The sequence below is a fragment of the Heterocephalus glaber genome, unplaced genomic scaffold (genome assembly GCF_053883595.1).
Source record: "Heterocephalus glaber isolate CG9 unplaced genomic scaffold, H.glaber_assembly_v1.0 deba00000768, whole genome shotgun sequence".
Lineage (NCBI taxonomy): Eukaryota > Metazoa > Chordata > Mammalia > Rodentia > Bathyergidae > Heterocephalus > Heterocephalus glaber.
The window spans coordinates 189164-475376 of record NW_028258162.1 but is presented as its reverse complement, the minus strand read 5'-3'; the positions used below and the strand labels follow the sequence as shown (position 1 = coordinate 475376).

General features: G+C 49.5%; 2 protein-coding genes and 3 long non-coding RNA genes across 11 annotated transcripts; 1 reads left to right on the top strand and 4 right to left on the bottom strand.

The window, feature by feature from the left end:
- Nucleotides 1-21593: 21593 nt before the first annotated feature.
- Nucleotides 21594-52742, bottom strand: Slc6a1 (solute carrier family 6 member 1). Of its 4 annotated transcripts, XM_004874848.4 has the most exons (17): nucleotides 52649-52742; nucleotides 37009-37063; nucleotides 36644-36806; nucleotides 35652-35981; nucleotides 34783-34914; nucleotides 34239-34339; nucleotides 32801-32910; nucleotides 31656-31788; nucleotides 30315-30449; nucleotides 30095-30198; nucleotides 29548-29672; nucleotides 28861-28973; nucleotides 28432-28563; nucleotides 27660-27762; nucleotides 26274-26374; nucleotides 25509-25676; nucleotides 21594-23828 (listed from the first exon to the last, which is right to left on the bottom strand). In XM_004874848.4, the coding sequence occupies exons 4-17, from the start codon at nucleotides 35887-35889 to the stop codon at nucleotides 23724-23726; spliced, it is 1800 nt and encodes a 599-aa protein (XP_004874905.1). In that variant the 5' UTR covers nucleotides 35890-35981; nucleotides 36644-36806; nucleotides 37009-37063; nucleotides 52649-52742; the 3' UTR covers nucleotides 21594-23723. The 4 variants fall into 4 exon arrangements, with proteins under 4 accessions (XP_004874905.1, XP_004874906.1, XP_087063300.1 ...); XM_004874849.4 differs by lacking the exon at nucleotides 36644-36806; XM_087207174.1 differs by lacking the exons at nucleotides 36644-36806; nucleotides 52649-52742 and adding an exon at nucleotides 50719-50785.
- A 31872-nt stretch (nucleotides 52743-84614) lies between these two features.
- Slc6a11 (solute carrier family 6 member 11) lies at nucleotides 84615-193815 on the bottom strand. 4 transcript variants are annotated; one of them, XM_004874851.3, is made up of 14 exons: nucleotides 193537-193814; nucleotides 190654-190788; nucleotides 190393-190533; nucleotides 186925-187015; nucleotides 166078-166210; nucleotides 138491-138625; nucleotides 107675-107778; nucleotides 104808-104932; nucleotides 97308-97420; nucleotides 94255-94392; nucleotides 91094-91196; nucleotides 90228-90328; nucleotides 89389-89559; nucleotides 84615-86318 (listed from the first exon to the last, which is right to left on the bottom strand). In XM_004874851.3, exons 1-14 carry the CDS (start codon nucleotides 193766-193768, stop codon nucleotides 86166-86168), a joined length of 1875 nt encoding a protein of 624 aa, XP_004874908.1. In that variant the 5' UTR covers nucleotides 193769-193814; the 3' UTR covers nucleotides 84615-86165. The 4 variants fall into 4 exon arrangements, with proteins under 4 accessions (XP_004874908.1, XP_087063299.1, XP_021107879.1 ...); XM_004874850.4 differs by lacking the exon at nucleotides 84615-86318 and adding an exon at nucleotides 88646-89054 and having other exon boundaries at nucleotides 193537-193815; XM_087207173.1 differs by lacking the exon at nucleotides 138491-138625 and having other exon boundaries at nucleotides 193537-193815.
- Nucleotides 193816-193936: 121 nt separating this feature from the next.
- On the top strand, nucleotides 193937-196749 carry LOC147829054 (uncharacterized). The gene is made up of 4 exons (XR_015449624.1): nucleotides 193937-194297; nucleotides 194836-194920; nucleotides 195225-195338; nucleotides 196137-196749. It is a non-coding gene; the product is annotated as an uncharacterized LOC147829054 (long non-coding RNA).
- A 26268-nt stretch (nucleotides 196750-223017) lies between these two features.
- On the bottom strand, nucleotides 223018-228673 carry LOC147829053 (uncharacterized). The gene is made up of 2 exons (XR_015449639.1): nucleotides 226569-228673; nucleotides 223018-226058 (listed from the first exon to the last, which is right to left on the bottom strand). It is a non-coding gene; the product is annotated as an uncharacterized LOC147829053 (long non-coding RNA).
- Nucleotides 228674-257051: 28378 nt separating this feature from the next.
- On the bottom strand, nucleotides 257052-260693 carry LOC110347478 (uncharacterized). The gene is made up of 3 exons (XR_002392143.2): nucleotides 260080-260693; nucleotides 259730-259902; nucleotides 257052-257204 (listed from the first exon to the last, which is right to left on the bottom strand). It is a non-coding gene; the product is annotated as an uncharacterized LOC110347478 (long non-coding RNA).
- Between the last annotated feature and the right edge of the window lie 25520 nt (nucleotides 260694-286213).

The following is a 286213-nucleotide window of genomic DNA, read 5'->3' as shown; positions in this document are numbered from 1 at the left end:
GACAGGATCTCTCTAAATTGCTTAGTTGCCCAGACTGGACTCAGATTGCAATCCTCCTGTCTCAGCCTCCCTGGGTGCTGGGGCAACAGTTGTGTACAGCCACGCCCGGCTGGGTCTCTGAACCTGACTGCCCTGGGGACCTGGAGTCTGTAGAATCACCCCGAATTCCCCTTCTGTCTCCAGTTTCTGGATGCCTGTGACACACTGTGAGTCTTGTGAGATAGCGGGGAAAGCTCCAGCATGGGGCCAGTGCAGAGGGGACCTGAGTGGAAAGTTCCCATCCTGCACCTCTCCTGAGGCCGCTCCACCCCAAGGGCAGGGATTTTAGGTTCTGGTCCCCTTCCTCCTCCGTGGCTGCTATACTCTAGGTGGACACCAGGGGGAAGCCGTGCCCCACAGAGTTCTGCAGCTCGGCTAAGGAGGGGCTGGAAGGCAGGGATGTGGGGCGCCCGCTGTCCTTTGCCTGGCTTACACCTCGACGGCTGGGGTCCATCTCCACAGCCAGGGGGCACCGGCCCCGCTGCTTCCAAGCGGAGCAGTGGCTGCCACAGTGTGGGAGGTGACAGGCGCACTGCTCCCAGGGTTTTCCCAGTGGGTGACCTTGGAACCAGAGGCGGTGACTGCACAGTGTTGTGAGGATGTGGGATGCCGCTGCCTCGACGCACTTTCAAGTAGCTGATTCTGTTATGTGAATTTCACCTCTTAAAAAAGCCTGATTTAATACCTCACTGACCCTATGACCACTAAAGACAGGCATGGGCACAGTGCCTGGCTTTCAATCCTGAGATCCACAGCCAGAGCATCTCTCCCGGTAACTACGGAAGCACCAGCATCCATCCATCCATCCATCCATCCATCCATCCATGTGTCCTTTGTTCAGCTGCTCAGCCACCCCGCCTACCATTTTCTACCTATTCTACCATGACCCAGCCACGTCCGTCACCCCTCTGTCTACTCACCTACTGTCCATCCACTCCTCACCTACTTAATGCCCACCCATTCACCCACCTGTCCATCCGTCACGGATCTACCATCCAGTCACGCCCACCCCCTTCCATGCACCCACTGTCCCATCCAGTGGCCCCACCTGATGGTCCTCACCCTCTCTAGCCCAGCACCGTCGCTTTAATAGCTAGCAACTCCCATTCCGGAGGCTTCGCATCCACTGGAAGGGGCACCTCTTGGGTAGTCACCACCTGGTGGCAGCATAGGTGCCCCCCACTCAGTGAGGGGAGTCTGGGAGGGTGGGACCTCAGCTGGGAGCTGGGGGGACCCAGAAGTTTCCTCTCCAGGAAGTGACTGCAAGAGTGGGCAAGGCCTGAGCGGCAGGAAGCCGAGGACAGGCATTTCAAAGGTGGTGGGTGGAGGGGGTGGGTGTCCCCAGCAGAGGGTCCTCAGGGCACCAGGCCCAGGCAAGAGGGTGTGGCAAGGGTGCTTTGGGCTGAGCATTTGGAGGCAGGGAGGGAGCCATGCCCAGAAAGGAGGGAAGAGGTGGGGACGGAGAGGCCAAACCAAGTGGGTGGGAGCCTCCCCAGTTACCACGAGCTCCGACTTGGCTGGGTGATGGGCGCCATGGGTCTGAGGCCCTGGAGTGACCGGCTCCAACCTGACAGAGCCTGCACAGCCACGTGAGGCTAGATCGGAGGAGGGAGGGGAGCCGGTGCAGGGGTGAGGCCATCCACCCCTCCCCCACCGCCCCTGCCCTCCTCCTACCCCACTGCCTCCCTAAGGAGGAACCCGGCTTCCTGGTATTGTTTCTCAATGAAGAAGTAGGGACCAAAAGAAGCAAAGTGACTTCCCAGTGGCAGCCTGGAAAGCAGAGGGACTGAGGCTGGAGCCCAAGCCTGCATGGCCCCAGAACCGCTACCCTCCCAACCCTGGTAGCTGCTCCCTAAGGTCACCAACTCTATGACAGTCGCTGCAGACTACACACACACTTGTTTCCCATCTACACCATGTGAGAAGCAGAAGAAAACGAGGGCCACGACATGGGATATGGAGCTCCTCACTGAAGGCACTATGTGACCTCGGGCAGGTTACTGAGCCTCTCTGCCTGTGTTTGGAGCTACCAAAGGGACAGGAAAAACGACCGGTGTAAGGGATGCTGGGATGGATGGATGAATGAGTTAACTTGCATCCATACAGGTGTTTAAACAATTGCTAACATTCACTGAGTGTGGGCCAGGAACCCGGCTCCCTCCGATCCCTTCCACAAAATCTCTGAGTTAATGTGCCCACGTCTGTCTTAGTTCTTTCCTCACTCAACACCCAAAGTTAGAGGAGGAAAGGTTTATTTAGCTCACAGTGTGTAGAGTTTCAGTTCATAGCTGGCTGGCTCCAAGGCAGGGTGGCTTGGCAGAGGGACATCACAGAGGAGAAACAGTCCTTGGTGGGCAGAAGACAGCAAAGCAGCAAAGTGACAAGCGACAAATGACTGGAGCAGCCTCTTTCTGTCCCTTACGTTCAATCCAGGCCACACACCCTTAGGGCAGATAGCAGCTACAACCAGGGTGGGCCTTCCCTTTCCCATGGTTATGGCCTTCCCAGAACTATGCCAAACCAGGCAGTGGATTAATTTAATAATCACACACCCTTGATCCCAGCATCACCCACTTAATCCCAGAATCACACTCTAGATTCAGCCACCTCCAAAGCCCGCCCCCCCCCCCACGACTGCATGAGGGTTTGGGGGACATCTAGACATAAGCCACAACATTCTGCCCCTGGCCTCACAAAGACTCATGTGCATCCCTTTATGCAAAAGGCATTTAGTCCATCTCTAAGAGTTGCCAAAGCCCTAACAGTTTCAGCATTGCTGAGAAGTCCACGTCCAGAGTCTCCTCTGAGATTTAAGCAAGCTCTTTGCTGCGAGCCCCTGTACAGATGAAAAGAAAGTGAAACACTTGCAACACTCAATGGCACAAGATAGACTTTCCCATTCTAAATGGGAAAAGAAGGGAATAGGACCAAAGCAAGTACAAAACCCAGCAGGGCAAACTTTACACGCTGCAGTTCCACTTCCAGCGTCCCTGGCAATCTGTGGCAAGTTGTGAACTCCAAAGGGCTGGGGTGGCTCCACTCCTACTGCACTGCCTATGGTTGTAGCTCCATGGCTTCTCTCTTGGGCTGGCTCTGCTCCCTCCTTGCAGTTTCCCTCAGCTGATCCATGCTCCTGGCTTCTCCAAACTTCTGGGGTCTCCACTGCACCCTCGGCTTCACATTCACGTATTTACACACTGCCCTCTCAGGGGCACCCTGCCTGGCCTCAGGCCTTCTTCTGAAATCTGGGTGGAAGCCTTCCTGACTCCACAATTCTTGCATTCTGCATGCACCTAAAACCAGCACCACACGGGATGATGCTGAGGTCTGCTGCCAGCTGGATCTGTAGCCAGGCTTCCTTCTCTCTTGGCTGTAGGGGTCCAGTGCTTATGAACCAAATCCTGAGGAACAACTTCCCTAGGCCACAGCTATTCTGGAACGTGGTGCTCCAGGGCTGTCTTCTCAAACCAAATTCTTTCACCTTTGCAACTCGAGGCTGTGATGTCCTCAGGCCTTTTCTGTTGTCCTCTTCCTTGTCAGCAACCAAGTTCTTCTCTGCTCTCTCTTATTAGTCTGCCGCTTTACTAGAACTTCCTTTCTGGCCAAATCCACAGTGTTTTTTAAAATTTATTTTATTTTAAAAATTTTTTTGGTACCAGGGATCGAACTCGGGACCTTGTGCTTGTGAGGCAGGTGCCGCAACCACTGAGCTAAATCCCCGGCCTGACAGTGTTTTAAATCATTCTGCTGAGCTCTTCATTCTTGATTTGCTCTGACACAGGTGATTTGGGTAGAGAGGTTTATTTCAGCTCACAAGTTTGGGGCTCCACAGCAAGACTGGTAGCCCCAAGGGTGGCACATCATGGCAGGAACTGTACCCACATCTCTAGCCAGAAATAGAGGATGCTGGAGCTCCGCATCCCTTCTCAGGGCTGCCCCCATGATCCAAGGATGCCCACCGGACCCCACAGCAATGGGGGTCGGGGATTGGGGCTCCATATTCAGGCCACAGCAAGCACAGCCATTGTGTCCATTTTACAGATGAGGAAACTGAGGCTCCAAGAGGGGCATTAGGTTGCCCTAAGTGGCCCAGCTAGAAGGAGCAGAAGCAGGATTCAGACCCACAGAGACTGAGCTCCGAAGGCCAGGTCTTTATGGATGCCCCAGTGAGGACAACTCCCTGCACCACCCCCGGGGATCTGCCCGCTCTACAGCCTATGGGCGACACAGGCTGGACACAAAGGCAAACCCCTGTCCCCTCCGGGTGCTGGCTCAGCAGATGCAGGCAGATCCTTCCTCCCTGTCTGCAGGGGCCAAGCCCCGAGCCCAGTTTCTGAGGACAGGCACAGTACTCCCCTGGTGACCCTCATGTTAGCAGCCTTCACCCTGTGGGGCCTGGGTTCCAATTACCAGGGCCAGGACACCACTGCCCTTCCTCCTGAGGGTGTCCCTGGTCCCTGTTCTGCAGGGGCCTGGTGAGAACTGAGGGCCTGAGGCAGCTCCCCACCCCCACTGCCCTTCCCTCCTGGGGACGCCTTCCTGGCTGCCTCCTGGTCTCATCAGAATAGGGTTTGGAGCTCCCGATTCTCACTTTAATTAAAAGCAAACGTCCTCCCAGAGCCATTGGGCTGGAGTTTCTTTCTCTCCTATGAACATTTGCTCAGCCTCCACACGGAGCCTGGTAAATGGAAACTTACAGACGAGTGAGGACACGGCCCCTTGGGAGGGATGAGGACAGGCACGGCTGGGCTGGTGTAAGCTGTGGTGGTGGGTGGCCGGTGCCATGACAGGGCTGGTGGGGACCCTGGGAGGCCCCTGAGCTCCAGAGACGCCCCCCCGCCCCCAGCCATAGGCACCAAACAGATCCTACATTCAAGTAACTCTGTGCCCACTTTCTATGGAAAAGTGACCAAAGAGAGGAAAAGGAGAACGGAGTATGACCATCCTCTGCCAGCCAGAGAGGGTCATCACTAACACCTGGAGGTGGACAGCCTCCCGGGACTTTTGGGACACTGGGCACAAATGAATGATTTTTATTGTCTCCCATGACTTCATTCTAAAGTGATAGGTGTTCCTCGAGAAACAGCTCGGGAGAAGTGTTTTTAAAAGTATGTGAAGCTGGGTGCAGTGGTGCAGGTCTGTAATCCTAGCACCCTGGAGGCTGAGGCAGGAGGATTGCCATGTGTTCAAAGCCAGCCTGAACTACACAGAGAGCCCCTGTCTTAAAAAACCAAAATACAAAATAAAAACAAAACCACTCAAGGGCTTTTTGTGAGCAAGGCGGCATTAGCATGTAACCTGCTTCCCACTGCTCAGCTCATCGGGGGCCGTAGCACAGCACAATGAGAACCAGGGAGGTTTCCTTCTGGGAGTGTGACAACATGACAAAACAACAGATGCTCCTCCTCCTACAGTGGGGCTCTATCCCTGCAAACCTGTCCTCAGCTGGAAGCACCCTAGTCTAAGATGCACTGTGTACGTCTGGCTGGGCCCACAGCCCAGCCAGGCAGCATGGGGTCTGCAGAGAACCTGGGGTTTCCTATCGTGACCATGGGCTTGCTGCCCCACCCTGCTGGTCTCACAGAAAGGCTTAGACCCTGGACCATCTGCCTGGCAAAGGCAAAAACTCAAAATAAAACCTTAAGAGCTGGGTGTGGTGGCACACAGTTGTAATCCCAGCACTCGGGAGACTGAGGCAGGAGGATCACCATGAGTTCAAGGTCACCCTAGGATGCATAGGGAGTTCAAGGTCAGCCTGGACTACATAGTAAGACTCCGTTTCAATAAAATAATAAAAAATAAAATCTGAAGTATGGTTTCTATTGAATGTCTATCACTCATGCACAAAGCTGAAAAATGCTAACCATCGCAAATCTGGGACTGTCTCTGTAACTTTGTATCCTATTTTGTACCCTAGGCTCGGAGGTCATCCCTTATCCCTACTATTTCTGGATGATTTTTTTTTTGTACTGGGGACTGAGTTCAGGGTCTTCACACTGAGCTACATCCCCAGCCTTTAATTTTTTGAGACAAGGTCTGCCTAAGTCACTAAATTGCCCCAGCTGGGCTCAAACTTGCAATCCTCCTGCCTCAGCCTCCCAGAGTGCTGAGATTATAGGTGTGCACCACCATGCTCAGCATCTCTGAGTCTTGCCTAAGAAAGAGATTCTGGGAGTGAAACCGCTGAGTGCAAAGGATTACATATTCTTTTTTTTTGAAACAGGGTCTCACTGTAGTTGAGGCTGGCCTTGAAGTTACATGGATTCTCCTGCCACAGCCTTCCAAGTGCTGGGATTATAGGCCTGCACCACCATCCCTGCCTCCCCCTTTAAGGTGAATTTTAAAGAATATTCCAATACATTTTTTCCCATTTGGAGTCAAAATGAGCCTCTGTTGTCATGGAGAAAACAGCCAGCACTTTCCATTTTGTGGATCAGTGACTAAGGTCAGATTATGATTCTAGAGAATCCTCAGCTTCCATAAATCATCATTAGTAAATACTAAACCTGATTTTCTTTTTCTAAAGAGTTCCATCTGCAGTTATTAGGCACTTTTAAATTATCTTATTGTTGCCTCTGGACTAATATCTCCACCTAATATTGACAACGTGGGCAGCAGAGGCTTTACAGGGGACCCAGCTTCCTTCTTTTAATTTTTTTGTTTTTTTGAGACAGAGTCTCACTATGTAGCCCAGGCTGGCCTCGAACTCATGGCAGTCCTCCTGCCTCAGCCTTCTCAGTACTGGGATTACAGATGTGTGCCACCATGCCTGGCCTTCTTTTTCTTTTTAATCTAGCAATAAAGTAGAACAGCAACATCCACCTTTATTCACACTTGATCTTAGCCAAAAGGCCAAGAAGTGACAGTCAACCTTTATTCAAAAGAAAGGGTCTTTTGAACGTACCATTCCTTTTAATATTTTTACTTTCTAACATCATCATTCCTTTTACACTTTTTGGTTGGCATTCTACTATAAGGCTTTCTTCTCATTTATTTGTATCAATATGCACTTCTCACTCAATAGGTTATCCATTATTATTATTTGTTTTTATGGATATGGGCTGGGGGTGTAGCTCAGTGGTAGAGGGCTTGGTTAGCATATGTGAACTCCTATATTCAATCCCTAGCACAACCAAGAAAAGTGTATTTTGATGTTCATAATTGTTCCCCAGGGTACCTACACTTTAACAGTATTAATGATAATGACACTGCTTTTTATTTTATTTTTTGTTTTGGTACCAGAGATGGGCACAGGGCCACTGAGCTAATTCCCCAGCCTGATTTTTATTTTAAAAGAGCACAAAAATACTTCCTCATAGTGTCTTTGATTCTCATAACTGTGAAGAAGGCAAAGAGGTAATCTCTTCCGAAAACTGCTAACGGCTTCTCTGTTGGTACCAACTGCGGCTCGAACTTTAGGTTTCTGGACTGTAGGTCCCTGGTACTTTCTGCTCTATTAAGGAGTCTTCCCTAAGTACTGAAGGGTAAAACCTCTGGCAATGACTCCCAGATGGAGAGACTGTTCTTGTCCTTAGCAAGATTTCTCCAAAGAGCAGGAGCCTGGAGCCTAGGATACACGAGGTGACCCTGGAGTCAAGCATCAGCATGAGGTTGGGGAGATGAGAGGATCTAATATTTAGGATGAATTCCCTCCCTCCAAATTACACATTTAATTCATTTATACTGAAAGCCAAAAATCAGTTTGAGAATCTCTAATTCCTTCCTTACAAATTCTTATTTTTAATCACAGTAATGTTTGCATGTGGTTTAAAAAAATAAGATCATAGAGGGATTTATAATGAAACTCACCCCTCCCTTCAGGCAAGCTTTGAACTGCTTTCCATTTTAGTTCTGATAGCTTTTTTGTTGTTGTTCTTTTTGTTTTTGCAGTACTGGGGATTGAACTCCGGGACTTGCGCTTGCCAGGCAGGTTTGGCACCACTGAGTTACATACCCAGCCCCTGAGAGCTCTTAGCTGTGGGGAGGGGTTACTGAATTATCAATTTAAGGTAATACTCATAGATTCACTATTGCCATAAGTGATGATTTAACTAACTCTATTACTCTTTCTTCTCTCCAAATTTAACATTGTAACTTTTTGTTCTAGAGATAATCTTTTAATAATAAACTTCTATGCAAACTTTTATTTTTTGTCCATAAATGCCTCCTATTAGCTACATCCAGGTGGAGACCACTGACCTTCCGTCCCCTCTAGTCAAGAGTTTCCCTGTTAGGTCTCTGTGGAGAAGCATGTGCCCTGCATCTGGGGTGCAAACCCACGCTCCCAGATACTTATCTTGTAGTTTATGAACCTTTAAAAAAATCTTATGCAAAATTGCCTGCAATTTTTCCCCATGGAGGAGGGGAGGGGAAAAGAAAAACTGACCTCTCTCGGCCCCCAGTTCACTGTTTTGGACAGAACAGTTCTCAGCGGCTTGAGGGCCGGGGCTCCGAGGTCCAGCTCACGCACACTCAAGCTCTTTTTCTGGCCCTAAACTTCCACGGCGAGGCTTCTCACATCACCCAGAGCAAAATGGGCATCAAGACACTAGCAGGACTGGCCAGGCAGGGCACTTGGAGAGCCCCAAGGATGCCCCACAGCCACTGCCTGCTACTCAGAGGCTGAAGGCTGGCGCAGTCCGCCCAGCTGTGCCCTGACTGGCTGGACCACAATCACCCACCAGGCGCCACCAGAGTCTCCATGCTCTGGAGCACCGAGTGTGCTCTGGGATCACACACTCTTAATGCCACCTTGTGTCCAGGTTTCTACATCAACTTATGCCTCTGCCCATCGATGTGTTTATTTCCCTGCCACTTTGCCAGTGCTGCCAGCTATGATTTTTTAAAATGTTTGTAGATGCAATGGATGAGGAAGAGCTCTCTGGTTGCTATAGTTACTAGGCTTAAAGAGAGAATAATTTGGTGTTTGGTGTAACAAGTAGTGGGGAGTTGGGCGAGGACGTTTCTCATGTCTTTGCACGTCTGGTTCCTTCCTGGGAATAGGACAGGAAGGTCGATTGCACAGGGCTGTGGTGAAGGCTGGGTGAACACACACTCCAACTTGCCTAAGCCTCCCTGGTGAATGCCAGTTACAAGGGTCCTCATCTTTGTTGCCAGGTTGGCGAATCCCGTGGGCACTCACTCTGCAGTGAGTGTTCCCAGAGGGGAGCACCAAAGCTGAGCCCAGACAGAGCAGTCTTAGTCTGTGGGCTGAAGGGAGGAAGATGGGCAGGGCTTCCGGCAGCAGCTGCACGGCAGAGGCGGATGGGTAAGGGGTCCTGGGCTGCGGAGTTGTCTCAAGGGCTCTGTCAGTTCATCCCCCCAGTGAAGTGGATTGGGTTAACGTGGAAGCAAGGTGAATAGCTGACGACACGGGGCCATGTGTGGAGCACTCGGGGCCAGCCCTGCCTTGGTTACTGCTGGGTAGTCAGTGGAGACTCCTGAGTGCCTCCTCGACCCGACCCCGCACGGCTGTGGGAGGGGAACTGGTCCCCACACCTGGGTGACAGGGGCTTCGCAGAGCAGCTGCTCAGCTTGGGAGTCCTGGCCCGGGTGCAGGACAAGGTGCCAGGGGCCTAGCTCATGACAGCGCTGCAGTCCAGCAAGTGCACCTCTGTAGTCCCTGCTCAGTTCCTCCAACAGCAACTGGGGCGGGGCTGCCCTGGTTCCACCCTTGCTCAGCACTAGCTGGGCCCAGTCTGGGTTAGGATCATCGTGGCCAGCAGGGGCAGTTGTTTACCTTGCAGATCCTCGAGGAGGACCAGGGTCAGGCAGACAAAGGCACCTTGTTCTGCCTCTCTGCTCTGCCATCAGAGAGCTGGCTCGTCCCTGTGTGGTCACTGGAAGGTGGCAGAAATTCCACCTGTCACCCCCACCCCATTGCAGAGAGGGCCAGGCAAGGGGCCTTTTCCCACCAAGAGCATGCATGTGAAGAAAAGTGTACAAGATAAGTGCACTACTCAGTCCCTTCCCTGAAGCCTCACAGAGCAACAAGCAGCTGTGATCAATTCCCCAGGAGCCCCCCTGCTTGCTCTGGTCACTTCTCCCATACCCATCTCCAGAAGCCGGAAGCTGACACCGTGGTTGGCTTAGCCAGTTCACCAGCTTTACATGCAGGGAACCACACTCTACTTTTAATGTCTTTTGTTTGAGACAGGCTCTCATCCTATAGTTCACTCTGCCCTTGAACTCAGTATGAGCCCAGGATGGCCTTGAAGTTGGGGTGATCCTCCTGCCTCAGCCTTCCAAGTGCTGGGATTATATTTGTTAAATACATGTCTAGAAGTAGAACTGTGCAGTCTTAGTGTATGAATAAATTCAGCCTGACAAGATACTCAAGCACGATTCTTTTTAGACATTTTCTGATGCAAAGTTCCAAACATACAGAAAAGCTGAAATAGCAGAGTGCACATCTATGCACCTCCCACCCAGATTTTACCATTAGCCTTGCTGCTCTTCTGTGTCCTGTTTCCGCTAAACCATTCTTCATCTCTCCATCCCTCTTTTTATTTTGCCCAGCATCTAAGACCCAACCCTTCCCAGTTCCACAGCAGTCTACCCCCACCCTTGTTGGCCAGAGTCACTGCCATGCCAGTTCTCCCCATCTTCCCAGGGGAACAGAGTCACATGGCCGGTGCAGGCCACTCCAAGCTCCCTGCCCAGGCTGAGCCTGGTTTCCTGAGGATGGCACTGTGGAGGAGGGGGAGTGGCTGCTGGTCCCAGCCACTGTCTTCCCACCATCTCCAGAGACAGCAGGAGAGGCTGTGTGGAGCTCAGTACACCCAGGCAGGAAGCTCCCAGGGGTGGAGGTGACGGGGTGCCAGCAGCGGCTTCCTTTGCCTGGCTTGCTCCTCGCCACTTCTCCCAGGGCGCAGGAGGCACAGAAGAGCTGCTTCCTCCATGAGGGCAGGGGGCGGGGTGCCTGGCTAGCCCTTGCTGGCCTTGGGCCAGGTGGGTTGTTGCTGAGCCCCACCTTTCTCCAGAGACCCTACCTTAGGCTGCAGAGGCCTGCCCGAAGCCCTTGGCACACCACGACGCTCAAGAGACACCCTGCCCATGTGGCTTTTCCAAGGTGGATCTCAGGATTTGAGCAAAGTGTGCTCCTCCTAGGCCTCAGAACCTCATCTACAGACACAGGAATCAAGGGAAAGGACAGTTGACAGGGCAGCTCAGTGCCACTGCCAAGGGCTTCCTACCTGAGACCAGCAAGCTCCGGTCTCCTCTCTCCACAGAGGATCAGCAGGCAGAGGACTCCAGGGTCAGAGTGTAACCCTGTCTGTGGCAGCAGCAGCAGCACCTGGGACCTGTGCCTCCTGCACCGCGTGGTTACTGTGCAGCCTGAGAACCATGGACGTCTGCTGACAGTCTGGGGCCGCACATGCAGAAGCACTCAGCCCCAACCACCAGGTGTATGAAGTCTGTATCTCAGGCCCAGGTCAAAGCTCTGAGTGAGGGGCTGAGGTGGAAGCCTGGAGTTCCTGCCTGCAGCCAGAGCTGGGAAATCAGCTCTAAAGTGCAGTTCTGCTCTTAGTTACCTACTTCTAAATTCATACCCTCATTCACCTGTGTTTATACCTGTTTGTTTCTTCGAGGAAGAGTTTTGTATTAGCAGCTTTCACATTGCTGAGACACAACATCTGACCCCCACAACTTAGAGAAAGATAGGTCTAATTTGGCTCACGGTTTGGGGGATTCAGTCCATGGTTGGCTGCTCCAAGACAGAAACATCATGGTGGAAGGGTGTGGTGGAGCAGAGCCGCTCAGTTCATGACAGCTGGGAAGAAGAACAGGGAACAGTGCCAGAGGGGAAGCATCAGACACAGACCTCAAGGCTGCACATCCACGACCCACCCAGACACGCAGAAGTGGACTCCTCCAACCCCAGGCCAACCCAAGGCCAATCCAGTTGGCGCTCCACCCTCGCCACCACAACTGTTCTATCTCCCCTTCCGGATCCTCACCTGTTCACCTGTTTCCACCCCATTTCAACTTCTGTCATGACAGCACCCCCTCTCCCACACGGGACACATTTTGAGTCACCCAGTGGGTGCCTGAAACCAGAGGCAGCACAGAACCCTGCATCTATATGCTTTTCCTACACATGCATACCTCTGGGGAAGTTTAATTTATAAGTCAGGTGTAATAAGAGATTGAAACAGCTGACAAAAGAGAACAATTGGCTGCAATAAGTTAGCAGAGCACAGTCTCTCTCAAGGTACCTTGCCGTACTGTGCTCCCCTGCTTGTGACGGTGAGAGTTGGGGGATGTCTGGGAGACCAGATAAAGTAGGCCGTGACAGGGGCATTGTGACAAGGTGACAGGCTGCTGTGGAAGGGTTACTTAAACCCCAGCAGGGTGACCGAGCTGGCTCTGAAGTGTACAAAGTGTGGGGTGCATGTGGGTTGCAGCTGAGTGTCGGGAGTCATTGTGGTGCCCAGGATGGGACTTGATTTAAATCAGGTGGGTTATTTCTTCAAAATTCCATGTAATATTCTCAGGCCACGAGTTGGAAACTGAGTTAACTGATCAGTGGGGACAGCTGCACTGAGTCTGTGCACTCAGATGCTCTGGTGAGCCCCATGGTCCCATGCTCTGGGGCTGGCAGTGCAGGTGGGGACGAACTGGGAAGTATGATGCCTACATGGGTGCTGTGCCCAGCTGGGTGTCCAGGGGCTCCAGGGCACGGTGTGTGTGTGTGTGTGTGCACACGTGCATGCAAGAAAGGACCCCAGGTAAGTATGCATCAGTGTGTGAGACCCTGGCTGGATGTGGCTGCAGGGCACAGATTCCTACAGACAGCAGGGAGGGGACCCAGGTGAGGGTCCCATATCCCAGGGTCCAAATCAGGGAACCAGCACAGTGTTTCTGGCTGTGCTGGTTGCTGACTTTCTCCACTGCAGAGGCTGGGGCTATCAGCATGCCGTGCCTGGCTTCAACACAGACTTCCTGTGTCTGAGTGTCTGGGTTGGGTCAGAGATCAGCTCTATAACCAGGGCTCCCTCTGCTTCTCCCATGCACTGGAGGCTCAAAGCTCTTATCTTCCAAGATGCAGTTCCAGATCTGTACTCAGCTTCCAGGCTAAGCAGCTGCTCCAGGGTCCTGGCCACTCTGCAGCTCTCTGGTGCCCCCTGCAGGCTTACAAGGTCAGTGCAGGCCAGCTCCTCCCAGAGGTCCCAGCTCGAGTGGAGGCCCTGAGGTCCATTCCATGGGCTTTTTGGACGACTCTCTTGCCTTAATCTGCCTGGTCTGAGCTCCTGGCCTTGCCCTTGCTGTGTCTCTGCCCCTACAGGCCACCTGGTGCCGAGGGAAGATCTGGGCTTAGGTGTCCTCTCCCAGGACTTACAGCTATGTGTCTCTGTGGGTTTTGCCTTCCCTCTCTGAGCCTGAGGATTGTTCCATCAATGGAGGTGATGGCCCCTGCCTTTTTACAGGGGTGTGGCAGGGTCGACATATGCCACGACAAGGAGCTGGGCACACAGAGGGCTCTCGGGGAATGTGGACATCCTGTCCTCATCCCTGCACTCCTGAGGTCCGTGGGCTCCCAGCCAAGGAGCAGTGGAGGACAAGGCCCTCAAGCGATGGCCTCTGCACTGGGGCTCCCTGTCTAGATAAGGTGGCCTCAGCACGGCATGGTGGTCCATGTGGCTCAGGGTGTCCCTGCCCACTCCTGTCCTTCCTCTGTTCCATATGGGCACTGCTGCCCTGTCTGTCCAGATGCCCACAGACCTGAACCAATGCCGACCTCCAGCAGAACACCAGATGCGGAAAACAGGCAGGAACCCTGGATTCCTCTCAAGACCTGCTGGTATAATTAGAGCTGTCCCTCTGTCACTGCCAGTCCCTACTCAGGTCCCAGTAGCCTTTTTTAGCACAAGAAAACTTTCCTCCAAAAGCAAAATATGCACAGCCCTCAATTGCTCATGCGTTGGAATGAGATGTGCTTGTCAGTCAGCTGTCTGCCGCCGCATGGTGAGCTCATGTGACTTTGTGAGTTTTATTTCTTGAAAAAAAATGCAATTTATTGTGTTTTTCCTATAATAATATCCACGTCTGGGATGAAGATGGAGGCGTGGACAGATGTCAGAGTAAAGGTGCCGCAGGAGCCAGTGGACACTATGAACGTGGGGGAGGGACACGAGGGGTCAGATGTCTGTGCTCCTGCACTGCCCTGCGGGCAAAGAAGGAAGTGCATGGGAGGGTGCAGGCCTTAGGGAGTAGTCGCATCACCAGCCCCACTGTCACTCCTGCCTGTCCCCCAGCATTGCCCCAGTACTGGCAGAGATGCATCTCAGGTGGCTCTGAGGGTCCTGAATGGGATGGCTGGTGGGGACAGGGGGAGGGCATAGCTGTCGCTCTGACAGAAAGTCATCAGAATGGCATGTCTGTGTGTTTGTGTCCCAGGCCCTAGTCTCAACTCCTGACACTTGTAAGCCACGTGTCTGCAGCCTGGATGGGAAGATGCAAGGAGCAGTGGATGGGAGTTCAACACTTCTCACCCACGAAGGCAGCTGGACCAACCTGGTGTTGGAAAGGAGACAACTAGAGGTTTTGAACCTTTAGCTCAAAATCTATGTCGGACAGTCAAGGATGGAGTTGGAGAAGCCAGGAAGTGGGAAACAGGAAGAAGCCTTCTTTGGGAGAATATACTTAGCCACACTCGTAATATAGGTGTCCATGTGATATATTCCTATATCCTGTGATTTTGCTGCTTAAGATTTAATATTTGTTTTCCTATTGTTTTGAGACAGGGTCTTGCTATGTAGCTTAGGCTGGCCTTGAACTCCCAGTGATCCTCCTGTCTCAGCCACCCCACCCCAACCAGTGCTGGGATTACAGGTGTCTCCCACCACACCTGGCTAATGTGCATTCTAGCCTACGTGAGGGAGTGTTAACATCCTTAATAGTTGCTATACTCTGGGTCTGGAGTGTCACCTAAGGTCCCTGTGTTGAAGGCTGGGTCCCAGCCCACAGCGCCATTGGAACTGGTGGAATCTTCAGAAGGTGAGGCCTGGTGGGAGGAAGTGAGGGTCCAGGGGAACCTGCCCCTTCCGGTCTCCTTTTGGATCCTGTCTGCCAGGAGACAGGCTCCTGCTGCCATGTGCTGTGCTGCCATAGGCCGAGTGACCATGCACCGAAACCTCTGAAATGGCAAGTTTTCTCAGGTGTCGTGTCCCAGCAATGGAAAGGTGACTGACAGAGTGTATTTTTTAAAGGTGTACACAAAAACCAAGGTGCCTATGAGCTGCAAATTTACAAAATAAATACAAAAGGCCAGAAACCACCACTTGAAAAAAGAAGTCCATCATTAAAATTCAAAGCTATATAAGCTCATATTTAAGATACTTTTAGCTGTGAAATTGAAAAATAAATATTTAAAAATTAAGTGCTGGTTTTGGAAAGGGCATGGGGAATTGATCATTACCACACACTTCTCCTGCAGAGAGTGAAAATGAACATGACTCCCTTGAGGATAATTCATTACCAACTATGAGCGGCCTTCAACATGCACAATCTGCTGGCACAGTGGCACATGCCTTCTATCCCCGCACTGGAAAACTGAGGCAGGAGGCTCGCCATAATTTTGAGAGAAGCTTGGACTGCATGGTGAGAGCGCCCCACCCCATCACCCAGTGCACAGGTCTTTAGACTCCACTCTTCTGCTGCTGGGAGTTTATCCAAAGGGGACAGAGGAGGCCACACAACTTGAGCTGTGAGGCACTTTTGTGATGTTTTCTGTGAGCAGGACCAAGGGGCCTGGAAATTGTTTGCCCCGGATGGCTTGGGCTTTAAAGAGAAGCATTAACTGTAACCAAACATTTAAGGACCCCCACCTGCTGCCCAGGACAGGGCAGGGTCCATGGGGACACCGGTGGACATCTGGAAGCTCTGTTCCATACTAGAGAGAGGGGGAAATCACATGATCACCCAGCACCAGGGTAGGCAGGGGACCCAAATGCCACATTTCCATGCTGCTGCTGGAATGCCATCAGTGCGGTACTGGCGCCCCGGTTCCCCACGCTAATCAGGGGCTCTAATTAGCACCACATCAGATTAATAAAGAGGGGGGAAGGGAAGTGGCTTAATTAGTAAGTGACGGTTTGACAGACAAATCCTTTAAACCCAGGGCTCTGGATGGGTAGGTGGGGGTGGAAACATTTCTGGAACGGCTCCTCTAATAACACTCGCTGTTTGCTGATGCTCAGTTTGTGCCGGGCACGGGGCTATGTGCCTTCCCTCTTTCGTTTCAGTGCACTTCAACAATTTTGTGAGGAAACTGGGGCACGGAGAGACTGTGACATGTTCAGAGCTGTGTGGAGAGCTCACGCGGAGGGCCGTCTGACCACAGAGCCAGTTTCCTTGACACTTGTTATACTGCTATTCCCTGTCTACTCCCTCACCTCCCACCTCCCACCTATCTACCCAGCAGTCCACTCAGCCACCACATGTCCATCTGCCATCTAACCATTCATTCACCATCCATCCACTCACCATTCACCCACCTACCCGCTCATCCATCAATCCACCTACCCACCATCTATCTACCCACACATCCATCTATCTGTCTACAATCCACAGTCCAGCCAGCCAGCCATCTACCCATGACCCATCCATCTACCTGGCATTCATCCATCCATCATCATCCATCTATCCACCATCCATCCTTCCACTCATCCAGAGTTCAGCTATCTACCATCTGTCAGCCCACCCTGTCACTGCCCTCTATCCACCATCCATCTGCCCACCCACCCACCCATTTTTTGAGCTCCTTCTGTGTATCAGGCACTATTCTGGGCATTTATGACACCAAGGTGAATTAGAAAAACTCCCCATTCCTCCAGAGCTTCCTCCATAGTGGGAGTGTAGCAGGGGGTGGGGGAGACAGACAATAAATTAAAAACATATGAATGTTGAACATATGATAAAGAAAGTAGGGTTGGGGGCATAGAAAGAGATGGGGGAGTGTCATTTTAGCTAATGTGGTCATTGGCTCAGTAAGGTGACATTAGAGCAGGGACCTGAATGAAGGCAGGGAGCCAGGCAGGAGGTTATCAGGGAGCAAGCAGGCCAGGAGGATCAGCAGGTACAAAGGCCTGAGGCCTCACTGATGTGGAAGACCAGGTGTTTTTCTGCCCAGGCCCCAGTGTTCCAGTGGCTGCACCTCTGCTTATTCTAATCCTGTCCTCCCCCACTCTTCCTCATCCTCCGGCTCTGGGTGGCTTGGGACACTGTCCCCCATGGCTCAGGCATCCTCAAGTTCCCTGCCTAGGTGGCTCCTTTTCCAGCAAGTCAGGCTGGCCTTCCAGCTAATTTGATGCTTCCTTGGTGATCCTACAGAGCCCAGGCAGAGGGAAGGTCCTGGAGCAGACAAGTCTGAAGGTCTCAAGGGACAGAGACATGGCCTCCAAGGCCACAGGCTGTGAAGGAGAGTGTGAGTGGCATGCATGGAGGCGAGGAAGGTATTGGCCACATCCTGAAGAACAGCACAGGCTGGAGGAGGGAGGAAGACAGTTCTCGAGGCATGGGGAGGACCCGTGGAAGAGCTAGAGCAGGGACACAAGCTGTGGTTGAGGTGTTTTAAGAACTCACCCTGGCTGCTGGTGCAGCAGTGGACCATGGTGGGTGGGACTGGAGGGAGGAGACAAGTCAGGAGTCCCATGATCCAAGTGAGCAAGGATGGCGGTCTGGACCAGGTGTTCCTGATGTCCACCTCTAGGTCTGCTGAAGAATCACCCAGATCATCGAAACCTGTCTCAGAAGCACCTATTACTTCCCCATCTGTGTCCGCATGGACCCAGATGCAGAAGCTACAGCAAATGGCACAGCCACCGGAGCCCTTGTCAAGGAAGGCCTCTCTTGGGCTCTTTGATGAGTGGGTGTCATGCTCTGTGGGCCTCCACTCCACCCCATCTGCCCTGGGACCCAACTCTTCTCTCACCTGCAGTCCATGTGCTTGGTGTAACGGGTCCAGCCTCTTGCTCAAGGGGTGACCAGATGACCAGGCCTGGGTATTCAGCACATTCCATGCTCTTGGTCACATTGACTGGCTATGAGATGGGCATGTGTCCTAGGCTGATCCAATGAGACCCAATCCCAGGACTGTGATAGACTTATTACGGGACAAGATGCTTACTTTATAGTGTGATTGCCAATCTGGCAGGATGTAAGCTTGGAGGTGCTGGAAGCCTATTCTTTTCCATCATTAAGAGTATGGACAATTGGAGGGTAGAGCAAGGCTGGAAGAAGGCAGAACTGAGAGGTGGACAGAGACTAATTCCTGATGCCAGCCTTTGTGCACCTGGATCTCACTATACCTGAACTTCTGGAAATTGTTATGAATTAACAAATTCTCTTTATTTTGTAGTCAGTTTGAGTTAAAGATTCTGTCAGTTTCTTAAGCAGGTGGTAAATGCCCCATGGATATTTAAGAAAATGGATGGCTCCTTTTTAGATCCTTTTTATGCAAAGTATGAGTAAAGGTCCATGAGCAGTAAATGAGCACTTGTTAGAAACACAGAACTTCAGACTCCACCCTAGACCTAGTGGATCAAAATCTGCCTTCAGACCAGCTCTCCAGCGGCAGTGAGTGTACACTGCCCTTGAAAGAGCACTTTCCTAAAAATAATTCAAGCTTTGAACAGAACCAGTAAGATGTCTAGTAAGATTCTTCCCAACCCTGAGCCCTCTGCCCTGTTTCTGACTTTCCTGAGAAGCTGGAGAGGGGAGAAGCCGGGAGAGAGCCTGAAGAAAGCAGAAGGCAGGAGGGGCAGAGGGGACCTGCGGGAAGTCCTTGTGGTCCTGTTTGGAGTGTGAGCCTCCACCTCGGGTTGCTTCGTTAGTTTAGCTAGGGAAGGAGGGGAAGAGAGGAAAGTAGCAGCCGCAGAAATGGAGGAGGCAACTGGGCCCTCAACCAGGGCGTGGCGCCTCCCCCCGCCCCCCTTCATTGACTGGCAGTACTGGGGATTGAATCCAGGGTCTTCACACCGAGCTACATCTGCAGTCCCTTTTATCTTTTGAGACAGGGTTTTGTAAGTCATTAAATTCCTCAGGCTGGGTTCCAACTTTCGATCCTCCTGCCCCAGCCTCCCAGAGTGCTGGGATTCCAGGTGTGTGCCACTGTGTCTGGCTTTGTGTTGTTTCTGAAATGCCTATAAAAATCCCCGCTGTTGCTTCAGAGAAAAGCACAGGCTGATGGAAACAGAGGCCTTGCTGCTTCTTGTTCAGAGGGGACAGGTATGAGGCCCTGGGGCCGCCAGATCAGTCCCCTGTGAGTCTGGGGGTGGCAGGGTCACCTCTGCTTGGCAGATAACAGGTGCTCAAAAATGCCTGCTAAGGGACACGCCAAGGCAGTGCACCGTGTTCAGGGACATCCTCAGGACAGCTGGAGGCCTGTGGCTATGGGCTGGACAACAGCGCGGCAGCAGGGAACGTCCCCTGGATTTGATAAGTGTTTTGTGGTTATGTCAAGAAGGTCCTGGCTCTTGGAAGACTTGTTTACTTAGGAAGAGCAGGGCTCAAAACCAGCAAGTTATTTTCGAATGGTTTAGTGAAAAAGTAGTGATAATAATCTTGCGAAAGTGGAGACAGCAGGAGTCAAGCTTGGGCTGAGCTGGTATCCATTCCCCCAAGTCCCTGTCTCGCAGCTCCACGCCTGTCTCCTCCCCACGGTCCTCTCGCCCAGCCATGCCCTTCCTGTGTCCATCGTGGGACAAAATACCTGTGAAAGAAGAAGGGCTGCTCTGGCTCATGGTTTCAGAGGATTCAGGCCGGACTTCCCGCTCCTGTGGTTCTGGCCACAGTAAGCAGCGACTGGAGCAGGAGCATGTCTTGGAGAAGGGAGCCACTTTACCTCAGCAGGAAGCAGCAGAGACGGGAAGGGGCGGGGCGTCCCTTCTGGGACACACCCCCCGTGACCTCACTTCCTCTTACTAGGCTCTACCTTTTAGAGGCCTGGCACATGAGACGTTAACAAATTCTGGGGGACAGACACTCAATACCCAAACTATAACCCTTTCCTGGAGGCTTGCCAGGGCCAGAGTTGTAACCTGCAGATAGTGGTACTAAAGGAAAGAGCAAGGCCATTGGCTCCAAAAGCAGGAGAAAAGTGAAGCTGTAGTATAAAATAGAGTCTCTCTTTCCTTCTGCGGTCTTTCAACTAATCCTGATGTTTATTTATTTGCTATTTTTATTCTAAATAAAAGAAATTTTAAAGTATTAGCGTAAAGTTTCCTGTTCATCTTTATAATATGCAAACAGAAATATGCGCACATTTAGCTTGAATGTGCAATTACACAATATATGCATATTCCAAGGCTGGTACCTGCACATGCATTTCATTCTTGCCCGAATAGTGGAAAGCTGCCCAAAATTAAATTCAAAATTTATTTCACTTCTTGAGATGCACACATTCTGCCAATGCTCTTTACTTTTGTCTAATTATGAGTAAGAAAGGGAAAATAGGGATTCGTGGTCTTTCATGTGCCTGGCTGGCCACACGTGTATAGCTTGCTGTTAGTTTGTTTTCCAAGGCTATCACAAAATGCCTGGGGCTGTGTAACTTAGGAGGAAAAGGGCTTAAGAGAAAAGGGCTCCCAGTTCTGGAGGGTGGAAGTGCAAACAGCTTGGTGCTGGCTCCTGTGAGGGCTTCGTGGGGGATGGCATGTGGTCCCCCCACCTTAATACCACCACCCTGTTGACCAATGCTCCAGTCCATGCCCTTGGTAGGAAACACTCATTTCAAACCACAGCCCCCTTTCAGGGAAGAATATGTGGGTTCCCTGGTCACTGGGGCTTGAGCACCTTCTTGGTGGCTTGGAGTCTCACCCAGCCCCTCTGCATGTGCCCACTGGAATCCTGTGCTCATGGGGCACCTCCAAGACCGTGTGCAAGAGGTGGAAAGGAATATGGGGGAGATTTGCTCAGCCCCCCTTTCAGACCCTCGTCTGACCCTTGTGCCTGTGATGGGTCCCTCATCCTGTCATATTCTCAGGGCCCCTTTCCCAGATGGGACCTTGATGGACAGGGACAAAAGGGACAGAAGGAAAACAGATGAGCCAACCACTAGTGACTGGATGTGGTATGTGTGGCCATCTATGCAACTGTCCTTATGACTTCTCTGTGGAGTCACATTTTCCTAAATGAGATGTTTTTAAACCAAAAAATTATGAAGTGTTGAGATCAATAAGCAAATGAATGGTTGTCATTAATGAAAGCAGTTTTAACTTTTTTTTTTGGTACCGAGGATCGAACTCGGGTCCTTGTGCTTGTGCAGCAGGTGGCGAAACCACTGAGCTAAATTCCAAGCCCAGCAGTTTTAGCTTTTATCCTTTGGTTTTAGACCTTTATTTCACTGACCTCTTACACAGGGAAAGCACCTTCTCATGTAGCTCAGAGTCATTTTCTACCCACTCATCCTACAATTAGGGAAAAGTCCACTTCCATTTTGCTAGATTTTAAGCCCAAATCCCTTTCTGTTGGGGAAAAATGGTTGGGGTCTACGTGTTGTCTTGATGAAAGAGGCTACTGTGCCACCACACATAAGAAGTGAAGGTCGGATATTGCATATCATAGAACCTTTATTATTTTTCCTCTAAATTCTTAGAAACTTACATAACGCCCGTGCTCTAGTTATGACACCATTTATAGACATTTAAAATGCATCTTCATTTATAAATATTTTACATTTGGTCCATAGAACAGATAATTTTACTAAATAATACTGTAATTTTTTAAAACAGGCTCTGTATATAGTTTGAATATGTATATATTACATATATTTTTTAATATAGAGATAGATTTACTTGATGTTCTGAGAATAAATCCTTATTGCAAAAAAAAGCATATATGATAATACAATATCTCTCCCCCCACCCCGGGCAAATACTAAAAAAAAAAAAAAAAAAGTTACACATATTCACAGATCTCACAGTAAATGTATGAGACTTAATATTGTGCTCTATAAGGTAAGTTTGGGTGGAAATCAGTTAGGGGATTTCTTGCCAAACATCGAAGTTTAGAGGAGCTTACAAACATTAAATATACTGTGTTTATCATAGAAAGACTGTCTCAGTTTCACATTGAAGATAAAGAAAAGGGAGTCCCCACCTGTCCCCTAAGAGAACGCACACATGGACAGTGGGGTGGGGCTGGGAGACACAGTGGCGGGTCCTTCCATCCTAAGCCTAGAACCTCACAACTGGATGCAGCTGGAGTGTGGCTTCCCCACACGGCCTGGGACGCCTTGGCAATGCAACTATTTTCCAGGTGGCCTCGGGAAGGCTGCAGACCCTTCATGCCACATGTGGGGACATATGTGCATGGTGTGCGTACCTATGTGCATACAGACATTTAAAATTCTCTACAATAATGTGCTGGGTGCTCTGAGGGTAATACCTTATTGCAAGAGCTGGTATGCTGGTTGCTTCTGGATGAGCATGAGAAGAGACTAAAAAACCCACAGTCACAGTATTTACCATAGTTAATAAGGATTAGTCAGGAAACACAGTTTTCAAGCTAATGAGCTAAGGTGCTACGGGGCGAGACTTCTGCTTTGTTATGGGGACCCCTTCTCCTGGCCAATGCAAAAGCCCGTCCATGGGAGCTCCTAAGACCCCCAAGACTCAGCTTCACCACCAACACCACCAAGCCAATTCCTGAAAGGGACACATCCCACTTCCCGAGAAAGCACGGCTGGCTTTGGAAGCCTGCAGTGGGGTGGGGCGGAGGCTGGGCAGGACACAGGCGCCTCAGTTTGTGGGCTGGGTGGGTTGTGGCAGCGTCTGCTGAGGAGGACTGAGGAAAGGAGAGGAGGAAGCAGCTGAAAACAGGGTGGCAGTGCGAGTGACAGTGTAAGAGGGAGCCTGAGGGACAGCTGGGTCTGCCTGGATTGGGACAGCCCCTTCCCCTCATTCTCTCCGCAGGGTTTTGTGCTCTGTAAAGGTGGGCAGTGAACAAGCGCCCCTGCTGGGGATGTCGCCCTCAGTGGCCACCAAGAGAAATCAGCTGTGCATGGAGCACTTTTCCAGCACGCAGAGCCCTTCTGGCAGGGGCACGTGGGCGAGGTCCAATCCAAAATCGACAGTCTGGAGCTGCCCAGGGACCCATCTGCTTGGGGACAAGGGGAGGGGACACCACCTGAGGTCTCGGGTATTGTGTCAGCTGCCTCGGGAGGGAGAAGCCCACAACTGAGGAGTCAGAGCTCCACTGGCTCCTGCCCCTTAGCTTGAAGCCCCTGTGGTCCCGTTGAACAAAATGCCCATGTTGTGGGTCCCAAGCAGCATTTGGCAGAACCGGCTTCCTGCAGAGTCCCATGTAACAGTCAGGGTCTGGCAGTAAGAGAACAGTCAGGAAAACGACTAAAAGCCAGGAGCGTGTGTGGCCTCTCCCGGCCACTCTCGCTGGCAGGCTAAAAACGGGCTACCATGGCTGCCACAAATGCTAGTCGGCTGCTTGGTGCTTAGGGGCCCCACAAAAAAGGTCACCAGCCCCAGGCACTGGCAGCTGCTGGGTGCCGCTGTCTGTGGTGGGGGCTGCTCAGGTCCAGCTGTCCCCCTCGCCCCTCTGAGAGCTGATGGTGTCAGGACGCGCCACTTGAGGTAGGTGCAGATGGAAGATGTCCAGTCATCAAGTGGCGGTCACTGGGGCTCAGCCAGGTGGGGGTGACAGCATCGGGTTGCAAGCGCCCAGCCCTAGATGTAGGCCTCCTTGCTGGCTGAGCCGCTGGCCTGGGGCTGCTCTGGGCCATTCTCTGGGCGGACAATGTCCTCGCTGGGCTGGGTCATGACCTGGATGCGCTGTGGGTACCGTGGGAGGGAGGTGTGAGGCTCTCTGGGCACGGTCCACCTCGGAGGCCTCATGTCCTCCGCTCTCCACCCTTGCTGATCCACTCAGCCACACTGGCCTCCTCAAATATGCCAGATACTCTGCCCCAGGGCCTTTGCATGTGGATCCTTTCAGATGATTGTGCAGCTTGCTCTCTGCTTCCCTCACTCTCTCAGCCCCTACTTCACTTTTTTCCCATGAGACACATACGCATCTTCTGGGAGTTTTAGTTTGCTAATTGTTTGCCTTCCTTTACTAGAACATACATTCTTCCCTATCTGCCAGTCTTATCTAAGACCCGAAGCCTTTTCTTGGAAAGATAAAGCTTTGGACCTGGAGTTGGACAGAGAGGCTGAGTTCCAGCTCTGCGAACAGCTCACTGCAAGGGCTGGGAAGCAGCTTCCCATTGTGGGCCTCAGTTTCTCTATCTGCAACAGGAACAGACTGTCCAGGCAACCCCAGGGGCTGCACAGAATCCTGTGTCTTCGACCTTAGAGCGCCCCCTTGTGGCAGAGACAGCTTCAGGGGAATCCTGAGCAGATGGCTTCCTGGTGGACTCCATGGTGGGCTTCTCCACCCTCCTGGAGGTCACCTCTGCCTGTGCTGGCCCTACAAGTCCCCACCTGGTACCTGCACTGCCTTGCCTCGTTCCCAGTTCTGTGCAAATTAACAAAGAGCTGGTGTGCATGCAGCACGGCTTGAGTGGCCCCCGTCTGAGAATCTGAAACCCAGTGCCCGCAAGTCTGTAAGTTCTGAGTGCCAACACAACACTCCCGACCTGGTGTGACAGATGGTGAGGCAAAACACAGGTGTGCTAAAGTATTGGCTGAAGTTACCGTCAGGCAAAAATTACCCCATATCTCATCATTGGTATGCAAATATTTCCAAATCCGAAAAACTCTGAAATCAGGAACACTTTTGGTCCCAAGGATTTGGTTAAGGGATCCCAGCCTGCGTGTGACAGTGGGCTGCTGCCTCTCCTGGAGGGTAAGAGCACACTTTCTCTTCAGTAAGCCTCAGAGTGACATCCAGAGGAAGCCTCCACAAGTCTGACCCCGCCCTCCATCTGCTCCAAACACTCAAGGGCTCCCCATAGCCCTCAGGATAGAGTTTAAAGTTCTTGTCCTGGGCTGGGGATTTAGCTCAGTGGCACCATGCCTGCCTTGCAAGCACAAGGTCCTGAGTTCAATCCCCTGTACTGGAAAACAAAAAAAGTTCTTGTCCCGATTTCCAAAGCCATTTGTGATCTCACCTGACTTTCTTACATTGCCCCTACCTGCTCCTCTCTGCTCTTCAGCCATACCCATCTCCCTTCAGTTTGCCAAATGCCATTTATACCCCTGGACCTTTGTACATGCTGTGTGCCCCTCCCCCCCTTCTAGGAACATTCCTTTTGTGTCCACCACTACACCTGGTTGACTCTCAGATGCTCCTTAGAGATCCCCTCTTCCGGGAAGCCTTGGTGAATCCTCTCAACCCAGCTCCGGGGGCCTTTCTCCTCGGCATAGCCTGGTGGAACCCCTCTCACTCCAGCACCATAGCTCTCAGCTGGTTGTCTCCCCAACTAGACCAGGAGCTCCTCAGGGACAAGACCATGTCAGCATGTGGGGGAGGGGACCAGCAGCCTCTCAGCTGGGTGGGAAGGGGCTTACCTGCTTCAGGGAGCCCTTCAGGGTAAGGAACATGTAGGCCATGTACCCAGGGATGAGGACCATGGAGGACAGAGCCATGAGCCAGCCTACACCCTGGCCCCACTTGGGGAAGACGTAGCTGCCCATGGTGAGGGGCGTCATCTGCACAGCACTGAAAATGAACACACCCTGGGGAGGGGGGAGGGGGGGTGAGGGACTGGGTTACCCAGACTGGATCAGCCAGGGCCCTGGCCCTCCACCCTGTCCCACGGCTGACCCCATCCTGATACCCAGAGTGCTGCTGGGACACAGGCACCTCTGTGCATAATAGGACAGGCACCCTCTCTGAGGAGGACACAGGGAAAGCCAGCCTCTCTCAGAATCCCTCCAGCCACCCCACATGGCGAACACAGCAAGGGACATCAGCCCCACCTGAGCAGGACACCACTCAGCCTCCCAGGCCACCATCCCAGCAGCTCTGTGAGAAGGAGGAAAGGTCGCCTGGAGAGAGAGGCTGAGTGCATTCCAGAGCTTATGGCCAAGTGACACAGGCTGGCTGAGCCCCCTCCCTCAGTGGTTGAGGACCAACATCACCCTTGTCCTTGAGGACGTGAGTATGATGTCATGGGTCATCTGGGCCATTCAACTGATGCAGAGGAAAGGTATCGGGGGGCCAGGGCCCTGGGGACCTCTCCTACTGCCTTTGCCCCTGAAGCAGCTTCCTGGAATGGAGCTGCCTGGGCTGGAGATAGCCTGCTGTGACAGGTGGTCCTGCCTCATCCTTACCGCCACAATGATTGGGGTGAAGAAGGACCAGCAGAGCTTCCACCAGATGCAGGGCCTGGAGCCAACCATCTCTTGGATGTTGTCATAGAATCGGTTGACACCTGTGATATTTGGAGTAACAGAATGGGGAGCTGCACAAGCAGTGGGCACAGTGGGTTCCTACTTCCTTGAGGAGTGACCATGAGCAGAACACGCCACTTCTCTGAACCCCAGTTTCCTCCTTGTAACCCAGCCCTGATGCTTTGTGCTGGGAGTATTCCAGAGGCCATTCCAGAAGCAAGTAGGAAAGCAAACCACCCTAACATACAGAGAGCCACCAGGGAAGGGGACAGACAAATGTGGTCCCTCTCCCCATGTCCCTCCTGCACCACTTCTGTCCTAGCTGTGCCTCCAGTGGGTTAACTGGATAGGGCATTTCCCCTGATGGTCTCTTACTAGTGATTGGTTGTAAAGAACCGCAAATCCCATTAAAAGAAACAAAACTGCAGAACGTCTTCAAGTCACCAGAGCCCAGCTGGCACCTCTCACTCACAGAAGAAGTCATTGACTAGACCGGTCTGAGAGAACAGGGGACCATGACAAGGCGTGAGGTGCAGGTATGCCTGGAGGAGACACAGAGCATCTTGTCCCCTCCAAAACACTTGATTTGCTCTGGTAACCAAATGTGCAGGGAAGGACATTAAAAGAAACACACAACCTGGGCCGGGGATTTAGCTCAGTGGTTTTGCCGCCTGCTGCGCAAGCGCAAGGACCCGAGTTCGATCCCTGGTACCAAAAAAAAAAAAAAAAAGAAAAAAAAGAAACACGCAACCCAGTGTTCCTTACTTCTATCTCAGCGCAGACTTGTCCCTATAGCCTCACTGATATCAAAAGTGGAACTTAATTTTTTTTCTTTTTTTTCTTTTCTTTTTTTTTTTTTTTTAGTACCGGGGATCGAACTGGGGTCCTTGCACTTTCGAGGCAGGCGGCGAAACCACTGAGCTAAATCCCTGGCCCTAAACTTTAAAGCTTCAAAAAAATACAGGAGTTTGGGTTTCCCTTTTCTAGGTAAAACCTCAATCAACCCTTTTTATCCCCAAATTTATGAAGTGCTGGCCCCATTTAAAATGAATGTATTTAGGGCCAGGGATTTAGCTCAGTGGTGCCTCTGCCTGCCTTGCAAGAGCAAGGTCCTGAGTTTGAGCCCTGGTACCCCCCCCAAAAAAATTAAAATGAATGTATTTAATGGTTCCTTTTTTGTCTTCTAAACAAAACCTCATTGAATGGTTGTGAAGACCAAATTAGTTACTGTGGGGGGCAGGCCTGGTGCTCAACTTGTGTTTGTTGAATGATGATTGATGAAAGGAATAAATGAATGAATGAATAAGGGAGGAGGCTGATGCTCACCGTAAAACCAGGAAATGGAGACACACTCAAAGAACACGAGGAACAGCAGGCTCATGCCGCTGGCAGAGTAGTAGTCAAAGAGTTTGAAGACATAAATGCCCCCCTGGAAGAGGAAAGGAGGGTGCCCCCGGCACCCAGAGCACTCAGCTTGGGCCTGAAGAGGGCGGATTTTATTTGGCTCTACTACGGCAAGAAAGCTCGAAGATAGACTAGAGGGAGAGCTGAAGGCTTTGTGAGCTTGACTGGATGTGGATGTTCGCTATCTGGGGATCAAGAAGAAGTCCAGGTAGCCAAGGGAGACACCCCATTTCCAGCAGAGCTGGAGGCAGAGCGAGGAGGTGGTCACTAAGCCATTTTTGTTAAAAGATGCCTTTTCCCTGCCAAAACCTTCCCTGGGTTACCCAGGACAATAACATAGCACATAAAGAAACAGAGACCAAGTCAAGTCGGCTCTGACCCAGATGCCACAGGATCTGCCTCCTTCCTGTCCCTCCAGCTCCCCAAGCCCATGCCCACCACAGGGCCTTGGCACCTGCTGTGCTCTCTGCCCCAGGGCTTCCCTGCCTGGCCGTCCCTCGTCAAAAGTCTCAGCTCAGCTGTCATGTCCTTAGAGAGACCTCCATGACCACCTGTCCCAAGCAGAGTCCTTCCCAACCTGTGGAACGTTCTCGGCCTCATAGTCCTCTTTTTCTCCCGAAACTTACTCCCTGATGTCATCGAACTTCTACCTGGGCCCAAGAATCCTGGGTGTGCAGGTGTCTACTGAGCCCACCTGCGTGATGTTGGAGAGGCCAATCAGGTAGGACACAATGCAGACGGCGGCGATGAAGAGTTCCCTGCGGTTGCGGAGGAGCCTGGGGTACTCATCCACGAGCGCAGTGATGAAGCCTTCCACAGTGCAGAACTGGGGGGAGCAGAGTCAGCCACCTGCCCCAGCCCCACTGCAACCCGGCCAGCCCTGGGGTGCAGCCTCCTTCTACCCCTCACGCACGTTGGGACTTCAGGAGAGTTCTTTCCCTCTGGGCCTCAGTTTCCCCTTCAGGAAAGGGGGATGGTGTCTGAGTTGCCCCCCAGGTGTCCTGGGGTGGAACATTCTATCAGTCTGGGTCATTTTCACAGGGACCCAAGTGTGACCTCCTCTCTCTGCCTGCTCTGGACCGAGGGGCCCCAGGTGGGGGGCTCAAGGTGTGGGGGTGCTCACCTGGCTGTCGATGCCCAGCATCAGGAGCATGGAGAAGAAGAGGATGGCCCAGAGCGGGGAGATGGGCAACTGCGTCACGGCCTCTGGGTATGCCAGGAATGCCAGCCCGGGGCCTGGGGGCGGCGGGAGAAAAAGGCGTTTGCCGCTCAGAACACCTTTAGTACCCACCCACTTCCCAGGCTTTGTTTCCTGGCATCTTCAGAAGACTCCTTAGGACGGAGCTGCTGGGAGGCTGGGGGCCAGGTCGCCAGGTGAGGACCGGAGCAGGGCTATGACTGCGTCCAGACCAGGGCTGCAGGGCCGGGCCAGGGGGAGGAGAGTACCTGCTGGTGTGGGGCAGGGGACCTCCCTGGTCTGGATCTGAAAGTGGGCAGGGATGGCACCCGGAGGGTCCCTGGGATGTGACATGGGGGCTACTGTGGTAGGGGAGACCAGAACCTCAGAAGGGCACAGACAGGGTCAGGAAGTCTCACCCCTGAGTCTCCAGGGCCTCAGTGGAGCACGCTGCCCCCCCCCCCCCGGGTGGCTAAGCAGGGAGCGGGGAGGGGACAGAGTGGGCAGTTTTTGGTGAGAGCACTTTGTTGACAGGACAAAAGCAACCATTTGAGGGCCTTGTGTCGTAAAGCTGACATAGCCCCTGGTGTGCAGCGTCTGCTCCGCCAGCAGGGCCCTCCTAGCGGCGCTGACCTGAGGCTGCCACGTCGGCAATGGACCTCTTGGTGACATGAGCCATGAAGCCCACAATGGAGAAGATGACGAAGCCTGCGAACATGCTGGTGCAAGAGTTGATGCAGCAGACGATGATGGAGTCCCTGGAGGGAGGGCGTTGAGTCAGGGAGCTGCAGCGGGGCAGCAGTCAGGGAGGGCCGGCAGGAGGAGGAGATGTGACCCTGAGGACAGGTGGCCCTGAGGACAGGTCCCGAGGCACAGGGGAGGGCAGGGCCAAAAGGATCGGGGACAGGAAGAAATGGGGCCAGAGGAGTGACCTTGAGCTGAGCGGCTGGCTCAGAGCAGGGTGACCAAGAAGGCAAGAAAGGAGGCACAAAGGAGAAAGGCTGGGGGCGGAGTGTGGACGTGGCCTGGGGGTGGGGGGGGCATGGAAAACAGAGGCGGGGCCTTGAGGGAAGGGGCGGGGTCTGGAGAAAGGGGCAGGGCTACAGCCCGGAAGGCAGTGGGGAAGCTGGGAGGAAAGGGTGGGCCAGGAAGAACCAGGCTCAGAGCTGCACCCTGGCACCTGTAGACGTTGTTATGGAAAGAGTTGTAGCTCCCGAGAGCGATCAGGGACCCCAGGCCCAGCCCGTAGGAGAAGAAGATCTGGGTAGCCGCATCCAGCCACACCTGTGGGCAGGAGGGTGGAAAGTGGTCCCACTAATAACCGCAGCTGCAGTCCGGATCCGGGGCCTGGACCAGCATCTGAGGTTGGTGAGTGGGGCCGGGAGGAAAGGGGTGCTCACCTCGGAGTCAGACAGCTTGCGGAAGTTGGGCGTGATGTAGAAGAGGATGCCCTCCTTGGCCCCGGGCAGCGTCACTCCGCGGAAGAACAGGATGATGAGCATGATGTAGGGATAGGTGGCGGAGAAGTAGACCACCTGGAGGGAGTGGGCGAGGGTCACCGCCAGCTTGGCCCTGCCTCATCCGGGGCCAGGCCTTCTTCCTCCAGGAGGCCTCCCCAGATGCCAGCTTGATGTCCACCCCCAGAACCCTCTGCTGGACGTCTGGGCCGACCAGCTCAGCGCCTGCTTTTTCCTGTCCCCCTCTCTTCCTCTTGGCTTTTGATTTTTAAATTACCCAAGTCATACGTGGGATGACTGGAAAATTTAGAAATTACATATGAACACACACATCCCCTTCAGCAGGCCCTAGAGCAGAGGTAACAGGAGAGACAGGGTTTGTGTGATTCACATCTTGGTCTTCCTGAGCCCTAGGACCGGCCATGGTATACAGGAGACAGTAAGGGGCTGGCTGTTCCGTCAGGGTGTGGATGCTGGCATTTCAGCGCTGCTCCTGCAAGGCTTTCCTGGGGATGTCTGGTCACCTTTTCTCACAAAATGAAGCTCAAATTATGTAGCTTCCTTCCTACTTAATGTGTTTTAAGTTTAACAACCCACAGCACATACAGTGTTGTCTCCTGAGCATTGTGTCATGTACAGTGTCATTTTTAGTCATACGAAATGGTCCCTCGGGGCCCCACTGTCCAGCCCCTCCTGTTTTCCATTTAGGATTCTTCTAATTTTATGTGAATGTAAATACTACAGTGAACATCTCTGCATATAAATCTTTATCTACAAAATTGTTATTCCTCTCCTGGGAAGTCTTTCTAGCAGTGAATTACTGAGTCAGAGAATCAGCTTCTCTGGGGCTCTGGCCCATGTTGCCTAATTGACTTCTGGAACTGGGCTCCACCCAGCAGTAGAGCGAGCGGCTTTCCCACAGTGCTGGCAGCGAGTACAGTAATACAAGAACTATTTTTGTCAAATTGATAATCAAAAGACTGATGTTGTATGAAGTTGTGTTTCTCTGCTCCCTGTGGGAAGGGTGATTTCCGAACGTAGAGGACCTTGTGTCTCTGAGTCTGCTGTGACCTCCACCCTGGGTTATTCTCTGGGTTAATGCATGCCCCGGACTTGGCTCTAGAATAATGTAGGGTAGGAAAGGCAGCCGCCATCCTCTGGAGACACCGCTGCCCTTAGAGTTAGGAAAGGCTTCAACATTTTGTGTATGACTTCTGGTCAATTTCTTATTCTCCCTGAGTCCCACTTTCTCATCTGGCCAACAGTCACCGTGCACATCCCTACCTTCCCAGTCCAGCCCACACCCTTCCAGATGCAGAAGTACACCAGGATCCACGCAATGGCTAGGGTGATGGCCAGCGGCCAGCGGATCTGACCCGGCTTGTCCAGACCATCTGTCATCTGATGCATGTTGCGCCTAGTGGGACAGAGCAGCCATGAGAGAGTCACAGGGGCTGGGGCAGATGGAGGGGCCAGGGTGCCCAGGCGGGGACACATCCTCCCTGGTTTGTGTGGAGACCATGAGGCCCAGCACAGTGTCACTAGGAAATGTCAGAGGTCAGAGAGAGCAGGACTTGCTGCTCAGCCCTGTCATTGCTCACCTGGATGCCAGAGGCATCTAGGGGACCCACTGTCAACTGTGCCCTGCAACGAACAGCTCCTTCCTGTTCTCAGAGTGAAGCACAGATGCCCTGCCTTGGGAGCCAGCCTTACCTCCTCTCTCTCTCTCTCTAAGCCGCCATCCCTCCCATGAAGATGCCAGGAAACCTGTGTGTGCCTCCCCTAGCAGGGTCCTGTCTTCACATAGCCATCTTTCTAATCACACTGGCATGATAGTAGGTGCTCAGGAAACATGTATGGAGCAAATGGCTGAATGATGGCATAGAGCCCGAGTGTGTCCAGGAGAGCTGTGAGTGGGAGGTGTCAGTGGGCAGAGCCAACCACGGCTGGAGTAGGTTTTCATCTGCATGCCCACAGAGAGCCTGGGTGCCACTTCTTCTGGCTCATCCTGTCCACAAGCTCCGGGGCCTTCCAAGCCACTCCCTTCACGACACAGAGCTTTGGGCCCTGGGACCTCATTCTGTCACGGCAGTGTCCCCAGCCCTCCTCTGATGATGATGGAGTCCACAGACGTGGCCTTCACTACAGGCCCTGGGGTCCCCGACAGAACATGCAGGGCCTTGGCACATAACCTGGGAGGTCTGCTGCAAGCCCTACACCATCTCTAGGTGGCTTTGAATATCAAGCGCAGTGTCCGTACACTGTCCAGAGAGTGACGAGGACAGGTGCGGTTCCCCCCAAACCCTTTCAGCAGCATCTGGCAGCTGTGTCTCCTTTGTGGCCCCTTGGTGCCCAGCTCTCTCTGGGCAGGAAGAGGCCCCACCCTCCCCTGCCTCCATGTCGCCCTGGGCCCACACTCCGGCACTCACTCCCAGAACTCCACCACGGCGCTGGTCATGTTGGTGGTGTTGACGATGCTGTAGTTGGAGAAGCAGTGCTCTGTGTTCCAGGAATTGTCGCACTGTTTCCATGGTAGTGTCTGCAAGGACACGGTCACATGGACACTGCCTGGGAGCCCTCAGGGCAGCAAACAGGGTCCAAGCTGGCTCCGCCCACCCTCATGGTCCCCTAGGCCTCTCCTGTCCCTGCCTCTCCTCCCCAGCAGCTCTTAGCATCAGAGAGGGGCAGCAGCCTGCCTGAGGTCACACAGCTGCCAAGTGTCAGGGCTGAAAGGTGAGCCTCAAGCGGCCCAAGGAGAAAAGCTTCTGAACTGCACTGCCAGGGTCCTGGGCCATGACCCAGCTCTGTGACTGCACAGGAATGACAACAGGGACGTGGTGCTTCTTCCGAGCCAGGTGGGGCCTGGACACTTCACACCTATTTTCTGCTGAGCCTCTGAGCCTTATGGGGTGGGTTCACTTTTTGTTCTGTTTCTCTCTCTCTCTCTCTCTCTCTCTCTCTCTCTGGTACTGGGGATTGAATGCAGGGCCTCAAACATGCTAGGCAAATGCTCTGCCACTGAGCTACATCCTTAGTCCTTAAGTTTTTTGAGGCAGGGTTACATTACATTACCCAGGATAGCCTCAAAACTGCAATCCTCCTGCCTCAGCCTCCTGACTGGCTAGGATTATAGGCATGAGCCTCCATACATACCCACGTTCACATCTTGTTTTCTCCCAATTTTTTTTTTGGTGATAAGAGCTGTATCATATACAATTTACCTTCTTGATTATTTTTCAGTACATTTATCACAGGCAGCCATCATCATCATCTCTCCGCACCCAGCTCTAACTCTGTCTCCACTGAACACTAACTCCCAGCCCCTCCGCTCCTGGCCCTGTGAACCACTTCCTGCTTCCTGTCTCATGCGAGTGGAGTCCTACGGCATGCGTTCTGGGACAGCACAGCATCCTGTTCCACCCCTGTGCTGCTAGTAGAGCCCCTTTCCTTTTCAAGGCTGAGTAACCTCCACTATGCTACTCGGCTGGACCCTGGGTCATGTCCTGTGGTTAATGCTGCTGTGAACATGGCATGAGCAGATCCGAGTATCTTTGAGACCCTTCTTTCAATTCTCTGGGTGTTTACCCAGAAGTGGAATGATAATTTTATCCCCATTTTATCAGTGAGGACAGCAAGCCCCAGAGAGGTTAAGTCTCCTCCTAGCCTGTTGGACATATGGTACATGGCAGAGTCAGGATTTGAACTTAGGCCACCACACAAAATGGGTTACCAGTCCCCTTACAGGGGCATTGGGAGGGTCAGATGTTGGCCAGGGAGCATAGTCATCACACAGTGCCAGAACTTCTGGGGGAGACAGGGCCACAGAGGACATGCCGTGCCCCCGGCGGGCAGGGCAGGCTGGCTCACCGTGGTGAAGGAGTTGTACAGGTAGTAGATGGCCCAGGAGATGATGACGATGTAGTAGATATTCAGCCAAAAGGACAGCACCGCTGCGGCCAGACCCACACCTAGGAGAGAGCACAGTGTCACCCCCGCGTGGTCTGTGTTGACAGCCATCACCCGGCCACTACCTCCATCAACCCCAGACACAGGCATGGCTGGGGATACTGAGCCCATGAGAGGCAGGGACCAGCTGGAGGCCTCAGGCACCTGGCCAGCAGGCTCAGGGTGTCAGGGAGCCAGGCCCAGCCTGTGGGCAGTGATCATGGCTCCCACAGGCCTCCTGCGGGCCCACTGGCACCAAGCGCAGGGGCGGAGGAAATCCCCCCGGCCCCGGTGGGAAGTGAGCTCACGGATGGGTAGGATCTGGGTCTGCTTTCCTCCTGACCACCTAGTTTCCCCCCACACAACTACTGCCCTTCTGCACAGATGAGAGCCTTCTGGAGGGGCCCTGGCTTCACAAGGCCTGGGGCAGGGTCCCCCCAACCAGGGCCATACCCCACGTGCTTACCCTTGAACATGGGGGCCAGCTTCCACACACCCAAGCCCCCGATGGACGTGTACTGGCCCAGGGAGCACTCCAGCAGGAAGAGCGGGACCCCCGCAAAGATGAGTGTCAGGAAGTAGGGGATCAGGAAGGCCCCTGCAGGCGACAGGACAGAGGCTGTGGCCCCACGGCTTTGGGGAAACACTTCTCATCAGCAGGGCACCATGATTCCAGGTTCCCCTCGGGGATCTCCTGTCCTGCTTCCAAAGTGTGCCCAAAGCCAAACTGCGGACCAAGGGCATCCCTCTGCTCAAAACCCACACTCTGCTGTGCAAAGCAAAGAGATGAACGCTTGGCATCAGCAGGGGAGGACAGTTGTCCTTTGGGATCTGTTATGGCTGAGATCTTCCGTGTCCTTCAATCTCACTGTGTTGAAGGCTGGGCGGTCAGCTGTTGTGCTCTTGGGAAGTGATCAGATCATGGGGCTGCTGGCCTCGTATGCTGAATGAGGGCCCAGTGGAAGGGAGTGGGTCACAGGGTGCAGCCTTGGGGACTAGACCTTGTTCTCCCTCCACTTTCTGGCTGCCACGAGCTGAGCAGCTTTCCCCACTACACCCTTCCACCATGATGTTCACCACCAGCCTAAACACAATGGAGCCAGCTGACCAAGGACTGAAACTATGAGCCAAAAATTACAGCTCCGCCTTAGGTCATTATCTCCAGGTATTTTGTCACAGTGACAGAGAGCTGACTAACTTGATAAAGGGGCAAGAAGCAAGAATCAAGACCCAGTACCAACAATCTTTGGAATCTTTACAAGGCTTTTTGCCCTACAGTTTCCCCGGACAGCGCCCAGCAGGACCCAGCTGAGAGGCTACCAGGCCACCACCTACCCCCGCCATTCTTCCCACAGAGGTAGGGGAACCTCCAGACATTGCCCAGGCCAATGGCGTAGCCCACACAGGACATGAGGAAGTCGAAGCGGCCCTTCCATGTATCTCGATCGGGAAGGTCCCCGGCCTTCTTCTGCACCTTGACCACCAGGGTTTTGGGCTTGTCGTTGGCCAAGGGGGCCTCACTGACTTCTGTGGAGATCTGCCCGTCGGCCACCTTGCTGCCATTGGTCGCCATGTCTCGGAGTTTGGATGTGGGGGTCCTGGCGGATGGACGCACGATCTCGGCCCCAGTCCACGTGGACAGCAGCTTTGCGGTTGAAGGTCACCCTAGAGGACAGAGGTGGGACACAGGCACAGTAAGCACCAGGATTCTAGAGTTACTCCAAAATAACAGTGATAAAGTGACACCCACGCAGGCTGGTGGCTCCAGCAGGTGCCCTCAGCCCTCTGACCCCCCCAGCCCCACCCCTGAAGGATAGGAGGGGAAGATGCAAGCCAGAGGGGGCGCGTGAGGGTCTGCCGCAAGCTGCCCAGCCAGCTCCAACTCTGGCCCTCTGTGCATCCTGCCCAGAAGAGAGACCCGAGGCCACCATACTTCCCAAGAGAAATACAGTGTTTAATGATAAGATCCCTATGGTTGCCTCCTAGGAGACAATTAGATTTGTCCTTCCTAAGCTGTGGTCAGGGTAAGCCCAATGGGGACTGTAGTTCTGATCACGGTCCACTTTATCACTTTCCAGCTGTGTGACTTTGCATAGACATCTTGACCTCTCTGCCCCACTATCCCTACCTTTTAAGATGAGGGTAACAGCACATCTCTTACTGGATTTTTGGAAATCCCCGAGTCTATACATTTAACAAACTACAAAAGAAGATGTTTATACCCGAGGCCTGGCCTTGTCCTCCTCTGGGAAAGGACCACTGGCTTGAATGACCTCTTTGGGCTCCTAGTCACCCCAAGATGAACCGATCCTCTGCATCCTTCTTACCTCTTTAGTTCCAGAGGCAGCATGGATGGAGAACAAGGTGTGAAATTGGCCTGAGAGCAGTCATGAGTTCAAATCTCCTGACTTTTGTTAGCGGAGTACTAGTACCTTAGGGCTACACCTCCTAAGTACTATGCTTGCTGGTTCTGAGCTTCATTTTCCCCACCTATAAGATGAGGCAGCTGTCAGGCCGGGGATTTAGCTCAGTGGCACCGTGCCTGCCTTGAAAGCTCAAGGCCCTGAGTTAGATCTCCGGTACCGCAAAAAAAAAAAAAAAAAAAAAAGAGGCAGCTGTCACACTGTGGCACACTTTAGCTGTGCCTGCTACCTGGCTGGGAGCAGCAAGTCCACGAAAGGGCCATCGTTACCTGATGGTCTGCCACAGGTCAGCTCCGGCTAGGTCCCTGCAAGCCCCGGGCCAAGCTGCCAAACACAGAAGGAAAGAGAGGGGCGGGTGAGCAGGCAGTGGCGGTGGGCTGCACCGTGTCTACAGACCCAGCCACGGTGACCACAGCCAGTCCAGGCAGCGTGGTGCTGGCCTGGGTGCTGGGGACAGCTGTGATGGGCATGTGAGGACCACATTCCATAATTTATCAGAAGGAAAAGAGAAGCCAATGGGGCCCAGGGGTGCCACGCCTGAGCCCCACTGGGAGCTGTGGGACCCAGTTGATGGTTTCCTTTTTCCCAAAATATATAAAGCCAAGGTTTAATGTAGCGATTTTCTGCATCCTTATCTGGACATACAGAAATGTGATGAAAGACCATGTAAGACCATGGGGAAGAGCCTGGTGTTTTGTGTAGTCAGGAAAGCAGGTTTTCAAGTACCCCCTCCCCCTCCAGCGAGTCTCCCTTCCACCCCCAAATCTGCTCATAAAAACTCACAAACAGGCACACTGGGAGGGTACACCCAAAGATGAAACCAGGGCTTTGATGAGGAGTGATTTTTGTTTTCTTCTGTACGCTTTTTCCTTTTTTGATTTCTGGAATGTTCTTTAACAGTTAATGAAATGACACAAAATAAACTTACAGAGCCCTCTCCCCGGACAGCCAGGAGCTGGGAAGAAGCCCTGCTCTGTGGCTCCTTGGACCTGGTCCCCACACGGTGTGCCCATCACTAACACCATCCCGGGGCTCACAGACAACCCACGTTTTACCACCACCCTGGCTTCTCGTCCTCAAAGGCGCCCACACATGTCTCGGACACCTGTCTAGAGGGTCAGTCCTACAGATACTGACTGTGTGCACAGAGCCAGGGATACTCAGGATGCAAGGCTGAGTAGGACACTGTCTTGGACGAGGTCATGGCCTGAAGGAGACTCTTTCTACCCGAAGCTTACCTGAAGCTTATGGCAAGTGCTGCAAGATGTAGGAAAGCAAGGCACTGTAGGCCCAGAAGGAATGAGTTAAATCACCAACAGAAGGTTTCCCAGAGGAGGGGCCGTCTAGGCTGGGTTTTGAAAGCTGAATAGGAGTTCATCAGGCTCAAAAAGAGGGAGCAGGCATTCCAAGTGGAGGGAAATTCATGAATACAGGCATAAAACTCCCATGACAGCCTGCCCTTCCTCAGTGTGCCTCCTGTGGCCACATTGTAAAGCCCCTGAGAAAGATGGGGACAAACCAAGTAGGGGAAATGCCTCTGGCAATCCTGAATGAGGAGGTGCCTGGCAAGAAAAAGAAAACATGTGCAGCTTGGAAGCCCCAGATCAGAAGTGGCAAAATGGGTCAAAACTGGCCCCTGGGCTTGTTTTACCAGCCAGAGTAAAAAAAAAAAAAAATCAGCCTGAATTAAGAGCCAGAAATGTGACAGGCTGGGATACAGTATTTCAAGCAGTGGGACAGCAAGTGTAAGGGCCCTGAGGCAGGAAAGAGCTGGGTATGTTTGAAAGTCAGCAAGGAGGCCAAGGAGGCTGGAGTCCAGTGAGATCATGTGGGGATGGATCACGTGGAGGCAGTGGATGGGGCGAGGTCCCATGGTGCTGCGGGGGCCAGGGTGAGAGCTCAGATCTTATTCTGAATGGGATGGGCCGCCTGCCTTATTCTGTCTCAGCTCCAGAAGGCAGCAGAAGGGCCCCTTTGGAGTCTGAGTGCCCAGGCAAGAGATGCTAGAGCCCTGACCCGAGGCTGGAGGGAGCGTGGAAGCTGTCACAGACAAGCTCTCTCTGTCCCATGCCTCAGAGGGACAGGCGGCTGCGTGGGGTGGGGAAGCCGGAGTCTCAGGGCTGCCATTGTCCCCGGTGGCTGGGCATGGGGCACGAGGAAGGGACTGTCCCCTCCCCCAAGGCTGCTCTCACTCCTGCTTTGTCTCACTCCGGTTCCGTAATTACAGAAATTACAGAGCCTCACTTTAGACTGCAATCGCTCAACTTGCTTTAAATTCTTTTTGAAACGCGGAGGTTCAAGAAAAAAACTTCATATTGAGTTTGGCTTTGTGCCCGGGGAAGCAGAAGCAGTCTATTCTCTGCTGCAGGAAAAGGCAGGGATCCGTTCACCAGGAGCACTCAGCATCTTTGTGTGCCCGGGCCATGCCAGTGGCCGCTCACCCAGGAGAAGAGCAAACTCTTACTGTGTGCCTACTGGGCCTTGGTGCTCCCTCACTGGACAGACAAGGAAACTGAGGCTGCCCAGCCTGGGGGTGCTGCAATGGAGCCTCAATCAGGGCCCAGAGGCGCCGAGTGTGGCAGTGTTGCCCATGGGGACTGGCAGACCTGGTCCAGGCCAGCGGGCAGGACAGACCTAGGGCGCGGCTGGAGCCCCTGTGCCAGGCCCTCACCCGAGGCCACCTTCCTTGCCACACTGGCGCCCTGTCTACACCCTCAGGTCACAGCTGAGGGAAAGGGCCTGAGAGGCCAGTGAGTGGCTCCCGCTGCAGCCCTCGCAGCCCTCAGCCACCCGAGGTCACCTGCAGAGCCCACAACCATGCCTCTCCTGTGTGTGTCCTGGACGCCTCCCCCCCAGCATCCCTGGGACCTGCAGGTGAGTTGCTTCTTTCCTCAGTCTCCCCACTTCTCCGTGGGATCGGCAGGAGCTGCTTCCAACAGTGGTATGGTTTCCAGCACCTGCCCCGCCCAGCAAGTGCTGTGTACAAGGATGTGGGAATCATCACTAGTCCTGCCTCACAGTGAGGGCATCAAGGCTCCGAGAGCCACACGACGCGCAGGGCTGCACACAGACAGATGCGATGTCAGCGCTCCCGGCCTGGGCTATGTGACCCCTCTGCAGCTCCAGGCGAGCTGGCCTGGCAGGGGCTGTGGCCAGAGGGCTGTGCTGTGTGGAGATGAGTTTGTCTGGGCTCACTGTCCCCAGCAGATGGTGTCCCGCCTGTTCCCACCCAGCCCCTGGGCGCCCAGAAGTGTGGCTTTCTGGGGGTCTGCCAAAACCACAACAGAGAAGGCCAGCGGGCACCCCAATACCCAGGGAGAGCAAAATCAATGCTGCAACCCCTGGGGGCTGTGCAGTTCCATCCAACAGAGGAGCGAACCCGAGAGCCCTGGCTTCTCCCTCTCAATGGGGAAGGAGGAGGCAGAGTTCAGTGGGCAGGAGGAGGCAAGGGGGACACTTGATAGGCAGGTCAGGGCACTGTCCATCACCTCCCTGTTATCAAGCCCCTCATTTAGGCACAGAGAGGGACAGGGACTTGTCCAAGTTCACCCAGCGAGAAGCCGGGGGCACCAAGACTTGAAGCCAGCAGCTGGGGTGCTGTATCTCCACTCTTATCTGCTCCCCTCTGCTGTCTAACAGGTGTCTGCAGTGCCCCCAGCCCACCCTTGGTGTATGCCAGTGACCCACCCCCATCAGGGAGCAGACACGGCCCACTGGCTCCCAAGGCACATCTTCCAGGAGACGCTGTCCTGGGGCCCATCTGGGAGGAGGATGGGCAGTTACCTTGAGACCCACAGAGGGGAGCTGGAACCCTTACCCACTCTTTACTGGCTGTGCGACCTCAAGCCAGTGCCTTGCTCTCTCTGTGCCTGGGTTTCCTTGCATGTGCAGGTAGGAGCTGAACTCCGACTCGGGCACCTGCTGTGATTTCCATCCTCCTGACCTCCGCCTTCTCACCTTGCCTGCACAGTCAGTGGTTTGCTAGAGTCTCTTCTGGCCCCTGGTTTCTGTACCACTTGACTGAGCCCCTCATTTTGGTCAGGGAAATTTTTAACCCAACCCATCCTGCCTGGCTATGTGCCTGTGGAGCAGAAAAATACAGAGCCACTGCCCCTGAGCTCTTAGGGTGCCTGGGAGATCAGCCACCCAGCAATCCAAGGACCCAGAACCCAAGCAGCACCTGGGTTCTCCAGGGCATGTGGAGTAGGGGCGGGCAGGCAGGAAAGAGGCAGCCCCACCTGGCTCCTGGCCTCATCCTCAGTTCTCAGCGGGATCAGCAGGGTGGCGGGGCCCAGGTTGGGGTGGGTCGAGCCGCAGAGCCAGCACTGCTGCGGGAAGGGTCAGTATCACAGGACGGTTCTCCCCACCAGGCCTCCCTAAGGGCTCAGCAGCCCGAACAGCTGACAGCATGTGGCTCTCCCTCCACTGTGCAGGGAGGAGGTGAGGCCCAGACCCAGGATTCAGGACCCCAAACCTGGGCTTCCCAAGTCACGCTCCCAATCAGTCCTGCCCCTGTGCTCGGGATGGAGGCTGCCAGGGCTGCCAGAAAGGTGGGGAGATTTGATCTGCTGGCCTCCCGACAGACCTCCTGGCTTTGGTGGGGAGGGGGAGGAGGCTGGGACCACAGCGGGACCATGTGGAAAGCCCAGTCCTTCTGTGGGACTCCACTGACCAATAAGTAGTTCCTCAGCAGCTCGCCAGTGACCACTCTGTCACCTCCACACAGTGGGACTGGTCTCTCCCATGAGCTGGGTGCCCCCCAGCACATGTGTGTGGGCGAGGGCTTCACAACAGGCCCTCGGGAGACAAACCAAAGGGCCAGGGATCACCTGCTGCCTGCTGCCCAATGACTGCTCTGGCTTCGGCCGCATGAGGTGCCAAGACAGGCACAGCATCCCCAGGAGACAGATGCATGGCTCCTGCCACTGCACACCCAGTGGCCTCCCCACAGCTTCCTCTCGGCCCTTGCTCTGCTCGTCCTCAGAGCACGGATTCCTGTAAGGACAGCCCGGCAGGACATCTCCTGGCTGGCCCAAGTATGCGCTGCAGCCCTGTGGGGGCCACAGGCGCCACAGGGACAGAGAGTCAGCATCCTGGGGTCAGACCCGGGGGTCTGGACATACCAGGCCAAACCTGCAGCCTGCACAGGGATGAACATGGAGGAGGAAGGAGCTGAGTGGGGTATGAGAGGGGAGGGCCAGAGAGAGGTGCACAAGGCGGAGGGGGATGGGAAGGAGGATGGAGAGGAGGGGGCAGACAAGAAGAGGGAGGAGGGCAGGACAGCCGCACATGCTGTTTCCTGTGTGCTGTACAATCTTCCCAAGTGGGGGGCTGCCTGCACTTAGCAGCAGCAGCTGGCTAGGGGCACCTGCCACTGACTCCTTCTGTAGACACATGGGGTGGGGGGCTGACAGGTCCTTAGTCTCAGCCTTGTGCACAGCAGCTGCCTCCCCACACCAGCATCTGTGGGCCCTGTACTGGGCACAGGGGATGGGGGAACAGGCTGAGGGCACCAGCTGCTACACCCACACATCCTGACCTGTCTAGGTACCCCTTCCTCCCTGCTGCCTTTGACTGGTGTGGCGCTTCGGTTCCAGGGGATGCTTCTGTAAAGGCCCCAAGCTTAGCCAGCCAGAAAGGATTAATCCTGATCAGGAGTAAGAATCACTCGATGGAACTTGCATGCTCTTACACAGCTCTCTGCTTTGTCAGACTCGCTCGGCAGCAAGTTCTGGGGTTGAGGAACCATTCACTCCTGCTCAAGAAGAGCTTGAAGGGCTCCAAAGGGCAGTCAGAGAAAGGCTCTTAGAGAACTCAGACTTGGAGAAAATGAAAAATAATGCATCTGGGAGTGGCTGAATGGAGCGCTCATCTTTAATAAGCCATGTGCAGAAGCGCAGCTCGAGCCGGGGCCTGTCTTGGCAATACTAAGAGGCACAACAGGGCCTGGCTCCGGACAGCTCCAGGGCCTCTATCAGCACCCATGCTGGGGTGGCGACAGCTTCCAGGCTGTGTGGGTCCCATTCCAGAGATGACATACTCAGCCCCCAGATATAGGACAGGACCCGTGAGGTCACGGAGAGCCACTAGGGACCTCGGGCTGACAGCCTTGGAGCCAAATGTGTTTGGATTGCATGGCATCTGCTTAGAATTTTAAAACTGGCATTTCCCTGCTTTGGGAAGGGGGTGGGCATATGTTTTCTAGTTTACTACAAGTCTGGTGATAATGTCATTGTGCCCCTGACCTCTGTACTCATTTGTGTGACCCACCTGGCCCTCGAAGGCTTTGAGCTTGCAATCCTAATGCCCACAGTGCCACCTAGTCATGCAATACAGCACTTGCTAGGCCAAAGGAGGAGAGCACAGGAAGCACAGCCCCTTCCCCAGGGCTTGAAAAAGCTTGTTCCATGCTGCACTTCTTATCTGGAAAACAATAAACCCTATTGTGGACTTCATAAGAGCTCAGTTGGATTAAAAAAAAAAGTCAAGATGCTGCTTGAGAGTATTTTGCAAGAATGAGGAGGGGTGTGTATTTTCAGAGTCCGTGGAGGGTCAGATTCCAGGGTCTGAAATATTTTCCTGCAAGATAAAGCTGATTTTATTTTTATAAGACTCAAATGCTGCTCACTTTTGCCAGTGCATCTGTTCAAAACTCTCTGTAGCAAGAAGCAGCTACCCGTTTGGAAGATGTGATTTTGATGGAGCAAATCTTCAGTCACTGAGCAGAAAGCAAACCTATGCGTGACTTCCGCTTGGTATGCTCAAGAGTAGCCAGAGGCTGGATAATCACAAACTGCCCACTGAGGCAGGAGAGCAAGGCCTGGCCCCTCGGCGCAAGGCAACCTGGCTTGAGTGACAGGTCCAATGCTGTGTGACCGTAGGCCAGCCACCCACCTTTCTGTCTAAAACAGAGGTGCTAACAGCTACTGTGGGACCAGCATGAGGATTCAGAGGGAGGGTAAGTCAAGTGGCTGGTACTGTGCCAGGGCCACGGTGAATGCTGATGCCTGGCAGAGATTAATAAACCACCTGATTGGGCAGCCGTATTTATTCTTTCAGGCAGCAGTGGGAAAACAGTCTTAGGCAGAGCCAGCATGACCTTAAGCTCTAGGCAGTTGACACCAGAGAATGGTGGTCACTGGGAGGTGCTGATGTCATCAAATTCCTGGAGCACACTGTTCGTTAAACAGGGTTCCCAAAGTGGACAAGTGGCCGCATCCTGCAATTAGGTATTGGTTAAAATCCCTGGTAAATGTCAACTGTCTCAATGGGTCCACCGGCTGAGTCTCCTTGACCCCCCCTTGCCTGCCTGGGACGGAGAAGCCAGCACCCCAGGTCCATGAGCTCAGCACTTCTCACCCTCTCATCTGGGGCCAGAGACAGCAGGAAATGTCCCTCCCAGTCAGGGCACCCAGAAACAGGTTGCTGCTGCTTGTGGGCTCGATGTGCTCAGAAGGGTTTGCGGAAGCAAAACAAAATGGTCGCTTGCATCTAAATCAGCAGCTCCCGCCCCCCTTGCTGCCTTTGAATCTGCCAAATTCTGCATCCAGGGCCCTCTCTCCTCTTCCAAAAGGGAATGGGGTCCTCTGCCAGCTCCAGCTTCAGCGCCTCTGCCAGCATGCAAATGATGCACTTGGTTTCTCGGGGTGTTAACCCTATAGTCTCTGAGCCCCGACTAGGGAGGGAAATGTACTCTGCCAGCAGTGCAGGAGAGGAAATAAGGGTGTGGGGGAGGGTAAATACCTAACAAAAGGCTTCGCGGCGTGGGGCCATTTTGAGAGCCGGCATAAAGAAAACTCAGTTCCCTGCACGGTGCCCACACGGGTTTTGGGGGTTGGGCATTTGTTCTCTACTGATGGATGTTCACTGGCCCAGGACATAGAGGCCCGTCACCCGCCCACATGTGTCTCAGCCGCTTCCCACCTTCCAACTCCACAAGTGCCCAGCCACTACTACTCCAAGCACCTTATCTTTGGCTAAGGATAAACAATAGCTACTGTCAAGGGGCTGTGGCCCGGCCCCGGGCAGGATGTGGTCTCATGAGCACTCTGTAAGGCAGGTGCTGGCATGAGCCCCATTTTACAGATGAGGACACTGAGGCTCTGAGGGAAGGGACTTGCCTGGGGTCACACAGCTGAGGAAGCAGCAGGGAGGGCTGGGTCTGTGATGCTCTTTGCTACCTGGACACAGGGCTCTCCTTCCTCTCAGGCTGGCCTTGGTGCTCTGGGCTGTCAGAATCACCCTCAGCCCTGTCCTAAACCTTGCAGGTGTCTAGTGTCCTGACATTGGGAGCCCCACAGCGGCCCCTCTGGGACCCAGGCACAGACTGGTGTCCCCTGCACTGTCTGCTCCCAGGTGGTCCCTGGAGCAGTTGGAGGCTTGGTGGCAGCTGTACCTCTGGATGCCCCTTCACTGGAACTAACAACAAGTCCCCATGGCTTCCCGTCCCCACAGTCTACACCTCCTTCTGGGGAGCCTCATACCCTGGACCTAGTCCCCTCTGTGCCTTCACTCCCGCTCCAGCAGCTCCCAAATCAGCATTCAGCACACATCACTCCCCTGTGCAGCGCCATTATCTCCGGAGGACATGGGCTCCGTTGTCACGGCAACCAGAGTCCTTCCACCAACTCTATTTAATAATTTCCCAACAGTGGAGCTGGGCCAGTTTGGACCAGGGGAAAGAGCACCGGGGCCAGGGAAAAGTCCTGGGTCCTAGCACCTTCGGGGAGGGCAGGCCAGGATGCCTCTCTGGGCCTCCATTTACCCATCTGTGAAACAGAGGTGTCTGCAATGGGTGGGCTTTATGAGTCTTTTTCACCTAAAACAACCCGAGACACAAGTTCCAAGTTCAGAGTGGGAGCGAGGGAAGATCTGAGTGAGGTTCTGGGTCCACAGGATGAGCGAAGCTGATGGCCCTGTCTCCTGCTTGACAGCCTCCACATGTCACTCCGGGTCATGATCTCTGTGATCCTCCAGGATCTGGGCTGGGGTTGGGCAGGGGGCGAATTTTTGCCAGCAGCCATAATGCACCTACTTCTTCCATTCTGTAGATAGGTAAACTGAGGCTCACAGAGGGCAAAGGGGCTGCCTGTGCATACAGGAGGCCAAGTTCCTCTGCAGAACCTTGTGTCAGGGAAGGCCAAGTGGTTGGGACCCAAGAAGGGGCCCGTCCCCTGCCCTGCCCCCTTCCCACTCAGCCTGAGTGGCCTCTGGTTCTCACTTAAGGAACCACATAGACATCCCCAAGAGAGGGGGCAGGACCTCGCTGTGTCCCGCACTATGCTTGGCACCAGAACTCCCGAAGACATGGGGTTCCACACCTAGACCCTGGACCCCAGAGATGGTGTCTACACCCCCAGAGGCCTCTCCAAAACCTCCTCAAATCGCTGCTGATGTGCAAGGAGCAGCCGAGGACTCTGGGCTGGGGAAACGTCCTTAGCTTTGTGATTCCTGCCTGGCTCCAAGGTTGGGGAGGGGGCCGTGTGCCCTGGCCCAGGCCCATGGCACTGCTTTGAAGCGGGGTTGTTGGCAGCTGAACAATGCTATTTAACTCCTCCCAGGCTGGCGTTTTCATTTAATACCCCCGCATGATTAACAGTGCCGCATCTGCTCTGTCATTAGTGCCATTCACTGCCATTTGGAGAAAAGGCTTTATCGTCCCCAGTCATTAGTCCCAGGAGGCTATGATGGGGGACATGGAGGAGGGGAGGAAGAAGTGGGGCATGCAACTTCCGCCTCAGACCCTGGCCCTGTCCAGTGGCCCAAGCCCCTTGGCTCTAGGCACAGAGAGGCGAAGGGACTGCTCAGGATCTCCTGCAGGCTCCAAGCCAGGGAGCTCTTGGCTCTCTACTTCCTTCCTGCAATCTGGATCAGAGCCCCAGCTCTGCCGAGTCAACTGTCCAACCTTGGGAGCCCCTGGAGCTCCCAAGCCTCAGTTTCCTTACTGAGGTTCCTGGGACCGTGGTTGTGATGTGCTCGGCTGGTGCCTGGTGGCAGAGCTCAGGGTGGAGAAGGGCCACATTTGCACACTCTGTCGGAAGTGCCTGTCACCAGGGCTGCGGGACACATACTGGCACTGAAATTCCGTCTTCACAGAACACACTCAGGAAGACTGCTTCTTCCCCCTCCCTGAGCCCACATTTTCTTTCCTTTTCTTCTTAAAAATCCTGGATGGGTCCTTGATCTCAGACTGTAAAAAGAACATCCAACTTAGGGCCTTCCTATGCCAAAGTCCCAGTGAATTCTTGCAGCGGCCAAGTCCCAGCTGCAGCATCGGAGCACTCAGGCCCAGCCTGGGAAGCTGTGAGCTTTGGGCTTTGGTCACATTTGTTTTGTATTGTTGTGACTTGGCCTCAGCCCTTGCATGGTCCAGTCACAAACAGAAACGGCCAATGCAAAGGAAAAGTCCCTGATGCCCTGCACCATTACCTGCACCACATGGAAGAGCACATGGGGCCAGCATCAGCAGGACTTAGGTCACACTTCAGTGCCATCTGGGGAAGTGACTCTGCAGCCCTGATCCTCATGGTCCCCAGCATCCACTCAGGGTCAATGAGGCGGGGCCCATCAGAAGCTGTGCCCAAGAGACACACCATGCTCAGTGGGCCAGGGCCAGCTGGCCAGTTTCCACTCCACAGGCAGGGGACACAACAAGCCCTCGAGTCCCCTGCCTGCCCTGCAGCCCTCAGCAAAGCTCCTAAGACTTGACATATGTCACAATCTTCAGAATGGCAGAGGGGATTGGAGCAATGGCTGGTCCCGTGGTTTCCAGCCCATATCCTGCCACCCCCACCCTCTTCGCTGAGCACAACATGGAAGCATGCAGCCCACTCCTCCGTGGGGCACAGCAGCCCCAGGCTCTGTAGGACCACTTCTCCATCCTTCTGCAGGTCCTTCTGGACAACCTCATGGGGCCTGGGGTTCATTTCCACCCAAACACGCAGACACGAACGCCTGTGTGCAGATGCTCCTGAGAGCAATCAGCCCTCCTCTTCTCCCACACCTGGCCCATCATACTCTGAAACCCCAGTCCCCAGCCAGAGATTAGAAGAGGCTCAACCAAGATGAGGACCCTCTTCTTGAAAACTTCACTGTGCTTCGCACACCCTCAAAGCCTCAATCCGTGTGCTGTGCTCCGCCTCCTTCACCTGGGCTCTTCCCCATCTGGCTACCTGGCTAACCTGATGATTTGGGCTTAGTAAAGGTGACTCCACCACTTGAGAAAACAGCAGACAGAGTTGAGGGCCCAGGGCCCTCGGACCCCCAGTTTCTCCATCCAAACGATGGCGATAAGAATGGTAGTAATAACAGTAACACTGCTTTCACCCTGAACTCCCAGAGCTGATGCAAACTTCCACTGAGAAAATGCTTTGAAAACTGTGACATTCAGCCTGGGATTTAGCTCAGTGGTTCCAGTGCCTGCAAGGTCCCGAGTTCGATCCCCGGTACCAAAAAACCCAAAAAACAACAACTGTGAAATTCTACTTAAGTATTATGCACATGTATACTCACATGTGTGCAATCGACCTCATTTGGGTCAAGGTCATTTGAATTTGGGCTTAAGAGAAAGTAAAGTCCTCATTGTAAATTGCTCTTCTGATAACCGAGAGTGGCATGTTCCACACGATGCAGCAAAGTGCAATACCGATAGCAAATGTCTTCGCTCACCTCCCTGTGGCTGCTGCCCTCTCTCTGTACAGAGCCTCCCTGCCAAACAATAAGGCCATGAAAGCGACCTGCTGTCAACGTCTTTCAGGGCATCTTTGACCTTGAATGTCCCTCTGGCCAGAGCACAGTTATCTCAAGAGCTGGCAGGAGACACTGATCTTGCAGGCACCAGGCAGCCGACAGGTGGGCAGAGCTGCAGCTCCTGGCCAAGGCAGCCACTAGCTCCTGCCTCCCTGAGCCTGGCTGGAGAGCCTGGGTCCCACTCGGCCCCAGAGCTGGGGCCCCTTTCACAGCCAAGGGCCCCCGCATCCTAACATGGTCCGTTCCCCCTGGCTGTGCACCCTCTGCAGAGTGCCACAGCCAATCATGCTGCAAGACCTGGACTCCCTGTAATTTCCAATTTGTGAGAAATGTAAAAATAGAAGCCCATTCGCCGCAGGCGGCTCCCATCGAGTTGGATGCCACTTCTCATGTCATGTCAGATCACGGTAAACGGAGCTGATGGCTTTGTCAGCCACTTTCCATGGCTTCCCAAGCAGTGAGGTGCAGGGGTTGGATTGGGAGACGGGAGAGTTAGGGAAAGGTGGCTGGGTACACGCCATCAATACCAGCTTTAGGTGAATTTTAAGTCTGAGTCACAAATGTGTGGCAACAGGCAGGACACCTCAGCTTGACCCTCAGCTCTGTGACTCGGCAGCTGAGGGATTTGGGCACAAGTTCTTCTCTTCGAGCCTCAGCTTTCCCTCAACAGTGGCTCCCTTGATACTCAGCCTTCCAGAGCTGGGAGAACTCTGTGGATCAAGCCCAGGGCGAGATGCTCACGAACTGTGCAGTTCCTTAGAGTGGGGAGTCACAGTCAGCACCCGGTGAGCCACAGCAGGGAGCCGAGCACAGGGGTCTGTGGCTGACTTCGGGCTTGAGAGCCAGGTACTATCCCTGCCTGTGATCCAGCAGCAAGTGCCCCAGTGCCCGTCCTCTCAGATAGTTCTACTGCTCCTCCCAGGTGAAAATTAAGTGCAGTATTCTAAGCCTAACACATGGCATACACTCGTAGAGTGTCAACTTGCTATAACCGATAGTTACTGCTTACATCGATAATACAACCATTGGAACAATATTTAGCAGGCATGTTTTCCTGTTTATGTCTGAATTTTAGCCCTATGCTGAAATATCACAGCTTGTGTTTACACCTACTGCCTATGCCAGGAAACTCTTATCTTTGTTACTAACCAGCTCCCTGTGACTCTGCATTGCCTTTCCACAGCTCCAGAGGGTTTTGGGGGGCATAGAATAGATGCAGCTGCTGGTGTCCCTCCAGCTCATGGACGGAGACGCATTTCCTGGGAAGTCCTATTTTGGGGTTCACATCTGGCCTCCCAGCCTCATCCCTCTCAATGCTATCCTCTTTCTCTCCATCTCTCAGTGACCTTCAGAAAATGGGGCAAAGCTGGTGCGAAGGACCACCTATGCCATGCCCACACCGCCCAGCAGAGGACACGTGATCTCATCGGGTAGGGGAGGGGCTGCTCTTTGCAACTGGAGTCCTCAGGGTTGTTTCCTACCCTCCCGGGAGGGGGCTGCCTCTTGCCACTGATCTCCGGGCACAGAGGAGCTCGGGCAACAGGGAATGGGTGAATTGAAGAGCCAGCTGTGATTCAGGCTGAGCCAGGCCTGCCACCTTCCCCATGGGCACAAGGCAATGCAGATTCTCTTGCTGGGGCCGGCACAGGGCTGTGGCTGAGGGAGGAGGCATGAGGCTAATGTGGCTTGGGATGAAGGAAGCCAGGCACACTGGCCTGGACATCCCACCTAACCCGAGGACAAAGGGGCTGCAGGTGCTGGGCAAGACTGGCTTTCTGGGGGTGACACTCCCCCTGTGACCCATCTGCAAGCAGGACAGGGAGGAGAAAACGTCTCTGAATTCAGTGGCCTGGGACATCTGCCTCAGCTGCTGAGCTCACAGCCAAGCCTGGGAACGGCGTCTGTCTGTGATGGCAAGAAGCCGCCTGACATTTGTGCGCTGCTTAACGTTACTCCTCACACCTCACATGCCGGGGAGGAAGAGCAGCCACTGCTCACATGGTAGCCTGAAGAGATGCGCCGACAGTCACTAAACTGGTCTCAGGAACCAATCCCCACTGTCTCACTTTTCGGGTGTGAAAACTGAGGCAAAGATGGCTTGGAAATCCAAAGACCAGGGCTTAGCTGGGTGCCGTGGAGCACATCTGTAGTCCCAGGAGGCGGAGGTAGGAGGATCACGGGTTCAAGGCCAGCCCTGGGAATTTAGTGATACCCACACCAATCCTCCTTACCTCTTCCTGCTGTGTGACCTTGGGCAAGTCACTGTCCCCTCTGTCCCATGGTTTCTTCACCTCTGAAGTGGGGACTGAGAGAGTACCCGTGCATGAAGGTGATGTAGGCAATTAAGCTTGGTACACTGGAAGGGTTCAGTACTTCACTCCTTCCTTCTAAAATGAAGACTGGAACTCAGCCAAGGTCACTCGGGCCAGGAAACGGCAGTGCCCCAGCTCAAAGCAAACCCTCTCCCACAGCTCATTTGTTCCCGGCCATGGCCTGAGAGGGTACATTCGACAGCCTTCCTGGCTCAAGGTAACCATCAAGGTAAACACCGAAGGTGGGTCCCCTGCCATCTCATTCCACTACAGCAGGCTGGATTCTAAGACATTCGTTGAGTTTCTGCTGTGTGCTGGGTCATGCATAAACATCCACAGCCTCTGCTGCTTAGCTCCTGAGTTCCCAGATATGTAAGATCCAGCGAGCAGAGGAGGAGCTATTAGCATCTCTCGGCTTTAAGGAACTTGATTTTGACCGGTGCACGCCCTAAGTGGCCCACAGCTTGGCCTCTAGGCGCCCCTCCCAGCCCCATCCAAGTCCCTGGGGACCCACTTCTCCTTTTGCCCAGAGCCCAGGTAGCAAGACCGTCCTGTCTCCTCTCGCCCAGCAGCAACTGCCTCCTGGAGAACGGAGAACCCTGCTATCCAGATGCCCTGCTACACAGGCCAGGCTGTGTGTCATGCCCGCCTGGGACTTACAGTTTGTCCTCTGAGGACCGGCCACCGAGTTACCACTTGGCTGGAGACAGAGTGCTTTCTTTGTCTGCCGCCAGCCTGACAATTTCTTCCTGAGGCTCCAGGGCTCAGCCATTTTGCCCCGGCTGCTTTTGGAAAAGGTCCCTCCCACTACCGCAGGGACACACACCTCTAAGGGAACCTGTCTTTCTCCTCCTCAGCCTGAGCGGGGGACCGAGGATGCTCGGGCCAGGACCTGATAGGGCTGTCACAGCCCTGGTGGAGGGCGGGCTGGAGGGCACCGGGCACTTTGCTCCCTTCTGATCTTTGTTTTGGAATGTGGGAGTTGGCGTTGACTTTTCAGGCCCCTCTGGACTGCAGCTCCCCCGAAGTTCTCCAGGACAGAGAATTCAGGTGACACCCAGCACCCACACCCCTCTCCTGCCCAATGCCCACCCACCTTGCATGTCACAGAAAACCAAGGTTGATCCCAAACTCTACTCAGACTAACATAGGCGGATTTTGGGGGGGTGTCACAAAGCTCAGGAGCCATTTAATCCCCACTTCGAGGGCAGGGTTTAGATTTTTAGAGGGTTTAGATTTTTTAAAAATCCAATTTTCTCCTTGGGGTTCACGATTATTTTGAGGGATATCAGCTCGGAGCTTAAGTGCGGAGCTGCCCAGTCTGAGTTCCTCGTTGGAAAACCAAGCCAAGCGTAGAACAGGACATCTGTGGGTGCCACTCTGAGGGACGTGGGTACAGGGCACCGCCTCGTAGGTAGACCTGAGGGTTATGGCCGGCGGTGCTGCCCCTTTTCGCTTCGCCAGGGAGTAGAATCTGGGACGGTAGGGGACAGTGGTCTCTAAAGCAGCTAGGACACTCGGCCTCCGCCCCCGGGGAACCCTGTAAGGCAGGGGACCTGGGCGCATGTCCCGGGATCTAGGGTGTCCGGGATGGGAGGAGGTGACCTTCCCCAGGGGACCCTGCCCTGCCAGAGGCCCCAGGATTGGGGGCCGCGTGGACTCAAAACGCAGCGCGGCTTCTGCGCCCTGGCCCCCATCCCTGGGAACACGCGGGGCTCAGACAGCTAGGTCCCGGCGCAGGGCGGGCAGGGTGCGGGGCTGAACCCCTGACCGCGCGTCCCAGGCAGGGGCAGGGGTACGGGTGGCGGCACCTGGGCCCCACGGCCGCGAGGGTCCCGCCCGCTCCTACCTGCGGCGGGGCTGCGCGGCGCTCTTTCCTCGCTGGGCTCGGCGCAGCTCCTGCTCCGCGCTGCGCGGAGTCCTCCAGGCGGCAGGGGGAGGGGCCGGGCCAGGGACACGCCCGGTGGGCGGGGCATCGCTCGCTCCCCTGCCCCGCCCCCTCTCCTCTTGCTGCTCTCCTTTCTCTCCCTCCCTCCCTCCCTCTCAGTCCAGGCCACGGTCAGCCTGTCCGCCAGTCTGCCTCTGTCCTTCTGTCCCTACCTCCATAGACTCACCCTCCTCCCTCTCCATGGGTGACCATGTGTGGCTGGGGGTAGGATGGGCGGTGGCCCCTCTCTGCCCACCTTCTGCCCCTGGGGACACTGACGCCCCCTGGAGCTGATGTCGGGCCAAGGAGGGGCCAGAAGGGCTGTCCTCGCAGGACTTGGTCCTGGGGCCCAGGGGCTGTGCCTGGCTGTGGGGGACAGGTGTTAAACATGACTAACCTGGGAGGCTTCCCAGGGTGCAGAGAGCCCCCTCCTGTTTCTGAGGTCTGAGGGGCAGTCCTCTAGACACTGTCCTCCAGCGGGGACGCGCTCCCTCCCGCTGGCCAAATCCTGACCTTGCACCTTCCACACAGACTCCTGGGAATGGGGTATGGCTCCTCCTCCCTGGGGTCCCAGGGTAGATCGGCCTCTTCCTCCCCACTCTGGCTGACTCCCCTGGCTGTCCCACCGCTGACTGGTCCCCTCTCCCTTCAGCCCTCCTGGAGGTCTCACCCAGTGCTCCTGAGGTCACCCTGACTTGAGCCTCTTGCCCATGAGCATGGAACCCTGGGGTCCTCCTTGACCATGTCCCCCATATACTGGTTACCAGGTTTTGACCTCCATCCATACTTCTAATAAATAATTGCTGAACTTCTGTGTGCCAGCCACTGTTACAGGCTCAGGGACACTGTCAATCAGCTTTCTGTCACTGTAACAAAATACCTGAGGTAATCAAGTTAAAAGGAGGAAAGGTTTGTTTGGCTCTTGGTTGCAGAGATTCTAGTGCATGGATGTTTGTTCCCATTGCTTTGGACCTGTGGCAAGACAGCAGTCATGGCAGAGCAAACAGCTCATCTCATGGTAGCCAGGAAACAAGGAGAGAGGGGAAGGGTGAATACCACTGTCCCCTTCCACTGCATATCCCAATGACCCCCACACCCCGGCCTTACCTCCTAAGGCTTCCTCCACCTCTTAACAGTACCAATACCTTGGGGACCAGCCCTCAACACACGGCCTCAGGGGACACCCAAGATGCAGTCATGGCACATATGGTAGGCAAGACCAGGCACAGAGCTCGGGGTAGTGAGGTCCAGTGTGAGAGACACCAGCAGCCACTAGAGCTAGGGCCACAAGCTCTGCCAAGACACAGAGCACACGGGGTCCCGGTCCAGCTGGGAGTGCCAGGAAGGCTCCCCAAGGAAGCACCACGGAGCCTGAGTGGAGGGCAGAGGATGACTGGGGCTGTGTAGATGGAGATGGGGCCCCACTCAGATCAGGGACACGAGGGCGGCAGGAAAGGAGTTTGTGTTTACTTCCCCCAGAAGTGGACAGGAGACCCTGAGCTTAGCCAGTCACAGTTCATTGCCCTGACCTCAGTGTGGGACAGGTGGGAGATGCTGGGTTATGGGACTGTACCAAAACTCTGGATCTCCACCAGGGTCCCTGAGCCTGGAGCTGCCACACCTGTGAAGAAACAGCTGCCTCTGCCACACCTCCACCACCCTCCTGAAAATGAGGCAGAGGGCAGAACCCAGAGGAGGAAAGCTGAAGTCCTGGTGAATATTGCTGGAGGCCCTGGATCCAGTCACACCTGAAGGCAGTTTACTTATTGAAATCATATGTTCCCTTTTCCTCATTTTCGCAAGTTTGAGTTCAGCTTAAAACCGAAATGGTCCTTACAAATCCAGTGTTCGATTGTAAATATGAAGAAATACTTGTACAAAAGAATAATAACAGCCTTTCCTATTCCTTTTTCTTCTTTTGTATTTCCTGGATAAATATTTCCTATCTCGTCCTTGCCCCACCAGGGAGGTGGGTGGGCACGGTGTTGTTCTGAGCACCGTCTCCTGGGCAGTGGGCTTTCGCTACAGAACACTGTGCTATGAGGTTGAAGTGTATGCCTGCAGGGTCTCCAGGGCCTGCCATGAAACGGGTGAAAATCTTCCTGAGCACGTCGGCGTGCCCCGTGCAGAGCCGCACTCATGGCTGGACAGCTCGACCACCTCTCCTAGAACTGTCCTTGTGACTCCATCAATGGGCGCGTCTCAGGTTAGCAGGGACTCAAAACCTCCCTGGGCACTGACTAATCCCTCGGTAAGGTGAGCAGGCCAGGCTAGGCCTCTGGCCTCGGCACGCAGTAACATTGAGCGCACCTCGAGTACATTGCTGTTTGTCCTTGTGTTTATTTTCACAGAGGCCTATTTCTAGCAAGTGATACTGGTCTTCTAGTTACAGTGTGATGTAAAGATTCCTTTTGAGATACACTTATTTAATCTAAAAAAGGAAAATATTTAAGTAAATAAAAATAGACATGGTGCACAGATTTTTGCAAAACCCTTGTGGCTGGCTTACAAATGACTAAAGTTTGAGTAGCCTAATTTAGAGAACTATTTCATTCCTGTGTTCATTCACTCAACAAATGTTTATTGAGCACCTGCTGAGTATGACACAAGGAGGGCTAGAGAGAGACGCCACAGTCTGGGAGAGTCCGTTGGGTGAGGGTCTGAGCGTGGATGGCTCACCTGCCACCTTAGGCAATTGAGACTTGAACTTGAGGGGTACTGGGGAGCCACTGACTGTTCTGGAGCTGAAGGGTAAAGCATGGTTTAAGACATCTGAGCCTGGCCAGCTATGCAGGGTGAATTTAAAGGGAGAAGACTGGAAGCAGCAGTCATAGACTCATAGGCCAGCAGACCGGAAGTGGTCCTTAGATATTACCTAGCTGAGTCCTTTTATGGGTAAACTGAGACCTAGCAAGGGAAGGACAGTGACTTGCTGGAGGACAGTTAGTTATTCGGTCCAAAGCCCGGGAACATAGGACTGCTGGTACATTTCTGAGTGCTTAGTTCATGCCACTCATTGGCACATGGGACACAGGCACAGAGAGATGGAGTCACCAGCTCAGAGACACACAGGAGAGGGGCAGAGCTGGGATCCCATTGCAGGCCTGGCCACCCCCAAAGTAGGGGCTTTGGGACAGTAACTCGCTGATCTTCCGGCTTCCCAATAGGCCAAGAGCTGCTGTGGGAAGAGAGCTGGTGAGGGACTCAGAATGCTCGATTGGTTTCCAGCCTGCTGTGTGACCTTGCCAAGTCCCTCACCCTCTCTGATTCTGTAAATTAAAAGGGGTACACTTTCCCTGTGCTGGGTCCCATCACCAGGCGGTGGTCTGCTCCCCCATCTAGCCTCCCACTCAGGCCCCCTCTCCACTGCTATAGCCAAATCCGTCTCCATGACAACATGTAATTCCACTTTCCAGCCTCACCAAAATTATAGCCAGGTGGTGAGACACCCCCTAAGACCTAAGAAGTCTCCCCTTTGGGAAGCAGGCTGGGGCATTTGTTTCCAGAAGAGATGTGATGGCCTAACTACGACCCTCCACCCAGAACTCCCCCATTAGCAAAACCACAGTATTAATGTGTGTAACCACTCGAAAAACCACAATAACCCTCCAGGGAGAGAACAGGGCATGAGATCATTTTGTTATCCTGCCCCTGAGTCACACTGGGACACTGGGGCACATCACTGCTGGCCTTGGCCTCCTTGCTGAATGTTAGATATTTGTGCAGTCAGCCATGCTGGGATCCATACGCAAACCCTTCAGCAGGCAAGGCAGCCAGAGAACTCCCCAGGCAGCATGGTGGGTAATGCACTGACTGTGGAGCCCATCGGAGCTTGGGCAGGTGACCCTACCTTTCTGGGCCTTGGTTCCTTCATGGGCCAGATGGGAAGGATGGTCATATGGATGCCACAAATGCCCTGTACGTCATGGTGTGTGCTCTGTAGGGATTTGTCACTCTGCTGCATGTGCAAGGCACCTCCTGCTCCTCCTCTCCAGCTGACACGGCTCTCTTTAAAGTCAGTTCTTATTGACGGTCAAGGTCAACCTTCATGTCCCCATCTCCAGAAATCCCACCTGATTATTGCTCAACTGCATCTGCCACCCCCGCCATAGTGGGTCAGGGACTGTCATCGCGTGGAGCCCTGCACACTGTCAGGCTCAGCCCCTGCTGCCCCTGACAACCCTCCAGTGGTGGGGGGCCCAGGATGCCCTCATTCCATCCCCATGCATCGCTTGCACCTGGCCTGAGTGTCCCCCAAAATGTTCTCACTTCCAGGCCCTTATAAATGCTGTTCCCTCTGCAGGGACACTGTTCCTGCTCCCCCTCCTCCTGGTGACTCTTCTTGCTCTGCTCCGATACTGCCATGATAATGGAGCCCTCAGTTCCCCCTCCCTGCCAGCTGGTGAGTGTCACATGGCTCTCTGGGGTGGATGTGAGTGTCACCTGTCACCTCTGGGCACCCTACAACTGACCCAGATGTGCAGGCCACTGAGGTCCAGGACTTCCCTGTGGACCCGGGAGCACAGGAGGGGAAAAGTGGCTGAGCTAGAGGCAGAGTAGAGGCCTGGAAGATAGGGGACAAGGAGGAACCGCCCCGGAGGAATGAGCAGGGACATCATGGTGAGAAGACTCGTGGCAGCCCCAGCAGGTCACCGCAGAGCACACAGCTGGGCGAGTCCTGCCTTTCAGTCCTTAGTTGTGTTTTGTTTGTTTGTTTCTTTTCTGGTATCAGAGATCGAACTCAGGACCTTGCACCTTCATGCAAGGCAGGCGTGGTATGGTACCACTGAGCTAAATCCCTGGCCCTCAGTGCTTAGTTACTGTGAGGAGGTACTGCCTGAGCTCCCCACTACTGAGTGATACAGGCATTGCTGGAACTCCTACCCAGTGACTGCGGCGGTGGTGTGAGTTCCCGCTCACCAGTGAAGATGTGGCATGAAGCCATGTGCCCAGGGGCCATGGCAAGAAGGCCTGGCTTGAATCCTGGGGAGCCACTTACTTTCTGGAGTGGGGCTTGTGCCTGGAAAAATCGCATTGCTTGAGACCTCTGCTTAACAGCCTGTGAAGTAGGAGTGGATGGAGACCCTGGCAGACTGCAGCGAGCAGCATGGGGACAGCTCATGTCATGAGAGCTGCCATGCGGAGGCTGTCTGTCTCTGGAACAATTCATGCCCTGCTGTGGCAGAGGCACAGAGAGGTTGAGGAACTAGCTGGGGAGCAGCAGAGGTCCAGATTCTCGAATGTGTCTGTATCGTGAACACACAGAAAGGACCGTCGTATGTGGAAAGCATCAGGGCCAGGAAGGATAAGTCCCAGCCTTATCATGGATCACTGATGCAGACAGTGGCATGAGAACTGGGCCAGCTAAGAAGGGGCTAAAGAGCACATCGCCCCTAACCGCCTGGATCCTGCATACCCCATCTCCCTGGAACCGGGACCCCTGCTGGGCCCTGTCCTCAGCTGTCATGTGGATGAGCCCTCTCCTCAAACGGGACCTACGGAGGCCCCATCACAGAGACAAGAGTGCTCCCGAGGGGATATCTCTGCCTCAGGTCGCCTGGGATGGGAACCCACACACTCTAACCTCAGCCCTGACCATCGGGATGCTCTCTTGCACCTGGTTGGATGGAATCTGTACAAGATGTTCCCCACTCCACTGCTTGTGCGCAGGTCAGAGGGCTGCAGCCCATCAGGGAAAAGGGGTGCTGAGCAGGTACACCCTGTGTGTCCAAACACCACCACCTGAGGGCCTTCGAGTGGAACCCAGGGCCCCCTGGAGACAGATGCAATGGGACCCGGCATGTGCTGCAGTGTGCTTGGGCTGCAGAGCACTGTTTAGGGGCCCCTGGAGCTGCCCCTGAAAACAGGGCGGGGTGCAGGGCACATGGGTAGGATGTGGGCTGAAGGTGGGGCAGGGAGGCCAGGACAGGCGATCAGAGTGTCCTGCCAGGGAGACTCCAGGCACCTGGGTGGCACCCATGCCTCAGGGTCCCCACCAGGGTCTGAGGGAGCCAGGTGCAGGATACCAACCCTGCTAGGTGCACCTGTTAGGCCAGCAACCCCACTGGTCACTGTTTGGGGACAGTTCCGCAGGGTGTCACTTCTTGGTCTTTCTGCTCTGGCAGCCATGTGGTGGGCATAACAGCTCTCAGGGTGGCAAAGCCCCAGCACAAATGCAGGTGACGGTGTGGGCCATGGTCAGGTCACCCAGGGTGGCTGAGGTCCAGGGGTATGAGTAACACACTGTGTCCCCGGTAGAGGGGATGTGTTGGCCAGCTTGCATGATTGCAGAAAGCACTGGAGATGGTCAGTTTTTAAGGAGAAAAGGTTGACTTTAGCTCATAGTTTTGGAGGGTCCCATCCGTAGTAGGTTGGCCCTAATGGTTGGAGCTGTAATGAGCAGCGCCTCAGGGTGGGAGCATGCAGTGGGGCAGAGCTGCTCACCCCATGGAGGCCAGGAAGCAGAGAGAGGTGAGGAGCACCAGAATTCCCTGTCCTCTTCTAGGCCACGCCCCCAATGAGCTCACTTCCTCCCATAAGACCCAGCTGCTCAAAGCTCCCCCCACAAGAGGGCCACAGGCTGGTGACCAAGTCTTTGGGTGCCACTCCAGAGTCACAGTGTCACATGGCCCACAAAGGTAACAGCCATGCCAGAGAGTGATGTTCTGTGACCAATTAATGCCATTCCTTCTCTAAAGTTTCTGTCTTCCAAGAGCAGTAGGCATGGAGACCAGGGGGCAGGACTTGGCCTTAGAGTGTGAAGTCCCCATTCACTCCAAGACTTGTTAGCTGGGCACTGTCGCTCGGCCCAGGTGTCCCCCTTCCTCACATAGACCCAGCACCAGGGAAGTAGCGTGGGACACTCAAGACCTGGCACAGAGTTCTTGCTGCCTAGCCATTTTGGCTCTTGGCACTGCCTGTCTCTATCGTAGGAAGCAGCACACACTCCGCTCTCATTATTTGCCACCAGAATGGCAGCTAATCACAATGCCATTACTTATGAGAAAAAAAATGGATCCAGGGTTTTCATTCAAAGCGGAAGCTGTTGACGTGCCGAGAATAGCTCTGGAAGAGGGAAAGCCCATCGCTCTGGGCTCTGCTCGAAACAATCTGCAATCATTGGGTTGGGCGAGTGGGCGCAGGCCAGCCTTGCGTGCCTCTCTGGCTCATCCTGATAAGGGACTAAAGCTCTGCAGGGCCTGGCTGGGGCTGGGGAGGGAGGGAGGGACCAGGGCTGGGTTTCAGCTCTCCTGCCAGGTTGAGGGGGATGGAGACGGTGGCAGGCAGGGGAAGAGACGCCTTGAGGTTTTCTGCACCTGCCTGTTCCCTTCATCCCAGGGTCATCTCTCTCCCTTCCCCTCCTCTCTCCAGAGCTCTTGGACTTAACCTCTTTGCCTCCCACTCCTTCTCCCTTCTTATTTTGTTCTGCTTTTTTTTCTTTTTCTTTTTTTTTTTTTCAGTGGTACTGGAGATTGAGCCCAGGGCTTTTGCACTGAGATATATCCCCAGCCCTTTCTTAATTTTTTATTTTGAGTCAGGGTCTCACTAAGTTGCCCAGGCTGGGCATGAACTTGCAACCCTCCTGCTTCAGCCTCCCAGGATGCTAGGATTATAGGCATGCACCATCATGCCCTGCTTAGCCATGGGGTTTTGCTGTTGCTTGTGTGTGGGGGTGCTATACAATGGCCTCATACTGTAGTCATCATTCTGTCACATGCTTTCTGCATACAATGGTTTCTTGGTGACTTTTGTTCTGTGCTATGTGCTCTGGTATGAGTGTGTCCCCAAAAGGCTCATCAGCCGGAAGCTGGGTCCCTAAAGAGGTATAATGTGCAAGATGGCAAAGCCCTGAGGCCACGCTCCACACGAGGACCCCAGAGTGTCCCTCATGGGAGAGCCACATGGACAGCTGCCTGGAGGTGGGCAGGTGGGTCTGAGATCCGGTCTGCGCTCCCCAGGCCAGGTCCACCAGAGGAGGGTGCCCTTCTGACTTACATGAAGACTCACTAGGCAAGTGCAGCCCTCCTCAGCACCCCTTCTTTGAGAAAAAGCACCCCAACCCCAGGAGAATCGCCCTGCCTTCCCAGGTCCTGTAACTTAGGGGCTGGACCCAACTCCCACCAGCCCAAGAGGAGGGCATAGGACCAAGCCTGGCCAGTCATGGTAACTTCACCCCTAATCCGGCCATTCAGAGTATCTTCATCCCCCCCAAACAGAGTGATTGGTTCACAGAGGAGCACATGACTCAAGCTGGCCCAATCAGAAATAATTCTGCAACTTTTGTTTTTCTTCCTTCTTTCCTTTCTCCCTCCCTCCCTCCCTCCCCTTTTCCTTCTTTCCTGTCTTTTTTCTTTGCAGGTGCTGGGGATGGAACCCAGGGCCTTGTGCATGCCAGGCAAGGGCTACACCACTGAGCTGCACCTCACCCTGGCCTGCAGTGGCTGTCTTTCCAGTATGAGGCAGAGTTGAGTAAATGAGACAGGGACCATATGGCCTCAAAGCCTGAATATTTACTATGTGGCCTTTAATTGAAAAGGTCTTGGCTCTGGCCTTATTGAGGAAGAAACTGGGACCCTGAAGAAGGTGAGGTCAATCAGGGCCAGAACTCAGAGTCTCTGACTTGCAGCTTGGAGTCTTATGGTCCCCTCTGTGTCCCTGCAGATGTCCCTGTCCCTCTTGGGGTGCTTGGTTCATGTGGTAGTCAACTCTGTCTGGGGCCCAGCACACTTCTTCTCTGAGCATCTCTGTGATGCTCCTGGAGGTCACCAGAGCTGGGGACAGTGAGATCCATTAATAAATGAGCCTCACACCCAGCCAGTCCAACCCACACACCCTAAGGATGCACTAATGTGAGCAAGCGTCCTGGCTGTGGAGTCTGGGCTGGAGGAAAGTGTAGGTGCAAGCTGTTTTTCCACCCTCTGAATAAATTAGGGCATTACACTAATTTGGTGGGCACTTGTGATCCTAGCACCTGGGAGGCTGAGGCAGGAGGATTTCAAGTTCAAGCCCAGCCTGGGTGAATTAATGAGTTAGTGAGGCCCTGTCTCAAAATAAAAAATAAAAAAGAGGCTGGGGATGCAGCTGAGTGTGAAGGCCCTGTCTTCAATCTCCAGTACTGCAAAACCAAACCAAAAAGAAACCCAAAACAACCCCAACAACAACAACAACAACAAAGAAGGCAGGGAGGGGCTTTGGTGACTTCTTTAGGGCCAAGAGGGGACTAGAGTATGAGGAGCAGGAGTTGGGGGAGGCTCAGAGGAGGCTCAGAGGCACGATAGTGACAGCCAGAGAGGGCGCTTGGGAGGACACAGGCCGGGGCATTCAAAGTTGAAATTAAAAAATGCTCACAAAACCCTCTGCTCCCTGACCCTCTCCTTCTGCCTGCTTTCCTCATCCAGACACACGAGCAAGCCCTGAATGTGCCAGCTCCGTTCCTACTGCAGGGCCTTTGCCCTGCTGCTGCCGAGCCAGCAGCCCCTCCTCTCAGAGTTCTGCAAGCCTGGTTCCTCCGCATCCTGCAGGTTCTCACAGGCTGATTGCTGGCCTTCCCTGAAGCTGCCAGCCACCCATCCCTCTCATCCTTTGATACCTCCTTTTATCATTGTCTGGAGCACAGCCCCTGGCCTGGTTATGAGGGACATCAGCCATCTCTGCTAAGGAAGTAGCCAGTGGGCGGGAGACATGATCCCCTGGGGGTGGGGCGAATGGTCACACAGATGGTGGGACAGGGACCGTGGGAGCCAAGAGGCAGGGGCCCTGCTGTGGCCGGGCGGATGGGGCAGACGTTCCCGAGGAGTCAGCTGGGACAGCAGGCCGGAGAAGACAAGTGGCCCAGAGGAGGTGGCTGAACCATCCAGAGGGACTGAAGTGCCCTGTGTAAGTGCCCTGTGGGTGACTGGGCACCTCTCTGTGCCTCAGTTTCCTCACCTGTCTCTTGGGCTTCGTGACAGTGCAGAGAGACATGTGTTATGTGCTGAGCACAGAGCTGGCCTCCAGGAGCAGTGATGTTCTTGGCTGTCCTAAGAGGTGGCCTGCTCTGGCTGGGAGGAGGGAAAAGCCTGTGGAGGTTTGGGGGAGTCAGGGGCACCCCAGGTACCCTGTGGATGTGGCCAGTCCTGTCTCTTGGGGCCCTGTCCCAGCAGGTCACTTCTGAGTCCAGAAAGGGCCCCATCTCAGGGCTGGTGGTCACAGGGAGAATCTGCACAGTGCCACTGTGTGTGGGCCGGGTGGGGACAGCACCACGTGGAAGGTGACAGATGGCACAACGAAGGGTGCATGGAGCTGCTAAACGGGCAGCTAGGGACAGAGAAGCTCGCTGCCAGCTCCAGAGTTGTCCCTGGGGCTGGGCCAGTGCGCACACACGTGTGTGCACACGCAGGTTCACACCTGTCCCCTGTACCTCACACACACCCAGCAGGGCCAGCCCATGCACGCCCACCCTGAGAGCACATGCCCCAGGGGATGCGCACACCTCACTCCCTCTCACTCACAGATTCGAGGTGGCGGCAACTGAACTGGCTTCTCTCAGGCAGATTCTCCACTGTGCTGGCTGCGTCCTTTGCACAGACATCTCCTGTCCTCTCTGGAGGACCCTAGGGCCCCTCCTGCTGGGCCGAGGCTTGGAGGTGTTTCAGTGTCCGCCACCAAAGAGCCATGTGTCCCTTTGTACTCCTCTGTGCACAGTGCTCAGCAGTGTCTTTCTGGTGACCCTAGCCCCCAGGATGCTGTCAGAGGAGACCCCAGACTCACAGGGAGATGCTGAGGAGTCGCTGCCATGCCCCAACCCAGGGACGCTTGTTACTGCAGCAAAACTCAGCCAGCCTGAGCTGACAAAGGGACATGGACACCGCCCGCACCAGGCTCACACCCTCCATGGACACACAATGTTCACATGTTCACACACACATATACATACGTGTCCACATGCCAAGCTGGGGGAGGGGGGAACAGGAGGAGACAGGAAGCACATGTGTGTGCCTCCTCGTGGAACAGCCATTGGACAAATGCAACCAAGACCTGTGTCCAGCATGGAGCCATCTCTTCCTGAGAGTCCATCTGGGACCCTCAGAAGAGTCCCCCAGAGTCTCATGTGCTTAGAGGTGGGCCTTTGGGAGGCGCCTGGATTGCGCAGCACTGTGCAGTCCTGTGGATGAAGCCGTGCATGAGTTTAGGGCTGAATGTGCTGCTGGAGGGGCCTGGGGGCCTCACTGGGGCATGACCTGCAAGGGTGAGTCCTGTGCGCAGCTCCTACCTCTGCCAAAGGTTGAGCAGCTTTGTCCAGCACCATGCACGTCCACCACAATGCTCCGGGCAGAGTGGAATTGCTGTGGCAGCAGGGGGCACTTTTAGAGGCTGAGAAAGGAATAGTCCCAGGCATACTCCACCTGCTCCCTCTGCCCCAGCCTCCCAGCAATCCCTGGCCACACCGTGACCTTTCATACCCCTGGGACTGTGGTCAAGGTGATCCCTCTACCTGAAATGTCCAATCTGCTCTTCTTGGTTTGCATAAACTCCTAATTATGCTTCAAAATCCAGCCCCACTGCGCACTCTACCTTCTCCAATCTGTGGATGTCCTCTGAGGCATTTGCAGTCTTGTTCTGGACCTGTTGGGGCTGACATCGGCCTGCCCCAGTCCAGCCTGGCTGAGAGCCTTTGGGGGCTAGACATGGTCTTGTTCACCACTGTAGGAAGCCCCAGGGTCGGGCGCAGAGCATGTGATGAAGGGCATTCTGGAAATGTTGGGGAAGATAAAGCAGCTGTCCAGGTGGCCTCTGTGCAAAAACAATCCCCAGAGGCTCTGACCAGAGTTCCAGCCACGCAGCCGCTTTCATCTCTGTGGTCGCCCGGTCCCTGGGGCTGCTCTGGCAGGCGGAGGGAACACAGGGACAGGAAGGACAGTTGAGATCCGAGCCTTCCTCCTCCAAGCCCAGGTGCCTGTCCACAGCGGAATGCCAGCCTCCAGGCTCCCTGGTCTGTGACAAGGTAAGGGCCCTGGCTCTGCCCCTACCCAGGCCCCATCTTCCTTCCCAGCTGGGCCCTGGGGGCCACTGCAGCGAGTCAGGGCAGGCCCCGCCTTGGCTTGGAAGCCACTGGGGAATGGGCAGCAAGGTCTCTGGAGACTAGTGACATCACCTTCTACTCTGGGCCCTCTGCCCCCTCCCCCATCCTGTTCTCTTCACTGCTGTGCATGACAGTGAGCAGCCTGGGTCTGCACGGTGGGCAGTGGGTCTCAGGCCCTCATGCCAGCACCGGGACTCTCTCCTCCCATGCTGGAGAGACTGAGCCCTCTTCCATCTGCACGCTCTTCCCAGGGACTGGGGTCCCCGCCCAGGTGAGCAGCTGCCCTTCCTTCCCCGTGCCTCGGTGTCTGGGGGAGCCCAACCCGAGACAGCTGAGTTCATGGGGGTGCAGCCTTCCAGGCCTTCATAGCTTCTGTACCCGCTCAGCTCCCCCACCCAGGGATGTAGATGGGTAGGGGAAAGGACTTTCTTTCTGCCAGCCTGAGTAGCCCGGTGAGACTCTGCCTGTGTGTGTGTCCATGGTTGTGCCCGCTGACGACAGCAGAGGAGACTATTAGAAACGGACCGAGGCTAAAATGCAGCCAGGGCCTGAGGGGCTCTCATGCTCATTTGTGCACTAGCCTGTTCATTGGTTCATCCATCAGGCTTTTATGGAAGCCCCTCTTGTCCCTGCATCAGGGTCCAAGAACAGCAGAAAACAAGGCTGATGTGGCTGGGGACATGAAGGCCACCCCAAGGGACTTGGTGCTCCATGCGGGTGTGGCCCTAGCTGAGCTGTCTCTGGTCACAGCTTACACCCCGGCTGGCTGGTGGGCCAGGCGCCACCCTGGCTGTACCACCATCAGAGCCCCTGTCTGGCAAGGTCTCCCGCTGCCCAGGGAACAGGCCAAGGCTGCGAGGTGTCTTGCTGTCTCAGCAGAGAGAGAAGCCGCCTCGCCCTGGGGTGAGGACACAGCAGGAGGGCGGGGGACAGGATGGGTCTTTCAAGAGGGAAAGAGGCAGAGAGAGGGAGACATAGAAATGCAGAGGGAGAGGCAGGGAAGAGTGGGGAAATTCCTGAGATGGGAATCGGAGCAGCTCAGAGCCCATTGACTGGACACAAGGGGTCTTTGGGGACGGTTTATACACCAAGCTCACTGCGGAGGCCAGGCCTAGGCTCCTGGCGACAGCTCTCCTGGTGTTTGCGCTTGCGGGAGCATGGCAGGAGCTTTCCAGGGAGTCCCTGCCCAGCTGGCCTCTGGGTGCCTCCAAGTCCTCCAGGGCTGCTCCCTTGGCTTTGGAGAGGAGCAGGAGTCAGGAGGCTGAGTTGAGGCCACCTCACCGTCAGTGTCCACCCCATGAGCCCCTCAGCCATGTCACTGTGTGTGTGTCACTGAACACTTAGCCCATGCCAGGAGCCACTGCTGCAGGCCTCTCACCCGTGTCGGGCTGGTTTTGGGCTCACTTAAGAATGTGATGGCTCAGGGGCAGAGGGGCTGTCCCAGTGGAAGGCACCCTCTGCCCTGGTAGGAAGAGGGGATGTAAAATCCCGACTGCTTCCTGTGGCTGGGGACAGCTGGGGGCAGGGTGTGTGTTTCACGCTGTCTCTCAGCATCTGCCATGGGTTAGTGCGGTGGGCCTTAGCAGGACCCGGCTTCTCCCAGTCACTCAGCCCCTGGTGCTGATGCAGTCCCTCCACCCCCATGTGTCCAGGCTGGTCTTTGTGAGCAATAGCACATGACAGAAGTGACGGGTGTCATTCGGAGATTAGCTCCTGTGTTGGCCTCTCCTCTGTCTCTGTCTCTCTCTATCTCTGTCTCCCTGTCTCTGTCTCTCTCACTCTCTGGGGAGGGCCTGCTCCCACGTCACGTGACAGTTCACCTCACTTGTGTCCGTTTGATTGATGTGGGATCTGCCCTGGGACAAGTGAAGCACACTTCCGGGTGTGTCTGGGTGGGTCATAGAGCTGTAACACTGGGTACTATATAGCTGGCCTCTGGCCACTTCCTGTCAGGCAGTCTCCTGCTCTGCTTCCCGGCCAACAGGAACTGAGCAGCTTTGCTCTACCAGGCCCTTCCACCATGATGCTTGGAGCCAGCTGACCTTGGATTGAATCCTCAAAAACTGTGACCCCAGCCTAACCTCTCCTTTAAATTGCAGCATTAGGCATTGTGCCCCAGTGATGGGGAAGTGACCAGCACACCGAGGGGAGTGCTGCTGTGAGGCCTAGGCCGAGTGGCCTGCGTTTGAGAGTGGGTCCTCCAGCCTCAGCCCAGCCTTTCCGAGACTGCTGCCCTGATATACCTTGAGGGAAGGCTCAGGAGAGGTGATTGGCATCGATCCAGAAGCCCCAGCTACACCTGCCTGTGGTCCTGGCCCTCAGAAACCACTTTGTGTTTTAAGCTGCTCTAAGTTGGGGTACTTTGTCCCATAGCCGGTGGCAGGTACACTGTGCCACTTCACTCTCAGCGTCTTCCGGACTCACTCCCCAAACCATGACTGGAGCCCTGTCATGTCTGTGTCTAGATGTCACTCATGTGGTCGTGGCTGGGGCTTTTTCAGAGGTAGCTGCATCTAGAGTGTATGGAGCTGACATTGATTCATGGTGCAATGCTAGGCCTGAGGGCACTAGGATAAAGGTGTGAGTGCTGCCTGCCCTAAGTAGCCCGGATAGGATGAAAGGGGCAGGAAGACGCTGTTAAGGTCCCTCGTTGCTTTTGCTACCTTGTGGGCACCATGAACTGTTCTCCTCTGTGATGCCCCTCTGCCATGTGCCACACTGCCTTGGAGTCAGCCGATTATGGACTGAGACCTCTAAGACTCTGAGCTAAATAAACCCTTCCCTCATTAACTTTGGATGTCAGGTATTTTGTCTCAGCAAGGAGAGAAAAGTAACTAAGAAAAGCCTAAGACCTCATTTTAGGGACGGCTTCCAGGGAGCTCCATCCTGGCTCTTTGACCACAAATTCCTCCTGGAAACAGAGAAACCAGGATTTGAGCCCAGGACACATAGAGCTGCTGCCCAGGCATCCAGGACAGTGGCTCCAGTCTGTCAGTGCCTGGCCTGGAGGGACGAGGTTGTGGTCCCCATCATGCCCACAGGTGCCCAGTGCCCACCTCTGCATCCTGCCCCCGCCTGGTGTTATGAACATGGGAACCCCCTCCTATGGCGGATGGAGGCTGAGGAACTGAAGCCCAGGTTTAGGCTTCCTGCCTTGGAATCCCGGCAGGGTGACTGGAAGGGTTACTTAACCCTCTTCTGCCCCCGTTTTCCTGTCTACAACAGTGTCTCAGGGAGAAGGAAGGGGTGGTGGATGTGGCCCCCAGCGTCCCTAGCATAAAGCAGGTCTTCGTGGGGGCTGCTCTCCACACCATCCCAGGCTCCGGATGGACTCACCTGCAGGGGACAGAGCCAGAAGTCACTGCCTGCTGTGACTTGGGAAATGACACTGAGAGATGAGAAAGCCCTCGAGGTCCCCTTCCCAGGTACGTGTGGCCGAGAAGTTAAGTCCCCCTCCTACCTGACAGAAATCCTCTTTGGGTGCAGGAAGGGGGACGCGGAGCTTGCTGGCTCTCTGAACTTCGGTTTAATTTTTTTGGCCCAGAGTGGATCCTGGCTGTCTCCCCAGCAGGTGCTCTGTAAATACACCTCAAAGGCCTGGATTGGGAAGCTGCCAACAGGGACATCAGAGCCTTGAGAACAGGGTTCATTTACCTAAAATGATGTTCCCTGGGGTGCTCACAGCGACAACCCTAGAGGTGCACCACATTTGCTGCTGTCTTCCCCTCCCTCTGACCTGGTGACCCTGACATCACAGTGGGCGTTGATATCTGCACCAGAGACCTCGAAGGCACCCTAACTCCTATTGGCCTATTTATTTCCTGATTATGCTAATTATCCAGCTTTTGTTAGAAAAGGAGACGATTATTACCTTTGGTTTGACAGTTTTAAACTCCATTAGCAGTCACAGCTGCCAGCGTCGTGGTGCTGATTAGTTACCCTGGATTGCTCGGAGAAAGACAATTACCACCAGTCACTCTTGCAGCGGAGGGAGAGGGGGTGACAGGGTCATAGAGCCTGGGGAGCCGAGGTCGAAGCCAGGGAGGTTACAGTTTCTGAACATGGCGTAGGCAAGGCAGTTGCGGTGGGGGCAAGAGGCCATTGGAAGCTGTGATGCCTGTGACCCCAGTACTCCGAAACGCTGAGACAGGGGACCTCAGGTTTGAGCCTAGCCTAGGCAACACTGACATAGTGAGACTCTATCTTCAAATTTAAAGGTTTTAAAAAGCACTGGGAATGGAGCTCAGTGTAGCCCTGAGTACAAAGGGTTCAGTCCTTAGTACTACCAAAAAGAACAAAAAAGAAAGAAAAGATCACTGGCATGCAGTTCAGATAGGGTCGCTGCTGTCCCCATTGGAGACAACGCTGTGGCAGGACAGCGATCCTCTGCTCTGCTCCTCCAGGCCCAAGGAGACCAGGCTCAGGTGGAGCCCAATGGTGTCGCTCTCCTTGGTCCTGAAACCCACTGGGCACCTGGGGCCTTTTCTTTCCCTTCATCCCTGGTCCTGGCTTAGGAAACTCGCGGCCAGCTATCCCCACAGCTCATAGACTGCTTCTTTCTCTCGTGTTGCTAATTCTACTTTTTATCCCTGGATAAGCACTTTGTCGTTTTCATGCTGTCACTGAAGTTACCCCTGTGACATTAATGGCTCCCGGAGTGAGTCCTGGTCCTTTGACAGCTCCATAATGTGTCTCACCAGTGTGTGCTCTATTTTTGTGTCAGGGAGGTGGGGAGGGCGGGGACACCATAGCTGCCTTCCTCGGTTTCTGCTCGTGGGTGGTGGGTGCAGTTGGGGGGCGTGGACAAGGCCCTGGAGCGCTGCCTCCACTTTGGAGGCCAGGGGCATGGGGCTGAGCAGTGCCAGTGGGGGCTGGAGCTGCCATCTCTGGCCACCGCCTCTTACCATATTGGCGTCATCCTGCCCCTTCTAGATCCACGTTCCAGATACCAGGTACCTGCTCTTCCCCCAACCCATGGAGACTCCGGAGAAGGAGAGCTCATTGGCCCCATTTGATGGATGGGAATACTGACACTTAGAGACATACCAGGCTCTGTGCTGAGGCTAGTGAGTGGTGGACCCAGGATTGGAACTCAGTCTCCACAAGCCCTCCTCGCCATGCCCCGTCACCCTGTTGATACCATGGGCTTGGCTCTGAACCCCGTGGCCACAGTGGGGACAAGAGGAGATGCTGGGGGGAGGGACTAAGCGCCTCTCCTCCACTCGCTCCCTGCTCTCTGCTTCTGAGAGTGTCTCTGCCCCTCCCTGCCCACCCTGGGGGCACTGTCCTGGCCTGCAGGGCAGAAGGGGCACCTGGGATCCCTCTGCCTGTCCCCAGCTGTGTTGGAGCCAAGAGAGCCCCTGTGCCACATCTGGCCACCACGGGTCAGAGCCGGCCTGTGCAGGGGTTTGGGCAGTGGCTTCCTGTGGGAAGGAACATGGGGCACGAGTGCTGTCAGTCAGCATGTGGACAGACACAGCCCCTGGGCCCTGGGCTGCCACCCCACACTGGGCGACCTCGAGGATGGGAGGTCTGGACTGACACCAGGAGGGCATGGCCAGTGGGGCACATCCTTCCCATCGCCACTCAGCATCTGCCACCTGTGGCCACACAGATCCCAGTCTCTCGTGGAGACGACAAAGAGCAAAAACCCAGAGCAGAGGTCACGCTGTGTGTGCCTGGCAGAACCCAGGCCAGAACCAGGTCGGTGCCCCTATCAGAATCAGAGGCAGGACTTGCCTGGGGTGTGGGCTTTGTGTGAGGGGCGAGGCCCAGGATGGGAGCCAGGAAGAGGAACTGCTGCCGCAGGCCCCAACGCCAGGTGACACCCACTCTGGATGCCTTGCGGAGATGAACTCCTGAAGGCGCCCTGCACGGTCCAGTGAGGTTGGAACTGTGCTGCTTTGGATGGGCTGTGTGTCTCTCCCAGAGGCTCCTGGGCTAGTGGGTCAGGGAGAGGCGGGGCCTGGTGGAAAATCACAAGGTCCCTGGAGACGTCACCTGTGGAAGAGGTCAGTTCCCGAGATAATGGGCCATTACCCAGGAGCCAGCACCTCCCTTACAAGTGGCTTCACCACTAGCGTGTGTCCCCACCTCTGTGATGCTGTGATGTCTGCAGTGAGCTCTCCCTGGAGCTGGGCAGGTGCCCACACCACACTGACCTCGAGACTTGGGAGCAGAGCAGAACTTTCTTTTTTGTAAAGTTCCCGGCATTGGGTATTGTGTTATAGTCACAGATGACAGACACTAATGCTGTTGTTTCCATTTTATAGACAAAGAACAGACACAGGAGGAAGGCAATGGTTGGATACAAACCCAGAGCCAGAATCTTATTCTCAAGATCACTCTCTTATGGTACCTCTGCTCTTAAGTGGCCTGACCCCAGAAAGAGTTTGGGGGGTGCATGACCAGCTGCTGGCTCAGGTCTATTCCTGAAGAGGGCTTGGGATGAGTATGTCCCTAGTGTCACTGGGGTGTTGGGGAGAAGGGGATTTCCCCAGTCCTAACAGGCCTCCCTTGGGTCCATTTCCTATAGACCCCTCTGCCTCTGACTGCTTGGCCAGGCTGGGGTCTCAGTGGGCCCTGATACCCTTCCCCGAGCTAGCACAAAAAGGAGCTCGTGTCTCAGAGATGGGCGTGGGAACTCTGAAGAAATGGCTGTAGCAGCTCTATTTCAAGTAGCTGTGCAGGAAAGCACAAAGCTGAAGAGACACAGGAAGCTGCCAAGCCACCAGCACACGGATGCCTCTGATGCCCACTCCAGGGGACCAAGGTGGTGCTGAGGGTGGTGCCCAGGCTAATCATTGGGGAAGATGCAGTGGTGGAGGTACCGGGTGCCCAGGGGCATTGGGGTCCAGCACCTCCTAAGCCCTGTGCTGAGCTAAGGGAGTGGATGAAGCCAGTGTCCTGAGGGGTCCTGGAGAGTGGATCTGGGTGCCAGCTTGTGTTGGGACCATCTTTCTCTGGTCCCCTGGGGCCCAGAGCCCTCAAGCCCTTTCCCTGCTAGATCCTGGCACTCTGACTCCATTACATGCTTAGTGAGCACCTAGTGAGTCAAGTGTACACCCGGGACCATCACCATTACCTGTTCCTGACTGTGTTTGCTCCGGCAAGGTCTCATTATGAATGTCACTGCAGGTGATCTGAGCAATCACAAGCCCGGGGGTGACTGCTCCCTTTTCCAGAAGAGGAAACTGAGTCAGGGAGGAGATGAGTCACTTGTGCCAAGTCACGGCTGGAAGGGGCAGAGCCAGGATTCCAGCACAGTCCTGCCAATGCCCAAGCCTGGCTCTCAAGAGGCCTCTGTCCTCTGGACACTCCCAGCTCCTGGTACCTCTCTTCGAAAACCCTGCCTCCCTCGGGGATTGGCAGGATCACAGGGACGGATTCTACCTTGTCCCGCCTTCCCAGCAGCCACTTCTGGTGACAGCATCAGCTTACAAGATGGGTGGTGGGAAGTGAGGGCCTGGTGGCTGCAGAAGCCACATGGTTCTGTCTGGAAACCTGTGTCACTTTGCCCACCACCCTGCTGCCCTGTTCCCCTGCCTCCTCTAAATAGAGTCCGCTCAGGTGAGGACAAGCCCTTTTGGGAGACCCAGGTCTGTGGTCCCCTCTACACGGCAGGCAGGAAGTGGGGGGTGGAATATGAGATGATGTTTGTGACTGGGTGTGGGCAGCAGCAGCTGGAAATGGGCAGCATCCGCAGCCCCACTCTGGGCTCCTGTCCTCTCTCAGGGCTCCCAGGTCCCTCCTCCTCTTCCAGCAGGACCGGAAGTGCTCAGCCTCTACCCACAGGGCCTGGGGACAGGAGGGAGCTTCTGCCTCTTCTCTGCTCTGCTGGGGAAAGCACAGGTCCAGGTCCTTCATTGGGGCCCAGCAGACCTGCCTGGGATCCCAGCGTTTCCACCTGGGCAGGACCAGGGAGCTGGGGCCATCGGCCTGGGGATTGTTGGGAGCCATTACTGGTCTAAGCTTCTGAAGAAAGTTGCACCTCGAGGACAACTGTGGGGAGCCCTGCCTTTGATGGCTTCATTAGCACTCTTTACAGTGGATGGAGGGATTGGAGCTACAGTCCATTTCCCTGTGGAACTGATGAGGCTCAGAAAGACTAGCAACTTGCCCAGGGTCACTCAGTGCATCTGCCAGGATGTAAACCTATGGCTTTCTGCTGCCAGAGCCCCATTGGCCCCCTCTGTCCTATGCTGGGTCTTGCTCTAGTACCAATCAGGAGGAACCATGTTGTAACCCAGAATTCCTTGGGAGATTCTGAACAGGCAGATCAGGGATGAAGCCTGGGAGCTGGGTGTTTTTTAGAAGTTTCTGGTGGATCGGGAGCCCCATTCTGAGGAGGAACTAGGCTGTGGAAGGTCAACTCTGATTGGGGGTTCGAGGTAAGTGGGACCAGGCTGTACCTGCCTGGGTTAAACCCTGGCTTAGAGAACCCTGGACATCCTGGACCCTGGGGGACACATCCCAGTCCTTGCGGAAGCTACCAAGATCAGAGGACACCTGCCTGAGCCTAGCCTGACAGGGCAGCAGGCGGGATGAAATGGTTTTGCAGCTGGTGCTTTGAACCTGCCGAGGACCCAGGTGGCCAGAGGAGTCAGCCCTAGGGTCAGGGTTACACAGTGTCCTTTTGGGAAGGGGCAGCTGGAACCAGCACACGGTAGGCCCAAAACAAACTGCAGGAGTGACTCTGGGTGCCTGAGGCGGAAATCCCCTCCTCCGTGACTCTGTTTCCTCCCTGCTTCTGCCCTGCCCGTGACCACCCAGGGCGGGTGCCCCTCTCCTACCCAATGGCCTCCTTTCTGCAGTCAGGATTCATGCGCACCACCAGAGCATGTTGTCACCATCGCAGAGTCACTGTGGGCGATCTTTCTTCTCTGCCTATCCATGTGTTACACTCTGTGCCGCGAGTGCTCCACAGCACGACTGTGATCCGGACCCATCACAAACCCTGCTTCCCCTGGGGTTGGCACTCCTGCCCCTGGCTCACTGCCACTTCTGGGTCTTTTGAAAACAGGATCAGAGAACTGACAGTCACAGTGGAAAAGGGACTCCAGCGGGCATCTGCTGAAAATGCCCGAGGCCATCAAGCAGATGCCCAGGGCTGTGATGAGGTCCCCCTGTGAAGGCAGGACAAAGCAGGGCATAAGGAGGGGCGGGCGAAGGGCTGGTAAGGCCAGGCGGGGACCCCACTTGCACAGGACCCTGCTTGCTGGCTGGACATACTTGCCATGTCTTGGAACCTCCAGAGCTGGCTGAGGCTGGCTCCTGGCACCTGCTGCTCTCGTGGGCCGTGGTGTCCACAGGCCTGGATGCTGTCCCCAGGTCCTCTCTGAGGCTCTGTGGTTACCACCTGAGCTTCCGGGCTGGATTGGGAATGATTCATTAGAGGCAAGAAGGTGAGGACCCTGGAAACATTTCAGGGTGAAAAAATCAAACACTACCAGGAAAAGCTCAGCCCGTGTGTGTGTGTGTGTGTGTGTGTGTGTGTGTGTGTGTGTGTGAGTGTGTGTGTGTGTGTGTGTATGATGTGAGCATCTCTACTCGGGATGTAGTGTGTGGCGTGTGTGTGCGAGCACTACTGCATACACCTTCCTCCACACCTCACATTCCAGGGCCCTGTGTCTAGAGGCCCTCAGGAGGCTCCTGGATGCTCTCCTCTGAGCTGGCCCCCTTGCTCTCCTCCTGGACACCAGGTAAACAATGTCCTGATCCTGACCCAGGCAAGGGCCGGTCCCCAGCAAAGGGTGCTCAGTGTGGACCACAGGGGAGGGAGCCTCCCTGTGCCCAAATCAGCTGCCTCCACATCTGGCTGCATCCAGTGGGGGTCTTGGGACTAAGCCATATTTACTCGAAATGCCAGAGCCTAAACATCTATTCTAGCCTTGTTGTTTGGCAGACGAGAGTCTGACTCCAGGCAGGAGGATGGCCCCACAAGGGGGACACGTGTGTTGTGGCCACCGGAGCTGGACTTCCACATTCTCCCATTTCCAAGGCTCTTCTCAGGCCCGCGTGGCCGTGCCCACCCATGTCAGCTCTGTGTGTTTGCTGAAAGTGCACACTGTGTGCCCTGGGGAAGCAGTGGCCCCCAAGCCAAGGCTCTGGACCTGGAAGTGGCTCCGCCTGTTGGGGATCAGTGGGGTCCTGCTATGCCCTACCCTGCAGTGTGGCAGAGGCAGAGCTGGGGCCCATGCCGGGCGGAGGAGAGGAGCGGGGGAAGAGGCTGCTTCCACCTCCCTCCAGGCAGGCAGCCTGCTGAACGGTGGACCCAGAGACCTGGTGGTTGCCAGGCAACCATCCCCTCTCTCCAGCCACCTGTCCAAGTGCCCCAGGACACCATGTTCCCTTCCTCCTGCGAATCCGCCCCTCCTCCTGGGCTCTGGGATCTCTTGGGCGGCGGGGGGAATGTGAGAAAAGGAGGATGGTTCCTGGAGGGCCTCTCTGGCCAGCAGTTATGACTGCTGGCACCCATTCCTCCTCCACCTAATTTCCCTGGGGACAGTTTGGTGACAGCAAGCCAGAGAGAGGAAGGGGCCTGGCCGATCACACGACCTGGCAGCACAGGCTGAGACGCACGTTTCATTTCACATTTTCTCTCTGGGCTGCTTCCCTCCCTGTGGAATGAGAGGGTCAGAACAGGAAAGGACTTGTATAAGGGTCTCTCCCTGCTCCTGCTTGGGACTCTGCCGTGGGAGGAGCGTCGCTATCACTTAGCCATGTCTGGAGCCGGGGCTGGGCTGGCTTCCATCCAGCAGGGGTCACCCCAGCCTGTCACTGGCAAGGTCGTGGAGGTAATGGGTGCAAGGGTCTGAGGGCTCTTGGCCTAGAGCCCCCTCCCTCCCCTGAGGGCTCATCTGGACCGAAGAGACTGGCCCAGATGTCCTCTGCACCCCAGATAGGAGGCCAGGACAAGGCTGGCCCTGACTGCCTGCCACAGGTACTGAGCACTTCCGAGGGCTCCCCAAATCTTCACCACAGTCTCCGGAGGAGACTCGCCCAGGGTCACAGTCAGGATTTGAACCTAGGCCCATGTGGGTCCAGACCCCGTGGCTTATGACTCCTGTGCTCCGGCAAGCACATGGGAGAGGGGTGGTCTGACAGGGGAGGGGGTGCACAGAGACCAGAAGTGGAGAGGAAGGGGAGCAGGGTGGGGAGGCTGGAGAAAGCAGGGTCTGAGGGCAGGGTGGGGGAGCTGACCTGACCCCACATGGGCCGGGCAACTGTCCCACTTCCCACCACTGCCGGGACCCTGCGCCCAAGGGAAAGCGGAGTGAGAATCCCAGTCCTAAGCCAGAGTACGAGGCCCTGAGATGGATTCAGGGTCACAAGGATTCAGGTCCCCACACCCAGGCTCTCTGAGGTAGGGAGAAAGATCTGGAGCTCAGACCCAAAGCCGACATTCCCTCTGTGAGGTCCTCCCATGTGGATGGGCAAGAAGCGTCTTGCATGCCTCTCTGTACAGGGAGCTCACCACCCCCGGCAGCCCAAGCCTTCGCAGGACCTCTTGAAATGTGCTTGACTGTCTCATGAAGGGATACGAAGTGACCGGAAGAGAGGACGGGAGGCGCACCAGCCAGAAAGACAGTAATGCAGAGCGCCTCAGTGGAGAGGCACAGAGCAGGCTGGGAGCTGAGCAGACCTCAGGGGGAGCATCATTACAGAGCCTTGCAGGCTGCAGACCTTGGGGGAATGGGAACCATGGATGGCTTCATCGTGGGGAAGGGCTGGCGGCCTGGCCCGCATTTCACCATCTTTCTACCTGCTGAGTAGAAAGTGGGACACAGAGGGCGGAGTGGGGAGCCTAGCAGAGAGGCTGCGGCCTGGGTGGCGATGGGGCAGAAAAGGCCCTGCAGGGGGTTGTGGAAAGATTGACTGGCATCAGGGCTCCTGGTTTGGGCATCAGGGTGGCAGGTCAGAAGGAGGCAGCTCGCCCCAGACAGCATCGCTGATCTCCGGCACCCTCTGTCACTGAGGCAGGGTTTTAAAGTCCTGATCCTGGGCCAGTGCAGAGGGTTGCTTCCACAGCTCCAGGAGTGGCACCCACAATCCGCATTTCAGAAACATGATTCCTGATTATTCCAAGAGTCCTGTGTGTCCTCGACAGTATAGGCCTCTCAGGTTACCTCTGCAGCCTCGAGGCACTAGACGCCTGTCTCCATGTGCCCCAGGTCAGTCACAAGCTGGGGAAAAGAAAGGTCTAATTATCAAAGCTCAGCCCCACCTTAGCCTTGCCGAGAGGGCAGCCTCAGGCACAGCCCCAGTGTGCATGTGCACACGTGTGTGCCCAAGCGTGTGTGTGATGGGCTTTGTGAAGAGGCACTTTCTGGCCAGTGTCTCCGCACCAGATGTAAAGGCCACCATTCTGGCCGCATTTCCCAGGGCCGATTTTGTTCCCCCCTTTCCTGAATTTGGAAGGATTTTGCAGGGAAGATAGAGGCTCAGGAGAAGGGAAGTGGCCTCTCCAATCCCTAGGGGAAGTGGAGGCAGGACAAGGCCCCAGCCAGGTGCGCCACCCGCTGGCCTGGCCACCCCTGGGTGGGGTGGGGGGTGCAGTGGGGGAGCAGGAGCCCGCATACCCCCAGAGCTGGTGAGGGGGCTGTGAGATGTGCTCGCCTAATCAAGGCGCAATCAGTGCTAATCAGCGTGTTCTTGAAATAGACCCAATTGGATGGGGACACAGCCACTGCCTGAGTTTGTATAGCAGCAATCAGAGGGAGGCAATTTTAGATCTGCGGGAACAACAGCTCTTTGTCCACAGGCACGGGGCCTCTGCCGAGCTCTGCTGTGTGGAGCCTGTGCTTGAGATGAGTCCCCCCCCCCCCCGCCAGCCTGCAGCTGCCTGGCCCAGGAAGGAGCACATTGGAATGATGGGCCAGCTGGTGGGGGTGAAGCCCACGCTCTCCGCACCTTGGCTGAGCACCTACTGTGTGCTCTGTGCATGGGCAGCTGCTGCTTCTATGAGGGGGGGCCCTGTTCTGCAGGTGGAGGCTGGGGGAGGGCATCATTCCCAGGGTCACTTGGCCAAGACAAGGCTGAGCTAGGATGGGAGCCTGGGCGCTCTGGCTCTGAAGCTGTGTCTTCCTCTCCTGGGGGACCATCAGGCCCTATGAGGCATGGTCCTCTATTAAACAAGCCAACAACACCTGCCCTGTGGATCCCCAGACCTTGTACAATCTTGAGGCCTGAGAACTGTCAGCTCCGATCTGCAGACGAGGCCAAGTGAGGGTTGCCAGGTGCAGGGACTCACTCAGGTCACCAGATGTGTGCATGGCAGAGCCGGGATCCAGACTCATGTCTTGAGAGGCCAGTGCCCACACTGGAAGTGCCCATGGTGCCCTAGGAATCCTTCCTGCCGAGCTTGGCGTTGTCTGCTGGCCACGGAGCAGGCCCTGGGTGGTGGGTATGGCTGGGTGGACATCGTGGGGTTTGGGGGGCCTAGCACTTCTCCCCCTTCCACTGGCGCAGGCCCCGTCCCGCCCTGTGTCTGGAGATGGCCGACAGGACCATCTCATGTAGGGCAGGGGCGAGGGAAGAGTGTGGGTCTTCAGAGCTCGAAGGAGAAAGGGCAGTGAGATTCAGGGACGGGAGGGATGCAGGGTGGGGAGGTTTAGAAATTGGTGCAGGATTGGGCCCTCTCCCTTCCTCTCTTGCTGGGCAGACTTCATCACTGCTTTCCCACAACAGCCTCCTCCCCTGATCCCCCTTGGCAGCTGGAGAGGCCTTGTTAAAGCCCAAACTGGCATACACTCCCCTTCTGCACAGAACCCCACGGCGATTCCCTGCTCTTTCCTCTCATGCCTACATTGCCTATCATGTCCTGAGGTCCTTCCCTATCTGACCCCTCGCCCCCATCCACCCTTCTTTCTGGCTCACTCTGTGCTGAAGCTGGCCTAAACGCCTGGCTGCCCCATGAGCACTGCAGATCAGACCCCAGGACCTTTGCACATGCGGCCGTACTCCCTGGAACACTCTTTCCCACACAGCCAAAGGCTTCTGTCCTGACTCCACCCCTTCCCCACTCCCTGACCTCCCCATCTCAATTCCCTGCTTCATATTCGCCAGGCCATTCATCACTTAAGCTGCAGGCAGGCAGGGCCCAGTGATGCTCCATCACTATCTCCTGGAGGGAGGGGCTCCTGGGACCGTGGGGTCCTTTATGGAGGCAGGAGGGACAGCCTGGGGGCGGGGGTGGAGGCTGGACAAGGTGAATCCAGTCTGGACAGTGGAGTTGGAGATGCCTGAAGGTGCACCCTAGAGCAGGGATGCAGAAGAAGCCAGAGGAGCAAGTGGACCTCAGTGTCCCCATCTGCCCGTGGGGCTCCAGGGAGTGTGGGAGGCCAGAAAGGCCAAGGGCTGCGGGCCGGACGCCCCCTCTCTCCTCCTGCAAAAGCTGCCCAGAGAGCCACAGGTCGGCAGCTGCAGACCTGTGCCAGTGCTGTGGGGAGTCCTGCAGCCCAGGGTCCCCAGTTCCTGCTCTCCGTCCTCTTCAGCTCCCCAAAGGCTGGGGCCTTGATTGAGGGACCCCCCTCTTTCCTTTTTCCTCCTCTCCCCTCTGCTGGAGACCCTAGGAGAACTCTCTGCCCTTCCCCCAACCTGCATTTGCCACCAACCTCTCTGTAGCCACGACAAGGTTTTTAAAAATAGCTTCATTGATTTGGTGCTTTGGGATATAAAACCCATAGATGTTCTTTGTTAAGAAAAATAATTAGATGGTGCAGAAGAAAAAGGAGCAAGTGAAAAGCAAACCGGATCTTCTCCCCCAGCGGTAATCGTCACCTCTACTTAGGGGCTGGGCCTTCTCTTCTTCTTGCTGGCACCCAGGGCTCCAGTGGGGCAGGGTGCAGGGCCAGGACATAGCCCCTGTCTGTGCCTTTGTGCCCCGGGGCTCCTCCTCCCCAGGCTAAGAGTTTGAGCAGGGATGACCCCTCAAGTCACCTTTCTGCTTGTCTGGAGCTTAACAAAACAGGGTCGTGAACCTCCAATCTCACCAAATCCTCAGACAGCAGACAGAGACCCCGTGACCAAGTCTGCTTCACAGATGAGGAAGCAGAAGCTCAGTGACTTCGTCCAAGGCTGAGCAAATTGGGAACCAGAACACAGGTCCTTTGGCACTGGCTGGGGTCTTTCCCCCAGCCACCACCTTCTGACCGTGGTGAGAGGTGACGAAAGAGAACCAGACCTCCCTGTTGTGGGACACTCGGCAAGCACCTTCACCTCCTTTAACCCTCTCAGTGTCCCCACCAATTGTATCTTGTGTTCCTTTGTACAGATGAGGAAACCAGAATCACAAAGGTGAAGTCATTTGCCCAGGGCCACACAGCCAGGGAGCCAGGGTATTGGGAATTGAGCACAGATGTGTCCGTCCGGCCTGGGGGGCAGGATGAATTATCCCCTTCGGCCAAGGGCAGCCTTTCTATCCCTGTCCTGGCCACCTAGGCGGGACACGGCTCAGACTAGACCTCAGGGGCCTGGATTTAGCAGCAGCGCCACCTGGTGGCTGATTTCCTGCCCCCGCCAGTCAGATCCAGAACAGGATTCAAGGGCCGTGATGAGGGCGCTGAGCCTGGTATGAGGAAGGAAACCAGAGGAGGCTGTGGGGCCCACAGGCCGGCTTGGAGTCCCAGTGCAGCACTCTGCACATGCCTCTGAGCCCGCGGCACATCTGCAGGACAGAGCCTGCAGCTCCGTAACTGGCCAGGATGTTCCAGGTGATCAGTGTGACCCTTGCCTGCACCCCAATGTCCTGCCCTTCTCTGAGCCCTCTGATGGTGCCCCAGAATTCAGGCCCAGTTTCTTCTGTGGGTCTCCCCCAAGTTGCCCACTTTGGGGGTCCCTGAGCCCCCACTCCAGGACAGGTGGCTGTGGAAAGTCATGGGAGGCGGGCAGAGAAAGTCCCAGGAGGATGCAGAAGCCTAGTGTTAGTGGACCAGGTAGGAATGTCCAGAAAAGTCAGGCCTGCACCAGCCCAGGAAGGCCAAGGCGGTGGACTCCTTGGGCCATGGCTAAGCCACACACCGCCTCCCTTGGCGGCATTCTGGCTGGGCCTTGGCCTTCCGCCCGCTGAGCACCACCCTCTTTGTCCCCATTGACTTCCAACTGCACCTACAGCAGCCCCGCTGCGCACTCCCCTTGGCCTCAGCAACTCCTAAAGCTCCACGGTGATCCCTCATTCCCCGCTTAGCTCCCACAGCCTCTGGCCACACATCCCACAGCCCCTACGTGGCTCCTGTGTCCCCTTGGTCCCCAAGACCCCATCACTGCTGTTTAGGCCCCTGAGGGCCTGGTGGTACCTGCCACCCTCAGTGGCACCCCTGTCCGTCCATGAGCTCGTGGCCCATGTCACTGCTGGGAATGACAGGGTTTGGAAAGGTACTTCGTGTTCCCAAAGGGATTTTCTGGCCCCCAAGACCCAGGCCTCCCCACCTTGCCTCTCCCACCACTGCTTCTCTTGTGGCTCAGGTGGCCCTCCGCGGGCCCAGAGGTGGCCCAGACAGCAGGTGAGGCGTCACCCATGGGCATGATGCCTAAGTCACGGTTACCCTCACCTTGTGGGCATGAGATGGGGGGCAGCGTTAGTGACAGCAAGGCAGGGAGATGGCTTTCGTTTCCAGTTTACAACATTGGCCTCCTCATGTGACATGGTTCCTCAAGCTCTGAGCTCTTAGGCTGGCTGTGAGGCTCTGAGGAGGTGGCACAGGTGACTTCAAGCACAGCAGGTGGCCCCAGCCCAGCCCATGGCCCTGGGGTTCTCGTGGTGGCTATGGATTCCAGACTAGTGGGAAGCTCTGGGAGCAGGGCATGTTGCCCCTTTAGGCTCCCTACAAAGTGGCCTTGTTCAAAAGTAGGAGTGGTGCTCACCTGTAATCCCAGCACTCTGGGAGGCTGAAGCAGGAGGATTGCCAAGTTTGAGCCCAGGCTGGGTAACTTAGCAACTTAGTGAGAACCTATCTCAAAATTTAAAAATTTAAAAATGGCTGGGGATGTAGCTCAGTGGGAAGGCCTCAGATTCAATCTCCACCAAATGGGGGGGGGGGCGGGCAGAGAAGTTGCCAGAGTTAGCCTACGAAGGCTTTCTCCCTGCTGGGTCATGGGTGTTGAACCGAGAGAGCATTTGGATTTCTTTGGTTGGTTCTTGCAGTGTAGTCCAGGCTGGTCTTGAACTCACTATGCAGCCCAGGCTGGCTCCAAACTGGCAGTGATCCTCCTGCTTCAGCCTCCTGGGTGCTGGGATTACAGGCATGTGGCACCATGCCCAGCATAGAGAACTTGTGTTTTAACAGCCTGAGATGGTGCAGTGACTGACTGTGAGGTGGCAGAGTGCCAGAGTCCTGGGGGAATCCTGGGGCAGATGTCTGCCTTCCTTAGGTCTCTTTTCTTCACTGTTCCACCTGTGGCTAAGCTGAAGCCCAGGGATGCTGAGGAGGCTGGGCACAGGAACAGAGGCTCCTCCCCACCATGTGTCCCATCCAGAGGGTATGGACGCCTCTCCCCCTGACAAAGAAGGGCAGGAATGGCTGAGGAAGGGATCCCTCACTGCCTCCATATCCTAGTCCCAGGGGTGAGGCATGGAGCCTGGGGGTGCAGGAAAGGCCAGCTGAGCAGTGAAAGGACCCCATGTACCAAACTGTGTAGTTCTCAGCCCAAAATCCCTGCTCTCTGGTGCTTGCTCCTCTCCACCGGCCTCCAGGAAAGCCTCTTAGGGCCAAAGTAAGGAGCCCTGGACCCCACTCTAAGGCTCCTCTCCCCTCTGTTTAGTTGCCATGTCTAATAGAGCTAGGATGTAGAGCCACACTTGGCCAGGAGGGGTTGCTAGTACACAGTGCAGCCAACTGCTCTACCAGGTAAATGAGTTCCCCTGGTTACCAATCCCATATGCTCAAAGGTGTGCAAATCAGGTTTCCTCGTGTCATGGTTTATATCTAGATGTCCTCCAAAGCCTCATGCACTCATCAGTGGAGCTTTTGGGAGGTGATTGGATCATGGGGCCATGATACTCATCAGTGGATTAGTCCACTGCTAAGTTTATAGCTAAATGTGATGTTGGGAGGTGAAGCCTGGTGCGAGGAGGTGGTCACTGAGGGCGTGGCCTGGAAGGGCCCCTCTCTCCCTCCCTTCTCTCTTGATTGCTCTCTGCTTTCTGTCTTCCATGCCATGAGCCCTTTCTCCTCTGCCATGCCACCCTGACTGAGAGCCAGTGGACTCAAGACTGAGAGCCAAGAAGACTGAAACCTCTATTAACTGAGCCCAAATAAATCTTTCTCCCTACAGTTGTGGGTGTCAGGTACTGTGTCTCAGTGATGAGAAGGTAATGAAACTTGGGCAGGGGGAGACCCACATTCCCGTGACTTAGGTGCTTCTTGGCTTGCTGCTGAAACTTGCCTGATGTAACACAAATTCAGACACACGGAGGGAAGGGGCAGAGGACAGGGATGCACCAATCAGTCCCTGTGGCTCTAAGGAATGACGAGGTCCTCAGGGCCCCTGGGTGGATGGCATCTGTGGGACGCTTTCCCTGTGAGCAGGCGTCACCTCCGCAGGGAGGGACAGAGGCCGAGGCATGTTCTCTGGAACCTGAGAAGAGGGATTTTAAGAAAGGAGCCGACAGCCTATCCCACAGGCTGGCAGGGCCACACTAGCTCTGTGGCTTCCTTCCAGTGGGTATCTCGAAATCTCAGGTACAAACTGAGAGATTTTGTCTCTGTTCTGAGCACTAGCCCAACCCTTCTCGAGTGCTGACACTATTCTCTCAGGATAATAATCACAGCTCTACTCGGGCTCCCAGGACCTGTCCAGCCACCCGGCATCTGGGTCGAAACCGGGCTGCAGACCCTCTTCTCTTTCGGCTCTGATTACTCCTCAGACACCAGGTCTGCTACGTGGACAGGCTGTGAGCTTGGTGGCAGCGATTTTTGGCCACCGGGAGGTGGCTACTCCTTTCTTTGAGCCTTGGGCATGGGGAATGGTTAAGGCATTGTGATGAAGAGACAGGATCAGACAGATCTGAGTTCTCTTTTTGCTGTTGCTTAGCCGTGTCACTGTGAGCAAACTGCTTGCCTTTTCTGGGCCTCATGTCCCCTATCTGTGAAATGGGTCAAGTCATAAATAAATAAAATGGAAGCGCCCATTTTACAGTTATGGTGAGGATGGAAGAGATAACTTCTGTAAAGCAGCCAGCACACTCGGTGTGAAGGGTGAACATGGGAACGAAGGTAGACAGGGCTTCCTTTTGCTCCTAATCTCAGTGAAATGAAAGGAGGGGCCGGGGATTTAGCTCAGTGGTTCTGGTGCCTGCCTCAAAAGTGCAAGGTCCGGAGTTCAATCCCTGGTACCAAAAAAAAGAAATGGAAGGAAAACATAGCACTATCACCCGGCGGGGAGCAGCCATGTGAGGATTTCGTCTACTTTTGCTTTTTAAAAACAAGTAAGCAGTGCATCGTGCGTCCGCACGGTCTCTGGTAAGAACATTCAAGATGCAAAACAAGACAACTGTTTTCATTTTTTAATAATACCGTAAATAGGATGTATTGTTCCTAACAAATATCAAAAAAGTCATCACAATGACACGGCCCCGCCCCACATCACCCTCCCCACCCCACAAAGTTACCTGGATCCTAGTAGGAAATTACAAAACACAGAAAACCCAGCCCCCTCCGCCCCCTTCATGAGTAGGGTTAAGAGTGTCAAGTGTTAAGAGCCACGTGTCTGGTGCGTGCGTCCCAGCGACAGGCCTCAGGGACCAGTAGGTCTGTCCATCGGCCTGCGGGAGCAGGTGGCGGGACTGTAGCAGCAGTAGATCTCCCTCCCCGGAGCTTGCTGGGAGGGGTGCGGCTGAGGACCAGCAAGTGCAGGGAGTCCCACCGGGTGCCCCCAGGTCAGATGGCTCAGGGTGTGCTGGCCTGGCTGAGAGCAGCTGGGTGCAAGAGGGGCCCCAGAACAAGGTGCCCTTACCTGTCTTGGGGCACTGGGCCTCTCTGGGAGCAAACTCCAGCTTTAGGTGGGGGCTGGTTGGAGTAGACAAGAGGGGTGTTGGGGAACCTTGGGGTCAGTGGAACACATGGGTCTCCTTTGGAGAAAGTTCACATTTCCATCAAATGGAATTGGGGCCTGTGGGGGAGGAGAAATAATACGCCTTCCCCACCCCCATAGCTCAGAAGGCAACACAGAGGCTCGACGTGAAATCCAGTTCATCAGAGAAAGGGATCGCTCTCGAGGCCCGAGGCCAGGCAGGGAGGGGACAGCCCTGCCTCTCCATGGCCTAAGGCCCACACCCCCACCCCAAGAGCCAGAGGGGGTCCAGATCACCCCCAGGTCGTCTGGATAGGCAGGAGCTGGGGCTTCTGGCCACTGGCGCAGAGAACACGGAAGGGTAGGGAAGCAGTCTCCACACAGGGTCTGCCAAGATGTACGAGGTGGGAGGAAGTGGGCAGGGGACAGCGAGCAGAAGAGGTGGCTGGGGACAGAGGCGCGGCCTGTGGCCTCTGTGCAGTGCTCGCTTTGGGAGGCTGCAGGAAGTTCTTCAGCTCCTAAGCCAGAAGCCACCATGGCCCCTCCATCAGCCCTGCCCAGGTTGGAGGCACAGAGGGAGGGTGAGACCCGGGGGTGGACACACACGTCACCACATCATTGCAGGAGAAATCTGGTTTCCAGTGAGCAGGTGGGGACAGGGTTCCAGGTGGGTACGGGGGGGGGGGTGGCCTGTGAGTCTTCGGAAGGAGCCAAGGTCAATGGCAGTGCTTCAGGGGAGGGAGGCAAAAAGAGAATCCCCCAATTTGGGAGCTGGGGACACTGAGGCCCAAGGAGGGGAAGAGAGTGGCCAAGGTCACTTAGTGGGATCTAGGCAGGGGGCCTGTGACCCAGGAGTCCCCAGACTTCTAGGACTTTCTCTGCTCTGCTATGTGACCTTCAGCCTGCAACCCCACCCCACCCCCAAAAAAGGGAAGATTCAAGAGAGAAGCTCTTCCTGGGGACCCGGAAAGGCCGACTGCCCACAGAATCAGGGACAAATATGGGACAGGAACGGTGGGTGAAGAGACTGACAGAGAACAGCATTTGTCACTCCCCACCCCACCTGCCCGTAGCCCCAGTATAAAAGTTTTACAATATGGCACACTGACCCCTAGGACACACTGATTAAAACCACGGCGGGATGCGAGGGGTGCTAGTCGCTGTACAGTATTATCAAGAGGTGGCAGATACTTCCGTGGTTACCGAGCGAGGTGGGGACGGGGGCTGTCAGCCAAGTGTACAGTGGAGATTAACATGTTAATATATCCTGTGTACAGAAGCAAAGCCCCTACCACTAGGAGAAGCTCGGGGTCATTTACACACAGGGAGGGGAGGAGGAGCATCGAGGTGGCGGGCAGGCGGGCAGGCTCAGAAGTGCGTCTCCTTCTCTGTGATGGCTGCGATGCTGCCGTCACCCTTGAGCTTGGCGTCACAGTCATTAACTGTCACCGTCCATGGGCCTGCCCCAAGCTTGCCCCGCATTTTCAGATCTGCACTGGGGATTGTCAACTTCCGGAATTTCTAAATGTTGGGGAGGAGAAGAGCTGCCTCAGGGAGCTGCCAGGGCCTGGGGGTCAGCCTTGGCCTTGCCAGCACACAGGTGGGTGCCTCAGTGCGGTGCATCTATCAGACTGAGGCCCAGGTCCTGGCTCTGCCATAGTGCTCTGTCCTGGGTGATCCACTGGCCTCCATGGGCCTCTGTTTCCTGCCCTGGGGAATAGGGACAATAGAGGTCCCTGTTCCTTGTGCTAGTGAGTAGCAAGGAGATGAGGGTGTATAGAAGTGCATGGCCTCCTAGGTGGTCTCAAGCAGGTGATTAGAACCCGAGAACTGGAATCAGGACCCACTACCTGGTCCCTGCTCTCTGGCAGGAGCTAAGAAGCCGGGGTTTGAATTGCTGTTGGGCCATTGGCTAGCCATGTGAGCCAAGTGTCATAGTTTGGATAAAAAATGTCCCCCGGGCCAGGGATTTAGCTCAGTGATGCCGCCACCTGCCTCAGAAGTGGAAGGTCCTGAGTTTGATTCCCAGTACCAAAAAAAAAAAAAAAGTTCCCCAAAGCCTCTTGTGTTCAGAGTTGGAGCTTTTGGAAGATGATTGGGTCATGGGGGTGCTATACTCACCAGTGGATTCACTGATGAATTCAGTAGCTGAATGTGCTGTTAGAGGAGTAGGGCCTGGTTGCTGGCAAGTCCCTGGGGTGTGACCTGAAAGGGTATATTCCTATCCCCAGCTCCTCCCTTCTACTCATGGAGATATCAGCCTGTCTCTGTCTCTCTCTCTGTCTCTCTCTCTGTCTCTCTCTCTCTCTCTCTCTCTCTCTGCTTTCCTCTGCCATGCCCTTCCACCATGCATTTCTGCTTTGGAGCCAGCCAACCATGGGCTGAACCCATTGGAAGCTGTGAGTCAAATTAACTCTCTCCTTTACATTGTGAGTGTTGGGTATTGTGTTCCAATGACAAGAAAGTGACTAATACAAAGCTGGGTGTGGTGGTGCACACCTGTAATCCCAGCACTTGGGAGGCTGAGGCAGGAGGATCTCAGGGAGTTTGAGGCCAGCCTGGGCTACATAGTGACTCAGAAGTCTTCGGTTTGCAGCAAGAATTTGAAAAGATTTGTTGGAGATGCCAGCTAGAGAAGTCTTAGAATGCTGTGCAATCAGAGTAAGCAGAGATTGATGGGAGATTTTGGTCAGAGCTCAGAAAATCAGATTCTGACAGGAATGCAGACAGTAAAGGCCAGGCTCAGGATGTTTCAGTTGGACATAAGGACTATATTGGCATATTGGACTAGAGGCCATGTGTGTTATACTCTGGCAGAAAATGTGTCTGCATTTTATTTATGTTTGGGGACTTTGTGGTAGACTAAGGTTAAGAGCAGTAGAGTAATCTTGTGGAGAAAATGTCAAGGCAGCCCAACATTCAGGCAGTGGCATGGGTACTGTTAGCTGCTTTTACCCAGACCCATAGTAAGAATCAGGAACAAAAACCAGATGTAAAAAGTTTGCAGTTTCATCAGAAAGGAAGTGCTTACAATGTTGGGGCCTTGGAAAGCATGGTTGCTGAGAAGATAAGCATTAGAAAGAAGCCAAATACTTTGCATCAGGATAATAGGAAAGATGGCTTGGAGGCATCTCAGGAATCAAAAAAAATCCCACCCTTCACAGGTTCAAGGGTATAGAATTGTTAAGTTTTCATTTGAGAAGAGTCCCCAGTCTCCATGCTTAAGAAGAGTTGCCTAGGGAACTGGTTCCTGTGCATTCATTTCACATTTCTCAGCCACCCAGGTACTAGGAGACCTCTGTGGCCATGATGCAATGGGCCCTGGCTACTGCTCAAGTCAGAGCAGACTTTGGCATCATCCATGTGGTGCTGGTTTTACAAGCACACAGAATGCAAGAGCTATGGGGTCATGGTAGCTTCTACCCAGATTTCAGAGAGAGCCCTGGGGGCACTGAGCAATGTGCCACTGAGAGGGCAGTGTATGAACTTGTGATGCTAAGAAGCTGAAGATGCCAGGACTGTGGAATGTCTGTTGAGGAAACCACAGAAGTGCCACCCAAGCCCTTTGGGCCTCATATCTCACCATAAACTGCCCCAGATAGTGGACATGGAGCTATAGGATTTAATGTTTGTCCTGCTGGGTTTCAGTCTTGCTTTGGTCCAATTTCTTTCTATTTCTTTTTTTTTTCTTTTTTATTTATTTTTATTTATTTATTTTTTCTTTCTATTTCCATAGTCCTCCCTTTGGGGTTGGGAATCATCACCCCATGTCACTGTATGTTGGAAGTATTTAATTTTCTTTTTGCTTTTCATAGGGGCTCATAGATAAGAGTTTGTCTTGAGTCTCAGGGGAGACTTTGGACTTGGACTTTTCAGCGATGCTGGAATTGTTAGGATTTTGGCAGTTCTTAGGGATGGACTAAATGTATTTTGCATAATGAGATATATATGAACTATTTAAGGGTTCGGGTGGGATGCAATGGTTTAGATCTAAAATACTCCCCCAAAGTCTCATGTGTTTGAAGGGTGATTGGATTGTGAGGTGCTATACTCATCAGTGAATTTATCCATTGAGGGGTTCATGACTGAATGTGCTGTTTGGAGGTGGGGGCTAGGTGGAGGCCAGTCACTGGGGGAGTGACCTGAAGGGAGTATTCTTCTCCTCAGCTCCTTCCTTCTTTCTCTGCTTCCTGGATGGCATGAGGTGAGCAGCTTTCCTCTGCTAGGCCCTTCCACTATACCATTTCTGCTCTGGAGCTAGCCAAAAATGAAGCATAGGATAATGTGAGCAAAAATAAACTCTCCTCCTTTAAGCTGAACGTGTTGGGCATTGTTTCCAGTGACAGGAAAGTGGACAGCACGCCCCTGAGGCCTCACAGATACACCTCCAGCACAGTTGCCATGATGGATGCCTGCCAAAGAGGAGCTGGCCCATGGCTTTCTTGAGATACAGGTTGGCATATCTGCATCATGTCCATTACCCAGGGGAAGAAGCTGAGACCAGTGAGGTGCCTGAACCCGTGCATGCTCTCCATCCCTGCCTGCCCCCTCCCACCCTGGGCAGCATGCCCTGTGTCATCCCCTCCCTCACCTCGGGGAGCGTGCCTTCCATCCGCCACAGCTGAATGCAGATCCAGAGTGGAATGCACAGCATGGAGGACAGTGCCATGAGCCAGCCGATGCCATAGCCCCAGGCAGGGTAGGTGTAGACATTGTTGTACTTGAGTGGCTTATACTTGACAAGGAAGAAGATGAAGATGCCCTACAGAGAGATGAGAAGTCCCCGCGGCCGCCACCATCTGCCTGTCCACAGCAACGTGGGGCAGAACCACCTGGAGTATCAGACGCATGGGGATGCGACTCGGCCCCCAGCCCCTGGGGTCCTGAGACCTCCCACTACCCTGGGGCCTCGGCCCATCCAGGGACTCTTGTTTTGTCCCTGTCACTTCCTCAAAGGCTTGTTCAAAGCTACTCTCCCACACTCTCCAGACTGAGATGCTTTGAGATTGTTCCAGGCAGGGAAGCAGACAATGGGTGACGAGGTGGCAAGTTGTTTTGTGTCTCCTGCCGCTCAATAAGACCCCTTGTGGTCTAGTTTTGAGGAACAGCATGAGCCGGACATTACCTCAGCTCTGTCACCACCATAGTTAACAACAAAGCAAAACCTTAGTGTTCACATGGCCTTGGTGGCAGCAAGGCACAGCCCAGGCCCAAGGCAGAGGGACACTTGCTCGGGCCACCCAGCAAGCTAGTGGCAGAGCTGGGATCTGCTGAGGGCCCGGCCAGACTCAGAGTCTGTCCCTGTAACCTCAGATTTACGAGGCTGGGACCTGGGGACATGTGCCTTCTCAGGGCCAGCAAGGCTGGGTGGGGACATGGAGGGTGACTGAGCAGGTGGGGCACTGGGGGTAGCACCTGGCTGGTACTTACCGCACAGATCCCAGGGGTCACCACCTTCCAGCACCACTTAATGAGTGACAGTGGCTGGTAGCCAATCATGTCTTCAATGTTGTCATAGAACCGGTTGCTTCCTTTGCAGAGCAGAACAGATGGAGATGAAACTCAATGCCCTTATTTATCACTTAATGTTACCACGAGGTGACACAAGGCTATGGCTTGGGTGATGAATGTCCCCCAAAGACCTTGTGCAAAGACTTGGTCCTTGCTCTTTGGAAGTGGCCCTTTAGGAGGTGGGGCCTGTTGGGTAGTCCCTAGGTCATTCATTGGGCTGCCCTCCCAGGAAGGATTTGGGGAGCTTGCCTGGCCTTTTCTTCTTATCCCTGGCTTGAGATATCTTGGTTTTACAGACCATGCTCTTGACATGAGCTTCTGCTCTCAGCTGAGGCCCAGGCTGGAACCTGTGGAGCCTGAGCTCAGTTAAGCCTTCTTGTGCTCCTTGGGTGGGGGGCCTGAGAGCACAGGGATTCTGGAGGAAGGTGGAAGGGGCTCCCTTTGGAGAGGTGAGGCCAGGAGATGGGCTGGCTGACCTGTTCAGGTGGTGGCCTGGCTGGGTAGGGCTGGAAGGAGCAGGGCAGCTACTCCACCGTCTCCAAGCCTGGCACCCCTGCATAGCTCAGTTTGGGCAACAGGAGGACTAAAAGGCAGTGTTTTAGGGCTGCTTTTTCTACACTGTCTCCTCTCTAGAGACATAGTGACAGCAGCTCCATCTCATAGGGGGAAACTGAGACGCAGGGTACCAGCTCTGGCCTGAGGTCACAGTGCCTGGCCCCTAAACCCGCTGCTGCTGTGGGGGTGAGAAGACAGGAAGGTTCCCGGGGGTGGGGACCTCCACTTACCATACACCCAGCCGATACACACGCACTCAAAGATGGCCACAAAGAGCAGGCACATCCCGCTGGCGGCATAGGAGTCGAAGAGCTGGAAGATGTACATGCCACCCTGTGGACAGGGACAGATACGTGGACAGCTTGCTGGCTGGCCTTGGTAACTGCACTTGATGCACTTGGGGGCTGCCACTGGCCAGGGGTCTGCCTATTCTTCCTCTGAACACTGTAGCCTCTATGCCTGGGCACCCGGAAGGTGATGGCATGTCCTGTCTCAGCCTACCCAACTCTCCCAGGACCAGAGGCCACACTGAAAATAAGTCGAGGTCAGGCACTCCAGTTGAGAAGACCCCACTTGAGTCCTGTGTGGCACCTGATGTGCAGTAGGTCCCTGAGTCATGCAGTGTGAGCCCTGTGGGGCAGGGACCTGGCTGGCTGGTCTAGGCCAAGGGGGAATGGTTAGGCTGACTCGTGGTAGGTGGTTGGCCCCCACCTCCGCAAGCTCTGACCCCTGGATTCGGCCTCCCTTGAACCAAAAATATTTGGGAACAAAAGCCTCTGTGCTGAACCTATCCAAACACTGTCCATGTCGCGGTCCCCCAGATACTGAACTAGTGTGCACCCCAAGCTTGGTCACTGTAGTAGGTATGGAAAGCCACTGAGAGACGCCGGTGCCCAGGGGGACTAGGAGGGCTCCACCGTGTTTTGCCTCTGTGGATTTGGGTCCCGGGACCCATACCCCATGGATATCAAAGGACTCCGTGGTCACCAAGCTCCATGGATGTCCTGGCGGGCCCGAGCTCAGCCAGCTGGGGTCCAGGAGGGTGGGAGGTGCCGGAGGGCTGCAGTGCGGTGACAGTCTGCAGGGGTCTTTGTCACTCAGCAAGGGCTGTCACCACAGTGCATAGATGCAGGGGAAAGAGAGGGCATAGGAGCCAGACTCTGGGCACCCCACAGGCTCTCATGTGTCAGAGCACCCCTGTGTGTGCCCTGTGTTTGCTCCTTGCTCCTGCACAGGCCTCACAACCAGGCCCTCTGTGTCCTCATTCCCCTCTTCAGCAGCTTGAGGCACTGTGCCAACACCCACAGGGCTGCCCGTTTGCTGTGAATGAGAAGTGTGGGCTGGATGTGACACTGGGGAGCAGTGGGGACTGGGCCCGTGGGAGAGCCACAGTGCTCTGGGCCACAGCAGGGAGGCCATCACTGCAAACTTTCTGGAAGACACCAGAAATCCAGATTTTCATGGGCAAGTTTCTCTCTTTCCATGGTTGATGACTTCGGCGTGTTTAATAAAACACAGCAAGGGTGAAGCAATGCAGATGTGTAGGCCACGTGTGCCTGAGGCCTCTGGCCTGCGACACTGTAGTGGCCATCATGTCCGTGGGCGTCAGGGCAGCCTGAGCACCCTGGGCCTGGCAGCAGGGTTGGCTCTGAGGTGACCCTTGACACCCTTCCAACTAGCTTCCTTCCATTAAATGCAGAGCGGGGCCACAGGCAGCACCAAGCACAGTTCAGTGGCACTATGGCGTCATGCACAGGACAGAGGTCTCCTGAGACTGCAGCCCTGGGGGATGTCACCCGTCCCAGATATGTGAGTTTGTTTTGTGTCATCCACACAGTGAAAGTGCCTAACAGCGAGTCCTCAGGACACATCCCATCAGGCACCAAGTGTGACTGTACCAGGCTCTGTTTCACCTGCTTCCTGCATCTTGGCTGACTTCTTAGTCCTTTCCAATGTGATCCCAAGGCAGGCACTACGCTATAGGAAAAACGGAGGCACAGAGAGCTGCAGGGTTTCAGATGGCTGGTGAGGAGCCAAACACAGAGCCTGACAGATGGTCCGTCTGTGGAGCCTGGGTCTTTGCCAACCAGTACCCTACCTAGTGGAGGCCAGGAGCTGGTGGGCTGTGCTTGCCCTGGACTGAGCTCTGAATGAGGGAGGAGATCCAGCCAGCAACTTCGAGGGTTGAGGCCACCACAGCCCCGCAATTGGTGCTTCACGATGCCCTGCCCATTATGTTCCTGCTGAAATGGACCAATCTGCATTTCAGCTGCTCATACTGGAGCCCTGATGGCCCTGGGTCATCAAGTGCCCTCAGACGGATCCAGGCCTCTGGCAGAGGGGCCATGGCAGGCAGGGGATGCCGTGTTTCACCTGCTCTTCTTGTGACTCCAGCCCCTCCCTGTCAGCCTCTTTAAGGGATCAGGTCAGCCTCCCAATTTGTATGCAAAAAAAGACTTCTCTTTGCATGATTAATGAGCGCTTAATGAGGCCCTGCTTGCTCCAGGCCTGCAGGAGGGAGGAGGAAGACTGCTCCACTCACTGTGCATCTCCTCTAACATGGATTATGGAAGGCACAATGACCAGGAGCCTGGGTAGTGAACAGCAGCCACACTGAGCACCCGGGCCAGGCCTGTGCTGGCTCTGATGGCCTGCAGCCTGACGGCAGGCAGGTGGACAGGGACCACGGACCACTGAGACACCGGGACAAGGAAGGTAGCTGGGCTGGGGACCCAGGGGCAGAGGCTGGGACCAGACAGGTAAAGCAGGCAGGGCAGCTTCCTGGAGGCAGCGGGGTAGGAGGATGAGTAGGTTCAACAAGGAGCCACCGGCCCAGTGCTTCCCAGACCAGCTGGGTTTCACATGGCTGCTCTGATGGATTCTGAGCACCCCTCCCACCATGGTTCTCACAAACCCTCTGCCTGTCTCCTGGCAGCAGGAGTTTTTCTTAATTACCTTTGAGCATGTGGGAGAAAGATACCTTCCCAAGGCACTAAGTACAAGAACGGCTGCAGGGGCAGGGGAGGCACGGTTTATGAGAGTCTCAATTTGGGGGTCATGGAGACCCCCACACACTGGAGGCCCAGCAGATGATGTTCAGGGGGCAGAGGACAAAGCACACCTCACAGAAGTGCCTGTTCCCAGACAAGCCTGCTTGGAACTTGAGACCTGGGACAGGTAAGCAGTTTAGGAGCCAGTAGCTGATGCTGTCCCCTTCGCCCAGAAGTCACTGGTCGGGATGACCTAGGTGCCCATGTATGTGCCTAGGATCGTCCTGTGTCTCTGCCCTACTAGTGCCCAGGCTTGGTGAGGACTCACAGCCAGGCCACCCCAGAGCTGGGGTCATGGTCTGCCCACCCCCGAGCCCCTCACAGCTGCCCCATATGCTCACCTCCGTCAGCATCACGAGGCCCAGGAAGAAGGAGACCACAGACAGCGCCAGGATGAGCAGCTCCCGCCGGTAGCCCCTCCGGAAGACCTTGGGGTACATGTCCACCACGGCTGTCACCAGGCTTTCCACGCACACAAACTGCAGGGGACACTGTGCTGTGAGATCCCAGAAGAGGCTTCTTTCCCAGCAGGCCAGCCGTACCCCACCCTCTCCCCACATGGGGACCCAAGAACGATGACTGCGACCTCATCACTGGCTGTGCAGTGAGCCCAGAAACAGGCAGGGCCGGGCTTCCCAGGCCACTCAGCCTGCAGAGCCTGAGCCAGCTCTGTGGTCTGACTTGCACTGGCCCTGGTGTGGGGCAAGGACTGGAACGAGACCTGGGAGGCAAAGCAGGAGCCGGCGTCCCTGTCCCCGGCCCAGTGCTCTGGGACTGCTGGCTCCCTGCCCTGCTCCAGGTGGGCAAGTGCTCACTGCTAGGTGAGGGCAGTCAGAGGTGAGGCAACACCCAGCTCCCTGTCTCTGCTGGGTGGACCTGGGCTCCGGCCAAATGGTGCAGACACCGATGGCTGAGATTGAGCTGCCGAGCATCTGAATCCCAGCATGGAGCACAGGGCCGGCATACAGTTTCAGTCCAACTCCTACCTACCCATCAATACCCAGCCCAAGTATCCCAACCCAGAAAGCAGTCCCTTCTCTGGGTTCTCATAGCACTGAGGGCAGATCTTGTAGCCACTCCTTGCCATTGGCTCCCAGAGAACAGTCTTTGCCTCTCCTCCTCACCCAGGGGTCCTGGCTTGCCTACATCTGTCACCTAGTAAGAAGGAGAGGTCATAGGGGCAGGGCCACATTGTTTTCACCTATTTCCAGTTTCCAGTGCAGGACCTCATACGCAGGATGACCGTTCCTACAAATGCTACAGTCACTGTTCAGATTTTGTGGTCTCAGTTGTTTATGGGATTTTTCCTTAGAACCTAATTAATAACTGTTTGCGGAACCCCCCTGCAATTTTGGAAACCTTGAATATGTATCCTTTGCAATTGTTTTTTTTTTTTTGCTGGAGGTTTGCAAGTAGCCAATCTGAGAGTATTATTCAGTCCTCCTTGCTGCTGACTGCTTGCTGCCCTGTAACCCATCCCCAGCAGATACACCAGCATTCCTGCATCATAACAGGTTGCTGTACTGGCTCAGCTATCTCCAGTGTTCTTGTTTTGTTCTTCTTAAAGCCCTAAGATCCCTAAGATGCTGCCAAAATGCACTGCACCCTCTAAGGCTTTTTTAATACAGTATTTTATTAAATTAAATTATATAAATGCAGAAGACATAGCGTATTGAGGGTTTAAACTATAAAACAAGCATTTATAGGCACTTTTCTGACCATATCTGAAATTTGTGGTTTTTCACAATTCTTGGGTGCTCTAGGAATGTCACTCCTGCAAATTTCGGGGGTCCACTGTATTGCCAACAGCACTGCCAGCGCTTGCGACACGCCGTCACTGCTTATTGATTTAGCGACTCCACATGAAGCCTGCTGTCACGAGCAGGCGTCTACCCTGCCCACAGCTACTCTCTGAACCACACATCCTCACCTCAAGGCTGGGCCCCTACTGTGCCCACTGGTGGGAGGGTGTGTGGGGCAGGAGTCAAGGACTTTCTTGCTGGTCACTGTGTTGATAGACTCCCCTTCCCCAGGGCAGCTTCTGGACCTTAAATCCTTGATGATTCACTTTTACCCCCTCAGAAAAGGTATTTGCATCCCTCCTGTGTGAACAAAGCCACGAAGCACACAGAAGTGAAATGACTGCCAGAGCCACATGGCTTCAAGATCCCTGGCACTGGACCAAACCCAGGCTCTGGGCAAGGCAAGGCCTCGCCTTCCTCTCCTGTCTCCAGGTCCCCAGGGCAGGTAGTGGGAGCTGCTCATGGGGTGGGAATGAGGCTCTGTAGTGCAGTTGCTCAGCCTCTGTGGGCCCCGGCTTCTGCAGAATGGGTAGCACGAAGGGCCCCAGCCCACAGGATTATGGTGATGATGAGCTGGGTATACAGGCTGGGCACACAGCAAATGAGCTAGACCTGGCCATGGCAACCTCGTCATCCTCCTCGGCCAGGCCCATCCCTTCCTGTCACGCACCAGCTGCCATCCCTGATCCCTGAGGTCTCTGTCCCCAACAATGGGAGCGAGATTATCAGCAGAAACACCCGGCGCCTCCTGGCTCAGCTTAGCAGCTCCTGGGGCCAGGCGGAGAGGGAGGAATTGGACGGGTAGTTGACAGGCACACAGCCACAGGACTCGTGTGCTGAGCGAGTCCCTCAAGGTCACAGGAGGAGCTGGCTCTCACCCTGCACCCAGCAGGCCCAGGCTGCCACCTTGTTAAAGTGGGGCCGCTCATCTGTGTGCCCACTCGGCAGGCACCTGCTCACCAAGAGCCCCAGGACGCCAGGTCACAGCCGGGGTGGGGGCTCTTGGGTGCAGGGAAGGGCAGGGGTCTGGGGTGCTGGGCGCATGGCAGCCATGGGGCTCTGGCTGGGAAGCTCCAGGAAGGGCAGGCCAGGTGGGTGCCCGATGGAGACAGGGCTGGGGACACGCAGGTCATCAATGCTCCACCTCATTATGCACCTGCGCTAGGGACACCCTTCCCCCGAGTGCCACACGGTGAAGGCAGAAGCAAGAGGGTGGGGCTGAGGTGATCCTAACACAGAGACAGAAGCAGGAAGAAGAGGTGGCCTTGGTGACAGGGTTGGGACAGGGACACATGTGCTGTGGCCCCAGGGTACCACAGCCACAGCTGGCTCTCTCTAGGATGTCCTTCCACTTTGCCAGGGCAGGAATAGGTCAGCAGAATGGAAGCATTGAAAAAATTTAAAAAATAACAAATTTGAATAGGAAACTGGGATTTCCCAGTGGGAAAACTTGAACGGATGCCAGCTGATGCAGGGGACTGAGGAGCTGCCGGGTGGGTGAGAGGGTGCTGGGAGATGGCAGGGTGGAGCTTGCCTGAGCTGGGCTCTCCTGCCAGAAGTGCCTGCTCCCTGTAACCCTCTCATCCCCTTACCTGGCTGTCCAGACCCAGGAAGATGAGCATCATGAAGAACAGGGTTGCCCACAGCGGGGACAGAGGCATCATGGTGACGGCCTTGGGGTAGGCGATGAAGGCCAGGCCAGGGCCTGCAGGGAGGAGAGAGCATACCTGGGTGTCTGGGCAGGATCCACCTATGGAGGTGCCCTCGGTGCCAGGTGCCAGGCAGTGCCTAACACCTACTTGGATCATGTGGATCTTGGAGCATCCCTGGGGTGGCACTGTGCTGATGCCAACATTGTAGATGAGAATGTCTGGGGCAGAGAGGGGCAAACGAGGGGCTGGAAGGGCCAGGATTCAAACCCAGGTTGGGTCTGGGACAAGGACTGTCCTCTGGGCAGCCTTGTCTGCTGCTCTAGTGGTGGGCCTGCGTGGTGCTCATCAAAATGCAGATTCCCAGGCCCTCCCAGAAGATCTGATGGGCTGTCTATGGCGAGGCAAGGTGCAGCAAGAGCTCTATGCTCAGAGAGATGCTGTCCTGCTGGGCTGTGGGTCCTGATAGTTTGCCTCTGTGGCCTGTGGTCAGAGCACAGGCCTTGGAGCCCTGTGACCTGGGTTCAAATCCTGTTTGGCTAGTTCCTGTGTTTGACACCTGTTTCCTTAGCTGATAATGGAGATAGTAAAGTCCCACCTAAAAAAGTGGTTTTGAGAATTTAATGAGATGTCACAGAACAGTCAAAGCACATTTGAGAGCAGCTTTATTAAAGCCTAATTTGCACACAATAAAGCCCCATTTAAAGTGCACAGTTAGTGAATTTTGAAAAAATGTCTACCCCAGACAACCATCACTGCAATCTGAATGAAGAGCATCTCATTGCCCCTCTGCTGTGTCTTTACCTCCATTCTCCTCCCATTTACTCTGGACAATGACTGATGAGATTTGTTTCTTTTTGCACTTTTGATTAGCTTTGCCCATCCTGCCTAGGATGCGATTGCTGTGACAGATGGGGATTGTGCTCTTCGCTTCCTAAGCAATGCCAAGTTGATCGCCAAAGCAGGTGTGTCATGTTAGAGTCTCACCAGCAACGTGTGAGACTCCCAGTGCTCCACGCCCTTGCCAACACTTGATACTGTCGGTCTTCAAAATGAGTCATCACAGGGGTGTGGGACATTCTATCAACAGGAGTTTAATCCGGTGACTAACAGTGTTGAATACCTTTCCCTGTTCATTATCCACTCTTCATATCTCCTCTTCTGTGAAGCACCTGTGGGAGTGTTTTGTCCATTTGATATTGGGTTATCTCCCTCTTATTGAAACGAGAGAGTTCTTTACATATTTCGGACATAAATCCTTTATCTGAGAAGCACTGGCTGTGCTTATGAATATGTTCTCTCCAGGTGAGGCTTACCTTTTCCTATGTTGCCAGTATATAAAAATGCAGTGAATTCATACTTATTGATCTTTTAACCTGTAACCTTCCAGGCCATGGAGCACTGGAAATCTCAAAGTTCTTACTAACTTCACTGTTACTTATTACTCTTTTTTGGTAAATGCTGTAGGATTTTCTACATGGTCAACCATGTTGCTTATAGATACAATTTTTATTCTTCCTCTCCAATGAATGCTTTTTGTCTATTTTTCTTGCCTTCTTGCAAGGACTTAAGGACTCCAATACCCTGTAGAATAGACGCAGAGTGCAGATGCCCTTGCTTTGTTCCTGTTTTTAGGGGAAAGTGTGAAGTCTTTAATAACCAGGAAGTTAACACTGGTACAACACCATCAACTAAACCACGGATCACATTCATATTTCACCACTTTTCCCTTATGTCTTTCCTTTCTGTTTCACTACCCAGTGTACAATTCCATGATACCCTTGGTCCCTGTAGCTCATTATCCTCCTCTGTTCTGTAACAGTTCCGCTGTCTTTTATGAGCTTGATATTTTTGATGGATACGGTCACTCTTTTGCCAAGGGTCTCTTAAAGAGGGTCTGGCTGATGTCTTCTCATGACTGCTTGAGGTCAGGAAATCGCAGAAAGGATGCGGAGTCCTCAGCATCACACCGGGGGTGGGGTACACGTCAGTCAGCCTTATTATTGGTGACTGCTGCCTCGGTCACCTGGCCAAGGTGGCATCAGTCTGCCAGCTTTCACCATTGAAAAGTCACCATTTTGTTCCTGCAGTTGTTCAATTCCTCAGAGGGGGGGCACTTGGAGATAAGGATAATTTCCTGCTTCTGCTCAATCTTATACCCACTGACCTTGGCATCCATTGGTGGACCCTGACTGCAGTCCTCATTATTCTGTGTTTGGCTAATGATGATCTGGTGTACCCCTCATTCCTTCTATGTTCATTAACTAGAGTCTTCTGTAAGGTGAGCTGCCCCTCACTGCCCAACTATAGGACCCCATCAGCACAGTCCTGATGTTAGTTTGTTCTATGGGTCACCATCCGATGCCATCATTGTCTGTTGGCCGCTTGCACTGCCTGGCTTTGGCCACCAGCCCTCCTTCCAGGTGACCCTGAGTGTGCTGACGCCTCCACCCCTTTTCTGAGCACATCCCTATTCTCTGGCACCACACGCATGTTCTAGCTTCCTCTTGTCCTGCCCAGCACTGAAATCCACTGCTTCCTCAAGGAGCCCTGGCTTCTCTTGTTGACAAGTGTGACTGAAAACCAAGACCTGGGTGCCTGGTGTGCCCCTGCCTGGGGGGTGTCATGGCTTGCTGGCCCTCTAGCTCTCAGGGTGGGGAAACGATACACCTGCACATGGGGATTTCTCTATCTACACACATCTCAAAAGAATGCGTTCCAATATGCTAAAACTTCTGATTGCAATAAAGTTCATTCTACTCTCCACTTTCCTTATTTCTAACTGCTTTCTCAGACAATGTAAAAATGACTGTAATGGACCTAATATATTGACTGCTGTTCAACCTTCATATGCAGAATTGCAGAACTGCTAACCCATACCCCTCTACTAACACAAGTAAAATAACTTTTGTCTTTGCATTTACAGTCCCCCCTCGAAAAAGTTTCTCAATGTTTCTCAGGTGAGCTTTTTCTTCTCCACCATTTCGAGTGTGGCTACATGAGTCGTTGGTCATTTGTAATAGTTAGATCCATCTGGTACTGTTTGCATTTCATTTTGCCCTTGCCCCCAGACTAATGGTTTATTTATTCTGGGTGGTTTGTGAAGATACCAAGAGTCAAGGCTAATAACAAAGACACATCAGGAGCTGGGGCAGTGATGCATGCCAGCAATGCCAGCTCCTCGGGAGGCCAAGACAGGAGGCTTGAAAATCTGAGGCCAGTCTGGGCAATTTAGTGAGACCCTGTCCCCGAAATGAAAATAAAAAGAGGATGTAGCTCAGTGGTAGAGCATTTGTGGAGCATATGTGAAGCCCTGGGCTCAGGCTCAGTACTGAAAAAAACACCCACAGTAGGGGTGCAAGTGGGGGGTGCTTGCTTCCTTCCCATCCTATTACTCATTCCTGGCCTTCCTCTCCAGGCCTTTTCTACCCACCTCAGCAAGGTAACCATGCTCTGTTTCCAGTTCATCCTTCCTCTATTTCCTTTGCACAAAGAGAAGACATATTTTCTTATATCCCCTTCGTTCCTCCCATGATGGGTAGAATAACACTGATATTTGCTTTTTTAAACATTTACACACACAGCATTTTAAAAAATACCCCCCAAGTTCTTTCTTATTTTCAATCATAGGTTGGTGTTAAACTTTGCCAAAGGTTTTTTGTACATCTATGGAGATATAATAATCTTATGATTTCTTGTTAGATCTGTGAATATGGTGTACAAAATTAATGGGCTTCCTACACTAAAGCAACCTTGCACCTTTCTGGAATACATTCTCCATAGTTATGCAGATTATACCTTTCTGACCTGGCAAGGAATTTTGTGTAAGACTTTCTGCAGTAACTGCATGGATTGGACTTTTCTCAAAATCAAGCTCATTTTTATGTTATTGGGTATTCTATAAACTCTCTAGTTTAATTGTGTCATTGTCCACAAATTTTGACATGTTGTGTTTACGTTACCATTAGGCTTGAAATATTTTCTTCTTTGAACTATAGGATATGTAGAAGTATGTTGCCTAAATAATTCATATTTGGGGGTTTCCTAGATATCTTTTTGTTATGGATTTCTAATTTCACTCAGTGGTAGCAAGAGGACATACTCTGTATGATTTCAATCTTTTGAATACATTGAAACTTATTTTAGGCCCACTGTATGGTCCACTTTGGTGAATGTTCCAGATTCATTTGGAAAAAAATATATTCTGCAGAGTTTTATAAATGTTGACTAATGTGGTTGACAGTGTTGTTTAGGTCTCCATGTCTTCACTGATATTTTGTATAGTCGCTCTACCATGAGTGAGACAGGAGTTAAAATCTCCAACCATGATTATGGATTTGTCTATTTTCCCCTTTAGTTCCATCAGTTTAAAAAAGTTACATTTATTTTAAGTGCCTGCTGTCTAGTGCAAAGACATTTAGGACTATTAGATCATCCCAATGAATTGCCCCTTTGATCATTATAAAATGTCCACCTTTATCTCTAGCAATTCTTTTTGACTTTATGTCTACTTTGTCTAACACAAATATAGCTAAGCCAATTTTTTATGGTTATTGTTTTCCTTCCTCCTTTTTTTTTTTTTTTTTTTACATTTTATGTATCTGTACCTTTAAATTTAAAGTGCATCTCTTTTAGATGTTTTATAGTTGGGTCTTGTTTTCTTTTTAATTCAGTCTGATAATCTCTGCCTTTTAAATGACATATTTGGTCTATTTACATTTAATATAATCATTGGTGTAGTTGAGTTTAAGTCTACTATTTTGTATTTGTTTCCCTTTGAGCCTTATCATTTTGTTTGTTTATTTCACTTTGTTTTACTCTGTTGTACTTTTCTTGCCTTCTTTTGGGCTAAGCAGTATTTTTTCATATTCAGCTTTATTTCATGTATTAGCTTTTTAGTTCTACCTCTTTAAATTATTTTTTAGGGAGCTTGGCCAACAATATGCTTCTGTAACTTACTAAAGTCTACCTTGAGTTAATAATGCATCACTTTGCCCTTCTGCCATGCATCTGACCCTGCCCACTTCTGATTATCATTCTGACACTTTGCCTTGACATAGACTTCAGGACTGAGTCATATCGCTAATTTAAAAATGCAAATGGTCCAAACATCCAGTTAGAAGGCAGAGATGATCAGACTGGGTATAAACACAAGACCAAGCCTCAAACTGTGTGAACTCCTCCCACCCCCAGGATGGAACTAGAAAGCATCCAAGAGATGGGCTTTGGGATCTTCGAGGAGCTCAGCAGATCCAGGCACTGGGCTGGGAGCAGGACACAGTCTGCGCCTGGTGCCTTCTCCTCCTGGCTCAGTTTCAGGGCTGCCTGGCTCAGCCCATGGAGAATACCAGGGACTATTTCACTACAGTATGTTCCAAAATCCCTTTGTCAGAAAGTGCGACGGGTTCCCCTGAGGAAGGTGAGGTGGCTACACATTCAGCTGAAACTCTAGCTAGCTCTGAATGGGGAGAACTCCTCAGGAGGGTCTTGCCTGCTTGCCCATCAGGACCACAGACTGGGATCTCCTGTTTGGCATTGCGAGTGACATAGGCAGATGAGACAGAAGAGGCCAGATGCAGGCTGTGCCACTTACGACTTTGGGTGAATCCCTTCACCTCTCTGAGCTGTTGGGTCCTCATCTGTGACAGGCACTGGAAAGCCCAGAGCTGGTGTGTGAATGGCGCCCTGGTGTGAAGCCCAGGGCAGAGGCCCTGACAGCCGACCTCACAGAGAGGACAGGAGCATTTCATGGGTCACAGGCCACGGAAACTTCAAACCCTGGGCCTGATGAGCAGACGCAAAAGATCCACTTCATGCATCTATTCAAGGGAGACCACATGGCTGCTGAAATGGTGGATCTCTTTCAACCAAGGCAGGGAGCTGCTCCTCCTCTGCCAGGAACCAAGGGCTCCAGCCCACAGGTACCAATGTCACACGGCCCAGCTACCCATGCACAGGGGCCCTGGCAGCACCGCCCCAAAATGCTACATGGGGTTCACATTGGACTTTCTCCTTTGTCTACAGCTCTGCATATTTCTATGATGAATACGCTTTCATTGTGAAACAAGGAAACACAAGCCCAGTAAGATTTACTCTTAGTGGGCTCCGTCCCTCTTTACCATGGCTCCTCTGTAGGATGCACCTCTTCTGCAACAGAAAGGGTTGCAACAGCGTGCGGATACCCTCTCCCTTAACACTGGCAAGTGAGCCAGCAGTTCCTTTACAGAGGTGAAAAGGACTCTGGGAAAAGCATCTCCCCTATGGTGCTGCTCTTGGGGTGGGTGCAGTGGGAAGCGCTGGCACCCCAGCCAGAGCCAGATGGCCAGGTTGAAGTTGCAGTAAATGACCTCAGCTCTCTCAGCCTTGGCTTCCTTATCTGTGAAATGGAGGTGGTAAAAATGCCACTTTTCTTTTGTTTTTCGGACAGGGTCTCCCTGTGTAGTCCACCTTGAACTCGTGGTGATCCTCCTGCCTCAGCCGGAGTGCTGAGTGCTGGGATTACAGGCGTGTGGCACCATGCCCTGCCAAAAGTGCCACCTCTGAGTGCCAAGTAGAGGCCCATGAAGGAGAACATGGGAGGCAGCTCTTGCCTGGCTCCAACTCAGTGTCCTTGGGTCTGCTTGGGCCTGGCTCTGTGCATGACCATCTTGGGCCCTGACATGCATGATCCCCAGCCAGACCCTGCAGAGCTCGGTGTCCTCATCCCTCCGGGAGCCTGAATAGGTGCTGCCTGGTGGACAAGCAGACAGGAGCCCAGGAGGTTAGTGTCCAGGGCTGATCTTGGCAGATCTCCCATGCCACAGGACAGTGGGAGTTGACAGCACTTCCCTGCCTGCAGGCTCACCCTGCCTGCCAGTTGCCTGTGAACACCAACTATTCTTGCACATTCTCATACACGTGCATGGTCTTTTCCCAGGACACAGGCAGGCACCACATAACCAAGGGGGGAGTTCTCACCCTTTCCCACTGGTACCCTGCCTGTGGTGGGTGTGATGCAAGCACGTCAACCCACACTTAAGGCTGAGACACCCATGGTGACTCTGCTCTGGAACAGAGCCCAGGGAGTAGAGTGTGCAAAGGCCCTGGGGTGGAGGGAGGAAGGGGTAACAGACCCCACATGGTGTAGGGTGGCATACAGGAAGAGACGGGTGGGCCACGCTCAGGGCAGTGCTGTGACAATACCATGCTGCATGGTCAGCACGGACTGCAGAGGACAGCAGAGGAGGCAGGGAGGCCAGCAAAGGGCTCCCTGAAGCACAGGTGAGTGTGCCAGGGAGATGGTAGGGCTGGGACATGAGGTGGTGCTATGGTCTCAGCAGGAAGGGGCCTGGCTTCCCTCCCAGGGCCCCGCGCTGAGAAAAACAGCGGGACCTGAGACCCACACCCAGGACATGCAGACCCCAGGCCTCCAGGCCTCCCACGGCCCCAGCTACGGCCACTCACCAGACTCGGCCACCTCGGCGATGGGCACGCCCTGCTCATAAGCCATGAAGCCCAAGACCGAGAAGATGGCAAAGCCGGCCACGAAGCTGGTGCCGCTGTTCAGGCAACAGAGCATGATGCAGTCCCTGCGGGAACAGACACAGGGCTTGGATCAGCGCATGGGGCAGTACACGGCTGCAATGTCCTCCGCCAGCTGTCACGGCCGTCTGGGGAGAGCAGGCACAGATGAGATTCTGGAGGCTCAGAGGGGCTAGGTGGCCAGTCCAGGGTCACACAGCTTCTCCCCACTTCTAGAGGACAAGGTGGTCATGGGTCAGAGCACAGAGGCGAGCGGGGTCGGGCAGTTGGCATGTGGGGGTGCAGATCTAGCAAGGGCGGAGAGGGGGTCACCCATGCTCTTCTGGGTCCCTGGAAAGGGGAAAGCCTGGAGGGGGATCGGATTCCCAGTGGTTAAGAGCCGGCGGGACAGAGCGGGGAGCTTCGGTGAGGGACAGGGCTGCGTCTCTGGCAAGAAGTGGCCACGATGTGCTTGGAACTCGGTGGCTGAGTTGGGACCACGGGGACACCATCCTGGCCACTCCACTCCAGCCACGTCTCCAGACCCCAGCGCCATCTCCGGCCCCCTGTTCTGGCTCACCTCACCTGGCCCCTCTTCCAGCAGCACACCAGGACAGAGCAGGCATAAACAGAGCCACCTCATCTCCTCTTCTCCCAACACCATATCTTTTGCAATGCAACCAAAGGTTATGTTAATGTTGGTGACTCTGCCACTTTGCAGTGACCCTGGCAGTGAGGGCACAGTGGAGAGAGCATCAGATTGGGGTTAGGAGCCCTGGGTCCCAATCCCCCCGTGCTGTCCGTCCTTCAGGCCTCGTCTCCCCTGCTGCAGAAGAGGTGTTTGGATTGCAGGGTCCTGGGGGCCTTGTGCAGATGGAGTCATTTCTCAGCAAGCAGTCACTCCCCTGCCCCCTTCCCCAGGGGGGAGCACATTTCCTGCTCCGCCAACTCTGGCTCAGGCACATGACTTGCTTGGGACAAGGAGACCAAGCAGATGTGACCCCAAGAGGGGCTTGGGTTGTCACATAACTGGACTCGTCCCTCCACTCCCCGGAGCTGCCATCTGTCAGCCTGGACCCCCCATGGGCACACACAGCAGGGATGAACTGGACCTGAGGCCAACCCCACCAGGCCCCCAGTCGCAGGACAGCACCCCAAGCTGACCAGCAGCCTTGGAGCCATAAAAGCAAATATGCTCAGTGGTCAGCCCGAGGCCGGGGCCTATTTGTTATGCAGCATCCTCGGGGCAGTGGATGACAGATATGGTCCCCTTAAATGATGTTTCTGGCTCTGTGGGCACTGGCTGGGCTGGTGGACCTGGGGATGTTACCTGCAAACCTGAATTTCCTCTGCTCCCAGGGGAGGGAAGCGTGTTCTCTGCAGGGGCTGTGTTCTGTCTCCTGTCCTGCTCTTTAAGGATGTGCCACGTGTCACCCCAGTGAGGACTCCCCCCAACCCGAGGTCCAGAAACAGGGTCACATGGTCCAGCTGTCCACGATGCCCTGTCTGGGAGTTAAATGCAAACAACCTCTAGGAACACAGACTCCCAAAGCCTGACCTTTGGACAACTGTCCCAGGCCTCACACAGGTGAAAGATGAATGTCCTTCATCACAAAACCCCCATCCTCCCATAGCGGCCTCTCAAGTGACCTCCTCGTACCCCACAGGGACAGACGGAGGGACAGAGAGGTGGAGGGGCCTGACGTCCCTTCCAGCCTGTGACCCGCCTGCTTGCCACCAGCGTGTCTGAAGCCCATGTAGCCCGCAGTCCGGTCACTCCTGCCCCATCCCCCCCTCGGCTTATGTAACAGCACTTTGAGGTCAGCAGGACGCTGAGCCACTCAGGGGCAGGGGTGCTCATTCTGGGCTCCACATCAGGAAGGCCAGCACACAGAGCGGTTTGGACACAGAACACACATGGGCCTTGTGATGCTGCAATGTCCCCTGGGGCGTCTGCTGTCTCCTGCTGATGAGAAGGCAGGGAGGGAGAGTCCCTTCCTTCAGGGAGCCACAGGGGCCAGTGTTTATTACCAGCCTGGCAGGGAGGAAGCACAGCCCCAGACGTGGGCTGGTGGCAAGCCTCGGCCCACAGCCCGGAAGGACGTGGTCATGCCTTGTGTGGGAGCCAGGGAGGCTGGGTGGAGAGCTACCCACCTCCAGAGACGAGACCGTGCTCCCCTGCCCAAGCCGGCATAGGTGACAACCACTGTCTCGCTTCCTCACCAGATCAGGGTGGAGGTACCCAGTGTGGGTGAGGACACCCCTGGGGCCTCGTGGAGTGACAGCTAGAGGCCACTGCAGTGATGGAACCTTTGCCCTCTGTGCATCTCAGCCTGGCCGAGGAGCACAGGGCCCAGGCATGAGAGGCCAGGCAGGGTCAGGAAGCCTGGAGTGACTGCTGCAGGAGGCCAGGGAGGCTGGCCAGGCTGGGGGCCAGGTGGGACCCCAGGCCTGCAGGCAGGACGGGGGGAGGACGTGAGGCAGAAGAACAAGCGCTCAGTGCTGGAGGCCCTGGTGGGGGCCTGGGCTGGGCCGCTTTTTGTCGGTGTGCCTGTGGTACAGCCCTTCCCCCGCCAGGGTACCTGTGACCCATGCCAGGTGGCTGGGTCTGAGACCCCAGGGCAGATGCACGTGGTGCCTGCACCAACGGTGGCCCATCCTTATTTGCCCAGTTCCTTGAGTTCCACCTCTGACCTGGGGCAGGGAGAGGCCAGCTGGGCTGCCTGTTCCCTCACGGGCCTGCAGGTGATGGGTGACTGGAATGTAGCAGGGCAGCAGGAGGGTAGGAGGCGGCAGGCCCGGCCGCTCACCTGTAGCAGTTGTTGTTGTAGTTGTTGTAGCTCCCCAGGGCAGTCAGGCAGCCCAGGCAGATGGCATAGGAGAAGAAGATCTGGGTCCCGGCATCCACCCACACCTGCAGGGACAGGGAAGCAGGCAGAAGAGAGGCAGTCACAGTGGGGTTCTGGAGGGGCTTGCTCTCCCTGGTTGCCCACCCTCCAAAATAATGCGCAAAGTGATCATCAAACTTCCTACCTTCTCACGACATCCTCCCACCTCACCCCCTTTTTTCAGACAGGGTTTTGCTATGTAGTTCAGGCTGGCCTTGAACTCCCAGCAATCCTCTTGCTTCAGCCTCCTGAGGGCTGGGATTAGAGGCATGCACAGCATGCCTAGCCAAGGACCTGTTTTCTTTATTTTTTTGGTACCAGGGATCAAACTCAGGACCTTGCGCTTGTGAGGCAGGCGGTGGCACCACTGAGCTAAATCCCCGGGCCAGGACCCATTTTCAATGGTACTGTGTTCTTGGGAACTGCTTCATTCACTAGAAAAGTCCTCAATGAATTCCAGAGTTTCCTGGAGGGCCTAGATAATAAGTAGCTCACTAGACAGCCTGAATCTGGATATCCGGGTCCCCAGCTGAGCTGTGTGGCTCGGGGAGTTGCTTAACCTCTCTGAGGTTCAGGGTCATCATCTGCAAAGCAGGAAAGGAGCTTCTACCAGGACTGCTGGGAAGACTCAGGAGACAGAAGTAAGGGCTCCCAGAGTGAGGAGAGTCACTCCTAAGCAGGCAAGGCTCAGTCCAAAGCCAGGCTTTTCTCCAGGAGGAAGACCATGGCTTCACTGAGCACCCAGCAAGTTCTGATCAGCTCCCAAAACAGGGCCCTCTGCTTCTCATGCAGCACACATGGTGGCTACTTTCTGAATCACCAAATCCTCCAAGGACCCAAGCCCTTCAGGTTACAGCAGCTTTGCTGGCATCTCCTGGGCACTCTCTGAACTCACCTCCTGGAGTCACCAAGGAAAGCCTATGGCAAAACCTGACATGGGCTGATGGGACTTGCACCTGGCACCCAGTGCCACCCAAGGAACAGGGCCCCACACAACAGATGACACACAGCAGACGCTAGGTGAGTGCTGAGGATGTGTGGGCACCGTGCCCACAACATAGGACTGTTCAGCAACCCTAGGCGCCATCAGCCCCTCTGAAGGCGGAGGACACTGAGGAATGAACAGAGGGTGATTAAGTGTCCAAAGCCATCCAGCAAATCCACGGACACCCACCTGTGTGGATACATGTTTACTTCTTCCCCAGCTTCAGAAGCCCTCTGGTGTAGCCCTCTCCCCCAACAAAGCACTCTCTTCTGAGTCCTCCTGACAGAATAGTCTCTGTTTGATTACTGCCAGTGGCAGGGAGCTCACTACCTCTCCACACAGCCCTTTCTTCTTTAGAGAGCTCTAGCAGAACATTTCTTTAAATGAGAAGAGCTCTCCCTTCCTGTTCCTGACTTTAGGCTCATACAACCACAGCTTTCTTGTCCATGTGGCGGCCCTTTGCAGATCAAGAGGAGGTGCTGAGGCTAAGGCGACAGACGAATCCAGAAAAGCAGAAAGCCAGCTCCCCAGCGTAACCAGACTCCATTGTGTGCCGGACAGGTGCTGGCTTTCCCTACTCTGTGCCCATCCATCTCTGCTGCGTCCCAGCTCCTCGCTGGTCCCACACAGAGGTGCTTGGTGGGGAGGCAATCAAAGCTTTCCTCAGACACAGTGACTGGTCAGGAGTGAGCAGAGGAAGTGAGCCAGCCAGGGTCCTGCAACACTGACTGGAGCAATGGCAACGGGACACCTTCTTTTCTTTTTTCATTTTCATTCATTCTTTTGTTTTCTTTTTCGAGACAGGGCCTCACTATATAGTTTAGGTTGGCCTTGAATTCACTATGTAGCCCAAACTGACCTCAAACTCATGGTGATCCTCCTGGCCTCAGCCTCCGGAGGGTTGGGATGACAGACATGTGCCACTACACCCGCAGGACACCTGCTTTTCTGATGGAGATGTTCAGATTGTAAATTCTGGGAGCCATCATTGCCCACAGGGAAGAATTTGCCTGGGAATTGGAATCAAGCCATTCCACAGGCAACCAGAGTTGGGAACCAAGCGAGTCAGATCCTGGCAACACGACTTGAGTCCCTGGACCCAGCCATGCCTGAAACCAGTTCTCCAAGAACTTTTCTCTTCAAAGGACCACTCTTACACCAAACTGAAAACTTTCTGATGACAGCAACGTTAAACTCTGAGAAAACCTAGAGGGTGTAAACCCTGATCCTTCCAGGAGTCCTGAATTACTGGTGGAGCAGCACATACACATTCTGCCTTTTGTGTGCAGAATCCTGGGCCAGGCTCTGAAGGAGGCGCTGAGAAATTATACAGCACCACACCTCTTTTCTCAGGGGAAATAAAATGTGCACAAAACACGGTGTCCAGTGCCTGGGAGAGGTGGATGGGGTGTGGAAAGCAACCTAAGAAGGCTGCCTGGAGAAGGGGGCATGTCGTGTCCCCTACCCCCTCTTGCTCCCTGGCCTCTATGGGAAAAAGCATGTTTTTTTCCATTATGTTGGTTACCATCACATCAGAATCTTCATGCAATACCCTAAGTCAGCCCACCTCCTAACCTTTTGTGGTAGCAGGGATTTAACCCAGGGCCTCTGCACTGAGCTACATTTGCAGCCCCCTCTTGATTTTATATTTGAGACAAGGTCTCACTATGTTGCCCAGACTGGCCTTAAGCTTGTGATCCTCCTGCCTCAGCCTCCCAGAGTGCTGGGATTACAGGTGTGGGACACCACACCTGGTCATCCAACCCCTTTTTAAACACTGCCTACTGTGAGCGATATTGATGCTATCCAGTAGCTTTTGTTTCCCTTACCATCTACTTTGAATAATTTCCCTTTTGCCTCCAGTTAATACTTCTGTCTGTGGACTGATTCTGTGCTGATTTTCATATACACCCTCCACTTCCCCCTGATTGTTAATATACTGGCTGTATCTGCATCACCTAACACACAAGCATTATGTACTGTATTATCTCCCTTCCAGCCACTATGCACTGTGAATTCTACAGGTGACTAGAAATACAATTCTCACTGCCAGGCCTCACACGAACACCTTTCCAGCCTATTTGTTTTTCTATGCCTCATTCTGTAGTAAATGGCTTCGGAAAGGTTTGTGGGACATGATAACCCCCAGGCTCCTGCATGGGCACAATAGTTGATCCGAGGCTGGATATGAAGTCCTAGGTCCCCTTTTCCTTTCCTGAGCACCTGATATGCTGTTTTATTGACCTCTGGGGCAAAGTGCTGCTGTAGAAAAGCCTGATGCCAGTCAAATTCATTTCCACTTAAAACGCACTTCTTCTCTTTGTCTGGATGCCCAGCAGGGTTCTCCTTCACTCTTGGCAGTTTTATTAGACCATGTCTCTGTCCAGATGCAGCCTCAGAGACCTCTGCACACCCCTGTTCAATGTAGCATGACTCACCAGGGAACAGAAGCAACTTCAGTGCTCACCAACTGATGATAAAGAGAATGTGGCCCATAAACACCGAGCACTACTCTACCTGAAAAGGAAGAACTCATGTCATCTGTAGCAACATGGATGGACGTGGGATATGCCAGGCGCAGAAGGACCAGGGATCTCTCTCATGTGAAAGCTGAGAGCAGAATGGTTACAAGAGGCTGGGAGGGTGGAGGGAGGAAAGGATGGGTACTAAGTTACAGTGGATACTAAGCCATGATTAGATGGCAGCAAGGAGCTCTGGTGTGTACAGGAAGGCGGCTAGAAACAACAAAGTGCTGTGCATTTCAAATGTCTAGGAGAAAGCTTTCACCATGAAGCATAAATGTATGAGGAGATAGGAATGTTTGATCTGATTAAACATTACGCAAGATATATATACACCACACAATCGGCATCATACATCGGCACAAGGTGCTCCATTAATATGTATAACTTTATACTTTTATATATCAAAAACAAATTTAAAAAGATGTAAGTTCAAGTCTTTTTTATTTCAAGAGAAAAAAAAATCCCCGAATTATTGCTTTTACATTTATTCTCTTCATTGCTTTGTTTTTCTTCTTCAGGGCCTTGTATGTATGTTGCACCTTCCTTGTTTATCATCTATACTTACGACTTCTTGTATTCTCTTTAAAATCTCTTTGTTCATTTCTTTTCTTTTTTTGAGACAAGTTCTCTCTTTGCAGTGCAGGCTGGCCTCAAACTTGCAGCAGTCCTCTTGCCTCAGTCCCCTGAGTGCTGGGATTACAGGTGTGCTACATCACACCTGGCCCTCTTTATTCATTTCTAGCTCACTTTATTTTTTACTTTCCTCTTTCCATCCTCTGTTTATCATATGATATTATCCATAGTCACTATTCACTCTTTTATCCTACCTAGTTCCTAGTTACATTTTTTGAGATAGATTTCCTTTTTTTTTGGTACCAGCGATTGAACTTGGGACCTTGCGCTCGTGAGGCAGACGCCTGAACCACTGAGCTAAACCCCCAGCCCTAGATTTCCTTTTATAAGCTGTCCTTCCTGTTAGCACTTTTTTCAAATCTTCTTTTTTTTTTTTTTGTCTAATGATTACATTTACTCCACTTGTCTCCTAGCATCAGTTTCTCAATCTCTTTTAGCCTGTGGTGAAATATTCAGTGTCCAGCTGCCTCATGGGTGTCTCTTTGTGGGACAGATTCATCACCCATAGGAACATGCTTCTCATCCTCCCTTTTTCTCCTACTGGCCTTGTGTGGGATTTTACCACAGTCCTCTCTCTGTGCAGATGAGATGGGAGGGGATTCTCTCGTGTAGAAAAATGGATGCGGCCCAGTCAGATTTCCCAGCCTTATACTTTTAGAATTCTCTTTTCTGTTATTACCACAAAGCCTTTAAACCTATAGCTGTACACACATTACTTTCTGACCTGGCCATTCTCTGTTCCCTTCCTCCGAGCTTATCTGAAATGTCTCTTTATTTTTCTGGTGTCTCTGTTGTGCCCAATTTTTTTTGGCACTTCCTCCTCAGTGTTGGGCTCCGCTGCTAGGGGCCTCAGTCAGCGAGTCCCAACTCCATGGCCCAAACTTCCTCCTTCTGCTCACTCACCCAGGACCTGCAGGCCATACAAACCCTCTGAGTCCAGCTGATATCCTTGGATGGTCCCCATATTCTCCTCTCACCAGAGTCCTTTCCCAGGGGTGAGTCTGGTTGGGCTTTCTGGGTTTCCAGTGCTGGGCCCACAGGAGTCCTCTCCCCTTTACCTCCCACAGAACTGCTAACGCACAGGCATCTCTGCTGCCAGCTGTGACCCGGCTGCTCAGGGTCATGGTGCAGGGCTCAGAGGTGCAGCTCTCATAGCTCATGTTCTGCTCTCCTGGTTTCTCTGGGTGGGGACACACTCGGAAATTAAAATATTTTCCATTGCCATCTTGTGTCCTTAATTCTCAAGGAATCTTTAAAAGCAAGGATAAATCAGATTGCTCTTGACTGGAGATAAGAAAGTCTAGATTTGAGCATTTGGTGGACAGGTGCAACACAAAAGAGCGATCCAATTGTGTTTGTTCTTTTCAAGGTTCTGAGGATTGAATGCAGGGTCTTCCCACTGGGCTACCTCCCCACTCCTATTTTTTTTTTTTTTTTTGAGACAGAGTCTTGCTAAGTTGTTCAGGTGGGACGAGAACTTGTGATTCTCCTGCTTCAGCCTCCCAAGTGCAGAGATGACAGGTGTTCACCACCATGCTCAGGTCAATGATATTTTTTCTTTTCAGGGAAGTGGGAGGTGTGGTGAGGGGAATGGGTAGGTATTTACTTGGAGAAGGCAGGTATGAGACATAATTAGATGTTAAGGAGACAAGTAGAAACCCTGCGACTAAACACAGGTCTGGGCCAAAGGTGGAGATTTGAAAGCCATGAGGGCTTTGGCAGGAACTCAACTTCTTCCTGCCTTGAGATCCAAACTTTCTCCACTGGTCTCGCGTGTTGTCCACACCAGGGAAACATGTGTATAGCAGCTTTCTCCTGAGACACAGGCTTGTTGGGCAAAGCAGGGTTGGAGTCCACGCAGGGTCGCGTTTCTTGTAAAATTCCCAGGACCCGTGCTGTGTCATCTCAAGGAGTCCACTTCACCTCCCTCCTCAGCAGAGTGGTGTCACAGTGTTCTTGCCCGCACAGGCTGGAGATGCGTGGTGGGTCCGACCTCAGCGCTGAACACCAGCTGCTTGCCAGCCTCGGGGGTGGAGGAACAGAGAACTATAGCCCAGGAGGCGAGCAGCACTTCTTCTGTCACCTCTGCCTACAGACCTCAGCCTAGAGCTTTGTTATGTGGCCCCAACCTAGAGGGAAGAGGGCCTGGGAAGTGCGGCCTTCCTGCCTTCCTGGGAAGAGGTACAAATGGATGGGGAATAAGTAGCATCATTCCATGTCAGCTGCTTCTCAGGGGGCTTCTCCCTGACATGAGGAATCCCACAAACACAGAGTCTGATGCAGCATGGTGGCCACAGGAGCCACAGGACAGCAGGGGGAAGAGAAGCAGGGAGAGGCAGGTGGCACTGTCAGTGGGAACCATACATGGACATTTGCTGAAGCGTGGTGTCTGCACAGCCTTCATGCACCACACTCAGAATCTGCACAGCTACCTCACCAGGCCGGTATTTTCATCTCCATTTTTCCCAAAGAGAAAGTGGATCTGTGAAAGGCCAGGTGTGTGCCCATGGCGTACCAGCCCATTGTTTTAGATGAAAGTGGGGAACTCCTGGTCGGCCCAGTGGGCCTGGAGTCCCTCAGGGCTCATGCTGCCCTGCAGCTGGTGGCCAGCAGGACTAGTGGACTTCACCTCGAGGAACATGAGGCCAGGCTTCCAGGCCTGGGGACCAGCTTCTGCCACAACCTGAGCAGAGGGGCTGCCTGCTGCTCCCAGGCTGAAGGGAAGCCACCTCCCCAAAGCCAGTCCTAAGGAGCAGATCAGCAATGGAGGAGCGGTCATGCCCCAGGTCTGAGCAGTGAGCAGAGGGGTTCTGGCAGCAGTCCCTGATCAGAGGTCTGAGGACAGATTTGCATGGGAATGGGGTGCTAAGCCCCCGGAGGGGACAGGGGTCCCACCCCCAGCACCAGGCAACCTCACTCCGTTCAGGGCAACTGGTTACAGTGAGCCCTGGCGCACAGACAGCCATGGACTGGTGGCCACCTCCTTCCCAGGCCAGCATGGAGTAGGAACCCAATGACAGCTGCTAGCAGAGGCAAGGACACATGGACGGACACTTTAGAAGCGATGTTTGTCATGATGGGTGCTCCAGTCTACAAGGACAGCACTTTAGAACTTACAAGACTGTGGTCCCATGTGTTGCACACCGGCCCTGAGGAGGGCACCACCATCCCCAGGCTACAGGCAAAGGGGCGGGGCGGGGGGTATGTTCACCCTCTGCCCATGCTGTGCCTGGATGGACACATGTGCCATCCCATTCCATGAATCGAATAGTTGAGGAGAGAGCATCAGGTCTGTCTCCTGCCTCCAGGAGAGGAGTGACTTCTCTGATGGGGTGTTGTGAGTGTATGGCTGGCATCCAAAAGGTGGAATAGGGAATATTCATGAGCCTGTGCTGGGCACAGTGCTGGGATCCTGACAAGTGTGAAGAGTACCCAGGAGCTCAAGCAGTCCCCACATGTCCCCCACTCAAAGATCTGGAGAAAAGCTGGGAGTGGTGGCACAAGCCTGTAATCATAGCACTCTGGGAGGCTGAGGCAGGAGGATCGCAAGCTAGAGCCCCACCTGGGCAATTTAGTAACAGCCTGTCTCAAAATGAAAACTAAAAATGGGCTGGGGATGTAGCTCAGTGTGAAGGGCCTGGGTTCAATCTGCAACCACCACAAAAAACCAACAAATATCTGAAGAGAAAGAGGCTCTTCTCTCTGCCCCACTGGCACCATGCAGGGAGCGTCGGCAGTGTGGCAGTCACAATCCTGGGGTGTGTCTCACAGCTCCTGCCCCAAAGGCGCTCAAGCGAGGGCAGGACCTACCCGGTCTGTCCAGGGAGCTGGAGGGGGGCAGAAGAGAAGCCCTGCTTTTCCGCGGCATCTAAAGCAGCACGGGTGCAGGAGGACGCCTGAGGCAGAACTAGGCTGTGCAGCCAGGGTCAGGGCAGAGGTGCGCTGGACACACGAACATTACTCTGTCTGGTGCGGAAGCAACAGTAAGAGGAGCCGGGCTGGAGGTGATACTGATCGGCACAATGACACCAGCAAGCCCTGGGGCCATGTGGGGCCGTGTGAAGCACTTTTCGAGTATTAAACTCGCTGCACCCTCGCTGTCATGCATTGTCATCTCTGCTGCATGGGAGCCAGCAGCCAGAGATGGGAGAACCAGCTCCAGTTAGCTCCAAGAGAGCAAAAAGAGGGTGGTGGCATACACTTATCATCCCAGCACTCTGGAGGCTGAGGCAGGAGAATCGCCTTGGGTGAGACCCTATCTCAAAAAACAAACAAAACGAGAGACACACGTCCGCCAATGTGTGGCCACTTCTGGCTTGAGAAGAAAGGAACGTGTGATCCCCGACTCCCCAGTCTGGCCACACTGGGGAGGAAACTTGGAAATATGGTGCAGAAAGGGACTAAATCGAACCAGACTGTTTTTGTCAGGTGCCTCAGACTGAGCCCCGCAGGGACTGAGTGAAAAGGGGAAAAGCCTGGAGGTCAGCAGACCCAGGGGTGGAGCTGTTCTTCTATTTCCTTACTTGCTGTGCAACCCTGGGCAAATTTCTTCTCCTCTCTGAGACTCAACTTCTTTGTCCATGGAAAAAAGATATAGGGACTGTAGAGTATGAGTGGGCTGGCTGGCGCCATGCCCCTAGTCTGATGTCACTGGGAGGCTGACGCTTCTCAACAGTACTGGTTCCCACTCTTGAGCCACCCTCCCTACCAGGCAGCCAACCCAGTTTCTGAGGCCATTAAATGCACAGTGCCCAACACTGCAGCAGGTACACTGCCGCCCAGGGAAGCGTCAGTGTGTCACAGCTCTTCAGCTCCTCTCCTGGCATCCCAAGGCCCAGCTACCAAGAGGCACAGAGGCCACGGGCCGAGCAGCATGTGAGGTTTCAGGATCCAGGAGCCCGACTAGGCCTGTTATTCCTCCTGGGGCTCACAACCCACAGCCTTTTCTGTCATTTTCTTTTAGACAGACAGACACACACACACACCCCAACTTTTGTAAGTGGAGCCTTCAACTGAGGCGAAAACATAACTTATATGGCCTGGCAGAAAATGGCTGAATTAAGCTCTTTCTTCTAGCCTTTTATATCGGGAAGGATTCTCAAAAGATTAAAAGTAGGTTAGGAGAATAATGAACCAGCTGTGTTTCTAGTGTGTACCTGACAACAGCTTTTGTGGGAGGAATAATTACATGAAAACCACTTCCTCCCCAGCCCTCTCTCAGCCGCCCCCAGGTTGCTAGGCGCCCTGGCCCCTTCCCTGGCTAATGCCGTGCAGGAGCTGGAATACAGTATGGCCTTTATGAGCCAGGGGAGTCCGGCTGTGGTGGCTTCAATGGGGAGAGGGCTTTGGGGGGACACCCTGGATATATTTAAATGCTAATGTGCTGGGAGGGGCAGGGGAGGGGACAGCGGTGGAGAGCCCCACGCCAAGCCCTTCCCTGGGCAGCTCCCTGGGTCCCCTGGCCTGCCAGGGAGTCACTGGGCTGAAGGGCGAGAGCTGCTCGGCCTGCGCAGGAGTTCGGGTGTGCAGGCTGGCCCCTGAGCCGGCAGGGACTGGAGGTCACTGAGGCCAGGCCTCTGTCCAGGAGGTGGCACGGGAAGGAGTACGGCGTGGGGGCCGTGACAGGTGCCAGCTGGCCCCAGGCGCACGGTGATGAGCTCTGGGACTGGCATGGGAGCATCCTGGGGCTGGACACGCCTCCCCCTCAGCCCGTTCCATGGGCCACCTGAGCCCCATTTACCAAAGGGCTCAGGACAAGGATGAACTGTCTGTCCCCAGGCTGTCCCGAGACTTGGGCTCCGTTTAGGCCCAGGCCTCCCCTTCGGCATCTCTCCCGGGTGCTGCTGGCACCTGGACAGCACAGTTGGCTGGTCACTCATTGCAAGAGGTTTAGCTCCCAGCTCCCACGCCCCAAATGCTAGAGGCGCCCTGAGCCATGGTAGCAGCCCACGTTGTACCCCATCTGTTTTAAGTGACCCCTGGGCTGAGAGCCACTGAGGCAGGGAGGCTGAGCTGGTCCTGCAGGCAGGGCTGTGGCACCCTGGTCCCCGGGACAGCAGAGCTTGCATATCACCTGTTAGCCCTGGGTACCCCACCCCCTGGCCCCACAGGAACCTTCTCTCCTTTCCTAACCACGAGTCAGTTCAAGGGCACAGGGCAGGGTGTGAGAAGGGGAGCCACCGGTCAGGCTCAGTGCCCTCTGGGGTCTCAGGAGCGTGCCATGCCATCTACAGACAGGACTTCCTAGGAGGCTTGGAGGAGGAACAGTGTGGTACGGGTGGGCCGCCTCTCATCTGTCTGCCCACGGACGAGGAATGCAGGCCACCAAGCACACTGTGACACTTGCCGTGCATGGACGCGGGGGCAGGAGGGCAGGGAGTTCCATCCCTGCCTTCACCAACACGTGCTGGCCCTCCTCACAACACCGGGCCAGCAAGCACCCAAGGAATGGAGGGCAGTGCCCACAGCTTCACAGTCCCCAGCACATGGAGAGAGAGGCTTCCGAGTGGAAACAGAGCCCTAATTAGCAGGCCAGGTGGGGAGCCCGCTGCACAGAGGGATAGGTCACCTAGGTCCCCTTCCAGCTTGCCCTGAAGTTCCCGCATGTTCACCAACATTCTCTCCTCCTAACCTTAGATTCCCAGTCTGTAAAATGCACACACCGAACCAGGTGTCATGGTGCACACTTGTAATCCGGGCACTCTGGGAGGCTTAGGCACAAGGATTCTAAGTTCCAGCCCAGCCTGCGTGACTCAAAATAACAAATAAAAAAGGTTGTGGATATAGCTTAGTACTGGTATGATGTTCAATCCCAAGTACTGTGGAGAGAGAGAGAGAGAGGAAAACTATGGCAACTGGATTGCAGACACTTCTAATCGAGCACAGCATTCTGTCCTGGGTCCAGCTATGACAAGGCTGTTCTCAGCAGTTGGAGGCAGTGAGCACTCTGAATCCGAAACGATGATCGTCCAGCCCAGACATCTGGGCAAGTATATACTCTGAGGTTGATTGGGCCCATTTCTCTGGGGAAAGCCCTGGAAAGTCCAGAAGACATGGAAAACCTCCATGGTTAACCTCATGGCCCACACTAGGCACAGATGTAGAATCAAATGCAAGGGTCAGAGAACTTTATGAATGAAGGGGGAGGGAGATCTCCCCTTTCCACAGGCGTTTTGTGCTGTTACTGGCCTGGGAGCCTGGAAGGAAGCAGAAAGTCCTCTCATGAAGTACACAGCATGTGCAAAGGCCCAGGGATTGAGAAGAGAAGGGCTGTGTAGATTTCCCAGCAGAAGCACCTCTAGACAAGGGTTCCATGGAGTTCCCAGGGTTGGTGTTTTATTTTTCACCACTCTTTGGCTAGAAGCTACTCAAAGTTCCCAAGCAGGAAAATGACTTTGGTAGCCACAGCAAGATGCTACTCAGTTCCATGCAGAATTGAATTCTGATGGTGAATGGGAGCCTGCTCATATTTCTGCCCCAAGAATCCTCCCAGAGGAGATCTATGTTGGCCAGGCAATGGGGACCGTCACCATCAATAACAGAACCGTTTCCTTCCCAACTGAGAGTCCAGTCAGAGTGAGCAACCTGCTGCTGAAAGTAACCAAGAACATCTGGGGATGCAGGTGAAGAAATTCCTGCATTGCACTGGAAGCCAGCGGGGATGATCTCAGAGTTTTCTGCTGCTAAGGAGTTTGATGGTCATGGACCTATTCCCCTCATACAACATTTCTGAGCACTCTATGAGTGCCAGGCTTGGGGAGATGGAGGTAATAATGACCTCACGTCCTGCTCGGGTCTTGGAAGCCAGAAAGTACCCAAGGGAAAAGGCACTCAGATGGTGCCATGCCTGGACACAGGAGGAGGAGAATGTAGGGGACATGCAGCACCTCTGCAAGGACCCTTGAGAGTCAGAGAAGCACCCTGTGGGCGTCCCAGGATTCGAGGTGACCTTGGCTTTAGTGGAAGGACAGTCCCCATGGTCCTTGGACACTTATGAGGCCAAGGCCCACTGTCATCATCCCTCAGGCCACCAGGGGTGGAGACTGTGTCTGCCTCCGCCAGACTCGTGGAACAGATGACACTGGAAGCCCTCAGAAGCGGCCCCGATCACCCGGAGGGGAGAAAAGGCGCAACCCAGATCTGCCTGGCCCCAGTCCTTGCTTCTTTTAAAATATGTTCCAAATTGTTTTATTTTAAATGTGTTTTTGACAGATATTGTAATCTATTGTCCTGCTGATTTTCAAGTACAGTTGTCCCTTGGCATCTGCAGAATGGGGGGCCAGCTCCAGGACCCCCTCAGATACCAAACCATGGGCACCCAGGTCCCTTCATAGCGCAGCGTCTGCGTGGAACCTGAGCGCGTCCTCTGGGATACTTATCACCTCTCAGTGACCCATGGCCCCTGACACAATGTCCATGCTATAGAAAGAGTCATCATTTTGCGTTCTTTAGGGAATAAGGATGAGGAAATGAAAGTCTGTGTGTGTTCAGTACAGATGCAATTTTTTATCAGATATTTTCAATCCAAGGTTGGTTTAATCTGTAAGCTCTCATTGTCCTCTTCCAGGTGACTGCCATCCTCTCCAGCAGCCTATGTTCCTTCCCCAGGTCCCCGGTATCACCGAACTCTGCCTGGTGCCAGAGGGACCTTGTGGCTTGGGGAGGGGGACCTGCCTCCTCGAATGGGCTGCTCTACTTCTTGCTCATATCCTCAGCCGACTCCAAGGTCACACTGCCACCTGTACACACAGCCTGTGCTCTGGTCACCTATAGAGCTGAGGTGACAGCTTCCGACCAGAAAGCTGACCTGCAGCAGGCAGCCCAGGGTGCCTAGGACAGTGAGCAGGCTCTGGGTGGCCGGGGCCGAGTTATTGGGTGTGGTGCTGTGCCCGAGCTCCAGGCCAGGCTCCTGACCTCTGCAGGCTTCAGAGATCAGCAAACAGGAGCTCTAGTGACCTGCGGGGACGAGCAGTAGACCTGACACGCTGGCCCCCATAGTCCCTCCCAAAGGCCACTCCCGGACACTGTGTGCTCAGCTCGGGGGCAAAGCCACCATGAGTGAGCAGCCTGCATCCTCATTTCTTGTGCCTCCCTCAGCAGCTCCTAGGGCTGTGGCTTGAGCAACAAAACCACAGATGATTATTTTTAAAATAATCAAGAGATGAATGCTGATGCGTGTGGTGGTGGTGGGGTATGCTGATGTCTACGGCGCAGGCTGAAATGTGTCGGGAAATGACATGAAGGGGGCAGAGAGGAGGCTGGAGAGGTCTGTGGTGAGACAATGTGGAGACGACAGGGGTAGCACCCAGGGACAGGCATGTGGGTGCTCCCTGTGCCAGCAGAACCACGGAGGCAGCAGCAGGAGGCCCATCCCAGGGGTGAGGATGGGCAGGCTCCCCCAGGGGGATGGGTCACACCTGCCAACAGAAAGGGCGGGGCTCCCCAGGGATGTGCTGGTGCCAAGACACAGGATTTGTGCCCAAGAATGCATGTTTGTGGCAGTGGGGGAAAGGCAGGAAACTTCCCTTGACCAGGTGATCCCAGGAGCCAAGCCCAGTGCTCCATCCCTGACCAGAAAATTTAGGAGTTTCAAGACTTCTGTCCCCTCTTCCTTGACATCACATGAAGGACTGAAGCTGCTTCTGAACGCCTGCTATCCTCCGTCTGCAGGTTGTGGGCTCTCAAGCCCCACCTTCAGCCACAGTTCCCTTCGGGATGAGATGGAGCCATTTTCCAAGGAGAGGCAGGGAGTGAGACATTAAAAGTGCAGGTCTTGGCCTGCCAGTCTCGCCCTGCACAATTTCATAGATTTATTTTGCATTCTGTCTCTGAAGTATTTACTCAAGAAGCCCGTGTCTGTTACTTATAACCTCGTCTGTCTTTCTCAGGGAATACCTTTCTCACTCGCCTTCTCCAGCTCTGTCATCTCTTTGGAGATTTAAACAATTATTATGATATTCATTGTCCTAGGTGGGAGCAAAATTCTGAGATGAGGACCATGCACTACACAAAAATTTAATGAGCAGCTACCATGTGCCAGGCAGTACGTAAGCCACATGAGGGAAGTAGAATTAAAGAAGTTGTCTGTGTCTCAAAAGGGTGATGGTGAAGTGTGCCCTGGAATAATCCTCAGGATGCTACTGTACATTTGCTCAGTATGACATTCATCCAGCCCTACCCCTACCTACACTGTGACCTTGGGGAGTCTTGATGCGCTGTCATCTATAACCTTGGAGACATATACTTTCCCTCCTGCAGATGATTTATGCTATAAAAACAGTTGCCTGACCACTGACACATCATCTCTTCACTCTAGGCCTTGTGTCACCTTTCATAGTTGGACACATACAATGGCTAATGTGAACTTCCTGTCCACAGGGAAAGGTAAGGGTGGAGAGGAAAACAGAGCGCCATCGAGAGTGAAAAGATTGAAAACCAGCGGTTTTATTCCACACCCTTGTCTTACTGCTGTGGGAGCTCTGCTCAAGGAGGGACAGTGAGCGTTCAAGGTCAGCGAAGGAGAGGGTCCCCTGACTCCGAGCCAGGGGCTCCCAGCTCGCCACACTGCCTGCTGGGGTGGGGAAGAAAGGCTGTGACCAGGGTCTGTGACTTTGGAGGCTGAGCTGCAGCCCCAGCCGCTGCCTCAAGCAGTGTCATGAACGCTCCCATCAAGGAGCAGCTATGCCTGTCCTCTCCACGAACATCCGGCAGGTTGTGTGTGTGCTCTGCAGGCCCTTCCAGCGCTCGCCTCGAGTATGAGAAGAGAGAGAAATGGGACAGGAAGTTCACGCGCCAGTGCGTTTTCACAGGGGAGGACATGAAATGTCACAGTCTCAGCAAACAAGGGTATCAAAGCCCCTTCATCTCACTGCTCTCACACAGAAGCGAGCCCTGCTCTCTCACAAAACTGTGCTGGGTCAGAAACCACCAGGGTAGAGGCATTGGCAGAGCACAGGTCGTTTGAACCTTGGAGCACTAGCAGGAGCCAATCACGGCCTCCTGATGGGGAGAACTATGCACTCCCCTGTACCTGGCACTGCCCAGCGCTCTTCCCTGTATGGCCCCCTGTCTGATGCTCTCCACTGCCATCCGCTATGAAGATGGAAGCCCAGAGAGGTTGTGCGGCCTGTCCAAGGTCACCAGGCCACTGAGTCAGGACCTAATCCCATGCTGGTCTAACCCTTCATTTTACAGGCACAGAAACATTCAAAAAGGCTGCACAGTGATAGGTGTTTCTGCGGTGGCTCTGCATCCTAGTCCAGTACTCCAGCTGTGGCCGTAGGTGAGCTGGGTCCTCACTCTGGGATGCAGCAACTCATCTGCAGAAAGAGCACCTCGCCTGGGATCTCAGAGCCCCAACTTGTTTAAGTAGCAAATAAATGAGCTTCATGGGTTTTTTTTGTGGGGGGTCAGGTATCTTGATAAATAGAAATCTATGCTATGAGTAAGAAGCAAATTCACTGCCAAAGATACAATGATGACATGAAATATGAAATCATCACCAAAGACACACGACTTTCCACGGAAAACTGAACAGCTGATGGGAGCCTGGTGATAGAGAGGAGGCTCCCTCACTATTAATTTGCTCCTTCAGTATTTAGCACATATGCACAACAGCAGCAGATAAAGCAAGCAAAAGCTGAGGGTTGAAAATATTTTTTGGGAGATACAGAAAACATCATTATGATATGTGGTTGGTATTTTAAAGTCATGGCTTGGCTTGAAAGGAAGATAGAAACTTCTTCCAGATGCCAGGAGTGAGAGAAGTCAAAGCCAGAAATCAAGGCACAGACCCGGCAATCCATAGGGACATAGGAACAAAGAGAACCCAAGAGGCTGGGATCCAGATTCCTTCCCAAGAACAGAGTCAGGAAAATTGGCTCCCAGCATGACATGGTGGCTGAGGTGGAGGGTCAACTTGATTGGCTTTGGGATTGGTGGAGGGAACATAGACAGTGTCTGGGTGGGTCATGGAAGTGTGACCTCGGGGTCTGATTCTTGTCCCTCACCTCTTCCTGTCTGGCACTGTCTCCCTCCTCTGCTTCTTGGCTGCCAGGAACTAAGCAGCTCTGCTCCATCTCATCCTTCCCCCATGATGTTTCTGTCATGGAGCCAGCTGGTCATGGATTGAACGAGCAAATTAAGCCTCTCTTCCTTTAAATTGTAGGTGTTAGGTATTGTGTCTCAGTGATGAGAAAGCTAATTAATACACATGATTAGTGGGATTAATACACAATTAATACACAAAGCCAAGTGGGACTATGGAAGAGCTTGGAGCCAGAAAGGAATTGCTCTGTTGCAAATATGTAGTTAAAAAACTCTGCCTCACAGCTCAGGATGCAATATGGAAGTCCTGGAAAGGGTACACTCTGGCTTGTGTGAGTGTACTCCTAAGGTCTGTGTTAAAACTCTCATCCCTAGGCTGGCACTGTTGGCAGGTGGCGGAACCTCTGAGAAGTGGGCCTATTGGCAGATTCTTAGGTCACTGAAAGTGCAAAGGCATTGGTGACCTCTGTCTCCATGTCCTTCTGCTTCCTGGTTCATGGTGTAAGCAATTTGCTCTACCACACACTCTTACCATGATGGGCCACCCTTCCAGGAGGCGCAGAGAAATGGGGCCACCTAATCTTAGACTGAAACCTCTAGAACTATTAGCCAAAATAAACCTTTTCTTTTTATAAGTTAACTGCCTCAGGTATTTCATTACAATAACACAACACTGACTAATACAAGTTATGATCACACACTGCTCCACAAACTAGGTACTAGAATTCAAGATGTAACTTAAAATTTGCCATCCTGGAATTCCATACCCAGCTAAACTACCACTCAAGAGAAATAGTGAAATAAACATTTTTCAGACATACACAATGAGAGCTCAGTTCCTCCAGGCCCTTGCTGAAAGAGCAACTAAATGATACATTTCAACAAGAAGGAAATTTAATCCTATAGAAAGGAATTAAAATAAAAAGAAGCAAAGAAATTGCTAAATCATGATGTAAAGTCCAAGTATCAAGTCTTAAACAATAATATGAGAGAGTTGAAAATTGGACAACAATAATAGAGATGATGAAGGGAGTGTGGAATTGGGAGGGAAATATGTGTTCTGGATACTTTTTTTGTCCAGAAAGAGGATGAAGCTAGTCCCAGCCACACTGGCTGAGTGAGCAGCCACATCTCCCAGTATTCATGGCACTCAGGAGAAGACCCTTTCTTCTCAGCCTGATGCCAGGGCCACTACGTGGCCAGACGCCACTGCCTCTGCCACACCTCACAGTGGACGTTGGTCTGGTCCTTCCTGCCAAGACAGTTGTGGCCACAGCTCTGCTCCTACCTCTCCCACAGGCATTCTGTAACTCTGTGGCAGTAAGCAGGCCCCTGAAAGGAAGAGGAAAGACATACACAAGGTCTGACAGTGTTGCCTTCAGGGAGCCAGGGTGCAATTTGAGTTCTATCTTCCCCAGAGGGCCCTAATTTTTGGTCTCATTTCTCCAAAGCATCACTGCCCAGGAGAATTTTCTGCAGTGACAGAAATGCTATACATCTATGTTCCTCAGTGTGGTGGCCCCTAGCCACATAGGGCCATTGACAGCCTGAAATCTGACCATGGAGACTGAGAACGCTTTTACTAATTTCAGTTAGTTAAAAGTGAAATAGTTAGACATAGTTTGTGACCACTGTGTTGCCCAGCATGGTTCTAGAGCATGGGCCTTCCTTCCTGGGACCCATTCCATGCCCTATGCTGGAAGCCCCGTGGTGATTCTCGGCTTCCCTCCATGCTAGGAGTGCCAGTGAGGATATTGGGGGGCCCAGAACCCAGGAAATCCTTCTTGCATGGCCTGCTTGGTCACAGGACCCTGCCTCCTCAGACAATAGACCTCGCTGCTCTGTTGGCCAGGCTGCATGGTGCCCCAAATGTTCTCTTCAACCAAAGCTCCCCAAACTTTCACATGTGTACAAATCACTAAAATGCAGGTACTAACCAAGCATTTGGGATGTGGCATGGGGCTAAGGTTTAGCACACCTGACATGCTCCCAAAAAAGCCTGGTGCTGCTGGTCTGGAGGCACTCTGAGTAAAGAGGTTGGAGTGAAAGGAGTCAATGTGGAAAGGCTGCAGACTTTGGGTCCAATTATCCCATGTTCTGGAGGTGGCAAACATACAGAGGCAGCAGGAAGTTCATGAGAAGGAAGGGACGCACAGGCAGAGCACAGGGGACTTAGGGTTGTGTGGCACTATGGCTATGGCCTTTACACATTGATCAAAATCCTAGAATGTGCAACACCAAGAGTGAACTCTAATGTAAAATATGGATGTTAATTCATAATAACGTACCAATATTGGCTCTTTAACTGCAACAAATATGCTAACAATAACTGGGGGAAAGTAGGGGTGGGTGGTATGAGGGAGTCTGAGACTTCTACTATTTTGTTTTCAATTTTTGTGTAAACAAAAACTCCTCAAAAATAAGACACATTAATTCAAAGCCCCCACCAACATACACAATGCACATTTTATGTACTGTTTGGGGGACAGAGGGTCAGTTACAAGCTCCTGTCCTAGAAGACAGAACCCACGTCCCACCCACCCCTCCGCCATACTCCCACAGTGCCCAGTGAACGTCTAGCAGGAGTGGATACTGGTGCACTGCTGTTGATTCATTTAAAAGGCAGAGCCTGGCACACTGCCTGGCCCAGAGCAGGTGCTCCATAAATATTTTCTGGATGAATTAACACATGGCAGGATTTCTAACAAAACAACCCGTCTGGGAGTCCCTGGAGACAGGCCCTGGGCTGGTCGCTCTGTGATGTGCAGCTGGCTCACTGCTACCCCACAGCTCTCGCCAGCCCCTGCTACCCGTGGTGACATCTCTCTCCCCCAGAGGACTGCGAACTCCCACAGTGGCTGAGCTCCAGCCACACCTGGTGGGCTTCCTCTTATAGTCTCCACCCTCGGCCAACAGACTCCTTCTTCGCTCTGCCTTCAAACCCACACTCATTTGCTATGTGTCTCCCCTTCTTTCCTCTTTCCCCCAACCTCACTCTAGCTCTCATTCTTTCTATACCTAGGGAGAAGCTTCCACCCACTGCTTCATCTAACCGTACAATACCTGCATGGGAGAGGAGACAAGACAAAGAGAGGACCTTGTCCTCTAGAAACTCAGAGAGGGAAAGACTCCTGCTCGAGGCCACAAGGCAGAGAGTGGAGGAGAGCAGCCGTTCACTCCGTTCTATTGATGCTGAAGCTCATCATTGTTGCTGCCCAGTGCTGCTGAGCCTCCCTCCTCCCTGAGTAATCTTCTGAAATCACAGCTCTCTTCATGCCAATCAAGCTCTTGCTCAGAAGAATTCAGCATCTCCCCACAGACAGTGGGATGAAGTCTGAGCTCTAGCTTGGCTGCCAAATGCCCTAATGAGGAGGTGCAGTCTGCTGTGTGAACCTGACTTCTTATGACTCCTGATCACGAAGTCCATCCTGGAGCCACAGTGAACTCTGGCCCTTTCCTATACACAGGCAGACTTTCCTACTTCTGGGCCTTGCCTCTTCTGAACAACCTTCCCTTCCTCAACCTTCAGGATTGAATCAAAGACTATATGTTTTATATGTCTTCTCCAGAACACATGACTGCAAGTAATTTTATTCTCTGACTGTTTTTTCCTTTATCTAAACCACCATATGGCATCTACCCATCAGTCCATCCACTTATCTACCATCTATTCATCCATCCATCCATCCATCCATCTGCTTGCACCATATATTCATTCACCCATCCATCATCTACTTATCCATCTATCCATCCATCCATCTGCCTCACCACCATCTATTCATCTACTCATCATCCACCATCCATCCATCCATCCATCCAGCTATCCATCATCTATCCATTCATGTATCGACCATCTATTCATCCACCCATCCAGCATCTATCCACCTATCATCTATTCATCCACCCATACATCTATCCATCTGCCTATCCATTATCTATTCATCTGCCCATCTATCTGCCTATCCACCATCCATCTATCCATTCATCCAGCCATCCACCTATTTATCATCTATCACCCATCTATCAGTCCATCCACCATTTATTCATCAACCTACCCATCTATTCACCTATCCAGCATCTATTTATCCATCCATCAATCTATTCATTCATCTACCCACCATCTATTTACCTACTCATCCATCCAACCATTTACCTATCTACCATCTGTCCATCCAGCCATCCATCCATCCATCCCTACTGACCAGGTCACCAGACTCTGTGCTAGGTTCTAGAGGGCCCACAGTCGATAAGAGAGACAAGTCCTTTGTTCACAGGGGGCAGATACTAACTGAGGAGACTAATAGTGAACTTGTCAACAAACACATAAGATTACTTCAGGCAGTCTTCAATCATTGGATAAAACAAACTAGGGCTTTGTGGAAGTCATGGGGTTTGGTAGAGATGTTGAAGCTTATCCAGTCAGAGGTGACCTAACACTGGAGCTGAGACCTACAGTATCTGTGAAGGAAGAGAGACCCAGTCAGGGACTTGTAGTGGAAACAAACCTAGGATGCCCAAGGCCATGTGGGAGAGGGGCCAGGCCATGGAGGGCTCCTCAGCCATGGCTGCATTTTAACCTTAAGCTGCTTGGGATAGTGATTGGTGTCAGATCTGGGCTTTGGTCATGACTGATAACTTGGATCAGAGTTGTCCTCCACCACAGCAACTGTCAGCATTGATGACTGTTTCCAGGCAGTATGTGACATGCCAGACAAGACTGCTCCCCAGGAGAATGGATAGCCCCTAAGATCACAGTGCAGAGAGCAGGTGTTCGAGTGGAAGAGGTCGTGCTGGCAGAAAGTGCAGCTGAAGTCACTGGAATCTACACGGAGGGCCCTGAATCGAGACTGTGTAGGGGTGGAGCACAAGTGCATGTGGTTGAGAGGTGGCCATTAACCCCTGGGTGAGACCTCTTGAGGTCACCAGGCACTGTGGTAGGGTCAAGAGTGGAACAGAACCTGGGGTTGAAGCAAAGCCAGGGGATCGGCGCTCCCTGCCTACTGGAGACATCTGGTCGACACCAGCTTTAAGGAGTCACAGAGAAGCCTCACCTTCAAAACAAGAACCATGGCCTAGGGTACTACACACATTTAGCCCCTGATCCCTGGGGCGGGCGGCTGGACTCTATATTGTAGGACGCTAAGCGGCACCCCTGACTCTACTCACCAGACACTAGTAGCAACTCCCAATGGTGACAAATGAAAGCATTTCCAGACATTGCCACGTGTCCCCTGGAAGGCACAATTTCCCAGGTTGAGAATCGCTGCTCTCCAGTCGGGACTACTCCACACCCATCTCCATAAAGCTTCCAGCCAAGTCTTGCCAGGATCCGGAGAGGAGACAGCATGGAACCCTATCAAGTCCTACTGACTCGGATTCTTGGGGAACAGCATGGGATTCCTACAGCTGTGCACCAAGGTAAGATGACACAAGCTTTAGGTGACTGATTAGCCAGTAATTCAAATGAAAACCAACACTCTTCAGAGGAAGGAAACAGAACCTCGTGTAGACAACACATTTATAATATGCAGCATTCCTACAAACTCTATAACACGAGCAATGACATAGGAAAATACAATCTATACTCTAGAAATAAAAACCCTAGATTTTGCACATAAAATAGCTACTATAAATATATTTGAAGAATTAAAGGAGAACACATTCAAACAATGATGGCAGGAAGTGGTGTGGCTGCACCCCTGCAGTGAGAGGAAGGGCTACGGTGAGACCCAGGGGCAGGGAGCCTGTCTTGAGTCTCTTCTATCAGCCCAGCGAGCCTGGTTTGTGCCTCGGTGGTTTAGGGTGCATTTTACTTAGGATGCTCAACCCCGGCGGACACTCAGACTGACACTGACAGGTCAGAGCTGATCTGTCCCTACACTAGAACCAAGAAAGTAGAGAGCTGTCCCACAGAGGAGGAGAGGAGGCTCCCTATCACAGCAGGGCCAATCGGCTGCTGGCCAGGTTTCAGCCGAGGGGTGGGAGCCTGCCCGATGCTAAGATTTTTGGATTCTAGCAAAGTAGTCCTGCAGGTCATGAGAATTTTACTTAAACATATTACTTAGCCCTTCTGTATAGGATAAATTGCAATAAGTATTTGCTAATTGAATGAATTGGATAAAGTTTATAAAGTATAGTGTCAGCCATCAATAAATGACATTGCGAGTTGCTACTTTATTTATTTATTTTTTTGTGCTGGAGATTGAACCCTGCCTTTGTACGCATAGTTCATGCTTGGCCACTGAGCTGTAGCCCAGCTTCCAGTCTCTGGTCTCACTGCTTTTCCTGGCACTGCTGATTATAGGGTGCTTCTGAACTGGCTGAGAACTAGAAATCATAAAAGTTCACCTCAGCAATGCACAGGATGCCAGTGGGGTGTCCAGCAATCCGGACCCCGCAGATAGGTGACCCTGGAAGACTTTCAGAAGCCAGGGGAAGAGCACACACGCACATGGTCAGGAAGTGCACACGATCAGATGAGCAAGGGTGGGAGGCGGACATCCGTCGGGTCCCTGCTAACCAGTTCTGCCCTCCGCCACTCTTGATGCTGACTTAATCATGTCTCTCCCAAGAATCAGGGACCTCTTTGAGGACAAGCATCACATGCCAGGTACCAAAGGGACAACACAGCACCATAACCACCCTGGTCCAGAATCCAATACACTGATAGGAAACCTGGGGGGAGGGCCACATCCGGGAAGTGGTCCCTCCATCAGTGAGGTTTACAAAACCTATCTAATGACTCTAAGTTGGTGTCAGGGTGGACGCTGCAGTTTGAAACTTTCCACAAAGGGAGGCCTGTTTTCCCTTGGGTCCTTGCTTAAACTCAGAGTACACTGCCACAAGGTGGCAGCAATTAGCCCAGGTGCAGGTGAGGTTCAGTGGGTGGGGTTTGCACCAGGGGCTCCTCTCCCTGTGCAGGGGGTAGGTATAGGAGGGGGGGTCCTGAGGTCCTCAGAGTTGGGACACTTTGGCCTCAGGGCCCCACAGAGGAGGCACACTCGGGGAACCATGTGCCAGTGCCCTGGGAAAGCAGACCCTGCGATTTGGATCTGTGTCAGGCCTTTCTGTTCTCTTCCAGAAAACACACACTCGAAACACAATGGATTGCGAGAGTGGCAGGAATCTGGGACAGGGACAATGTGATTTCTCCCAAGGTCCCCTTGGCTCCCCGAAGGCTGAAAAGACAGAAAGTGAAAATTTGAGGGGAAAAAATGGAATGGAAGCACTTCACACTTCAGAGAGAACACAGAGCTGACAGAGCAGACAAACAGAGGTTTAGAAAGTTGTGACAGACCACGGAATGCAAATTGCAGGGGACAAAGCGGCTGAGCTGCTGCTGCATTGCCGTAAGGTCTTGACGGGAAACCGAATTCAGGGGACCCTCACTAAAAGACATTTGGTTCCAAGCTCAGAGCACCCCTTCCCCTTGGGCTGGGGCCCCAGCTTCTCCTGCTGGGAGCCGGTGAGAGGCTAGCCCAAGTGAGGACACCGTGGGTGTCCCTGAGCCCCACTATGGGCCAGGCCCCAAGTGGGGCACCAGGAGGGATAGAGAGAAGTGCTCCGGCATTCGTGTGTCCCCCAGAGCAGCAGGTACTCCTGTCCCCTGTGGACAGGCAGACACCCTGAGCCAGCAAGGCAAAGATACAGGCTGAGGGTCACCCAGCTGCACCAGGCCATTGAGTGACCCAGACCCCTTCCTGACCACCAGACTCCACGGCCCCAGAGACCCACTTTCCTCAGAGCAGGCTGGCCCAAGGCCATAGTGACAGTGTGACCGTGACAGGGAACAACACAGGCTCGGCAAGAACCAAGCTCCTTGTCTTCCTTCCTTCTTTCTTTCCTCCTTTCTTTTCATCCTTCTTCCTTCCTCCCTCCCTCTGTCCCTTTCTCCCTTCTTTCAATACTTCCCTTCCTTCATTCTTTCTTTTCTTTTTCATTCTTCCTTCCACCCTTTTCCATCCCTTCTTTCCTTCCTTCCTTTCTCTCTTTCTTTCCTTTTTCCACCTTCCTTCCTTTCATTCTTTTTTTCTTTCCCCTCCCTGTCTCCTTTCCTTTCTCCCTCCATTCATTCAGAAAGCATTTACTGAGCATTTACGTCATCGCAGGCACCATCCCAGGCAGGAGAGGTGACAGTGGCCGTAATGAATCAACCCTGGCTTCATGGAGCTTCGTTCTGTCCCAGCACTGGAGAAGTGTGGCCCACAGTGGGTGATGTCTGAGACGCTGACAAATTCCCTTGAGGAAACAAAGCCAGGAGCCAAGGAGAGAGGGGGAGCAGCTCAAACAAGGCAGCCAGGGGCCCTCAAGGAGGCCACAGTGGCTGGGCATGCTGTGTAGCCGCATAACAGTGCCTGTGGTTCCTTCCAGCCCCCAGAAAGAAGCCACTGCCTTGTGACAGAGTAGGAAGCTCTGGCCTCGGGTGGGGACAGAGGATGAGGCACGGATGCCCAGCCTGTGACGTCCAGCTGACTGCTCCTTCAGCCTGCTACAAAGTTTCTGTCCAGGGCCCAGAGGGTCAGGACCTTCTATGACCTTCCCCCTGGGCCACTGGCACCCTGGTGTCCCCTCCTTCCCTCAGGAGCCCCCACAAGTCTAGGCAAGGGGGGTATGGGATCATGGAGAGGCCCCCAGGGCTGGGGCTGCTACTGGCCTCCAACAGGGGGCTCCCTGGGTCTGCTCCTCTTCCTCCTGGTGAGCTGCACGTGCCCCACCCACCCAGGCCCAGGGTCACGCACGGAGAGAGGCCAGTGGGATTCTGCCCCGCGTCCCTCCTGAAGTCTGCTTCTGCAGGACTCCCACCTTTGCTCAGAAGACACTAGGGACAGATAAGAACCTCAAACGCACGCCAGGTCATCCTCCCTCCTGGGGGAGGAGACTGGGAGCACAGGGCCGAGGCTGTCTCTCACAATGGACTCTGCTCCAGGCAGGACCCTGTGCCTGGGTACTGAGTGCCGAGGCATGGGGCATGCAGTCAGCATCAGGGGGACAAATTCAGACACAACTTCCAGGATCTAGCAAGAGATGAGCAGTACATAGGTGGTCCTCATCCCCAACCAGGAAGGATTCCCCACAAGTGCTCAGGGTCTGGACAGAGCAGCTTGGGGGCCATGTGTGTCCAGGGGTCCCTCTAGAGCTCAGCCCTCCACCCCTTGGGGTTCTCCATCCTGCCAGGCTTTCACCCCAGCAGAGATTTTGGTGGCTACAGAGTGATCACTTAATGCCTACAGCTGCAGGAGGTCGGAACCCTGCAACTTCAAGATGAGTTAGTCATTGCACTTAATTTTCTCCGTCTCTTGATCCTAGAAAAACAAGGTGTCCACAGTGCATCTGTAAGCTTTTCTTTGCGGTGGAATTTGGTGGGGTTTTTTGTTTTGAATGTTTTGAGAGAGTCTCACTATGTGGTCCAGGCTGCCTTTGAACTCAGTGATCCTCCTGCCTCAGCCTCCTGCGTGCTGGGACTGATTACAGGCATGTGCTGCTATATCCAGCTCATGGTACAATTTGAAGCGCAAATGGGAAACTAGGTCAGAACTATTATTTAGAAGATACAAAAACTGGACTTAATGAAAATAGATATTATAAAGAGACACAAGACAGACCCCCACAGTGGCACCAAAAAACATACTTCCAGCCAGACATTCTACTACTTGGTCCAATTTGGAGCCCTGCCTCAGTCGTCCCCAGGGTGACCCTGAGGCTACCTGGAGTCCCAACGCTATCCCCAAAGGGTCAACAGCTCCAGCAGGCCTGAGTCTCAAGTGTTTGCCAACACTTCCTCCTGCACCATTTTACCAGGGCCATGCATGTTGTAATGCTTAATATTTGCTTTAAATGAACCTTCCTTCCTATCACACATACGCGTGTGTGTGTGTGTGTGTGTGTGTGTGTGTGTGTATATATATGTGTGTGGAGTGTGTTCAATATATGTGTGATGCATGTGAGATTTATGATATATATTACATATATCATATACAGGGTCATTCCAGCAATAACAATGAGGTCATGGTTTTGATGTGCTATATGTCCCAGGTTTATTTTCTAATGCACATTAAAATAAATACATAACTATTAAAAAAGTTTCTTCACCAAGTAAGTCATTGCATTTAATTTTCTCTTTCTCCTTCTCTCTTCTTCTGGAGCACTGCGGATGACCCCAGGGCCTCTGCTGAGCCATCCCAGCCCTCACTGCACTTGACTTTGAAGGCCATCTGCTGGGGCAGCCTGTGGTCCTCATCCCAGGGAAAGAGGCTTTGGTCCCTGGAAGGTGACAAGCCTAACACCAGGCCACACCAGCACAGTGAGAGAGCAGGAAGAGAAACCAGAACCTCCTGTCTCTTCATGGCCTGGGGCATTGACAGACGGGGACAACTAGAATTGGGCCATGTTGAGGTTTCCCTGTGGCACCCCACTTCCAAAGCCACCAGGTTACACGGAGTGTTGTTTTCCTTTCCTTCTTGGGGTCACAAAGTTTATCTTTGTCCCAGATAATCAGCAGTTGCATTGGGACACACACACACACACACACACACACACACACGCACACAGTTCCTGGCCATCACTAATAGAGAATCCAAAAACAGCTCACAGATGTCATGACCTGGAGGCTGCTAGACTAAAAAAGCACAGTGTTTTCAAGCATCTACAAAGCTCTGGCTTGCACCACGAGTGCAAACATTCACTGAGCACCCACAGTGTCCCGGGCACTGAGCTAGCCAGGGCTGGAGGACCTAGAGGTGGGCAGGGTGGATTAGACCTTGCTCCCTGTGGTGCCCTCAGCCAGGCCCTCTTGGCCACCCTGCCCTGTGGATAATCATGCTTGCTCCCTCCAGCAACCCCGCCTACTGCTCTGCTTTGTCCCGGTGGTACCTGTTATCATCTTGTGGTTCTAGATTTTGCTTTCCTGTCTGTTTATCGCTTCCTTCTCTGATGACAACAGGGGTGTCTATTTTTGAGGACTGCCATACTCTCAACACTTGTAGTAATCTCTGAAACCCAGAGGACCCTCAGCGCACAGCTGTTGAAGGGATGGACATCGAGCAAATGAAACCACACCTATAATGCACATGTGCATACACACAGACCTGTAGTTATCTAATATTCCACTGTAAACACAGGTGCTTTGGAGAGTTATCAGTACTTGGGGGTGGCACATGCTGGGTAGTTGGAGAAAACTTCCCTGAGGAAGCTGTGTTTGAACTGAATCCTAAAGCGGATGTTTGACTTGGTGGGGAAGGATGGTCATGAGGGAAAAAGGAGTGGCTTCACAGAGGTGCAGTGTGTGCAGAGGTCCTGAGGCAGGCAGGATGGTCATTATCTGGGGTAAAGCAAAAGAGGTCACAGTGGTGGGGTGTAGCAACAAAGCAGCTTCTGGATGGCCTGGGGGCCTAACCATGTGGATCTTACTCTACAGACCACAGGGAACCCCAGCAAGGATTAAAGCAAAGAGGTCCTCAGTAGATTTACAGTTCAGAAAGATCACTTCCCTGCTAGGCAGAGAGAGACCAGGAGTCATTACTGGAAGACCAAGCAGGAGGCTTCTCTAGTTTCCAAGTGGGAGAGGTGTGGGTCTGGATGGGGCTGGGCAGCAGTGTGGAGACTAGCGTGGACAGGTTGGGGTCAGGAGGGGGTCCGAGGCCATCGGCCCTGCTTGTGTGGCTGTGGTGCTTGGGGACAGAGGCCATCCACCTTTCCTTGGAAAGGGCCCAACAGTAAATATTTGCAGTCTCACAGGGACGTGGAAAGAGCCAGCGAAGTAGGCTGATGTCCTACAGATAGGGCTGGCCCAGACCTTGGCTGGGGCCTGGCACTATGGCTTCCAAGATGCTTCCCAGGGCACTGAGTGGCACGGCTGTCCTGGGTGTCTGGGACACTGAATTCTACTTAGACTGAGGCCTGGACCCTTTGCACCAGCCTCCCTAGGGCTGTGATGGATCACATATGCAGATAAGCTCTCTGTGTGCTCAACAAACACTCTATTAGCACCTGAGTCTGATGATGGGCAGGTGTCACTGGGCAGAGAACCTGCACTCTGGTGCTGCGTCTGAAGGCTGGAGGAGGGAGTATGTGTAGGGCTCTCCTTCCCTGTGGGAGGAGGGGCGGGGAAGCCTCAGCCTGGATGCCTACAGACTCCGCCCAGAGGGTCCTTCCTCTTGCTAAGGACAGAAGAAATCACACCAGGAACATCAGTGCTTCTGAGCCCTGCAGTCCTTCTGGAATCCCTGGAGGTGTGGGTGGTCTTGGGACCCGGACACAGGGGTCTATCAAGGACTCGGCTGTGCCTGTGTAGCGCTGAGGCAGCACTGGTCATACATAAACACTGCCGAGGCTGTGTTCCACTGCAACTCCATTTAAAACAAAGGCAGAGGGCCTGGCTTTTGACCACAGGCAGAGCCAAGAACTCACACTAACACAGAACCTAGGGCCCGTGGAATCCACTTTGAGAACCTCGGGCTGAGTTCAATATGTTCAAGTCATGAGTGGACCAGAAGGAGAAAGAGAAGGAATTTGTCTAGCAGCAGAAGCAGGACCCCTGTCCTACCTCCCAGCCCAGTGTGCTCTTTGCCATGCCCTGAAGATGGGCACTGGCCTGGGCATTTTTTGATCACCAGAGTCACCTCTGAAGTTTCTTAATAACAGACCCCAGGGGCTGGGGAGGTAGCTCAGTGGTACAGAGTCTGCCTACCACATGCAAGGCCCCAAGCTCCATCCTTAGTGCCAGAGAAAGAAAAAAAGATACCAACGTGCTGTTTCAGAGTCACAAAAACAGCATCCCCAGGCTGGGGCCTGGAACCTGCATTTTAACTAGTTCCTGGGTATTCTGACAATCCACCAGGTTTGGAAACTCTAGGAGAATCTCAGAACTTCCTGACTAATGACCTCAAGAACCAAGGAAAAGAAGCCCACAAGCAGAGGAGAAAAGGGGAAATCTGTCTGGGATCAAGGAACAAAGTGCAGGCCTGACAGAAATACACAAGCAGAGCTTTAGGGAACTTTTCCAAAGTTGCTGCCCCATGTGAGCCTTGACGGCTGCAGGTTGGTGCAGCCAACAGTCAGGAGCTCATTTCCTTCTTCCCAGGGATCCTGCTTGAGAGTCAGGATGCAGTGCAGGTATCCACGGTGCCCTGAGCTATGAGGCACAGCTGACGGGGACAGAAAGGAGCTGTTTCCACCCTCACTGTCCCTCATCCTCACCAAAACGCGGTACAGGTATGCCACGCTAACTAACTAGCATCCCACAAGCATTTCCACTCAGGCTTCCAAAACCAGGTGGCCAAAAGCCACAGGCATCAGATTTCTTGCAAGCTTCCCATTCTAACTGAAAATTACAGGCAGATTCTGTGGGATCTATGCTCGTTTGTTTTCACTCGCCCACTTCAACATCTCTGAGTGTCTTATTCTGCTCGCTACAATTAGCTGAGGACCTTTCGGTGACAATGACACCTGGGATCTGGCCCTGGGAAGGATTCGTATGAACTGGTCCAGGTTGTGCTCTAGGACTGGGATTTTCCAAAGTTCCCCAAACAGACACTCCTGACAGTGAAGGGTGAGGACCCCGGGCCAGAGCCCTGCTTTCACCGGGCATGTCACCATGTGCCCACCCAGACAAAGCTGGGCACAAACACCGCTCATAACGCAAAACCCCAAGTGCCCAGCCATAGACAACCACAGGCGAGCCGATCTCTCCAGTCCTGTGTTCTCTGAGCTGTACCCACAAAGAGAACGGGGTGCCACCAAGTTCCCCTCACTGACAAACCCCTCGGAGGTCTGTGGTGTTGGAGAGGAAAAAAGTGTTTGTAATTCGGACTCTTAGCTGAAGCGTAGCGTTTGCTTCAGTGATGAACTCAAGGGTAGGCAACAAACTGCAGCACTATTAGCAACAGGAATCCCAGGCCTTTACCTAGCACTGCACAACTGTCTCAGAACAGCACTTATGCTCAGCAGTGCTTTGAAATCATGCTACAGACTGAGCATCCCCAATCCAAAAACTCAAAATGCTTCCAAATGTGAAACTTCTCAGTGCTGACTGTCACTGAAAGTGGGAAGTCCCACACCATGAATCTTCACTTCATGCATGAAACTGTTAAAATCATTCTATAAAATGACCTTTAGGCCGTGTATGCAAGGTGTATATGAACCAAATGAATTTCATGTTTAGACTTGGGTCCCCAATGCATCTCATTATGTATGTACAGAATATTTTGAAATCTGAACATAATCCCAAATTCAAAACATTTCTGGTCCCAAGCATCTTGAATAAGGGATACTCAACTTGGAGTTATCAGACCCATAGCTAGATCTTGCTGTTTAAGAGACTGATAAAAAAGTACCATATTACAAATTTGCCCTTTAAAACTGTTTTTCTAATTGCATTCTAATATACTTGATTTCCTATGTGTTAGTTGATCCATTTAAAATTACTGTCCTGAGAAGGGGTCCCCAGGCTTCTGACTTTAACTGGCCACTGAGTCTCAGTGGCTGGTGACCAGCTCTGTACAGCAGTCCCTCGTGGAGGTGGGAGATGCTGCTCATGGAGCAAGCAGCCCTTACCTGTGGGTCAGAGAGCCGGGAGATGTCAGGGTACAGGTAGAACTTGATGCCTTCAGCAGCCCCCGGCAAAGTGATCCCTCGGATCAGAAGGATGAGAAGCATGACATAGGGGAAGGTCGCAGTGACATACACAACCTGCCCAGGAGAGAAGAGGACAGAATCAAGAGAGGTGCCAGTGACAGGCTCACTCTGAGCAGCATGACGCCCTCAAGTCCATTTGCACTGCTGCCCATTGCAGTTTGTCCTTCTGGAAGGCTGAGCAGTGCCTCAATGTCTGTCTGCACAATGCCATCCTTATCCACATCTGTGTCCCAGCCCCAGAGAGACATGTGCTGCCATCCCCCAACATCCAGGGAGGACTGGCTCCAGGCAACACGCAGTCGCCTCGGACAGAATGATGTAGGACTTGCACAGCACCTACACATCCTCTTGTCTACTTTAAATCAACTCTGGATGACACAGGACATCTAATGCAATGTGAACACCCCTGTGTAAATAGTCATACATCATATTACTTAGGGAATGGGATGGAGGAAGAAGTCTACATGTTCAGTACATAGGCAAATCTTTTGAGAAATATTTTCTATCCAAGGTTGGTTGAATCCACAGATCCTGTTACAGTTTTGACGGCCCCTAAAGCCTCATGCACTCGTAGGTGGGGCTTTTGGGAAGTGATTGGATCATGGGGACGTGATAATCATCAGTGGATGAGTCCACTGCTGAGGTTACAGCTGAATGTGATGTTGGGAGGTGAAGCCTGGAGGGAGGAGGTGGCCACTGTGGCCGTGGCCTGGAAGGGTTGTCTCCTTTTTCCTCTCTTGGTGTCTCTCTGCTCACCATCTGTTTTTCCTCTACCATAGCCCTGTGCCATGATGTCCTGACTTAGAGCCAGCAGACTATGGACTGAAGCCTCTGCAAACTGTGAGCCTAAATCAACCTCTCCTCCTTAGAGATGTGGGTGTTGGGTATTGTGTCTAAGCAACAAGAAAATAACTGAGACAAATGCTGACTCTGTGGATAAAGAGGACCATCTCTACTGCATGATTCCACTTAAATAAGGTATCTAACGTAGTGGGTTCACAGAATCAAAGTGTGGCGTGGTGGCTGAGGGGAGGGAGAAAGAGGTGCTCACTAATCAGTGGGCCCAAAGAGAGCTCCAGAGATCTACTGTGCACCACTGTACCCGGGGTCCCAGGGGTGCAGTGTATGCTTAAAGGTGTGCTAAGGGGTAGAGATCATGTCAAGATTCTCACCTCGCACAATAAACTAGAATTTAAAAAGAGAAAAAGAAGGCCAACAGTTGGGTAGCCCACAGGGAGCAACGGGCACCACAAAGACAGGACTCCCTTGACTCATCTACCACCAGGGCTGGGCTGGAGCTGGCAGTGGACATCTGCAAGGGTCTCTCCCAGCTCCACCACATGACCATTAAACATTTGTGACCACGGTCATAGAAAGAGACATCTATCACAACCCAGTACATGTAGAGCTGGAAAGGAAGTTTCACAAAGTCACTGACACATGTGTTGCAGGATGACATCGCCTCTACTCTGTTTCATTTTGGTAACAAGCTGGTCATAATCCTCTAAATTCATTTCATAACTTGCCAATGGGCCAAGACCCACATTTCTGAAAAAATACTGCTCTTAATAAAAATCAAGGTCTTATAACCAAAGATAGGGTAGGGGAGGAGAAGGGAGGAGGAGAAAGAAAGAACAGAAAGGAAGGAAGGTAGGGGAGGGGAGAAAATTGGCATTTGTCTGAAATCTTTTCAGCTTGGTGATTGGACTCTAGGAGACTAAAGACTCTTTCAGCTGGTGGCATTGGTATAAGAACGGAGACTGTGAGAAACAGTGCCCTGTGCCTAGGGGGAGCCTCCCACCCCTTCCCATCCAAGGTCCTGCCAGGGGCTGATGTGTCTCCTTTGTCACCTCCTCTGATTACTCAGTTCTGTCCCTGGGGGGAGCCTCTTTGCTCCATCTGCTTAGACTATCAACTTGTCAACACGCAGTGCCAGGGACCCTCCTAAGACGCGGAGGGAGCTCCAGATCCCCCAAAATGTTCAGAGATGCGGAGCTGCGTGCTGACTCAGGCTCCCCAAGTGAACACCCATGTGCCGAGACCTCCCCTTCTAGTTCACTCAGCACTTCTCTGGCAGTGGCTCAGTCCTCTCCACCCACTCACTCACTCATTCACTCAGCCTCTCATCCACTGAGCACACACTTGCTCCAACCCCAGAGACACTCCTGTGTGCTGAGGACTGAGCTATGTCTTGCAACACACAAGTAAGGATGAATCACGGGACAGTAACTTCTGTCCCAAGAGGCTTCCCGGTGGTAGAAAGAACAGATGTGTAGACAGGCAGACAATGCACTGTATAATCAGAGGTGGGAAGGGTGCTGGAGCACAGAGAGGAACCAGTCAAGAAGGGCTGTTCCAAGGTGATCAGGATATTGGTCCAGAAACGATGGCCAGGAGTTCAGGACCTGCAAAATGGGGGTGGGAAGAAGAGGGAACAAAGTTCCTGCTACGTACCAGGCCCACATCATGCACACGTGATAATAACCATGGCTACATGTATCAGCACTTCACCACCCCCAGTGGCCATGCTCCGACAAGGCGCAATTACCTTCTTACATGAGGAAAGTCAGAGAGCTCACCAGACACTTGTCCAAGGTCACCCAGCTACTGAGCAGCCACCAGACGTGGGACTCACAGCAAGGCCTGATTGTCTCCAGTCATGTGTTCAACCCTCAGGCTGTGTATGCACTGTCAGACAGCCATGCAAACGCTGTGTTTTTCTCTCCATTTCTGGGATATGATGCAGAGAAGTCAGTCATTCCATTAGTGTGTGTTGTGGTTTAGATCTCAAATGTCCTCCCAGATCCTCCTGTGCGTGGAAGGTATGTGGATCATGGGGGTGCTGTACTCATCAGTGGACTCATCCGTGGATGAGCTCCATAGCTGATGTGCTTTTAAGAGGTGCCACCTGGTTGGAGATGGGACACTGGGGAGGTGAACTGGAAGGGTGTATTCTTGTCCCAAGCTTGGCTTCTCCCTTCTCTCTCTGCTTCCTGGCTGCCATGAGCTGAGCAGCTCTCCTCTGCCAGGCCCTTCCACCATGCTGTTTCTGCCTTGGAGCCAGCTGACCATGGACTGAAACTGTGAGCCAAAATAAACCTTTTCTTTAAGTTGTGGCTTGTGGGTATTTTGTTCCAATGTTGGGAAAGTGACAAGACATGACAAAGCAGATATTTACATCCAGACCTCAAAAAAAAAAAAAGAAGAAGAAATAAAGAAAGAAAAGAAAAGAAAAGAAAAAAAAGGAAATCAGAATCAGCAGAGGGTGGTGACAATGGGCCCTATGGGCACAAACTGGAAAGTTGCATTATTTTATCCAGACTCTATCCCTATAATCTACAATGATGGCACGACCCCAACCTGCTCAGCCCCTAACTTACCAATTCTGCATCCTGTTTCCAAATCCATCAGCTCAATCTATGCGTTACACAATCAACACATGCTCTTGCTGTCATACATAATGTCATGTGTAATCCAGAAAAGGTGCACACAAGTCCAATACATAAAAGAGGACAGCAGTTGATATTAATAATAAAAAGTAAGAGGCCAAAGCCAGGTACACTGGTGCATGTCTGTAATCGCAGCACCTGGGAAGCTGAGGCAGGAGGACTGCCACCAGTTTGAGACCATCCTGGGCTACACAATGAGTTCAAGGTCAGCCTGAACTACACAGTGAGACCCTGTTTCATAAACAAAAGAAAGAAAGAAAAAAAAAAGGTAAGAGGCCAGCAATCAATAAGAACTAATGGTTCCTGCCCAGAGAGCTAACATGCTATAAAATCTCCAGCTGGACTTAGCTTTCTCAGCAACATGTAAGAGAGATTTTCCGTATTTCATACAAATTATTGATTCTTTCCCTCCAAAATAAATCCCCTCAGTCGGCTTGCTTAAGGCCATTAAAAGTCTCAAAAATTGGATGCTTCCACTGAATAATTTCCACTTGTCTCTGTTGTGTGACAGATTAATTATCCACAATGTCAGGAGCTGCCTTGTTCTAGATTCATGATGTTTCTCCAGCTTAGCTCTCTAACTTCCTGTGGTTACACAATTTAAGGAAAAGAACATTATCACGTAAAACATATGAACCACTCAAAATCAGGAAATGTGTCCTTTACCTGGGAAACCACTGGCAGAATGTGCCAGGGGCCCCCTCAGGGCTCAAATATTATGTTAAATTGTGCAGTTTGGCGACAGGCACAATCAGGTCCCTGACAAGGGACCATCAGGCTGGCTGTCCCTGGCTACTGCCTGGGGTAGCTCAGCCCAGAGAGGTGGGTGTGGGGGAAGGAGGAGGTCCAATCTGTCAGACCTCTCAGGCCTGTGAAATGAGGCCTGGAGCACACCCTTTGGTTAAGAACGAGTTTTTGACAATTGTTTAATTCCCTTTCAGCAGGTCAAGTCCTTCTGAATATAAAGGTTAGCAGGATTGGTGGTAATTATACTGTATCCTGTCTTAATTGACTCTAATTGCTCATTTGCATCCCAATGCTGGAATTGTAGGGTGTTTATCCCCCTGCTTCCAGGACACAGCTATTTATTTCATAGTAGGGAGATTGTCTGATCATTGGGAAGGTCACAAAAGTTGTAGAAGGGCCACCCCTCCTTAAGTTTCTCAGGATAATGGGGTCAATTGGAAAGCTTGGGGTTGTTCAAAAGGCATTTGGAAAGCAGTATGGTGTGGGGGCAAGAACCCAGGACCCAGGTCAGCAGATCCAATGCGCTGGGCAGCTTGGGCAAGTTCCATACCCTCTCTGCACTGGCAGTCTACAAAGAGACAGGGGAGACTCATTCAAACTTGAATCACTCTTCCACGGTCTTCCAAAACATTTCCCACACTAGGTGTAATGGGAATCTTTACATTCTTGCTTCGTATTTTCTATAAATCTGTGTGCTTTCTGATGTTAGCAGGTATATGTAATAAGAAAACTGGATTACCACTGTCAACAGAAAACTATTATCCATGACCACAGATGAAAGGTCACTACAAAAATAAATGCAGCGAAAATAAAGTACGATTAAATTCTAGCTAAAGGCTCTTCGTCAGCTCTGCTTGGCCTTTATTCAAAGCCAGAGCAGTGCTTGAGAAAGGCGCTAAGATAAGCCAGTGCTTCGTTCATGGTACCTTTCACCTTGGAGACACAAAAAGGGAAAAACTGTCTCGAAATCTGCCCGCTGTCATTTGACCTGCATTTGTGTGTCATCGAAGCCATCCCACGTGCCACCAGTAGAAAGAATTCTGTCTGTATTTGTGGGAAAGTCCGGGGATGAATTCAGAGGTCCTTCCCAGCTCTGAAGGTGCTTTCTAGAGGAACAGTCAGGACTCCCCGGAGCTCTCTAGGGTCCTGACCCTGATTTGGGCTGAACTTTCGGTGAGCTGGCTCCCCAGGTGTGTTATAGCTGTGTCTAGATGTTCCCCTAAAGCCTCATGTAGTCATAGCTGGGGCTTTTTCAGAGGTGGCTGGATCTAGCGTGTGTGACGCTGGGATTGACTCATGGTGCATTGCTAGGATGAAAGGCCCTTGGATTAAGGGTGTGAGTGTTACCTGCCCTAGAGAGCCTGGATAAGATAGAAGGGAGAGAAAGAGCTGTGGTTGCCCCTTGTTGCTTACTACCTTCTGCCTGCCATAAACTGTTTCTCCTCTGCGATCCCTGGCTTGAAGCCAGCTAATTATGGACTGAAACCTCTACAAACTGTGAGCTAAATAAACCTTTCCTCCCTTAACTTTGGACGTTGGGCATTTTGTCTCAGCAATGAGAAAAGTAACTAAAACATGGGGCCTTGGAAGATGCTGCTGTTAATTAAACACCTACAGGATGCCAGGAGTCTTTCATACAGTATCTCTTTTTTTGCTTTGTTTTGTTTTGAGACAGAGTCTTGCTCTGTAGTTCAGGCTGGTCCTGAACTCACTATGTAGCCCAGGATGGCCTTGAACTCACAGAGATCCTCCTGCTTCTGCCTCCTGAGTGCTGGGATTACAGGTGTGTGCCACCATGCCTGTCCGATGTAGTATCTCTAACTGGTTTTCATACCACTTGCAAGAGTTCTTTCTCCATTTTATAGACAAAACACCAAAGACCAGGGAGAAAGTGCACAGAAGTCCCCTCTCTCCACCACACATGCTGTGTTCTCTGTCTCCCGTCCTACCTTTTGGCAGCAAGTCATCATTGCCAATGAGCAATCTCAATTGTGAGGTACCAGGCATCCTAGCATCCTTCCTCTCCAACTGGTCCACCCCATGTGGTTGGAAAGCACAACACTGACATCTAGTCCCAAAACACTCATTAATTTGAACATCAACAGAGCCTCCCCACTTCCCTTTGGCATTGTAGAGACCACTCCCTGAATTTCCAAGACAGAGTACCCTAGCAGTCACCAAAGAGTCTGGCTCAATCTCCACGAAGCTGTTAGTGATCTTTGGGAGAAACATGCTAAGGAAATGGAAATCTAACAAAGGGAGACCATGGACATATGCAGCCTCCCCATATTTCTTACCACTTTTAGAGGTGTTGTTCTAGAACTTTCTAACAGAAAACGTAAATGTGTATGGGGGCATTCTATTTTAAGCAATCAAATTCTAAATAGGCAGTCATATCTCCACAGAAAATAATGGCACTTCTTCAAAGAAGTGATGATATTCTAACACTGCAGGAATATTTCCATGGGAAGTCAAAGTTATAATTTTTAAGCAATGACAAATAGTTGATCATTAGCTATGAAACTTAGCCCCTGTACCAAGACTAAAATAATTAAACATTGGCCCTCCTTGGGGGTCCATGGTTTATGGCATCATTTCTGGGCTGGGTTGAGGAGAAAGTGAGGGTAGGTATTGAGGGACAGAGTTAGAGCTGGGAGGATCTCATCAGGGTGGGACAAGCAGGTTCTAGTGACCATTCTACCACAGTGTAGAGGCCATGACTCTCCCCTGGGACCTGCTGCCTCCTCACAGTTGCCTAGAAAAAACGCGCTATTCTCAGCCTCCCTTACAGCTAGGTATGGCCATGTGACTGCACCTGGCCAATAAGAAATGAACAAAGGTGCTGTGTACAACTTCTAGGTCACAACCTTAAAGGGAAGGCTATATCCTTTCTATCCTTCCTCACCTTTCCTACAGGTGAAATGAAGAGAAGTCCCCTTAGGTTATGTGAATGAGCAAGTCAGAGCACCAGAACAGAGGGGGCTGGGTCCCCAGCCTAGGCAGCTCACACGTGGACTGTTAGGGGGCAAGAAATCAACTATCCTATTTGCACCACTGCTCTGTGAGTTTCTATTATAGGCATCAGAGTCACACGTGGAACCTAAATATCTAACCATCAATCGCCTCTATGATCTTAGGAGATCCTGTCCCCCTCTAAGTCTGTATCATTTCTGGTGATAATTCACTGGCTGGGAAAACCTAGTGGAGCAAGATCAAGAGAGAAGAAAAACACCACAGGTCAGAAGGGGACACAGTGCCCTGAGGAGCTGCTGCAGCCAGGCATTGGAAAGAAGGACAGAGGGCACTAGGTCTCAGCCCAAGTGGCCACTGTACATAAGGCTCCTCTCTGGAGTCCCAACTCCAGCCAGCAGCTCTGGTGGCTGAAGGGGTAGGGTGCAGCTGGTACTTAGATGGAATGGCATAAATACCAGGATGAAAGCAGGAAAGACCAAATTCCAATTTAAAGTGATAGATGATATTCAGAAACTGAATTCCATGTCCACCAAGGACAAAGACAGGGATGAAGCCTGCCATAGTCTTGGGAAAAGCTAAGGACAATGAACAAGTCCAACCTGCACGACGCACAGGAACCTGGTGAGGAAGGAGTCTGAGGCTTCCCTTGGGGGACTCAATGGCTGCTGGGGGCTCGAGCACAGCCTCCCAAGAGGAGCCTGCTAAAGCTTTTTGGATACTGATGCCAAAATGCCATCCCCAGCCCCAACAGGTCAGAAGGAAAAGATCAGAACACTGAGAATTTCAGGGCCTGGGGCACTGTGAGCAAGAAACTGAAATCTGAAGAGGTCTTTCTTCTCCATGATAGTTGAGACCATAAGGAGCATCGACACCCACAGCTCATCCAAACCCTGCAATTTCACCACTCTTTCTTGGCCATTAGGGGCATCCTGACATCCTGGTTAGAAGCAGAGGGGTTAAGAAGAAAAAGTGCTCAGCTCAGGAGAAATGGGACTAATACTTTTTGTCTGCTGTTTGCTCTTATGTAATCTGGTTACATAAATAGGAATCATTACGTGCCCACTTCACAGAGGTGGAAGCTGAGGCACCCAGAAATCGAGTATTGCCCATGACTGCATGGCCAGAAAAAGGCAGGACTCAAGATCAGTTCTCTCTGACTCCAAAGCCTGCACTGGACCACTGCACAGACCCGTGGTGGGGTTGAGTCCCCTGTATCCTAGCCAGGATCATCTCACACAACATCTTTCAGCATTCCCCAGGAAAAACCTGCACCTTTCTGCCTACGGGCCTTGGTCTCGGTCCCATCTTTCACCAGGAAGATCCCTTCTTCCTTCACTATCAACTCAAATCATGCTGGCCTCCAAGACCAGTTCAATGGCCATGTTTCCTGGGACTCAGCCTGAGCCACCCAGGGATAATGAAACACTCCCTACGTGGTCTCCATCACATGGAGCAGAGGTGGGACACAGATGCAGGACTAGTCCTGATGTCAGGAAATCAGAGCTCCAATCCAGCCTCTGGCATTGTCTATGTATGTGACTGACTTCTAACAAAGTAGTCATTCAAGGTCTTGTTCTTTTTTTAAAGTGAGGATAATAATACAGCAGATTGACTCCATCCATTTGGGTCTTGGATTCCTAATCTATTAAATGTAGATAATGGTTCCTACTTCTGATAGGTATGGGAATTAAATGAGCCAGTGCCCACACAGCATTAGATGCATGACTTGGCTCTTCTCTCTTTAATAAACAGCAGTCCCTGTCCTTCATTTACCAAGCTGTACTCCATTCCACCTTGTGATACAGTTAGGTGCTGTGCTGGTCAGTTTTCTGTCACTATGACAAAATACCTGAGGCAAACAACTTGCAAGGAGGAAAGGTTTATTATGTTCATGGTTTCAAAGGTTTCAGTCTCTTGGCTCTGTGGGTTTGGGCCTGTGGAAGCACAGGACATCATGGTAGAGGGTGTGGTAGAGGAGCTGCTCAGCTCAGGGTGGCCATTAAGCAAAGAGGGAGACAGGAAGGGCTCAAGGTCCCAGTGTCCCCTTCAAGGCCACACTCTAGTGAACTAGGCCCTGGTTCCTATAGGTTCCAGTTTCCCCCAAGGGCACCACAGGCTAGGGACCAAGCCCTCAACACATGGGCCCTCAGGGAACAGTCAGATCCAAAGCAGCTGTTCATTTAGCCAGTTTTCGCTTTCCTTGCATCTACTCAAGGGCCAGGCATTCTTCTTGTAGACAGGCTCTGATACACTTGTTTTTTTTTTTGTTTTGTTTTTTTTTGGTACCAGGGATCGAACTTGGGTCCTTGGGCTTCCGAGGCAAGCGACGGAACCACTGAGCTAAATCCCCAGCCCAAAGTTTGGTTTTTTTTAACATTTTCTAGATATATCTTTTTTTTTTTTTTTGGTAATGGGGATCGAACTCAAGACCTTGAGCTTGCTAGGCTGGTGCCAGAACCATTGAGCTAAATCCCCAGCCCCCTCTGATACACTTCTGGAAAAGGGCTGTACTTGCTGTAAATAATGAATGAATGAATAAATTCGGACCTTGGTAACGTAGTTAAGAATGAATGAACAAAGCAGGATACAACCCCATGTGGCTGCAATGAGCCTCTGGTGAGAACAGTCTGGGTTCTCATCTCAGCCTCTCCAGCTGGGAGGAAAGAACTTTCTGCTCAGTGCAATCCATGAGCCCACTGTACACCAGGTCCATACTGGGTTCTGAGAGCAAGCTGAATCTGGAAACCAGCTGGGTCACTGTCCTCACCAGGCACATGAGCTGATGCCAGGGCAAAGTGATGGAGCCTTCAGCGGACAGCAGAGTGGAACCCCAGGGACATGCAGTGATCTGAGGTGGGCATCTCGGGTGGCCTCGGGATGCCACAGAGCTGCTCCTGGAGCTGGCATTGAGGGGAATGGCACGGCCCTGCAGTTCTACGGTCCTGATCTAGAACATACTACAGGAACAAATTCCTCAAAGCAGGAAGGGCCCAGGACATGGAGCAGGCAGAATGCATCATCCTGGGGAAAGTCACCTTTAGGGAAAGAAACAAGCCCTGTGTATCAGGGAGACAGGGTACTGAAATAGCAGCCGTGCTCATTATGACATTTGAGGCCAATGTGAATCCTTGTCTGAAGGGTATCTAAACATCACTGGATGGGGAGGCTAATGTTTAAGCCTATTTCATGGTGAATTAAGATTAGCCAGGGAATTTATTGATTTTTACAGAGCTCCACCATAAAGACAACAAAAATGAGAACAAATCCCAAAACCAGTCCAAGCAGCATGAACACTCTGTGCCCAGCCAAACTTACACTGGAATTAGGAGCTATTATTTACTGTCTGGAAAATACACTCTGGGCCTTGGCTAATAATGATTTAAACCCCATCCATCTTCTTAGACCAGAAGGCTGGTGTCACCATGGCGACCAAGGGCACTGTGAAAGTGCACGCTCCCTGGCAGATCCACCAGCGGGGGACAGTGTTGGATGAGAAACACCACCCTGTGTCCCTTCACTATCTTAAGCTGACTCCTGATGATGATGTGGAGATCGGCAATGTTCAGGGCCCACACCTGCAGCCAGAAAGAGCAAGGTGCTGCCTGGTTCCTGGGAGTGTGAGAGAGACAACACCCAACCACCACATGGGTCCCAGACTCATTGCACTCCTGGGCCCTTCTTCTGGGGCCCTGAGGATCACAGATCCTCCCCAGACACCTACAAAGGTTGCAACATGCTGCTTCCAAAGCCACTCCTTTCCTTGGAGGCAGAACCCGCACTCACCTCCTGTTCCAGCCGCATTTGTGGCCATCTGTCTTCTGTTGTCACCTCTCTACTCAGCAGCCACCTCAGAGGACACCCGGGTCCCCTTACTAATCCTGCCTTATTGTATCTTGGCATCCTTAAAACTTCCATTCATGAGACTTTTCTTATTTTCTGCTTCCTTTCTCCATTTAAAAAAGTCTCTCTCACAGGTTTGTTTCATCATGCTTCCTCAAGGTAATCAATCCACTGACATCGATTAGCTTCTGCTCAGGGCTGGACAGTGTGTTGGGCACAAGAGCCAGCCCTGCCCTCCCGCTCTCATGGAGGTGGCCACTCTCTGCCAGTTTCCAAGCTGTTTCCCAGAAGTCCAGCCTCGCTCATGCTGCGGCTTCACTGTGTCTCCCAAGAGTTCCTATGTGAGAAACATAATCCCCCAATGCATGTATTAATGGCACTTGGAGGCGGGGCCTGTGGAGGCAGTTAGGGTTAGATGAGGTCATCAGGGTGGGGACCCAGGATGGCATTAGTGGCTTTTAAGAAGAAAGGACCTGAGCCCGTGTGCTGTCTCCCCATCTGATGGCCTCTGCTATGCAATGACACAGCATGAGGCCTTCCCTAGACACCAGCAGCACTTCTCAGCCTCCAGAACCAAGAGCCAAATAAACCTCTATTCTGTATAAACTACTTAGTCTGTGGTATTTTACTATAGCAACAGGACACAAACTAAGACACCCACCTCTGTTCCCTCTCACGCCCTCCTAAGTTTTCTCACTTCCTCTTACAGTCTTAGCAGCCACCAGTGTGCTGATGCCCTGCACCCGCCCTGTTGTATTCCTGGAGTTTAAGACCCATCTTTTCAACCCCCTTATATCTATGTCCTGGATTTCCTACAAAGACCTACAATTCCAGATGTTCAACTCCAAAGCCATACAGTATACCCCTGTGAAGTCGCAGTTCAGTTTGTGGCCTCAATCATTTGCAGATTTTTTTCCTTAGAACCTAACTAATGATTGTTAGAGGAAACTCCTGCAATTTTGTGGAAACTGCAAAAATCCTCTGCAATTTTTTTTTTGGCAGGAGGTTTGCAAGCAGCCAATCTGAGAGGGTCATTCAGTTCTCCTTGCTGCTGACTGGCTGCTGCCCTGTAACCCATCTCCCAGATACACCAGCATTCCTGCATCGTAATAGGCTACTGCATGTAGCTATCTCGAGTGTTCTTGGTTTGTTCTTCTTAAAGCCCTAAGATCCCAAAGATGCTGTCAAAATGCCCTACACCCTCTAAGGCTTTATTAATATAGTATTTTATTAAATTAAATTATATAACTGCGGGAGACATGGCATATATAGGGTTTAAACTATAAAAATAGACATTTATAGGTATTTTTCTGACCATATCTGAAATTTGTGATTTTTCACAATTCATGGGTGCTCTAGGAACATAACCCCTGCAAATTTGGTGATCCACTATACCTGTATTTTCCCCTGCCAACTTGTGCCTCCTCCTATGTCCCCTTCTTGGACAGTAGCATCGCCCAAGCTATAACTCCAATGTGCCTCTCTAATTTCAGCTTCCCTCTCTGGCCCTCTGTGTGAATTAACCTTTGAGAGGGAGAAAAGTCCAGCCTGGCCCCACTCCCTGAACACCCAGCCCTCCATGTACTTTTTGTTCTTGCTCTTACAAGGAGGGCCAGTTCTAGCCTCTGTCTCCTGGGTCTACCCTCCTCCCTGTTTCCATGAAGTCTCACCATCCTGGACTGTCTGTACTTGTCAGGGAACTCCTTGGCCTCCTCTTGACAGGTTCCTCCTTCTCTTAGCCCCTTAAATACTGATGCCCCCCAAGTCCCCCCTACATTCCTCCACTCTACTCTCTCACATTTTCTCCCTGCACAGCCCACTGTTCCCAGGGCTTCCATTCCATCACTTTTAAACACATGTTTGTTAAGTTGTTGTATTAGTCCATTTTCTGTTACTATAATGAAATGCTTGAGATGGGCTAACTATATAAAGAAAAGAGGTTAGATCACAGTTTGGGAGATTCAAGCACATGACTCTGAATGTTGCAGGCATGCATGTGAGACTGTCAGTGAGAAATCACACCACAAAACAGGAGGCCAGTGAAGACTCAGAGGCTGGGCTTGTGCTGATAACAACTTGGGTATATGGGAACTCAGAGGTCCCATGAGAGCTGACCTAAGCCCTCCAGGGCAGCATTCACATTCCCTACACAATACCCACCAGCTCCAGCTCTTAAAGCTGCCACATGACCTCCCAGCGCTACTTCTCTGGGGACCAAGCTTCCGACACATAAGCCCATGGGGACAAATCACATCCAAGCCACAGCAATTATCTACCTTATTATCTCTAAAGTCAGAGAGTCCCTGAGGTGACAGCTTCTATGCAGTCTCCACTGCCAGAGTGTAAGGGACCATGGTCATAGCTGTGCGCACTATTGTCACTACAACAGAGCTATGGGCTTTGTTGTTTAAAATATTTAAATTCTATTCATCTAAATCAATTACAGCTTACTATTTAGAATGTCTTAAAAAGATCACACTATGCTTTTCCAAAGGTGAAAATTGACACTGTAAAGCAAATTTAAATCATTAGCAATATGATCACAATTCCACATTTTCATGAAAAGAAATAACCAAGTACTTGATGGATCCAAGAAAACAAGACATTTGTAAATAAAGCCATGTTATATACCCTGACCACAGTCCTTGCAGACTGGCGGTCACATTCTCCCTATCCTAGACACAACACTGAGGAAGGAGAATCCACAGGTCCTGTGAAAGACAAAAAGAACTTTCAAAGGCATGCCAGCTTCATGTGTCATGCAAGAATAATGCCATAACAACGTGCAGCAGATTAATTAGAAGTATTTGTTATTTCTGATAAATGCCTTTTGTAACTGGAAGCAATGTATACCTTTTAGTACAGAAAATATGACATAACTGAGATCAGGTAAAATATGTCATATCAGAAGTTTCTTGGGCTGGGGATTTAGCTCAGTGGTTACAGCGCCTGCCTTGCAAGCACAAGGTCCCGAGTTCAATCACCAGTACCAAAAAAAAAAAGAAGTTTCTCATGGAGGGGGCACAAGTTCCTATGAAAACCAGTTATCTACAAACCTTCACCCTAGGGAAATATATATGGCCACATGGGCCTATAATTTTGGGATACAATCCCAAGGGCTTCATGGGCCCAGGAAGCATGGCCCCAGATAGAGAAATGCTAACTTATACATTCATATTCTCCCTCCCTCCCTCTCTCTCTCTCTCTCTCTCTCTCTCTCTCTCTCTCTCTCTCCCCACACACACACACATGGCAATAAAGCAATACTAACCACGACCAGAGGCAGAGTCACAGAGTGGATGCCAGCTCCAGCTTATCCCCCCAGAGCCCTGGGATGCACATCTGCAAAGATTAAAGGGTCCAAAGCAAGTTGCCGGTTGTCACATAGAGGCACTGTCCTCTAAAGGGCATCTGGAATCACACAGAGGCCCTTCAAGTCATCAAGCCACTGGGAGCCCATGGTAGTGACAGAGGTCTGGGAGTGCGAGGATCCTACCGAGCAGGGGACAGTCCCCACGCAATGGAAAACTGTCCTGCTGCTCAAGACTTTCGCATGTTCCACCTCCCGGGTGTTTTACATGTAACCTCAATATTTTTTGCTGTTTTGGTTTTAGTGCCAGAGACTGAACCCAAGGTCTCAGGCATTGAAGTCTTTTTTTTAACCTCTTTTTAATTTAAGCTAAATTGTCCAGAAATGCAATTACCATGCACACTGAGAAGAGGCTCTACCTTCTTTTACTCAGTCCTTTACCAAGCCCTGGTTGGCATTTCAGAAAGACCCCTCACTAATGTCCACCCCACTCCCGGACTGAGGGTGATCAATGGGGATTCTGAGCGATCCGTGTGGTTGGCGCTCATCTCAGGGCATAAAACACACAGGAAGAGTACCAGCAGTTTGCAGGCAGCGTCAGCTCACTCTTACAGCCGCGTGAATCCCTCACAAGCTGGCACCAGTCCTTGCCAGCTTCCTAATGCCGTCTCGCTGTCTGAGCATTTACATTTTGAAAGACAGGCTGTTTTATTTAGAAGTCGCTGTCTTTTTGAGTTTCCTAAAATTAACAAGGACGTTATCTCAACTTCCTTGAACAGATGTGCACAGGCAGATTGCCTATGCATCGCACTGCAGGGTGGTGAAGGCTTCGGAGGGGCCAAAGGTTAGGAGAGGCACCAGGGTCAGGGCTGGCATGGGGTAAGCACTCACGTCCTGGGTGTTGGTCTGGTTCTCACCAATATACTGGGCCAGTTGTAACTGAGACACAATATAACTCTGGTCTGGACAAAGCCTGTGTCTGGCTTCTACGAAGTGAATTATCTTCTGCTCCAAGGTTCTCACTAGGGGTTCGAGTTCATAACACTTTGGGGTTGTCAAACAGGAAGGACAACAGCTGCTGCCTCAGCAGAAAGAACAGTGGGAGCCCTGCCGATGTCACCTCCACTTTCCCAAAATACACCCCTGTTCAGGAGCCTTCAATGGCTCCCCACTGCTCACAGGACCTTAGTCTGGCACTTGTGTTTCCAGCCCATGGCTTCCCAACCACTACCCCACTCCAGGGTCCAAAGACTCCACCTTCCTCACCTCTCCTCCAAGGGACAGCCTGCTTCAGCCCTGTGCTTGGCTGCCTTTCAAACCTCTTCTTCCAGGAGGCCTTTCCAGACCACCCAGGGCCGAGGGACTTCCCTATCCAAACTCTAGAGCAGCCCTAGCTGTGCTGCCAACAACTGATGTTTACTACAGGATCGCGTTTATTATCTCCGGGCTTCCTTGTCCACTAGACTGAGAATGCTCTGAAGCCAGAAAATAAGTTTATAAAAATCACGAGTAATAAAATCAAAATGACAGCATTGCTAACAGCTATGCATCTGCTGCATCACAAGCACCGTGCAGTGTCTACATGCGTCACCTCGTGGACACCTTCTAACCAGGCAGGCGCTCTTCTATCCCCAGTTGAAGTCAAAGGAACAGCTCAGGGGCAAAGAAACCCCAGGATCACCTAGAGGCAGAGCTGCTGCCCAAACCCACATCTGCTGGACCCAGAGACGGAGTTCTTGACCTCTGTTGTCTTCTGCCTGGCAGATAAGGGAGTGACCGCCAAGGTGACATGGGGAGCCAACACTCTCAAAGGCTCCCCCCACACTGCTGGCCACTGCCTGGGTTCCCATCTTGACCCCTCTGCTGGCTGTGTGACTCTGGGCCTTAGCGTCCTCCCCGATGAAGTGGCTTTGCCAGCACCCCTGACAGACTGCTCTGTAGCTTGGGGTGTGAGGCCTGAGCTGTGAATCTGGGCTTGTGCAACTCTGCCGGGTCCCTCTCCATGGCAATCACCCTCCTCACATTGCTCCAGGCTCTCAGTCAGGCATTTCTGCACCCACCGGGCCAGACACTTGGAATCCTACGCAATTCCAGCCCTGCCTTGGTTTTCACGCCTCTCCCTGACACAGCGTCTCCCTCTGCCATTTCCTGACCCCAGGTAAACAGGGAGAAGAATGGCCAGTTGTGTGGCTGTTCAGGTGAGGCTGGGGGCTTGTCCTCCCATCAACCCAACAGGTCCCAGCACATGTCAGGCACCACATGCTTGCTGGCTCGCTGAACCAATCCACAAGGGGCCCCTGCAGCCTCCATGCTGTGACTTATCCCAGGAGCAAAGTTACCCATGGTGTTAGCATCCTGGTCACACGGGCAGGGAGGAAAAAGGAGCCAGCTTTCCTGCCCCTGTCCACACTGGACTCCCCTTTCCCTCTTGCCCAGGAGCAACTTGCACTGCCCACTCCTCCAGCCTGAGCTGCTGCTGCGTCCTGAGCCCTGTTCCTTTCTCCCAGGAAGGTTTTGTAACACACTGGCTGTGACTGGTCTGACCCCTTACTCTAGCTGCAAGCTTGTTTAAAGTAGGCATCACAGTCCCTGGCCCAGGATATGGGACACAGGACACAACTGGTAAATACTTGCCTCACAGAGTAAGAACTCTCTTGGTCCCCAACCATGAGGGTCACGGGGCCTCAGAAGAGGTGGATCACAAGGCAGGCAGGCACTGCTGCCAATAAGTGCTGTTGGGGAAGCGAGGAGAAGCCAGGAAGCACAGGTGGAGGTCAGGGGAGGCCTCCTTGAGCAGCAGAAAGATAATGGACGTGAATCGAGAGATGGAGAACACAGGTCACCATAACCTAGAGGCAAGTTGCTCTGTATCCAAGTCCTGGTTCTGCCACTAGGAAATGACCTTGGCTTTGATTTAAGCCTTCAGAGCCTGTTTCTCATGTCTGAGAAGCAAAGTGGGGTGATCAGCACCTGCTTGATGGTGCACTGTATAGCCAATTGGCAGCCTCTGTGTCAAGCACACCACACACTCATTAGCGGAGCCAGGGGGCTGAATGTGTTGGTGAGTTATCTGCCCATCTTTCCACCCACCCATCCACCTACTTACCCACACACTGATTCTTATTTAAGCACCAGGGTCAGGGTTAGGTACTCTCTCTTCAGGGAGTTCATTTTCTAATGGGACAGATGTATACGAACACAATGAAAGTTATAAATACACTAAGTCTATGACTCAGGTGACAGGAAGACTGGATTGAAACTGAAAGCCTTGAATGCCACACAAAGCGGGGAAACTGAGGCAAGGGCTCTGGCACCAGGCAGATCTGGGTCTGAACGCTGCACTGCTGTTACTGACTATGAGGTCCCTCACCTCTTACTGCTGTATCAAGGTAGAGGGGACACCAGCGTGGATGTCAGAGGCTGCTGTGAGGTCAGGGGACATTCCACCATGCAGGACTCAGCATAGCCTCTTCATGTAGAGGGACTAATCTCCATTCTCAGTGGCTGTGATGAAATGTGGATAAGGCTGGGCCACACTGAGGGTGGCAGGGCTGGCAAAGACCACCCTTTCCCTGTGTCACAGGTATTAGTAGCACATGGTTGGGAATTTCTAAAAACCAGAGCATGTACTCTGGGTGATGGGGCTGCTGCGGCTTGAGGTCTATGAAGAAAGCTGCAAGGAAGGAGTGGAATTGGCCACCAGAGCACAGAACAAGTGGCCCGCTGGTGCTCCCATGAGGTGTGGGGCTGGGCACACCTGTGGGAAGGATCTGCCATGTGCAAGGTAGCCGGGTCCTGTACCCAAGCCAACAGGCATTGTACTGGTCAGCTTTGCCTCGGTGGACATCACACCCCCACACCCACAGCTTAAAAGAGGCTCACGGTTCCAGGGAATTTAGTCCATGGTCACTGGCTCCAAGGCAGAAGCATTATTGCGGATGGGCATGGTGGAGGAAAAATTCTCAGTTCGTGGTAGCTGGGAAGCAGAGGAACTGTGCCAGAGAGGAAGGTGTGAGGGACTAGATACAGGTCCCAAGAAAACACCTCCATGACCCACCCAAACACACTCAGCAGTGTGGTTTATTGATCCCCTCCGTGGCTCCCAAGCTGATCAAGATGACATAGTTCGCCTTAACCATCCTACTCATCCAGGTGCCGCTGGGGAGTCACTGTGTGGACGTGACTCAAGTCACAGCCAGCTGATGTCAAGGCACTCACCTCAGCCAGTTGGCTGGAGACTGCAGGACAGAGCAGAGGCGCCCTGATGAAGAGAACCCCCTTTCCAGGGCCACTGCCACCCCATTCAGCCTCGCCTACCAGCCCCATGACCCCTGATGCCTGCCACTGTGTCTCTTCTTCTACAGGAATATGCCACTAAAGGATGGCGACAGGTTCTGAAAAATACATCCTGAGGCGATTTGGCCCTGATATGGAGAACATAGTGATCATGCTCATCACTCATTCAACGTGGCTTCTCCACACAGTCGAGAGATGCAGTGAAGTGTCCAAGGCTGATCCCTGTGTAAAAGGGCAGCTGTTTCACATGCAACTTGATTTTCACCGGTAGGCGTGCATTCCACAATGACCACCAACAGTATGGTGTACAGCAGTCACGAAGTTATTTATCATCAAGCACACGTTGTAGATAAGTGCGTACCATACTTTACACGACCAGCAGGTCCTCAGGTGAGTTTCCACCAGCATCACCCAGCGTGTGACTTAGGCACCATGTGCTAAGATGTCACAGTGGCTGCGATGTCACCAGGCAATGGGAATTTCTCAATGATCTCACAGGACCACTGTGGTACAGTATATGCCATTCTTCACTGACTAAAATGTCACTAGGTGGCACATGATTCTCTCCTACTGCTTCTGTTCTCTGGCCGGTCCCAGTGGCAATAGGGGTGAGGAGGCAGAGGGGACCTTGCAGGTGCCCTGAGGAAAACAGAGTGCCCATCACCGGCACCAGTCCTGGGCGAGCTGTCCTGGGGTCTGCAGGTGACAACAAGCAGGGGCCTCTGCAGCCTGCCAGTGTGACTCGGCTCTCCTGCCCTTCACCAGCCTAGGCTCACATCACCACTCTTGGCCACTCCTATGTCCCCTCTCCTCTACAGAGCCAGCGCATGAATGATCCTGCCTGGAGCCTCCTCAGCAGGCTGCTGCATGGTGTCCTCCATCCACGGCACCCTCCGGTGCCACACACCCCTGACCCCATCATTCCCAATCTGGCCTGTCCTCTTGCTAGGGATAACTCTACCTGTCACTTGCTTCACATACTAACCTTGACAGAAGGGGAAACTGAGACCTGGAGAGGCAAAGTGCCACGAATAGTCACAGGCAGAGAAGCACAGGGCGGCCTGGACTAGAGCACACGGCTGGCAAGTGGTGGCCTGGGACCCCTGACTCCCACATGCACCCATCCTGCAAGAAGCACAGGATAAATACCTTTCTCCTTTCTGGCTGAATTTCCTTGCAGCTCTGTGCTTTGTCTTGCACTGGGAGCAAGGCCTCCAATTATTCTGTGCCTGCCACTCGGGAGGGTGGCTCCCTGTATCCCGGGACACCCGTGAGCCTGGGAGGACTCTACCCCACAGCAGGTGCCCTGGGCGCTGGGGAAGGGTTAACAGTGCCCGCTCCCTCCAGCCCCACTCTGGGCTGCTGCAGCTTTCTCCAGAGCTGGCCAGCCCTGCAAACCTCCCCCCCCCCCCGCCAGCAATCACTTGGACTTTGGGAGGCTTTTGTGTTTTAATAAAGACGGTATTACTGAGTCGCGAAGCCTCCCTCCTCTCCAAGTTCCTCTCTGCCAGGGTTCTTGCTAAAGGTGAAACCCTGCCATTCAAGGGCAGAGAAAGGGCTGAATCAAGACACTGAACTCTTTTGACTTCATGTCACAATCTACAGCTCTCCAGAACCACAGTGGTGTGAGAAGCACTCCCACCACAGCACAAAGGCCCCCGGGGTGGCAGGAGCGGTGGCTTCGGTGGTGTCCTCAGGTTCTGGTGGCCCAGGGCAGGGACCTCCTTGTGCTGGCTGCCCAGTCCTCTGCATGCATCTCATGAGTGCTCTAGTTTCTTCTCTGAATGCAGACATGGGTGGCCGTGGGGACAGCTGGCCCTGCCACCAAGCTGCTCTCCTGCTCCTGGGGTAACAAAGGCTGCTTGGTCGGGGGGTGAGGGGAGACAGCACTGCCCAGTTCCTTCCCTGGTGGGGGGCCCACCAGCTATTCACACATCCTCTCCTTTCTACCCTGCCCCTTTGCTCTTGCTGCACGCCTCATTGAGCCCATTAGACACTTTACGGGGTGCTCCTGAAGAATAAATTGTCTGTGCAGGGCTCCAACCTGCCTTGGCCAGGGTGGCTGCGGTGGAGGGGCGGTGGGAGGCGGCTTCTGCAGCTCCCACAGGCCAGGACCCTGGCAGCAGGTCCCCACTGCTCCACCTTGTCCCTGGGGCGACTCTGACTTATCCTCCATGATCGGGAGGCGGAAGCGCCCTGAACCTCTGTCTTCTCCCTGGGAAGTGGGGTGATCACAGCGCCTTCCCCTCAGGGTCTTGGAGAGGGACTGAATGGGTCAAGGCCCCAGGACAGGCCCCGGGGGACTAAGGTGACACTCCAGCATCCACTCTACTGCTACCTCATCCAGGCGACAAGGTCTGTTTCAAGTCCTTGTGTCACCTCCAGTTCCTCTGCTGACTGGTGAATGAGGGAAGGGAAAGAAACAAATCAATTCAAGGCTATTTGCAGCTGTTTCTGGGTGAGTGTGTCTGTCTGTGTGTGTGTGGTTCATTTTTTTTTTTTTCTTCCTCCTGCCTTGGTGTCCTGGAGCTTTGAAAAGAATAAAAACTGGGCCCCAGGGCAGTGAAAAGGCATGATTCTTCTTAAACCCGGCTAATCCTGCAGCTTCCTTTAAAGGGGCAACAGGAGGAGGCGGGGATGGGACCAGAATTGTTTTTGCAGTGCCCTCCCCTCCCAACCACTGCTCCTGGAGACCAGGAAATGAGGAGGAAGAATCCATAAATCATCCACCACGGAGAGAAGGTCTGAAGGAGGAACCGGGCAGGAGGGAGAGCAAAGGACAAGAGCCAGCTGGGGAGGAGATGTGGGGCAGCAGGAGGGGACGCTGTGACGGTTTGGTGGGCAGGGACAGCTGTCAACAGAGGGCAGAGCGTCCAGGCCATAGGCTGGGCTCGCCACCCCTATCCAAAAGGTGACGGGTGGCAAAGTCTCCAAATCCCATGCTGGCTCTGGCTCAGGCCCAGTGGTGGAACAGGGATGCCATCCCACAGGGGTCTCGGGCCTGCCGTCTCTCTCCATACCGCTGCTGCCACCACCTGGTCACCTGCTAGCAGTGACACCCGTGGCCTCTCCACCCCCACCGACCCACCCATCAATCTGCCAGAGCCAGGTCAAAGATGAGAACCTGAGCAGGCTCCCCCTGCTTATAGACACACAGGGCCACTCACTGCACTAGGACAGAACCCTGTCCCCTTTGCCATGTTTCATGGGGCCTTACCACTGTCCACCTCTCTCTGCTCATCACATGACAGTATCTCCTCATCACTGATCCTGGCCTCACAAAGTCACCAGGTTCTTCCCACAGGAGCGCCTGCACGTGCTGCTCAGGTATCGAGGCCCATCCTCCTCCTGGCAGACAGAGGTGCTGCCTCTTTCCTTCTCTTCACAGCCCCCCTGTTCCTTCCTCAGCATTTGTGTCTGGCTTATTTTCCACACCCTCCCAAGACCATAAGCCCCATGGCCTGGTTCACTCATCATAGCACAGTGCCCCAAACCAAGTGCACGGTGCATAATAAGTGCACATTAAACACCGGATGCAGGAAAGGACAGGTGAAGGAATGAGCAGTGTCCCTAGCAAATGAGCATCACATTTGGGACTGAAAAGAGGAGGGGACTTGAAGGGTCCTGAAGAAAATCTCCCCATCAAAACCATCCCTGTGGGTGTGCTGGAAGTGGTCAGTAATCTGGAGGGATGGTAATTTTCACAGTCATCTCTTGTTCAGTGGGAAACAGGTTACACAAAATCAGTTTAACGGATTAGACCATCCTGTTGGTCCCCAGACTTCTGGAAAGGGCCAAGTCAGGAATACAAGCTGAGTCCCCCTACCTTCTCCAAAAGACTTGGACCAGCAACATCTCGGAGTTCAGATTTTTCTTTTGGATTTTGGAATATTTGTATATACATACTGAGATATCTTGGGACTGGGACTCTAGTCCAAACACGAAACTCATTTGTTTCAAATTCAGCTTCTACACACAGTCAGAGGAGATTTTGTAAGGTCATTTTGTGCATGAAACAAACTTTTAAGGAACTGAACATTTTCCCTTGTAGCATCATCGCAGCACCTGAAGGATTTCAGATCTTAGATTTTTGGGTTAGGGTTCTTCAACCCGTGTGTTATGTTTTGTGGGCCACGCAGTCTAATTACCCAACTCTGGCACTGCGGTAGCACAGACACAGCCAAAGATGACAGGTGAGTGAATGGAGGTGACAGTTTTGCAATAAAACTTTACTTACAAACACAGGCAGTGGGATGGGTTTGGCCCTGAAGCTACTATTGGCCAATCCCCGGATGAAATTAGGGCTTCACACAGCCACAAGAGGAAGAAATGTAGTAATAAAAACTGTTTTCAATCTTCAACAACAAATGATCATAGAGCTACCAGGACAATAACACCAAACCATCACGTTGATGTACACACTGAGGGTGACAGAATAAAACCAGGTATCCCTTGGTTTACTTTGAAATCATTATTTCTTAGAACACAAAGAATTTCAGGTATATCATCCTGCACAGCAGCAATATATTTGTAGAAAGAGATAGCATAACAGCAACTTTCACCCAAGGTACTGGGGAGCTAGTGAATGTTCAATGCTTGTTGAATGGGCAGGTGGAAAGAACAGGATGCTTTGGTTGTTTCTGTGTTTCGGCTTGGCTAGTAATTGGGTGAGAGTTGAAGGTGATTTCAGGCCTTGAGACCAGGAAGAAAAGCCAGTGGCAGTAATAAGCAACACAGATGTGGACAATGAATAAGAGGAGGACACAGGGACATCACAGAGATAGCCCCACATTTTGATCGCCTGATTTCTGTGACCCAATTCCAGATATCTGGAGTGAAACTCTTCTTTCAAAAGGTGACAAGTCATTCTGCAGTGGAAGCATCCCGCTTCAGAGGAAGCAAGTACTTCAGCATCTCATTTCCTCAAGACAACATATGATTGAGAAAGGTTTCTTTATTTTCTTAGCCCATGAGAGATTTCTGGAATTTCTAACAGCCTCTAGAGACAGGGAGAAGAACTCTGTAGCAATCAAACTGCAGCTATTTTGCTGTGCAGAGAAATAAAGATGGCCAGCCCCTCTGGGACGCTCAGGATGAAGATCAAAGTATCTGCCTTGAAGCCATACTCATCCTTGCAGGAGGGGCAGGCAAGTGAAGACCCTGTTTAGGGCAAGCAGATGGCCCAGGTTGGGGATGCTGCGTGCAGGTGGTCTCATGGCATTGGGCAAACCTTGCTCCCTTCCTGGGCTTCTACTGCCTCACTTGTAAAATCAGCTTTCACTTACAAGCCAAGATGACTTCCGGCTCTGACATGCTGGTATTCTCAGTCCTCCAAATCCCAGGTTCTTAAGAATCTGATTCACTCACTTGCTGCAGTGTTACATTATCAGATGCAGCATGGGCGCTCTGAATCATAACTGGTGTCTGATTGCGCACCACCCTCAAGGGCTGCCTGCTCCATGGGACCACACTGTCCTCTGTCTTCACTGCTGTGTCCCCCACACCTTCCAGGAGCTCCAGCCACAGGTGGGATTTGTACACCCTACCAGTGTTTATTAAAGCAACAAAAGAGGAGTGAGCACCTTGCTACAGGTCCTAATGTGGATATGGACTGCTCATCTGGCCCTGGGGAGGGAGACACTGAATGCCATCTCTCTGTGACACCAGCTGTCCCCGGTGGAGACGTGAATGCCAGCAAAACCTGACTTCACTGTGGCAGCCTCACTAGGGATCGACTCACAGGGGACCGAATCCCTCCATCCCACAAAAGGCCAGGCTTCCCACGCCAGCCTCCCTGGCTGCAAGATGTGCTGGCCAAAGTGGGCAGAGACCAAGAGCAGCTTCCACCTAGAGACAGGCGGGGACCAGGAACCTCTCCCACTGAGGAACATTCCATGGACAGAAAGCTCTACCCAGGCTGCACCAGGAAGCAGGCTGTGCCTCCAGGGAGGAGACTGAGAGCAAAGGCATCTCCTCCCCTGGATGGCTGCATGAAGATGGCTCTGCTCCGGCTCCCACAGGCAGGGCACAGGGTGCCTCTGCCCACACTGGGAGTCTCAGGTCACCCGATGATCTCTTTTTAGCTCTTTTTGTGCAGAACTCAAAAAACCTTTGGACACTGAGCTCATTCCCAAGGTGCAATGAGCAATAAACAGGAACCAAAGTGCCACATCCTCCCTGATGAGTCCACCTGATGGTGTAGGGTTGTCTGGTGTCACCACACTGTCACATGTGACCCATGCAGCCTGTGAAAAGCTGGGGAGCTGGGGTGCCTCTCATTCCTGGCCTGGCACTTACTCACTGTGTGACCTTGGCCAAGTCCCTGCCCCTCTCTGAGCCTCAGTTTCTTCACATATGAATAAGGGTAAGGCAAGACCAGAGGTTTCTACAGATTCTCACATCCCTCCAAAACTATGTTTCATCCTGGAAGCTGACTCAGGTCCTGGGCACAAGACATGTGAACAACCAGTGGCAACCAGCCTACCTGGAGATGTCTGATTGGCTCATCAACTTTCAGCACTGCCCTGCAGAGGTTCATTTATATCATGCTGCAGCCAATGGTCACCGAGCACCTGCTATGTGCTAAGCGATCCCAATAACCACCTCTTCATAACCAGCCATAAGAAACCATCATTGTCCCCAAGCCACGGATGACAGGCACAGCGCACCTGACCACAATGAGGACTGTGTGGCCACCAACACTTGAATTTCATGCATTTCCACTTCCTACTGGAGGGTCCATGAGCAAGTCACTTCCCCCAGCCTCGGTTGCTCATCTGTACAGCAGGGGCATTGGGGGTTACTGTCTCAGGGGGTGTCTCCATGGCCTGAGAAGAATAAGAGTTGAAGCCCAGAGGAAACCCTTGGTGACTATTAACCATGGACCTGGGGTCTATGCTACCACTGCTGCTGATCTTGATCTCCTCACCTCCAACAGAGAGGAGGAAAGGAGGCCACGGCAGCTGTGTGCACGGATGCCACTCTCAACATGTGTTCTATGCACTGATCCACAGAGGAGAGGGGGCTGGAGAGAGCTCTGGGGTCGGTGGTGAGGTACAGGGTCACTACATAACCATGGCCAAGCTGCCCCACTGCTCTTAGCTTCCAGTTGTCCACCTGGAAAGCAGGGCAATCACTGGAATTGATGAAAAGCCCTAGCATAGCATCCAGGGACCAGGAGGCCCTGGATAAATGTCCACTCCCAGCTGGTCACAAACTACTTCATGAATGGATTCATTTTATCTTTATTACAAGAGGTTTTAAAACTCCCAGTTTTCTCAGCACTCGCCATGCATCACTCATTCTGCTGAGCCCTGAACGCAAGCCCTGCGCTGAATCCCTGGCCTCCCCACAGGACACCTCATTCATCATCTAGGTTGACAGAGAACAATTAACCGATGTGCCAAGGTCACGGGTAGGAATGGCAGACCTGGGCTTGGAATCCTGATCCTGTCACTTTGCTCTTCTTAGGCCAGAAGAGGTGGTGCAGATAGGGTGGGGAGCAACGTGGACGCAACCTGAAGTCTATCACAACGCAACAACTCTGTACTACAGAAAAGAGAAAAATCCAGTTGTTTTTATGATACCAACTAGAGATCAATATGGTCCCCGTGGCTGAAGGACCCAAGTTTCCCACTCCTACTTTCTCTGGCCCCGGCACCTTTGTGGCTGTTTTTCAGTGTACCCTTAGCTCTTTTACACCATGGAGTGTGGCACTTTGCACTAACTCTGCTGGGCTCTCTACCCCGTCTGCTGCAGGTCACCCACCTCCAGTGCATGTCCCACCCGCCTGTTGGAGATGCAGGCCAGTCTGCAGGAAGGCCCAGATGTGTGACCTTGCCATTTCCTAGAGCTTTCTCTCCAGCACCTGCCCCAGCCAATAACTTAGAACGTTGCTTTTGAGCAACTTTCGGTCAATGACCAGACAGGCAAAGAGGAAAATCTAAGTGGCCAACAGGAGGAAGCTCATAGCATTGACACTCGGCCACAGGATGGGGTGACAGGGAGTGTTGGGGACTGTGGCCAACCAGAACCTGGGAAGGAGGTGGCTGTTGTTCAGCTCAGCCACACGCGGCCATGGCAGCTTGCAGGTCTGGTGCAGCCCAATCTTATTTGCCAAGGGATGCCAGGATCAGATTTCTACTCTCCAGGTCAAATACCCTGATTTCTACATGTTGGCAATTAACTCTCCCTGACCCTCACTCCCTTTTTTAAAGTAAAACTCATAAGTGAGCTGGACCTGACCATGAGCTTCACATTTCTAACTCTGTGTTGATCCTCGAGGCACATGACACGCCCACCACCAAAGTCCCTGTGTTTCCCAGTTGTCCCGGGGCCCAGTCTCAGGTTCGGGCCCAAAGCCTGTGAGTGAAAGCCATGAGCTGGCTGCCTTCTCTCATGCGTCCAGCCTGGCCAGGTGGAGGCTCTGGAGTCCAGGGAGGCTGTGAGGCAGAGGTGGTTGCTCTCCCCTCCACAGACTGCGAGAGGGGGAGAAGGGTGTTCTGGGATCTGGGACCTTCCAGGAGAGACGGCCGGTGTTCCCCACCCAGCACACAGTTCACTGACCCAAGGATCACCGCAGTCCTTTGGCGCTGCTAAGTTTCCAATGCACTTTATGAGGCAGACAGGGTAAATCTTTGTCTTTTCACTGGTAAGCAAACTGAGGCTCAGCAGATAAAGCGGAACAGCCCTAAGGCATGTAACGAATACATGCTGCACTTAACTCTGGGCTCCTGAGTGGACTCTCTGCCCAGTGCTCATCCTACCTGCCAACTTCTGAGCCAGCCTTCACAACACAGCTGCTAGGCACTCTCTAGTCACCTGAGCCAGCACAGAACAATCAATCATGCTTCTCCTGCTCCTGCATAGTTGCTCCAAGATCAACCTCTCACCTTTCCTGTTGACTTGGTGCCCTTCCAGATGCAGAAGTAGCAGATGGTCCAGGCTGCCAGGAGACACAAGGCCAGCTCCCAGCGGAGGCTCCCAATGTGCTCGATCCCGTCGGAGATGGCCAGCACGTGGCGCCTGCAGAAGAGGGTGGAGAGTCATAGGCTGGCGATGGCCACCCACCAATTGCCCATCCCCCACATTTGCCAAGCGCCTTCTCTGAGCCAAACCTGGGGCCCCCAAGGGGAAAAGCACCACCACCCTGCCCCCGTGGATCCACTCTCTGAGGGGGAGGTGAGAGAGATAGGGCAGAGACGTAACGCACAGGGCTCAGGGAAGGCCAGAAACACCTGCCCGTGGTACCTGGGATGCTGCAGTGAGATCTGTAAACATTCCAAGTGCCCAAGGGGGTGCTCGCTGTCCCATCCCTGCTGAGCTCACACTGGACACAGGACTTGCTTTGGCCACTGTTTGGCCAACAATGGGACAAATGTCATTTCAGACAGAAGCTTCCAGAGCAGGGTCACCTGCTCCCTTGCTGCCCTTTCCCCAGCTCCATTGTCACAACAGAGGCTGGTGTCAACATGAGCCTCCTCTGCCCCACTCAGGGATGGAGTATAAGCAAGAAATAAACTTTGTTGTTCCAAGCTACCGAGATTGATGGGGTACCTGTTACTGTGGCATAACCTAACCCATCCTGACTGCTACAGGGTGTCCACGAAAGCTTTCTGGAAGCAGAAACATGTGGGCCACGCTTTGAAGGATGAGCAGACTGAGCCAAGAGAGGAAGGGAGCAGAGATTATTCCAGGTTGAGGGAGATGGAGCATGGTGCACTTGGAACACAGCAAGCCGGGGCACAGGCGGCCAAAAGGAACAGCAAGAAGGGTGATCAGTGGAGGTGCACGGGACCCTTGGTTGTCACACCACGGGGCAGAGGCCAGCAGGGCCAATACTGGGAGGCACAGCCTTTCTGCAGGCCCGTCGGTTCCGCATGGCCAATGTGGGCCTGGCTCCCAGAGCCCATGCTGGGGCTTCTTTTCTTTAAAGTCAAGCTCACCATGCTCCATACTGTGCAGAACCGTGGCACCAACACAAACTCCTGCAAACTTGCTCAGTGAGCCCCTCTGGACTGCCAAAGCACCCCCACCTCGGCTCGTGCCAGTTGCCCCGGCACTCCGAGAGCCTCCTCTGGGAAAGGAGCTCCCACCCCACCAAGCATGACAGCCACCCTCAGCGTCTGTCTCCCTGGGAATCCACTTGGGCCTGACTCTGCATTAATTACTCAACGACACCAATTAGCACTGGTCAGCAGGCTCCCTCTGGCCCCAGACTCCCGCTGGAGAAATCAAGCAGGCCCCCAAAGAAAATCAGACTCTGTGCAACCATGGAGCTGCTGGGACTCAGAGCCAGAAGGGGGAGCAGCACCCACTACGCGCCAGGCACTAGGTTGGATGGCAAGGACAGAAGATGAAGGCTGACGTGGCTCTCACCCTCTTCTTGGGTAAGGGGGACAGAAAAGAGGGCTCAGCGATGTGAGAGGAAAGAGGGCAGCCACTTGGTCACAATGACCATTACTTGATTTGTGTCTTAGTCTTAGTCTCCATTTTAATTTGTTTTCAAACCTTAGGACTTATTAAAGGACACCTTTAGGAAAATCTGTTACAGCTTTTATTGTAACAGAGTAGTGTAACCCAGAGTAGGATCCTGGGGGTGCCTGCCAGAAGCACAAACATTCCCGAGCCCCAGTGAACCCCAATCTGTGCAGAAACACCCCAGTTAGCTGCATTCTGCCACGTCCCTCCAAGGATTTCTCATGCACAGAAAAGTCTGAGTACCACAGACGTCGATTTCCTGGCCTCCAAGGAATGAGTACAAATGCCACCTGAGTCACTTTTAATATTTATTTTTCTTTCTTGGAGGGAATGTGGGGAGGATGTCTTCACTTCCTCCTTCTCCTGGCTCAGTTCCACTCATCCTCCAAGGGTTCACATATCACTCATTCCAGGAAGCTTTTCCAGGCCCCCGTAGCAGTCAGGAAAGGCCAGGTTATGATGCAGTAATGAATGTCCCCAATGATCGCAGTAGTGGAAAGCAATAGTTTGTCTCTTGGTCACAATGCATGGATCCTTTGAGCAGTGACTGCATGGATGACTTTCTCCCCAGAAGTACAGTCACCCTCAGTCCTGCAGGGAATTTCAGGTGCCCATTGACTCTGCTGTTCACAGACTAGGATCTCATGGGTGACATATACCTACTGCCTTACGAGTTGCCACCCAACACATCCCCAGTGACAACCCGTCAAATGATGAGTGAGGGGGGATAATCCAGAGCAGGAAATAAGCCGGTTGCTATAGACAGAAATAACCTGGGTGTGCCCTGAGCCTGCTCAACCCAGACTTGAGCTTATCATGAAAGAAACACATCAAACACAGGGTCCCAGCTAGCAGGGGTGCACACACACACAAACACACGCATGCCTTCTAGTTGATGTGGCTGTCCTCTGAACCAGGGCCCTGAAAGCTGAAACTGCTTGGGGGACTCAGGGGGAAGAAACAGACAGCTCCCCCCACCCCCAGCAAGCTGGCTCCTTCCCATCTTCCTCACATTCCGGATGCCATGATCTCTGGGGCTGGGCAGCCTGCTAGGGTGACCTCTTGCTCCAATGACCAATCTCACTCTCAGAAGGAGAAGCCGTACCTGAAAGGTATGGAGGAGGGATTTACTGACACTGATTTTCACTAGCCTCGGACCTTGGGTTTCTACAGAAGAGGGTCTTAGAAGCTGGTTTCTCAGCCCACTGGCTGTGGCGTGGTTTTGAAAACGCCAGGACAGCCTTTGAGAATGTGGGGACTGGGGCCCGCCACTCCGGAGACTCGGGAAGGCCCAGGTCTTCCTGGGAAAAGCTTCCTGAGTGACCCTGAGTGACAGGTCTGAATAAGGAAGTCTGCTGCCCACACACTGGCCAGCAAGGACCCAGGAAAGGACCTCCCAACATCATTCAGGGAGCGGGAGAAGCTGAACACTAGCTGGTGCTCTACAGGGGGATCCATGTGTGTGGGTCATATTTATGGGCACCCACTATGTGCCAATAAACCTACTATGTGCATTCTTCATGATGCACCCTTTTCATGCCATAGTAGCATATTCTGCATATTCCTGCAGATTTGAGCCCAGGGCTCAGAGTTGTAGTTCTCAGCCTCTGGGACAGACAGAGATGCACTGGGCTCCAATCCCAGCTCTCCTTGCCAGCAGCTTCGCGTTGGGTGGGTGCCATCACCTGGCTGGATCTGTTTCCTCTTGTGTACATGGGAATATGATGTCTCCCTTTGGTGGCCATCTAAGCTTGACTGCATCTGGCCCATAATCCTTGAGGCTGGTACAATTATTATTACCATGTCAAGGATGTGGAAAGTGAGGTGCAGATGGGATCAAGAAGCTCCCCAAAGGCATAGCAATCCAGACCCTGGATTGGAGCCTAGCAGCCCACTGGGGTGCCCTCTTGCTCCAATGACCAATCGCATTCCCAGAAGGAGAAGAGGGACCTGAAAGGTACGGAGGAGGGATTTACTGACACTGACTTTCACTAGGATCGGACCTTGGGTTTCTAGAGAAGAGGGTCTTAGCAGCTGGTTTCTCAGCCTGACCCACAGCTCCCAGGTTCCTCCATAACGCCCGAAGTACCCACTGCTCTCTTTTCTTCTTTGCAAAATAAGGCTGCAATGAATACACAGCCTGAAGCCCTCTTTCATAGCTTTTCATAGCAGGTACAAGGAGGGTATAACACCCATCACTGTGCATGTACTGATTTAGTCACGAGACATACTGAAGTGCCACCTATAGGGTGAGCACTGTGCCAACCCTGGGGATCCATAAGGAGTTGGCCGTGCCCTGGGAAAGGTAGACAGAGCAGAGCGTGGAGCAGAGAGGTGGGGAAGCCTGAGGCATAGCAGGCGCTCCTGGGGTCCATGGCCACACCAGAATGTGGGAGGTAGGGAGTCCTAAAGGGAGAAGGGACATGAGCAAAGAAGATGGGGGTCATTTGGGCAGGAATGCCTCCAGAGGCCAAAGCTGGGAGGCTGCAGAGAGAGCTCAGGAGGCAGAGAAGAGTAAGGCACAACAACTAGTCAGAGCAGCAGAGCTGGGGTGAGGAGGTGGGGGTGGGCCGGGCTGAGGGTGACCAGACCCCATCAGATCTGTGTCAGGAAACTATTCGGCTGCAGCAGGAAGAATGGATGGTAAAAGTGGAATGGGGCAGGGTGTCTGCTGGGTGCACAGGATTTTGCTGGCAATAAATGGAGAGGACCCAGGAAGGACAACGGTGATAGAGAGAGGTGGATGGGCTTAAGGGCAGCAGAGGGGGAGGCGACTGCTTGGGGCAGTGGGTGGCAGGGAAGAAGAGGGCTGGGCTGACACCTAGGTCACACCGTGGACATCTGGACAGACGAGGACAGCGGGTCTTTAGCTGGGCAGAGTGAAGTGATGAGGGGTAGAAGAGAAAGTGACGAATGGCCACTTGTTCGTTCTTTAGGACAGATGATTTTCAGGTGCAGGTCGCATGGCCAGGTAGCTGCAAAGCTCAGAAGGGAGGCAAGAAAGAGCTTCCCACCTGAGCCCTGGCCTCCACACCATTCTGGGAGTGTGGGAGAAGGGGCAGAAACAGGGCCTGCACCTGAGCCCCCAGGACCCCAGCATCTCAGGGGCAGGGAGAAGGGAGGGGCTAAGGAGGAGGCAGAGCAGGAAGGACAGAGAGGCAGGTGCTCCAAAGGCAAAGGGAGAGGGAGTCTCTGGGGGGCATGGCTGGTGAGAGAGGAGCACAGGTGAGGCCAGGAGAGATGCTTCTTGGGTAGAGTAGCCTGGGTGAGCAGCAGGGGTGCAGGACCCCAAGGGAGGTGGCTGTTAAGGGCGTTCAGTTCTGGCGGGTGCGAAGCTGGCAGCTAAGAGGACCGTGGGCACAAGGACTGTCCACTTACCTGTGTTTTCATGGGGAGGGCCAAGAGTGAGGGAGAAGCCCCAGATTTGAGAGGAAACAGGGGTGAGCGAGGAGGAAAGGGGGTGCCGGCTGGAGACAGCAGGGAAAGAACCCACAGGGGAGGCTCAGAGGAGCAGAGGTCCCTGGCAGGGACAGGGTGAGCCCCAAACCACACTGTGTGCTTCCTTAGTAAGAGACAGGGAGCTGCGGTGGCAGGTGCCAGGGGCAGCCTCGAGCACCTTCCCTCACTCTGCACCACAAGTGACGCTGCCTGCAAGTAGCCCGGTCGTGCATCTCTGGACACCCTGGGGGCACTGGCTGCTGCACCCTGGAGGATGCCAACCTAAGCGCTGCACACATCCCACATATAGCACGGCAAGGTGTCTGGATAGAGCCTCCACCCCCAACCCTGCCACAGCCTTTACGTCACCTCTCTCCCAGCTATGATGGCCAAAGCCACGTGCATGCTGTGCAAGTGGCTGCTGAGCTGTATGGCTTGGGGAACCAAGAGAAGGAAGAAACTGTGCATAGTTCAACATGACACCATCTTTTCTAAATATTTTCAATCCACACTGGTTGAATCTTAGGATTCACAACCTGTGAATTCAGAACCCGTGGACACGGGGGGGGGGCCAACTGTTTAGCCACCTCAGGTTATGGGGGAAACCGAGGCCCAGCGAGGTAGCGTGACTTGCTCACTTGCCCAAGTTGTAATCTGGAACTGTGTGGTTCTGAGGCCCTCCTGGAAACTCATGTAGGGAGGCTCTCGGGCCTCCTGTCTCTGTCGGTATAGGGGAAGTGGCTCTCCGCGGGTCCCATGCACAGAGGCACAGGCGAGAAGAAAGCAGCCGCCCATACCGAGGAACAGTGGAGCTCTGGCAGCTCCAGTGCGGAGCCTGGGAGAGGCCACTCGGGAAAGGCTCCCAGCGGGCAGCCGGAAGCCTTCATCTTTATGTCCTGCACGGAGCTGGTGAACAGATCACCTTTTTTCAACCTGCCATGGAGGAGAGTGCTGCCAGGGACATGGAGGCCACCCTAAGAGCTGGCGTGGAGGGACTGAGCTATAAATAGCCCTGCTTGGTCTCCCCAAGCAACCAACACACCAACACAAAAAGGCCCATCACCAAAACAAGTGTGCTTTCCCTGCCCAACAAGGGAACCCAGGTTGCCACTGGCCTCAGGGATCCTGCTTGTGCTGTTCTGGGAAGAAAACAGTGAGTCCCTGTAATTCTCCCGTGGGTCCACAGCAGAGGCCCCTAAGCCACTCTGGGAGGGAGGGCGAGCCCCCTTCTCAGCTGGAATTTCAGGCCTCTGCATCACACATTCATTCACTTCATGGACATCTACTGCGTGTTGACTCTCTACTGAGCACCCAAAGGGGCCCAGCCACAGCGGCTCAGCCCTCAAGCAGCTCCTGATCTGGTTGGGGTGTAAAGATAACAAGGGCAGGGACCTTGCAGCTCTCCATCTGCCACAAGGACCACACCGCCAAGGGAAGAATCTCTACCTCCTCCCAGCAGCTTCTGAGGGGAGGGAAAACTATGTTTCCTATCATACAGAGTGGGAGACGGGGACTCTGGGAAGTGACTGTCCAGGGGCACAGGCAAAAGGGCAGAGCCAGAGCCCAGACCATCACATCTAGGGGAAGATGGGCCAGAACTGTGTCACTGTGAACGGTGCCAGGACCTCACCAAGAACCAAAGAGCACATTCAGGGATCCAGTGGGCCTGAGGGGTCTGAATCGATCTCTCCAATTTCTATCTCTGCAGAAATCCCCCTCTTCAGCCCTCTAAGTCCCCACAGTCCCCCACTTCCTCAGCTGCTACCATTTGCCCCTGCTGTCCGTCTGAAAGAAGGTCCTTCCCAATCCTCCCTGGCCATCAAAACTCTCTCCATCCCACAGCAACAGGAGCCTCACCAAGAGATACTCCTTGGTCCCCTGCCATCTGCAGGGTGAGTGGACAGCTCACTGTGCACCAGTTCCTCCCAGGCCAGACGGCAGATGGGTACTTTTGGCTTTGCATCTCAACTGTGCCTCTCTGGCCCCACAGGCTGAAAGCGGCCACAGGAAATTTATAAATTAATGGGTATTGGTTTTTTGCAATAAAATTTCATTGACATAAATGGGCCATGGATGGGATTTGGCCAGTCATTTGCTGACCCCTAAGAACACTAATCCTTCCAGACACCCTGTATTCTCAGGACCTCATTTGAGAAAACACTGCATATTTGGGCTTCCTAAGGGATTCTCAATATTTATTCAAACACAAAGCCTCTCTGAGAAGTTCTGAAATTGGCACCTTTACAGCTGGTGTTTTCTAAATCTATGTAGAAATGGTCCTTACTGGGATGCAGATTAAAATCATGAAGAGTTACCACTTCACACCCACTAGAATGGCTACAATTCAAAAGGCAGGCAGTAACAGGTATTGGTGAGAATGTGCAGAAATGGACCCACAAATATTGCTGGTGGAAACATAGAACAGTTTAGCCACTTCAGAAAATAGTTTGTTACTTCTGTAAGAAGTTACACCCAGGGCCGGGGATTTAGCTCAGTGGTTTCACCTACTGCTGTGCAAGCGCAGGGACCTGAGTTCGATCCCCAGTACAAAAAACCCCCACAAAAAACAAAAAAAAAACCCAAAATCAAAAAGTTACACACAAAACCAGCAATTCTATTCCTAAGTACATACCCAAGAAAACAGAAAGCATATGTTCAAATCAAAATCTGTACATAAATGTTTGTAAGAGCATTATTCCTAACAGTTCAAAGTGGAAACCACCCCAATTCCCATCAACTGATGATAAATTATGTGGTATGTCCACATAATAGAATTTTATTAAGCCATGAAAGACAGGTTGGGCATTGTTAATCCAAAATGCTCCAAAATCTGAAGTGATTTTGTATGTTGGCATGACACCGCTAGTGGAAAACCCCATACCTGACCTTATGTGACATGACATGTCAGCAGGAACAACAGGTGCTGAGAGTACTGTACAAAATACAGTCTGAGCAAGGTGTACATAAAACATCAATGAAAGTCATGTTTAGGCTTGAGTTCTATACCCAAGATATCTCATTATGTAATAGAAATATTCTAAAATCCTAAATCCAGAACGCTCCGGTCTCAAGCATCAGAAATAAGGGTTGCTCAACCTGGACTGATTCATGCTATCGGTTTCATGGATGAACCTTTCAAGTGTTATGGTACGTGAAAGCAGCCAGTCCCAAAAGAACACAAACTATAGGTTCCACTCACAAATACTATCTAGGGTAGGCGAATCAAAAGCACAGGAAGCAGATGAGTGGCTGCTTGGAGGTAAGAATGGACAGGAACTGTAAATGGGCATGAGGGAGCTTATTCAGAAGACAGAAATATTCTAAACCAGAATTGTGGCGGCATCCCCTTGGTAAATTTATTCAAAATGATCCAACTGTACACTTAAAAGGAGTGCATGTTATGGTATATAAATTATATCCCAATAAACCTATCGAAAAGTTGTTAAGCCAAATGTGGTGATGCACACCTGTAATCCTAGGTACTCTGGAGACAGAGGCAGGGGGATCATGAGCTCATGACCAGGCTGGGCAAACTAGTAAGACCTTGTCTCAAAATAAAAGATAAAAAGGATTAGAGATGTAGTGCAGTGTGAAGACCAATGAGTTTACTCTCCAGTGCCAGGAAATTTTAAAGAAGAGTTGTTAAGAAGAAACTGCCCTCACAGCGTGTTTCTGCTTTTCCAAATCAATGCAGTAATCCATTATCTGAGATTTCAACCACCTATGGGCAACCAGAGTCCAAAAATATTAACTGGAAAGTTCTAGAAATAGACAAGTCATAAGTTTTAAGATGCATGCTGCTCTGAATAATGTGATGAAATCTTACACTAGCCTGTTTCATCCTGCCTGGAACATAAATCATCCCTTCTTGAGCATATCCACAGTATATACGTTGCTACCTGGCTGGCTGTCATCTACCTGTCATCTCAGTTATCAAATCCTCTGTCCCATTATCTCCAAGCTTGCACCCTAATAACCCTTAGTTTACTTAATAATGGTCACAAACCACAAGAGCAGTGGTGCTGGCAATTTTATTACAGTATATTGTTATGCTTGTTCTATTTTATTATTAGTTATTAATCTCTTACTGTAAATTGTTATAAATTTATCATAGATGTGTGCTTACAGGAAGAAACATGGTATACATAAGGTTTGGTACTATCTGCAATTTCAGCCATCCATGTGGTGGGCTGGGGTGTCTTAGAATGCATCCCCTGAGGATGAGGGGAAACTGTCACATTCCCTAACATTCTGCAGAACTCACACTTTGGGACACAGCATTGGGCACTTTCGTGTGTTACTTTCTTTCACAAACACTGTGCAGAGGTAACTCAGGCTCCACTTAGATATTCGCCTTGCCACAGTCACAAAATCAGCGGATAACAGAACTGGGCCTTGAGTCTCAGTCTGCCATACTGAAGTTCAATATTGGTTTTATTTCTCTGTGGGGAGGTCAGGAGTGAGTGGATGGCTCAAGCAGCAGAAACATGGGGAGAGGCCCCCAATATCTGTGCCTGCTTGGGAACACTGGACAGAGAGAGGGTCAGCAGGTGAGGGGCAAGGTACACGGAGCAGGCTGAGCAGCTCCTGCAACCTGCCACAGGCTCACAATGCAACCCACTGTCACCTGTGGAACGTGGATGCCATGCAGCAAAAATGGCCTTGCCTACCTCAGGCTGAGGTCCCAGGACTTTGGATTCCTCTGTAACAAGACTCAGGCAACAAGAAATGCTGCCAAGCCACCCTGTCCCCATCCTCAGCTACGGCAGCTCTGCACTGAGCGGCAGCCAAAAGCTCAGACAGAGACCCACTCCCTTGGCCTCACCTGTCCCTCAGAGTTCTGCGCAGGGCTGGCTGGGGCTGCTGGGTGCCATGGCTGGACGGTCAGGACAAGCACAGGAGGTGGTAGCAGCCACCTCCACTGTGCCTTCTGAGTGTCACCCCATCCACCTGAGCTGCAAAGGGAAACTGTGGGAGGGTCCTAGGGGTGGAGCGATGGGCAAGGAGGAGCTGATGGTGCCCAAAGCGTCACTCTGTGCACAGCTCACGACATCCGGCCTGCTTGCTGACCAGGGGTCACAGCTGATGGATGGATGCCCTGGGAAAGCCTGCACTGAATACACCTCACATCATCCCAGCTCAGCACACATCTCAGGCCCTACCAGGAGCAGTAGGTAGTGCTGAGAAAGGACTACACTGCCTATCACCATAATATAATAATAAAAAAGGGATGAGGACACAGCTCAGTGCAAAAGCTCTGGGTCCAATTCTCTGTAATGAAAAAAAAAAAGGCCACTCTCCACCTAGCTGATTCTATAGACAATTATTTTTACTTCAATGAATCAGAATGCTCAATAAGGGTAGATCACAGCTATCCTGTATAGTACTTACTAAGCCCAGTTACTACCACTGCTTGCTACATCTACGATAATGATTATTCCCATTTTGTAGGTGACAGGGATGTAAGTCACAAGCACAAGGTTAAGAAGTGAAAATTCTTGCCATCTGGCCCCAGGCCCAAGTCCCTTGGTCCCCACACTACGCCACGTAAGTTTAAACCGTGGTAGGGACAAGGACAAGCAGAACCACCCCTCAGCTGGGGCTCTCAGTGGGGTGTTCAGGCTGCAGCATCCCCAGAAGCCTTAACTGGTCTTTCCTGAGGCAGGGGATCTGGGCTGGGGGATACCCTTGATGTTGATAACTCCAGCCAGACAGTTTCCTGTGAGGGTAGAAGGAGCTCAGCCCCTTAAAGTTTGTCGGGTAGAAGAGCTTCCTGTGACCTCCTGTGGTGAATGAAAGGCTTGGTTTGGGCTTCCAGGATGGCCACTAGCAAGGAAAAAATTAAGTGGGAATGGGGGAAGTGTAACCAAAATCCTACTGGGTGTTGCTTTTCCTTCTTTTTCTTTAACATATTTCCTGTATTTTTACCAAAAAAAAAAAAAAGACAAATCACTTTCGCAACAAGGAAATCAAGGGTCAGCTGGGAAACAACTCATATCTACGAAAAGGAGTCAGTGCAAGAAGGGAATTAAATTGTGGAGCCTGGAAACTTTCGTGCTTAACGGCACAGACAGGAAAGGAAGAAGCTCGATATTCCACCCGAGGGCAGGAAGAGGCTGGACTATGAACAGTGATCTCTTAGGGAGGCGAGGGGAGAGGGTTGGGTGGGGAAGGGGAAGGAGATTGCTTGCAACAACGTTTGCTATTTTTGCAATCCAAAACCCCAAGCTTTTGGAGCACCAACAGGACACCACAGGTGGAGAGCTCCACACAACTTCCTGTGAGAGTCACCCGGGACCGGCATGCAGGAAAAGTACTGTATAAAGTTACTTGGAGGCTCTGTGTGTAAGGCATACAGGCAGGAAATAGAAATGAATTTTATGTTTCAACTTGGGTTCCATCCCCAAGATCTCACGGATATGCAAATAGTGCAAAATCAAAAAACTCTGTGACACTTCTGATCCCAAGCATTTCAGATAAGGAACATTCAGCCTGCACACAACATTTTTACATCTCACCTTTTTGCCTTCAGTTTTAGAAATCTCTTCCATAGCAACGCATTTTCTGCCTCATTCTTTTGTGTGGTTGCTGCATAATTTACATGTTGAAGAACACGATCGTATTAAGGAATGTTTTGCATGTTTCTCCTGTCTCTTTTTATTATCAAAAACTGTGCTGCTTTGGGCATGCTCAGGCTACATGTTCTACTGCAGTCCCACCCCAGGATAAACTTTCAGAAGTGAGATCCTAAGGTCAAAGCATCTGTGATCCAAAAGCTCGTGGTCCTGGCTAAACTGGCCCCTGCTGCTATCCAGGCAAATCCAGAACCTGCCGTCCACCTCTATTAGGGAAAAGCCCAGTGGCGCACACCTGTCATCTCAGTGCTCTGGGAGGCTGAGGCAGGAGGATCAAAAGTTCAAGTCCCGCCTGGGCAACTGAGCAACTTAGTGAGAGCCAATCTCAAAATGAACAATAAAAGGGGAAGAGCTGAGGCTGTAGCCAAGCTTCAATCCCTAGTACTGTAAAATCAATACTAAAGAAATAATCTGCTTTTCTTATAGCAAGCGGTGGCTGTGGAGGTGTTAACCATCAGAGGGACCCATCCCAGTACTCGGCTCAGCCCAAAACAATGAACCATCGACTGCCTGAATTCTTATCCCCCTGTCTCCCCCAACCATGGGGGACTCTGCTGCCACTCAGCCTCCCTCCCCGCAGGCAGAGGCCCTTGCTTCCCACACCTGGACCACACTGTCACGTCCACTGACAGCCCCTCATTCCAGACCTGGCTGACACCCCATGGACTTGCCCTCTGGGGTCGTCCTACAGAATCGCTGCCTGCCCTGCCTCTGCCGCCACCAGATGCGGAAATGTCCTTCTGTGCCCCATGGGGTTACCCCACCCTGTCCCTGGCTCCCAGCCACCCTTTCTGGGGTCCTGGCTCCAAAGCCAGCACCTCACAGAGCCCCACCCTGAGCCCTGGGCACTCTCGATTCCTGTACCCTACTGCTGTGTCCTTCAGACACTGCTTTCAACTCCAGGGGATACTCTCTGCTTCCTCGGTGTCTGCACAATCCGATACACAAAGGCGAGTCTCTGTGCTGTCCATGCCGTTCTCTGGCCTCGGTTAGGTGCCCGCTGAAGACTTGGACGGAAGTTCCCCTATCCCCAGGGCACATGTTTCAAGTTCCTTTTGGATGCCTGAAATCTTGGATAGCACTGAGTCCTACGTACACTATGCTTTTCCTGAAAACGTTCACTTTATAATTAGGCACATTAAGAGATTAACAATGACTGGCTGAGATCTTGGCAGTGTGAGCATATGATGTTTTTCTTTCCTTCTTAAATCAAGAATTTTCACCTTTTCGCTTTACAACTTTACTGCTTCTCTTTCTTATTGTATGTCTGAATTTCCAGCATCCTCACCTTGTACTTTGGGGCCATTATGAAATTAAATAAGGGTCACTTGAATACAGGCATCGTGATACTTCCACAGTTGATCTGAAAAGCAAGACAGCCACTAAGTGACCCATGGTGGGTCACGTATACAGCACGGGTACATCAGACAAAGGGACATTTCACATTCTGGTGATATACAGCAGCACAGATTTCACCTCACTACTCAGAACAGCATGCAACATAAAACATGAATTGAGCAGGGTGTGGTGTCACACACCTGTAATTTCAGCTACTCAGAGGCTGAGGCAGGAGGATTGCAAGTGCAAGGCCAGTGTGTGCAACTTAGAGAGATCCTGTCTGTTTCAAAATAAAAAAATGAGAAGGTCTAGGAGTGTAGCTCAGTGGTAGAGCATTTGCCTAGTATACATGAGGTCTTAGGTTTAATCCCCAGTATGCCAAAAAAAAAAAAAAATCTTACTGTTTATTTCTGGAATTTTCCAGTTAACATTCTCTCCCACAGCTGACTGCAGGTAACTATAACCACACTGTAACTGAACAGATGCTCTGGGCCCTGCCTCCCTCCTCAGCCAAGTCCTCTCCTACCCCCAGCTAAATCCTACAAAGATCAATGTATGACTTCCATTCTCTGCCCCTGCCCAAGTGACTTCCGTCCTCTTGGACGCCATTCACTTACTCCACAGCCAACCACACGAACGTCTACTCATCCTTCAAATCCCACCTTAAGCATCACCATCTCCATGAAGCTTTGCCCATAGGCCAGGCATCCAGCCTTCCTCATCTTGCCTCCATACAAGTATCCTGTATTTCAAAAGCTACTTCTCCCCCCCCACTTCTCAGCCTCTAGCTTCCCCTACCCGACTGTGTGCTTCTGTGAGGAGGGACATGTTGCCTTCATCTCTCTGGCTGTAGATGAGGTGTCCAGCACCCAGTGACTCCCAGGCAATGTTGGAGAACAATCAAGTAAAGAAAACATGCTGAGAGAAATCACCTTGTTGGCTGAGAGGGGCCTGCAAAGCCTAGCTGATGGACCTCCTCCAAGGGCTGCTCTGAAGCCCATGGGACTCTCAAACTCTGGATAAAGTCCTCCTTACAAGAACAGCCACCATCTACTGAGCATGTGCCATATACCAGCTGCTGTATGAATGTGCTCTTGACAACCTGAGGAGGTAGGTCCACTTACTACCTCTGTCCTTGGGGAGCACACACATGCCCCAAGAGGCTGCCCATGCTGCCTGAGAGCATGCACTCAACAGGGGGGACAGGGCACAGTCTCAATGGGGTTCCAGAACCTGCACCTTCAAATCTGCACCTCAGTCCCATGCAGGGTGACGAGGTGAGGGGTAATTTGAATTAGCAGAGTAGATGGTGCCATGCAGGGTGCAATTTTGACTTAGGGCAGGGTCTGGAGGTACTTCTGACTCTGCAGGTGGAGGCACAAATCTTCAGATAAACAGGCTGGTGCCATATAGCCTCAGGTCCTCTGTCCCAGCCAGGAGCCTGCACCCACAGAGACAGGGGTGGGAAAGGACACAGTAGCTCGAGTGACAGGTGCCAACCCACTGTAGCCCATCAAAGTCCTCAGAAGGCTGGTCTGTAATCTCATGGCCCACTGCAGGGGCTGGTAGGGCAGGAAACAGGGCTGCTTTATGCTATGAGTTAGATCCGAAATGACCCCCAGAGTCTCACATACTATATAAAGGCTTGCTCACCAGCCTGCAGCAGGGAGTGGTGGAACCTTTAGAAGGCAGGGCCTGGTAAGCAGAAATAAGGTCACTAGGGTGTGGCCCGGAGGGGATACTGGGATCTTACCTTCTTCTCTCTCTCTCTGCTTCCTCCACTACATGCTCCTGCCATGATGTCCTGCGCTGCCACAGGCAAAGCCACCATGCACTGAAACTTCTGAAACTGTGAGCCAAAGTCAAACTTTCCTCCTTTAAGTTGTTTATCTCAGGTATTTTGACACAGTGACGGACAGCTGCCTAACACAAACCCCATTTCACAGATGGGAGGGCTAATCATTATTATTCTATTAATGCCTTCAAACCTTACCAAAGAGCTGGGCCTGAGGGAGGTGTTAGCATCACCATTACCCTCAGGTTGGTGTTACCTCATCTGCAATTTACAGACACAAACACTGGACTCCAGGGGATTAGGAAACATGCTTTCATTCACTCTTCCATTCATCCATTTCAACAAATATCCATTGGGCACCTAGAATGGGCTGGCAAAACAACAGGGAACAAAACAGACACAATCATTGCCCATGTGGAGCTTAAATTACAATGCAGGAAGAGTGAAAATCAACAAGTTAACCAAGATTTTGGACAAGAATTATGTAGACCTTGAAACAGAGTGATGGGTGGCGTGTGACTGGTGCTGATTCCAGTGGGCTGCTCAGAGAAGGATTCCCAAATGACAGCTGAACTAAGAGTCAGTTATAACAAGGAGACACACACACAAGGATCTGGTAAGGATTCTTCAAGAAACAGACCCCGGGTCAAGCCCAGAGTATTCAAAGGGCAGGAAGGAGCTCAGCAAGGAGGGATAACAATTGGTGGGGAAGACAAGTCTTGGAGGGAGGCTGGGAGGTGCTCAGTCTCACAGAAAGAATCAGGTTCCACCCCAAAAACTCTGATTCCCAATTTTGCACCCAAAGAAAATGAATTAAAATGTCCATGTGACTGGAAAAAAAAAAAGAAAAACCAAAACAAACCTCTTCTTGTAAAGAAAATCTGAATAAAAAACAGAAGTGAACCCCTAGAGAGCCTAATTCTGGCCAGGCTCACAATATGTGCTCAATGCGTGTTCCTTGAATTGATGCTGAGAAAAAGTGATTTTGATTATATACATGGTGAGTCTGGGTTTGCCTACAGAACCCTGGGAGACAGAGGCCTGGGAAGAGGAGTGAAGACAAATCAAGATCCATCTGATGTCCTAACAGTCATTATATACTTACTAGGGCTCAATCTCACCCAAGGCTGCAGCCTCGAGATTCAAAACTGCACACATACTGTATTTAGATAAATGCATAATGGGTTACTAAGGGAAACCAGGATGGCCTGATTTTGCAATTTGACATTAGGAAGACAAGCTGCCCCCTAGGCCTCTTGCCAGAGTCAAAATCCAGCACAGACCAGGGCCTAAGCTTTTCTCATTAACCAGTAATCCTGAAATGGAAAACAAAATCTTAAGATGAGAGGTGGTTTGGATAGGGGCCCACGGCAAGTTGAGGCCATGGTCAGTTGTGGGCAGGGAAGAAAAGCCTTGTTAGTGATTTTATGGTAATCGATGGACTTGTCTCATTTCTGTTTCTAGAGACTGGAATGTCATCTTTTGCCTCTGCCTCCCTGAATATGCACAGTGTTTTTCTTGTGTGCACCAAAAGTGCAGACATTTGCCAAATGAATGAAGTAGCAGACAGCCAAGGCCTTTCCTCTGACCAAGGTAGTGAGACCCTGAAGTTGGAGGCCCTGTGAAGACAACATAATGAAGATGTAAATGGAAGTGGGGAATCTGTGAACCACTACAAAAGGAAGTAGCAAAGACAATTTTCACCAACAGGGGAAGAAACATTTTTCAGGAAACTGATTCAATACTGGAAAGGCTGTCCCAGGGAAAAAGAAATAGGTACACTCTATCCAAAGCCCCAGAAGTCAGCTTTCAACTGAATTTAGGGAAGCAGCTCTTCCTTCCCAGCCACATATTCTCTGGCTGTGTTAGCAGAATGCTAGTAGGCCATGGCTGGACATGCTGAGGGGAGGCGCAAAGATTCCAATTTCTTCTATTTTCTAGGAAAATAAGTTTGGGAATCTGGGTTAATCAGAGGTACGTGGATATTCTCTCGCTGAAGACATAGGTGTTAGCCCTCCTTAAACATCTGTGACTCAATAGATTTTCATAGGAGGATATGAACATCTTACATGATCTCTGTATTCCAAGCTCACTTCTTGAGAAAACTTGAATTGGAGATGACAAAACCATCTCATGAAGGAGCACCCCTATGTGAGTAGTTTCAGGACCCAGAATTCAGTGCTGCATAGATAACAAGAGATGCAATCTGCATAGAAAACCAGAGCTATGAGATCATTCTCCCGTGCAGATTCATGTGGCATGATCAGGGAGCTGGCAAAGATCATTACACAGGAGGATGCAGACAAGCTGTCCCTTCCAGCCACTTGGGGTCCAAATGAGTGGGTGATGTGGATGTCACAAAGGGATCCCAGAAGTAATCAATGGTGTTGAATGGGAACCTTCCTGACAGCATAAGTCTTGCCAGAGCCCTTCTCTGGTAGTATTTTGCTAGAACATATTATCTGCCTGCCTTCCTCCTCATCCATTCATATATATCTTAGATCCATTCATCTTATAAATATTCACTGAGGGTATTTCATAGCCTGGCAGTGGTGAGTACAATCAGACAGGAGCTGCTTCATGACTGCTCACTGAGAAATACAATGAACAAATACACAACACAAATAATGATCTGAGGGCTTCCATATCTATTACAAAGGAAACAAATGATCAAGACAACATGAACTTACACACAGACCATGTCCAGTCTAGGGTTTCAGATGAGCTCCCTAAGAAAATATACAGGTCCAAAACAAGTCTCTGTGAGATTTCTCCAGGAAGCCATAGCCCAGTGGAGTTAGGAAGAACCACACAGAAGTCTTCTTCCTAGCATACATCTTAAGAATGCTCAATCTGAGCCTGTGATTGACCAGGTCTAAAGTAGATAACCAGGTGATTGATCCCAACACAGCTGCTCTGCAGACCACAGTAAAGCAACACTACTTTGTAAGCTTTAAAAAGACTTAAGTAAATGTAGCACTAGTTATACTATGTTCATGGACAGAGAGGCACAACCATGATGACACTTCTCTGCAAATTAACCCAAAATTTCAATAGGCTTCCAATCAAAAACCTCAGAGCCATTTTACTCCTTATGGTTGTTGTTGTCATCATTGTTTTAAACTAACACATTGTTTCTAAAATTGTTTAAACACTAAGACCATTTTGGAAAAGAATAAAGTAAAGGAGGTGCCCTTCCAGCTCAAGGCTTACAATAAAACTATAGATGTGGTATTGACACAGAGATAGACACAGAGACCAATGAATCTGGGAGCCTAAAACATAGACCTGTGCTTCTAGGAAAATGATATATAGAAGACAGCACTGCAAATCAATCTAGAAAGGACATACTGCCTGTGAAATTGGTTATTTATATAAATGATAAACTTAGATTTCTATCCAATATGATATAAAAATAAAATTCCAGATAGATTATATTCTTAAATGTGAAAAAACCCCACAATTTTTAAACTCTTAGGAGAAACTACAAGATTTTTTTTTTTACAACTTTGGAGTACAGAAATATATCTTAAATAAGACACCAACTGTGCAAACCAAAGAGATTGACAAATGTGACTTCAGTAAAATTTGAAATTCTATACACCATAAATAAATAAGAAAGAAAAGCCACACACTGGGAAAAGACATTTATAGTACCATCAGTAATATCTAGGATATATCAAGAATTTCTATCTGTAAAAGATAAGTGATCCAAATAGACCAGCACATGAACCTGAAGTTCACAGATGAGAGTATCAAAAAGCAGAAAAACATCAAAAGGTGCTTAACCTCAAGTAATTAGAGAAATGTAAATGCAAAATAGTGAAATACCATTTTACACCCATTACACCAACAAAACAAAAACTAACCAGACCAAGTGCTACACAAAATTGGTGCAGTAGAATGTCTCAAGCACTCACGTTCAGACTGTAGATAAGGGCAATGCTTTTGCATTATCTGATAAAACTGACCACACGTGGACCACACAGCCCAGCACTTCCACTCTTCAGTATAGTTACGGTTTCAATGTGTCCCCTACAATTCATACACTGGAAACTGAATTCCAAATGTAACAGTGTTGAAAGGTGGGACCATTGAGAGGTGATTAGCACACAAGGGCTCATTAATCCATCAAAGGCTGGATATCATTATGGGGGAAGTGGGTTTATGCTAAAAGGGACAGTTTGACCTGTTGCTCCTGAGCATATGTGCTCTTTTGCTCTTCTGTCTTCTTCCATGGGATGGCACCGCCCCTTAACCCTGCCCTTGCCAATTGCTAGAACTACAAGAAATACATTTGTTCTTTATCAGTTACCCAGTGTCAGGCTTTCTGTTTTAGCTGCATAAATCACATTACGATAGGAATACAGCCTAGAAACCTTCACTTATGTACTCAAGCCAGCACCAGACATTCAATCAGCATGCTCAAAAATAGTGACAGCATGGGCTGGGGGTTATGGGTCAGTGGTAAAGTAACTGCCTAGCATGCCAAGGCCCTGGGTTCAATCCCCAGCCTCACAAAAACAAAACAATAAATTTAGACAGCAAAAAGGCTTTCTACAAAAAAAAAAAACAACAACAACAGTGACAGCAGGCAGCAGACTAAAGGCCCATCGAGAGGACCTGGATAAACACAAAGAAGGCCACTCATGAAGTCCCAGAAGGCTGGGACTTAAAAGAACCAAAGCTATGTGTATCAACATGGCCACATCTCAAAAGCAATACTGAACAAAGAAGCAAAGCTGTCGTACAAATGTAAGTGATGGATGCAATTAATACAAAATTTAAAAATATGTAAGAATGTACCATGAAATACAGTTAAAAGATATGTATTACTCCCTGGTATTATCTAAGGCACATACCTATGTAGAAAAAGTATAAAGATGTGCATGTGAATGATAGATCTAAATTCAGCATAATTGTTTCTAGAGAGGTAAGAGGAAAAGAATTAAAATCACTTATAAAACCACTCCCTTCACATATGCACTGTTATTAATTAGCATCAGGAGAGAGGAGGCCTTTTCATGAAGCCAGTCTCCTTTGGATTGAAAAGTCTCAGAAAGCATTTAGTACAGCCTTCAACTCATGCGGGAAATGTCTCTTCAGTACCTGCAGCAAAGGATGGTCCTGTTTCTATTTCAGAAGCTCTGAAGTCGGGCCACTCTATGCTTTTAGACAAGTTATATATACATCATACAATTCTGGAGTGCACATTCCATAATACAAATAATGCCCCCTCGGATTTAGCAGTGTGCAACTTGTATGACTGTATGAGTGGCCCTGTAAGGGTCATGACCCTGTGGAACTCTGGTAAAACTATGCCCATTTCTGGGAAAATTCCCACCCTCAGAACTACTACTTAGAATTTCAGTGGCTTTTGACAGGTCCCCAACAATGATCAGCAGTCCTGCACAGGTCCAACCCTTCCAGTGTGGGTGCTCATAACCTCCTAAAGTACTTTATTCAGTGCCAGGGATTTAGCTTAGTGGTTTCATTGCCTGCTGTGCAAGCGCAAGGACCTGAGTTCAATCCCTGGTACCAAAAAAAAAAAAAAAAAAAAGAGTCAAGTACTTTATTCAGCCAATGCTGTGAGGCCAATGTCTTCCTTAGGCACATCAGAAACCTGCCTCTTTGTAACCGCCACCCATTAAAGTGCATCTACTTCCTTTCCATGTGCTTTTCAGCTACTAGAAGCAAGCTAACCTGTCCCCCCAGGAGACTTCTGCCTTCCAGGCTAAATATACTCTTGACTTCACTTATTGCAAACATGCTATAACTTCTGTTCAAAATGAATTTTTAAACTGTCTAAGGTTTTATCAAGCGCTTCCTGTCCCAATAAACACTAGGTATGCTAAGAAAGCATTTCTCTCAGTTGTCCTCCTGGGAAGCCCAGAAGAACTCCACATGGGCTTCTAAGCAGGCAGGCGCCTAGAGAAGCCAGAAACACCAGGCTACAGGGAGCCTCTGCTTTGTTCACAGATGGGGCCAGGCCAGCGGGGCAGGACCAGCACACAGTCCCCACAGCCCCGGAAGATAAGGGCTCCTCCACTTACTCCCAAAACTCCATGACCGGGGAGGTGGCGTTCTGCAGGGACACATGGCTGTAGTTGCTCGCGTTCAGCTTCTGGAACTCCACACATTTCTCTAGAGTGGAAACAAGAGAAAATATGCCAGACAATTAACCTTGACAAGGGGTGACTGAGGAAAAACATTCAGAGCTGATGGTGTAATGGGGCAGCTTTACCTGGCCACAGAGCAAACAAAGGCTCAAAGAACGCAGCAGCGAAATCGATGCTCCACAAACAGTAAAGCTTGGGATGATCATAACAGAACAGGAGGAGAGGTTGGGGGGCAGGGACTCTGCCCCACCCTCTATGTCCTATTGCACTCTGGCCGCCAGCCTCATTCCCAAATCTGCTTTTCTTTCTTCCTCTGCCCAAGTCTCTCCTGCCCGGTGGCCCTGGCTGGAGTAGAGGGACTACAGGAACTGGTCAATCGTGGTATCGCCAGGGCAGGAACGCACCTGAAACTTTGCTTTTCTCTAAAAGGGGGCTAACATTGCAGCTGCTTATAAAGATGTGAGGATTGATGAAAAGCCAAGAACCTAAACGTGTAAAGAATTTTTGGTTTCTTCATCTAATCAATCAGAAAGGATTTATTGAACAGCTTTCTCAGAAACTTGATGACCAAGGGAATTTCATGTAAAAATACCCTAGTGTTCATCCAGGGAGGCCCGGAGCAACCCACTAACCCCTCCTCCTCCAGGAAGCCGTCCCTCTTCTCCCTCCCCTGAATTCTAAGCAAGGCAGGGTTCAAAGGCCCTCTGAGAATCCCCTTCTCTAATGCCTTTTATTTTGAAGAGAAAGAATCTAAGGTTCAGACATAGTCAGGGGACCCTCACCTGCACCCTCTCCCTCTTCCATAAAACCAGAAGTTAAAGACAGAACTGAGCACAAATTCCTGCTGGGACCCCACTTCCTTGGCTGTGTTTAATGCCTGGTACTGTCGGCCCCTACAGAACGTGCACTTCCTGTTTACCGAGCTCCCCGCGGGCAGAGGGGCTCCTGCGCCTGCGCTCTCAGGACCCTGGGCAGCTCCCAGCGCCCAGCTCGGTGTGCGCGCCCACTGGCCGGGCACTTCTTTCTTCTCACGCATGCGCGCACGCTTTAGGCTACACCTGCACTCTCTGGGGACAGGACCCACCTCCTTTATGTGATGTTTCATATACTGCAGGCATTAGTGTGCCTTTGGAGTAGAGATGGTGACCCTTTTAGAGATTTCAATGATACAAACAGCCTGCTGTGGCACGTGTGCCACAGGCTTCCCACCACTGTTTTAGAGAAAGGGTTACAAGCAATGGATGCAGGAACATGTGGGCCTCTGGAGAAACGCCGCCACTCCCGGCTCCTCCTGGCAAAGGCTGACTATGTTCTGAGAGGAGGCGGCCTCAGGGTCCACAGTTAAGTCTTAAGAAGAATCTAGAAAACTGAAATTATAAGCAAGGGACTGCTACATCCTGGGCCTTTTGCTGGGTGAGAGGAGCGCTTAGCTTGTATCACATTCTCTGAAACTGTTTTTAATTTTTTTCCTATAGTAAAAAAATTTCTCAGACACCCAAAGTTGACCAGTTATGTTTATTAAAATGATATTTAACCATGTACAAATATACAATGGGCTATAAAGTCTTTGTGACTATATAATTTATTCAACTGGAAAAGCAAAATTAAATTTACAAGTTAAATACCAGCCAATACCAGCCAACACAATTCTGAGTGATAACATAAGATGGAGATGTAGGATAATGCCACTTAGTGAAATCAAATTGCTTTCCCGACAGACAAATGGAGATGACAGGTAAGAGGCAGGTCTGCTGGCCTTCAGGCTGATTCCTCCATGGGCTACTTGAGACTCGATTCTATGGCCAGTTTCCTCTGGTCACACTTCTGCAAAACCTGCACTCCTATAGTTTATGCATTCTCAGCTGCACTTCCATTTGTACCAGCACATCATTTCTTTTTCTTTTATTTTTTAAAATTATAATAACATTTTTGCAGTGCTGGAGATGGAACCCAGGGCCTGAGACATACTAAGCAAGCATTCTACCACTGAGGCACAATCCCAGTCCCCTAACACACCATTTATGAATTCAATCTCTCCGCTTTTTTTCCCTTGTCCATTGTCATTCTATTGCCCAATTCATGTTGAACTATAAACACAAAGTCAGGAAGTAGAATCTCCTGACTATCCTCAGTTACAAAGTGGTTGTGCCAAGGTTCAGAATGTGTGCCTATTTTTAGAGGATTCTCAAAATACATAATTAAATTATCATAGAGGATTTGCATACCTCCAAGAAAATATCCTTGAATCTTGGTTTGGTAGCACCTCTGTGACGTCCCTTGCCAAAGGAAGGTTAAGAACCAGGGGCCCTGGAGAGAGCAAGGCTGCCATAAAATGTGACTGAGAGGGAAGCAGAGCAAAGTCAATGGGATAGACATCCAGTCACAACACTATCTAGGTCTGATGCCTGCTGTTCCTTCTGCTGGTGGCCAACACTCTGCCACTCTTCCTGGATCACAGAGGTAAGAATGAGAGGCCACTCACAGGCACAGTCTAACCCTAGATTCTGACATGGGTGGTGAGGAAGTTAAAGCGTGTGATCCAATTCCAGTCAAACAAGCAAAAACCTGAGAAGGTATGCTGCAATCGATTAGTAATGTCTGCTGGGAGCATAGCCATCACAAAAAAGGAGTTGGACAGGTATTCTCCCTCCCCAGATTACAAAACTCAATCCTGATAGGATGGCAGTTGAAATGCAAGTAATATATCAAAAAGGAAACAAAGGTAATATAAAACAATCATTGCATTCTGAGGTCAGGGGCATTGAATTCAAATATCTAGCTGGACTAGGGAAGTAAGGCAGATGAAGAAGGTAACCTGGGTGAGGATGGTAACAACCCAAGGATAGATCACCTAAAGAAACAGCTGCATTTCAGCTGCAGCCATTTCTGCCAAGCAGGAATGTTGCCAGATCTTTTAATTTTTGAAGAGAAGCTGGAAATCTGGATTTTCACATGAAGTGTGAATCAAATATATTCTTCAATTTGCTGTTCATCATTTAAAGACAAATCAGCCCAAAGGCCCTTGGTTTGCAGCCCTTAATCTAGTCTAATCTCTTCTTTTGCAGAGGTAACCTGCCACTTGGAGAGGCAGGGCAGGAACTGGAGTCTTGGTTCCCTGAGGTCCCATCTGCTGCCGCCCAGTCCCCAAAGGGTTCACTCTGCATTTAGCAAAGAGCCCAGGGCACCCTTACTCTCCTCACCATGCCAATCCCTGGGCCAATGCTTAGCTCTAGCTGTGATTCATAGAATAAACCCACTCCAGATACAGAACTGACCCCCTCATTTTAGTGAGGCTACTTCCAGGAAACTGGACTTTTGATAAGAGCCCAGAGGCCTATGATGCACCCCCAATCCCAGGTCCTCCAGCAGAACCAGTAGAGATACCCTCCCTGGGGGCCATACCTGTGTTCCATTCGTGCCCACACGTGGCCCAGGGGAGCTCGGTGGTAAAGCAGTTGCTCAGGTAGAAGATGGCCCAGGCCAGGATGATGATGTAATACACATTCAGATGGGCCTCGATCACTTGCGTTGCGTAGCCAATGCCTAAAAGGACAAAGGAGAGGGAGAAACTTGTGTCTTTATCTTTGCAAAACAGCCTCAGCTCTTCTTTGTAGCTTGATACTATTGGGCAGATTTTTATTTTCTAATTAAATCAACACTTACCTTCAAATAAAGGGCAGACTTTCCTCCAACAAGTAATGCCACCTTCACTTGTGAATTGCCCCAGAGCTGTTTCCAGGAAAAAAACTGGAATTCCACAGCAAATAAAAAATACCACATAGGGAATCAGGAATGCCCCTGGAAGGATGCAAAGGAATAAGATGAAACCTGCCATCATTGTTTTGTGTTCAGCACAAGAACTCCTTACTAAGTGGCCGCCATAAGCAAGATGTAACCCTCTCTGAGTTTGAGCTCAAGCTGCAGCTGGGAGGACCAGCTTCAGCCCTGTGTCTGGGCTCTTATGACCATAAGCAGGTCTACCTCACAACTCTGAGCCTCAACTTCTTCACCTGTCAAACGGGGCTTTTAGTCCTCAATATCTGCACTGCTTAGCTCCCAGTGAAGCTAAGATGATAATGCAAAAGAAAGCATCTTATTGAAGCTCAGTTCTTTAGTTTATATGTTCCATCCTCCAGCACAGGCCAAGTCCATTCCTGCTCTGGATGTCACACCCTTCTTTATAATTCTAACGTAATCTCAACAGGCCAGGGGAAGGGGACCCTTCTTCTTATTTACTTTCAGAGCAACCTGCAAAAAGAAAATCTTTTTTTAATAAAGAAAAGCATTCTCAGGGAATCAATCATGCAAGGGGCAATGTCAGGCTTCCAAAAGTTAAGTGCCCCTACACACAAGGCCCAGGTGTGGAGCTGGGATCCAAGACTTTGTCACCCTGTCACAAACATCTATCCAGCCAGGGTGGCTCAGGCTGGGAAAAGACCACCTCAGGGTTTAGAGCTCCTAATTTGAAACACAGTATCCATTTCCTGGGTCTTTCAGCAAAACAAATTAAATAACTGAAGTAAACATGAGCTATGGCAAGCAGAAGGGGATTTTCCCCCAAATCCTTCATTCTTTCTCCTGTGTAATAACAAAGCATGAAAACATACTATTTCCCACCATCCGATCTCACAAATGAAGGTTCCAACTGAAATTGCTTTTTTTTTTTCCTAAATGAAATCCCTTTAACTGCAAGGATTAATAGCAACATTTTTGATCAATTCTGATAGCAAAGCCCTATCTATCAGGTTTTGAAAGGGTCTTAACTTTTCTGGGCAAGTGAGTAATTTAAAGTTTCACTCTGGGAAAGTTTAAACTATTGTTGGGCCCTATCAGTAGAGCCCTGCAGATTAAAAAAAAAAAAAAAAAAGCAGGGGGTGAGGAATAATGGATAAACAGCCCAACTATATTGGAAGGCAAAAAGTATGTGAAAGGGAATGAAGTTATCTGCTTGCTGAATCTAAATCTAATCAATTAAAATGCTTGAGCAGTTCTTTAATACACTGCAATTTACCTATGAACTAGAACAGTTGTGGCAAACCTATGGCACGTGTGCCACAGCAGGCTGTGTTATCACTGAAAGCTCTAAAAGGTTCGCCATCGCTGCCCTGGAACCTAAAAGATGATACCTTGTGCAAGTCTCTGGTCCATGTTATCCACCAAGCTAGTCCTGGAATCTTTAAGATACTAATGCAATCCGGGGTATCTGCATGGATGGAGACACTTACCAAATTAGAGGCGGGGGGGGGGGGACCCAACAGTGGCTCATTTGTAACTTTTGTTCACTACAATCTTCTCCTTTTTAAAAAATCTGTGGCAGAATTTTTAATTAACCCAATTTACCCTGTTTTCTACTTTTAGGAAAGCTTTTTGTTTTAGTATAACAATTTCCTGGATTAACAAAGATGTTGAAACAACTTTTGTCTGGGGAATACACTGCAGGATTTCCATAGATTCCCAAGAGCACATCACAGCTTATAAAGGCTGTCTGCAAAGAGGGCCAGGACTCTTAGCTGAGGACCGAGGGAACACCTGGGGCCTCCTGGGCCGCAGTGCCCTACTTGCTCCCCCTGCTGGGACTGCTCAGGAAGCCCTGCACTGTCCCTGCCAGCCAGTGTCTGAGACACCTTCCTCAGGGGCCGATCATTGGCTGGAGAAGCAGGGGGTACCCCAAAGAGATGGCGATGCATAGACAGGCATCTCTCAGAGAAATGGTGCCATGGAAGAAGGCTGTATAAGATCGCTTGCCACGGGCCTGTGGGGCCGTGCTGCTCATATGACCTGAAGCCTGGAACGCCTTCTCTGAGGTGGGGCAGTTGTGGACTCACAACTGCATCTTTTGATAAACAGGGATGTTGTCACTAGAAATGACCCTCTCATCACCTTCTTTTCCCTTCTCCTCCACAATCTCCAAGCATGTCTTACACATTCGGCCATTCTCGCTGCCACTTGTTGTGGGTGATTCTGAGACAAGCCAAAGAAATTGCTTGCTGCCAATTCTTCCATCACAGAGGCCCCAAATCCCAGCCCTAGAAAAGGCCTCGGGAGCAGATGTAAAAGACAAGGCAGGAAAGCAAACAGCAAAGCCTCACCAAACAGTTCTCCCACTTGTCTGCCCAAGCCCACATTAAAACAAAGCCTCTGGAGTCAGCATCTCGCTTTCTCACTGGCTCAGGGAGCGGCTTCTCCGACCCTCAGTTTCCTCATCTGCGAGATGGGTCTACGCTGCCGGACAAGGTGACTGTGACCCGAAGTGAAGCAATGCAGGAAAGCTTCGTGCGGCGCCTGGCACTTAGCAAATGCTCCAGACTCAAGGCCACGAGGCAAAGCTGAGGCTCCCAGGGCAAAGCGTCCCCTGCCCCAAGACACCTGCGGCTTCGGTCTCTGCGTGTCTCCTGGCGGGAGGTCCCCGCGCTGGCAGGTGCCAGGCTCAGGTGTGCAGCGGCGCGTGCGCTAGCGGGGAACAGGTGGCCGAGTCGCCCCGGGGGGTCGCGCGTCAAGACGGTCCTCCCAGCCCCAGCCCGCGGCGCCCGGACCCTCGCGCCTCACCTCCGCCGTTCTTGTAGCACAGGTAGGGGAAGCGCCACACGTTGCCCAGCCCGATGATCTCCCCGGCCACGCTCAGCACGAACTCCACCTTGTTGTTCCAGTGGCCGCGCTCGTGGACCGCCTTGTCTCGCGTGTGGTCCCGCTCGTCCCCGCCGCCGCCGAGCGCCTGGGTCTCCCGCGCCTCCTCGGCCGCCTTCGCGTCGCCCAGGGGCAGCGCCTTCTCCGCCGTCATGGCCGCTGCTCCTCGCCGGCTCTGCGCGCCGCCCCGCGGCCCGGCTTTTCAGGCGGCGCGGGCGGGGGTGGAGCCGGGGACGGGGACGGGGACGGGGACGGGGACGGGGACGGCGCTGGGACGCGGGGGGCGGCGCGAGGCGGGGCGGGGACTCGGGGGTCAGACGGGCGGCTCAGGCCACAGCTGAGCACCTGGCACCTGGCGGCAGCGCACCTGTAGCCGGGACCGCGGGGGACGCCGGGGCCTGCACCTCCGCCCCGCGCCCCAACTTCCCCGAGCTTGTTGAGGGGTCCGGGCCCGGCGTGGGCTGAGGGTCTACGTTCCTGCCACGCGCCAGGTGCGCGGGCACCTGGTCGGGTCCTATGCATCCCGGTGCCACTGGTGGGAACAAAGGAGGTCGGGGCAGTGCAGCCTTGGTGGCTGTCTGCAGACAGGCGAGTCCAAGCGAGGCCCGCGTCCCACCTGTCAGCTCTGTGACTTTGATCAGATGTCTAATCTCTCTGTGCCTCAGTTTCCTGACTTGTGAAAGGTACTAATCCCAACACCGTCTTTCTCGTGGGTTTCTTGAGGCTTTTTGTGTGTGTGTACATGAAAGGTTAAAAAATTGCTTGCAAAGTACTTAGTACATTGGAAATGCCCGATGAACATTGGCCATTATTGTTATTATAAAAGAAAGATGATAGACAGGGATGTAGATTTTGTGGAGATGGGAAGGGGATGGGGGAATAGGAGAGGAAGCAAGGGAGGGGAAATAAAAAGGATCAAGATAGCTGTGTACATGTACCAATACCCCATGATGAATATATTCGTGAGGTATTGCAAACATATAAAAATAAAATTTTTATAAAGAATATTTATTTATTTTGAGACCGGGTCTCACTATGTATTCCAGGATGGCCTTGAACTTGGGGTGATCCTCCTGCCTTCACCTCCTGGGTGCTAGGATTACAGGCATGTGCTCCCATACCCAGCCTAAAAATATTATACAATGTGTATACACACACACACACACACACACACACACACACACACTTGTGTTTCTTGCTTATATTTGTGTCCTCACTCAGTTGTAAGGATGACATACACAGCCCTGTGCATCACAACAGCCAGAGAAGCCAGCACAACCAAGATTTGGCTCATGGTCTCTGTTCAGTAAGTATTTGGAGATGGAGGGCTGGGAATGTACCTTAGAGGCAGAGCATTTGCCTAATGTGCATGAGGCCCTGGGTTCCATCCCCAGCACAGCACCTCTGAAAAAGAATGGATAGAAAGAGAGGGTGGTGTGGCTTAGACAAGTGTCCCCAAAGACTCCTGAGTTATAAGGCAGGTCCCCAGCCAGCCCTTGGCAGGACTGGAAGTGGGGAAGTTCTCACCACAGGCCAAGGTGATGGAGCCGAGCAGCCATGGACTGAAACCTCTTGACTGTGATTCGGAAAACAGCTTTCTTCTTCCTCAGTGGATTCTCTCAGACTTGGTCCAATTATGGGAAGCTGAGCCAGAAGGAGCAGGGAAGGAAGACAGGAAAGGAAGAAAGGAAGGACAGAAAGTATCATACTAGGATGGGATGCAGGTCAGTGGCAGCAAGGCTCTGGGTCCATCCCAGCACTGGGAAAAGTAACCATAATGATAACAGGGTTTTTTGGGGCCACCAAGCCCTGGGGCTCATGGCTGCTGGAGTCCTCCTCCATTGCCCCCTCCCCAACTGTCACAGTTCTTGGAAGAGGGAGTCTCAGTCGACTCCCGCCTAAAATCCTCACCTCCCACTCAACTCGCAGCCCACAGCAATCTGTCACCACCCCGCACTTCTCCAGAAATGCTGCCTGAGAAGTCCCTGAAACTGGATTCATCCTGCGAGCCCCAGGGTTCCTTCCCCATTCCCAGGCCACCTTACCTCTAGGTCTCTTTCCACACCCTTCTTCCCTCTTGCCCTGAAAAGTCCCACTGTGTGGTTTTCTAGGCGCTGCCAGTTCCTGCTGCTGTTTCTCTGGTTTCCTTGTTCTTTCTTTAAGTCTGGCCTTCCCCACACTTTGGGCCAATGGCTCCAAATCCCTGTCCACCTGGGCTGCCCCAGGAGTGTCTGAAAGAAAACACCAAGCTGGGTGTTCAGAGTGAGATGTAAGCTGTGTTCCTATTCAGCTCTGTTATCTCTTTGGCTCAGGCTCCTCATCTCTCAAATGGAGTTAATACTAGTTCTGGCCTCACAGAGTGGACTTGAGGGTTAAAAGCCTCAGCAGGTGCTCTGTGAACAGAGTAGCTACAATTTTTATTGCTCTGATGATGATGTTAAATAGAAGTAAGAGAAAAGTGGCCTTGATGTCATTCACTTGCTGATAGCGTTCATTAGCTTTTCTGTTCATTTTCTTTTCAGTGATCCCCAGTGCTGCATACAGAATGGACAATAAAGAGTTCATCTTCAATCTCAAAACTCCCTGTGCCCAGTAGGCACATAGTAGCTAGGAGTTAATTTGTTAAATAAACAACTCCATCAAGAGTTAGAGACATATTCTCGAATCTTGCTATCACAATAGTAGCTCGCCCCCCTAGAATCTGTGTAAACCTCCTTCAAAACCAATTACATTTTCACTTTGCACTGGTGCTCAGCATAATCAGCCCAAGGAACTGACTTCCCTCTGAATGGCTGTGATTCTACAAGACAGGCTTGGGAAGAAGCGCTGATCCAGAGTGAGGGCCTGGGACTGATGGTCATCTGGTGTGGGACTTGGGCTCGTTTCTGCTGATGGGCAGTTCTGTGAGCTTAGGTCCATTGCCAACCTCTCTGAACTCCGCTGTCCTGGTTTTATGCAAACGAGCATAATTATCCTCATGTCTCAGGGTGGTCTTAAAAGTGAAATGAGACCACATGCAGGGAAGGACATTGTGCAAATACTAAGGTCTCAAATTCACCTCTCCAATTTTAATGTTTCCCTTTATGAAAGTAGCCAGGTCAATTTCCTGCTAATTGTATGTAGTAAATAAATATTTATGGCTCATCTCCTTGGTTATTTCATGGCTCCTGAAAAGCCTTAGTCTTTTTATTTCATCCTTCTCCAGATTAGCCCAAGTCCCCTCACTCCTTTCCAGTCCTCATCTTGGGAACTCCTCTAAGCATCGTTTCTTTGTCCAGGTGTAGTAGTCCAAGGAGCACGGCCCAGTATCTCTGGCATGGATGTACTTAGGGTGGAACACACATGGCTTATTTCCAAAGCTGACCCAGTGCAGCACAGCCTGGTGGGTAAACACATGGGCTCTGCAGCCACACTGCCAGGGTTCAAAGCCCAGCTCCACCATTTGGCAAATGATTCAAGTCTCTGAGCCTCGGTTACCTCTTCTGTAGAATGGGGCTTCTGTTCGTATCCTTTTTATTATGGTGAGGGCTGAGTGGGCTTGTATTTATAAAGCACTTGAATTTGTGGCTGCTAGGGAAATATTTGTTAAATATATAGTACTCAGGAAACAGAAATCTTAAGACTTCCTTATTCCTTTCTTGAAAAAGTCTTTCATCTTCCGGAAACAGCCATTATAGTCCTCAACTATACATCATTTAAAGCTCATTTAAACATCAGTATTGCTCATCCATTCATTCACCAAATGCTTTTAGTTCTTCTGTAACTTTCCAGACGTGACATTGGTCAGTAGGTGCAATACCACATACAAGGCCCGCTCTAGTGGTACACTGGTGCTAGCTCACCCTAGCTTGAGAGACAATCATTATATTTTCAAGGACTTTTCGGAGAACCACAACTGTAAGTGTCTTGAAATTTGCCACTGTGCTTGTATTTAGCCCATAGCAATGTGCAAACATTACAGAGCAGTCCACCCTTAGCATATAGCATGGGGCCCACCATTACAGGGTAGTGGAAGAGGCACATTGTAATCAAGCAGTCCCAGAAATGAATGGAGAGGTCCTTTGTGGAGAGGTCGGCATCCTGGAAGAGCTAGTCACTGAGTAGCGTGACCTTGTCGAGGAGAGCAGGAAGGGCTCCCATGCAAGTGACAGATGACAGATGAGCCAAAGGCTGAAGGGAGAGGAGCTGTGAACCAGATGAGGAGGGGCTGGGGTCCTGGAGAGGATTGCCAGACTGAGGCTGGGAGGCACAGCGTGGAGCAAGATGACCCTGAAGGGAAAGGGTTTTTTTTTTTCAGCAGTGGCTGATGCAAGAGCGCACTGGTGTTGTAGAAAGACTACCACAGCCACAGTGTGCGAGGGGGACTGTAGGACAGAGTAGGGAGCAGTGAAGAGGCCACTGCAGCGGTCCAGCAAGAGATGAATACAGCTTGGACTGGCCACAGGGGAAGACGAAGGCACAGATCTTGGCCTAGGACTGGATTTGAGCAGAGGAGAGGAAGGTGTCAAGTCTGTCCTGAGGCTTAGTAGAACTACAGCCTCCTGGCGAGGGTGAGACTACAGGAACTGGGCGGTCATACTCAGGTGGGGATCCCATGTGAGGACTTCATCCCGAGAGTCTGAGATAGAACGTCCCTGTTGTAATAGTCTGAGTGCAGTTTTCTGCAAAGCCCTTACCTCGTTACCACCACTATACCCTTTTGGTAGGTTTGCACTAGCAGTCCCTGTTCTCCCCCTCCCCTGCATGTAGCCATCAGCCAGGGGACTTTGCAGATCCCTTCCAGTACCAGAGTTCAGACTTTCTCTGCCCACCTGGATGAGGCAGAAGAGATGAGGTGCCAGTCTCTGGCCTTGCTGCCTTCTTCCTCAACCCTCACCATAAGAACTGAGTTCCCAGGTCGGTCTGATGGCCCAGGAGGAAGCCAGGATACACACTGAGCACAACTGCCCACGCTGAGGTCCTCTTGGCAAACCTAGACCAAAGCAGAAGCCCTGCAAGGAAACCCAGGCCAGATCAACTTCCAGCCTCAAATAATTAATCTCTGCTGTTCTGAATGACCAAGTATCAGTCTTTGCTCCTGTCCTCCTTGAATGCTCCCTTTGCTTATGAGATACAATCGCTCTTATAAGCCCAGCTGAATGCTCCTCTTCCTCATGAATTCTAAAATAATTTCACCACCCTCGAAACTCTCTGGCTGCTTGAGGATGGCACCACCCAGGATGGAGGAGCATTCTGCAACTTTCACATACATGGTTTAGGAACGACCCTGGCCAGGTAGCTATTGGAACATTTCTTCCTTTTATGCCCTCAGTGCTTGTTCAAGGCAAGATGTTTACCGGTGGAGCCAGGACGAGGATGGAAAGAGAGGTTACCTACCACTCCTGGTAATGTCCTCTTCCCCTTGTCCCTTATTAATCCAACCTTCACTGCATATGTTTATCTTTTCCCACTGGGCCTAGGACAATCTTCTTTTGAAAGAAGAAAATGGTACAAGAAAGAACTGGTTTTCCACTGAAGTAGCTGGGGAAATGAACATGAATAGATGATAATTCTGTTTGTTTGCTATGGTAGATTGAATTCTTGGTCCCAGCTGTTCACACCCTCATAATTGTATTCTCCATCCTCACTCTTGCTGTGGCTCCATGGTGGGTAGACTGCATTTCTCCAGCCCTGACTTTGGGTTTGGCCAAGCAGAAGTTTGAAATGTGCTTACATAATTGGCCATGCTCTCTTGTCTGCCAATATTATTGTGAAAAGAGCATACCCTGGATAACTGCTGTCTCTCCAACCTGGGCCCCAACAGGAGATAATGGAGCAGAGATGCCCTAACCAGACCTCTGACCCACAGCTTGAAGCAGGGCTTCTCCAGCCAAACCAGTCACCTGTGTCTTGCTATATGCACTGAGATTTTGAAGTTGTTACACATGTATCAGCACTCACATGAGCTGGGCTTGGGGCTTGTGTACCCCACATCCATTATGCTGCACCCCACTATGGGATAGGTATGGCAATGCTTTATTCTGGGGTCCCCAACCCCTGGGGCATGGACTGGTACTGGTCCATGGCCTGTTAGGACCCAGGTCACACAGCAGGAGGTGCGCAGCAAGCAAGGGGGTATAGCTTCATCTGTATTTACAGCCACTCTCATCACATGAATTACTGCCTGAGCTCCACCCCCTGTCAGATCAGCATCAGCATTAGATTCTGATAGGAGTAGGAACCACACTATGAACTATGCACACAGAGGATCTAGGTTGCAGCTCCTTACGGAAATCTAATACTGAAGCCATCTGCACTCTCCTATCCTATCCGTGGAAAAACTGGTCCCTGGTGCCAAAAAGTTGAAGATTGCTTTTTTTTCCGGTACCAGGAATCGAACTTAGGACCTTGTGCTTGCCAGGCAGGCCCGGCGCCACTGAGCTACATTCTGGGCTCAGGACTGCTTCTTTATTCTGTAAATTAAAAAAAAAAATCCTGAAGCTCATAGAGGTTGGGCTATTGATTTAAAAATCCTACAGTGAAGCCAGAATTCGACTCAATTCTCTGACTTACACTTTATGTCCTGCAGGGTCTGGCTTTAGTCTTCTTCTAGCCAGTGGGCTTAACCACATGAACTTCTGTTTCCCTGGTTGATCTAGGAGGGAAAAGGAGGGGACAAAGGAAAAAGTGTATCTCTTCTTCTCTTCTTAGGGGAGCAAGCCCAGGAACATTAACTCAGAATTTAATCATTGTATCCCGGGTGCCGGCCTGGAGGATGAAACCCCTGCCTGGGCCCTGTTTTGTGGGAGAATGTATTAATGTAGTCCAAATTTTGAAACCCCAATTTTACCCTTGGACTCTGGAGTTGGCCAGCGTCTGTGAGTGTTTATGCTCTGAGATTTCCGGTGTTTGTACCTAATCTCCTGGTAACCCAGTTCAGATGTCTAAAGGCAGTGGCACATTGGGGTCCTCTGCACTTGTAGGTAGGGCTTCTGAGACCACTGGATCTGCTACATGGGCCGTTCGTGGTCAACCTCAGGGACTCCATTCATGTCACTCTGTAGCGCCCCCAGGAACTATGTGACAGGGTGACTTTGACAGGGTGACTCTGACAGGTCAAAACTGATCCCAGGTTACAGCTGGTAAAATCCCATCCTCCTCCTTGTCAAATTAATTGTGTATTTCTTGATGATCATATGGCCTGTTGGCCCCAGACAGACAGCTGTTCAGTAGTCCTCTTTCTTTATCCCAGGGGGATATCTTCCAAGGTCCCCATGGGTGCCTGAAACCATAGATGGTGGTAAATGTGAACCTAGTGTATATATTAGGTTTTTTCCTATACATACATATCTATGTTAAATTTAACTTACTAAGTAACCACAGAAAGAGATTAACAATAACAAATAATAAAATAGAGCAATTATAACACTATTAAAGTTACTTAAAACTATGAATTTGTTTCTGGAATTTTCTACAGAATGGAATTTTCCACTGGTAATTTAATATTTTCAGACTATGAAATAAGTAACCAAAACCATGGAAAGGAACACTGTGAGACTGGTATATATCAAGGTTGCTCAAATACTTAAGAACAAAATGACTGTTCAGCCCCAAATCATAGCTCTCTGGTTGAGAATCTCTCTGGTAACAGTGATACCCCAAGCCTTGTATTCAACCATTTTAAAAATTTTAATCTCTCTTCCTCTCTCTCCTTTTTTTTTTTTTTTTTGGTACGGGGGATCAAACTCAGGACCTTGTGCTTTTGAGGCAGGCACCAGAACCACTGAGCTAAATCCCACACACACACACTCTTAATGGGGTAACTGTAAAGAAAATTCCCTAACCTAACACTCTCATCCCAGAGAGTGCCCACAATTGTCCCTAAACCAACAGAAGCTATTGAGGGTCTGCCATGTGCTGTGCTAAATGATGTGCTGCATGCTGGTGATTGCTCAGAAATGGGTGTGGTCTTTCGGTTATATAAACAACAGTCCAGGAAGACAACATGTAGGTACTGTGGTAGGTACACGTAGGTACAGAGGTAGGTACAAGGTACTGAGGGAACACACAGGAAAGTGCACCTCCTCTTCCGGGTGCAAGAGTGTAAGGAGGAGGTGACATTCACGCTAAGCATATAAAGTGTGAAATATGAGGAGGGGTTCAGGTGAGGCAAGAAGAGGAAGCTGTTGCAGGCACAGGGAGCAATGGAGGCAAAAGTGTTGAAGTGCATGGTGGGCCTGGAGGGGCCAGATGCATAGAACTGCAGTCCAGGAAGGCAGCCACCCATTGCGCATGGCTACTGAGTGCTTTAAATGTGCCTGGCCTCATGGAGGTGTGAAACCCACTTTGAAATTTGAAGACATGATACTAAAAAGAAAGTGAAATGTCCCGTTAATATTCTTTTTTTTTTTGTACTAAATTCTTTTCTTGGTACATTGTAGGTATACAACACAATTACATTTCTCACTGGGAATTGTACCTTTACATAATGCATCTTGGTTCTTATTTTTTCCCCATTCCTAGCCCTCCCTTCACGCCCGCCACCCTTCCCTATTTACAAAGACTTTATTTCCATTTTTTCCATTTCTCATCATTTTTCCTTTCCCTTCTTTCCTTTCCCCTGCGCCTCCCACTACCCCTACCCCTTTGGACCTTTTATTCCTATTTTACATTATCGATTATTCATTCTAATCATTGGTACATTTTAGGTATACAATATAATGACATTCATCATTGGAAATCTGCACCTTGACATAGTCTCTCTTGGTTCTTGTTTTTCACCCTTGCCCAGCCCTCCCTTCAACCCCTCCAGCCCTCCCTATTTACAAAAATTTTCTTCCTATTTTTCCATTTTCTCATATTAATCCCATTCCCTTCTATCCTTTCTCTTAGCCCTCCCACTTCCTTCCCCTTTGCCCCTTTTCTTCCTATTTCACATGACCTATTATACATTTAGTCCTTATTTACACTTTCAGTTTCTCACAAGAGAGAAACTATTCGGTATTTACACATCTGTGTCCTATTTATTTCACTTAAGAGTATTGCCTCAATGTGAATCCACTTAGCTATAAATGTCTCTAATTTCTCATTTTTTATGGCTGAGTAGTACTCCATTTTATTAAAAAACCACATTTTCTTTATCCAGTCTCCAGTTGATGGGCATTTGGGCTGTTGCCAAGTTTTAGCTATTACAAACTGCACTGCTATGAACATGGGTGCACATATATCACTGTGGTATGATTCTTTTAATTCTTTGGGGAAGATCCCCAGCAGTGGAATAGCGGGGTCAAATGGGACTTCCAGTCCTAGTTCTTTGAGGTATCTCCATGCTGATTTCCACAGTGGTTGCACCAGTCTACACTCCCACCAGCAGTGGAGCAGGGTTCCTCTTTCCCCACAGCCCCGCCAGCATTTGTTATTGGTTGATTTCATGACAGCAGCCATTCTTTCTGGAGTGAAGTGGAATCTCAGCATTGTTTTCATTTGCATCTCTCGAATGACCAGTGATGTTGAACGTTTTTTCATGTATTTATCTGCTATTTCTACTTCTTTGTCTGAGAAATGTCTGTTCATTTCAGATGCCTATTTTTCAATTGGGTCTTTAAATTTGGGAGGTCTGATCTTTTTAAGTTCTTTATAGATTCGAGATAGTAGACCTTTGTCTGAGGAAGAGCAGGTGAAGATTTTTTCCCACATTGTGGGTTGTCTCTTCACACTGCTGGTGGTTTCTCTTGATGTGCAGAAGCTTTTTAATAAGAAGAGATCCCATTTGTTGATTGTTTGTGCTAGTTCACGGGCAACTGAGGTTTTGTTCATAAAATCTTTTCCTACACCGATGTCTTCAAGGGTTCTACCTAACCTCTGTTCCAACTGGTTCAGAGTTTCTATTTTAATATTTAGATCTTTAATCCATTTTGATTTTATTTTAGTGCATGGTGAGAGATACAGGTCTAGTTTTAATCTTTGGCAAGTTGAAGCCCAATTTTTCCAGCACCATTTATTAAAGAGTCTATCTTTCCTCCAGTGAGGGTGTTTGGCTCCTTTGTCAAAGATGAGATGGCTGAGTGTGTCTGGCGTTGTTTCTGCATCTTCTAATCTGTTCCACTGGTCCTCAAGCCTGTTTCTTTGCCAGTACCATGCTGTTTTTATCACAGTAGCTTTGTAGTATAGTTGCAAGTTGGGGATTGTGATACCCCCTGCCATGTCTCTGTTACCTAGAATTGCTTTTGCTATTCTGGGTCTCTTCTTGTTCCAAATGAATTTTTGGATTGTTTTCTCGATGTCTATGAAGTATGCTGCTGGGATCTCAATTGGAATTGCATTAAATCTATATAGCAGTTTTGGAAGTATGGCCATTTTCACTATATTAATCCTTCCTATCCAGGAGCAGGGGATGTCTGTCCATTTTCTGATATCATCTTCAATCTCTCTTTTCAGAGTGCCATAGTTTTCAGACAAGAGGTCTTTGATTTCTTTCATTAGGATGATTCCTAGGTATTTCAGTTTTTTGGATGCTAGTGTGAAAGGAATTATTTGCCCTATTTCTCTCTCAGTGAGTCTGTCATTCATGTAGAGGAAAGCTATTGATTTTTGTGTGTTGACCTTGTATCCAGCTACTTGACTGAATTTGGTTATTAAGTCTAGAAGACTTTTGGTGGAGTTCTTGGGGTCTTCTATATAGAGTATCAAGTCATCTGCAAATAATGACAATTTGACTTCTTCATTTCCTATCTTTATTCCTTTTATTTCTTTCTCTTGTCTAATTGCCATGGCTAATGTTTCCAAAACTATATTGAACAAGAGTGGTGATAGTGGACATCCTTGTCTTGTTCCTGATTTGAGTGTCAAGGATTTCAGTTTTTGACCATTTAGTATGATATTGGCTATTGTTTTTTCATAGATGGCTTCTATCAGTTTGAGGTAGAGACCATCTATTCCAATTTTTTGTAGGGTTTTTATCATAAATGCATGTTGGATTTTGTCAAATGCTTTTTCTGCGTCTATGGAGATAATCATATGGTTTTTGTCCTTGGCTCTATTGATATAGTATATTACATTAATTGATTTTCGTATATTGAACCATCCCTGCATCCCTGGGATGAATCCCACTTGATCAGGGTGTATGATCTTCTTGATGATCTTCTGCATTCTGTTTGCCAGTATCTTATTAAGGATTTTTGCATCTATGTTCATTAGTGAGATTGGCCTATAGTTCTCTTTTTCAGTTGGGTCTTTCTCTGCTTTGGGGATCAAGGTGATGCTTGCTTCCAGGAATGAATTTGGGAGTATTGCTTCCCTTTCAATTTCATTGAAGAGTTTAAACAGTAGCGGCAGCAGTTCCTCTCTAAACGTCTTGTAGAATTCAGCAGTGAAGCCATCCGGCTCCAGGCTTTTCTTAGGTGATAAGTTTTTAATTACATTTTCAATTTCATTGGCTGATATTGGGTTCTTCAGAATTTTTAGGTCTTCTTCATTCAACTTTGGTAATTCATATGTATCTAGGAATCTGTCCATTTCTTCTGTGTTGTCCATCTTATTGGCGTATAGGTTCTGGAAGTAGGTATTGATGTTCATCTGGATTTCTGCTGGGTCTGTTGTAATTTCACCCTTTTCATTCCTAATTGCATGGATTTGGGCCTTTTCTTTCCTTTTTCTGACAAGGTTGAGTAAAGGTTTATCAATTTTGTTGATTCTTTCAAAGAACCAACTCTTGGCTTCATTGATTTTTTGTATTGTTCTCTTAGTCTCCATTGCATTGATTTCTCCTCTGATCTTTATAATTTCTTCCCTTGTATGAGCTTTGGGGTTGTCCTGCTCTTCTTTTTCTAGATGCTTGAGGTTCAGCATCAGGTTGTTTAATTGGGCACATTCTGTTTTCCTAATATGCGTATTCACTGCTATGAATTTCCCTCTTAAGACTGCTTTCACTGTGTCCCATAGATTCCGATATGTTGTATTGTCATTGTCATTTAATTGAAGGAACTGTCTGATTTCTTCTTTAATTTCCTCTGTGACCCATTGGTTATTCAGAAATGTGTTGTTCAATTTCCATGTGTTTATGAAATTTTTTGAGTTTCTTTTGCTATGGATCTCCAATTTCATCACACTATGGTCTGATAATATACAGGGGATAACTTCAATTCCTTTGCACTTACTTAAACATGGTCTATGTGTGAGTATGTGGTCTATTTTTGAGAATGACCCATGTGCAGCTGAGAAGAATGTGTATTCTGATTTAGTGGGGTGAAAGACTCTGTAAACATCTGTTAAGTTCATTTGTTCAAGAGTTCGATTGAGTTCTAGCATTTCATTACTCATTTTTAGTCTAGTTGATCTATCTATTTGTGACAGTGGGGTGTTGAGGTCCCCCACTACAATTGTATTAGTGCATATATGACTTTTCACGTCCGTTAGTATTTGTTTTATATAGTTGGGCACACTAGTGTTTGGTGCATAGATATTTATGATTGTCATCTCTTCCTCTTGGATTCTTCCCTTTACAAGGATGTAGTGTCCTTCTTCGTCTCTCTTAATCAGTATTGGTTTGAAATCTACTTGATCTGCAAAGAAGATAGCTACTCCTGCTTTTTTTCAGGTTCCTGTCACATGGAGTATTGTTTTCCACCCTTTAACTTTCAGTCTATGAGTTTCCTTTTGAATTAAGTGTGTTTCTTGTATGCAGCATATTGTTGGATTTTGCTTCTTGACCCATTCTGCCAGTCTATTTCTTTTGATTGGTGAATTGAGACCATTAACATTGATGGTTATAACTGAAACGTATTGACTTGTCATTGCCATGACTTTTTCTTTTTGTTGGGTCCTCCCCCTTTCCATTTAATTTCTTGTCATGCCAGATGGGTTCATTCTGCTTTGCTTCCTGGGGTTGTGATCCTCAATGTCTGTTCCTAGGCTATTGTGTAAAATTCTTTGGAGTGCTGGTTTGGTATTCATGAAGTTCCTAAGGTGCTCTTTGTCATGAAAGTATCTTATTTCTCCATCCATTTTGAAAGCTAGTTTTGCAGGGTACATCAATCTGGGTTGGAGGCTGTTTTCTTTTAGGGCTTGGAATATGTCACTCCAAGCTCTTCTTGCCTTGATGGTTTGTGTTGAGAAGTCTGCTGTGATTTTGATGGGCTTTCCTTTGTATGTGATTTGTTTCTTTTCTCTGACTGCTTGGAGAACTTTGTTCTTCTGCTGTGTTTCTGGAATCTTAACAATTATATGCCTATGTGTAGATTTTTTTTGATCAAGGCTATTTGCAGTCCTATATGCCTCACTTATCTGTATGTCAAGCTCTTTTCCCCTGCTTGGGAAGTTTTCTGCCATTATTTCTGTGAAGAGATTTTTTATGTCATCTGCACTCTCTCCTGTTTCTTCATTGAGCCCAATCAGTCTTTTGTTATTCTTTTTTGCATCATCTAGCAGCTGCTGGATTGATTTCTCATGTTCCCTTATAATTTTGAAGCAATTTTTCTTTTCCTGGTCACTAATTGCAATCTTATCTTCTATATCTGAAATTCTGTCCTCACACTGGCTCATTCTGCTGTGTAGACTTTCAATGGAGATTTTCATGTCCTGGAAATCTATTTGCATCTGTTTTATGGATTCCATTTGTTTCTTATGTTGGGATTCCATCATGTTCCTCAGCTCCTCTCTAGATTTATTAATCATGTCTTGCACTAAGGGCACAATTTCTCCTGTTATCTGAGAAATTATTTCTGATTTCATTTTTTCCAGATCCCCTTTTCTTGCCAGTTCAGTAGGTCCAGGTGGTTGAGTATCAGAGGGTTCCATCTCATTTCCCTTTGGGGTTGCTGTAGGTTATCTGGAAGTCTGGTTTTGAGACTTATTTATGTGTTTTTTCATTTTGACTGGGGCGGGGGGCTGTTAGCACCTGCACGGATTACCTCCTCTGAGATGGGTGAGGTGGGACAGGGGCCGGGAGCAGCGGCAGGGATGGTGACCCAAAAGCCCTTTCCTGTGGGCTGGGAGCAGCCGGAGGGATGGTGGCTGGAAAAGCCCTTCCTCTGGACCAGGAGCAGTGGGATGGTGGCTCAGAAGCCCCTCCCTCTGAGCCAGGAGCGGTGGGAGGGATGGTGGCCCAGAAGCCCCTCCCTCTGAGCCGGGAGCGGTGGGAGGGATAGTGGCCCAGAAGCCCCTTCCTCTGGGCTAGGAGCAGCAGGACAGAAGGTGGCTGAAAAGCCCTTCCCTCTGGGCTGGGAGCAGCAGGAGGGATGGTGACCGGGAAGCCCCTTCCTCTGGACCAGGAGCAGTGAGACGACGGCTCAGAAGCCCCTACCTCTGGACCGGGAACAGTGGGACTCAGTACCTTGGTCTGGTGGTCTGTTGTCCTCTGCGGCTTGGTAATGTGGAATCAGGTGGCTGCCTGTCTGCAGTGGGGTGATTCGGTGTCTTCTGCGTAACTCAGGACCTCGGTAGGGCGTGCACGGACCTGCCTGTCTGCAGCGGGCTGATTCGGCGTGTGTTCTGCGCGACTGGGGACCTCGGCAGGGCGTGGGCAGACCTGCCTGTCTGCAGTGGGGTGATTCGGCATCTTCTGCGTGACTCAGGACCTCGGTAGGGCGTGCACAGACCTGCCTTTCTCCCCATTAATATTCTTAACGCTGACTACGTGTTGAAACGGCAATAGATATATTGGGTTAAGTAAAATATATTAAAATTAATTTCCCCTATTTCATTATAGTTTTTAAAATGTGGCCCTTAGACTACCTGATGGTTGGTATGGACTTAGTTATGTCCCCTTAAAATTTATATGTTGGGGGCTGGGGATTTAGCTCAATGGCACCACACTGCCTTGCAAGTGCAAGGTCCTGAGTTTGACCCCTGTTACCCCACCACCACCAAAACAATTTATATGTTGGGTCCTTAACCCCCAGCACCTTAAAATGTGAGAGGTTTGAGCACATGGTTCTAAAGAGGTGTTAAGGTTAAATGAGGGGGTGTGGATGGGGCCCTAATCCAATGTGACTGATGTCCTTAGAAGAAGGTACTTAGATGGGAAATAGGTGGGTGAAATGCAATTTCTATTTTAAGTTTTTTTAAGGAAAGAAAATGTGATATTTATACCTAATGGAGTACTACTCCACCATGAAGAAGGATAAACTTGAGCCATTCGTAAGAAAATGGATGCACCTTGAATCCATAATGTTAAGTGAAATAAAACAGACACATGAGTTTAAAAATTGTATGGTTTCTCTTATGTGAGAAACCAAAATACAAATCAAAGAGCAACATAAAAGTTAGACAATAGGAAACAGGGAGATAGATCTTTGGGAAATGAGAAGGGGACTAAGACAGGGGAGGGGAAAGGGTTGTAAAAAGAAAGAAGATGTGTCGTGTACATGGACCAGCTTCCCACAATGAATGCATTTGTGATGTACTGCAAACAAGGACTACTAAAATAAAATAAATAAATAAAAGAGATGAGATCCCAGCAATGCGTGTGCACAGAGAAAAAGATGTGTGAAGACAGCAGAAGACCTCTGCAAGCCAAGGAGAGAGGCTTTAGGAGAAACCAGCCCTGCTGTCACCTTAATCTTGGTCTTCAGCCTCCATAACTGTGAGACTATAAATTCTGTCATTTAAGTGTCTGAGTCTGTGGCATTTTGTATGGCAGCCTGAGCTAACTAATATAATTACTTACATGGCTTATATGGTATGACCAAAATATACAGTGAATGTCAAAACAGATTTTTTCAACTTAGTACAGTAAAAGACGTGTTGCTTTTATTTCTCCCTCAAAATATTCCTCTTTTCTTTGACCTCACTTATCCCATCATTCTTGCCACTCCCGGGGTAGTTCTGAAGTGCTCTTTCCTGAGTGCCTTTAATTGCTCTCTCATGGCTGCCTCGATGTTCTGATGGATTCAAAATGTTGACCTTTCGTGGCCCTTTTGACTCTTGGCAAGAGTCTGAAGCTACGTGGTGCCAGATCCAGTGAGCAAGGAGGGTGAGGATGCAGCGTGCTGTTTTTAGGAGCCTGCCTTTCAGTTGCCTGGCACTCAGCAGCAGCATTTGCCAAATTTTTAAACCACATCTTGGAAAGACGCTCACAAAAGAGAACTTCCAGAACTGCTACAGAGAGTGTCCAGAACCATGGCTAAGTGAGAGGGAGTATTTGCAGGGGAAAAGAGGATTAAGGGCAATATGTCTTTTACTGTGTGATAAATTTTTATTAAATATTCATTGTACATTTTGATCACACATGTTATATTGTATTTCAGTTACAGAGCATTGATCTAACAAAGGTTGGGCATTAAAGGCCAGTAAGTTCAGATTTGAACCTTTCATTCAGCTGAGGCCACACCTAGCTAGAGGGGAATCAGAGCAAAGTACTCCCAGGTGGACAGGCATGTCCCCTTCAAGATAGCTCTACACATGGGAGTAATGATGTTTGGTGACTAGCTGGTCATCTTTGCCATAGACCTTCTCTCAGGAGCTGTAGTGGTGTCTGACTGCCTAAGGGACCAGGTCCTCAGTTTACCCTCTGTACAATTAGCTTGTTCTTTTTCTCTGCCTGGAAACTAGCAAATGTGCCTTTTGTCTCAGCTTCCAGCTTGTCAAAACAGTAGGCAACACTCATTGGTTAGGTCAGGCTCACTTCAGAGAGTGGGATCTCCTTACACAAACTGATTAGAGAGGGCACCAGGGGCTGGGCTCCAGGAAGCAGTAGAGCATGGCAGCTGAGTGCATTGGTTTTAGAGTCAGCTGCCTGGGTTCAGAAGCCACTTAACACTCTAGATCCTTGGATTAGCACTTCACCTCTTGGTGGCTGCTACTTTTGTAGCGGGAAAACAGTAACATGGACCTCTTGGAGTTACTGGACTGATTGCTGATCTAATCCAGTGTTTTTCTTTTTTTAAAATTTAATTTTATTGGTACATTTTAGGTATACAATATAATGACATTCATCATTGGAAGTTTGCACCTTTGCATAATCTCTCTTGGTTCTTATTTTTTCCCCCTTTGCCTGCCCTCCCTTCAACCCCTCCGTCCCTCCCTATTTACAAAGACTTTTTTGTTTCCATTTTTTCATTTTCTCATATTAATTCCATTCCCTTCTTTCCTTTCCCCTACCCCTCCCACTTCCCCTTCCCCTTTGCCCCTTTTCTTCCTATTTCACATTATCTGTTATACATTTTAGTCCTTATTTACACTTTCAGTTTCTCACACTAGAGAAACTATTCGGTATTTACACATGTGTGTCCTATTTGTTTCACTTAAGAGTATGGCCTCAATGTACACCCATTTAGTTATAAATATCTCTAATTTCCCGTTTTTTATGGCTGAGTAGTACTCCATTTAAAAAAAACAACACATTTTCTTTATCCAGTCTCCAGTTGATGGGCATTTGGGCTGTTTCCAAGTTTTAGCTATTACAAAATGCGCTGCTATGAATATGGGAGCACATATATCACTGTGGTATGGTTCTTTTAATTCTTTGGGGAAGATCCCCAGCAGGGGAATAGCTGGGTCAAATGGGACTTCCAGTCTTATTTCTTTGAGGTATCTCCATGCTGATTTCCACAGTGGTTGCACCAGTCTACACTCCCACCAGCAGTGGAGCAGTGTTCCTCTTTCCCCACAGCCCCACCAGCATTTGTTATTGGTTGATTTCATGATAGCAGCCATTCTTTCTGGGGTGAGGTGGAATCTCAGCATTGTTTTCATTTGCATCTCTCAAATGACCAGTGACATTGAACATTTTTTTCATATTCTTTTTGCTATCTCTACTTCTTTGTCTGAGAAATGTCTGTTCATTTCAGATGCCCATTTTTGGATTGGGTCTTTAAATTCGGGAGGTCTGTTTTCTTAAGTTCTTTATAGATTTTAGATAGTAGACCTTTGTCTGAGGAACAGCAGGTAAAAATTTTTTCCCACGTTGTGGGTTGTCTCTTCACTCTGTTGGTGGTTTCTCTTGCTGTGCAGAAGCTTTTTAGTAAGAAGAGATCCCACTTGTTGATTGTTTGTGCTAGTACACAGGCAACTGAGGCTTTGTTCATAAAATCTTTTCCCACACCAATGTCTTCAAGAGTTCTACCTAACCTCTATTCCAGCCGTTCAGCATTTCTGTTTTAATATTTAGATTTTAGTTTAGTGCATGGTGAGAGATATAGGTCTAGTTTTAATCTTTGGCAAGTTGAAACCCAATTTTTCCAGCACCATTTATTAAACAAGCTATCTTTCCTCCAGTGAGGGTGTTTGGCTCCTTTGTCAAAGAAGAGGTGGCTGAGTGTGTCTGGAGTTGTTTCTGCATCTTCTAATCTGTTCCACTGGTCCTCAGGTCTGTTACCTTGCCAGTACCATGCTGTTTTTATTACAGTAGCTTTGTAGTATAGTTTCAAGTTGGGGGCTGTAATACCCCCTGCCATGTCCCTGTTGCCTAGAATTGCTTTTGCTATTCTGGGTGTCTTCTTGTTCCAAATGAATTTTTAGATTGTTTTCTCAAGGTCCATGAAGTATGCTGCTGGGATTTCAATTGGGATTGCATTGAATCTATATAGCGGTTTTGGAAGTATGGCCATTTTCACTATATTAATCCTTCCTACCCAGGAGCGAGGGATGTCTTTCCATTTTCTGATATTATCTTCAATCTCTCTGTTCAGAGTGCTATAGTTTTCAGACAAGAGGTCTTTGATTTCTTTTCTTAGGTTGGTTCCTAGGTATTTCAGTTTTTTGGATGCTATTGTGAATGGAACTGTTTATCCTATTTCTGTCTCAGTGAGTCTGTTGTTTGTGTACAGAAAAGCTATTGATTTTTGTGTGTTGACCTTGTATCCAGCTACTTTACTGAATTTGGTTATTAAGTCTAGAAGACTTTTGGTGGAGTCCTTGGGGTCTTCTATATAGAGTATCATGTCATCTGCAAATAATGACAATTTGACTTCTTCATTTCCTATCTTTATTCCTTTTATTTCTTTCTCTTGTCTAATTGCCGTGGCTAATGTTTCCAAAACTATATTGAACAGGAGTGGTGAGAAGAGCAGGACAAACCCAAAGCTCATACAAGGGAGGAAATTATAAAGATCAGAGCAGAAATCAATGCAATGGAGACTAAGAGAATGACACAAAAAAATAAATGAACCCAAGAGTTGGTTCTTCGAAAGAGTCAATAAAATTGACAAACTCTTAGCCAACCTTATCAGAAAAAGAAAAGAAAAGGCCCAAATCCATGCAATTAGGAATGAAAAGGATGAAATTACAACCAACCCAGCAGAAATCCAGAGGATAATCAATACCTACTTTGAGAACCTACATGCTAAAAAGATGGAAAACACAGAAGAAATTGTCAGATTCCTAAATACGTATGAATTACCAAAGTTGAACAAAGACCTAAGAAGTCTAAAAAACCCAATATCAACCAATGAAATTGAAAATGTAATTAAAAACTTATCAACTAAGAAAAGCCTGGAGCCGGATGGCTTCACTGCTGAATTCTACAAGACGTTTAGAGAGGAACTGCTGCCGCTACTGTTTAAACTCTTCAATGAAATTGAAAGGGAAGCAATACTCCCAAATTCATTCCTGGAAGCAAGCATCACCTTGATCCCCAAAGCAGAGAAAGACCCAACTGAAAAAGAGAACTATAGGCCAATCTCACTAATGAACATAGATGCAAAAATCCTTAATAAGATATTGGCAAACAGAATGCAGAAGATCATACACCCTGACCAAGTGGGATTCATCCCAGGGATGCACGGATGGGTCAACATACGCAAATCAATCAATGTAATACACTATATCAATAGAGCCAAGGACAAAAACCATATGATCATCTCAATAGATACAGAAAAAGCATTTGACAAAATCTAACATCCATTTATGACAAAAACCCTACAGAAAATTGAAATAGATGGTCTCTACCTCAATCTGATAAAAGCCATCTATGAAAAACCAACAGCCAATATCATACAAAATGGTGAAAAACTGAAATCCTTCACACTCAAATCAGGAACAAGACAAGGATGTCCACTAATACGGTGTTTGTCAAACTTCACCATACATATCTTCTTGATTTTATACCAATATGTCAATGTGCCATCTAATATTTACTTTATATACTTTTATAACAGCTTTATTGATATGCAAGTCACATACCATACAATTCACTCATTTAAAGTGTACAATTCAGTCATTTTGATAAACTCACAGAGTCATGCAATGATCAGTACAGGCAGTTCTCAAACTTCTCTGATTTCTGATACCCCTGAAAGAAACCCTATACCCTTTAGTGGCCATTCCCCACACCTCCCTCTCCCCTAGGTATCACTAATTACTTTCTGTCTAAATCAGTTTGTCTGTTCTGAACATTTCATGTGAAGAATTGCAAAATTCCACTGTAAATTTGTGGCCTTTTTGTCTAGCTTTTTTCACATAACAGTATTTTCAAGACTCATCCATATTGTAGCATTTATCAGTACTGCATTCCTTTCTACAACTGAATGATGTTCCATTGTATTTTATTTCTCCATTCATCAGTTAGTGGACATTTGGGTTGTTTGTAGTTTGGGGCTATGGTGAATAATGTTATGAACATTTCTGTACAGTGTGCGTTAATGTATGTTTTTACTTCTCCTGGGCATATCATTTGGAGTGGAATTGCTAGGTCATGTGGTAATTCTTTAACCTCTTGTGGAGCAGCCACTCTGCTATCCAAAGTGGCTGAACCAGCTGGGGATTTAGCTCAGTGGTTCTGCCGCTTGCCTTGCAAGTGTGAGGTCTTGAGTTCGATCCCTGGTACCAAAAACCAAAACAAAACAAAAACACAAAAACAAAAAAACAAAGTGGCTGAACCATTCCAACCAGCTAAGTATGAAGTTGCAATTTCTACACATCCTTGTCAACATCTGTTAGTACCTGAGCTTTTAATTATAACCATTCTAGTTGGCCTGAAGTGGTACATCTCATTGTGGTTTTGATTTGGTTTTCCCTTCTGTTAACTCATTTTATTCACATTTATTTTTAAAGGATACTTAACCTTGTTACCCTAAGTGGAGAATATTATTTACTACAAAAAGAAAATAAGCTACAAATAATATAATTACAGGTTAAATATCTATAATCTGAAATTTGAAATCCAAAATGCTCCAAAATCCAAGTTTTTGAGCACAGACATAAGACTAAGTGGAAAACTCCACACCCCACCTCTGGTGACAGGCTGCAGTCACAACACAGGTTCACCAAAAATATACAAAATTACCTTCAGGCTGTGTGTGTAAGGTGTATACGAAACACAAATGAATTTCATGTTTAGGCAATAGGTTTCAAAATCCAGAATACATTTGGTGCTAAGCATTTTGGATAAGAAAAACTAGACCTGTGTTGAAGTCTGTGTATTGCATGCTGTAATTGGCATTACCACATTTTGGGAAATACCAATATAATCAATGTAAGGGTCTTACTAACATGTCTAGCACATGATTAGTGCTTAATAAAGGTTAAACTACCATTTTATTGTTTGTGAAGTGTGGGCAAAGGTCTTTGGTTGTGCTTCCCCCAGGAAAAGGGTAGAATGGGAGTTAGAGGTTGGAAGATCCTTGGTAGAGAGAGAGGCCCAGCTGAGAGTGTAGCTCAGTGGTAGAGTGGGGAGCCCTGGTTCAACCCCCAGCACTGGGAAAAAATTAAAAATTAAAACATTCTTTAAAAAATGTTTTGACCGGTCAGCCTCGGCTTGAGGAGGAAGACTCTATTGTTAAGTTTTACGCAAACCATCCAGTGACCCTGCGTTTATTTTGAGACTGGAGTACAGAAGGAGGGCCTGGCCCTGAACCCCTGTTCTGCTGCTTATCATCCTGCCTCTAGTCTTTGTTTCTTCGCTTGACAAGTTAGCACAATAGCGGACTCTAACTTCAGGGGTCCTCTGAGCAGCAGGTGGTCATTGTCAGAGTCTATGGTATGTATATCGGCATCTGCCTTCGCCTTTAGACTATACAAATCACAGGGGCAAGATGCATTTGGCCACTATTACTGTTGTTATTTTTATTATTATTGGGAAGAAAATCACTGTTGGTTTCTGTCTTTCTAGCTATCTCTGCCAACATGCTACCAAAATTATAGAAAAGCCTGGGCTAAGATAGGCCTTCTTCAGGGTCCTTTGTGAATGTGTTGGCTTAGAAGAAGCGGAAATAGAGAAAGGAGAAAAGAGCAGACATCTCTGAGTACCACCCTATGCTGATCCCGTGCAAGCAACCCTCATGTCTGTGCCCAGGATCCCCTCACCACGATCTCAAGAAGTGGGTATGATTGTATCCCCATAATGCAGATGAGAAATTAGGAGCTCAGAGAGCTAAGAAACATGTCCAGGATCATACAGCTAACAAGTGTCTTGAAAGTCAAACCAGCTCAGCTGTAGGGCCCAACTTTTCCTCCTGTCTTCAAGATGTTGCTCTTGAGGTTACAGAAGAATCCACACTTGCTCAGGGCTCAGGCCATTGGTGTTCTCTGTAGCTGGGGAAGGAAAGGAGCTGGAGTGGGAACCGAAGCAGGACTTCAGCGCTGAGAGGGCTGAAAACAGGAGCACCTGGGTGCCCAAATAGGCGAGGTCCCACGGTGACCAGAGCTTAGCTATCATTTGTTGAGTGCTACATGTGCTTTGCACTGCATTCGGCTCTCCAAATCCCTCATAATAACATGAGGAGAGAGGGATATTAGAAGACAGGACTGGCATGTGAAAACTGAGGCTCAGAGAGGTAAAGCTATTTAGTGGAAGTCACACAGCTGGTACGGAAGAGAATCTGGATTTGAATGCTGTCCTGCCTAATTCCATAACTGTCTCTCAAAACAAAATCGAAGCAAATGCTGCCCGGTGTGGTGCTGGATCTTCAGGGAAAAGTCAGCAAAAACAGTGGGCAGAGCAATCCCCTTACACTCCTCCCATGGAAATGCTGCTCCTGTCCCCTGTGCCCAGGTGCTGTCATTACCAGAAGCAGGTGAGTGGGTCTCAACCTATATGCCTAGGGATCTCTGAAGACAGCACCTATTAATTCCTTGGGAATTAATACAGTGACCACATTTGTTGGAGATAGACTTTCTTCCACTTTCAAGATGGCAAGAAAGTGTATAACTATTTCCTCTAAAAAGTTACTTCCCCTCTCTTAGGCCTCAGTTTCCCATTGTAAAATGGGGACGATGGTAGCATGTACAGGGCCCCTGGGCATTGATGCTGAGTGCACTGTCTGACACACAGTGAGCCTGTGTATTCCTGTGTCCATGTGAGAGTGACTTTGTCACCTTGTGCGGGTCAGATTTGATGGCCATGCTATTTCTCTTTGATAAAATGCAGTAATGCATAATAGTAACTGTACAAGAGGTAAATACCATCCTGGTACTCCTTTGCTGTGTGATCCTCCTCGGTTCAGTTTACCATGGTAGCCTCAGTTTCTACATCTGCAAAACGGAGCACTATGGAGTTGTCTTCATGAGGCCACATTAGTCAAGCAGCAGCCACACAGTAGCCTTCTAATCAATGTGAGTTTTCTCCTTCTTTAATAAGTGTGGTTAATTTTTCAGGTGCAGAAGAAATTGTACAAGGGCCATTATGGAGACAGTTGGGACTTCATGGCTAGTGGGATCATGGACCACCTTGGTACATGTCCAGAGTCTCCTTCAAGGAGGCCTGGCCCAGCTGCAGGGTGCAGTCAGCAAAGAGCCCATAGCTATCAGCTCCTTCAGGGTCTGCCTTAGCTGTGGGGGACCCCTCACCCAGGTCATGCCCTTCCCAGCTAGGGGACCAAGGATCTAGTCATTGTAGTCATGCAGGACACTCTGGTAATCAGTGTTACCTCGGGGCTCCACCATCCCCCAGGATCAGCCAAGACTTCCACCAGCTTTCATCAGAACCCCACTTCTCCCTTTCTTTCCACAGGTATTGACCCTTAAGAGACATCTTGCATTGAACCCCATTGCAGCACTTCTGAGGGAGCCAGCCTCCAACAGCCAATGCCAGGACTGGTCTGAGAAGGCAGGTTAAGATAAGATGGGCTTTCGGGACTGGATCTCTCGCTGCCTAGCAGACATAGGCACATCGCTGGTGGCTGATTGAGCAGAGGCTGGCCAGTAGTTAAGCCCTGCAGCACTGGAGGACTAGGAGGACACACTTCTGGACAGGAATGCACTGGCCAGCGAGCTATGTTAGATATTTGACAGGGATGCAGGAAACAGCAGCCCCAAGATGAATAGGATTGCATGACTACTAAAAACTGTTTTCCTTAAGGGCCTGATGGCTAGTGTTTTAGACTTTGCAGCCCAAATAGTCTGTGTAGCAACAACTTATCTCTGCTGTTGTAGCATGAAAGAAACAGCAGACCGCATGTAAGTAATAAAACTGTCTACAAAAGCAGTCATGGGCCAACTTTGACCCAGGGGCTGTTTGCCAACCCTTGGCCTACACTACAAAGACATAATGAACTGAAAAGTAAGAGCCAGAGGTCTTTTTTGGCTGAATTCCAGCAAGCTCTCATTTTTCCTAGCAGGAGACTGAGGGAAGCTGAGAACCAAAGTCAAGCCCAGGACATGAGAAAGTGAATTTTAAAGGTCCTTAAATGACAAATCAAGATAGATCTTTCATGCTACAATGATGGCACTATTGCCAGCAGTTTTTCTGGAAGAAAAATGAAAGCTCAGGTTTATATAATTTGTTTACTTCCCATATAATTTGCAAATTCCAAGTCACCAATGTGACTTTACATGAACACAGGGCTGGAGAGAGAAGGTGCCGAGAGCCAGCTCCACTGCATGTTTCTGCTTTTGCCATGACCCAGTTTCCCAGTCCCCATCCATGCTGTTAGTCTGCTTCTCTTCTCACATGGGCTCCTCCTTCTCCATCTCCTCTAAGGAGCCCTCCCTGAGCCACCAGTCTGACCCAATTCTCTCTAGCACCCTGTTGGTTTCCTTCCATCATAGCACTTTCCACACTAAGTCAGACTTTAAAAAAAAAATGTGGCCAGCATAAGCAGTGTGCAAATCCTAATTGTATAGCTGGATGGATTTTCGTGCGGTGAGTGTACCTTCATAACAAGAACCTGAGCAAGTAATGGAGCTGGACCAAGCACCCAGACCCCCCTTCGTATTTCCTCCCACACAGAATTCTTCCTAAGAGTAGCCACTACCTTAACTGTGGGTTGCTCTTCCCTATGTACAAACTATATAACTGGAATCCTATCCTGTGTACTGTTACTCAACATTGTCTGGGTTGAACTGTACCCATGTGGTTATAGTTTGGTTCTAACGTGTGAAGCTACTGTAATTTATTTATTCAACAGCTGATGAACATTTGTTTCCATTTTTTACTTTTAGGAATAGTACTATAATGCACATTTTTGCATATGCCTTTTGGTGAACTTAAGCACACATTCCTGTGCTTAAGATATTGAAGAAGTAGAAAGGATGTATCAGAGTGTACTATGCTCAGTTCAATAGATCCTACATAAAGGTTTTCAGAATGTTTGTAACAGTCAACACCTATACGGTGTGAGAGTTGTATTTGCTCCATATTCTTCCCAACACTTGGGATTGTCTGACTTTTTAAATGTAGCCATTTCCTGGGTGTGTAATGGTATTGCATTGGGTTTTTAATCTCTCTCTCTCTCTCTCTCTCTCTCTCTCTCTCTCATTTCTAGGATGAGTAATAATGTTTGGCACTTTCCAAGTGTCTGTTGGTCATTTAAATATCTTCCTTTGTGAAATGCTTATTTGGGTTGTTTGCCCTTTTTTTCATTGGGTTATTTTCCTTTTAAATTTATTTTTTAATGGGAATTCTTATTAAATTCTGGGGGCAAGTTTTGTAAGATACATGTATTACAACATCTTATACTGTGGAGCTTTCCTTTTCCATCTTTTAAATTAATAATTAATGAGTAATTATATAATTATTGTGCAATAATTAATGAATAATTTCAATGAATAATTTTAATGCAATTCAATCTATTTTGTTCCTTTATGTCTTGAATACTTTTGTTTTCAATTTACGAAGTCTTTACATACTCAAAGACGTACGTATTCTCCCCTGAAAGCTATACTGTTTTAACTTTTCCATTTAAATCTATGAGCCATCTCTAATTTATTCTTGTGTATGAGCTAAGGGGCAAGATGGCAAGATATTTTTCTGTGGGGCTAATTACTATAGCAACAATGTGAGGGGAAAAATTCTTTCTCTACTGAATTGTAGTGATACATGTGTGGATCTTTGCTGTACCCATTTTGTTTCATGAGTCTGTGTATTCTTGTTCCAATACCATTCTGTGTTAACTACTATAGTTTTTTTTTGCCAAGTCTTAAAATCCAAGAGCCTAAGTCTCCAATTGTATTTTTTTCTTTTAAGATTGTCCTGACTGTCCTAGATCTTTTACATTCCCATGTAAATTTTACAAATAATTTTTCAACTTCTGCCAAAAATATCACAGGGGTTTAGTTGGGACATTGTATTGAATCTATAGTTTATTTGGAGAGGAATTGATCTCTTGACCATACTGAGTCCTCCTATCAAGGACATAGAACATCTCTGTATTTACTTAGGTCCCCTTTAATTTCTCAGTCATGTTTCATAGTTTTTGATGTAGAAAGATTGCTTATTTTGTTAGATTTTTTCTTAGGTATTTGACATTTCAGTGCTCTTATAAATGATATTTTTAAATTTTTATTTTCTCTTCGCTTGTCACTTGGCGCATAAAATATAATTGAATACAATTGATTTTTACAGCTTTATTGAGGTATAATCAAGGTTCAAAAACTTTATATGATTAAATAAGTTGTCTTGTTTTTTTTGAGTTGGAATCTTACTCTATTGCCTTTTTGGGGCCTAAACTTCTGGGCCCAAGTGATTCTCCTGCCTAAGCCTGCCAAGTAGTCACTGTGGTTGGCTAACAGTTGATGTTTTGAAGTACATATACACAAAAACCATCACTGCAATCAAGATAATGAAGAGATCTACCACCCCAAAATGTTTCCTTGTGACACTTTGCTATTCATCCCTTCCTATTCCTTGTGTTGAGCTATTTCCAGTTTGGGGCATATTGCAAAGAAAGAAACTATGCACATTTATATACAAGTTGTTCTATGGACATTTACTTGTATTTCTCTTGTCTGGAGTAAAGATCTGGGAGGTAGATGACTGGGGCCGATAGTAGGGGAACATTTACCATTCTTAAAAACTCTGATTGTTTTTCTATATTTCTTTGTATTCTTACTAGCAGAGTATGAAATTTCTGGTTGTTCCATGAGGATTCACGAACATTCAGCGTGATTGCTCTTAATCTTAGCTGCTCTAATGGTTGCCTTCTGAAACTGCACTTCTCTAATTACCAGTAACGTTGAGCATCTTTCATGCCTCCATTCGCCTTCCGTACATCTTCCTTGGTGAGGCATCCATTCAAAGCTTTTGCCCATTTTCTCTCGTGTTGTAGATAGAAATCCTTTGCTGGTTGTTGCAAATATCTTCTTCCAGCTGTGGCAGTGCCTTTTCATTTTTCAAGTGGTATCGATTGAGGAGCTATAATTTTACATTTGATGGATTATAGCTGATCTTTTTTTTTTCCTTTATAGTCCGTGTCTTTTGTTTTTTCTTTAATAAGTCTTTGCCAAACCTCAGGTCACCATTCAGTTGTTCAAAGACGATTAGTTAAAAAGATACTTTTTCTCCTCTCAACTCCTTTGGCGTCTTTGTTGAAAACTAATTGACCATACATAAATCCATGAATCTATTCCTTGATTTTCTGTTCTCTTCCATTAATGCTCTTTTTACGAATATCACACTGCATTCATTACAGTTACTTTGTAAAAATTTTTTTAAATCAGGAAAGTCCTTCAGCCTTGTTTTTCTTTTCTCAAAAATCACTTTGAGTGTTCTAGGTTCTTTGCATTTCTGTGTAAATTTTAGGATCAATTGGTCAATTTCTTTTTTGAGGGGGGTACTAGGATCGAATTCAGGACCTTGTGCTTGCCAGGCAAGCGCTGTGCCACTGAGCTACATCCTTGGCCCTAATTGGTCAATTTCTACAATAACATCCACCTGGAGTTTTGGTTGGGATTGCTTGATAAATCTATAGATCATTTTGGGGAAAATTGACATCTTAACAATATTTAGTTTCCCAAGTCATGAACTGGATATATCCCTCCATCTGTTTAGGATCTCTTTAATTTCTGACGATAATATTTTGTAGTTTCTTATTATGTGAGTCTTGTATATCTTTTCTCCAAAATCTGTCACTAAACATTTCATATTTCTGAGCCCCTTGTTAATAGTGCTTTTCTTAAATTTTAATTTCTGGTTTTGTTGGTATATTAAAACACAGCTGTCATATGTTAATGTTGTAGCTCCTAACCTTTCTAAACTCACTGACTGGTTTTTCTGGGGTGGTTATGGCTGTGTCTAGATGTCCTCCCAAAGCCTCATCATAGGTGGGGCTTTTCAGAGATGGCTGGATCTAGAGTGTGTACTGCTGAGATTGATTTATGGTTCAACACTAGGCTCAAGGGCACTAGGATTAAGGGTGTGAGTGCCACCCACCCGAAGTAGCCTGGATAAGATATAAGGGATAGAAAGAGCTGTGATCAGCCCTTGTTGCTTTGGTGCCTTCTGCCCACCTTGAATTGCTTTTCCTCTGTGATGCTACCCTTCCTTGGAGCCAGTGGATTGTGGACTGAAACCTCTACAAACTGTGAGCCAGAATAAAACTTTCCTCTTTTAACTTTGGGCATCAGGTATTTTGTCTCAGCAATGAGAAAAGTAACTAAGACAGGTGGATTGTAAATTTTTAACAGTTTTCTACAAATACTTTAGTGTTGCCTTGAGTAAAGACAGTTCTTCCTAGCTGTATGCTACTCCTTTTTCTTGCCTTACTGCCCTGGCTAGGATCGGCAGTTTAATGTTGAGTGGAAGTGGTGAGAGGAGATATTCGTTCCTCTGATCTCAGGGGGAAACTGTTTAGTTTTTCACTATTGAGTATAGAGATGTATTGATTTTTGTACATTGTTCTCTAACAAACCAAGAAATTTTCCATTTTTAGTTTGCTTAAGGTTTCTATCATAAATAATTGTTGGAATCTGTCAAGGGCTTGCTCTGTTTTTTTATTTTTGCATCTGTTCAAATGGTTATTGCTTTCACTTTTTTTTTCTTTTTGAGCCCATAAATATGGTGAATTAATTGAATTTCAGTTGTAAAAACAACCTTACATTCGTGGGATAACTCTACTTGGTTATGATCTTTTTATTTATTGTGGTTGTAATGTACTAAAAACTTTGTATTCATATATCAATGTTCATGAATGATATTGGTTTGCCGAGTTTTGTTGTGGTTGTTTTTCTTGTAATGTCTTTGTCTGGTTTTGCTCTCAAGTTAATGCTGATCTCATAGAATTTGTTGGGGAGTGATCCTTGCTCTAGAGTTGTGTAGGGTCCATATAATTGGCCTTCTCTCTCTCTCTCTCTCTCTCTCTCTCTCTCTCTCTCTCTTTCTCTCCCTCTCTCCCTCCCTTCCTTCCTTCTTTCTTTCCTTCTTTTCTTCCTTCTGTATCAGGGATTGAACCCAGGGCCTTCACAGTGATCTATGTCCCCAGCCCTTTATTTTTGATTTTGATTTTGAGTCTGTCATTAAGTTGCCCAAGCTGGGCTGGTATTTGCCATCCTCCTGCCTCAGCCTCCCAGAATAGGGGGATTGCAGGCATGCTCCACCACACCCAGATTAATTAGTATTATCTTTTAAATCTGCTATAAAATTTACCAGTGAAGCCACCTGGGTTTAGTTTTCTTCATGGGAAGAATTTTAACTACAAATTCAGGTTATTTACCAGATATGGGGCTTTTTCGGGTAATATGTTTATTCTTGAGTAAGCTTCAGTAATTTGTGTCTTTCAGAGAAATTTTCTATTTTATCTAAATTGTTGAATTTATTGATATAAAGTTGAATATTCCCCTTAATAACCTTTCACTATCTGTATAAAATCTATAGTGATATTTTGTCTCCATTTTTATATTGGTAATTTATATTCTCTTTTTATTTTCCTGATTACTCTTGCTTAAGGTTTATCAACTTTATTAATTATGTAAAAGAACCAGCTTTTTATTTGCCTTAGTTTCCTCCCCCTTTTAATTTGTGTTTTTTCCTGTATATTTTAGATTTGATTTTCCATTCTTTTTTTATTTTTTTATTTTTCATTTTTTATTTTTTTGGTATCAGGGACCAAATGCAGGACCTTGTACTTGGAGGTAGGCAGTGGCACCACTGAGCTAAATCCCTGGCCCTTCCATTCTTATTTTAGATTGTTAAGCTAAAATCCAGGCCATGGAGTTTTTCAATTCTAATTATGAGATTTTGCATATATTTTCATTTAGGTAGTGTGGTAGCTGCTACCCATACATTTTGATATGTTGTATTTTCATTTTTATTCAATAGAAAATGTTTTCTATTTTCCGTGTAATTTCTCCTTTGGCCTATGGGTTAATGAGAAATGTGTTGTTTAGTTTCCTAATATTTACAGGTTTCCGAATACCCTACCATTATTGATTTCTGATTTAAATTCATTGTGATTGAAGAACATAATTTACATGATAAATTCTTTTACACTTATTGTGTGTATTCGTCTTGTATCTAGTGACCTTAATCTTCACTTATTTACTCTAATCATTTGCGTTGGCCCTTAGCTTGGGAGACAGATTATGGACACCCTTATCTTGTTCCCAACCCCAGAGAGAGAGGACAACATTTCATCATTAACTGTGGTGTCAACTGTGGCTGTATGACATACTTGCTCTCTGTTTAAAGAAATTCCCTTCTATTCCTAATGCTGGCAAAATTTTGCCCTGAATAAGAATTTACTTTTTGTCAAAGGGTTTTTTCTAAAATTGTATTGAGACAAACATTTCTGTTAATATAAATTATATTTAATTTGAATGCTAAATGATCTTTGCATTTTAAAATTAAACCTCACTCAGCTATGATATATTCTTCTTTTATATATGTCACAATATACAGCTAGCTAATATTTTGTCTGGATTTTTGTACCTGCCTTTATGAGCAATATTGATTGGCCCATCATGTTCTTTGTTTGCAATATCCTTGTCAGTTTTTGGTATCAGTTATGTTGGTCACAAAATAAACAGGTAATACTCCGTTATTATTTTAGGATGATGTGGGATTGGTATTTTTAAGTCAATACTACTTTTAATTGACAAACTATAACTGTATACATTTATCAGGTAAAATGTGATATTTATATTGTATGTATATATATATATATACATACAATATAGAATGGTTAAATCAAGCTAATTATTATATACTTCACCTCTCTTTCTTATCTTTTTTATCATGGGCATTTGAATTACTTATATTTTGAAATATGCAGTAAATTATTATCAACTATGAATATTCTCCTATGCAACATATATCAAAACTAATTTCTTCTCTCTGAAACTTTGTACTCTTTGATCAACACTTCCCATTTCTTTCCTTTCCTCCCACCCAGCTCTGGTAGCCATCATTCTACTCTGCACTTCTGTAAGAAAACTTTTTAGATTGCATATGTAAGTGAGATCACATGTTACTTAAGTGTTTTTCTGTCCCTGGCCCCTTTCAGTCCTCTAGTTACATCCATGTTGTCACAAATGACAGATGACAGGATTTACAGGGTTTCCTTTGTTTTTGTTTTTGTTTTCTTTTATGTTATTTTGAGTCACAGTCTTACTATGTAGTCCAGGCTGGCCTTGAACTTTCTATGCAGGGCCTAAGATTTCCTCCTTTTAAAAGGCTGAATAATATTCCATGGTGTATATACCGTACTTTTAAAAATTCCTTCATCCATTGATGCAAACTTAGTTTGACTCCACATCTTGGTTATTGTGAATAATGCATAAATGAGCCTGGGGGCACAGACATCCCTTTGACATGCTGACTTCACGTTCTTTGGCTATATCCCCAGAGGTGGGATTACTGGCTCCTAAGGTAGTTTTAATTGCTTAGGAAGTTATGTATTTTTTAATATGTAGGACTGTTCCAGTGCACTATTTCTTTTTATTTCAGTTTGGGCAAGTTGAGTTTTTTAGGAATGATGGAGTAGACATTTCCCCTCCACATGGCAGTGTGAACATGAGTTCCATGTTAATGTTCCTAAACCAGAGTTTGTTTTAATTTATCAACATACTCACTGTGGCCAATGTGCAAAGTCCAGAAAGGTCACCTCAGTGGTTTTTGGGGAGGCAAAAATTACAAGAGTGTGTGAAAGCATTTTAATTGTTGTCAAATGCGAATGTAGAGTGTTGTTTTTAGTAGGGCAGGGATATATTTTGAAATGTCTGTGGAGTTCTTTTCTAAGCTCATCTTCTCTGCTAATGTGGGGTTGAAATTCAACTTGCTTGGTGTCTCCAGGCACCTTGGGAAAACTGCTGTCCATATTTACACTACCAGGTCCAGAGAAGCCAAGAGTTGAGCCTTTTCTGATGGGAAAGACACCTTGCTGAAAAAGCAATTCTTTCAATCACTCAAAAAAATCAAGCCAAGGACTTCCTGGAAGCTGGAACCAGTCAAACAGTGCCTGAGTCAGAACCCAGAAGATTTCTCCAGAATCTAGGTACGGGGCCAGCAAGGTCAGGGTCCGAAATGAGCAAGGGCCATGCCGCTGGAATTAGTCTGAGTTAGTCATCTCCTGACAGAGCTAAATCTAGGCCCTGACCAGCAGCCCGCCTGAATTCCATCTAGGGACAGACCTCCTGGCTTCCGGAGTCGCTGGGGGAGTGGCCTCTGACTGGGGTGGGGCAAATGTTTTAACAACTTGCTGGTCTTGGATCACCAGGAAGGTGGTCCTGTTGGTGACTTCTATCCCTGGGGGCACAGACCCTCTCTTTCTTGCCCCCCCCTTCTCTATCTCAGCTCTTTTGCTTTCTCTCCCTTTCTTCCTTCTTATCATGCTTATCTTTCTTTCCTCCTCCCTGGTCACCCTTCCTTTCTTCTCCTCTCTCCACCTTACCCCTCCTTGGTGTCCACCTGGTTCCTCACCACCACTCTTTCCCGCCTGGCTTTCTTGTCAGAAAGCAGAATTTTGGAGGTGGTTGCCAGGATACCTGACAGCAACTGCAATGCAAATCCTGAGTTCTTAGAGTGCAAGTAAGAAAGAAACAATGACACTGATCAATAGGGGTCAACCTTTCAGATGCAACCAGCCCTTCCAATCAGGGAAGAAAAGACAAAGACTCCTTGGTACTCACGCCCCTGTGTCAGTGCACCTTAGGACAGAGAAGAAACCAGGAGTCTTCTGAAATCAAATTCACTGATAGTGAAATGACTCTCAGAGCCCAGGGGCATCCGAGGACCAGAGTCTGCAATTATGGATATGGCCACTAGGGGAGGCAGTGATGAGTGCCGGTTTGGGGCCGTTGACCCAGTGCATGTAACTATGAACAAATTTTAATAGTACATATGTATTGTCATGTTTTCTTTTGGGAAGTTTTCTTTATCAAAGCAATGACAACTATTATTCAGCTACTTTGAAATGTAAGACCTTGCTATCAGACTCAGAATAAAACAGGGAAAATTACAAATCCAAGTTGCAGCTTCTCTCTTATTAAACCACAGCTGGTTTCTAATGTTGCCTGTGCCGAGGTTGGTTCCTGGGGTGATGTTAGGAAGAAAGTGTTTTTGGGCCTCCTGGGTCCCTGCTTGCTTCTCCATGTGGGGACTTCAAGCTGGTTATTTTAAAAGCTTTTAACTGTTCATGGCTGTTAACACACATAATGAAGAAAAGGCCTGTTCCAAACTATTTCGACTAGAGAACTTGCAAAGCTAACTACCTCTCTTACTTCATTTTTATAAAACATTTAAAAGATAATACTAATTAACCTGGGTGTGGTGGTGGACATTCTGGGAGACTGAGGCAGGACGATGGCAAATACCAGCCCAGCTTGGGCAACTTAATGACCAAGATTTTGACTCTAAATCAAAATCAAAAATAAAGGTCTGGGGACATAGATCACTGTGAAGGCCCTGGGTTCGATCCCTGATACAGAAGGAAGGAAGGAAGAAAAAGGAAGGAAGAAGGAAGGAAAGAAGGAAGCAAGCAAGCAAGCAAGCAAGCAAGCAAGCAAGAAAGAAAGAAAGAAAGAAAGAAAGAAAAGAAGGAAGGAAGGAAGAACAGAAGAGAAAAGGTGAGCAGGCCAATTATGTACAAGCCCTAGAAAACTGTAGAGCAAGGATCACTTCCCCACAAATTCTATGAGATCATCATTAACTTGATAGCAAAACCAGACGAAGACATTACAAGAAAAACAACCGCAACAAAACCCTGCAACCCAATATCACTCATGAACATTGTTATAAGAATACAACATTTTAGTATATTACAACCACAATAAATAAAAAGATTATAACCAAGTGGAGTTTTAAAGTGCAGGTTTCAGTGTTATTTGCTGCAGAAAATGCAAACGAGAATTGTTTTTTAAAACCCTATTAGCAGGGCCTTACCCCAGGCCTAAAATTCTGCATTTCTTTCTTCCTTGCAATACTTAAAATCTCATTTTAAAAGCATTGGGATAAATGAGATTTTAACCACTGCTCCAACAATGGGTTGTCTTCCATGACTGCAGGTTCAGGGAACAGAGTTGCTCAGAAGCCCATGGACAGTGCAGAAGGCTCTTCTTCAGAGCCAGTTCATTTATCTGCCAGGGACAGTGGATTCTCTCATCACAACATATTTGGCTTCTTTTGTAATACTGGAATTTCTTAAGTGTCCTTGGACACCATCCAATCACCAAATATTAGTTATGCCGCTTGACTCTCAAACAAATCCCAAACTTGACACTCTTGAACACATCCTTTCCTATTTGCATGGAAATTAGATTTTTAAAAACATCGAAATGAAAACAAGTTTCATAGCCCGCGTCCACAAAATGCCTCTCCACCGGTAAGTGGACTGTAAACTCTGCTTCCAAACGGCGGCTTTCAATTCCATTCAGTTTACAATGCTTGAGATGGCAAAGGAAGAATTGCAAGCTGGCATACTCCACTGCCGGTGAAGAGACTTTTCCCTTGGTGCCAGCTTCCCTCTGTTTGGCTTTGCTTAGCTCTGAATCCAAGCCCCTTTTAAATCTTTTACCTTGGTGCCTTGATTATACATTAACAAAATTAAATCAACTTTTGTCTCAAATTTGTATGATACTGCATCCATTTTTCAAAATGAGAGGGTATATAATTCTTCACCATCTTTGGCAAGGGATAGAAAACTCATCACCCCCAATTTAGGCATTAGGGATGAGCATATTTCATAATTCTATCCTGTCTTTTTAAATTCACTTACTAGTTAATATTTTACTAAGCACCTAATATACCAGATGCTAGGAATACAGAAATAAATATTCTGATGCTTCTAGTGGTAGGGAGACATGTAAAGAAATTTGAATAGAAAACAATGCAAACCATAATAAAGCCAAGGAATTGGCCAGTGGAACATAGTGGCTAATTTTCTGAGAGCAAGGGACAGCTTCCCAGAGGAGGTCTCCTTTGAACTGTGGCTTGGACAAGGATGCTGTATCCTCAGAGGAGTTTGGGCAAGGGTATGTGGGAAGGGGTTTGGGTTGGCTTGTGCTAGGGATACAGTTGTTCACTGGGCCCCCTTTTCTGCCATGCTCCATGCCCTGGAAGCCTGAGCCTCCACACCGACTCCATCAGCAAGCATGTGTGCCTCTGGCTGCTGGCTACAGGTGGCAAAATAGAGGCACTAACAGGAGACTAGAGGGCGAGAGACAGAGATCAGGGTGTTTATCATCCCAGTTCCATTTCCAGGAAATCGGCAATGGCTGAATCCCCCAGGCCACAGCTGCTGGAGGGCCACCCTCTCTAGACAGCTCTCTCCCTCTCTCTAAGTCAAGGAAACTACTCTCTCCTGGCCTGCTAGGCATTGGCTGGCTGTGGCTCCTACTGCTACTTGTCTTAGGAGCTGCATCTTCTTGTTGCTCTCCTTAAACTCTGCCTACACCTTTATCACTAGTCCCTTTATCAAACTCTCCTCAGTATCAGCTTGGTATGTAGCCAGATGTCTCCATCCAGGCCCATGACTCACAAAAGTGGTAAATGAGGTCCCAGCTCTCCTGCAGCACCTCTTCTAGTCATCTGGAACTTGCAGAAGCAGGAGGTTGACCATAGTGGGTATTTATGCTCTGGAAAAATCACTTGGATGGCAGTGAAGTGAAAGATTTTGATGGAGGAGGAGAGTGATGATGAGAGGGGTTATTACTGTTGACCTGGGAACAGATGCAAGTGTCCTACATCAGGGACCAATGGAGGAGGGCAAGGAGCAGAAGATGAAAGAGCTACCTGGAGAACCATGTGAATTTGGCCAGCAACGGTGAGTGTCGTATAGGGAAGAGGTTGTATAGGGTGGTGTTCAAGTCCTGGCTTGGGCAAATGATGGGTGCTCTGTTGCTAAGCTGAGGGTCTCAGGAGAAAGAACTGATGCCAAGAAGAGTCGATGGTGACTGTGGCACTGAATGTGTTCAGTGGGTACTGTCTATGGGGCACGCAGGTGGCTGTGTCTAGGTAGCTCCTGGCTGCATGGGTTTGAGTTTGTGGGAGGAGTGAGGGCAAGAAATATATCTGGGCATCATTGGGGTTGAGGCTGAGGAGGTGAGTGGGTGAGATAACTAGGAAAGAACATGTGGAGCTGAGCCCTGAGGAGCACCTATGAGAAAGAGAGAGAGAGAGAGTTGGGGAGTGACTGTGTGCAATTACACCTCAATTGTGGCGGGGCCCGCTCTAAGCCAAAAACATTATAAGTCCAAAATCTATTTAGTACACCTAATCTGCCTGCCTCAGTTGGGTCAGGATACAGATATTAGCCTATACCTGGGCAGAATCATCCAACATAAATCCCACTTGATAATAAAGTGCTGAACACCTTGTGGGATCTATTGAACACTATAATGACATCGAAAACCAGGGTGGCTGCATGAATATGCTTTCCCAGAGTTGTGAAGTCAAAACATCTTGTCACCCATCGTAAGTGGGGACTGTGTATACAGAACACATAGCAACGACACGAGAGCCTAACTCTCCCCACATTTAATGGGATGCTCCTTGTTCCAGACACAGGCTGGCAGTTAGGGCCTTAGCCATCCAGGTATTCGGGCAATGGCACCAAATCTGTGTCTCTCTCTCTCTCTTTTTTTGGTACCAGGGATCAAACTCAAAACCTTATGCTTGTGAGGCAAGTGGTGGCACCACTGAGCTAAATCCTCAGCCCATGTCTCTTTGTTTTTTTCAATAAGCCATTCATAGCCAATGGTGTTTTAATTCCACAAATAAATAATGTTGCCTAGAAAACAGTTAAGCTACACAGAATTAGGGATCAAAGGCAGCTCCCTCATCTTCCTCACATCCAACAACCTTCTTCCCAGAATTCCTCTGGAACAGAATCATCCTGAAACTATCATTGTTCTGATGCACATCTCAATTGTGACTTTGTTACTGGATTTTGGGGAGCTGGAATCTCCTCTTAGAGGTGACTTCTAGGTCCTTTCTGTCCTAACAAAGAACTGAACAAAACAAACAATTGGTGGCAAAGCTTCACATTTATTAAAAGTAGAAAGAAAAAAACCCCAGAAGGGTGGGGAACAAATGGGCTCTGCAGAATGAGTCTTGGATGAGTAAAAAGGGAGGGAAAAATAAAGATACAAAAACCAACAACAAAAAAACCACTTTACAGCATAGGGTGGGCTATCACGAAGAGGCATAATAGCGCTTAATGGAGACTCCTTTTCATATTTCCCACACCTGGGAGACGACTAGGTGAGTTCTCGCGAGATGTCCATGTGCAGGGTGGGGGAACTGATCTGCGCATGTGTTAAGGATCTTGTCCTGCCTTCTAGTTTTAGCCACGTTACCTTCCTGCTTCAACTTGATTCCTATGTTCTCCACTCCCTGTGTAAATCATTTCTCCTGGTCTTGGCTTCCTTGATCTCTCAGTGTTGTGTTCACCCTCTGAAATTGTTACTTTGGGATACTCCGAAGGGTGGAGCAAACTTTGGTGTTTAAAGTCATCACTGACGACTGGTAGGATAAAGACAGTTTGCCAAAAGATTTCCAAGCATGCCAGTTGTCTCACGGTCTTCATTCTGCTGGATCTAGAGATGGGCAGGTAAGGGAGAGAGAGAGAGGAAATTTAATAGGAGTCTAAGCTAGCTCTAGACATATTCTGGGAAAAAAAATTATTTTTAGGATAAAGCTTCTCGTGTGGGTTTTGTTTTGTTTTTTTTTTTTGTACCAGGGATCAAACTCAGGACCTGGTGCCTACCAGGCAGGCGCTGTGCCGCTGAGCTAACTCCCCGGCCCCTGCTGTGTTTTGATAACCTGGCTGAGGCCACCCCTGTAAGTAGTGGTTCGGGGATTGGAACTGAGGTCTGCTCTCAGAGGAGCTCCATGCTGAAGGAGCAGAGTGGAACAGGGTGGGGAGTGGCTAGAATTTGGAGACAGGGCCACAGAAGCAGGGAGAGGTAACTCTGAGCAAGAGCAGAGGTGCAGGTGGCTTCCCTGGGGGGAGTAGCAGATGAACCAGTGAGGAATGAGAGGCCAAGGATGTGGGTCCTCAGTGCCAGCAGGGGCTTCTTTGGGCCATGGTCACTGAAGCCTGTGTAGAATAATGACCTCCTTTGTGTGTGCACCACCTCCCCAGGAAGAGAAGTGCTGCCTCACCCCTTGCATCCTATCACCATAGGCTTTGTCCAACCTCCTGACCACTGTAACTCCCTTCTGCAGACGAGGAGACAAAGCAACAGAGTGTGAGTTCTCTGAGTGGTTGAGTCAGGACTCCAGGGTGGGCTTCTGCTGTGGGTCCCACATCAGCCTCCGGCACTGAGAGTGAGGCAGGAGTGCTGCTTTATGGGGCATCCATGCAAATGACCCATGCCAGGCCAATTCTCCACTCCTGGAGCAGGGCCTTGGATAATGGAGTTCCAAGGGTGAGAGCCATGGAAAGCATCACACGCCAGTGACGGTGCATGCTTTTTTTTTTGGAAGCCATTAATATGGCACAGCTGAGACCCTGGGAGAGAAAATGGGGCTGTTCGAGTTTCACATGGAGTGAGCTTGAGCCCAGCCTGGTTCAGCAGGGCAGGGAGGAGATGGGTGTTGTGAACATCAGAGCAGAAGTGATGCCAGTTCCTGGAGCTCATGGCCTGCTGTGACTCTGGGAACTGAGCACATGGCACAGCTGGCAGAGGACATGAAACTGCGGGCAGAGGCATAGTGAGCAGGAGTGGAAGGTATTAGGGACTGAATTGTGACTCTGCCTTCATATGTTGCAGCCCTGGCCCTCAGAATTGTGGCTGTGTTTGGAGGTGGGATTTTTTAGAGGGGTGATTAAGGTGAAATAAGGTCATTGGGGTGGTCCCTAATCCAATGACTGGTGTCCTTATAACAGGCACACCAGAGGTGTCCACGCAGAGGGACGACCATGTAGAGAGATAGCCTAGAATCACCTTAGAGGAGACTGTGCTTGGATCTGACTTTCAGCCTCTGGAACAGGAAGAAAATAAAAGTCTGCTGTTGAAGCCAGTCTGGGATGGGGATGCATTTTTTTATGGAAGCTCAAGCTTCCATAAAACTGTTAGAGAAGGTAAAGTAACCATTTGAATGAGCAAGTTATAGTGTCTCTGATTCACACTGCTACACTTGCCGCACCATTCATGTCCTGCTTCCTAAATCTCCCTTTCATCCCAAAATACCAGAAGCAATCTGAAAGGTGAGAATATTTCCTATGCCAACACTTAATCTGCTGGAAGATACAATAGGTAAAACTCTTGAAGACATAGGCATAAGCAAGGACTTTCTGACCTAGAACCCCAATTGCACAAAAAATAACATCAAGAATCAACAAATGGAATCATATCAAATTAAAAAGCTTCTGCACAGCAAAGGAAATGATCAAAAGAGTGAAGAGACAACCTGCAAAATGAGAAAAAAATTTGCCAGCTATTCCTCTGACAGAAAACTACCATCTAGAATATATAAAGAACTAAAAAAATCAGACCCCTTCAAATAAAAGATCTTCTCCAAAAAATGGGCAACTGAAATGATAGACACTGCTCGGAAAAAGTACAAATGGCCAACAAACACATGAGAACATGTTTAACATCTCTGGCCATGAGAGAAGTGCTAATGAAAACACCACTGAGATTCCATCTTACTCCAGAAAAAAAAAAAAAAAAAGGCTGTTAGCAAGAAACCAAATAGTAGCAAATGCTGGCAAGGCTGTGGGGAAAAAGGAACTCTTCTATGTTGTTGTTGGGAAACTAGTACATAAACTAGTACAACCACTATGGAACCAGTATAAAGATTCCTTGAAAAACTAAAACTAGAAATTCCAATTGACCCAACTATTCCCCTTCTAGGTATCTTCCTGAAAGAGTTAAAGTCATCATATTATAGTGCTATGTGCACATCCATGTTTATAGCAGCACAATTCTTAACAGCTAAATCTTGGAAATGGCCTATATGTCCATCAGCAGATGACTGTATCAAGAACATATGGTATTTACACACAATGGAGAACTATTCTGCCATAAAGGATAGCCTTGAGTTATTTGTAGTAAAATGGATACACTTTGAGATCATAATTTCAAGTGAAAGGAATCAGACATACAAGCTTAAATATCGCATGAGAAATCCAAAGTATAAATAAAGAGAAAAATAAAAGATAATAGGAAATAGGGAAGCAGACCAAGAGATGGGAGAGGGGAAGGGAAGAAGAGGAGAAAAGGATGAAAAAAATAAAGCATGCATGTACTAACTCCCCGTGCTGAATGTAATCATTATGTACTGCAAATAGAAAACAAAAATTGGAAAAAAACACCCCACATTTTCTATGACTTTATGCCCTGACATTTGAAAATAAATAAATCATTCAAGAAAAGCCATCAGTAAATGAATACAGATTGATAGTGAAGAACAATGGAGAGTTATTATGGGCAGCCCAGGTCCCCTCTGATTTATGTTTAATCACATCAAGCCTGGAAACAGCCCTTTCTAGTTAACTTCTCAGCTCAGAGGTGTGAGGCTTGGTAACTTGCCCTAAGTTGTAGCCATAGTAGCAGAGTTGGTGCCCAAACTCATGTCAACCAACTCTAGGGATATTATTACTGTTACCCTTGGCTATGCTTAAGTCCCTATAGGCCTTAAAAAGAAGATGGGCCTGGCTCAGTGAGTACACTTACAATCCCAGCTATTTAGAAGGCTGAAGGCTGGGGATGGAGGATTGAAAGTTTGAGCCCAGCCTGGGCAACCTAGTAAGATCCTGTCTCAAAAAAGGGGGCCTGGGAATATAGCTCAGTGCTTCCTGGGTTTAATCTCCAACACCCCCAGAGAGAGAGAGAGAGAGAGAGAGAGAGAGAGTGAAGGACCTTGTCCCCAACCTTTCAGTCTAGCTCAAGAGATGAAGTATACACAAATGAAAAGTGAATGAGTCCTGCTTATTATATGCATGAATTTGGCTCTCAAAACCACCCATGTAATTTGCCTGGTGGAACTGGGTAGCATAAAGTGGTCCATGAAGGCTTTACTTTCAGTCATCACTTCACTACCCCAACTAGTTTTGTCTTAGCAACTGTGCCAGTTCATCTTAATTGTCAACTCTAGAGGAGTGATTGGATCATGGGCCATTGTACTCATCAGTGGACTAATCCACTAGTGTGCTATTAGGTGTGGCCCAGAGGTGGAGGTGGGTCCCTCAGAGTACAAATCTCTTGCTGCTGCTTTTTCCCTCCCTGGGCTTCTTGCTGCCACGAAGCAAGCAGCTTTACCCCACCACTCCCTTCCTCCATGATGTTTCTGCTTTGAAGCCAGCTGACCATGGACGGAAACTGTGAACCACATAAGCCATTTGCTCCTTTAAGTTGCAGGTGTTAGCTATTTCATTCCATCAATAGGAAAACTGACTAATCAGCAACCGATTAACTGTCACTGTTGCCCTGCATCTTCAGTTAAACAGTCCCTGGGTCTGGACCTTGATCTCTGCTGTAGACATCAGTGTTGGCTGCAACCTGCTGACTCCTGTCCTCACCCATGCTGGCTGTGGTTCTTCCAACTGCACCACAGCTTGCTCACCAGCTCTTGGATCTGAGACCACATGGTAGTAAGAGGCAGAAATCGTTCTTGCCGGATAATGAGCAAATGTAAGGGCTAGGAGTATCTACAGGGAACCAAAAGCCAGAGCTGTTAAAAAGAGCCTTTTAGACATAAAGTGAAGACTTGTCTCTTCAAATGGTCTTGGCAATGGCTTTTGTATCTGATATGAGCCCTTCTTCTGTCCTTTCTTAAAATTGGGTACATGTTCAATCTGATTCAATACCACCCTATAAGAAGGCATCAAGGCCCCTTTGCATCCAAGAGAAAGAGTGCAGAATAACTTAAGGTTGCAATTGTACCACAATTGCATGGATGAGAGAAAGCAAAAAAATGTAAAGACACATATGGAGATGGAGGGTGAAAGGGAAGAAACTGTCAGGGGAGCACAGCATCCTGGAGGACACAGAACATAAAACAGAAGTTTCTAGTTCTTCTTGCACTGTGCCGAAGGTGATTTGGAGGAAGTGGTGAAAACACTGAGTGAACAATGGACACTTGGAGTTGCACAACCAGGGAGCCTCTGAGGAAGATGCAATATGCCTGATGGGGCTGGGCACTTGTCAGACCTTCAGAGGTTTCCAACCTGGACCCTGCAGCCTCAGTTCTTCTCAGAGGAAGGTCCACATGGATCGACTCCAGTGTGTGTTCCTCACCATGGCTGTCTTCACAGACATCCCTGTCGCAGGGTTAGCTAGTTTGGTTTTAGGAAGGTAGAAGCTCCTGGAGAGCTGGCACCATCCTCTGCAGTACCCCTATGGAGAAATTGGGGCACTGTTTGAGCCAGGGGCTGTCAGTAGCCTTTGCCACCTCCAATCTTTGCTCAGCCATAGCCCTGCAGCTCTTGAACTTGGAGACTCAACCCTTGCTCCCTTCCTGAGTCAGACCTGACCACAGAGGAGGGAAAGTTAGGGGAGGGGCACTAGACTCCTGGGATACATGGAAGCTGCACTGGTCTGAGGCTGTGCTACCCAGAGCCACATAGCTTGAGTCAGCTGAAGGCCTCTCTCTCCCACTCCTACTGCCTCTTCTCCCAGGGTCCATCCATGAGTACAAATCGGGAAGTCAACTTAACTTCATTCAACAGCTCTCACTGAGAAGGAGGATTTGGAGTCTTCTGGGGGAGCAGCCTGTGATGGATGGGCCATGCCGGCCAGGACACAGGCTGCAGAGCAGCAGCATGCAGGCCACAAGGTTGTCATCCGAATGCAGCCATGCCCACAGCTTGCTAGACCTCGGGACCACCACAACCTGATTCTCCAGCCCATCCACAAAAGCCCATCCTCTGCCCCAGACATCTCTGGCCACAGCCCCCAGTGCAGTGTATCCACTGTTCTCTGCTTATGGCCCTCAGGGACCTCACCTTGTTCCTGGGTTAGTTCATCCAAGCTCCACTTCTCCCTGATTCTAGCTTTCTGCTTGAACAAGTTAGCAAATATGTCTAGATCATCTGGCCAAGTCTGCACATGGTAGGCATCCATACTCGACTGTTGATTTTATTACATCACAACCATCTGTCTTCTGGGGTCAGTGAGAATTGAGTGCCTACTATATCAGTTACTCTCTGTAACTTCTTCCAGTTAGTCTTCCTGCCCACCCTAGAAGGTTGATACAAAATTATCATAGTTCCCATTTTGCAGATAAGGCCAGTATGGCTCAAGAGGTGAAATCCTACGGTCAAGATCAGACAACTTGTGAGTGATAAGCCAGGGTTACAGTCCAAGTCTCTTTTCAGCATTGTCTTGCAGGTTCTATCCAGGTTGAACCTCCAAACCCAGTGTCCTTCTCCCTCCTGGCCCTCCATAGGCAGCCTGAGGGTCTTCAGTATGGGTACTGTGGTATCAGCCTGTACTTCCGGTCTCTGGAACATTTCCTGTTCCCTCCTTGGGTGCCTTCTGGGTGTCTTTGTGCTGTTCTCATAGGAAAAAGTCTTGAGCTCGGGCCTAGCATCCTTGGGCACTACCCCAAACTCTTCATCCTTCTCTGGCCACAAATCTAGGACCCTGAGGCCTGGCTGGAAGTGCTGCTCTTCCCCTGGTTCCCCAGATGCCTTTGCGTTTCTGACAGGGAAATTACAAAGCACCTTTAATTGAGCACTCATTCTGGCTGAGTCTGCCACAGATCCTTTTGAAGCAGAAGAGGAAAGACCTCTGCAGTGTGGGGCCATCTCTCTCTCTTGCTGGGCTGGCTGCGGGGGTGGGGGGTGATTACTGTAGGAGTCTGCTTGGCCTCCCATCTGCCCTGCTTGCTAGGTACCTGATATCTCCTCAGGGAATTGCTGTACTTGGCTTTCTCCTCTGCTTCCTGCTGAGTTGCTGGATAGTGGACTTGGATAGTGCAGAAATGGAAACAGAGAGTACAAATGGATGAGTTCTGAGCTTGGGGGTGTGGGCAGGGCTCTTGGGACATCGTCCCCACGCTTTCATCCCACGTCTCTGGAGGATATGCCGACCCATCCCCCATCATGGTCCTTTGCCACCTGTTTCTGCTGCCATAGGTTCACCCCAACCTCAAAACCCACCTGGGAAGTACACTGTCACCTGGGGCGCCCACATCCGGCCCTTCCCACAGCTTTGAGCCCCAGGATAGTACCTAGTGAGAGGTGCTGTGGCCCCCACCCATACTCCCTGTGCGTACCGAGGGTGCATACTGCTCTGTAGACCTGCTCGGCCACCATACACAGCCCTGACCCTCCCCATAGCACTCCCCTGGGCTGGCAAGGCTACCTTGGCAGTAGATGTGGCCAAGGCTCCCTCTGTCATGGCTGCAGCCTCCTTGCCTGAGCCCTCTACCTGGGACAGAGCCCACACACCTGGACGCTGGTCCATTTCGCTTTCTAGACACTCCTGAGTGATCCCTAAACCAGAACCAGGGAGCCTGAAATGAAATCCACTGTCCTAAGACTTCCTGAGGCTGCAGGGTCCCTCACAGCCTCCCCTGCAGCCCACAGCCCCTGCTCCCCTTGCAGAGGCCCTGAGCTCCCTTGGGACAGCTTCGCCCCTTGGCTACAGCCCAGCATCCCCCAGCGCTATTTCTGCCCAGGCGGGTAATAGATTTCTGTCTCCTTTTTGAGGGCCTTTTGTACGCCCTCAAACTCTGAGCCAAATGCTCCCTCTTAAAAAAAAATAGCTGTTTTTCAAGCCCCTGCGTGAGGAGACTTGTGGAGTGGAGACCCTGGAGCTGAGCTGGCCCAAGGTTGATTTCTGGTCATTGCCCACCCTCTCCCTTGAGCCCTGCTTCACAAAGCTTGCTTGTGGGGCACCAGTGAGGCATTTAATGCATGATGTATATAGAGTCAGGGCTGCCCGCCCTGCTCTTCCTGGCCTGTGATTTACGAGGTGGGATGGGCTGGCCTCCCTTCCCCACCCTTGGCTTACCCAGAAGCCACAGTGCTCTCCCTGGTGTGGGTCCGGAGTCAGGCCCTGCCACCCTGCTCCAGGCCTGCATCTCTGTCCACATGTCCAAGGCTCTGTGAAGCCATCATTTCTACTGTGGGCCTAAGGAAACCAAGGAAGGTAGACTTGGGTTCCAGCTAGGGGAGCTTAGGCCTACAGAAATAGCCCTTGCAGGAGGCCCATGTTTCTCCTATCTCAATACATCACAGTCCCCAGGGAGGTCTCTAAAAATGCTGATTTCTATTCAGAATCCTCCCTTGTGGTTATTTTCAAATATATATTACAGTATCATTAACTGTAATTGTGAAGCCTTAGTAAATGTTTGAGGGGATGGATAGGTTAACTCCCCTGATTTCTTCATTCAATGATATGTGTGTATATCACAAGCATCACACTGCACCCCATAAATGTGTGATTATCCCATGTTAAAGAAGCACTAAGTGAAGCCTTGTAAAATGCTGATTGCCTGTGTGTACTTCCAGAGGCTGGGATCAAGCCACGTGGGACCTATTGCCATAGAGGGTGGACTTCAATAGGCATCAGAGAATTGCTCAGGGATCTTGTTGAAACCTCTGGATGTCCCAGCCCTGAACCTGAGCCTGAACCTGTCTCGATGCAGGGAGGAGGCCTGGGAGTTTTGCTTTCAACAGGGTCTGAAAACTTCCCAGATAGAAAAGCTGAAAGGGTCTGTGGAATGTGTGTAGTCCAGATTTCCTGCTTTCTGGCTGAGAAGGTTGAGGCTCAGTGGGAGATGGAGTCTTAACCAAGGTGAGGAAGCCTTTCCCTGATGGTGATGGGAGGAGAAAAGGAGTCAGGGGCTACTGGGTACCTGGAGGGGTGGGAGAAGGCCCGGGAGGAGCTTCAGCAACTTGAGTGCAGATGGACTTGTGTTCATCAGCCTGCTTTTAACCTGGTATGAACAAGAACTACAGTTTGTAGTAGCTTTTGTCCTTTGATGCGGTGTCTCTGGGTTTAATTTGCCCCCCTCTGACCCGAAACGAGGTTGAGCCTCCTTGCACACATACACTTAGTGAGCATTTGGACATCCACTCTGGGAGGTGCCTGTCCCCATCTTCTGCCCAGGCACTGTTGGGCTGTCTTTGCATTTGCTTGTCTGGGCTCTTTCTATACTATGGATGCTCCAGCTTTGGAGGGCTTTTGAGAAAGCTCCTCACCTCTCACAGAGCTGTTGCACCTTGGAAAGGCACTGATCTGAGCATCTGAGAGGCTCCTCTCCCCAGCCACTCGGGACAGCAGCACAATGCTGTCCTCCCTCTTCTTCAGCGTGAGGTGGCTCCTCCACTGACAGAGAAGTTGAAAAGCTCAGTCTCCACCTCCCTCCCCCACCTTCCCTCTGCGCCTCTTCCCTTCTCTGGCAACTCAGCACCGAGGTCAGTTTCCATGGGCCTCACTTTCAGCCAGAAAAACACCAAGTCACTTTGCAGGTGTATGTTGTTCAGACAGCACCGTTCCCTTTGGTTCCTGGTTAGGGGGGAGTCTTGGGAGAGTGAGCTGGGAGGTGGATCTCAGAAGGTAGCAAGGGCTGTCCCTGCACCCTGCTGGAGCTCAGACCCTTCACTGCAGGAGGGAACACTGTGGTATTCTCCCTGCAGGCCTGGATGCCCACTCCACCCTGCTGAGGACCAGCTGTGCTCAGGGCAGACCTGACTGTATCTGCAGTGCTGCATCCCTGCCTGGGCCCAGAGCGAGTGGCACTCAAAGACTCCTAAGCCTGCTTCCATCCCATAATATCCTCCAACCTGGAGACCGGTTCTCTGTGCCCAGCCAGGCTCCCTCCAAGTCCTCTCGGCAAAGAACCATCCTAGAGTCCTGTGGGGGCCGGGAGGCTTCAAGGGAGGAAGCTTCCACAAGGGACTCGCAGGCTCCGTGGTAGGTTGTGAGGGTCAGATGTGGGGAACGAAACAGTGAAAAGATGAGCTCCGTTTTCTTCTTGGGCCTCTCTTCTGAGGCCAGATATACATTACCCTCTGCTGCCTAATTGTCCCCCAGAGTGGGAAACCGAAAGGTCTTGTGGAAGTTATTGCCTTGACATTTTGACTGAGCTGTTTCCCTCCAGGTGGGTGACAGAGCTCCTGTGTGTGTTGGACACAGGCCAAAAATAACATCCACTGATTTAAGTCATGTCCCCCAGAGCGCTTCCTTCTGCACATCCAAGTTCTGAAAGGAGATTGTTAAAGGTTAGGCATCGCCTCCAGGAAGGGCATTTTGTTGTCTTATTCGAGCAAAAATGCACTTAGAGCTTCCAGTTGACCCTCCCCACCTGAGCAGAAGAGACATTTTATCCATGAGGGTCAAATTTAAAATGCTTCTAAACACTTTTTTCCCCTTTTTTAGTGAAATACAAAAAGAAAAATTGAAATAACGCGGATGATTTGAACACTCAATCTGAACATCTAGCTCTTTGAGAGAAAGCATGTCTGTCATCAGTGCTGTTTCCCTGAGCGCAGCAGTCAGCACCAGCATAAGCTCTGTTAGCTGCAGTGAGAAGTGGTCCCAGCATCTCAGTGGCTTGCGGCCACCAAGGTTTCATTCTTGTTCCTCTTACTCTTCCCCTGGGGGTGGTCTGTCCCCTTTTCTCCAGGAGACTAAGGGAGCAGTCTGTATCTGGGTTGTCACTGACCCCAGTAATAGGAAGACACAGAACTCAATGATGCCAGAAAGTAGCCATTAGAGCTTCAACCAAGAGGGCACACGTGTCATTTTCTTTCACGTTTCATTGCCAGAGCAAGTCACATAGTCAAGCCAGGGGTCAAGGTAGGGAGAGTGAATATATTGATCAACTCGACGATTTTTGACTGGGGCAAAAGTCAGAGTGATATTCTGCCTCCAAAGCATCTTTATTCCCACTAACCTGGGGGCCCTTGGCCCTACAGGATGGCTTATCTGAAAACTTCCTCCATAGGCCCCCAGCATGTCCTAACATGTTCTGCTCAAAGTGATCTCCTCAAAGTGAGTAGGTGTTGGGAGACAAAAGGTTCCATAGTTGAGTAAGTTGGGGAACACAGGGGTCTTTATGCAGGGTCTCTCAGGGCTTCTCATACTATGTTCATCATTAGTTTTAAAAAAGGAGATAGTTAACCATGCCACTTTCTTGTCCTTCTAGGGCAGGATCATAATTTTGGCCAAACATTAGTCACCTGGGGGAACTTTGAAGGAAATCTTGATGGCCAGGCAACACCCCAGACCAATCCATTAGCATCTGTAGGGTGGGACTCAATGTGGGTATTTTCAGAAGCCACTCTGGTTATTCCAGTGCACAGCCAGGTTTGAGAACCACTGCTGAAGGCCTGGTAGATACAGGAATTGGCCTTCCACAGGCCTGACTCAGCTGCCAGCACTCAGGACAGGGCTGAGCGTGGTTGGTAGCAGTTTCTTGCACCTGCTGAGCAGGCAGACAGTAGCCAGAATGTCCAGGCCAGTGCAGATGGGCTGGGGAGGACATCAACCCCAGAGAAGGGGAGGGCTTGAGGCTCCAATGCTGGCAGAAGCCTCATACCATCCACAGGTGACTCAATGTCTTTATGGGAACTCAGGGCCACCAGAGTCCTGAGTTTCCACCAGGACATTGCTATGCTATCACCAGATCTGTCACCAAACTCCAAACCAGACAGTTTGTCTCTGTGGCCCTTGGCTCTATTGAAACATAGTAATTTTCATGGTGTCTTTGTCTTAACCTTTGTGTCATCCCAATGGGACCCCGGCAACAATATGCACGTTCTCAAATGTCCCAGATCCTAAACCCTTTCCTAAATGACACCTAGGTGCTGCTGTTTCTCGGGCCCCTTCGCCCTACACAATGACTTGTCCCCAGGTCCTCTGCCCTCTGGACCCTTTACTCAATGGTGCCATGTCCTCAGCATGACCTCAGATGAAGAAGGACCTCCTTCTGGAAGTGCTTTTCTTCCTCTCCAACGTGTCCCCTGGACTTTCCTTGTAGGAACCCTGAGGTGTCCATCACCAAGGGCCTGATGTTAACAAGGCCAGGCCCATGGTTTGAATGACCTTTTCACTGACCCCTGCTACAGCCAGGGACCTTTAACTTTTTTTTCTGTTTTTGAATCAGGACCTTGCTGTATAGTGCAGGCTGGCCTTGAACTCAAAATCCTCCTGCCTCTGCCTCCCAAATATCTGGGACACAGGCATGCATCACTATGCCTATCTCCAGCAGGGACCTTCTATTGAACAACAGCATATTTGACATGCATGACTTAGCTCTCAACTACAGTGTGTTCTCCAGTGCACATAGAAGCCCTGAAGCCCCTTTGGAAAATAGAGCTGAATCTCTGGAGCACTGAGCATGCTCAGATTCCTCGCACCAGTGATCTTTGGGAAGGACTGCAAAAAAGTGAAGAGAGGACTAGCAAAAGAAATTACCCTGCTGGATTCTGCATTGGGTTTGTTTCTTGGGGAGGGTTACTGGGGAATGAACCCAGGGCCTTTGCACTGAGCTATATCTCCAGTCCTTTTTAAAAATTTAAATTTTAATACAGGGTCTCACTAAGTTGCTAGTTTGCCTAGGCTGGGCTCAGTCTCCCAGAGTGCTGTGGGGTTGCAGGGGTGGGTGCACCTCCATGCCTGGCCTGTATCAGGTGTGGTCTTGACTCCTCTGGGTGGGGTGGGGTGGTGCTTGGCATCTCACTGGGCCAGCAGACATGGTCAGGCTGACGCCATGCCCTGCACTACCTGACTCACCACATGGGAGGGAAATAACGTGCTGCCCCATCTCTGTCCAGTGGGTGGGGTTGGTGCTTACTTAGTGTCCCCATGACCCAGTGGCATGCCCAGCACACAGTAGATGCTCACTAAATGTGCAGGGCGCCCCTCACCTTCAAGGAACCCTAACAATCTCGGGTGTTTGCTGCCCATGTCTGTTTTACAGGGTTCTCATCAGATAACCCACAGGGAAGCAGCAAGCACTGGCACATTGCCTTGACATTCAGGATGGGCACAGCAGCGCAGGTAGAAAGGTTAACAGGTTTACTATAGCTACAGAGGAAATAGAAAATTAAAGCTTATGTTTTGGGTTACAGGATGGAATTGGGTCCCTTTATGCCTCTTGATGGAAAAGAGAAACATTTCCATCATCTCAATTTATAAAAATCAATCTTAAGGCCAAGAAGAGATAAGTGAAGTAATTTCAGAAACCCTCGATTTGGGCAGTTGTTTAAATCCCGCAAGTCTGAGATTGCCACAGGGAACTTTTCTGCTAGCATTGTACTTCTCAGGGCTAGCTGTTCCTCTGAGTAATCCAGCAGGCAGAGGGGCTGTGACGTTGGGGACTGGAGAGGGACAGGGAAGGGGAGGGAGAGCAGAGTGTGATCGATGGTCACTTTGAATGCCAGGCTAAGAGCCTGCTCTTTCTCTCTGGGCCAACAGTTCTGGAACTTGGGTGTGGGTCCGGGTCACGTGGGACTGTTGAAACATGATTGCTTAGACCTCTCCTCTCCTGTAGGAGACTTGTGTTCAGTGGCTGTAGGGAAGGGAGCTCCCTGGGCAAGAGACTGTGAGTAGACAAGTGCCTCAGAGCACAGGAAGCCCAGCCCTCTGGGGTTCAAATCCGCTGGAGCAGAGCAGCAGTAGCCACCATCGGCACCCTGGTGGAGCTCACCACCTCAATGCCCTTATGCCACCTGCCAGCCCTACATTCTTGTCTTCAGGGCTCGTTCCGGTCCCACAGGGACTCGGCCCTTGCAAGCAGAGTGATGGGACAGGAAAACCTGGAGGTCCATGCTCTACACTGTGTCCCAGGAGGCACCAGCAGGACTGAGCTCCGGTTGCCCAAAGGTGTCACTTGCTTGATGTGGTAGTGGATTTGGGGTGATGCCTCCCCTGAATTAAGGACACTCATACAGCTGCTGAAGTGTGACTTCCGAGTGTGTCCATGAGCATGTTTCTAGGGGAGGTTTAGGGGTGATTGTCATGCTGGTTGGGGGACTGAGTGGGCAAGATGTGCCCACAGTGTGGGCAGCTCCACCCAACGGGCTGAGGGCCCAGATGGAACAGAAGGCAGAGGAAATGCAAATGCACCCTCTCCAGGAGCTGGGACACTCTTCTGCCCTTGAACATCAGAATGCTGGGTTCTCTGGCCTTTGGACCCCAGGACTTGCTCCAGTCCCCACCCTCCCCTGGACTGAGAGGTACGCTGTAGGCTCCCTGTTCTGAGGCCTTCGGACATGCACAGAGCCATGCTGCCAGCATCCCAGGGTCTCCAGCTTCCGTTCGGCCTGGGTGGGACTTGGCACTTCAGAAGTATAAATCCCCTTTTGTATCTCAGCACAGGCAGCCTGTCTGCCTATCTCTGTGGAGAACTTGGGCCACTACGCTTGGTCACACCTTCTCATCCCTGACTCGTGTCCCACTCCGTGGCTGCTATTCTGTGGGGCTGCTTATCCTCAAACCCTTGTCTCAGGCTGTGCTTCTGACAGGACCCAAACCATGACAGTGAGAGCCGCATGACCTTAGACATGTGATGTGACTCTTGGATCCAAGTTTTCTCACCTCTTCCCTGAGCAACAGGGGAGCTGTCACAAAGTCTATATGGCTTTCAGAAAGGTGTTATCTGGCTCCCAGGTGGTTTTTAAATCATATTATGGATTCTGAATAGGCATCCATATAATGCACACACGACATGAAGAATCCTGTGACACATATCCGTGTACCCATCTCCCAGCTGAAGAAATTGACCGACGCCAGGATTGCTGAGGCCCTGGCTGCCCCCTTCCGGCCCCTTCGCTCTGTCCCCAAGGGATGACTTCTGTACTGAACTTTGTGTTTCTCATCCCCATGTTTTATTTATGGTTTTACCTTAGCATAAACAACATATTGCCTCGTTTGGCATTTTCACAAGCCGAGAAATTCTGCATCAAAATGCAGATTTCCAACTTCCTTGGAAAACAGCTGTAAGATCTACCAGGTCCAACAAGGCTGAATCCACATGATCCCAAGGTAACAGTGCGGGTGCTGTTGTTGGGAACCTACCAGGTGGGGCAGGGATCTGGAAAGTCTCAACCCCCATCCCCCTGGCCTCATCCTTTCTTCACGATCCTGTTTCCCCATAGACACCTGAGGGCCTAAATTCAAGCCTGTGAATTCTCTTCTCCAGGTGCTGGCCTGTGAGATAAGCACGGAGCCTTGCACTGAGAGCCCAGCATGTGTGACCACTGCTACATGAAGTCACTCCTTGTCATCATCCTTGGACCATGCCATCAGGACTCCGCCCAGCACTGGGGCATGGGCAGGAGTTTGTGCCAATCCCTGGGGCCTTAACTGCAGGGGGCAGGGCTAGGCCAACTTCCGGTGGAGTCTCAGGTGCCCCCGCTGGTTTCAGTCCACGCCCAGGCGCACAGGGCCTGTATGTAACCCTGCTTTGCAACCAGCCATAGGAGGGACAGCAAGGGCTGGCGAGGGAGACTGTATGCCTGGCGGTTTGCATCTGGGGCCTTCCGGATAAGGGACAAAGGGATGGCTCGGAATCCCACCCCCAGAGCAGATCCGTCCTCTCACCAGGCACGGAGGTGGACACTGGGGCCCATGAGTCATTGCCAGCAGATGGAGGCTTTGTTTGGCTTGCTGCGTCCCCAGAGCAGGGGCTGGCTCTTTCCTGAGAGGCTGGACTTTCCCACAGGAACAAAGTGTGACTTGTTTGCCGGGCATGAATCTTGGCGTGGGGCGGCCCAGGCCAGGCTTGGCGCTGCCAGGCGGCAGCTCTGCGATATCAGGCAAATTCCGCCTTCCCCACAGCTGGGGCCGACAGCAGGAAGCCACAGGGAGGCTCCGAACAAAGGCAGAAAAATGGGCCACGTTTATTCATTCACTGACCAGCCCAGGCCTGGCTGCCCACGGGCCTGGTCTCCATGGCGACAGGAGGCCTGCGGTGCTCCTGCTTGGCTCCCCTAGGACCACTGCCCCTCCCTGGCCATAGCATACAGCGACATGGCGTCATGGAGGCAGCTCTGCCTCAGGTCTGCTCTGGCCCCAGCTGGGGAAGGGCAAAGAGGTGACTGGTGTAGTGGAGGGCGTGTGGACAGGCCACAGACACACAGCCAGGCCTGGGCAAGCACAGGGAAGGCAAGTCCATGTGCTAGCTAAGCACCTTAAGCACCTACTGTGTGCTGCCCAGTGAGATGCAGGCAACATGCCCACTCAGTTCGTCCTCACCAGTCTCACTCTAGTACAGCTTTCCAAAATACAGATCCAGATGGGGGCACTGAACAGAGAGGCTTTCCAGAGGAATTGTCATTGACTTTGGGTCTTGAAGGATGCATAGGAGTTTGCCAAGCAGGGTGTCCTGGGCAGAAGAACCTTGAGCAAAGGCCCTGAGACCCGAAGGTATGTTAGAGAGTAACTAAAAGTCTCCTGATTGGCATGAGGACAGACTATAACCAAAAACAAGTCAGCAGTGGGAGTGGGACCACCGTGTGATGTGACAGAGATGCAGGGCCATCTGCTCCCCAGCCCCTGTCTTGCAGGATAGGCCCCAGGGATAACTCTGAGGTGTGAGGTGGGGAGGACCTGACAACATTAGTCCTTTGCAGTGGCCGAACCTTCCATGTATGGGCATTCTGTAGGTGGGACAGAGCCACCTTGCTGGGCAGTGCACACAGGTGAGAATGCAGAGGGCCGGAGCCTGACACCCATGCCCTGGCCACTCTTCTCCCCTTCCCAGGGGCATAGACGCTGGGGAGGTCGCTGTAACCCAGAAACATCGCTGCCCCCTAGCGGGGCCCCAAGGGGTGATTGTGCCCATCTGCGGCCAGGGCTCTGAAGTTCTAAAACAACTTCAGCAGCAGAGGAGCCCTCTTCCTCCTCCCCCGCACTGATCTGACCTGGTACTCACTGGGCATGCCCCGGCCTGTGTCTCAGGAAACTGAGAACCTGGACCGGGGATTTAGCTCAGTAGTTTCACTGCCTGCTGCACAAGCGCAAGGACCCAAGTTCGATCCCTGGTACTAAAAAAAAAAAAAAAAATAGATAGGAAACTGAGAACCTGAAGCATTGCAGATGCAGTGCCCCCTGGCAATGGACAAGGAGGCCTCCGGCTGTTGGTGACCCGACAACACTGTCTTGTCTTCCTTGGGCCCTGGGTCTTCTGGATGGAGCTGGAGGGCCATCTGCAAGGGCGCACTTGGGGCCCAGAGGCTGACGGGAGGTGGGGTGCTGCCAGTCACCACCAGGGGCCCACGGTCCTGGCTTCATTTATCTTCACTACAACCTCCCAGCGGTGGAACTGGAATCTCTGTTTCACAGACAGAAAACAGGCTTGGTCTGGCCTCTGACCACCCCTCTCCTGGATATCATGTGGGCTCCACCCAAGCATTCCTTGGTCTAGCTCTGTCCTGGAAGGCACTGCCTTTGCAGTATCAGATACCTGGGTGAATCATTTGCTCTCCATCACTGTGTTGTCCTTGCCCCAACCTAGACCTGTGCTGAGCCCGAGCTTCATGGCCAGACAGGGCCCTTCCCAGCCCCACAGTTCCGTGTGACACTCAATGGCTGTCTTCCGGTTGCTGTCTGCCTGCTGCCTCCATGCAAAAGACTCCTGGCAACCTGGCCACGGCTTCCAGCTCCTTCCAGCCTTCAGGGCTGAATGTTGTTGATCCTGATTCTGAAATCAGGCCTGAGTCTACATCACCTGGTTGCACTCCCTAGAAAAAACAAAAAGGGAAAACACCAAGGGAAGGGAGGAAGTTAGGGAAAGAAGGGAAGGAAAGGAAAGGAAAGGAGGAATGGGAAGAGAGGGAAGGCAGACGGGGAGGGGGAGGAAGAGAGAGAGGGAGGGAGGAGGAGCACATGAGTAGATCAGTGTCCTCCCAGAATGAAAGCCTTGCATCTTGCCTCTTCTCTAACAGCTTTTGGGTTGTTGTTGTTGTTTTTTTTTTTTTGGTACCCAGGATTGAACTAGGGATCTTGCACTTGCGAGGCAGGAGGCAGAATCACTGAGCTAAATCCCTGGCCCTGGTTTTGGTTTTGAGCTAAAGAAGAAATGACAAAAATGATGTCTTAAAATCGTTTAGAACAGAAATGGCGGTACAGAGCAATGGAGGGGCGCCCTCCAACCTTGCCCCTATGGCAGGCATGACTAAGCGATCACAGCACTCTGGCTCCATTTGGCCTGGCTGCAGACTCCTTCTCAACACACTGATCAGGAGCTGTCCCCAGGCAGAGCCAGCACTCACGAGGACATGCGTTTGTTATCCCTGCTCTGTTACCTTGGGATCCCCACAGAGCTTGCTCATATCTGAGTCTCATTTTTGCCCCATCTACCCAGTCCCATTTTCCACTGCTTGGGCTGGGCAGCAAGTCCCTGCTGTGTTCTGGGCATATCAGGCATCCCTAAGTCTGGCCTTCCCTCACCAACCTCCTGAAGCATGGATGAGTGCCACTGTCACAAATTTGCTCTGACAGTGCTGACAAGAAGAGGCAAATGAGGTTTGCTCAGCCCTGCTGGGCCAGAGGGGCTGCCCAGGGACGCTGGTGGGCTGAGGTACATAGCCCCCACCCCTGCTGCCGCCCGGGCCTTGCTCAAATGACCCAGCTCTCTGACCTTGCACACTCTTTGGCTGCTGAAATGAGTGAAGCCTCATTCTGAGCCCCAAAGCCCTCATGCGCACCCCACTCTCTCTGGTTCTTTCTATCCCTGGCCCCATGCCAGGAACACCCTCTGTACTCCACATGCGGTGGGTCCCGATTCCCTTACCTGCTGTATCCCTGCCTATTACCTGTTCCGAGGAGGCTGCATTTTTCTAGTCACCTGCTGGGACACCCACTGGGCCTGCCTCGAAACATTCTCTTGACACCCAGTCCCACCTGCCAGCCCTGGCTTCTCCTCCATCCATCACCTGCTGATGGGTGCTTCCCGGTCAGGCCTGCGTCAATGGCATACGCGGTCCCTGCCCTTCCTCTCCTAGGGTCCGCTGATCTTACAGCTAGAGCTCAGGCGGTGATGCCAGCAATGAGCAGTGGCTGGAAACACAAATGAAGCCTCACTCCCTGGCCTGCTGCTTCCCCATGCGAATTCACACAGGCATGTCTTGATCTAGCTCCATCCTGGAAAGCACTCCTTATACAGTGACAGATAACTGATTAGCACCGCGTGTGGAGTGACATTTACTTCTCATGCACTCCCCTACCTCAGGCACTTGTAGCAGTCGTTTTCATTCTGTCTGAGCCTCCAGGAAGTGAATCTAACATCATTTTATAGACAAGCATGCTAATAACACAAGATGTCACTTTCTGAGGACCTGCTACATGTCGGGCATGGTGCTAGGGACTCCACCTGCACAGACTCAGAGTTTTTGTACTATTCGTTTTTTTCTTTTTTGTTGTTATTAAATTCTTTTATTGGTACATTGTAGGTATACAACACAATTACATTTCTCACTGGGAATTGTACCTTTACATAATGCATCTTGGTTCTTATTTTTTCCCCATTCCTAGCCCTCCCTTCATGCCCTCCACCCTTCCCTATTTACAAAGACTTTATTTCCATTTTTTCCATTTCTCATCATTTTTTCCTTTCCCTTCTTTCCTTTCCCCTGCCCCTCCCACTACCCTTACCCCTTTGGACCTTTTCTTCCTATTTTGCATTATCGATTATTCATTCTAATCATTGGTACATTTTAGGTATACAATATAATGACATTCATCATTGGAAATTTGCACCTTTACATAGTCTCTCTTGGTTCTTATTTTTCACCCTTGCCCAGCCCTCCCTTCAACCCCTCCAATCCTCCCTATTTACAAAGATTTTGTTCCTATTTTTCCATTTTCTCATATTAATCCCATTCCCTTCTATCCTTTCCTCTAGCCCTCCCACTTCCTTCCCCTTTGCCCCTTTTCTTCCTATTTCACATGACCTATTATACATTTAGTCCTTATTTACACTTCCAGTTTCTCACAACAGAGAAACTATTTGGTATTCACACGTGTGTTCTATTTATTTCACTTAAGAGTATTGCCTCAATGTGAATCCACTTAGCTATAAATGTCTCTAATTTCTCATTTTTTATGGCTGAGTAGTACTCCATTTTATTAAAAAACCACATTTTCTTTATCCAGTCTCCAGTTGATGGGCATTTGGGCTGTTGCCAAGTTTTAGCTATTACAAACTGCACTGCTATGAACATGGGTGCACATATATCACTGTGGTATGATTCTTTTAATTCTTTGGGGAAGATCCCCAGCAGTGGAATAGCGGGGTCAAATGGGACTTCCAGTCCTAGTTCTTTGAGGTATCTCCATGCTGATTTCCACAGTGGTTGCACCAGTCTACACTCCCACCAGCAGTGGAACAGGGTTCCTCTTTCCCCACAGCCCCACCAGCATTTGTTATTGGTTGATTTCATGATAGCAGCCATTCTTTCTGGAGCGAAGTGGAATCTCAGCATTGTTTTCATTTGCATCTCTCGAATGACCAGTGATGTTGAACATTTTTTCATGTATTTATTTGCTATTTCTACTTCTTTGTCTGAGAAATGTCTGTTCATTTCAGATGCCCATTTTTCGATTGGGTCTTTAAATTTGGGAGGTTTGATCTTTTTAAGTTCTTTATAGATTCGAGATAGTAGACCTTTGTCTGAGGAAGAGCAGGTGAAGATTTTTTCCCACATTGTGGGTTGTCTCTTCACACTGCTGGTGGTTTCTCTTGCTGTGCAGAAGCTTTTTAATAAGAAGAGATCCCATTTGTTGATTGTTTGTGCTAGTTCACGGGCAACAGAGCTTTTGTTCATAAAATCTTTTCCTACACCAATGTCTTCAAGGGTTCTACCTAACCTCTGTTCCAACTGGTTCAGAGTTTCTATTTTAATATTTAGATCTTTAATCCATTTTGATTTTAGTTTAGTGCATGGTGAGAGATATAGGTCTAGTTTTAATCTTTGGCAAGTTGAAGCCCAATTTTTCCAGCACCATTTATTAAAGAGGCTATCTTTCCTCCAGTGAGGGTGTTTCGCTCCTTTGTCGAAGATGAGATGGCTGAGTGTGTCTGGCGTTGTTTCTGCATCTTCTAATCTGTTCCACTGGTCCTCAAGCCTGTTTCTTTGCCAGTACCATGCTGTTTTTATCACAGTAGCTTTGTAGTAGAGTTGCAGGTTGGGGATTGTGATACCCCCTGCCATGTCTCTGTTACCTAGAATTGCTTTTGCTATTCTGGGTCTCTTCTTATTCCAAATGAATTTTTGGATTGTTTTCTCGATGTCTATGAAGTATGCTGCTGGGATCTCAGTTGGAATTGCATTAAATCTATATAGCAGTTTTGGAAGTATGGCCATTTTCACTATATTAATCCTTCCTATCCAGGAGCAGGGGATGTCTGTCCATTTTCTGATATCATCTTCAATCTCTCTTTTCAGAGTGCCATAGTTTTCAGACAAGAGGTCTTTGATTTCTTTCATTAGGATGATTCCTAAGTATTTCAGTTTTTTGGATGCTAGTGTGAAAGGAATTATTTGCCCTATTTCTCTCTCAGTGAGTCTGTCATTCATGTAGAGGAAAGCTATTGATTTTTGTGTGTTGACCTTGTATCCAGCTACTTGACTGAATTTGGTTATTAAGTCTAGAAGACTTTTGGTGGAGTTCTTGGGGTCTTCTATATAGAGTATCATGTCATCTGCAAATAATGACAATTTGACTTCTTCATTACCTATCTTTATTTCTTTTATTTCTTTCTCTTGTCTAATTGCCATGGCTAATGTTTCCAAAACTATATTGAACAAGAGTGGTGATAGTGGACATCCTTGTCTTGTTCCTGATTTGAGTGTGAAGGATTTCAGTTTTTGATCACTTAGTATGATATTGGCTGTTGGTTTTTCATAGATGGCTTTTATCAGTTTGAGGTAGACACCATCTATTCCAATTTTTTGTAGGGTTTTTATCATAAATGCATGTTGGATTTTGTCAAATGCTTTTTCTGCATCTATGGAGATAATCATATGGTTTTTGTCCTTGGCTCTATTGATATAGTGTATTACATTAATTGATTTTCGTATATTGAACCATCCCTGCATCCCTGGGATGAATCCCACTTGATCAGGGTGTATGATCTTCTTGATGATCTTCTGCATTCTGTTTGCCAGTATCTTATTAAGGATTTTTGCATCTATGTTCATTAGTGAGATAGGCCTATAGTTCTCTTTTTCAGTTGGGTCTTTCTCTGCTTTGGGGATCAAGGTGATGCCTGCTTCCAGGAATGAATTTGGGAGTATTGCTTCCCTTTCAATTTCATTGAAGAGTTTAAACAGTAGTGGCAGCAGTTCCTCTCTAAATGTCTTGTAGAATTCAGCAGTGAAGCCATCAGGGCCCGGGCTTTTCTTAGGTGATAAGTTTTTAATTACATTTTCAATTTCATTGGTTGATATTGGGTTCTTCAGAATTTTTAGGTCTTCTTCATTCAACTTTGGTAATTCATATGTATCTAGGAATCTGTCCATTTCTTCTGTGTTGTCCATCTTATTGGCGTATAGGTTCTGGAAGTAGGTATTGATGTTCATCTGGATTTCTGCTGGGTCTGTTGTAATTTCACCCTTTTCATTCCTAATTGCATGGATTTGGGCCTTTTCTTTCCTTTTTCTGGCAAGGTTGGCTAAAGGTTTGTCAATTTTGTTGATTCTTTCAAAGAACCAACTCTTGGCTTCATTGATTTTTTGTATCGTTCTCTTAGTCTCCATTGCATTGATTTCTCCTCTGATCTTTATAATTTCCTCCCTTGTATGAGCTTTGGGGTTGTCCTGCTCTTCTTTTTCTAGAAGCTTGAGGTTCAGCATCAGGTTGTTTAATTGGGCACATTCTGTTTTCCTAATATGCATATTCACTGCTATGAATTCCCCTTGTAAGACTGCTTTCATTGTGTCCCATAGATTCCGATATGTTGTATTGTCATTGTCATTTAATTGAAGGAACTGTCTGATTTCTTCTTTAATTTCCTCTGTGACCCATTGGTTATTCAGAAGTTTGTTGTTCAATTTCCATGTGTTTATGAAATTTTTTGAGTTTCTTTTGCTATGGATCTCCAATTTCATCACACTATGGTCTGATAATATACAGAGGATAACTTCAATTCCTTTGCACTTACTTAAACATGTTCTACATCTGAGTGTGTGGTCTATTTTTGAGAATGACCCATGTGCAGCTGAGAAGAATGTGTATTCTGATTTTGTGGGGTGGAAGACTCTGTAAACATCTGTTAAGTTCATTTGTTCAAGAGTTCGATTGAGTTCTAGTATTTCATTACTTATTTTTAGTCTAGTTGATCTATTTGTGACAGTGGGGTGTTGAGGTCTGCCACTATAATTGTATTAGTGCATATATGACTTTTCATGTCCATTAGTATTTGTTTTATATAGTTGGGTGCACTAGTGTTTGGTGCATAGATATTTATGATTGTCATCTCTTCCTCTTGGGTTCTTCCCTTTACAAGGATGTAGTGTCCTTCTTCATCTCTCTTAATCAGTGTTGGTTTGAAATCTACTTGATCTGCAAAGAAGATAGCTACTCCTGCTTTTTTTCAGGTTCCTGTCACATGGAGTATTGTTTTCCACCCTTTAACTTTCAGTCTATGAGTTTCCTTTTGAATTAAGTGTGTTTCTTGTATGCAGCATATTGTTGGATTTTGCTTCTTGATCCATTCTGCCAGTCTATTTCTTTTGATTGGTGAATTCAGACCATTAACATTGATGGTTATAACTGAAACGTATTGACTTGTCATTGCCATGACTTTTTCTTTTTGTTGGGTCCTCCCCCTTTCCATTTAATTTCTTGTCATGCCAGATGGGTTCATTCTGCTTTGCTTCCTGGGGTTGTGATCCTCAATGTCTGTTCCTAGGCTATTGTGTAAAATTCTTTGGAGTGCTGGTTTGGTATTCACAAAGTTCCTAAGGTGCTCTTTGTCATGAAAGTATCTTACTTCTCCATCCATTTTGATAGCTAGTTTTGCAGGGTACATCAATCTGGGTTGGAGGTTGTTTTCTTTTAGGGCTTGGAATATGTCACTCCAAGCTCTTCTTGCCTTGATGGTTTGTGTTGAGAAGTCTGCTGTGATTTTGATGGGCTTTCCTTTGTATGTGATTTGTTTCTTTTCTCTGACTGCTTGGAGAACTTTGTTCTTCTGCTGTGTTTCTGGAATCTTAACAATTATATGCCTATGTGTAGATTTTTTTTTATCAAGGCTATTTGCAGTCCTATATGCCTCACTTATCTGTATGTCAAGCTCTTTTCCCCTGCTTGGGAAGTTTTCTGCCATTATTTCTGTGAAGAGATTTTTTATGTCATCTGCACTCTCTCCTGTTTCTTCATTGAGCCCAATCAGTCTTTTGTTATTCTTTTTTGCATCATCTAGCAGCTGCTGGATTGATTTCTCATGTTCCCTTATAATTTTGAAGCAATTTTTCTTTTCCTGGTCACTAATTGCAATCTTATCTTCTATATCTGAAATTCTGTCCTCACACTGGCTCATTCTGCTGTGTAGACTTTCAATGGAGATTTTCATGTCCTGGAAATCTATTTGCATCTGTTTTATGGATTCCATTTGTTTCTTATGTTGGGATTCCATCATGTTCCTCAGCTCCTCTCTAGATTTATTAATCATGTCTTGCACTAGGGGCACAATTTCTCCTGTTATCTGAGAAATTATTTCTGATTTCATTTTTTCCAGATCCCCTTTTGTTGCCAGTTCAGTGGGTCCAGGTGGTTGAGTATCAGAGTGTTCCATCTCATTTCCCTTTGGGGTTGCTGTAGGTTATCTGGAAGTCTGGTTTTGAGACTTATTTACATGTTTTCTCATTTTGACTGGGGGGTGTGGGGGGGAGCGGGCCGTTGGCACCTGCACGGATTACCTCCTCTGAGCTGGGAGAGGTGGGACAGGGACCGACTGGGAGCAGTGGTAGGGATGGTGGCCCAAAAGCCCTTTCCTCTGGGCTGGGAGCAGCGGGAAGGATGGTGGCTGGGAAGGCCCTTCCTCTGGACCAGGAGCAGTGGGACCACGGCTCAGAAGTCCCTACCTCTGGGCCAGGAACAGTGGGACCCATTACCTTGGTCTGGTGGTCTGGTGGTCTGGTGTCCTCTGCGTCTTTGTAGTGTGGAATCAGGTGGCTGCCTGTCTGCAGCGGGGTGATTCAGCATCTTCCGTGCAACTCAGGACCTCTGTAGGGCGTGCACAGACCTGCCTGTCTGCAGCAGGCTGATTCGGCGTGTGTTCCTTTTGTACTGTTCTTGAAGACAGACAATATGCTCCTCTATTTTACAGATGAGGAAACTGAGCTCAGAGAATGGGGGTCTTTTTTCCCAGGCCACCCAACCAGTAAGTGGCAGAGCTATGGTTTAAGGTCAGATCTGTCTCTCCCAGAGACCAGGAGCTGCCCACCATGGCGCCTGTCCTTTCCAGCCAGAGGGGCAACTTCAGAACATCTTCCTTTCAAAGCAATCAGAACTTTGTTGGGATACAGAAGAAAACTTTACATGGTCCTATCCACAAAGAACCCATGCTCTACTCGGGGAAGCAAAGCAACTCACATTACCAACTAGCATTCATTCAAATGTTGTGTCAGGAAAAAATGGCAAAAGAACTTTCATTTCACCTGTCAGCCCAGATAATTAGGATAGAAGTGTTTCCCATAGAGCCACGGACTTCATGGGGAGAAGTTTAGCAATCTGTAGGGGCCCAGGAATGGGCAGTGGAGGTGCAGGGGCCACAAATTGTACATCTTTGTACACAACGGAAAATGTGAGAATTTCTTCAGAGTTCTCAATTATGTAAAGAAGACAAGAGAGGAAAGACAAAGAAACTGATGCACTCAGAGGAAACTGTCAAGAGGAGGCGACACAGGAAGTGCCTGGATTCACTCACTTGGGGTCTGAGGTATCACAGCACCCAGGCTGAATTTACATCCCTGATGAAAAGTTGGGTTTTTCCTCTGAGTCTTAGTTCCTCATCTGTAAAATAGCTAATTGGGCCAAATCAAGGTTTGAAAGTTCTTTTATCCCAGAGTTCCTGAGTCATATCTCATAACGGTGAGACTGTTCCGGTTTTCTTCTTCCTCTCATATCTGTTGGCTCAGTGGCCTCCACACATTTTGGCACCAGGAACTGGTTTCCTAGAAGACATTTTTTCCACAATTCAGGGGAGGGGGGATTTAATTTCTTTTCTTTATTAGTACATTCTGAGATTCATGATAATTACAGTCCCAGCACAAGAGTCAGCACCTCAGCTCTGCCTCAGATCATCAGGCACTTGCAGTGGTGGCAAACCTATGGCTCACCTCCTGCAGCCAGTTGTTTGTTAGCATGGAAAGCTCTCAAAGGTTCGCCATCGCCGCTAGAGTCACCTACTGAGCTGGGCCCGGATCCCTGCATGTGCAGGACATAGCGGAAGCTGTGCTCTTGGGAATCTAACGCCACCACTGACCGATGGCTGGAGCCCAGGTGATGATGCCAGTGAGAGGCAGCGGCTGGAAATGCAGATGAAGCCTCGCTTTCTGGCCTGCTGCTCACCCTCTGCTGTGCAGCCTGGTTCCTAAGGGGTCACAGGCCCGTGCCAATCTTGGGGACCCCTCTCTTGGCTTATTGGTACCTGACAAGCCTACAATGCGATTGTTCGAAAGACAGAGAAACAGGCCCAGAGAGATTCAGAGCACTCCTTGCCCCGTGTCTGCCCAGTCTACAGAAGATGACCTGAGCCCGGGCCTCCTAACTCCATTCACTCCCCAGAGAATACATTTACACACTTCTAAATAATTAGGAAAGAATTGGCAGGTCCTGCTTAAAAGATCCCTGGTGGTCAGTTGAGTTTGAGATCTTTGCTAAAATGTGAGTTATGCTCACTTCAAAGGAGGAAGCGGGCTAGGGAAGTCACCCACCATGTCTACAGGAGCAGTCAAAAGTCAGAGGAGCATAAATTCTCCCCAAGCCTGTGGACTGTGGAACGGTGTCTGTGGTGGTGTAGGCTTCCTCGTGCATTCTTTCATCACAATTTCTCATTGTTGTTTTTATGTTTACATTTTTGTTTGCTTGCTTGTGTTTATTAGCAGATGTTTGCATTCATCTTGGGGAGTGGGCACATGTACAAAATATATACAGCTTGTTTCCTTTTTAAATCTCCTCCCCTTCCCTTCTACCTCCCTCCCTCCTCCTCCTCTAAATCCCCTTTCCCCATTTTCATTCTTGTGGATGTTGTTAATCTTAGCTCATGTTTACAATTTATAATGTTTACATTCATTAAGGTTGTCAGGTTCCTGCACATGGCAATGTTCATTCTAACTGTTCCTTGTCCTCCTTCCCTTGTTGTTCAAAAAAAAATCAGGAAATTAATCCTGAAAAAATAATCAGCCCAGGGTTGCCAAGCTAATCAAATTCAGCTAATAATATTTTCGGTCTTTATTATATTTGGGAGCACAGTGTTTGCCTTTTTATCCTCATTAAATGGTCCACTTAAGATCTGTGCATTCCACTGTTAATTCTACCTTTAAAGCACACAGATAAACATAACTGCAGGTAATGATTCAAAGCAGGGATACAGAGATGTGGACAACTCATTTGGAAATGCATTAAAAGAGCAGGTTGGATGGTTGAGGAACCAGTAAACATATAGTTATGTGATAAGGACGGCGAGTCTGTGGGATCTCACTGTACAGTTCTGTCAGCCTTTGCGCTGGTCTGAACATCCCAAGCCCTGAAACAGTGGGGAGGAACTCAGCTAAGCAGCTGCCTTGGACCTTGCGCCCAGCGAGTCTTTGCACGGGTGTGTGCTGCCACCAAGTGGCCAAGACTAATATTGCACTATTCAGTGGACCCTGCCCACATGGGGCCCAGAGGGGCTGCCTCTCTGGGGCCTGGCCTCATGCCTCCTACCTACTAGGAAGTGTTGGTATGGAAAAGTTCCTCTTGCTCCCTGTTAGCTGATACCCTTCTAGTGGGGGTGAGGCTCTCTCATGGCCTTGCAGCTCCCTGAGATTGGGGCTAAAGCTAGAGATAGAGCTGGTATATTTGATCATCACAGTGACCCAACCAGTGGGAGGCAAGATTGTTTGACAAGGAAGCTAGGGTTGTAGATCAAAGTCACAGGGCAAACTGAGGACAGGAAACTGCCTCTGGTAACTTGAGCTCGTGGCATGGAGGACACAGCTTCACTCTGGAGGAGTGCAGAGGACTCTGAAGTATGACTCAGGAAGGCTGTCACTTGGGCACCTTGGGTCAGGCTGCCACATGCCCTTTGCACACCTTGGCAGACCCAGCCTAGTGACCCCGGGAAAAACACTCAACCTCTCTGTTCCCCTCCTCAGTGCAGCAGATGGGAATAATTCGCTCACTGCTTAGGGTGCCATATAAATGAGTGGTTGATTATAAGCAATGCACAGTGATACTGCACCTGCTCAGAAATGACCCTCCGACTGGAGCGAGTTACATCTTTGTGTTCACTTCTGTAACCCCAGAATGCCTGGAGGGGTCACTTCCTGAGGAGGAGCAGGGTGGGAGATAAGAGTGGAGTCTCTGGAATCAGAAACCCCAGTCCATATCCTAGCTCTGCCCCCTCAGTCTAGGTAACCGTGAACAAGACACCTAACTTAAGCCTCAGTTTCCTCAACTGTAAAATGAGGTTGTACAGAGGAGTGGGCTATAGTACCTGGTAGAGTAGACGCCCAAGTCAGTGCCAGCTGATGGAAGTTTGATTCAAAGACGAGTGTTCATTGTGAGCTGTTGTGACCAGTGGTCTTTACAGTAAGTTCGTCACATGAATTTCCCCTTCAAGGATGGTCGGTCTCACTACAGTTCCAATCTAGCTTCATTTGAATTCACCTAAGCAGTGGAAGAAGACAGTAAAGAGTGCCCTCCTAGTCCCCCAGGCCCACCAACCCCAAGCCACCATCCCAGAGTCACCCAGCCCTCAGGAATGATGAGTCCCAGCCAAGGGGACCAGGCTGTGGACCTGCACTGTCCCCACCCAGGGTCAGCCCTTGCAGGATACCAACCTACCTGAGCTGATTGATGTGGTAGGCTTGGGGACTGGACTGCCACCGAGGATGTTCCTTTTGGGCAGCTCAGATTGGTCAGAGCCAGCAGAAACACAGGGAGAGAAAGTCATGGGAAGAGAAAGTCATGTGAGGCAAGCATGGTAGTCCTAAGCGAGACAGTCTCAGACCTGAATGTGCAGAGGGCTTCCTGGGTGTGCGTGAATGCTTGAAATGCAGGTTCTGGTTCAACACGGGTGGAAGGGGCCTGGGATTCTATGGGTCCCAAGGTCCCCGAGGCTGTGACACTTTGTGTGTCCAGGTTTCATGGGCTTCGCAGGGGTGCTGAGGGTTGACTGGGCCAGGCCGTTCTGCTGAAGTCACAGATGCACCTGCATAGGCCTGACTCACTCATCCACCATCAAGGCCAAGGGTGCTTATGGTCTAGGCAAGTCCCAACCAGCTGGTGTTTACTGATTGCAGCCCGAGGACTTGCTCCTGGTGCCTGGGGGAGCCTTGAGGACCCTGCCCTGGGAGCCAGTTGGATGGGAAGTGTGTGCCGTCTGTGGCTGCCATGACATGAGAAGCCCTGCTCTGCGCTCCATCGTGCTTCCTGGTTCTAATGTCTGTACATGTGGATATCAGTAGTTCTTGATCTGAGAGAAAAAGTATCAATACGGTTGTACCGCAACAGTGTGACAAGTGAGGCTCTCTCCTAGCCTCTCGGCCGGGTTGCTAGGAGGCAGCCTTTGTGAGGCATGCACATTCCCATTTTAATGCCGTTCCTCTTGATTCTCTTTCCTTAGTTTTGTCTGCATTGCCATTTAGGGTCAGTGAGCTTTACTTGCGAGGGAAGCCAGGGCAATAGACGTTTAGAAACTGCTGCCTGTAGGTGGAGCAGTGCGGTCAGGCCAGTGGAGACCAAGGTGGTTGGATCACCGCTCTTGCTCTCTGTTCCCCCAGCAGGGCTGAGGTGCTTTACCTTGACCACATTGGTTTCCCCTGGGGAGCCTGGGCCCCATTCCCAGAGACATAATGGTGGTTTGGGGTCTGGCTTTGGTGCTGAGGTTTGAAAAGTTCCCAACTGGTTCTAATTTGCAGCCAAAGTTGTGAACCATTCACCTAGATGGTGAATACAAGGCAGTAATGGTATTAGAAAGAGGAGTTGGAGATGAAATTAGGTCACTGTTGATGGGAGGGCCATGACAAAAACTAAAAACCTTCACAAAGTCCCAACCCTGGGTACAGTGCTAAAGCCCACCACTGGAACTCCCACATTGCTTGGGTGCCAGTTGCCTTCCAAATGAGGTACAGGGAGAAGAACAGTGCCCAACCTAAAATGAAACCATTATCTGCAAGAGTGGAACCTTTGATCTCTTCATGCCTGGGGAGGGCATGCTCAGGACAGGAGACTGCTGTTTTATGGCAGTACTGGGGATGATTGAGCTCAAGGCCTTCACACTGATCTACATCCGCAGTCCTTTTTTATTTTTTGTTTTGTGAAAGGGTCTTGCAGAGTAGCTAAGTTGCCCAGATTGAGCTCAAATGTGTGATCCTCCTGCCTCAGCCTCCCAGAGGTCTGGGATTACAGGTGTGTGATACACCTGGCTAGCAGATACATTTTTGCCTCTTGTCACACACACACGGGGGTTAAAACCCAACTGCAGACACACCTCAGTCCCCTGTAGGCCCCAGGCTGGTGAGCAGTGGCTTTACCTTGTGGCTTGGGTCTCTTTTCCCGAAGCCAGAGCACTTCATCTTCTGGTCCCATCACAGCCCTGGGATCTGTGCACTTGCTGTTGACCCTCAGCAAGGCATTTTTCTCTCTCTAAGCTGCATTGCTCTCCTTGCTTGAGAGTGGCTCAGGATCCAGTTGTCTTCTACTCCTGTGCTCGCCGGGGCCTTATAGTTTCTGCATGCCCAGCCACCTAGTGCACAGCGATGAGCCCCAGAAGGAGCTAAGCTACAGCCAGAGAATGACCAAGGAAAACTTGGGACAGAGTGGGGACTTATGTGTTGCCTACCTAATGAGGAGTCCATCACTGTGCATTGAGCTGTTGTGACCCAGAACGTAGGCCATTTGTTGGTTTCTAGGTAGCTCTTCCATTGTAGACTTTCTGCTGAGAAAAAGAGGAAAAGCAAGGTAGGGTAAAGTACAAAGAACTATAAATTTATTTATGGGCACTTGGGCTGTTTCCAAACTTTAGCTATTACAAACTGTGCCACTATGAACATGGGTGTGCATATATCACTGTGGTATGAGTCTTTTAATTCTTTTGGAAAGATACGCAGCAGAGGGATATCTGGGTCAAATGGGGCCTCTAGTCCTAGTTTTTTGAGGTATCTCCATATTGATTTCCACAGTAGTTGCACCAGTCTGCACTCTCACCAACAATGGGAAGAGTTCCTTTCTCCCCACAGCCCCACCAACATTTGTTATTAGGTTTGATTTCTTGATAGCAGCCATTCTTTCTGGGGTGAGGTGACTCTCAGTGCTGTTTTCATCTGCATCTGTTGAATGACCAGTGATGTTGAACATTTTTTCATATATTTATTTGCTGTTTTTACTTCTTTGCCTGAGAAATGTCTGTTCATTTCAGATGCCCATTTTTGAATCGGTTCTTTATATTTGGGGGGGTCTGATTTTTTGAATTCTTTATATATTCTAGATAGTAGACCTTTGTCTGAGGAGCAGCTGGTAAAAATTTTTTCCCACATTGTAGGTTGTCTCTTAGCTCTTTTGGTAGTTTTTATTGCAGTGCAGAAGCTTTTTAATAAGATGAGATCCCAGTTGTTGACTCTGTGCTAGTTCCCGTGCTACTGAGGATTTGTTCATAAAATCTTTTCCTATGCCAGTGTCTTCAAGAGTTCTACCAAACTTATTTTCCAGCAAGTTTAGTGTTTCTGTTTTAATATTTAGATCTTTAATCCACTTTGGTTTTAGTTTAGTGGTTGGTGAAAGATAGGGGTCTAGTCTTAATCTTTGACAGGTTGAAATCCAGTTTTTCCAACACCATTTATTAAAGAGGCTATCTTTCCTCCCGTGAGGGTGGTTGGATCCTTTGTCAAAGATGAGGTAGCTGAGTATGTCTGGGGTTGTTTCTGTACCTTCTAATGTATTCCACTGGTCCTCAGGTCTGTTTCTTTGTCAGTACCATGCTGTTTTTATCACAGTGGCTTTGTAGTATAGTTTCAAGTTGGGGATTGTGATACCCCCTACCTTGTCTTTGTTGCCTAGTATTGGTTTTGCTATTCTAGGTCTCTTCTGGTTCCAAATGAATTTTTGGATTTTTTTCTCTAGTTCTGTGAGATATACCATTGGGATTTCAATCAGGATTGCATTGAATCTGTATAGCAGTTTTGGAAGTATGGCCATTTTTGCTATGTTGGTTCTTCCTACCCAGGAGTGAGGGATGTCTTTCCATTTTCTTATATCCTCTTCGATCTCTTTTTTCAAAGTGCTATAGTTTTCAGTGTAGAGGTCCTTTGTCTCCTTCATTAGATTGATTCCTAGATATTTCATTTTTGAGGAATGCTATTGTACAAGGAATTGTTTCCTTAATTTCTCTCTCAGTCTGTTATTTATGTACAAGAAGGCTATTGATTTTTTAGTGTTTATCTTGTATCCAGCTACTCTACCAAATCTGTCAATTAAATCTAGAAGTCTTTTGGTGGGGTTTTTTGGGTCTTCTATGTAGAGTATCATATTGTCAGCAAATAATGACAGTTTAACTTCTTCCTTTCCCATCTTTATGCCTTTTATTTCTTTCTCTTGTCTAATAGCTGTGGCTAATGTTTCCAGAACTATACTGAACAGGAGTGGTGATAGTGGACATCCTTGTCTTGTTCCTGATTTTACTGTGAAGGTTTTGAGTTTTTGACCATTTAGTATGATGTTGGCTGTTGGTTTTTCATAGATAGCCTTTATTAGCTTGGAATAAAGACCATCTATTCCAGTTGTCTCTAGGGTTTTTATCATGAACGAATGTTGGATTTTGTCAAATGCTTTTTCTGCATCAATTGAGATGATCATATGGTTTTTGTCCTTGACTCAGTTAATATAATGTATTACATTTATTGATTTACAAATGTTGAACCATCCTTGCATCCCTGGGATAAATCCGACTTGGTCAGGGTGCATGATCTTCTTTATGACCCTCTGTATTCTGTTTGCCAGTATCTTATTGAGGATTTTTGCATCTATGTTCATTAGGAAGATTGGCCTGTAGTTCTCTTTTTGGGTTGAATCTTTCCCTGGTTTTGGAATCAAAGTAACAATTGCTTCCAGGAATGAATTTGGAAGTATTGCTTCCCTTTCAGTGGTTTCCATCATGGTCCTGAGCTCATCTATTTTTTATCTGTTTCTGTTCTAGAGTCTCTAATCATGTCTTTCAATCTGCTCACCATCTCTGTGGTTCTCTGGGAAATTATTTCTGTTTTGAATTTTCTAGAGCTTCATTCATCTGTTTTGTTACTTCCTGTGCCATCAGTGCAGGGTGTCCAGGTGATTGACTATCAGACTTTTCCACGTCGTTTCCCCCAGAATTTGCCTTTGGTGAGCTAGTAGCCTGATGTTGTGCCTTGCTTAGGTGTCTTCTCATTTCTATTTTTGTTGTTGGTACTGTTTATGGTTCAATTTCTGGGTTGATACTTGAATATTGCTTATTGTAGTATCTTTGTTGCTTGTATTTAGAAACTTTATGGAATGATTGTTTTTCAGAAATGTCTTCCAGATATATCTGGCCTTTAGGTTTTGAGCCTCTAATGACTCTTAGGCTATCTCATTTTCAGTATACCAGGAAGGACAACTGATTAGATCAGTCACAATGCCTAAGCCCAAGAGATACAATCAGCAACAACAATAGCATCAAGCACAGTTTAGAAAATGGCAATTTGTGGTAGTTATTAATCTATCACTTTTAAACATGTGAATTAAATCAAAGTCAAGGGCCAGCCCAAAATATGTCTATGGTGAATAAACTCTTCAGTATAGCAACTTTACTCACCAGGATGGGGACTTAGAAGGAGTTAGGGAGGGAGAGATATATAGGTATGATAGGGAAAGGTTAGAAGTGAGGCCAGAGGGCACAGGAAGATCATGCAAACCCTAGGAAGCTGTTGAAGAGAAGAGGAGAAGACAGAATGAAAGAACAAACACAAGAACAGAACAACCTAACAGCAATAAGGAGGCTAGAAACTGAATTCACATTTCTTTAAAACTAGTGACAATCAAGAGAAGGAAATAGAGAAGAAAAGAAAAGGTAAGAAAAAAAGAAATTTGAATTAGGACAGGAACAGAAATAAAAAGGGAGAGAAATGAAGAACAAGGTGGGAGAGAGTGAGAGAGAAAAAGAAAAGAAGAGAAAGAAAGGAAAAAATTGAATAGAGAAAAGAATAGATAAAAATTAGAGAAAATATTAAAAATAAAGAGAAAAAATTACTTTGAAAATAAAAAATTTTAAAAAAGGCCTCCTTCAGGGTATGTCTCTGCTGTCACTATAGACAGCGTGGGCAGGAATGTGCAAATGTAAGTCAATTAGTCTCAGCAAGCCAGCAGCTGTCCCCTGAGGCTCAGGCCAATTTCTGCCTGCAAGGCCCAAGTTGAGATCTCTGACCCCCTGCAGGGTTGAACTCTGCAAGCTTCTACTGCAGGTTCCAGCTGCCCTTCCCCTGAAGATAGTCCAGGTTCAGATGGGAGGTGATGATCCCTCCACCTTATCAACTCTGGTGGTCTGGTGTGCCTTTATTGCAGAGATTTTCTTCACTTTTCCAGTGGGCATCAATTTTCATCTAGGAGCCTCAGAGAGGACCTCTTTCTCTTGTTCACTTCTGTTCTATCTTCTGGAGCTCAGATCAATGTCCTTTCTGACCCACTGCCCCTCTGTGGTGTGGATCCAGGTGCTGGCTTGGCCCAGTGGCCAGAGGTGGGGGGCCCTGTGTTGATGCCCGCATGCCCCTGCTCCTCTGCGCCAAAGGGGCAGGGCCACTGGATGCCCCATGTACTGCTCAGGATCTCCGATCCTCTGCACTGAAGGGGTGGGGCCAAGAATATTTCTTATTAACCTGAGAATGTGTGTTCTTCCCTCTTTGAGTGAAGTAGTGTAAAAAGGGCAGATAGGTCCAGGTGATCTATTGTACTGGTGAATACTTTAAAGTGTCGTGATGAGGCAGATTAGGGCATGGCTGACTGGCTGGAAAACAGTATGTAATCTGTCAATTAGGAAGATCTGGAATGGAGGCTGAATAACAGGATATGACCCGTCAATCACAGCCAGCATGTGTGGGCAGAGCAACTTCAGAGGGGCCAGATCTGATAGGGTATAAAAGATGGCAACATTGATTTCATTGCCACTGCAGATCTTCCTATTCTGCTGTCTTTCTGTTTCTGCAGTGGTCCATCCTGCATGCAGAACGTATCATCACCTTTCTTGCTTCTTTACTCTTCTCTTTTCTTCACTTTTTTTCCTTTTCTTCTTTTATTTAAATAAAAGTCACATTCACCTATTCATCAGTTGTCCCAGTCAATTCTTTGGGTGGGACAGAAAAAGTCTGGAATCATCCAGCAACATTGAGATTTATTCTTGATCCATGTGTTATTTAGAATTATGCTGTATAACCTGCAAATTTATTGGAATTTTCCCAGTATCTTTCTGCTCCTGATTTCCAACTCCATTCCTCTGGAATTAGGGAGTACACAAGTGCCGTTTCTGTTGTTGGAGGTTGTATAAGGCATGTTTAATGGTCCCAGGGTTAGACTGTAGTCTGTTCTGGCAGATGTTCCTTGTAAACTTGCATTCCCCTTTTGTTGGGTGAGGTAGTGAGGTAGATTAGGGCTGTCACAGTCTGGACAATAGGATGTGACCTTTAATTATAAAGAGGGGTAAAGCTGGGAGCAGGATGTATCTCTCTAACCTGGTCAAGCATGCTACTTGTCAATTACAGCCAGGATGTGTGTGTGAAACAACTTCAGATGGATGGATGGAAGGATATAAAAGGCAGCAACCCTTGACTTCGCTGCTGCAACAGTCTTGTCATTTTGCCATGCTTCTTTCTGCAGTGGCTCATCCATAGATACATCTCTTCTTGTCCTTCTCTCTTCCTTCACTTTTTTTCCCTTTCTTCTTTTTTCTTCACTTCCCTTTTCCCTCTCTCTCTTTTACATTAAATAAAAGTTGTGTTTATCTGTTCTTCAGCTGTCCTGGATCCCTGGGAGACTGTACCATCCAACAACAGTAGTGCATAAAGGACAGTTAGGTCCAGTTGGTTGAGTGGGCTGGTGAATTCACCTCCAACCTCACTGAATTTTTGCCTGCAGGACTTGCTCATCCTGAGGCAGGGGTGCTGAGGTCTCTAAGGTATGAATTGGTGGATTTCTCATTCAGTTCTGTCAATGTTTGCCTGATGCATATTGATAATCTGTCAGGTACAGACATAGGAAGGACTAGAATAACTTCTTGGAGGTAATGACCTCCTTTGCAATTAAGTGATGACCCTCATCATCCCTGATATTCTCCTTGTTCTGAAATCTGTTTTTCTAATACAACTACTTCCACTTTCTGCATTGTATATATGTCTCTGTTCCTCTCACCTCAGAGTCATTATATTTAAAGTAGTTTATGTGTAAACAGTATACAATTTAGTCTTGGTTTTCAGTTCCTTATAGTAATCTCTGTTTCAGTAGTTTGCTTGGACTATTTATTTATTTATTTATTTATTTTTTGGTACCGGGGATCAAACTCCTCGGGTCCTTGTGCTTGTGCAGCAGGCAGTGAAAGCACTGAGCTAAATCCCCGACCCTGGACTATTGATTTTTAAACTGCTGATCAGGGCTGGGGATTTAGCTCAGTGTTTCTGGTGCGTGCCTCACAAGCACAAGGTCCTGAGTTCGATCCCCAGTACTCCCCCCAAAAAACCAAATAAATAAACTGCTGATCTTACAGTTGAATTAATAGATACCATATATGTTACTATTTTTACTCATTGTTTTCTTCCATGTTTCTCATTTTGTGTCCCATCTTTTCCTGTGTTATATAATTTACTGGAGCATCTTACCTGATTTCATTTTTCATTCTTTGTTCATTTTTCACTCTTTTTTTGTAGATGTAGTTCCTTTTTTACTTATTTGACTAGTTGGGCAGGAATTCTCAATATGCACTTAAACTCTTCCAAGTCCTCTTTCAGATAATAGATTGTCACTTCACGGACACCTGTGGGTATTCCTGACTTCTCCCTCTTGTCCCTTGTATAACTTTTGTCATCAATTTCCCTTACACAAGGTTATACTCATGAAATGCAGTGTGGCCATTTTTATTTTGGACAAAGTGGTTTCAGTTAGATAAAGTGTACGCAGTGGGCACCGGTGCTGCCTGAGGGCTCAGGGACAAACACTGCAGGCCAACATGGATTCCACAGAAGAGGGCTAGAGAGTCACTTGACAGAGAGGAGACAGACGGCTCTGACACTTAGTCTGAGCTGGGCACGATTCAAGGTCCTGGGCATGGGACCTGGGGGGAGTGGATGGTGCCTTGCTTTTGTGGAATGTACAGTTGATGGAAGTAGATTGGTTAACTAAGGTGAAAGAAGTGTCTGTGTGATAGTGGAGTGAGTCTGTGAAGGGAATTGAACAGCCACTGAGACAAGGGTGAGGAGGTAGAGTGTGTTGGGGGCAGGGTGGTCGGGACACACTGATTGGCAGTCCCACTGGGCATTGAGTGGGGTCCAGCTGCCACCTGCGCTCAGGCTAATGGCATCAGAAGATTCCTTGTGTGTTTTGGGTTGATTTGTTTATTCCAGGGCTGAGGACGAAACCCAGGGAGTGTTGCATGCTAGGCCGTGTTGTGCCACTGAGCCATCCCCAACCCCTTCCTAGAGCTTTCCATCCAGTGGGCCACCCTCCCTGGAGGAAAGGTTGGTTGACCATCACTCTTTCAGAGGAGGACACTGCAGTCCAAGAACACAAAATTACTCGCCTCTGTGGTTCTTTGTGCCTCTGGCAGATACGCCCCAAGCCAGGAGGCCTCAGGATGTCCAGTGAGGAAGCCAATAACTGAAAACACTGAGCGTGTAACAGAAACGTGAGCCTAAACTAGCCCCCACCCTCAGAACATGGTTGGGGTAAGCTGTCCTGTCCAGAAGACTCCAGGAAGCACCCCCAGAAAGGTAGGGGTGTGGCTTGGTCATGGCTGGCTGCTGTCTTCTGCCACCTCAGAACTTTAGCACCTGTCCTGCAAGGCCTTCAGTCCCACTGGCTACTCTGCAGGTCAGTCCTCCTGCCTCTGGATGGAGCTTTCCTGAAGGAGGTGGGAGGTGGGAGCTGTGGGCAGAGGCCTCCGGGCCTTACCTGTGGGCTACGTTCAGTGCTGTAGTAACTTCCTGAGTGCTGAGAGGAGGGACATTTGAGAAGGTGATAAGAGTCAAGAGCACAGGAGAGTTCCTGTGTCCCTTCGCCCTCTTTCCACACAGCCACCCCCACATCAACATCTCCTACCAGCAGGGTCCCTTGTCATAAATGACAAACCTGCAAGAACACATCATCATCATCCAGCCTCTATGGGTTCATGACCACGCCTTTACCACATTATTTACATGGGCCTTTACCACATTATTTACACACACAATGTTTCCTTTCACGCATCAGAAAGCGACTGGGACTGATGGGCTTTCCCACATCCCTTCCATCCTCATGATTTATTGTCAGTTCTAGTTCCTGTAGATTTTTGAATGCTGGGGAGAGACATGAAGGCATTCCTACTTTCCTTCCAGTGTGAGTCATTTCATGCTTTGGAACTGAACTAGGGCAGTCAAATCCTCCCCACCTACCTGACATTTATAATGTCCATCTCCAGTGTGCACTAGCATATGTCTTCTAACACTTGCAAGAGAAGCACAGTATTTCCCACTGTCCATACTCATTCATTGGGTTTTCCTCCAGTGAGTCCTTCCATACCTTCAGATGTCACTGCAAGACATGAAGGCTTGATAACAGTTTCTATTTGTAGGGGTTTTGACAGGTGTGAGTTATTCCACATATTTGGAATGAATTAGGACAAAGACTTCTCCCCATAGCAGATACCAACGGGATGTGTCTCCAGTGTGCATTATCATCTGTCTTTGAAATCTGTATAAAGAAAGGAAGGCTTCCCCATATTCCTCCCATCCTCAAGGTTCTCTCTATAGCATGCCACTGCATGGACTCAGAAAGAATGAGGATCCCAGAAGGCTTTCCCACATTCCCCACTCCCAGAGTGTTCTCTCCAGTAGAGTCCTTCAGTGAACTTGAAAAGAGCCAGAGTGTGTGGAGGCTTTCCTCTTTGCTTCCATCCACAGGGCTTCTCTCCAGAGTGAATACTTCCTTGCCTTGGAACTGAACTGGGAATGTCAAAGGATTTTTGATAAAATTAACATTCTTAAGCCCACGTCTGTTGTGTGCTCTCATGTGTCTTCTGCCTTTGCAACAAGATGAAGGCTCCATCCCACACCCCTTATGTTCAGAGGGTTTCCTCTCTGGAGGATCCCACACTTGGTTATTTATAAAGAACATAGATGGATTTGCTCAGAGTTATGGAAGCTGGAAAGTCCAAGCTGAAGGCACCAGTATCAGGTAGGACTTTTTGCTGCATGAAGCTTCTTTTACAAGGGCCTTAACATCATGGCCCAGTCACTTCTTAAAATGCCCACCTGCTAATATTTAATTGTGCCTTAATTGTGTAGTGGATACATTCAAATCATATAAGGATCTTTCATAGTTTCATATGGATTTTAGGATTTTCAGGACCTTGCCCTTGCAAGGCAGGTGGCAGCACCACTAAGCTAAATCCCTGGCCCTCCGCTATGATTTTGACAGCAATCTGTAGATTGCTTTGAGTAAGGTGCACATTTAAATAATATTAATTCTTCCAATCCATGAACGTAGGGTCTCTTTGCAATTATTTGTATCTGTTTTAATTTCTCTCATAAATATATTATACTTTTCAGTGTGAAAGTCACTTTCCTGGTTCAGTTTATCACTGTGTATTTTCTTATTTTTCATGCTATTACAACTAGACTTTCTTAATTTTCTTTTCATGTAGTTTTAGTATAAAGAAGTAGAACTCATTTTTGTATAGTGCTTCTTTATTCTGTACCTTTTCTTAATTCATTTAATAGTTATAGTAGCAATCTTAAAAGATTTTTAAGGAGTCTTTCGTGTTTCTATATATGTGACTGTGTCACCTGGAAACATAATTTTAGATCTTCCTTCCATTTGGGATTCATTTGTTTCTCTTTCTTGCCTAATTGCCCTGGCAAAAATTTCCAGTGCTGTGTAGAGTAGAAATTATTAGAGAGCAGAGCGCTTGGGAATTGCCTTCTCTGTGACTTTGAAAGGCAAAGATTTCAAGTTTTCACAATTGAATATGTTAACTGTAGGTTTTTCACATTTATGCTCAATTATGTTCATGTAAACTCCTGTTATACCTACTGTGTTAAATGTTTTATCATGACAGAGTGCTGAATTTTGTCAAATGTTTTTATTACATCTTTTGACATGACCATGTTATTTTAATCTTTTAGGTAATTTATGTCTCATATATTGATTTGCATATGCTGAACCATTCTTGTATCCCAGGAAGAAATCCTGCTTAACTGAGATGTATGATATTTTAGTGTGCTGTTGGTTGATATTTCCCCAGGGATTTTTACATGTATGTTCTTCAGGGATAATTGCTTTGTGTAGTTTTCTTTGAGTATCTAATATCTCTTGTAGTTTTCAGGTAAGGGAAATGCTGGCTTCATAAATTATTTTCAACATGTTTCCTGGGCTGTTTTTTAGAAGAAGTTAGAAAGGAGTCCTGTGTATTCTTTAAAATTTTGATGCAAATCAGACTTTTGGTCTTCTACCATGGATTTTCTCTTCTTAGGATGTTTTAAATTATTGCTTATTCATTATCCTCTTTTCAGGATTTCATCATGAACCAGAATGGATAGGTTGTGTGTTTCTAGGAATGCACACATTTCCCCTAGGTCATTCATGTATAGGGGAATAGCAGTCTCTTGAGATTATTTTCACTTTTGTGATATGAGCTGTTCTATCTGTACTTTCATTTTGGATTTACTTGAGCATTTCTTCTTGATTCCTGAGTTATTCTAGCTAAAAGTTTCTCAGTTTTGTCTTTTCCAATGATGAACACTTCCTTTTGTTGATTATTTACTGTTTTCTTACTCTGTGCTTGTCTTGGTCTGTTTTGAGTTGCTACAACAGAATACCACCAACTGAGTAATTTATGAAGAAAAGGAAATAACTACAGTTTTGGAGGCTGGAATTCTAAGGTCCAGGAACTCACATTAGGAAGGGTCTTCTTGCTGTGTCAACCTATTGTGGAAAGGCAAGGAGACAGGGAGAGGAGAGGATTCTGGCTCATGTCCCAAGGACTTCAGTGAGGAGCACAAATCTGTTCACGAGTGTGGAGTACACAGACCTGAACACTTCGTGCATTCCCTCACCTCCCAGCACCATGGCATTGGGGATTGTTGACCATATCTGCTTTTAAACTGTTTAAACTGTAGCACAAATTTAAACAGTAGCACAAATTATGTTGCTTTTGTTGTGGTAGTTTAAAAATTTATTACCTTCTGCTAACTTGGGGCTTTGTTTTTGTCTAGGATTTTCAAGTCATTTTACTTTGCTTACTCTCTCTATATATATTTCTTAAATGTGGGCATTTGTCACTGTCAGTTGCCCTATGCTACTCTCTTTGCTGCATCCTATACATTCTGATATTTTCATTTGTCTCAAGAAATTATATATTTTCCCTTTTGTTCTTTTCTATGATCTGTTGTTGTTCAAGAGTGTACTTATTTCACAGAGATGTGTAAATTTAGCTTTCTTCTGTCATTTGCTTTTAGTGTGGCCATTAAGATACTTGATGAGATTTCAATCTGCTTACCCCCTTGACATTGTTTTGAGACTGCACATACGCTGTCCTCTGAAGACTATTCCAGGTGTACTTGAGTGTGATGTGTGTTCTGGTGCTGCTGCTGAGTTGTTGCTATTTCTTGCTGATTTTCAGTTCAGATATTTAGCCATTCTTGAAATGGAGCATTAAATTACCCTAAAATATTTATGCTACTGTGTATTGCTCCCTTCTGTTCTGTCAATGTTGTTTTCTAGGTTGAGTTGCACTGATGTTGGCTATAAGTAAACATATAAATTGAGAATATAACTCTGTGATGGGCTGACCCCTTTTTCATTGTAGTATGACTGTGTCTTTTCTGAGAGAGTTTGATTTAAAGATTGCTTTGTCGTTTTATGGCTCAGATCTAAAATGTCCCCAAGAGGCTCGTGTGTTCAAAGGTGGGACTTTGGAGGCTGATGATTGGATCGTGGGGCCCACTGTGCATGTCAGAGGATTCATCCTTGGGTGAGCTGATAGCCGAAAGTGCTGTCAGGAGGAGGTTGGAGGAGGCGGGTCACCGGCGCTGGCCTTTGGAGGGTCACTCTGTGACTCTGGCTTTTCCCTCTCTCTGTGCTTCCTGGCTGTGTGTCTGGGCTTGAGCAGCTCCCTCTGTTTTGCCCTTCTGCCCTGCCATTTCTGCTGTGGAGTCAGCAGACCAGGGACTCAAACTTCAGAAAATTGGAGCCAAAATGACCCTCTCTCTCCTGCTCTAAGTGGCAGCCATCAGGTAGTTTGTCCCAGAGGCTGAAAGTAACTAATACAGGTTGTATAAATATGTTCTCCTTTGCATTCAATATCTATTCCTACCCTGTCACTTTTAGCCTATGTGTGTCTTTAGATCCAAAGTGAATATGTTTTAGGCACATATATTGATTTTGGGTTTTTAAAATCATTTAACCACCCTAAGTCAGGTCATTGAGTTTAGTCTGTTCCTATTTAATTACGTATTGACAGGTAAGGATTTAGTATTGCATTTTGTCCATTGTTTTCTGTCTTGTAATTCATTTCTCCATCTCCTTTGAATCTTTTCTGATTTCTTTTATGTGTATATGCTTTGATTCATTTATAAATTTTCCTTTTTTCTTTTTTCAGTACTGAGCATTGATCTCAGGGCCTTGTGCATGTGAGGCAAGGGCTCGAGGGCTGAGCTACATCTCCATCCATTTTTACTTCTTATTTTGAGATACAGTCTTGCTGAGTTTCCCAGGATAAGGAGGACAAAATTGCATTTGCTTAGCTGGGATTCTTGCCTCCTAGCTGGGATTACAGGTGTGTACCACTGCACCTGGTCATTTATTCCTTTTGCTTTTCTTTCTGTGGGTATTTTCTTTGTGATTATCATGAAGGTTACATGATTTCTTATAGTTATAATAGTCTCTCTTAGCTAATAATAATGCCTTTAATCCCACACAAAAACTGTACTTTGTTTTACCTTTACATTTTATGCTGTTTATGTCTCAATTTATATATTCAATATGTTCTATCTGTTATCAAATTTTTGTAGTTGTCCTTATTATTGTTACTTTGTCTTTTATGCTAGAATTAAAATTATTTAATTTTAATTAAATACGTCACCCTTCTAGTAGGAAGAATTCCATGTAAGTATATACGCCCCTGGCCTTTGAAGTGTAGACTTTCACATTGCTATTTAAAGTTCTTTCATTTCACCCTGAAGAACTCCCAGTAAGGCAGGTCTGGAGTTGCTAAACTCTCTTAAGGTTTTGTTTGTCTGGAAAAGTATTTACTTTGGTTTTTCGGTTTTGAAGCGCAGTTTTGCCAGTATTGTTTCATGGTAGACAGCTTTTTCTTTCAGCATTTGTGTTTACCCTGTCACTCCACCATGGCCTGCCCAGTTTCTGCTGAGAAATCTACTGATATTCCCACAGGGCCACCAGGTGTGTGATGAGTCATTTTTCTATTGCTGGTTTCAGAATTCTCTGTCTTTGGTTTTTAAACAAATTCAATATAAAGCATCTGGGTGTAAACATCTTTGGCTCAATACCTCTGTCTGTATGTCCCTTTTATTTCTCACATTTGAATACATTTTTGGCCATTGTTCCTTGACATAAGCTTTTTTTAATCAATTTCTTCCTCTTTCCTGAATTCCAGTAACATGTCTATTCATTCACTTGATGGAATCTTTACTTTTTGTCATTCTTTTGTGTTTTCTTTTTTTAAAAATGTTGAAATTAGTGTATGTTTGTGATAGAAAACAATTCCTTTTATCATGGGGTATTCGCACATATACATATTGCGTCTTTATTCTTTTTACTTCCCATTCCCTCCCACCCTCTTGAATCACCCATCCTCAGGTCTCCTTCTCAGTGTCACAAAATCTATCTCCCTGATTCCTACAGTCTTTACTTTTATTTTGTTCTTTATTTTCCCTTTAGCTTCTCTGACTATGTAGTTTGAAATAACCCATCTTCTAGTTCATTGATTCTTTCTCTGGTACTCAATCAAATTTGTTGTAGCCTTTTAGAGAATTTTTCAGTTCAAATTTTGCCTTCTTTGTGGTTCTATGTCCTTTTTGTTTCTTGACATTTTCATTTTGTACAAAAACTGTCTTCCTGATTTGATTTTGTAGCTGATCTGTGTTCTCCTGTGACTCAGTGAGCCCCTTCGTAGTTATTATTTTCATTTGTTTGCCTGGCAGCTCAGATACCTCCATTTTTTAAGAGTTGCTCCTGGATATTGATTCCTTTGCTTGTGTTATGATTCCCCTATTCTTCATGTACCTTGGTCCCTTGTATCAGTGTCTGTGCATATGAAGAAGTAGCCATTTCTCCTTGTGTTCATGAACTGCCTTTAATGAAGAGATCTCCCTCATTAGCCTTGCTAGACATTCCAGAAGAGTTTTCACCCTTTCTTTTAGATACATCTTCTCAGAACTTAGGCAGATCAGTCCCTAATTAGAGGCAAATTTCTTGCTTCTTACTTGTTACAAGCTCATGATAAATCCCTTTCTGTGGTGTCTGACTGCTATACTATGGTGTGAGATAGGCTTTTGTAGGCCTAATGAAATCTCCCTTTTTCTGTAACTTGAACAAAATGAAAAATCAAGAACTAAAAAGATAGTATCTACAATCCAAAATTTGACATGGCTGGGTCTGGGAAGGAATGGAAATGCATGAGAAAGCTTCAGGGAATTTCCAAACAAGTTAATAGCAGCTAAAATCATGGAGAGGGACCAAATTAGAAGTTTAGGCCTCAGCACATACTCCAGTGGTAGAATTCATGCTTAGCATGCACAACGTTGTGAGTTCAATCCCTAGCACCAAAAAGTAAATAAAAATTGTCACAGAGCTTACTGTGACAATTTTTATACCAAGAGGTTCAGTGGGGCTTTCTCAACCAAGAGCACCTAGCATTAGGGAGTAGCACCAAGCCTGAAAACTCTCTGACTTATATTGAGAATATCAGTGTCAGAGAAAAAAGTAGAAGAAAAGCAGTTTAAGCAAGGAGGTGTCTCAAGGCTAGGCAGTTTGTGGAGGAAAGGGGAAGGACAATTGCCAGACACATGATGCCTCACTGCTCTAAACTTCTTGTTTCCTCACAGAGTCTATGTGCTTTTTCCCTGCAATTTAATCCTTCATTCCTTGACCAAGTCCCCCATGAAAAAAATATAAGATTTAGAAATGAAATGAGCATACTTAGGTGAGAAGCTTTCTAATGCATATGTCATAAGAGCCCCAGAAATAAAGGAAAAAAAGAAGAAAGATATGATATGAAAATAATGTCCTATGTTTTTTACAAACCTAATGATTATATATTAACTAAAACCTCAGCTCAAAGACAAAATACAAGTGGATGAAACCAAGACATACTGCAGTGAAACAGCTGGGAAAGAAGGTATTCAAAATAGGGTGTCCTCTCCCAAAAAAGAAATTACAGCAAAGCAAAGTCAGGACAGTGGTGGGCATGGTTTTGTAAGATGACTGTGAAACAACAAAAGGGAAAACAAAACCACACGGACAATTTTATTCTTTAGATTTATATAACAGGGTAGATAATTTTTAAAGAACAGTGAAATAATGATGTTTCTCATATATGTGAGAGTTGGGAACATTGATCATTTACAGATGCAAAGATTGTATTAGGGAAGGTTCTCCCGGATTCAGGAAAGTGAAATGTGAGGAAAACATGGACCCACGGAAAGAAGGAAGTATTGAAAGATTAGTAAATATCAGAAAAGTACATGACCAAGCTGTTTTTACTTAATTTCTTTGAAGACTAATGATTGTATAAAGGAAAAACAACAGTGTATTGCAGAATTTATAACAATTGCCTTATTCAAATACAGGATAAAGGAAGATCCAGGTGTGATGGTGCACACCTGTAATCCCAGCATTTGGAAGGCTGAGGCAAGATGATCTCCAATTTGAGGCCATCCTGTGCTACATGGTGAGTTTGATATCAGTCTGACCTACATTGTGAGATCTAATGTCAGAAAAAACCAAAAAAAAAATACAATTAAAAAAGTATAAGTTAAAGACAGGACTTGGTAAAAGGAATTTTCATGTAATTTTTTGTTTTTCACATATATAATATTGACATAAGGTACTGGAACAGGAGATAAACATATGACCTCTAGAAACTTCTCAGAAAATTTTAATGTTCTTTAAAGTAATTGAAATGTTTCATTTACTTTCTTCTCCCTTTTATTCATTTTTCTTCTTTTTCTAACTTCTTAGTCTGAAAAGCAGTGGTATATTGTGGAATTCATCACAACTGCCTTATTCAAATATAGGCTCAAGGAGAGAGTCAGGTGTACAGCTGTAATCCCAGCCTTCAGGTAGCTTCTGCAAGGCGATCTCCAGTTTGAGGCTATCCTGGGCTACATGGTGAGTTTAACATCAGTCTGAACTAATTCGTGAGACCGAGTCTCAGAAAAAAAAACCCACAACAGATAAAAATTAAGACATTGTAAGTTAAAGACAAATTGGTGAAGGCGTTTTAGTGTAATATTTTTCTGTTTCACACCTGCAGTATCGACACAGGGTACTGCAATAGGTGAAGAACATACTATATGATCCATAGAAACTTCTCAGAAAACTTCAATGTACTGTAAGGTAATTTTGTTTCATATGAGTTATATCCAAATTTAGTATATTGGAACTGAGAAATCCTAAAAGTATTTTGTAACACTTAATAAGAAATGTTTGAAAATCATCATGTTAAAATGTATTTTTACCCGAGTTCGACCCCCAGTACCAAAAAAAAAAAAAGTATTTTTATAAAAAGTAGCTACATTATCAAACCAGAAAGCAAGCCTATGAGGAGATGGCATTGTTTTATATTTTCCAATCTTGTTACTGTCTAGCTTGAGAGAAGAGAGTGGCAGTCCTTTATTTATCACCGTATGCAGTTGTTATGAGATACTATTGTGCATAAAGCTTGTGGAGAAAGTGGCCACACTACATTCGTAAGTGGCGCATGGAGAAAGATGTTCATTGCCTCATCATGGAGAGTATAGAATAGACTTCAGGGCTTGCGTCCTTTTCGTGTTGCTTACCAGTTGGAAAGACACACCGTGTAAATGGTAAGCCTAATGGGCCTGGCATGTCTGCTTTCTTGTCAGCCAAAGGGGGCATTTCACAGTGTTCAAAGGTGATGATGAGTCTGGAAGATACGGTAGGAGGGAGTGCATGTGGAACTATCTACAGAACTCTAAAGCACATTGTCACAGTGAAAACACAGAGGGGAAAGTGAGCAATCCAGAATCATGTATTTTTAAAATGCTCACTTGATCATTTTCAGAGCAAGATGTCAAAAACCTATCAAGACAAAAAGATTTGCATGACATACTCACCCACTTGACTTATTTGATGCTTATGAAACGCTCCATCCAGTTGGGATCCCATAGGAATTCTTTTGCAGTGCACATGAAACATTTGCAAAGAGATGTACAACACAATGCCCAACATGTTCACAAAACTAAAGTTAATTCCCCAGTTCCCAATTATCCATAGTCCATATTCTAATTATCCATATTCTCCAATTATCCAGAGTCGTACTGGAAAAAAAAAAACAATTAGTTTCCTAATAGTACTTGAACTTTGGGGGTAATACTTCTAAATAACTCATTCTCAAGGAAAAACATGTGAAAAGCAATTAGCAACTACTTCAAACAAGGAGTCCAAGCCTGCGTAACAGTTGTAGCTCACTCTTCATCCAGAGAAATGTGTACTTTCAACTGCTCATATCTAAAATTGATTTAAAATAGTGCTTTCAGACTAAGAAGCTAGAAAAAGAAAAAAATGAATAAAAGGGAGAAGAAAGTAAATAAGACATTTCAAGTGGAAAGCAATATAAACAGGGAGAGAAACAAGAGTGAGAGCTGACAGAACTCCCCACTGGCAGAGCAGGAGCAGTTAGCGGGTGAGCTCAGCGCACTCCCGATCCAGGAGCAGACTTGGAAGGTTTCTCCCTTGAGGACAGAGCAGGCTGTGCAGTTGCCTAGATGCCCATCACTGCCTTTCCTCCTGGTTGGTTGAGTGTTTTTGTCATGGAAAGCTGTTTAAGTTTCCTGAAGCACGTCTCCTCACCTTTTGAGGTTATCGTGCATTTTTTCCTTTTCTTTGTTAATAATGCACATACACTGATTTTTGTTTGTGACACAAGTGTGTATTCCTAATCTATATCCCACTTGGTCCCAATGGATACTTTGTGAACAAGTTGCTTGGGTTTTCTAGTATGTTGTTGAAGTTATCCCCTGTATATTATCAGACCTTAGTGAGATGAAATTGGAGATCAATAACAAAAGAAACCGCAAAAATTTCATAAACATGTGGAAATTGAACAACACACTTATGAATAACCAATGGGTCACAGAGGAAATTAAAGAAGAAATCAGACAGTTCCTACAATTAAATGACAATGACAATACAACATATCAGCATCTATGGGACAAAATGAAAGTCTTGTGAGGGAAATTCATAGCAGTGAATACACAGATTAGGAAACAGAGCGAGCCCAATTAAACAACCTGATGCTGAACCTCAAGCTTCTAGGAAAAGAAGAGCAGGACAAACCTAAAGCTCATACAAGGGAGGAAATTATAAAGATCAGAGCAGAAATCAATGCAATGGAGACTAAGAGAATGATACAAAAAAATCAATGAAGCCAAGAGTTGGTTCTTCCAAAGAATAAACAAAATTGACAAACCCTTAGCCAACATTATCAGAAAAAGGAAAGAAAAGGCCCAAATCCATGCAATTAGGAATGAAAAGGATGAAATTACAATGGACCCACCAGCAATCCAGAGGATCATTAATACCTACTTCAAGTACCTATATGCCAATAAGATGAAAAAAACACAGAAGAAATGGACAGATTCCTAGATATGTATGAATTACCAGAGTTGAATGAAGAAGACCTAAAAATTCTGAACAACCCAATACCAATCAATGAAATTAAAAACATAATTAAAAACTTACCAACTAAGAAAATCGCAGGTCCTGATGGCTTCACTGCTGAATTCTACAAGACATTTAGAGAGGAACTACTGCCACTACTGTTTAAACCCTTCAATGAAATTGAAAGGGAAGCAGTACTCCTGAATTCATTCCTAGAAGCAAGAATCACCTTGATCCCCAAAGCAGAGAAAGACCCAACTGAAAAAGAGAACTATAGGCCAATCTCACTAATGAACATAGATACAAAAATCCTCAATAAGATACTGGCAAATAGAATGCAGAAGATCATCAAGAAGATCATACACCCTGATCAAGTGGGATTCATCCCAGGGATGCAGGGATGGGTCAACATATGGAAATCAATGTAATACACTATATCAATAGAGCCTAGGACAAAAACCATATGATCATCTCAATAGATGCAGAAAAAGCATTTGACAAAACCCAACAAGCATTTATGAAAAAAAAACTACAAAAAATTGGAATAGACAGTCTCTACCTCAATCTGATAAAAGCTGTCTATGAAAAGCCAACAGCCAGTATCATAAAAAATGGTCAAAAACTGAAATCCTTCACACTAAAATCAGGAACAAGATAAGGATGTCCACTATCACCACCCCTGTTCAATATAGTTTTGGAAACAGCCACAGCAAATAGACAAGAGAAAGAAATAAAAGGAATAAAAATAGGAAATGAAGAAGTCAAATTGTCATTATTTGCAGATGACATGATGCTCTGTATAGAAGACCCCAAGAACTCCACGAAAAGTCTTCTAGACTTAATAACCAATTCAGTAGAGTAGCTGGATACAAAGACAACACACAAAAATCAATACCTTTCTTCTACACAAACAATAGGCTCATTGAGAGAGAAATAGGGCAAACAATTCCTTTCACAATAGCATCCAAAAAACTGAAGTACCTAGGAATCAACCTAAGAAAAGAAATCAAAGACCTCTTCTCTGAAAACTTATAGCACTCTGAAAAGCGAGACTGAAGATGATATCAGAAAATGGAAAGACATTGCTTGCTCCTGGGTAGGAAGAATCAGCATAGTGAAAATGGCCATACTTCCAAAACTGCTATATAGATTCAATGCAATCCCAATTGAAGTCCCAGCAGCATACTTCATAGACCTCGAGAAAACAATCTAAAAATTCATTTGGAACAAGAAGAGACCCAGAATAGCAAAAGCAATTCTAGGTAACAGAGACATGGCAGGGGGTATCACAATTCCCAGCCTGCAACTATACTACAATGCTACTGTGATAAAAGCAGCATGGTACTGGCAAAGAAACAGACCTGAGGACCAGTGGAACAGATTAGAAGATGCAGATACAACTCCAGACACACTCAGCCACCTCATCTTCAACAAAGGAGCCAAACACCCTCACTGGAGGAAAGACAGCCTATTTAATAAATGGTGCTGGAAAAATTGGGTTTCAACTTGCCAAAGATTAAAACTAGACCTATATCTCTCACCATGTACTAAACTAAAATCGAAATGGATTAAAGATCTAAATATTAAAATAGAAACACTGAACTGGTTGGAAGAGAGTTCAGGTAGAACTCTTGAAGACATTGGTGTAGGAAAAGATTTTATGAACAAAAGCTCTGTTGCCCGTGAACTAGCACAATCAACAAGTGGCATCTCTTCTTACTAAAAAGCTTCTGCACACCAAGAGAAACCACCAACAGAGCTAACAGACAACCTACAATGTGGGAAAATTTTTTTAGCAGCTGTATCTCAGACAAAGGACTACTATCTAGAATATATAAAGAACTGAAAAAAATCAGTCCCCAAATTCAATGACCCAATCCAAAAATGGGGACCTGAAATGAACCGACATTTCTCAGACAAAGAAGTAGAAATAGCAAATAAACATATGAAAATATGTTCAACATAACTGGTCATTTGAGAGATGCAAATGAAAACAATGCTGAGATTCCACCTCACCTCAGAAAGAATGTCTGCTATCAAGAAATCAACCAATAACAAATGCTGGTGGGGCTGTGGGGAAAGAGGAACCCTGCTCCACTGCTGGTGGGAGTGTAGACTGGTGCAACCACTGTGGAAATCAGTATGGAGATACCTCAAAGAACTAGGACTGGAAGTCCCATTTGGCCCACCTATTCCCCTGTTGGGTGTCTTCCCCAAAGAATTAAAAGAATCATACCACAGTGATATATGTGCACCCATGTTCATAGCAGCACAGTTTGTAATAGCTAAAACTTAGAAACAGCCCAAATGCCAATCAACTGGAGACTGGATCAAGAAAATGTGGGTTTTTTTCTAAAATGGAGTACTACTTGGCCATAAAAAATGAGAAATTAGAGACATTTATAGCTAACTGCATGCAGATTGAGGCAATACTCTTAAGTGAAATAAATAAGACACACATGTGTGAATACAGAATAGTTTCTCTAGTGTGAGAAACTGAAAATGTAAATAAGGACTATAAGGTATAATAGGTCATGTGAAATAGGAAGAAAAGGGGCAAAGGGGAAGGAAGTGGGAGGGCTAGAGGAAAGGATAGAAGGGAATGGGATTAATATGAGAAAGTGGAAAAATAGGAACAAAATCTATGTAAATAGGGAGGGCTGGAGGGGTTGAAGGGAGGGCTGGGCAAGGGTGAAAAATAAGAACCAAGAGAGACTATGTAAAGGTGCAAATTTCCAATGATGAATGTCATTATATTGTATACCTAAAATGTACCAATAAAATAAAATTTAAAAAAAAAGAAATGTTGACTATTATTTCCATTATTACACAATTCCTCCCATGTGGTTTTTTTTGGGGGGGTCTTAATGCAGTTCTCTCAAAAATTGACCAATTATGTCCCTGCCCAAGAGAGAAGATATAAATATTATAACGATAGTGGCACAGTTTTGTAATCTGTGTTGAAAGAGCTCTGATGGAATTTTAAGTCTTTTATCTGATTTCCCCAAGATAGCCATGCATCTCACCTGTTACTTCCCATCCTGGCAGAAGAGCTAGCCTGTCTGAGCAGAATCCAGCTATCTGTTAGCACAGATATTTACCAAAAAAGAATGTTTTCTGTTCAAGTGTTTTGAATCAGAGAGGTAAACAAAGTAGATTCAAAGTGATTTTATTTTTACATTTTATTTAATGGGGAAGCATTAGGCAACTGTGAGAGGTGGGTGAGCAAGTCATTTAATTTAGGAAATAAACAGCAGCCTAAAATTAATCGACAGTTTTTATGAAAGAAAATCACCCCATTTCATGATCTCAAAATTAAAAGACTAAATACCCTAAGGAGAAAATATCCTCACTGCACGGAAGAGAACACAGTCCTCGGAGAAGAGCGGACAGTGAGAGCCATACGGCCCTCTGAGGGACCGGAAGCCTTGCTCATCAGCCCAGTGTGACCCTTCCATGCCCTCCCAGGACCCTGCGGCCCACTGATTGCACCGCTGTGGAGAATGGAGTCACTCACCCAGACAGACGTGCAGGGAGTTCCATGCACCAGAGGCGAACCAGCTTGTTCTGTAAGAAACAGTGTCTCTAGCGCCTCTTCAGGGCCACAATTTCTGTGTCTTTAGGAAGGTGCCCAGGTCTCACTGGGGAGCCGAGCATCGTGGTGTCCCCAGCGCAACACTTCATTTAATTTTACTTTCTTCTCCCCTGCATAATAGGAACTGGGGACAGCTGTGCTTGAAACTTCTCTAAATTCCCTTGACACATCTGTGAGGGATTCAGAGGTTGCATAATGCAGACAACATCAAATTGTGTCATTTTAATGCTTTTATCAAATTCCTCCAATCCCATTCCAAGCTTTGCCGCGCCCCTGCTCTAGGGCAAGATTCCCAAGGCTCTCAGGAGCTGCCGGTGCCTCTCCCTATAGCAGGGATGGCAGTCCGTGTAGAGATTTCAGTGATGATAAACAGCTGGCTGTGACATGCATGCCATAGGTTCGCCACCACTTCCTTACAGTGTGTGGCCAGCACCCTCGTCCCCTGGGTCCATTCCCACCTAGAGTACCTGGTTTCCGGGTAGTATTGGTTCTGTGTTTCATGATTTCCAAACAGTTTCACATCTCAAGCTCTGAATAAATTTTAGAAGTGAATTTTAAGAGAAATGAAGTGGAAAATGGTAAAATAGAGGCAGATCTGGAGGTGAGTTTGAGGTGGTCACAGGTAGGTTGAATGTGATTAAAGTTGAGGCAGAGCCCAAGGCAGACTTCCCTCTGTGAGGTAGCTGAAAGATTGGCCCTCATCCTCACTAGTGGAGGTGTGGAGAGGCCTGCACTCTCTCTGAAAGAAGCAGTAGAAGGTTAGGTTATTTCTCTGGTGTGTATTCAAAATTTTGAAAAAGATAAAGTCTGTGATAAATTGAGACCCTATCACTACTAGTCAAAAGAAAATATGGGCATTTTAGCTAGACTCTGGTATTTCAGACACGAGGGTTAGAAGACACTACTCCCAAACAACTTATAATCAGTATAGCAACGGTTATAACAAAAGTTCAGCCATTTCTACAGATAAATGGAAACTTAAAAGGAGCCCACTAGAAACACAGAACAGAAAATCAAATATCCACAACATATAATTTCACATGGACAAACCTCTGAAGATTGGAAACAGCAGAAGAGAGCTCCAGTAAAGTTCTAAACAAATAAATAGAAGTTTAAATTCAAGCTGAAGGGAAAAGATTAAAAATAAAAAATGAGCACAAGCAGTTGAGTAAGCATTCTGACATGTCTTTTTTTTTTTTAATTCTTTTATTGGTACATTGTAGGTATACAACACAATTACATTTCTCATTAGGAATTGTACCTTTACATAATGCATCTTGGTTCTTATTTTTTCCCCATTCCTAGCCCTCCCTTCACGCCCTCCACCCTTCCCTATTTACAAAGACTTTATTTCCATTTTTTCTATTTCTCATCATTTTTCCTTTCCCTTCTTTCCTTTCCCCTGCCCCTCCCACTACCCCTACCCCTTTGGACCTTTTCTTCCTATTTTACATTATCGATTATTCATTCTAATCATTGGTATGTTTTAGGTATACAATATAATGACATTCATCATTGGAAATTTGCACCTTTACATAGTCTCTCTTGGTTCTTATTTTTCACCCTTGCCCAGCCCTCCCTTCAACCCCTCCATTCCTCCCTATTTACAAAGATTTTGTTCCTATTTTTCCATTTTCTCATATTAATCCCATTCCCTTCTATCCTTTCCCCTAGCCCTCCTACTACCTTCCCCTTTGTCCCTTTTCTTCCTATTTCACATTACCTATTATACATTTAGTCCTTATTTACACTTTCAGTTTCTCACACCAGAGAAACTATTCGGTATTTATTCATGTGGGGATCACGTTTTTTTGAGTTGAATGTCTGATTGCAACTCAGTAAATTAGCAACCATTTATTTTTCTAGTATTAGATATATTGTCTATATAGTAATTATAAAAAGATGTTGAGCAAAAAACTATTTAGTACATTTTTGTACTTCCTATATCACTTCTGCTAATGTATTTCAATGTACTAGTCAATGAAGTAACACAACAAGCCCAAGTTTAATTGAATAAAAAAACTTACATGTCTACTTAACAGCACCTGTCCTCACAGGCACTGCTCACGTCTAGTAGGTGGAAGCACTATCATGTGCCGTCTCTGCATTTTACTCTCCAATCGCACCAGTTCATGTTATGTCTGATACTCAGGATTGCATCTGACTGTTAGGCACAGCAGGCTGAGGGAGCTTTGTGCTGTGCCCTCCCCTGTAACGCAGTCAGCTGTCACCTGTCCCGTCTGCGCCGGAGCACTGTGCAGTGAAGTCATGGAA

Bases quoted from the DNA above. Each gene is read 5' to 3' on its own strand.
- Slc6a1 (XM_004874848.4), bottom strand. From the start codon at position 35,889: ATGGCGACCAATGGCAGCAAGGTGGCCGACGGGCAGATCTCCACAGAA. The intron at 34,340-34,782 runs GTAAGCACGTGG...GCTCTCTCCTAG, and splicing joins GCTGGCCCCCATGTTCAAGG to GTGTGGGTCTGGCCGCAGCG. The intron at 29,673-30,094 runs GTGCCAGGGTGC...CCCTCCCTCCAG, and splicing joins TTCCATAACAACGTCTACAG to GGACTCCATCATCGTCTGCT.
- Slc6a11 (XM_004874850.4), bottom strand. From the start codon at position 193,768: ATGACGGCGGAGAAGGCGCTGCCCCTGGGCGACGCGAAGGCGGCCGAG. The intron at 190,789-193,536 runs GTGAGGCGCGAG...GCATCCTTCCAG, and splicing joins GTGCTACAAGAACGGCGGAG to GGGCATTCCTGATTCCCTAT. The intron at 94,393-97,307 runs GTAAGGGGATGA...TGTCCCCTGCAG, and splicing joins TCCTGGGTCTGGACAGCCAG to TTTGTGTGCGTGGAAAGCCT.